Source organism: Ochotona curzoniae, unplaced genomic scaffold (assembly GCF_017591425.1).
Source record: "Ochotona curzoniae isolate NIBS_2020 unplaced genomic scaffold, NIBS_Ocur_1.0 contig_1, whole genome shotgun sequence".
Lineage (NCBI taxonomy): Eukaryota > Metazoa > Chordata > Mammalia > Lagomorpha > Ochotonidae > Ochotona > Ochotona curzoniae.
Window position 1 is genome coordinate 32705703 of NW_024464918.1, and position 288358 is coordinate 32994060.

General features: G+C 42.7%; 1 protein-coding gene and 1 non-coding gene across 2 annotated transcripts; both read left to right on the plus strand.

Annotated features, from left to right (window-relative positions):
- The first annotated feature begins 46683 nt into the window (after positions 1 to 46683).
- Positions 46684 to 215836, plus strand: CCDC192 (coiled-coil domain containing 192). Its single transcript, XM_040974532.1, is given in 7 exon segments — positions 46684 to 46800; positions 50749 to 50800; positions 72359 to 72466; positions 95735 to 95866; positions 96703 to 96759; positions 162038 to 162170; positions 215568 to 215836. Coding segments are annotated over 7 exon segments (813 nt in total). The 5' UTR covers positions 46684 to 46738.
- Positions 185447 to 185553, plus strand: LOC121154492. Its single transcript, XR_005883533.1, has one exon. It is a non-coding gene; the product is annotated as a U6 spliceosomal RNA (small nuclear RNA).
- Positions 215837 to 288358: the final 72522 nt, after the last annotated feature.

Here is a 288358-nt window from a genome sequence, read left to right on the forward strand (position 1 = left end):
GACCCACGAGGAATAAAATGCTGTGAAGAGTGTTATGTGAGCTCCAGCTTCTGCACCCTCCCTCAGGGTGACACTGGTGTCCACTTCTATAACAGGAACAGACACAACCAGCCACCTGCCCTTCTGTGTGCTCCGTAAGCACTAGGATTGCCGGGAAGGGCATGGAACCTCCCCAGGCCCTCTCTGCTTTCTTCCCTCCCTCTGTTTTCCACTCTATTTTTGTTTTTCCTTCTCTTATTACTACTCTTGAGCTGCCTCCCTTCCCTGGGTGTCCCACTGCTGCTTCAGTTAGAGTAAGAGAACCCCAAAGCTCAGGCTCTCCAGAGTAAGTCAATCTCCTATAGGGAAAGTGCAAAGTCCCTGGAATTGCTCTGGGCTCCTTGGAAGAGCAGCAGATTCTCAAAAGGTCACAGAAACACTTGCTTTCTTGACTTTGGCTACAGCAGTGCAGTATTTTCTCCCTCATACACAATATTTATAACAATTGCAGCTGGCCTTTATCGTGTCTTTCTACAACCCAGAGTTAAAAAAAAAAAAATGAGTTTCCCAAGGTCATTCTCAGAAATAGTGACAGAATCTGCTGTTTGATTCAGGAAAAATGTGGCATCCTTGTTCTTAGTCTCACTGCTGGGTCTCAACTCCATGGGTTATCACCCCCAGAGAGCGCAACTTTCAGGTTGACAGCACTCTTTCCTAGGGCCTTCCAAAATATCCTAAACACCCTGTACAGCAAGTTTACCTTTGGATGTGAAGGAGATTAACTCAACTCCTGCTGTTAAATTAATAAACTTTCCAAAAAGGAGAATTCTTTGGCTGCCTTTAAGGGTTAAGGCTGAGGAAGAATAAACAACAATTTTAGAAGGCAGAGTTAGATTGAGCCGATGTTTATGGATTCAGGAAAAACATGTATTCAAGTTTCTTTTTATTGAATTCATTGCACAGTGTTTGAGTTGAACACTTCAGTTTGCATACTGCAAATATATAGAGAAATGAGGTATGCTGAGAAACTTAAGTTGTTCACGAAGCAGTGAAGGAAAATCTTGCTTTTTTTTCTACGTAACTTTTAGATTTGATAGATAAAACAACAAAGCTCCATTATCTTTGATAAATATTCTAACCTCCAAAGTATTAAATAAAAGCTGAGATGTGATTTTTTTTTTCAGATGTGAGTCTCCACTGAACCACTTCCTGATTAGTCACAGGGTACTCAAGTAGAGCCATCGTCTCCAACAACAGGTGCTTAAGTCACAGTACATGCATATGAAGTCTAAGACCAAGCTGGCCCATTTCATAAGAGACCATGTGCTTGTTCTGAGATGGGCAAGAATCTAGGCTCTGTGTATCCCTTTGGGTTCTAACAAGGATATTGTTTCCAGCCTGCAAAGGACAGCCTCCCCATCCTGCAGTTGGCTCTGGTCAGATGGCCTCAGGTCTCACACTTCAAGGTCACGTTGTTTTAAGAATAGAGTTCCCTGGTGCATTCAGTACACAGTGGAATTGAACTGAATTGAATTGTTGCTATAGACTGGTACTCTGATCTGACCTCGCCACCCCACAACCTTCCCCAGTATTCTGATCCACACTGCTTTAAGAAAGATTCCTTGATGGAAATTTATCCTTTCAGTGGATGCTACCCTGTTTCCTTCTAAGCCCCATGACCTACTCTAGAGCACCAGGCTTACAGTAGCTTTGACAAAAGTGGTTTTTCCTGAGTTCCTCGGAGCTTGAAAAGCTGAAAAGAAATATTGCTATCAGGTATTCTGATTGCTCATTTTATACATTAGGATGCAGAAATAGAGCACGTGGCACAGCCCCTACCCTTATTCCCCCAGTGTTTGCACATCCTCTTGGACAGGGCCAACAGAATGACCAGTTAATAAATCCATGTGTGAACACAGCCACCTGCTAGCTGGTACAAGAGTTGAAATAATCTTTCAATTTCTGGCAAACATCTATGAAGAAAGCCCTATGGGTGATATATTTTCAGAATATTCCAAAGCTTAAAGTGTCTCAATAACCCAAAGTATCTGCAGTTGGATCATGAAGGATTTCTTAGCAAAGATGCTGTTTTCTAAGAAAAAGAAAAACAACGAAAAAACAGGGTCATCGATCCAGGATAAAGCTTCAGAATCTCTACTTCCAGGTGGGCTTTTGTGCAAGTTTCTTGACTGACCAGGCATGACAAGGGCGATTACAACATCAAGTTCATAAAAGCTATGGGTCCTTTTTTGCCTATGGATTATCAGACAGCTGTCTGACTCCCCTGGGGACACAGGCAGAGCTTCAGAAGATGTTTGAGTGCAGTATAGAGGGGAATGTCAGGTTTGAAAGTATGCTCTGTCCTTTCCTGTCCTGCTTTTGCTCCTGGCTACTGAACTTCCTTTTCTCCCTCTGTTGTCTGATACGTGGAGTGGTCGGACAAGTTTAATGTGCCATTGAATTTAGTACTTCTCTGATGCAAGAATATTTTTCTCAACATCAGCAACAAAATGACCACATCATTTTTTTTTTTTCTGGCCGTGTCTAACTTCCGGAGGTGTCCATTCCATCTTCAGCTTCATCTGGTGTTTACGAATGTTTCCCTGTGTGCCAGGGGCTTATCTTTTGCGGTTTCCACCCACTGGACTTGGTTCTATCTGCTGCAATGAAAGCCATTTTGGACATTCTTTAACATGGAACCCCTCAACTGCTTCTCTGCTGATTCTGTGTGTGTTTCTGGAAGAGGCCTTTTCCTGGGTTTTATAAGAGATCCCATCTCCCTTTCTCCCTGGAAGGGCAGGTTTGCTAGCCACCCTTAGCAGAGGCAGGGACCTCCTCAGCACAGGTTCTTTGGCTATGAGGCCATCCACCCTGTGTGTAAGCGTCAGGTGGCCCTTTACAAGGTGCCCTCTGGGAACTGGGGCTTCAAGAATTGGCACAGGATAATGCCTATTCCATGAGGTCCCTTGCCTCTGATCCCACTGTCATGTGTCGTGTGTTAGCATCTATGAAATCATGGCAGACTAACTTTGCAGTTTGCAAGTCGAGTGCCTCTCAGATCCTTCTATGATCCCACGATAAACAATGCCATTTGTTTTGCCATCCTGTCCTGTGTTTCGATTCCTCTCATGGTCTTATCTGATTCTGGCTGCTCTTCAGTGTCTTTCCTTGGTACCTAAAAAAGGAAACTAATACTTCCAATGCCGTCTGAGTAAAACAGATAGTACCAGTCGTGAGTGTTGCGGTGCAGTGCATTAAGCTGCCAACTGGACCTTTGCCACTCGCGTGGGCGACCCAGGTGGAATGGCTGGCTCTTTGGCTTCACTCCCACCCAACCTCAGCTGTTGTGTTCTTCAGGGAAGTTACACAGAAGATGAAAGGTCTGTCTGTGTTATTCTGCCTGTTGAATAAAAAAAAAATTCTGTAACAAAAAAGGTAGAATCAAATGACTGCTTTCTGTCTTCTGAAAACCACACGTTACAAGGCTGCCTAAGGTGAAAGGATCTTTTTGAGCAATCATGTTACTCTTCATTCACATCAGTGTTCAGAGAGGGGCATTTTTATCTAAGTCAAAGTAGAATTTACCTATGCAGGGGTCATAACAATATTTCTGTACTATTCTTGCTTGGGTTCTAGGGGGCTGTTTTTGTTATTTTTGAATTTTTTTAACCCAGTCCAGAATTTTGGGATTTCCCTTTCTGGATTTCATTGCATCTGATTTGATTTAACACTCTAAGCTTTTTGGAAATCTGTTCTATTAGCCTACTCCTTGTACTCTGTACAGTCAGCCATCACTCTCTGTGCATTCCGTATTATGAGTTCAAGCAACCACACATCTAATGTATTTGTGGAAAAAACTCTATCTCTACTCATCACCTAGAAATGTTTGTTCTTGTTGTGTTTCCTGACACAATATCACAATTACTTGCAATGCATTTTCCAGTCAGGCACCGTAAGTCAGCTAGAGATGGTGGAAAGCTCATGGCAAGATAGGTAACAGATACTGTAGCATTTTACAGAAGGGCGTTAAGTGGCCATGGCTTTTGGAGTCTGCCGAGGATCCTAGAGTCATCCGTGAGGGATGACCACGTGTGTCTGGTGCAGTGATAGCATGGAGAACTCACATCAGAGCCAGAGCTGGAGCGCTAGGCCTTGCCACAGAGCTCCCACTGCAGCTAAGGAGCCAGCCAGTCTCAACAACAGCGCTTTAGTAACCTTCCTGGAGGAGGGGGTACAGCTTCATGGAGATGCTTCCTATACACACCTGCCAGTAAGGGGAAGGCCTCTGCGGCTTGAGGGCTCTTTGAAGTCAGACAAGGAAGCCACTGGAGTGATGTTAGTGTGTAGAGGCCCTGGGCTCAGCCAGCATGCTACACACTCAGACCAACAGGTGAGGGTCCACACAGGACAACAAGGAACTCTGCCTGTTGCAGCGAGGACTTGAGAAGGGGACAGACTCCAGGCTCCGCTCCAGCCCTGGGCCCGCTATGTGAACAAGAGAAGTTGTGTAGAGCCTGCCTGAAGAGCAGTTTGCCTGATGACAGAGGTGATCAGCCACATGCTAATCAGCTTGGGGATGTCTGGGGTGATGACAGAGACAACGCCCCCTGGGCTTGGGCTGCCTGGGCTCCTTGCTGCTTCTGTCTGGAGCAATGGAGAAGCTTTTCAAAACCTCCTGATTTACAGGGGCTTCGCTTTCCTCCTTGGTAGTTGGAAAATGGGGAGTGATCTCCGAATTCTCTTTTACTCCCACCAATATATCTGTATATCTACATATACATATGTATACATATATACCTATTTACATATATGCATATATGTGTGTATATACATGTGGGAGTGTTAGGTTTAAAATACACTTAAAGTTCTTACACACAGTTAGTTACTGCAAGCTAAAATCTCAAACGCAGCGAGATGCTTAGGAGATGCTTTATTCCAACAGGGTAGGAATGGGAGTTGGGGGTAGATGGGAAGAAAACTAGAAGACATGTCACCTGCCAAGGTGGCAGGATGAGGGGTGGGGATCTGCCAAGGCCAGGGAGAGGGCAGGATGGAGGAGGATGGGGGAGAACCACGAAAGGGGGGGAAGAAGGAGAAGAGAAAGGGAAGAAGGGGGAGCGGGCACACGTGGAGGCTCATTTATACAAACCAGGTGGGTCTGCAAGGTGCGAAGGCGTGGAGGAAGAGCTGTGGGCGGGCCCCAAGGGACTGGTGATTGAGATTATCTGAGCCACAGGTAGGTGGGTGGAGGCTACGGGGAGGGGCTGCAGGAGATTGGGGGGTGGGCTTCTCGGGTAAGAGAAACCAGGAGATTATATTTTATTGGCGGATAACCGGAATGGTGCAAATTTCACAAGCCGTGGGAAAGGAGAAGCAGGTAGTGGTGCCGTGTCCAAGATGGAGTGTTGGAATCACTCCTCACAGAAAGGGCCTGGAAAACGGATAACAAGCACTGTCATACCTGGCCCAGACGAGGCAGAGCAGGAGGCTGAATTTCCTTTGCTGCTGGTATTTCCCTTATGTACAAAATCAAACCAGGAATGGAGCCAACAGAGGCAACTGTACAAATAAGCAAAGTGCTAAAAGTAAGAATTACCTCTATAGCAAGTCTCAACTAAACCATCGTTCTGTTGAAGTCTTTGTGTTGCTGGTCTTAAACTCCTTGGAAAAAGGTTTCATGGGCTTAAATAGTAGCTTATGACAGGGTTAACAAGTTGATCTAACCCGCTCAGTTTTGCTTGAGATAAATTTTTACCCTGCTTGCAGTGAATCTCCGATTCCCATGACTTTGGCAATCCTGGGACAGTCAGTTAACTTCCCCTCGCTGCCTCATTTACGCATCCGTAAGATGGGCACAGTATGAATAGCTCCTTCCCATGCTGTGCATTTTAACAACTGTAAGAGAAGAGGAGAGCAGGGACTAAGAATGCTGGCCCCATAAATATTGAAATGCAGGAGATAGCTTGACAGATTTTTAAAATCCTATCTGCCAAAATGCTGCAATTTAAAGTTATTCTAGAAACACGAAACTACCATCAAAATTGGGCTAATGAGCAGATTTTATAAAACTATGCTTTTAATGGTTATTTCCTTTATTTTTCCAAGTTCAGAATCAAGGCAGGAAAACACCCACTCCCAGCGTGCTTCATTTGCGTGTGCTCCCAGTCAGAGCTCATCCGTTGCAGTTGCGCACACCTCCAGGCACGCAGACAGGATTTCTCGTTCTCATTCCCACACATGCCCTTTCATCACACCTCTTTTTGTCTTGATCTGAGCCAACTTTTAAAATATTCACTCTCAGGTTTCTCATCATTGCTTAGCTGGTGACCTTGGTAAAGTCAATTAAATTCCTTCATGTTCCCCCACCAAATGGAAAGAATAGATGAGACTCTTCAGCTTGTGAATCAAGCATCTCGCGAATGCCTCAAATCCTGCAATATATTAAACACCAAAATATGACTAGCTCAAAATAATGTGTTTCTCTTCATCCTGGTTGGAGAATTAAATCGATCAGAAATGTTATTGATAAAGCAGGACACTCTGCACCTGCCACAGCTCTTACTGGGCAGACCTTAAGCCTTCTGTGCGGAATCCTTGCACAACTCACCATGCCTGTCTCTCAGTAGTAATTGCTGCTGTCCTTGCCAGCCGACCTTCCCCTCTAAGAGAAGCAGAGGCTGCTCTACCTGTTCTTAGTTCAGTCAGTCCTAAATGGGGAGGACGTTGATCTTGTGATGACCCTTCTCATAGGATTCTGAACCTGAGCTGTGTGAGGGTCACACTGTTCCTTGGAGTGATCTGTAGCTAATGAGTCCACAAAGGAAACTATGTGTTTATTTAAACAACTCACCAAGGAGGGCAAAACAAGAGGATGAATAATATGTCCTCTAAGGTTTACGAAGGTGTCTTTGGCAATGAATCCTGCTGGCTCTGTGGAACTGGATACTTCTGCTCAGTACGTTTAGATCCATTTCCATGGGATCATGTGATTGGCCATATTTTGGATTCTCTGAGGTTTCTATGGAGTGAACATCTCTGAGAACATGCCTGGTATTGGCATATCTGACAAGTATCACTCACTGTACGTTGTGGCAAAGAAGTCCCTCTAGTAAGATACTCTCCTTCATCTACCTACTTTTTTTTTTTAAGATTTATTTTTTTTTTATTGGACAGTCAGATTTATGCAGAGGAGAGACAGAAAGAAAGATCTTCCATCCACTGGTTAAGTCCCCAAGTGACCACAATGGCCCGAGCTGAGCTGATCCAAAGTCAGGAGCCAGGAACTTCTGGGTCTCCCATGTGAGTTCAGGGTCCCAAGGCTTTAGGCCATCCTCCACTGCTTTCCTAGACCACAAGCAGGGAGCTGGAAGGGAAGTGGAGCAGCCAAGACACAAACCAGTGCCCATATGGGATCCCAGTGGATGAAAGGCAAGAACTTTAGCAACCATGCCCAGGCCCTCTACCTATTCTTTTTAAAGTGTAACTTTCTCTTTGACACTAGAAAACATCTACCTATCCTCTTGGATTATTTTGTATCACTGAGATATTCTCCACTTTTCCTTACTTTTCTCAGTAACTTAAAGAAAATTTCTATACAAGGCTACCTGTTTTTCATTCCTTAATTCATGTGTTGGTCTGTATACATTACTAAATGCCTAGTGGATATCAGGCACTGTGCTAGGCCCTCCTGGGGTTTACAGGGCTGAAACCTGATGTGTGCTTATGGATGCATATGTTTTAATTGGCAAGCAGAAAAGGTTCAGCTTTTGATTACTGAGTACCCAAGAACTTTTGAAGAAACTGACATTTGATAAGATTTTTCCCAAGATGACCTTGAAGTTTGGTTTCTATTGCAATTTACTTTATAGAAAGAGAGCTGTGCTCAGTTAGTTTTTGTTTGTTTGTTTTTGGGGGGGTGGCAAAGATAATATTAAAGCAGTTAAGAGGAATCAGTAAAATTTTATAATGAAATTATTTAAAACAGGTGAGTATTTTGAATGAAGTCCTTATATCCCACAACTACCCAAGTTTCATTTCTGTAAATGTCTTTAAGATGGATTTAAGGACAATGCTTGAATTTAAGCCAAATGAGCAACACAAGTTCTGAGAGAACAGATCACTAAGTCTGACAATTAAGGAATTCTTGGGGGTAATTCAGGTGCGTTCCTCTGCCCCCAGGAAGTACTGAGGTCTAGAAATAGAGATGGTTTCAATATTTAGTTCCGCTTCTCTATGAATAGCATTTATGCAGTTTGAAGCATCTAGATAATGTGGAAATAGGCATTGTAACCACATATATTCTAGCCAGCACACTGCCTCATCTATACTCGTGATTAAAAATCAGCTGTTGTATAGCACAAAAGTGAATTGAGTTTCTAAATATCTACTTATCCGTGGCCCCTGAGCACTGGCTGTGATAAATATTTGCAATATGCATGAAGGTCAGCAACATGGAAGGTCTGTTACTGCCTTCACCTTTCTGCCTACCTAGCTTTTCTCATTTAAAAATCACCAGCACATTTTCTAGGAGAGAACCTTGGGGTGTGTGTGTGTGTGTGGTTTTCCTCAGGACTAATCTCCAGCTGTTCCAATCTAACCCTCCTTGGAGTCCCATGTAAACCACATATTTAAAAATAGAAATGTATTGATGGCTTTGTTCCTTTTAAGTTAATCCCATATATGAACCATATGAAATTCTTGCTTTTTAAAAAGTCTCTCTCTCCTCCCCCCCAGGCTGAAATGGAATCTAGTTATAATAAACATTTACTTAATAAACATACCAGAACAGGGGAATTGGGGCGATGGATTATTTTACACTTAAACATCCACTGACAAAAGCTAACCAACTATTTTTCAATTTAACTTGACTGGCTGTTTGTAACTGGAAGCCTTACCGGACTCATCTACACTTGCACTCTTTACAGAGTATAGAGAGATACTTGGATTTTCAAGCTTAATCTTTAAGTCCGGGTCTTTAGTTATACAATAAAGAATCGGGTAGGATAATCTCCAGCTTCCCTTCCACTTTGCTGTACTGTGACCATGTGGTGTGCTGTGCAAAGGCAGTGGCCTTAGTGAGCAAAGATGTGGCATTAATTTGAATGGCACAGAATAGCTGTTTGGTGTGTTGAGTTCATGTTGAAAGAAAGCCTAATAGATTCTGGTCTTGGAAAATAAACTAAAGAGATGACAGAATAATATTAGTAGTCATAATAAGATTCAATATTTAGAAAGTATTGGGTTTTGCTTTGAAGGAGTAAAACCTTCCGATTCTGCTCCACCCATTGCAGGACACTGAGAAAATAGTGTTGGGCGACTACAGGCTCGTGTGATGCTTTATTGTCTTTCCCTTGTAGTTTGGATTAGCCCCAATGGATTGCTTTAAAAAGGGTTGGTAAGTTCATGCTCTTCTAAGTCAGGAGCCAGTCCAGTGGGGATAAAATTTAGGATCAGTAAGGCACAGTGTCAATGATATTGACATCTCAAAGCCAAGACCCTTCCAACAGCAGTAGAAACCTCTTCTATAGTACTTGTTATTTAGGTTGCAGAGTTATAAAAGATTTATTTATCTGGAAGGCCAGGTAAGACAGATAGACAGACAGACAGACACACACACACACGTCTTCCATTCAGTGGTTCATTCCCTAAATGGCTCTGCAACAATTTAGATTGAGTCAGGTCAGAGCCAGGACCCTGGAACTCCCTGCAGGTCTCCCACATGGGTTGCAGAGACCCCTGTACTTGTAGAGGGATCTCTGTACTTGAGCCCTTATCTGTTGCCTTCCAGGTTCATGAGCAGGAAGATGGCTGGGAAGCAGAGCAGCTAAAATTCCATTTGGCTGTACCAATTATGAGATGCCAATTCTTTAAGTGGCAACCTGACTTGTGCCATTAGGTTTCCAAATTTTGACAACAGGTTGGTGAAAAGAAAGTGTACTATTTGCACTTACAAAACCTTTGGCACCAGTTTTGTGGAGCAGTGAGTTGAGCTACTCGGTAGCGTCAGCATCCCATATTTAGGAGTCCCCATTGAATTCCTGGATGCTCTACTTCCAATCCATCTTCCACTGGTACACCATCGAAGGCAATGGATGATGGCCCACGTAGTTCAGCCTCTGTCACCAATGTGCGTGACCTGAGTGGAGTTCCTGGCTCCTAATTTTGGCCAGAGGGTGAACAGTGGTTGCAGTTGCAATCTTTCTCTCTCTTTGTGTTTTTCTCTTCATTTCTCTCTCTCTCTCTCTCTCTCTCTCTGACTTTCAGATTAAAAAAAAAAATCTTACAAAAAACTTGTGAAAGATAATTTTGTCTAAGCCAGGTTTGATCAAGTCAAGGTCACTGGGAATGGCCTGTGCCTGCCCTAGCACAAACATATACAGGGGAACTGAGGATCATTCAGCCATGAAATCGTTATCTTGTTCTGTACTGCCTGCTCATCCTAAGTGTCATAGCTGTATGGAGCTGGGCGCTATAACTGTTTGGACGTCATTTGATGGCTAGAGAGAAGAAATTGTTTTGAGAAGCAGGTGATTTGATTCAAAGCTTTCTGTAGTGAGATTGATTTGGACACAGAATGCAGCAAGGATGAGGGAGCATGGGGTAGTGAGAGTGGACAGGTGGAGAAACAAGGACCAAGGTCTTGTAACAAGCTTGACCCAGATGATGACTGCGGGAGTGCAGGGAAGAGATTCAGGAAATACTGAGACCAAAGACAGGAGTGATCCAGAATACTGCTATCCACTACAAAAATAAGATAAACCATATACACAATAAATTTTCTAGTGGCCACATTAAAATAAGATAAAATAAATAGGAGAGATGAATTGTAATAGATTCCACCTAACACAATGTATGAATACGTTGTCATTTCAATAGGTAATCAATGTAAAAAAGATTAGTGAGGCAAGTGACATTCTTGCTTATTCTGAGCATTTGGGATTTGGTGGGCATTTGTCCTTGTGACTTTCAATGCAAACCTGACATATTTCAAGTTCTCAATAGTTACTGCTCCTACACTGCTTAGCATTGCTCTAGAATGATGACAAATATATATGTGTTAGAACCATGAAGCATAGGATTGGGGGTATCTGAGGATTGGAGTCTAAAGGAAGATTGTCTCATTTATTAAAGCTGGTGATACCAGAGATGCAAGTGCCTGAGAGTGGCTATAAAGAATGAGCGAAGAATGATTCCATAATTTTGGCTTGAACATGTCCGGAAAACACCTATTGGGAAGTATGTGGCATGCCATTGTCAAAGCAGGGTTGTTCTGGAAGATAAAACTCAACCTGGAGGGAACTGGTGGAAGGAGGGGCAAACTGACATTGTGGCATTCAGAGGAGAAAGCCTTGAGCAGATCTGCGAGAGGAGGCTTCCAGGGAGGAAGCAGTCCACCCAGTGCGGAGGGGTCACAGTCCCAGGCTGGGAGGACAGCCAGGTCTGGCAGCGCCTGAGCGAGGGGACCGTCAAGCCAGGATCTGCCCAGGTTTCAGAAGGCCCAGAAGGCTAGCAGGAAATGGAGGCATACAATACAACAAGGAAAGAGGGCTTCAAGGTTTGTTCTGCTATTATCTAAAGAACTTTAGAGAAACTGTCCCATGGTTCTGAGTGTTCATGTTTTAACATAGTATCTTATAAATACTACTTACCTTATCTATGCCAGACATGGCACAGGTATTTTACCAACCTTATGCCATTTAGTTTTTAGGAAAACCTCATGACGTGGTTTTAGAAGTCACACTGAGATGGGGCATTGTTCAATGTAGACACAGCCATGGGATCCCTTTGTAAACTGACTTAGACACCCTACCACCCAATGAGGTCCCATAGAGTCAGATCCATAAGGAACAGTAGAAGAGGTATATGTGATGTCTTTTTCAAAAAAAGATTTGGGCCCAGTGCGGTAGCTAACAGCTAAAGTCTTCGCCTTGTACACGCCAGGATCCCATATGGGCACCTGTTCTAATCCCAGCAGCCCTTCTTCCCATCTAGCTCCCTACTTGTGGCCTAAGAAAGCAGTCAAGGATGGCCCAAAGCTTAGGGACCCTGTACCCATGTGGGAGACCCAGAAGAAGCTTCTGGCTCCTGGCTTTGGATTGGCTCAGCTCGGGCCATTGCGGTCACTTGAGGAGTGAATCATTGGATGGAAGATCTTCCTCTCTGTCTCTCCTCTCTGTATATCTGACTTTGCCAAAAACAAAACAAAACAAAACCCTAAATTAGAAAAAAAGATTTATTATTTGTTTAAAAGTCAGAGTTACAAAGATGGAGAGAGGGAGAGTCAGAGAGAGAGAAAGAATCCTCCATCTACTATTTCACTCCCCAGCTGGCTGCAATAACCTGGGTCAGGTGGTAGCCAGGAGCTTCTTCCAGGTTTCTCATATGTGTGAAAGGGTTCCCAGTTGCGCCATCTTTTACTGATTTTCCAAGGCCATTAGCAGGTAGCTGGATTGGAAGTAGAGCAGCTGGGATCCAAGCTGGCACACATAGGAGATGTTGGCATCCCAGGCAGCAGCTTCACCCACTAGACAACAACGATGGCTCTACGTTGTACCCATTAGATCCGCATGCTTTCTGTCCAGACCCAAATTCAGAGCCCTGATAAAAAGACCAGAATGCAACCGAGTCTTTCCATCCCCCCTCCCACCCCTGGGAAGAAGACTGTGATTCAGTTTACCACTCAGTTGTACAGAAGCAATGTACCAGAGACTGATGCACTCATACACACATTTTCCTTGTGTACGGGGACTACCACTGGAGCAAGTGGCCAACAATGACCTCGTCTCTAACCAACAGGATTGGCTGGCAGATGTTAAGAGAAGTGATGGGAAGAACTGAAATGCTATATAACCTCCTCCTTCAGCTCTCAAAAAAGTTCTAGTCTATTTTATTCATAAGCAACTTAAGACCTTGAGAAGTTAAATGGCTGTGCAGAGTGGTAGAATTTGGATTCAAGAGCAAGCCTGCCTGCTTCCTGAGGCTCTTAATGAAGTGAATCCACCACTTAGCACTTGTATTGGAAACCTCTGCAAGTGTTTCCTGAGAAAGCTGAGGCAATTTGATTTCTAAATGCTGTTATTTGTATTACACTCCACTACCTTTCCTGCTTGTTGTTCACTTCCTTTTACAAGGCAAATTCATTTAGTTGTGCTGAATTGACATATGAGAACTCTGAGTGCCAAGAGAAATTGCATTCTAAGTTATACACACTTGTTTGGAACTATCATGGTTACTTCTTGGTCTACATTTGATTTAAATTATATCACTTCCCCGTGTGTGTGTGTGTGTGTGTGTGTATACACACATACATATTTACAGTTCATAAGTTAAAAATGTATTAATGTATTTCATATATGAAATTATATCTACTAGACACATATTTTATACATATGTGCTTCACACACACATGCTCTGCTTGCACTTTCTTAAGTTGTAAGGCATATTAACCACAGAATACAAGGTTACTTGATTGGTTTAAAAATCAAGTCTAGCTTATCTACCTAAATTCTCTTAAATCAAGAATAAAAAATGGCTATAATTGCAGAAAGGCATTCCATTTTAGGCTTTTGACACAAACTAACCTTAATCATTCTTGTGTTGGGTTTAAAATAAACCTACCATTTGCTTTAGACTTAGCTTCCCATATCTTGTCAAATTGGTTGCTCATCTTTTATAAACTGAACATAAACGTGACGGTTTCTTGAATCAGTATCTGCCATCTTTTTCTTTTCTAGATAACGTTTGAGAAACCTAAGCTATGCTTTTCATTCCACTGTAGTTAAAAAAAAAAGTCAACATTTGCAGAATGCCCTCTGTGTGGCAGGTATCGTTTATGCTGTTTGTTAATTAACTCATTTAATTACCAGAGTATTCTGTGAGTTGGACGCTATAATTGCTTCTAACACATCAAGATTCAGACAGTATGGCTGAAACCATGAAGCTATCTTATGCTTCCGACAGATGATGAGAATGTCAAACACATAGAAGCCTAAAAATCCAGTCTTAACTTTTAAGAAGCAGTTGTATGTCTTAGTCAAAAAGGTTAGCTAATGTTACTTAGTTGTGCTGAATTGACGTGTGAGAACTCTGAGTGCCAAGAGAAATTGCATTCTAAGTTATGCACACTTGTTTGGAACTAACATGGTTACAGAACTTTTAATTTTGTTCCTTACATACTTTTGAAGTCTTGTTTACCCATGAACATTTTGAAGATAGATTTACACATAGATTTACCTCCAAATAATGTTCATCTTACACTAGGATTAAGTGTTCTGACACACCTAGAAACATGATGAGCTGCTGGGAGATGACAGTTTATGACTTTAGATCCGAAATGACTAATCCGTGAAACAGAGGTGAGTTATTGGCTACCTTTTAGCTCTGAATAACTAAACTCTCCTCCTAACAGAAATTCTGACCAGGTCAATACTTACAGTAGGATGATATTCTTATTTTTTCTAAAAAAGAGAACTGTATGTATGGAAAAATCGATTGCTTTTTGAGTGACACCATACTTTAACTGGTACACATTTTCAATTTTTCTTTTCTGTGAACACCAGACAGGAAATTGCTCTGTAATATTATCCCTCTGTGTCTGACAATAAAATGCAGAAAAATAAAGTATTCCTTCAGTATAGCAAGTTAGGCATTAGAGATGAAATTTTCCACTTTTATTGGTTGCAAGTGGATTTGTGAAATGGTTTCAAAGACCAACATAAAGGATTTTTATATAAAAGTTACTCTGTTCTATGAAACTGTACCAAAACTCTTTGCTTAAAAAAAACACACATGTTTTGAGACATAGTAAGTTAGGATTGATTTGCCACAGGATTTTTGTAACTGATAATATTATATTTCTTCAATGTAATTCTTAGATAGCTGAGAACAACTGTAATCCACAGGCTGGTACTTAAGAGTTATTATTTATGCCAGTTGAGTGTAACATCCTTGTCCTGTTCTTGCATGTTTAGCAATCTGTGGAGGAACAGACATGCATGTCCAGCAGACACACATACCTAGGTCAGCTACATGCAGGTGACATCCTGTTTTAGTTCACTGATACACGAAGAGCCAGGTAGAAAAACAAAAATACTTCTGTCCAACCCACCATGAACTTACAGATATTTTAATGGTATCCCTCACAGTCCTTTTCCTGACCCAAGCAATAGGAGGTTTGTTTGTAAGTTTTCTGTCTGGTACATAACTAAACATCAGCCTCTTTAGTATAATCACACATATTCTTGATTCCTACAGCCGCTTTTCCTTTAGGATCTAAGCAGATGTGTTTACTGATTTCTGTTTACACATACTGTTGAGAATCTAGCATTTTTACTAACAGCCACATTGATTCCTGTGGGGTTTGGTCAGTGGGGGGCCATGATTTGCATTCTTGCTGATCATTTCTGACTTCTCATTCTTGCTCTGTTGAATTCTCAAGTTCTTCTCAGCCTTTCACATCCTATCTGTCAGGCCATTTTTCTGCACTATTTCATTCTGCTTTACACTGTCCGAGTTCCTTACGACTGCAGCAGGTTTTCCTGAAGGACTTGGATCCCAAAGCAGAGTTATATAAGATATGCGGTGTGTTTGATATAATCTAACCTTCTTGAAAGTCATTCAACTCTTCCCTTTGCATTTACTCGTCACTGGTTACATGCTTGGGTTTGACTTCAGACCGTTGCCATATTGTTGAGTTCTGTCATCCTTTAGCTGTTTCTTTTCCTCTCTTTGGTTCACCGATTCCTGACCCTCAAATTCCTGTTCCTCTGTGGAATAATTTATCTGTATCTTTGAGTGTAAGAATATTGCCAAGAATGGGTACAGTCAGCTTTGTTCTGGAGGTCTTGCCTGTATACCAAAATTCCTCTTGATAGAATTACTATGGTTAGGTCATATCCTAGACATGCTTCTCAAAAAAGTGACACATCCTGAAAATAATTACAGGAAAAAGTGCCATGTGCAAGGCTTGTTTTGAAACAATCGAGATGTTGGGTAATTGGAAGTAGAAATTTAACACTACTGGTCATTTGTGTTTGCCCTGACATTGTTGCATGATGTCAATATTATCCGTGTCTCTTGGAGTTGGATGATGGTTTCATCTGATCTGTTATGTTTTTCACTTTACTTCCTTATATATCTGAAACACTCTGTATTAGTAAGCTGAAAAAATTTTCTCCTTGAGGTATTTAATATATGTAATTAGTTAACATACAACTGTAATGCACAGACAATAGTGTATGTTTATATGTATATATTTTTAAAGATTTTTTTTTTACTGGAAAGGCAGATGCACAGAGAGAAGGGGAGACAGAGAGAAAGACCTTCCATCCACTGATTTATTCCCCAAGAGGCCACAACAGCTGGAGTGGAGCTGATCTAAAGTCAGGAGCCAGGAGCTGCTTCTGGGTCTCCTACACCGGTGCAGGGTCCCAAGGCTTTGGGCCATCCTCAACTGCTTTCCCAGGCCACAAGCAGGGAGCTGGATGGGAAGTGGGGAAGCCAGGATTAGAACTGGTACCTATATGGGATCCTGGTGCGTGCAAGGCGAGGAGTTTAGCCACTAGTTACCACACCAGGCCCCTTGCATTGTTTCTTGTGAGAGAGTTACTACGTTTGATAATGAGTGTTTTTCCGAGCCTCCGACATGTTTGGGATCCAAGCTCCCCTCTTTCAATCCAAGGTGGCAGCATTGCCCCTTATGTCTCTAAAAGCCTTTTGTATGGCTGGAGCATTCTCTGAAGCACCACCTTTGATCTCTCTGAAGTCTGAAGAATCGCTTTTGCCATCACAGCCTGAGTTTCATCTCTTCACCACACTGTCTTGGCATGGTTCCGAGGTTGATTCTTTGTTGGATTCCAAACTCATTTCCTCACATTGTTTGCCATTAGAGGATGCTGAGAATTTTGAAACCCATCACGTCCGAATCTCTCCTGCTTAACAGTCCTTCCCTGAACTGATGTTTCTCCTTTTGCCTTTCACTCTAAGAAGCAGAAGGAAACCTGATGCAGCTTGAACATTTACTTCAACATTGCCCTGGTTGGAACACCCAGCTCATTAAGCACATGTTCTGTTTTGTCAGGCACTTCACGTTTGCTAAGTTTCCTCCACTCAGTAAGTGAGTTCTAACAACACACTCACATTTTTAGGAATTTGTTAAAGTAACATTAACTTTTTAACATGAAAGTTATGAATTGCAGTAGAACATATGCATAAGAGAGAGAGATGAAGGTACTTCAGGTACTTCATAAAGTTTATGAAAATTGAAATGTAAAATTTTTTGATACAAAAATATTCTGAAATCCATCTATATGGAACACCTTTAAAAAGTGTACTATGAAGGTCCCGGTGCGGTGGCGCAAGTGGTTAAAGTCCTCGCCTTGCACGCCTGGGGTCCCATATGGGTGCCGGTTCTAGTCCCGGCAGCCCCGCTTCCCATCCAGCTCCCTGCCTGTGGCCCGGGAAAGCACTTTGGGACCCTGCACCCTCGTGGGAGACCTGGAAGAGGCTCCTGCATCGGCCGTTGTGCTCACTTGGGGAGTGAATCATCAGATGGAAGATCTTCCTCTCTGTCTCTCCTCTCTGTATATCTGCCTTTCCAATAAAAATAAAATCTTTAAAAAAAAAGTGTACTATGAAAAAAGTATAGATTTCAACTTTTTTGCCCCCCCCCAATTAATTTAATTCCATTTTCTATGAACTTTTTGGAGTATCCTTTTGTTTGTGTATTTACCTACATATGATCTGACCTTACACAGTTGTGCAAACTGATTACACAGCCTTTTAATGTTATCACTCTCATGTCTGACACTGGGGTTGCATTTGTGTAAGGTTGGGGGCAGTGCAAGGGATAAAAAGGGAGGGGCTAGAACCCATAGCACAAACTGGAGTAAACTTCTGGTTAGTGCTTGTTTACCTTCTGCCTTGATGATGTGGGTGACACACAGTAGCCAGGACCCTTCACCACAGAGCTAAAAACCCACATGAACGGCAAAGCTAGAGCTGGAACCAGGGAAAGGCAAGCAGGTGCAGATTGGGGTTTGCTTCTCATCTACAAGGTTATTTCATAGCTTAGCCATAAAATGGGCTACAAAATGGCTGCACTTCACTCTCACCTTCCAAGGCACACACAAGAGTCTTTCTTGGGGCCCACTCTCACCAGAAAGCAAACCTTGGGAACTCTAGTTGAGAAAAGTTGATCCTGAGAAATCTAGGGCAATCAAGTAGAAACATTTGTGTCCCCAAGAAAAACAGTATTAAGATGATAAGGTGCTTTGCAGAAGATAACTTCTCTTGGAGTGAAAAGAAAAAAAAAAAAACAGCATCTTGGGAATTAATGGCAAGGTAAGAAGGAATACATAGGGCTATATGTCACATCTGAACCACTGTTCTAACCTCCTTCTAGATGGAGTCAGTGATAGCAATGAGATATCCAAGTAAAGATGTTCATCTGCAGAGGATCAGGCCAAGCCTATCTGGGCCAGAGAGCCTTCTCTTGGTTGGCTTGTTAGAGGCAGAAATAGGCAATTTAACATGTCCGGGATGGAATGATGAAGCAGGAACAAGGCATCTGCATGGTGATTCCCTTGGTTAGTGTTTGTATGCTGAAAGATTGGTTTGAGTGTAATGTTTTAAATAGAACCCACATGCTATTATTTTCAGAATAGTTATAGGAAAAGGAATGTCTATAACATTGCATTTATGACATAAGAAAGGGATATAAGAATTTGTACATGAGTTTAGCTATGTGTACAAAAAGAAACAGGAAAGTCCAGTTGGAGCATAATGAGGTTGATTATCTAATGGTGGGATATGAGGGCTGTGACACTTGTCAACTTATGCTTCTTTTTCTTTAAAAATAATATGTAGTTCTGACTTTCAGAGCCATGGCAAAGCTCCATCTGCCTACAGAAATCAAAGTGAGGAAGTCAAGCTCTAATGCAAATATTAACAAAGGATCTTAAATGGATAAAATAACCACTTTGAATACAGTGGGGAAAAAGATCAAGCTGAATAACTTTAGCTGGAAAATGTAATTTTGGCTGGATGCTGTAAGGATAATATAAGGATAGAACTCTGTAGCAACATTATTATGTAGTTAGCAGATTTGCCTTCCAAAAGAATGTATGCTAGCAATCAGAAACTACTTTCCCTGTACTCTAGAGTTGAGCCATTAGGTAGATATACTTTTACTCAATTTTTTTTTTTTTAATCTGAGAGGCAGAGAGAGAGTTCTCATCCACACGTTCATCGCTAGAATGTCCAAAACAGCAGGGCCTGGGCCAAGACTAAAGCCAGGAGCTGTGAGTTCCATCCAGGTTTCCCAGATGGGTAGTAGGAACCTGATTATCACTGTCTTCAGGATCTGCACCAGCAGGAAATTCAAATTAGGAGCCAGAGCTGGTAAGCAGCGAACTATGGGACACAGGCATCTTCACTGCTGAGCTGAATACCCACCTCGTGAGTATATTGTGAAGACTTTGAGAGAGACATTGCATTGACAGGGAGAGGGAGTATAAATGAAGAAAACAGAAGGAATAGAATGAACACAGAGCACTACAGTATTATTAAATTAGTATCAGAGATATGGTTATGATAAACAAACATGGTACAGGGAGGTTGGCTCTTTTTTTTTTTTACTATTTATGCATTTTTATTAGAAAGGCATATTTACCAAGAGATAAGAAGATACAGGGAGAACAGTTTTCTGTCTAATGCTTCACTCCCCAAGTGGCTGTAACGACCAGAGCTGAAGTGATCCAAATCAAGAAGCCAGGAGCTTCTTCCTGGTCTCCCAAGACTTTGGGCTGTCCTCTACTTCTTTCCCAGGCTGCAAGTAGGGAGCTGGGTGGAAAGTAGAGCAGCCAAGACATGAACCAGTGCCCATATGGGATCGTAGTGCATGCAAGGCAAGTATTTAGCTACTGAGCCATCAGACCTGGTCCATGAGGGGGAGTTTCAAGAAACTCATAGAAAATATATATTATGAAAAAACTGTTCATGGATCTTTTGTAACAAAACAGACTTCATTTTTACTTCCATTTTCTATGGATTTTTTTAAATACTCTTAGTCATGGAGATGTGTTTTTATACTTGTAAGTGCCTATATCTTTTCACTACATTTACTGATTTGGTCCAGAAGCAAAAGCATTCTATGAAATATGATTCACAAGAATTGAGGGTCTTTGAAAAAGTGACAGATGTCTGGGTGTGGAAGAGAAAGAACAAGAGGAGCCTGGAACATCTTATGGAGCCAGAAAAAAGAACAGGAAGTACCTAAAAAATGATGAATACTCATCAAAAGAACACAGAAGCCAGCTTGAAAGCATTTCTAATGCTAAATATGAGATTATTTGAATAGTGAAGTAAAAAAATATGTAGTCGAGATAACAGAGAAATAGCCAGTGGGAAAATACCAACAGGAATTATCAATGGATGTGCGAATCAGTGAAGGAAAGGGTGATGACCAACGTCATGTTTGTAGGTCTCGAAGTGTCTCTCTGCAAGATAGTTACTAATTAAAAAGAGAAAAAAATAGCCCCTCTGGTGGAGAGGATGACGTCCTCACCCTGTGGTCCAGGTTGACATCACAAATAACGGGGCATCTTGACATTGGATATCTGGGTGTCATGCACTGATGAGGGCAACTGTCATGTGTTAGAAATTTTTGCCAAAAGAAAAAAAAAAAGGACACTTGAATCATGTAGAAGCTTAAAAACATTGAGAGGCATTCTGTAAAATGATTTGTCAATGCCCTTCAAAACCGTGTAAGTCATGAGGAACAAAGTGGGAAGAACCACTCCAAATTAAGAGACAGAACAGACATAGCAGCTGAATGCAATGTGGATTATAGACCAAAAGATGCCTATTAATAGAAAAGTGGCAAAATGTAAAATGTACGGATAGATAGACAAATAATAGTAAAGACCCAATCAAGATATACAAAGCATAGTATATTGCAAGGCCTATTTTTATAACTTGTTTGGAGGGATATAAAATAAAATAAGATTATTTTTGTAAGGCTTCAGGAATAATTCATGCAGTAATTATACCAAGAAGATGTGAGTTTTAAGGATGTAGGGCAGAAAATGGGATATAGTGAAACAAGTTAGCAGGTACAGTGTTTCACTTAGCCCTTCCCCATTTAAACTTTTGAGCCTGCAAAATATTACCAGCTGTGGTCATGAAAACTTGACCTGTGTTGAGTATTGAACATTTATGTTGACTTTTCTTATTTTTGTTATTTTTTGTAGATAAAAAAGGACTCAAAGTTAAAAATATCTTCCATATCCTTGTCATTTTAGATACTGATTACATATTTATAGAACTTGAGACAGATTATTCATTTGTAGATCACTTTCCACAGTTATTAAATAACAGACTGATGAATATTTAATATTATATATTCACATAAGCAATGACGTGTAGCAGAGAAAGTCTTGTCTCCATGAATTTAGATATTGGTATTCTGCTATGTCAGGAGTATGTTAACACCAAAGTTTTACAGAAATATGTGGAAATGAGACAAGAATGAACAGATCTGGTACCAAACAGGGTTGCAAATCCAGGCTTAGGCCAGGGGTAGGGAGAGAAGGAGACCCGTGCAAAGTGTGGTGTGGAACAAGGGTAAAATGGGGCCCTTCAAGTCAGATTGTAAAAGGCATTTGTAAACAGGGTAGAGTTTACACATGTGCAGATGTCCAAGAGTTCATTTGTCTTTCCATCCAGTAAGTCTGAAAACCGCGGCATCTTTCAGGCAGTCCTGATTCCAAATTAGAGCCTTACCTTTGGAGTTAGAGCGACCTTGTCCTTCCAGTCCGGTAATGAACTTTAGCCAGTCCTACAGAATAATATTAAGTGGGAAAAGGCAGTAAGGAGTAGTGGAGTGTAGACTAGTCCTTAGAAGAACACTTTTATTATCAAATAAATTCTGGCCTTGCCCCTTACCAACTTGCAGCTTTGGAGTGATGATACGAATTCTGATCTTCAGTTTTAGTGTTTTTGTGGAAAGCACATGAAGAAACATATGTCATATCACAGCACAGACTATCCTTTCAATAACTGCTACAGTCTGTTTACAACACTGTGCAGTGGTGGCAATGCTGGAGCTACATCTAAGCAACCTGATGTTTTGGGGCAGAGTCCCACAGAGACACTGTATAACAAACCGCATGTTTAAAAATGAGGGTTGAATGAAGGGCTAGAGCTGCAGCCTTGGGAGTTTCAGGGTTCCACACAGATACTATAAATCCTTGGCTAAATCCAAAAAGACTCCTTTTGATCCCTCTGTCCACAGATAGTAAGTGAGCTAGAATGCTCATTTTGTAACTCAAGAAATTAAGAGACTTTAGCTATATTAGGGTGTCTCAGTGGCAGCCCGTTGGTGGATGTTTGGGGTCAGACCATTCTGAACAGTGGTCCCCTGAAGGATGCATGAGCAGGAACAAGGAATGACATCACTAGCAATCTAGGATGAATGTCGCAGGCTTGGTTCTCAAGGGCATGGGCTGAGGTTCAAAACTATAACATGATTTTCTATAGTCAAAATGCATAACCTTCAGCCTTCATTTGTCCACATGCACAAATATAATAATCATTTATTGTAGCTGAACTCAGGGAAATATGGTAATTTGTTTATAATCCAGGCACATTCTGGAAAAAAGTTTCTCTCTGGCTTGTCTTTCTTCTCATGTCTCTGGGTTTGAGCCTAATTTGGAAACATGAGATAGACGGATAAAGGAACAGGCTCAAAAAGCCACACAATCTTGTTGGGAAGGAAGCCATTTGCCTTGACTTGATTTGGTCCTATGTTAATGTTCTCTAAGCTTTGGCTAATCTGGTCTGGTTTCCAGGCACATCTTACACTTTACCACCTGCCAGAATGCCCCGTCAGCCTCTACCCAGGGCTCATCTACTGAAAGTTTTGTGATGGTGACACAGCCTCCAGGGGTCAGTTTCTTGGCCCTATTTCCAGGCTTCTTTGGAATTTTCCTTCCAGGTCTAATCCCTTCTCCTTCATCCCATTCAGGATTCTGGGAGCCTCAAGGGCTCATGTCCCCAACACATTCTGTTTGCCATCTGTGCACTCTTCTCATGAAGGTCACTGGCTGTGAGTATTGGGACATTGAGGTGCTCAGCGCTAGTTCCCCACCCCTGGTGGTGCCCAGGACTTCTCCAGGCAACATGTTCTCTTAGTCCCACCTGGAATGCAAGGAATGTGCACCTTCCATTATCAGAAACACAAATAAAAATGCAGATTCTCCCATGTCCTTCCCCCACCTTCAGCTGGGAGTGAACATGGGGAGGGTCAGGACACACAGACTGAAGTCCGCACACCCTGTTTCTCTTCCAAATTCCTCCCAGTTCCTTCACAGCACAGGCTGGTTTTCATGTGTGTGGAGCTGGGATGAAGGATGCATACACTTCACCAGACTTCTCCTTTCAGAGCTGTTTGGTTGTATATCACTTGTGTGTCAATACCGTTTGGAATTTGGAAGCATTCCTCGCCAGTCCCCTTAGAGAGCTGGGCTTAGGTGAATGGCTGTCCCATGTTCCAGGTTGCCATTGAATGGGCACAGGAAGAACAAAGAATGAACTGGTATCCCAACTTATCTTCCTGACAACTGAATGTTGTCTTACATGGCTTCTAAAGAAAATCCTTCCTTCCATTCATGCTTCTAGTAACAGCAGCTTGTAGGAGGTCCTAAGATAGATTTTCTTGTCCCAAACACTCCTGAAGGAAAATAAAACCCTATTGTAAATTACCCTGTTGTAAAAAACCCTGTCATAGGTTGCGGCAGTAACTTAATTTCTTTATTCTGGAGATATAAAGGTTTCTGACTGCCAAAAACAAAAATGCCTGACTTTCTAAATCTTTACCGTTTCATGACTTAGAATGAAACAGTGACCAGGGATAGGACTTGCTTCTCAAAGGCCAAGTCAGCAGTGTGGTTTGCTTCTGTGGATTTTCCACTGCTGTTTCCCAGCATGTCTTGGTGTTTTGGGAGTCAATTTCCCTAGTCACTTGAAGTTCTTTTTCTAAGAGATGGATGTAAAAGTATATTTCAATTTTAATTATTTCCTTGAAAGTCAGGGAGATAGACACAGTGACAGAGAAAAATTGAGAGAGAAAGGGAAGAGATTTTCCATCTAAGGGGTTCACTCTTCAATTGCCTGCAAAAATGGTGCTGGGATAAGCAGAAGACAAAAGCATGAATTCCAGCTGGTTCTCCTGTTTCTATTGCAGAGACCTAAGTTCTTGAGTTATCACTTGTCTTTCTCAGGACTCACATTAGCAGGAAGTCAGAATCCGAGCTGGAACTTTATTTTTTTTTTAAATATATATATATTTTTTATTTTAACAATCGTTACGTGGTTAATTTGGGCAAAGGGTCAAGGGCTACAGGAAAGTGGGTAAGACCATTATTTCCAAATGTTTCCTTCATATATCTGAGGTAGAGGGGGATATTGAGGGAGAAGCCCCACCCGGTTTCCCACCCACCCCAAGTCCCGCATGTGGGGCATACTCCGAGATACTCGTTGAAGTGGTTTCAATAGGTCACCAGTTTTGAAATTGCTGCCAATCTTGCCTCTCCAAACACGATGAGGTTGTTGAAAAATCCATTAATTGACATTGTCCATCATAGTGTCTCTATTTGCCCGGTATTTTGTTGCCAACCTATAGCTGAGATGGTTGAATAACTCCGAGCTGGAACTTTAACTGGGGCACTTAGAAATGGGACATGGGCATCCTAAATGTTAGGCAACTTTTTTACCAAATGCTTGCCCTACAATAGTATTTAAAGAAATGCAAAGGAAGAATAATACAAAAGTACAGAACAAATACACAGATTAGATGAAACGTTTTGTATGTCAGTAAAACCATGTAAAATAGTAATACCCAGAATATCTTACTTATAGACAAAGATAACTCCAATGGATAAATCAAAGTCATGTTCTCCAGTGAAGATTTATGTGATCTTATTACTATTCTTTTAGTCCAGCAGGGCCCCAATGTTTCTATTCATTTTTTCAACATGTTTATGAACCACTTACTCCTTGATAGGTATGGAGACCTATCAGCCTCAAGGAGCTTAACATTTTTAGTTTCTAATTTTATAGGATGATTTCGTTTTCTATATAAGAAAGTATCTTGTTTGAAATCAGAATTTAAAAAAAAATCTTGAAAGCTTCCAAAATCGCTCCACTTTTGTAAACACTTTCAAAGATTGAGCTCTTTATGAACATATCTAAAGCCTAAAATATCCTTGTAAATTTCTTAATAAATGGGGGTTTTTACTTGGATTTTAAATAAATATTTCCACGTCTGGCAGAGTAGGTACAAGGAACTTCAAAAAGTTCATGATTAATAGGATTCAAGTTAAGTTCATTGTAATGCAAAAAAATGTCCAAAATCTATGCATAGACAAGGTCTTCCAAAAGCTTATGAAAATGCTTGTTATGACAAAAGCTTTGTGCGGACTTTAAAACTTTTTTTGCAACAAAATTAATGTGTCTTCTAATTCCGTTTCCCACAATTTTGTGGCAGTATCCTTGCGTTTGTGATTGGTGCTGAAAGTAGCAGCTCAGTAGGAAAGTGCTGTTCGAGAAGCCTCTGCAAGGAAACGAGTGACGTTCAGAAATCCCCTGGCTTGCTGTTGCTTGGAGCAAGAGCTATATTTTAATATTAGCACTTGGAAAAAAAAAAAAAACATGGAGAGAGTTCCCTCTGTGTGTCATATGACTCCAAGCGGGAGGACAGGGGGATCCTCTCAGCTGCTGACAGGCAGAGGGAAATAAATATTTATGCCTGAAACACACACACTCTTAGAGCAATAACATCACCCCCACTCAGCTGTTCCCACAGAGAAATAGATACTTCAGAGTCTTCCCAGAAATATGTCTTTGCAGGCTTTATTACTTTAAATGGCTTTCAGAGGGTGTTGGTGCAGGCCTCCGAATAGACAGAGCTACCAGCATCTGATCATTCTTTGGGTCACTGAACAGAGCCCTACCTAAAATTTTTTGTTTTTCCTGGTTAGAGACTTGTCATTTGAAGAAGTTAAAATGATATCAGCAATTCGGTTCTCATCAGCAGGCCCTGCCTGGCTGAGCTGGAAGGATATTATTCAGTATTAGGGACAGCTTCATAGCCTACATTCAGCTTGACAAATGAAACGCAGCCCTACAGGGACATGCGGGCCTTCTGTGGCTCCCAGTTCCAGGCCATTCTGCAGGGCCCTTTGTATGGAAGGTTGGTTAGCCCTCTCTTCCCTTTGTGACTGGTAAGCACACAAATTACCAGTCTTCCTTCTCAAATTCACAAAGGGATCTATCGATTAAGATATAATTCTGATTATAAAATGAGAGCACCTCACAGCTCAGTAGGGTTTTCTGTTTTGTTTTTTTCTCTTCGAAGCTGAGCAATGTGTTCAAGTAGTCAAGCTCACTTTGACCCTTTGCTTTTGAATCTGCAAATGTTGGGTGGGGCCTGGTCAAGATCTTGGAGTTGACCGTGTGAAACACACCTGTCTTTTTCTCCATAGAAGGATGGCGTTCTGAATAATTAAGTCACAATCACAAATTGCATTCATTTCAGTTCTTTTTTTGAGATGTGCTATGTCGATGAAGGTCCCAGTCAAACAATGACATTAAAAGAATCATAACTAAATGTTGTCCTACATGAAGCAAGCTGAATGAATAAGCAAAATGTGCCATTGGAAGGGGTCTGAAAAGGGAGGGATTTTTTCCCGAATTTATAATGACTCGTTAGGTTATAGGTAGTAAGTATTAAAATTTCAAGCTTACGGGGCTTCAGCACAGCTAAGAAAGATTCTTATGAGCAAAGGAAAGACTTCTCACTCATGTAATGTTCTGGGAGATGTTCAGGTTGGTCTTATCAAAGAGGTGTTTGCTTTTTCCAGAGATCTTAGCATGGAAGAAAACTGCACTGCTAGTCAGGGAAAAGGAGAAATCTTCAAATAATCATTTTCCCATGTGTAAGTTGTTGTGGAATTCTCTGTTTTTATAATAAACAGTACATGGCACACAATGATTCCCCTTTCAGAGACTGCAAATTGAGAAAGGGAATGATCTTAATGTGTCTTTTAAAACTAAATGATTTCTTACCATTTCAGCCCTGCTTTTCCAACTGTGGTCTCCTTCTAGAAACTGGACAGAATTTAATAATCAAGTGATGCCAGAGTTCTGATGTAATGGCTAGGCTTTACTGCTGAAGTGACCGCTGAGGAGGGGGTGGAAGCCAGGGTGGGCCATTGTAAAATGTAGGTCTGCCCCAGAACCAGAGGAAAATCCATAAACGTATCAAGCTACAAAGACAGCCTTCCTGGAGAGACGATGGTAGGAATATTAGACTTCCTCATTGTCTCCGAGTGAGTTTCTGGGTTTCCTCTGTCGTAAATTCCCTTCCTGAGACATTCCCAACAGCCCGTATTCAAGGACAAGGCGCCGTGTTAAAAACAAGATTTAATTAGGGACCCAGGAGGTGGTGAAGATTTAGGGTTATGCAATCCAATTAAATATTCTTCTGCAGCTTTTTGTTTTCTTAACCACTTAGCAAAGTTACTCAGAATATAAATAAATCTAATGGAGAATAAACCCAAGCGATTAAATCAATAGTGGCCAACTCTGTGACCTTTTCAAGGGCAGTTGGTTTTCCATTTATGTCTGAATCCATTTTAAGAAGAGTGAACTTCAAAATAACACGGAAAGTTATTTGATCCTGTGAGCAAAATTCAGATTTTGTCGGAGTCTAACTGTGCCATTATGTTTAAGGGTTTGTGAGTATTATTCTGGTGAGCTCTTTACCTTTGAAAGTCCTGTGTGTTACTGTGGAATAGCTGCAAGGCACTGGGCTCTACTTCTAACTTCACTAATTCACTTATTCACAAATATTGTTAGCAACTGTGAAATGCTAGGCCCTGTGCTGAGCCCTTGTAACACGGTCTTCCTAAAGAAAGAGATTGCCTTTGTCCTTTAAGACTTATTGCCAAGTGGCATATCCAGGTCAGTGATATGCAACAGACCCTCTGTAGATCTGACTGCCAGGTGAGGGCACCTCAGCCAGTGTACACACTCACGGCAGGGAAGGATTCAGGCTAAGACCTGAAGGGTGCATACATTAAATGGAGGTAAGACTATTCCCGGTAGAAGGAACAAAACATCCCAAAGCCTTGGGTCAGGGGCAGGTGTTTGACCTAAGCAATGAAGTTGCCCAGGTCCCAAACTGGAGTGCTCCAGGTTGATATTCTACTCTAGTTCCTGCCTTGAGTTTTCTGCTAATGTATGCCCTGTGAGGCAGCAGGGTGATCCCAGTGGTTGAACTCCTGCCAGCAACATTGAGGGGAGGGGGCCTGGGTTGTGTTGCCAGCTTCTACTTCAGTGCTACACAGTCCAAATTGTTACTACCATTTGGGGACAAAAACAAATGAGTTAGCCTCTCTCTCTCTCTCTCTCTCTCTCTGAAACAAAATAAGGCACGGGACTGTAAAAGTGGAGTGTTCTGGAGGCATTAAAGAGAAAGTAATACACTAGGGAGCTGTAATCCCTGTTAGTGGTAAACCCAGTACCAGTTCTGGGTTTCTGAGAGTTATTTTTTCCCAGGATTCCCTGAAGCAAAGTCCAGCTTGTATCAGGAAGTGTTGAAAGAATAGAGGAACATGAAGCTTCCTAAAACACCCAAACAAATCCAATTTGAATGGGGTTAATTTTAAGCACATTTCTGACATTTTGAGTATCAAAATAAGTAATGAGGGGCTGGCATTGCATAGCAATAAGTTAGTCAGCACTTGTGGCACTACTTTGAAATCCAGTACTGGTTCGAATCCCAGTAGCCTGCTTCTGATCCAGCTGCTTGAAATGTGCCTGGAGGGTTGGTAGATGATGGTCCATGCACTGGGGCCCCTGCCACCTGCATGGGAGAAGCAAATGGAGTTTCTCACTCCTGCCTTTGGCCTGGCCCAATCTGGCTGTTGTGGACATTTATGGGAGTTTATTAGCAGATGAAAAATTCTCTCCCTCTCTTGCTCCTTCTCTCCCTATCTGTTTCTCTTCCTAGCACTGCTACTTTAAAATAAATAAGAATTATGTTAAGAGAATGTCAAAGCAAAGTTTCTCATGGTCTGGAATTACCTTCCTACAACATATTGGTTAATAATAACATGAAAAAGAATGACTCACAATTGTGAATCTTAGGACATCAGCATTCACCTCATTGGTGTTAGTGCAAATTGGAGTTCTGTGCTGTTTCATAGTCATCAGTGAGACAAATACAGCATCGTCCCTCCAGAATTCTCTTCAGAATCTGAACAGACCAACTCGAAGGGTGTTCTCCAGAATTAAACTGCCTCAAACCAGAAGTTGCAAGATCATAAGAGTCAAAAAGTGAAAAGTTGTTGCTGGTTAAAAGAGGCCAAAGAAACAAATTTGATTCAACACAGCTTCAGATGGGATTATTTTGACTGAAAAGGAAATTATTCGGATGCTTTGTGAGAGCTGAATGAATCTCAGAGCAGATGGATGTTAAGTTTCTGGTGTTGATGGTTGCATTGCAAGTCTGTGGGGGAACATTCTGATGAATAAGAAATGCCCTGCCGTATCTAGGGGTAGTGGTGGGTCATGTCAGCAATGTATGTATGCTCTCCCCTTCAGGAAAGTCTGGGGAGTAGACCTCTCTGTTTTTAGAAGCTTGAGAATGCTTGAAATAGAGAACAAGTTAATTGATGAAAGAAGACAACTCAAGTGAAACACTTTATTATCAGAGGAGGAAACCAGGGCATCTGTTCCCTGCACCCTCTCCCCAGGTCTGTTCCTGTGGCCCCAGGACTGGAGGGTACTGAGTCCCCAGAATGCCTCCAGTCCCTTGCTTGATGGCTGCCGCTGTTCCCACTATGACCAGCCTCCCTTGTCTAATACCTCTCACCCTTGGAACTTCTCTGATGTTCTCTTCTCTTGCCTTTGGCAGAAAAATGTCTACTTTGAAAGGACTGGTGTGATTGGGTCACACCATCTAGATAACTTCTTTCTCTTGAAGTCAACTGATTAGCAACTTTACATCTACAGTAAGCATTTTTCCCAAGTCATATAGCACAACTGTGGCAGTGACTTCAGGGACGTAAGTGGGGATATCTTAGACTTCTGCTTACCCCAGGATGGACCAGATAAATGGGGTAGAATCCATTGTCAAATAATGCAGGGGAAGAAAGGAAAAGAAAAATTCTGCCTCTCTGGTTTGTGATGAGGGGTGGAAGGATCCCCACTTTTGAAGTCCAGGACGCAGGGAGGCCCCTGGAGCTGACCCTAGCAAACTGTGAGAGCAGGCACAGTGTGTTTCTGGCGAATGGCCGATGCTCAAAAGAGAGGATATGAAGAATCAACGATGAGTGAATGATTACATCTGACAGCTGCAAGATTTATTTTCTTATTTAAGTAATCAAAATCTTCAGTGCTGGTCCCTCAGTGAGTTATTCTTCCAGAATAGTCAGGTTAAGAGAAACCTGACAGTTAATTTCCAGTTCCCTTTTGATTAATGGTATTTGTGTGTTTATAGAATTCTGGAGGGTGCTTTTTCTTGAAGTAGGTATAATTTACCAAGAAGACTGGGAACATATCATTTATCAATAGAAGCAGCTAATACATTTAGCGTGAAGGATCTTATAATGTTATATTTTTCCCATTAATAGTTATTATGATGTAAGCCTAAACTATTCCTATATTAGAGTACAATAGGGAATTGTCTTAAAGATGATTTTGGAAATAGCTTTATTGGCCTTTAATAATATAAAATGTAAATATACTCGGGGTAAAAAAAAAGTTGGAAGCATTCAGAGGACTATGAGGAAGAAAATAAGGATTATTCTCTGTCCAACAACTCAGAACATGCGGATGGATCTCCTCTCAGTTATTCCTTCCATAGCCCTGGGCAATCACACGCGCACACACAGCACTGCTATGTGGTCAACACTACATAGATGTTCCTGTTTGCCTTTTTCCTTTAAAGATACACCATAGAGAGGGAGGTGCTCAGCCTAGCAGTGAGGACAGCCATGGAGACACCTATGTCCCACACTAGGATACCTGATTTGAGTCCCTCTTCCAGCTCCTCACTAAGGAAGGCCTCACTAAGAGGTCATGGTGTGGCTCAAGGAATTGGTTTTCTGCCTACGCATGTGGGATACCTGGGTTGAATGAGAATCTCCTGGCTTTAGCTGTGGGGTCGGTCTGTTTTTGGTTTTTTGTAGGCATGGAGGAATAAAGCAGGTTCTCTCCCTGTCCCTCTAACCTGACACCTCTCTTACGGTGATGTAACAGAATGACTCATTCTATACTCCATGATATATGCTGTTTCTGAAGTTTGCAGTGCAAAGTTTCTAATATCCAGATGTGTGACTTTAGCATATACCCTATAGTATAGAAATCAAATGCTCACTTTGAAATTTCATATAGTGACTTATCACATTCTGCAGAATAGTTTGGTGATTTTTGTGTAATTGAAAGGAAATTTGGTGTCATGTCTATTTGCTTTTGGCAGAGAAAGGTGATGAAAGTTCTCATAGTTGAAATAAAGAATCTTATACTGACAGATGGCTTTTGGATAAGAAAGAATTATTATATTTACTTAGCATCTTCTATAATAGGATTTTGTTTATCTTATCAATTGTCTGATGTATCAGAATCTTATTTTTGTTAAAGGACTCTTGTGCATCTGGTCAAAATTTTACTCTTAGTAAAATAGTAAAGAAATTCAAAGTAAAAAAAAAGTAAAATAGTAAAGAAATTCTTATGGACTCTCCTCTGTTTATTATTATTATTATTATTAAATATTTATTTTTATTTCAAAGTCAAAGAGTCAAGCCCAGGCACTCCATGTAGGATGTGGTCCTTTCATCCACTGTGCTAAATGCCTGCTTCCCTCTGTACAGATTTCATATAGTAGGCTGGAGTTTTCAGTAACAATTTTGGATCTATTGATCACCTGCTTACCGCATGTCCAGGCACATCTAGATTCCGTTAAGAATGAGAGATAGAGCTTCTTACTTCTGGATCTTGGCATGCATGATTTCTCCAAGAAGTGTTTTCCTGGGGGGCAGGCCTGGACATTGTGTAAGTGATCTTTCTTTACGGAGTCAGCGTGCATCGGTGTTTTCTCCCTTAGAGTCACAGTATTTGTCTCTTCATATTTCTGTGCCAATGTGGGTGAAAATATTGAAAGACTTAAATCATTTTACTAATATTCTGTGAACATCGCACGTGCCCAGCTGCTTCTGAGGCAGGGCTGGAGACCTAGGAACGGCCATTTAAGAAGGAAAGACAAAGCTGCTTGCCTCCCCCATGTATTCATTCTGTCTCCTGTACTCCTTGATCCCTTTCTTTGCCGTGTTAGGTATCACCTTAAGACTCCTTTGGAAAGGTGAGGGTCTGTCACTCTGGGAGTTAGAGATAATGTATAATAACATCTTATTGAAGTTGTGTTCATACATTCCTTTAGTGTAAGGTGCCCTGCTTCCATAGAACAATGTGAATTCAACCATGAACAAAGCATGTCCATGGTTTCATCTAATAAGTATTTCCTTTATATTGAAGGGAGAGTGACAACAGAAGAATTTAAAATGTGAGAGTTAGTAGACTGAATTGGGTATGGAGTAGATGAGTGAGAGCAAATGGTCATGAGTTACTTGATTTGCAGTTGTCTCCTGGTCGAGTCACTTTTGAGTGGCACCTATACCTTCTGCCTGAAATTGAAGAGAGTAGCTGCTTCTCTTCCTGCTGAAACATTCTTCTTCCCGTTATTAACCTTTGCTATCTTAATTTGACTAGTTCTAAAAAGTATAAAAGTCCATGCCGAGGGCCTAGAGAACCCCCTGCCCTAGCAATTCAAGTCTGTGTTGCTGCTCAGGAGTGATGAGTCTACTTGCAGACTAGCCAGGACTTCAGTATGTTTCCATGAATGTAGACATGAAAACTCATCAGCGCAAACTCCCAAGTCTGCATCTCAGTGTGTTGAGGACTGAGGTGCTCAAAACAGTTCCAGTCTTAATTCTCAGAGCGCTCAAACAGCAAGGTGATGCTTTAACACCAGAGAATAGCCTGTAAGGGTTTTCCTTGAGGAATGACTAGTATTTAAGAACGGACTAAGGGTCTTGCTTCTGAAATCCAGTGAGATAAATAATGCGAAATGTGTTGCTCTACACTTTTACACTTACAGTTTTGTTGTTTCAATATGTGCTAGGTTCCAGAACATTCCAAGTGAACTAACATGACTTAGTTGTCCAAACACATGCTGTAACAGAAATGTAACTGTGCCACAGGATTCTAATCTTTATTCTTTTAAGGTGCATCCAAAGATATGCTGTACGTGAGGTTCCCAGAAAGCTTTTTTCAATTGAAATGAAAAGATTTGAAAAAAGACCTTGAAGGTCATTATGTAAATTTTAAAAATCAATAGACTGCAACTAAAACAGATTTTATAAGACTTCATTTTCTTTAGTTCTACAAAAGAAATATGAATCTGGCTAGTTTTGTTACATAATTGATAACTTTATTTAATAACACAAGTTCTAAGAGAAACAAACTCTTAAATGTCATGGTCCAATTAAGTGCCCGTGTCTTTCACATTCATCAGAAAGTGAATGCAAGGATAAATGAAATATGAGATGACACTGTTGCCATTTTTTCTTAATTCTAAGAGTACCGGTTCATTCAGTCTCACAGTAAACATGCTTCTTTCATTTTATAGCATCATTGTATAATTTACAATTTCTGTAACAAAAAGGGTTTGGCTGATGAGCAAAAGCAAAAATATTGAAATAAAAAATATATTTGGTAATAAGAGATGAGTGTTAGGTTAGGTGAATGAATTGTTTTTATAATTTTGAAATGTATTAACATTTAAAGTTTATGCATAACTTAAATTTTTTGAAACATATTTCTTTGAAAATGTATTAAAAGCCTAAGTATTTATTTTCTTCCCCAATATTTACTTATATGAGATATATATACATTATACATGTATACATTACATATATTACACATATATATACACATATGTGTGTAGATATATATATATATATCGCTTGATTTATAATTAAAGGGGCACATGGACTTCCCCCTTAAGATATTAGAAAAGATTTTAAAAATTGGAAAACACTTAATTATCTCAATGAACATTAGTTATTACAAATATCCCAATCCTTAACTTATATTGTTCAGATTCAGTTTTACATTATAGCAACTCTGGCTGAGATACCTTGTGTGGGCTTTGTTGCATGCCATCTAAAAACAGCCTATGCCATTAGGCATATTAATAAAATTACTTTCAATGTAGGCTTATCAACTGCACTAAGCCTAACAGTTTGGATGCAGTGAGTAAGTGGTTACTGGAGTGCCTTTGGCATTTGGTGCCAGGGGCTCATATTGAATTACACAGTCTATTTTTCTTTTGTGTTCTTCCTCTATCAAAGAACCAGAAAGCGTGATAACTTTTTAAAAAACTATCTTTTAATGCCTCATTGAATAAATAGTTCAATAAATAAAAAGTTAAAAATACAGTTCAGTAGCAATATAGGCAAGGGCTCTAAACAATAATCAAATGAAGATAGGCAAATTCATTCATATATAATCAATGAAGTTTAAAATGGTCATAGAGCCTTACAACTGTAGCACCGTTGATGATTTATCACTCCTAATGATTTGTGTGACAGAAATTTAAAACAGAGTTTGAGAAAACATTGTATTTGAGCAAAACTGAAACACACAGGCATTTCTTCTTAACGGGCATCTTTTAGGCATTTTTACAGAACACTTATCTTCCCGGCATGGTAAGATCTTATGGCAGTAGATGGGCATTCAAAATCTGAAAATGGATCCATACGGTAAAAGTGGCCACTAAAATATTGTTTCACTTCTACACTCAATATTGTATTAATGTGATATAGTGCTTTCATATTTAAAAATAACACATGGTGAAGAGAGATCCCTGCCAGAGAAATCTGATATTTCTGCTAAAATAAATCATGACATCTTAGAAACATATACTAAAGGATCAGTTTCAAGAGAAATCATGGGGAAATATGTTCAGCTGCTTAACGACATTTAAGATTAATTTTCAAACCTGTAGATTAGCTACAGATATTACTAACGTCAAGGGACTCCAGTTGTGAGCATTGAGTGCCTTCATTTGGAATCTCCTTCGTGGCTTTCTCTCCTCTTTCCAAAATTGAGCTGATGGAGCCTAATGTTTGGTTCATTTTTCCTAAGAAATAAGACTTTGATTATTGCCATCCATGATACCTCAGTGTGCGATTTATGCTTGTTTGTTTGAATGTCACTGGGTAAAGCAAGGTGCCAGAAGCGCAGTCCCTGGTGGTTCTGTTTGGCTGCTCTTTGGTGCATCTGCCATGTGGACACTGACAGCAGGGTCAGGCAGGAAACTCAGCCTCCCCACCGAGAGGCCAAGCACCCAGCTTATTTTGGGAACTGTTTGGTCATGGGGCTGCATTTGTTCTTGGAACCGCTTCAGGAAGCCTCCCTTTATCAAATTGTCTCCGGATTAAACGGATAACTGATGTGGGCTACAGAGAATGGTTTACCTTTGGACAAAGTCGTGTTATTGTTAATGTTTTTCTTACTGCAAAAAAAAAAAAGATGTTTTATTGTTAAAACTGCCCGTTTCTGGGAACAAAGCTTGAAAGGTGATTTCTGGAAGGCTAGAATCTGTCATCTGGTGAAATACATAGAATTAGGAATTCTGATAATCATGTAAATAGTGCCTTTTGGATGTGAACAACATGCTTTGTTTTTTAAAACTATTTATTTGAAATGCAGAGCTAAAGGGATAGAGGGAAATGCAGAGAGAGAGAGAGAGAGAGAGAGAGAGAATCTTCCATCTACCGTTTCACTCCATAGATGCTAAAACAGTCAGAACTAGGCCAAAGTAAAGCCAGGAGCCTGGAGCTCTACCCCGCTCTCCGCCATTTGTGCCATGGTCAAGTTTTCATTTTCTGCTGCTTTATCCAGGAACATTAACATGGAACTGGATAGGAATTGGGGCACCCAGGACTCCAACCAGCTGCACCAGAGTGACAGTCCTAGGAACAACAGGCTTCTTAAGAAGGAGGCAGCAAATGTATTTAAAAATGTCTGATTTTTAAACAAATTTGGAGTTGGGGTTGTTGTAGTACAGCAAGTAAAGCTGCTGCCTGTCCCAGCTGCTCCATTCCTGATTCTCTTTCCTGCTGATGCACTGGGGAATTGAAGGGAACATGGTCCAAGCTTGGACTTCTGTACCCCAAGACCCAGAAGGAGCTCCTGACTCCTGGCTTTGCTGGTGCACCCTGGTCTTTGGGGCCATCTGGAAAGTGCATGAATGGATAAAAGATTCTCTTTAAACACAGACACCCTTCAGTAACTCAACTAAATAAATATTCATTTTTAGAAGCATTTATCTATTTTTCATTTTTGTTTGACAGAGTTCTCCTATCCACTGGCTCACTCCCCAAGTACATGTAGCAGTGAGAGCCAAAGCTAGGAGTTTAGAACTTAGTGTAGGTCTCCCGCATGTTCAAGCCAGCACCTGCAGCCTCCCAGGGTCTGCTTTATCAGGAAACTGCATCAGGACTCAAATCCAGCATTCCATTATGGGATACAGGTACCTCCAATGAAACCCAATGGCAATGCCACCTGTCCACCCCCTATTTGTCATCTTTTTGTGGTTTTTATTATTACTATTTTCAATGATACTGTTCTGCAGGTGTAGAGATTCCCCCCTCCACCACTCCTTCCTCTCTTCCCCTTCTTTCCACCATTCCCCCATCCCTGTATTATTATAGTAGTATAGTTCTTCAGCAACAGACACAAGTCCACCATTCTGCTATTTAAGTATATCATGGCACTGTAGGTGTTGGTAACAGTGCAAAATCTAGTATCATATCATCCAGGTATATTTCAGTTTCATTGTGGGTTCTCTTTTATTCAGGAGTAGAGATGTATACTGCAATGAATCTTCATTTCCGAGTATGCTAGCCTCCATTATACAGTTAATCTATGAGAATATATGTATATACGTGTTTACCTACATATCTATTTGTTTTTTGCATGATATTGCCTTATGTTAGTGAGAATATATGTTTGTCCTTTTGGGATTGGCTTATTTCACTGAGCATAGTGGTCTCCAGTTGGGACCATTTTGTTGCAAATAGTAGAATTTCATTTGTTTTTAATGTCCGAGTAGTATTCCCTAGAATGGAGGTACCAGTTTCCTCATCCAGTCCTCTTTCAGCAGATATCTGGATTGTTCCCATGTGTTTAGTATTGTGGATTGTGCTGGTGTAAATATAGGGTTGCAGGTTGTTTCCTCATATGCAGGTTTCACTTTTTTTGGATATATTCTCAGATGTGGGAGAACGGGCTGTGAACCAGCCTGGCTCTAGCCATTTTGTGGAAAGAGCTTCTTCTGGGTCTCCTACTTGGGTGCAGAGGTCCAAGCACTTGGACCTTCCTCTGCCACTTTCCCAGGGACATTAGCAGGGACATTAGATTGCAAGTGGAGCAACTGAAACACGAATGGTTGCTTATATAGGATGCTGGCGCTGCAAACAGCAGGTTAGCTAGGTATGCTACAATGCTGTCCACCGGTCTCTTTTATGAAATTCATGATTTTATAAACAAACTGCAGTTTATACAAAATTGAGACAACCATTCATATGTATGCAACAACTGTGACTTATGTTAGAGATTTATTTAATTTAGAATCAAAGGCATAGGCTAGGCAAAGCAGGATCAGTACTTTTGGTTGCTACTACTTTATTTCTGAAGCCTCACATAGTCCCCTGCTACCCCTTTTGTTAGGAGTTTGTTTTTATTTGGAAGACAGAGATACAGAAAGAAGCCAGGATGTCTTGCAACTACCAGTTTACTCCTCAAATGACTGCAGTGGCTGGAACTGAGCTGGTCCGAAGCCAGGAGCCAGAAGCTTCTTCTGAGTTTCCCACAGGGGTACAGGAACCCAAGGATTTGCACCATCCACTGCTTTTGCAGGCCATAGCAGGGAGCTGGATCAGAAGAATAGCAGCTAGGACATGAATTGGTATTCATATTGGATGTTGTCACCACAGACGGAGACATAACCTACTGTGTCATGGTGCCAGTCCCTGCAGAGCACTTATTATATAGAAAATAAAGAATAATAATCACTTAATGAATGTTGCCAATAATTATTTGTTACCTATATAGTCACCATAATTTGTATGTAGAAATTGATTCATCTAGGTGGTATTAATTACCTAACTGGATTAATCCTAAATGTCAGCATTCTGTACTTGACAGTAATATATGATAGCACTCAGTGTATTGAAATCGGCAATCCCGGAAGCTTCTATCAGGGTGCATGAGCAAGAAAGATTGACCTATTACACCAAAAAGTGACTATGGTCAAATTCATTTTAAAAATGTGCCCTTCCTTGATTTGCCTTAGAAGCTTCAATTCTGTGTGTGGTGAATTGAAAAGTCCGTGTAGGAAAATAAAGCACAGTAGCCAACTGAGCATATGTCTTAGGACTGATTGGGAGAGTTAACGCCTTAATTTTCATTTACTTTTAAGCATGACATAGTTTCTTTTGAATAGCTGTGACTTCACATTGAAACAGAATGGCTGAGAGTGGTGAGAAGGGGTGGGAATGGGAGGAGGGAGGATGTGATGGAGAAGAGCATCCTGTTAAGGTTGTGTTCTTTGACTCTGGCAGTTCTGTTGAGGTAGACCAGAGTCACACTAGTCAACAGTGAGATGGACCTTGAGGTTTTAATTCATCAAAGCTGATACAGGCCATGTCAGTTATGTACACCCCTCCAAATCTGTCCTCTTTACTGAAATTTAGATATTAATTAAAGGATGTCTTATGTTTTTAGAAAGTGATAGTATATTAATTATGATTAAAAATTGATGATAATATTTGTTAGGGTATTTTCTCATGAACTTCATCTCTCATTGTTTTAAATTCTCTTTTTTGCCTTTATTTGTAAACTTCCTTTACCTATGCAATCTTCGAATTTGCTGCTCATGCAGTTTCTGTTGCTATTGCAAGTCACGATGACCAAAATAATCCTTTGTGACTGATAAATGACAAGTGTGATATATCGAGAGTAGGTGGATAATGCTATCTTGCCGCTTGCTGGGACTTCACACTAACCGAGTTGCTTTTCGATTCAGCAAGCATCTCCCACGCCCTCTCAGAGAATAATAAAATAATAATCAACATCTTGCAAGGACAAACAATGACTCATTGGTTGAGCTGTGTCAGGTAGCTGGTGAGCATTTTTCCCTATGTGATACAGGCTAGATATTTCTAATTTACAGCAAGAACTCCGACGAAATTCTTTGCCTTTTCACTGGAGCTGTGTATGTGTGTGTGTGTGTATAAAATTTCTTCTTGCTAACATATTACCACTTTCCAAAATCAAATCTCTTCTCTATGGCTCCGACTGCAGCGAGCCATTCATTTCCTCCCTGAATTAAAACTGCAGGCATTGCATTTCTCAATCTTTGTAGTTGTGAACCATTTCCAAATGTTGTGTGTGAGGGAGATCTGTTGGGACTGAAATGGGCAGGTTCCGAGAGGGATGGAGTCTGTTGCCCGAGGTGGTTGCTCATGAAGGGGACTGGTGACAGACTCTGAGGTGTGCCCAGTGTTTGCAGAGCACAGATGGTGTTTGTCTTGCTGTCCCTTGGGTTTTGTTCACATTCCCTTGGAGTCCTGAGCATTGTCATCTCAGTGAAAGATGGTGATGAAGACGTGAGTTCCAGGTTAAAGATGACACTTGTCAGCTGTGGTTAGTCCTGGTGCTCAGAGTCCTCAATTCTCCTGCCGCTTGGTGGCCTGGTATTAGCACTTTTCTAAGGGAATCAAGTGGACCTTTATCTCAACTGTTCTCTCTCATATTACCTGCAACTTTGAGTGACTTTCTATGTTCTGTGTGCCAAACTCTCCCAAGTTCCTTATCATTTTGTGCAAGTACCATTCATATGTGCACACAAACACATGCAAACACATAAGCAACTGTGCACTCAAACACACACACATACATGTGCAAACACACACACCCCTATGGTTTAGCAGAGCGTCTGGCACCAAAAAGGCGTTAATTTGAATGAATGGTTGAAAACTAATAGCTACTTGATGAAACAAACCACACTGCAATAGTAGGGAAGGTTTCACTTAGCTTTGGAGTGGGATTAAGCTGCTTTGTTTTGTTCTGTCAACGTAAAGACGAAGATTCATCACTGCAGGAGCTAGATTAATGCAGATAGCTTTTTCATGTTCATAAACATATCAATAGACATAAAGATTTCAAAGTAATTCCTGTAGAGACTGTAGCTCTGTGTGTATAGTAAGAGCACAAAGCACTATAAATGTAAACAAATTACATTTGTAATTTGTCAACTTTGTAATCTTGGCACTTCTGAGCATGAATACTGATGGACACTCTGCCTTTGCTGCCATAACTAAGCATCCCAGACTGAATCCAATCAACATTTTTCTCTATTTTTGCTATCAATTACTTCATATGGTCCAACTAGGACAAAACATAGGACTTTTGTCCAAAGTTACAGAAGTCAACCCTCTTTTTCCCAGGCCATAAATAAAATCACATATACTGTCAGTTACTGCTGGCAGCTACTACTGCAGTTCTGTGCCCCTGAGAAAAGCCAGGCTTAGAAAGAAACCATGACTCTTTATGGAAGAATGAGAAGGAAAGGTGCTGGCATAAATACTGTCCCTAAGTAACCTGGGAACATCTTTTGTTTTCTGGCCTTCTGATCACAGGAGCCCACAGATTGCCTTATGAGTTAATCACTGTGGGTTGTCTCCTCTGTTACATGCAAATGAAAGTGTCCTTCACAGCACGTAGTCCATCACGGCATCTTCCATTTGGCTCTGAGCTGCAGAAGTTCCAATAGGAAAAATGACTTTTCCAAGAAACAGCTTCTTAGGATCCTCCCTGGTCATCTTACTTCTTTTTACTTATTTAACATGAGCTTCTTAATTGAAAGTATATGATAATTGTTAAAGAAATGAAAATCTAATATTTTGATAGAATACATTTAATTTTACTTTAGGAAATTTTTTTTAACATCGTGATTAAGGACAAAAAGAACATGGATTCTACAGAGCTTAGAGTAGCAAAGCAGTAGAAAAGGTACAAAGAATATTTGCACAAACATTCACAGCAAAAATAATTTGGAGGAGAAATGTCTCAGTAAATGTCTCAATCTAAAAAATATGCTTTGGAATCATGAATGTTTTGAACCATACCTCTGTTCAGTATGCAGTATAATAGGCACATAGATAATAAATTGCCAAATGAATGAATGGATCACTTCAACAAGTGGATTATAATAAAAAATACATCAACTATAGGAAAAAAACATAAATATGTGTTGGCCAACAGCACTGGCATTGTAAGGAAAACAGTGAATACAAGCAGTGGAATGAAGGGAAACTGTACTGGAAACTGAACAATTGTTTTCTGAATTAAAAAAATCAACATTAATATGAAAGATACAAGAGTGTGAATTAGATGTTTGTTGGCTGGAAGCAACTGAGAATCATTCTGGCTGAGAAAGGAAGCAGTAGGCAGCTTGTGGGGGCTCCTGGATACAGCAGAAGGCTGGATGACAGAAACTTAAGACGGTTGTGAAGACACCAAAGTGGGACTTGGAACAGGGAATGGGAAGTGACGTGAATGACTGTGGCTTCTGGGGAGTCCATAGAGAATACCGAGGAGAGGATGGGAGCTATGACACACAGGAAGACACGAGGTCAACAGTGGCTTGCCTTGCAGTGAAGCGTTTCTGTAACAAAACTGAGTCACTGAACGCTGCTCCCCAGAAGTGGCCCTCACATCTCAGCTCTTTGTTAATTCTTGGTCCCCATCCTTCTCTTGTTTTGTCTTTATGGCACGTGTCCTTTCTGAAATTGCCTTCTGTTGTAATGGGGAGCCTTGATGGCTCACACCCACTTGACAGGTTAATTGACAGCGTACAGGGTGCAGAAATGGAGTTTCCAACCCCTGCCTTCCTACCTCCTCTCCCCATTCAAATTAATTGAAGGCGCGAAAAATACACCCTTCCCCTCCTGCCTCAACACTATTCACAACTGACAGCGCAGAAATTACTCCGGAGGTTCTGCGCACCTGGCTCCTCCTGCCTCCTGTGGTGCTGTTAGGTTAGTTAACTATAGGAAAACTTTGGTAACTCCCCGCCTGCCTGAAACTTTATTTGTACCGCATGGCTCTCAGTCTGCCTGGAGGATGAGAGCTTAAAAACCCCTGACTTTGGCAGCTCGGCGCAGTGGCTGCTGGAGTGTGGTGGGAGTTGCTGTCACCAAGCTTGAATAACAGACTCCTCTTAACATCCTGCACTTGGGTCCAGTGTGATGTCTCTCGCACTCCACAACACTGTGTTTGTTGGAATGCCTCTGCTGACTCAAGTATGAACTTTCCAACAGCAGCACCTTCTCCTTGTAACCCTGGCACCCAAAACAGTGCCGCTCACACAGCAGGGCTCACATAGCAGTATTTGGGTGAGCAGCTGACCAGAACTTCAACTGCTGCTTTTCCTCCTATAGTGCCTGCTTGAGTCTCAACATCCTAGGATCCAGTGCCTAGAGACCCAAATTCAAACCTGTGTGTCTAGGTAGCAGCCAACCCCTAAGTTATGGGGATTAGGCCTTGGGATGCAAACATCCCTCCAAAGCCAGATGGGGGGAAGAGAGAAATGTCTCATGGGAAAACTACGCCCAGGAATCCCAGATGACAAATACTTGAGGAAGGGAAGGAGTATCTGTTTGCTGCCACAGACAAGGCACAAATGGGAAGTTTACAACTCTGCTGTCAACTAACAGCTTTCAGTCTCATCCCTGTGTTTCTCGGAGCAAGACTGCTGGAGCCAAGTGTAGGCTGGTCCTCTGCTCTTACAGATCAACAATGCTCTCCATGAAAACAGGCTAGAAGCCTGGAGCTAATTAGACCCGCTGTGTCCAGCAATCAGCAAGACAAGGGAAGCGGTCAAAACACGATGCCAAGCAACCTGCCCAGTTCTCCCAAGGAGCAGAAGAGAAGCCCTTTTAATCAGTTCTGAGAGATGCTCTGATTGTTCGCTCCTTGGGCTGCTGTGCCCAGGCTGTGGCTTCTCTGTCACCCATATGTACCCTTGCTGCTTATCCTGCTCTGGTACAAGCACACTCATCCATACTCTCCGGAAACAGGTGCAGTCAGCTTGTATTGTTCGTAATGAGAATATAGAAGATGTCTCTGGGTGGACTCGACAAAAGTTCATCAATTCTTCCAACCAGAGTATCAGCACAGGAGGAACAATTATTAGTAAAAGTTTCATTATTTGTGTCCAGTGCCATAGCCTAGTGGCTGAAGTCCTTGCCTTGCATGCACTGGGGGGTGGGGGGGTGGGGCCTCTGTGGGCACTGGTTCATATCCCAGCAACCCTGCTTCCCATCCAGCACCCTGCTTGTGGCCTGGGGAAGCAGTCAAGAATGGCCCAAAGCCTTGGGACCCTGCATCCATATGGGAGACCTGAAAGAAGATCTGAGCTCCTGGCTTCGGATTGGCTCAGCTGCAAATGTTGGGGCTGCTTGGGGAGTTATCATCGGACAGAAGATCTTCCTCTCTCTCTGTTTCTCCTCCTCTCTGTATATCTGACTTTGTAATAAAAAGAAATCTTTATAAAAAGTTTCATTATTTACTTGTGTATTTGAAAGGTAGAGCAACAGATAGCAAGAGAGCGAGAGAGAATGGAAGGATCTTCTGTTAGCTGCTCCCCAAATGTCCTCAACAGTGTGGGCTGGGCCAGACCAAAACCAGGGACCAGAAACCTCATCTGAGTCTCCCACATGGGTGGTAAGGACCCAACAGTATTGGAGCCCTCACTGCCTCCCAGGGTGTACATTAGCAGGAAGCTGGATTGGACTTGATTAAAAACATTCCAAGGAAGGATGTTTTAGTTTAGCTACTGGGTTAGTATAACACCCTCTATATATTTTTCAGTGCTTGCAATCACTTTAGGAAGTTCTCAATTTGCTCGTGTGTGTGTGTGTGTCCTCAGTAGGAGTTGATGCTGCTAGGACAATGCAGTGATACCCAGGACAGAATGCTCTCCTGTGAAGACAGGAACAAAACCATTTTTGTTTATGCCTAGTACCATTCCTACCACACACTGGGCTTTCAATAAATGAATGTTGAATAAATGAACAAATGAAAGGAAGAGTGGACAGATGCTGGCCCAGGGGCTATTTTGCAAACAGCTTCCAGAGACCCTAAAGCAGCTTTCTTTTTTCTCTTGTCTCCTCCACAGGTTCTCATTGTGAAGCATTGTTGGTTTTGCCTTGCTGTTTCCTCGTGATTATGTTTTTAATTCAGCTCTCCTCTCTGCTGCTGTAGATAGGTACTCATGAGAGCTTGATAAAGCATTCTAGTCACCATTGGCAGCAGAACGTATACATACACATGCTTCTCCTCGCTGTCCGCACTTCTGTGACTTTTGGTTCTAACCAAAGATGGCTTTAAAAAAAAGATTTATTTATTTATTTATTTATTTATTTATTGGAAAGGCAGGTATACAGAGAGAAGAAGATACAGAGAGAAAGATCTCCCTTCTGCGATTTAACTCCCTGAGTGGCCCACAACAGCTGAAGCTGAGCTGATCTGATCCGATCTGAAGCCAAAAGCCAGGAGCTTCTTCCAGGTCTCCCACGCAGGCGAGGGTTTCAAGGCTTTGGGCCATCTTCCGCTGCTTTCCCAGCCATAAGAAGGGAGATGGAGCAGCCTGAACAAACACCGGCATCCATATGGGATACCAGGCGATGCAAGGCAGGGATTTAGCCACCAGGTTATCCTATTGGGCCTCTCATTTTTTTTGTTGTTTTGTTTGTTTGCTTGTTTGTTTTGACAAGCTACTAGCTAGGCTGTCAAGCTATACATACTACTATGTGAGAGCCACAATGGGCTTGTAATATTTTTCTGGTTTAAAATAATGTCAGTAATGGAGGTTTCTAGAAGTTTTGTTAATAAAAACTTCCTTTCTCCATTAGAAATAGAGGGCAAAGTTGTCATTTTGTTGAAGGTCAATTTAAGTTTTACAACTAAGATCATTTGAATTATTTTCATTTGTGAATGCATTAACCTAATCTTACAAAGGCATATACCACCTGCTCCATTAGCCTGTTCATGGAATTCCATAAACCGATGTTTGCTCAAGAAACCTGCTAATATGTTTACCACCACAAGAAATCCTTCCCATACCTTGCTGCTTAAAGAGGGGTAGGCATGGAAAAGGTGCCAAGGACTTCTTGCGTCTGTTTTGTGCCAGCTCTCTCTCTCAGCCTCTGTTTTGATCAGTGAGATGTGTGATAAGATTAATAACTGCAATAAATAATTACTGCCTACAGTGCTGCTCAGCAGCATTATGGAGATGACCTCCCTTTCATAAAACACTGTCAACTGACTACATGGCGAACATCTGCGCATTCCTCTAGAATGTACTGAAGTTTAATGTACTCTGTGGGTTTTTTAATTGGATGGGCTAAGGAAACAGAACAGAATGTTACAGCTGCAAGAGATGACAGGAGCAGTTCAAGAAGCTCTTTGAGAAATAAGAGAATGAAAGCTCAGAGAAGCAGAATAATTTTCTGATCCTACACAAACTGCCTCTTGGATGTGAGGCCAATAATCCCTCGTCTTTCCACACCTTCCCAGCCAGTATTGACTTTTCCAGCCAATTGTTCAGTAGTTCCTAGTTACACACCTACGATTATTTGCCAGGGAACTTTGGGATTAGGTTATATTGTTGAAGCAAATGCTAATTGCAGTCATTAGTTTGGTCAATTCCACCTATTCATTCCTCCCAATATCACAATTGTTTGCCAATATGCTTCAATCCTGGAAACCAGTTGTACTCTTAGGGAAAAAAACTATTGTCGCAGCACCATGATTTATTTTGAGATGAGCTGTATGATTAGGTTGGATGCATCCAGGACACAAGGTTCAAAACCCAGGAGAGCTTTGAACCCATAGACTGCAGAGCTGATACCTGCACTTCCTCCCAGAACAGGAAGTAGTACTGACAGAGACTCCTCTGGGTTCCTAAATGCTTCCAAAGAGAGACACACATTGGCTTGGGAAAACAGTGGTGACCTCAGAGAAGCAACTGGGAAGGAAGAATGGATCTAGATGGAATCTGACAACAAGCAGGGCATCACCCAATCAGGCACAACAAATCGCTGGGGCAATTCAGTGCTTGACCATGGTCACAGAAGGCCTTCTCCCGGGGTTGGCCTGAGGTTCTCAGGGACAGCAGATGCTCACAATGCTGGAAAAACCGTTGTGTGCTTGTGAGCCAAGCCCTTCCAGGTGTAGGCCCCGGTCCAGCTGTCCAGGGACTGTTGCCCTCACACGGGTTCTGGGTAGTAACACTCTGGCTAGAGCACTAACATCACTGCCACTGCAGGGGGTTTTCAGAACATGTGCTGATGCTTCAGCTGTCCTCAGGCCAAAGTCTGGTTTGCAAGACATCCTGGAAGGGTTTCTGTGGCTTTGTAGCTGGGGCTTCTTTTGTCTTTGGCAAGGCAACTGTCCTTTCCACAGCCATTGTGGTTACCCAGCAACAGGGGACATTTGGGATTCTAAAACGTTCAGGAATGGGGACTCTTGATGTTCATCCCATGTATAAAGGGTCCACATTGAGATGGGAGAATGCTTGAGCAAGAAATCTGTGCTTCCAGTGTCTGTAACCCCAGAGAGTGGGAGGTGAGTTCCCAGCTCCTCATATTGCCAAACTCATGGTAATTTCTGAATCAAGTAGGTTTTACTCAGTACTTGAAAGGGAGAGAGAGAGAGAGAGAGAGACAGACAGACAGAAGAAATCTTTCTTTGAAGTATGGGGAAGATGGGTTTTTCTTTCCCTGTGGAAGAATGATCTTTGTCCTTTCAATGCCACCGTCCACTCTGATTACAGGAGCAAGGCTGGCATACAGTAGGTGTTGAATATTTGTTGAATGACTATGTTTTCCCTTACTTTCTCTTCTCAAAATGACACTCACTCACTCACTCACTGTAACCACGGGACTAGTTGGGTAGGAGTAGGGGACCGGGTCAGTTCTCTTTGGACTTCATAGGTATGAAATGTCCCTTTGGCTACTCTCCTGCCAGGATATATGCTCACGAAAAACCAGCTCGTTCCTCTTCCCAAAATTTCCCAAAGAAAAACCAGAGACAACTCTGGATGCCAACATGGAAGTAGAGTTTGTGTCTATCTTTGAACTACAGTAACAACTGAGAAATTTGCGTGCTGGCATAACACTCATTTCCATCTTTGAGTGTGAAGTCATCTTACATTTAGGATTTCCTTTTATGCTTTGAATGAGTGGAAACTGGGCCCTTCCATGGAGGACGATGTCATGTGTGGACCATTACATGTGACCACACTTCTGCTTGGCCAAGTTCTGTGTCTTTCATGACATTGGTGTGTTTTTCTTCTATGGCTGCATGAGTCTTGGTTTACTTTGCTTTGAACTTCTGGCTAGTGGTCCGTGGGGATTCAGGAATGTCCCAAGATTTTATGGAGAATGTTGTTTTTATGTGCAGAGGAGTCCGTGACCTTTGTGAGGGGAGAGGATTTATTTTTGTCAATGAAGTCCAAAAAAATTTGGCAAACACTCATTTCCTTTTAAGCACCTTAAAGGGTAACGGGTCAATGAGCCGACTGTGGGAGAGGTGGACACAGTACTGCCAAATGGAGGGTAATGCCTACAAGTCAGAGCTGTGAGGGGGACAGGCCAGTGCCCTCCTCTTAGGGAAGCCAGCGGGGACACAAGGTCATTGCCTTTTGGCCTCTGACATCAGGAGTTGAGTGCTCTGGGAAGGAAGCAGCAGGGCTTGCTGCAGGAGGTGAGACTGACCATGCTGTTCTTTTGGATCTCTTGTTGAAACTTATGCATACAGTGGTAAAAATGGATGTAAGATAGACTTTATAATACTGTGAAAAGTCAGGTTCTAGAATGATGCTTACCATCTAAATGCTCAGAAGAATGCTTTTTTGGGAGGATGGATGATATTCAATTATTTTGAACACTCTGATATTTTCCTTGTTGGTGCTATACAGGAATTAGTATTAATAACACATTATGGACATTGAGGAACAGTATATTTGGAATATTGTAGTTTCAGAAACCAGTCTTCTTTTTTTGAGAACTGTTGCATATGGAATGGCCTTTGTTTAAATGAAGTTTAAAAACAAAGCTACATTTCTAAACCACTTTTACTAAGATCAGTTGTTCGTGTGGACTAATAGGTGACAAATGATTATTCCAATTCAATATTCAAAGGCATGGAGTACAAAGCTGAAAAAGCAAACAGAAAGTTCTATCATTTAAAGAAAGGAAGCTACTGGATCTTGTAAAGCTCTGGGAGGTGGGGGAAGGCCACTGTGAGAGCTGCGTGTCAATCATTACTCCCGGCCAGTGGACATTTTTAACAGACATTCCAATTTCTCAATTTTTCTGTGACCCCTTAGGTAAAAAAAAAAAAAAAAAAAAAAAAAAAAACCAGTAATTAAAAAAAAACCTTCATAGATACCTTTGTGAATTCTGATTTGCATTACCTCCAGGTTAACGGGCTCTGCAAAGCTTTCTTTCTCTCTTCAGTGACTGTACAACTCGACTGCCACTGTGTATCCTGGTTACCATGGTTACTCTCGGGCCATGACTCATGACCTTTAACTATTCTTGTCAGACAGCCAGGGCGCCCTCGTTTTTGAATCTGTAGTCTTGTTTCAGCCTTTATTAAAAGAGAGTGGCTTCAAATAGTTCTTTGTGTGGAGGGACTGTGGCCCACCTGAATATGAATATTGTACTCTGGTTTGGTTTGTTTTCATTGGCCTTGTTTGGCGACTAATTATTAATTCCTTGGTCTGTGTGTTTTTGGGTGAATAAAATATAAACAAGGTAGGGTCCTTGTCCTTTCTGAGAGTGTCCCTGAGAAATGCAAAACCCAAGGGGACAAATCAACATATGTGCTGTGAGACCGTGTCAGACTTGAATGTCTGAGAACCACAGGAGTCACAATAAATACTTCTGACTGGTGGCATCCCGGCGGCCTCAGGGAGAGGTGGCACTCGAGTGGTTGGCCTAGGAGATGGTTCAATTCCCTTGGTCATTCGGAATCATGCTTTGGTGACAGTAGCCATTTGAGCCCCACTGGCAGAAGGCACAGCCAGTCAGAAGGCCAGAAGAGCCGGTTTATTAAGATCCTTCAAAGCAGTTTGTAGGTTGCTCCAGCAACTCTGATGGCCAGGAGGTAGTTTTCCATTTCCCGATAGAGCATCTGTCAAGAGAGCAACACCAAAATGCTGAATTTTGCTGATTTGGCTTTGATGTGAGGAGAGCAGTCATGTCTCACATCCCAGTGTCTCCTGCCACTCACTGGAAGTGTAATTTCTTTTAGGAGTCACTGATTACCTTATGAATCTCTTTTAAAGCCACTAAATCTTTTGAATAGAAACTAAAAGTGAGAAGCAGGCACATAAATATGGAAACTAATTTATTTGTTGGGGAGACAGCAAGATACATGATAGTAATTGGATTAATAAGTAAGACTTGTTGAATGGCAACAAGAGAATAAAATCTGTTAGACCCATAAGGTTTGGGAATGATTTAGTTGTTTATTCATTCAACAAATCTTTACTGATAAGACTCTCAGAAAAGACATAGAGTGACCGAAACAGTAACAAGTCCCTGTCTTCAAGGAGTTTATATTTGCAGCTGGAAAGATTCATAATGTAAGATAATAAACAAATTGCATGATATGTTAGAAAAGGGTAAATTCTGCAGAGAAAAGTAGAGTTTAGAGATGAGGTAAGGATTGAAATTTTAGATTCATGTGATATGTCTCACTGAGAAGGTGACCTTCAGTAGAGCAGAAGAAAGTAAAAATAACTGAACAGAGGTGGACCAAGTATTGCTGGAATTTTGGGATGTCCTGTAAAGGTATTTCATATAGGGAGTGATGGCCCCTGCCGCAACCATTCTGTCAGATGAGTGGTGACAGCTAATGGCAAAGTAGAGATTGCTGGTGACCTCACTAAGTGCAGTGAGTGCAGAATGGAACTGGTGAGAATGTGGACTATCAACAACAATAAGAAGAAAGTGATTGGGGGGAGTGAAAATAGAGCATGACAATAACCTTACAGCAAAATGGGTCAGTGTAATAGAGCAGAAGCTAAAGGAGTAAGGGGCTCAGGATGCATTAGGTAACAACAAGCTCACAAGCCAATGGAAATGATCCAGAAGAAGTGGGAAGAGATGGAGGGAGAGGGCCAGGGCTGGAAGCAGGAGAGAACAGAATTCCCCCACCTGCTGTTTCAGAGGAGGATATGCTTCCTCCCTTTTCTTATTTTTGTTCAAGTAAGAGATTTTGCAGGTTTTCAGAACAGATTGTACTGTTCAGACTGCTTATTCTCAAGAGAACATTTAAGGCTATTTTATCTTCTGCAAGTAAAGTTTACATTCCATTATTTTTATTTCCTTTTGAAATGTCCAGAAACTGACATTTGGAGGAAATACTTTTTCAAAATTATCATAAATGTTACAGTATAAAGATCTGGAGTGGTGGTTGGGGGGTGTGTATGCATGTGCATACACATGTTTGTACCCCCATGCCTAAAAAAATAATTGAAACACTAAACTCTTTTGTTTTCAGTATCAAGTCTGAAAGTTCAGAGTCAGACACTCAACTGGACCACGAAGTATTGGTAAGAAATGAAACTTGGAGGAACTTTTTTTTTAAGCTTTATAGTTCATGATTCCTTAACTTCTTTAATTAATTAATACCAAGATTGATTTTCTTGATATCATTCAGTTTGGACTAACAAAAGATTTTCAAAATAAGACATGGGGCATTCTTTTCCAACTAACAGGTTGAGACAAAGTAGGAGGAAGTTTTGATGAAGAGATGCTCTCCGGGAACTAGGGAGGAAGGTGTGATGGGTTGTGGTCTTTCCTGTTTTGATAGGGAATAAAGGTCACTGTGTTCCTTGTGGCCTTACAGTAGTGTAGATATGTTGGCTGTTTAGAAATACTGTCTTGTGTCTGTGTGAATCCTGGAAGTCAGACATGGCATGGCATGACACAGGGCAGCAACTTTACACCCTTAGGTTTAGTTTAGGCTGGGCTTTAAATCCTGGTGCTATGATGTGTATAAAGCCCGAGAATTCCCAAGGCTTCAGGTATTGACAAGTTGACCCCACTTGGAGGCCCTGGGAGGTAAAAACTTCACCCAACCTAAATGTGAAGAGGCAGGGCCCTTTGGAAACATGCTTAGGATGAGAGTGGGTCGTTAGGGTGGAAACCCCTGATTAAACTCTGGTGGCTTTAGTACAGAGTGTAAAGAGATCTCGCCCTCCTCACGCCCCACACGTACACACCTGTCTCTTGTCTGTGATGTGATACCCTGGGCTGCCTTTGAGGTCTGCCGACAAAAGGGAATATAACCAGGTGCAGCTTGCGCCTCCTGAGCTATGAGTCATGACAAACCTCCCCATGAAGTGGCCTCCATCAGGGATTTCATGACAGTGACGGAACACTGGCAACACACAGTCTGTTCCAGACACATCTGCTGTCATACTGTTTGGTCAGCTGACTGCATGCCTCACTCTGATCCTGGCCATCTTAGTGCAAGTTGTTGTCCTGGAGAAAGCTGGGTCTTTTCTACCTGACCTTGCTGGGAGCTTCCCTCTGCCTCATGCGAGGGTTATCGGGAAGGGCTGAAGGAGGATGATGGGCACACAGGGATCTGTTATGCTAGTCTCCACTTTTGCAAGTTAGAGAGTCCTTCTGAAAGAGCAGGCTGTGCCTATCTCCCGCATACTCTCTTGACTCCATTTCAGGACACTTCAACCTCCACCTAGAGCCGTGTCTTTTCAATGCTAAGGTAGAGAAAGCTCACAGGACTGAGACGCTAAAGGCACGGAATCAGGTGCAACTTTACCATCCTGACCTGTGTGATGACAGCACAATCAAACTCAGACTTCCTTGAGTAAATGAAGGTGATGAGGGTTAAAGTCTTCAGTACTATGGACAAAGTTTGCAGAACATGAAAGAGGCTGGCACAATACTCACAAAAATGTATAGGAGAATAGATGTTAGGAACTGGTAATATCTGAATGGGCTTCCCCATGGGCTAGGAAAGTTTGAATTTTGCCCTTAAGTTTCCTTCTGCATCTCTGGCTAAGACAATGTATCCTCTTCCTACCTCCCCCAGGTACATATCAGAATCTCAGTTCTGCATGATTACTATTGTTACATAAATAGTAACGTCTCTTCCCTCTGGGTAGTTCACTTAATCTGGTCCCTGACAACCATGTGATATACAGAAAAAGGATTTGTTGAAGAAATATGAGTCAAAGGAAAAACCAAATTAGAATAGTAGGATATTGTTTTAATTTAAAATTTATTTCCCAACTCCAATGATAATATAAGCCTACATTGCTATTTGGGAGCTAGGGAAAGAAAAACTAAAAAAATAAACCTTTATTTGATTGAATAGAGATGTTTATGATTTTGTTGCCCAAAGAAAGAAGGTTCTGCCCCAGCACCACATGAAGATCATCTTTGGGTGTTTGGTTGGGTTTGGGAAATGGAAGACTTCAGGGAGCCTGTCTGTGTGCCCTACTCTTTCCTCTAAGGATGCGAATCAATCAGCACCCTACAGATAACCCTTTTCTTGGCAGCACCTGAAAGGGACAAGCACCAATTACCTTTAGGATTTCTGCCTGCGGCTCCCAATTAGCTTCCTGCAGTTCAGAATTCATCCCCTTCCAATTAACAGCTGACAGGGTTGGAAGCCCTGGAGCTGAAAGGAATTGGTTGTGTTTTAGGTTTTTCTTTTGCTTTTTTGCTGTTTTAACAGAATTCATTTAGCTGGAGGAAAGTAGAGTTAGAAACCTGGAAGTCACAGGACAGCTACAGCCCCTGCTGCTCCCTTTGACTGTGCCTGCCCGGTTGAGTCCTAGAACTCATAAACACAGAAGTTGGCAGAACAGACTCTGCTGTGTACCTGGAGGAGCCACACTGCAGGTGAATCTTGGTCACCTCGGCTAGATAATTGTTAGTTTCGGCAGCAAAGACTGAGAAGGAAGTTGTTTCCATTCCTCTCCCTTTGTGTCCCCGCTGATCTGCTAACAGTGGTTCTTTATGCACACTGTTCCTTGCACTGTTCTCTAAATATCACTTTAACCTTTGGACTCCCTGGGTAAAGTGCACTTCTAAAGAAAGACAGGCCTTTATTAGGCTCTGTGTCTGGGGGACAAAATTTCACACATCAGAATGCATCTCAGTCAGTACCTGTGAAACAGAACAAATGGACTGAGCTCCAAGCACGGCACAACGACTGAGACACGCCTTCCTCTGAATCCTTCCATCAGCAGGTGGGTGTGGCATTGGGCACTGGCAGATTGACCCTTTTCTTACCATTTTACTGAGTTGGGAAATTTAGGCCCTGATATTCAGGGAGGCTGCAGGAGCTTTTAGACGTTGAGTAGTCAAAAGCTACATTTATACTGCTGTAGCCATTATAGGAACGTTACTGGATGATCCAGCTAGAGAGTTTTATTTAGATCTACTTCTCACATGCCAGGCTGTGCTTGTTTGTCTCAACCTTATTCCTTTGGGTCTGTTGGTGAACTGGAACATTCCTTAAACTGTGTCCTTGCTCTATTTTAACATCTTTGAACAGAGAACGGCTAGTGCCTATGAAACACCTCATGTGGACTTACTTCACAAATAAATGCTCGAATGCAAGGAGGCTTGACCTGAACCAGTCAGGAATGTCCCTCCCAAGCAGATCCTGAGAGCCTAGAGTCAGGCAGATGAGTGGTGTAAAATGCATGATGTCATTGGCTCGATGGAGTGGCATATTCAGGACTGAGAATATGGGTCTAAAGCCCGTAGTGGTAGAATCAGAAGGAAGAATTACAACTTGTCATGTTATAAAGCTTCAAAAGTCATGGAGCTTTTGAGTTGTAATCTAGGGATAACTTCATTAAATAATTCTCATTTTTAAATGCCAAAGATACACAAGCAATCTTTGCTCTTTAACTTTTTTTTTTTTAAAGATTTATTTTTATTATTTTTTCATTGGAAAGGCGGATATACAGAGAGGAGAGACAGAGAGGAAGATCCTCCGTCCGATGATTCACTCCCCAAGTGAGCGCAACGGGCCGATACCATGCCAATCCGAAGCCAGGAGCCTCTTCCGGGTCTCCCACGCGGGTGCAGGTTACCAAAGCTTTTGGGCCGTCCTCGACTGCTTTCCCAGGCCACGGGCAGGGAGCTGGATGGGAAGCGGGGCTGCCGGGATTAGAACCGGCGCCCATATGGGATCCCGGGCGTGCAAGGCGAGGACCTTTAACCACTTGCGCCACCGCGCCGGGCCCTGCTCTTTAACTTTTAAGGTCAACTTTATAGTATATGATATTGGAAGTCAATTTTACAAAATGACCTTAAATGACTAGAAGATTTTTGTATTTTGCAAATAGAGAAGGTAGCAGTGTGAAAAGTTGCATCAAATGGTATAAATTCTGTTTTCTTTCAGTATTTGTTCTGCTAATGCAGGAAATGTATTCACATTCCTAATTTCTCTTGGCTTTAACATTCTAAGATAACTTCTGGAAGATTCTTCACTTGGACAAATTTTCAAATCATTAGTAAATCAAGATTTTTAACTGATCACAGTGCTTTAAATGAACATTGCAATTGATTGAAAACAACTCATAATTTATTCTTAAAGTGAGGACAATATAGAACTGTATTTCCATGCATATTTAAGCAGGATGAATTGTTGATGTTAGAAATATAATTTTGTCTTTTGTATTGTAAGAGATAGGCGAGAGATAAATGTCTTGGAACTTTTGTTTTACCTTCTTTATATCTTCTTTTACTTTTTCTTGCCCCGCTCCTTCTTTACTACAGCAAGCTTAAATTGTGTTAGGTTTTGACCTCTGTATACCTACATGAAGCCATCAGCGTAATCAACCTAAGATGCCTACCCCTTGCCCTCCAGAGTTCCTCTGTTCCTGGAGTAGTGCCTCTCGCCCTACTTGAGCGGCCCATCAGGCATCTCCCTGAGCTCTCCACAGAGTTCTGTGGTGGGTGTCTCACTTCCTGGGCTTTTTCACTCAGCAGCATTGTCTTGAGGTACATATACCGGGTATGCCGATTCACTTACCCCTCTGTTTTCTCCAGCTTGGGGCTCTTCCAAACAAACCTGTTAGGAAAACTCCCGTCCAAGCCTTTGGACATGTGCTTTCTTTTCTCTTGAGTAAATATCCAGGATAGGGATGATTGAATGATGAAGTAAGTGTAACTGTAACTTTTTTAAAAAAACTCCTATTTTCCAAAGTGATTGTATCGTTTTTCATTCTTACCCGCAGAGAATGAAAAATTCCAGCTCTTGTGTGTTTTCCCCAACCCTGGAAAGGTCAGCCTTTTTAATGTTAGTCATTTCATAGCAAGAATTGTATCTAACAAATCTTTAATCTGTATTCCGTTATTAACTAAAGTAACACATATCTTTTGTCCATTTTTAAGTTGCATTGTTTGTTTCTTGTTTGGCACTTTGGATATAAATATCTCTCACATGTTTTTCAAATATTTTTTCCAGTCTGTGGTTAGTCTTTTCATCTTCTTAATAATCTTAATGATAATCTCTGTCTTTAGAAGAACCGAAGCTTTTTATCAAGTTGTACTTTCATGGATCATGTTTCTGGAATCTGATAGAAGAAATCTTTGCCCAAGGTCACACATATTTTCTGCCCACTTCTCGTTGAGAAGTTTGGTAGTTTTTATTTTCTAGGTCTAGAAACCATGTTGAGTTCATTTAGGCTGCTGATGACTAACAGCTGAGAAGTTTCTCCAGGAATTCCCCCCTCAGCTGCAGGTGCTATGTTCTCCCCCAGATTGCCTCCCCTTTCATGGAATCCACCTGTAGTCAATGACCTGAGGTTGCAGTGAGTGGCTCCGCCCCCGCCTCTGAGCAGCCAGGTGACCTCCCAGCACCCGTAGGTGCTGGCCGAAACGTGGCTGTGTTTCTGCAGATGCCATCTCCAGCAGGCCTCTGCAGGCCAGGCTCTTGGGGGACTGCCCTCCTGGCACCCTAGCTGACTGCAGCTGCACCATCAGAGCACAGGATAACCCAAGGAAGGAGGCTTGGTGAAAGGAAATTCATGAAGAACTCAGTAACCATTGTGTTACTACTGAAGGTGAAACAGAAGTATGATGGAAATGGTCCCTGTGACTTGCCTAAGTCTTCGTGATGATAGGTCCCTGCCAACTCCAAGGAGGTAAAATATTTAATAAGTCAGGGTGACATCATGTATTCAAATCTAAATAAGCATTAGTTCTACAGAGCACTACAAATAGCATAAGTTGTATGTGTCTAGGGACCTGTGCTAAAGGAGAGTAATGTTTTCTCCCCAGGTACTTGGGTGAGATATTAGCTCTGGTTTTCCAGCTTTGTTCAACCTCTTGGCCTGCTGCTTTTCTGTTGAAATCTTGCAACAGATGAGGAGCTGATCTGTGATGCCCTCCTACACTCCACCAACCCTGCTTCTCTACAACTGTCTCAAACTTAATGCTCTTCAAATCATGTAGCCTAAGCTTTAAACAAAACAAAACCCTCTTCCATAGAGATTTTGGATAAAAGAGTTCATACAAAGGTAGTAGTGATGACATGAATGATACTGTTGAGTAGTAACAAAAAAGATCACAGCGTCAATTAAGTGATTTCCATTTAATCTGCTTAATGGTTAAATGTGTGCAGTTGTTGGGATTGGCTGATGGCTTAATATTTTACTTCCTCAAATTATTTCTCCATCACAAAGTTCATCCCAAATGTTAGGCGGAGGGGCTCTCAGGAACTCCCTAAATGGATGATTCACCTGGAACATACTGATCCAGGTAGCAAGAGGAAGTGGGGAGACTGACACACAGCTGTACCCAGAAGTTACACATAGCACCTGCTCCCGTGTTGTCGCCCAGAGAGCTCAGATACCTGGAACCAACCACAAGGACTGGGAAAAAGAGATGACGTTATATCCCTGGGTGGACTTGCAGAAATTCGTGGGTAGAAAGAACACTATAAATATAGACTTAAATAACAATAAACCTAAGGAAAAAAATATCACAGACAGATTAAGAAACACAAAAAAGTACCAACTCTAGAAAGCCTCATTTTAATAATAAGTTTATTTAACTTGGGAACAGAGGCCATAAAAATTATCTTAGCTCAAAATGAAGTTGGCCAAAGGAATGGAAAGTAGGTTTTTTTTTTTTTTTAAAAAAAAACGATCCCAGGGCAGCAACTCAGTAAGATGGCCTGCTTAATTTTCTATTTCCATTATGGGGTTCTATGTATAAGAAGCAAAAGTTTCTGTCTGCGGTGAAATATGTTCTTTCATTTCTTCTGAAATGTCAACAGGCAGAGAAACGTAGAAAGCATGTGGCGTTCCAGCACATTGTTTACAGATAGCGTGATTTTTTTAGAATTTCCCCAAGGGTAGCCATCCTGCAGTGGAGCTTCACAAACTACAGCAATAGCGTGTCTGCCAATTTGTTTCATCCGATGCCCATGGCATTTCACCCCTCCCATTTGACTCCTTCAGATGACAAAAAAGTTCCAAACCACCAGCATTATTTGGCAGAAAGCATGCTAGCTCGGGCTGTAAGTGCTGACACATTTGATTTCCTGAGAGGGTGGAAATGTGGAGAAGGTGATGTGTACAGCAGGGAATTGTGAGACATACAAAGGGAACGGGGGCCAACAACATAGCAGAGTAGGCTAAGCCTCCCCCTGTGGCACTGGCATCCCTTGTGGCACCAGTTCAAATCCCAGTTGTTCCACTTCCTATGCAGCTCCCTGCCCATGGCCTGGGAAAGCAGCAGAGGACAGCCCAAACAAGGCTCTGCATCCACATGGGACACAGAAGAAAACTCCTGGCTCTGGCTGTTGTGACTGTTTAAGGAGTAAACCCTTGGGTGGGAGATCTCTATCTGTTCTTTTCTATGTTATTCTTTTAAATCAAAAATGAAATAAATCTTAAAAAGAAAAAAGGGGAATTGATGTTGTCCCCTATTTCTATTTCTCATTTTTGAAATAACCTATTAGATACAGGTCTAGACATGTGCTTCTTAGAGATCAAAGTGGATTCTGCATTGACGTTTCGGATAAAAATCACATTTCCTATGCACTTGGCTCATCCTAGAAGGTTTAGATCTACGATGGGCCAGGTGAAGGTACATGAGCAGCAGGGGCTGTGGACTCCATCTGACCTGGGGAGCACATTTCAGGGGGACTGGGATCTGAAGGAAATGTGAAACTGATTCATGTTTCCTAGACAGCCCATAGCACCCTGCAGGGCGTCTGGTTATCCAGCCTGACCATCCTCAAAGCTGCAGCTGGCTGGCTGCGTGGTCAGTGGGCTTGGTGTGGGCTGATCAGTGCCCGGGATGCTGAGGAGGAAGGGACCTCTGGCTGCCCCCAGCATCCTCAGGCAGATTGGATCTGACCAGGTTCATTTGTTGTGATGCTTTGGTTACACTGGAACCTGCTGGGGAATAATAGCCCCTGGCCTCCTTGCCAATTGCCGAACTGTTTGTGTTGGATCGGGTGTCAGAGTCAGTTGGGTGCTTCAAAATAGGAATCGTAATTTCAGTCAGTGTGAGGCAGTATCTGTACTCGCAGAGGTTTGCAGAAATGGAAGGATTTTGCAAGTTATGGTTAAAATTTGTTTCTTAACAAGTTGCCTTTCTCCTCAAAGTAGTGTTAACACAAGACAGTTTAATTTCTGAAAATTCCATCTTAAGAAAACTTGGACTGGCAAGATGGCACATCAAGCTAATTCTTGGCCTGCAGTGCCAGCATACTATAGGGACACTGGTTAGATTCCTGGCTGAGCCACTTCTCACCCAGCTCCCTGCTTATGGCCTGGGAGATTGGGAAGAAGCTCCTGGCTCCCAGGTTTGGATCAGCTCAGTTCTGGCTGTTGAGCACTGTAGAGTGAACCAGCAGATGGACTCTCTTTCTTTATCTTTCCTCTCTCTAACAGCCTGGACACTTTAAAATCTAACATGTGTCATTTCAGAAGTGGCTAAAGCTGGGGCTGGTTCTATGCTAAAGCTAAGCCTCTACCTGCTGTGGTGGTATCCCATGTGGGCATCGGTTTGAGTCATGGCTTCTCCTCTTTCAGTACATCATCCTGCTGCTGTGCCTGGAAAGCAACAGAGGATGGCTCAAGTGTTTGTACCCCGCACCCATGCGGGAGACTGGAAAGAAACTCCTGACTCTCTCTCTCTCCATATATATATACACACACACACACACCCTGGTATATATACTTATATATATATACTGATATATATATATATACACTGATATATATATTTACACACTGATATATATATATATATATTTACACACTGATTTTAAGAAAAAGAGAGATGGCTAGAACGAAAGACACAGATCGGTACACAGTGTTGTGGTGCAGCGGATTAAGCTACTGCTTGAGTTGGCATCACCCCATATCAGAGAGACAGCTTGATTCCCAGTGTTCTGCTTTGATCCTTCTTTCTGCTAATGCATCTGGGAAGGCAGCAGAAGACAGCCTAAGTCCTTGGGACCCTGCCACCCACCTGGGAAACTAGGATGGAGTTACTAGCTTTTGGCTTTGGCCTGACCCACACCTGTCTGGGCAGTTTGGAGAGTGAACCAGCAAAGAGAAGATCTTTTTGTATTAGCCTGAGTGTTTACCAGGTGCTGGGCTCAGTACTTCACACACGTCACTTCCTTAAAAATAAAAGGTGCTAATCTGCGTGTGTTCTCTCTGTTTGTCCTCTGAGTTACCTCTGCTGCTTTCCTCATCTGTCATCATACTGTGAGCTCCTGAAAGGTGGGGACTTTGACAAGTTCTTCGAATTTTCCAGGGTTTAGCCCTGGATCTCACCTATTAACGATATTCAGTACCCATGAACAGATTTCATGCATTTGATACTGGTCAGCTAGCCACGTTATGTCGTTCAGTTAGAACGTTTATTGATTCATACACTTAATGCAAAGGGAGATTAAATTGCAAGATGTTTTTAAATTAAATGTGGCTTGGAAACATTCTTTGGAAAAGATTAAATCCTATTTGGCTTGCCTCAAATGCCTAAGGAGAATGTAATAAATTCTAGAACAGCCTTCTTTCCCTAGGAGCTATTACCAGTGGAATCTTTCCCAAAATAGAAGTATCTATGGCCACAGTAACTATACTCTAAGTCTTGTTCATCTTTCCCCTTCTGAATGCAGGAATGCTTGGTGTTTTTGCCTTGAAATGTGTTCTCACATTCTTTCCTGATAATCATGTTACTAAAAATCTAGAAAAAAAAATTTTTTTTCCCAGAATGACTGTGACCACTCACCACACTGGGCTGATATCCCAGTGTTTCAAATAGTCAGAACTGGTTTGTACCCGCAAAGTAGCTTTCAAGTAACATGAGCACTTAATTCTTAGGCCAAGTTCAGGATGTACTATTAGGAAAATATCTGAATAATTTGCCACCTGAATCAAATAAAACCTCATTTTTATTTTTAACACCATTCTTCAAATAACTCATTAAAGCATAATAGTAAGAAACAGAGCCCTTACTATAAATTTAGTGAAATTTAAACACAGTAAGTAAAATATTACATCAGATGCAGATATTGGCATGCAAATATCACAAAAGATGAAAGAATTTTGCCACACATCCTTTTATCTAAAAAAGCCCAAACTTCTGTTATAAAATATTAGATGATATAGTCTTTCCTGTATAAGAATTCTCTATTTCCTAAAAAAGGAAAGAAACAATGTTTATTTGAGAGGCAAAAAAACAAAATTACTGTTAGTTCACTTTCCAAATGCCCACAGGGTCTAGGCTAGACTGGGGCTGAAGTGGGAGGCAGGAACTCCATCCAAGTCTCCCACGTGGGTGATAGGGACACAGTTATACGAGGCATCACTCTTGCCTCCCAAGGTCTGTCTTACTAGGAAGCTGTAACCCAGAGCTGGCGCAGGGAACCCAACCCAGCCACTGCAATGTTTGAGTTACACCTTTAGGCCAATCATTCCCACTGCGCTGTGTCCATCCATCACTCCTTTTGATCTTAGAGATTGTTCCTCAGTCATGGATTCCTGAGTTGGAGGACATTCCCTTGTAGGAAATCAAGTTCTGAAATCTCTAGTCCATTTCGTGGACATTAATTCCCCACAAGCTGTCTATGTAATTTTAAATGATACAGTGGTCACCTTAAACATTTTTGCAATAAGCAAATTAATGAGATAACTTATTTAACCCAGTATATCCAAAATCGTTCTCATGAGATGTTCTCAGATGAAGCACATTTTGGTTATTGGAGAGTCATGTACAGGTAGTGGCGTCATGTTGGACAGTGCAGGTCTCGGCTTCTTGGGCCACCCATGTTCCTCTTCTGATCTGTTTAAGGTTCTCAGAGGTTTCCCTCTGTTGATGATCTTCTCCTTGGTCATTATCAGTTAAACATGGCAAATTTATATTCCCAATCATACTCAGTGAAAGCTAAAACTATACTATAAGAATGGTGTCTTGTCTCTTACATCTTCTTGAAAGACAGTACGTTCAGGAAAGTAAAGGATGATTATTAACTTCACTCTTAATTAACTTACTCTTTTAATCTGGAGATTTTTGAGGGTTTTTTTTTTATAAAGATTTATTTTTTATTTTTATTGGAAAGGCAGATATACAGAGAGGAGGAGAGGAAGATCTTCCATCTGATGATTCACTCCCCAGGCGGCCACAACGGCTTGAGCTGAGCCAATCCGAAGCCAGGAGCCTCTTCCGGGTCTCCCACACTAGTGCAGGGTCCCAAAGCTTTGGGCTGTCCTCGACTGCTTTCCCGGGCCACAGGCAGGAAGCTGGATGGGAAGCGGGGCTGCTGGGATTAGAACCGGTGCCCATATGGGATCCTGGGGCGTGCAAGGTGAGGACCTTAACCACTGTGCCATCGTGCCGGGCCCAATTTTTGAGGTTTTTAAAGATGATACTTGGAAATGATTATAACTAAAAATGGAAAATTTTCCTAGAGTGACAAAATGGCAAATCTTCAAATATAGGAAAAAAATCGTAAGATTTCACATATATTAGATTTTAAAACTCTCCAATCCAACCTGTATAACTGCAGGATAGGATGAATTTCATTCTTACTTTCCAAATAATTATTTTTGTTCTTTGACCACAAAGAAAAGATAAAAAATCCTGAGTGTCCATTTTACAAGTAGAAATTCCAAAAAAGTAAACCATAGTAGGGCCCAGTGAACTGTGGTGTTATGCAAGATTAAGTCACATTGACCCAAAAAATGTGGGGAAAATTTCAAAGCAACTTATTTTAAAAATCTTTCTTTTTTTCCCCACAAGCTTCAGTCTTGCGTAACAGCTTTTCCCAAGTTTTCTCTTCAAAAACTCCTTTTAACTGTCTCCTTTACTCTTGGTTCACACTCCTTGCTCCTCTTCAATGTCAAAACCCCCAAGAATGGGTTGACCTAGACGATGCAGACAAGGGAGAAATGAGTAGGTCAGAGAAGTTCCCTTTAGTTGGCAGGGTAGAGTACAGACTGCACCCTCTCCAGCTGCGTTGTTGAATTACCGCTCTTGTATTGTGCGTGATTTACCATTTCCAGCAAGGAGTAGCCAGGCTAGGTGCAGCAACATGTTGCTGAGAACATAGGTTTGTAACAGTCTTTGTGTTCAACTAAGAAACAAAAATCTACAACCTAAAAAGGTAGCTTAGCTTTTTGCTATTTGACTCCCCACTGTGGACCCAGCATTGTGCTAAGCATTTTCCTGAATTACCACATTAAAACATCGGAGCAGTCCTGGAGTTATCATTTCCTCCTCTTTTGTAGATGAGGAAAGGGAGGCTGAGGGTAATTGAATCATTTACATAAAGTCTTGTGAACAGTGAGTGGTCTTTACTACTACCTCTCATTGTTCAGCTTTGTATTTGAATTCAGCAGAGCCTGATCTAGCTGGTACGAAAGTGGAAAAAGAATCCTTAAAGGCTGTTCGCTATTTCAGAGGTTAAGAGGGTCAGCAGAGGCAGGTTGTAAACTGTAGCCAACTCTCCTGCAGACTTTGGTGGTGAGCCTGTTGCCCTGTTAGCTGCCACAGGGCGTAGGCCCCAGCTCATTTGTCATTTCCCTTGCATATGAGGGACTGTTTCCAAAACAGCTGTCACTGCAGGTTCTGACCGCAGAATAACTCTCTCCACTTGCCCTTATTCCATTCTGTTTGACAGCTTTCTCATGTCATGCTTGTCATGTTGGAGTCATGTTGGCTGCTGTGTCCAACTTGGGGAGCCCAAGAAATATGTCCATTCCTTTGCTATTCCGGGTACTGAGAGGGGGTTTCCTGATCTTTGAGGAGCTGCAGAATGTGAAGTTCAAGCAAGGAAGACCCTGGGCTTCAGAACAGCACGGCAGCCAGCCACATGTAACTCATGGTGGACTCGGTATAGTGGTCCCATTTCACAGATGAAGTTCCCTCAATAGCTTATGTTTTGTGTGTTGGGTATTCTTGCCGATATTCTATGCCAGGTTAGGCTTGGAGACCTTAAATGAAATGGAAATTCACAGGAAAAGTGAACCTGCCTCTTGTCCCCGGCTTGCCTTATCATCTTGGAATGTACTCTGGAAATTGTTGCTGAGCTTTTATCTGATACAAAAAGGATTCATAACACATTTGCCTTCAGAACTTGTAAGGAGTAAGGTTGTACAAATGCCAGGCAGGGGGGAAGGAAGAGATTTCTCATGGAACATCAGGTTCAACTAAGGATCTGCTCGCTGAGTTTTGGGAGCGAAACCCTTGGACTCTGCAAGGTCTTATCACTGCAATTAAGTTTCTAGGATTTCCTTGAAGTTTACTTATTTAGAACCTAAAACTCATTGGCAGGGGAAGAAATACTGCCTCTACTCAACACACCAAACAATAAAACAGTTGCTGTTTATAGTAGACCAGTGGTTTATTCACAAAGACCAACCATCCAGTTTAGGGCAATAAAACTAAATAAGATGACTTGAAAATCTTTTGTCCCACTGTCATATGCAATTTCTATTGGAATTCAGTGGAAAGATGAACGCATGGTTAGTCAATATGTCAAAGAACTCAGGATTTGAACTTATGCATGATATGTGAGAAAATAAGTAATTCAGTTTCAAAAGGCTATACAGAGCACTGTGTTGACAAATGCGAAAAATATTTGCAATGTCTTATTCCCCACTTAATGGAAGACTTTAAACACAAAATTTTAAATAAAAAATAAAATCCATTCATTCAGTAAGATTATCTTAAGTTTTTGCCTTTTACAAATTTTAATATTTTCATCTTTTTTAACTTTAATGTCCTAGCAACCCTGTGAAGTAAGTAAGAAGTAGTTGAATTGGGACCAACATTTTGCATAATGGATAAAGGTTCCATATAATAAGCATTAGTTAAAGGAGTGACTGCTCTGCTTCCAGTCCAGCTTCCTACTAATGCATCTGGGAGAGCAGTGAAAGATGGGCCAATGGATTGGGCTCCTGCCACCCAGTGGGTGACTAAGATGGAACTGCTGGCCTCTGGCTCCAGCCTGACCCATCCTTGGCTCCAGCAGTCATCTAAGAAGTAAACTTGCAAATGGAAAATCTCTCTCCCTCCTCTGCATCCCATCTCTCTTCTGTATCTCCCTATCTTGTCGCACTGCCTTCCAAATAAATAGACCTTTAGAAAAAGAAGAATTGAATTGAGTTTTAATAATAGGTTAGTTTTTTTACTTCATTATTTATTTTATACATTTGCATTGTTCTAAGTTGTTTCAAACTGCTAAAACCTCAAATTGTGGTAGAATGGACATTAAAGTTACCACTTCAAACATGTCGAGTATTTTGAAATGTTCATTGGTATGAAGTTTGTTCAGAATGTCACTCAGCTAGTCTCCTGATCTTTATTCATTTTGCAAAGTTGAAGCTCAACAGGGATGAACACATGTCTGTTTCTCCTTTTTTAAGAGTTAACAGTATAGTTTCAATGGCAGTGCTGTTACCGTCCTTTGTCTTTTTATTGTGAGTCAAGTCTGGTTTCATGGCAGGAATATTCACTTTGCAGTCACTAGCTGAGTTGACTCTTACAGCTGTGATGTCTGGGCCTGCTTGGGAAAGACTGCTTGGCGTGCTGTCCAGAAAGAGGAACTCTTGGTTTCCTTTGAAACTGGAGGCTTTCCCCAGAGGAAGAGTCTTCCTTATTCCTCCCTACAGCTTATAAAGAGGCAGCAAGAGTATTCTGATGGGCTCATTCATTAACATTTTGTGTTTGGTTTTGGAAAAAAAAAGTTCCAGCGGTTGAAATAAAATATTCTCTCTATAAATATGCATTTAGTACAAATTCTAAAAAAGAAATTCTTAATTTGGGCTCTAAGGATGGCATGAAGAAGGGTGTTTACCATTCTGAAACAGTATACACAGTTATGCAAAATGCGCTTGTAAGTATACACTCATTTTTTTCCCCCTAAGAATTCAGATGTCATCATTTACTCATAGAATTTGTTCATAAACCAAAGCGTTTATACTAATTGCATATAATGGGAGCTCTAAGCATGAATCTCAGCCTAGTTCTTTTTCCTCACATGTTCAAAGTACCTTCAGGAGGTAAAAATTTCGGTCTCCTCTAAGCCAGAGTCTGTGTGACTACTAATTTAAATACACGCCGTGAGAGATAGCTCTTGCTTCCCAGTTTGTTTCCCTAGTGCTGTTTTCCCTAGGAGACCTTTTCCTCTTCCACTCTGACATCTTCCAGAATCCTAAAGGAAAAGAATGAGACCCTGTAACTGAGAGCAATTTTTTATGAACAAACATAATGGTGTTAAGTTAACCACCAAACTTTTGACATTCCTTTGTCATATTTCTTTTTTTTTTCTTTTCTTTTTTTTTTTTTTACATCAAATTGAATTCTAGGATTTTTGCATTGAGGAAAGACTAAGCTGAGAGTTCTGGTGAGGACATTAATCAGGCCTATTTTGTTACCACTAATTTCCCCACTACTTGCCATGAATACTTGGCAAATAGCCCTCAATAAATATGTTTTGAACTTATATGAATTGAATTTCTTTGAACTGAATTGAAATGAGAGTTGGCAAGTTAAAGATTTGGGGGTAAGCCATTATTTAAAGTTATTATGAAGCTATCAAATGCAACACAGTTGTTTCTCTTCAAGTTACATGCCAACAGTCTTTATAAATGAATATCTGAGTCAACAATTCCTTTCTGATGGCTTTTATTTCTATCTGTTAGGACTATAGAAATGGAAAAGTAGTTAAATCTTTCACAGGGTGGAAGGTTGACGGGATTTTTTCCTAGAAAAATAAGGTCCTGTAAACTTTCTAAGGGAGAAAACTTGATATTCCAGACAAGCCCATCCCAGATCAGAACAGGGGAATTCAGGGGTCAGAAGTTAAAGAGGTCTGTTACATAGGGGTTCTGTGCACTTTCATATTTCGTAAAAATTTTTGTCCTTCAGGTATTTAGGGTGAGTTCTCATAGGACTGCCAACTTTACTTTTTATTTTTTCAAGAAAGGACAACTGGAACACAGGAATTTCCGTAGACCACCACCATCATTTGTTAAAGGTATATCCCCTTGACACAAAAAGAAATGATTCTAATCTCAGAGTAAAGGACAAGCCTCTGAATGGAATACTTTTGGCTCCATGAAAAATCCGGTGTTCTATTTAAAATTTTGCTTTTGTCCTTTAGTTCCTGCCTGATGGAAATGTTATCACAAACCAACACTGACACTGGAGAACCAGTAAGACAGGGAAAGGCTTAGAGTAAAGTTAAATTTTTCCTTCTCCATCTTGACTCTGCACCCTTACCCTCCTCTGTTCTTTGCAGGGGAGCTACTCTTCTTGGACCCCAATGGCTTCTGGTTGAGACCAAGGGAGAAGCAGACAGAGGAACAGGGTGTGAGAGGAGAGAAGGTGAGGCTGTTGATTACACTGGTCTATTGTGCCTCGTTGGCACCAGAACTACTGCCTAGGGAAGTAGAGACAGTGTATGGATTTCCATACTGAATTTCTCCTCCTAGAATTGATTCTAACATACTCTCCTTACTATTTCTCCTCTATTTTCACTTCAGGTGAGGCACAGAGCACCCCCACCTCTAAGGGAATACCTCACCAACCATTGTTGATGCCATTTTACCTGGTGCTACTTAACTTTGCTTAACTGTGTTCTGTCACTCCATTGATGTGGACATATGTGTCTGGCAAGGGCCTAGTCAACACATTCTTCAAGAAAAGATGAAAATGCTGAGGCCACACAGGTGGAATAGGTGGACCAAAGTGACATGATCCCTTAGAATCAGATCTAATACCAAATATAGCTTCCAGGTCACAAAGCAGAGTATCTCTTAATTGATCCCTGGCAACCTCCTAGAACCAGCTCCTGCCCAGTCATGACAATGGGCACTTTCTGACAATTGATGTTGTAGTCTGATGGCATTTGGCCTTAAAGTATCTTACTGAGTGATGACTGAGGCATCCCTGAACACATAGTGGTACTGTTTTCACAGAAAAGGATTGAAGCACAAGAAATAGAGTTTTTGATTTCTTCCGAAATAGCAATAGTCTAAGAAATTGTTGGCAAAAGCTAAGCAAAAGGGACACAAGAGGATGAGGTTTTCCGTGTGGGTGGTGGGTTGTGAGTGATCAGTTGGCAAGACCTAAGTCAGCTTGAAGACCATGAGCAGGTTGTAGAAGCATGAAGAAATGTAGGTCCACGAATGTCCTGCAAGCAGCAGGAAAGATGAAGGCACTAAACAGGAAGCTCCACCATCACAAAATGTGTTGAAAGCATGTTTTACCTTGTGGGAAGTTATTACTCACCAAGCAGGGCCCGTGGCTGCACTTTGGCATGTTGGGGGCTCCGGATTGTTCCAAACACTTCATTCTCTACACCTGGCCCATGTCTTTTTCATAACACACCTTTCTCTTAAAGGGGATAGGGTAATATGATTATGAACATACATGAAGTTCTTCACCTGTTGAAGAATTTACCTTTCTTGTCTCAGCAGTCTGACAATAGCCCCTTCATCACTCAGCCTCCTTGCCCTTGGCTGCTCTGACTGGCCCTGACCTTGACAAGGTGAGCTTCCCTGGAGCTCTGATTACTGCTTGTGTCCCAGGCTGGATGAAAGTAGAAGCAGTTTCCAAAGAAGTCCCTGTTAGGGTACCTGCGCATGAAGCACTGCTCCTGTTGGGGCACTCCGTTCCCTGGACCACTGAGCCCTCAGTCCATCAGCAGTTAGTCATTAAGCGCTGCCCACATGCTCAGCACAGCCTGACTGGCCACTGTTCACAAGGCCTTTCCAGGTACATGAGGTAGGGGTTGGTCAGTGAGACCTTGAGCCCATCTTTAAGGCTGGAGGGAATTCAAATGGCTGAGAAATAAGTGCCAAGGTCATTTGTGAAAGGGAATGAAAGGCTTAAAAGGTTAAAGACATTGAGAATCAGTTTAAAAATTTTTAAATGTTCTTCCAGATTCTCAGATGAGATTCTAAAATCTATAACTGAAAGCAAGTCTACTCTTACAACTTTATATAAGATTTGTCCAATTAGGGGCCCAGCATGCTGGCCCAGCTGCTAAAGTCCTCGCCTTGAAAGTGCTGGGATCCCATATGAATGCTGGTCCTAATCCCGGCAGCTTCACTTCCCATTCGGTTCCCTGCTTGTGGCCTGGGAAAGCAGTTGAGGACGGCCCAAAGCCTTGGGACCTTGCACCCATGTGGGAGACCTGGATGAAGTTCCTGGTTTCCAGCTTCAGATTGGCGCAGCACTGGCACTTGCGCTCACTTGGGGAGTGAATCATCAGACGGAAGATCTTCCTCTCTGTATATCTGACTTTGCAATGAAAATAAATAAATCTTAAAAAAAAAAAAAGATTTGATTTGTCCAATTAGTAAATGATCAACTTCAATACACAAAATAGTCATATGCCTTGAACTACAGTCTTAGAGTTTGCTGGATTTTTCATATTATTCATCTTGGCAGTCTTAACTGTATGTATACTGAGCTTATGGGCCTAATATTGAGGAAGAAAATTATAAGGCAAAAAATGCAAATTAAAAATGACCATTAAACTACTGGTGTTTACCTATTGGAAATTCACACAGGCTTGATCCTTCAAATCTGCTTATTTGTTACATTTTCAACATTTCGATGTCATGCAGCTAGCTGATGGTTATTGTAATTCATCAATTACTTTAACCACTGAGTGTACATTTTTGTCATTAACACAGGTTGCATGTGTGCCTGGAAGTAGAATTAAATGGATGGAATAAGTTCATTCTTTCTGCTGCCTTGTCACGGCATCCTCCAAACTCAGGGTGGTCATCAACTATTCCATTTAAGAGACTTTGGAACCATATACCTCTCTTCAGAACCTCATGTTTTTTTTTAAAGATTTCTTTATTTCTTATTACGAAGTCAGATATACAGAGAGGAGGAGAGAGAGAGAGAGAGGAAGATCTTTTGTCCGATGATTCATTCCCCAAGTGAGCGCAGTGGCCGGTGCTGTCCCCAATCCGGAGCCAGGAGTCAGGAACTTCCTCCAGGTCTCCCACAAGGGTGCAGGGTCCCAAAGCATTGGGCCATCCTCGACTGCCTTTCCAAGCCACAAGCAGGGAACTGGATGAGAAGTGGAGTTGCTGGGATTAGAACCAGCATTCATATGGGATCCTGGCACTTTCAAGGCGAGGACTTTAGCCGCTAGGTCACTGTGCCGGGCCCAGAACATGTTTCTACTGGTTTCCAAAGTTGTTCCTGGCGTTTTTCTCCTTTGTAGTTTGCCAAAGTCCAGCTCCAGCCAAATTTGGAACTCGAGGAAGGTGTGTGGAATAGGTGTAGAAAAAAAAAAGAAATGGACCACTACAATTCCAGGATCATAAAGGACAATGTGAGAAAGCTATCCGCTTTATTTATATAGAAGTAGTCACAAACTCTGGCACAGACTTTTTATGTCATGGTCAAGTGGGTGTTCCCAAGGATAATTCTGCTGTTTGTTTCACCTTAAAACTCTCAATAGAAGTTCTCAGTGGATGGTGCGTATCAATCAGTAACATTCCTACTACAGTCCTCATTCTACAACTTAATCTTGAATTAGTTAAGGGAGAAAATGCATCATAGAAGGAGGGAGCTAAAGATCAGGAATGGTGAGTGGAGACAATAGAGACAGACAGCATGAATTGTAAAAGGCCATTTTGCCAAGATGTTATCAGCAACATCAACTTCCAAGCTCACATTGATAGTGAAGACCACCTCTGCAGTGGCAGACAATGCCTAAATAGATTACAGAAATCTCAGCGGGGTTGTCTGGTGTCCATGCACAGGGAAGTGGAAATGCCTTCAGGTGGGTGCAGAAACATCCGCCTGGCCTTGCCACGCAATGGGAAATTCCTTGTGGCCTTGCCTGCAATGGAACAGTTCTCTTCACACCTTCGTGTCTTCCACACCCACCACACGGACCCCAGCAGTAGTTAACAGGCTTGTCTCCCAGTTTGCCAGGGTGAAGTGGTTCTTTTTCTATTAGCTGTTTCCAGCTGTGGAGTTGGGACGGCAGGTAGGATAGGTTGTAGGGTAGGGACCAGCAGATTATAGTTGGGGTGCAAAAGATATATTTGCATTTCTTCACAAGTTCCTCCAGTTGTATATCTCCTGGATTTATTAGTACTGGATATCCCACATCATTTGGCTTTGCCTTAACAGTGCTTTTGTTTTCCCAGGAATGGTTGTCGTTGGCTGGGGAAGTTTTGAGTGTTTGCAGAAAATGGCCAGGAGAAATGGGTTGACAGGCTTACTCATTCAGATTTTTAAGAATTGCTTTTGAGATCAAACATCAGATGGGAGGACTGTCTCAGGAAAATGGCAATGTAGATCAAGATTCCCCACCTTATTAGAACAGTTTAGACTTTACACTCACCCCTTTGTGCATAAAATATTTTTAAAAATATCCATTTATCTCCAAGTATAATACGATACGACTTTCTCAATTTCTTAAGGCTTGTTTGGGAATCTTTGGACCCACTCTTGAACTTCTGGATTCAGCATGAGATGCTTAGCATCCTTGGTTTACTTCCTTCTTAACACCATCACAGCAGCCTAACTGGTTCATCCCTGACGAAAAACTTTTTAGGGATTGGACAGCCTGATAGGGCAACGCCAGGTTGTGTATGTGTCATACCACCCTTCTTGTATTCTTCATCCGATGCTGTAATATCTGTATTGGAGGCCCGTGGTAGGAGCTATGTTTGTAGCACAGTGATAGAATCAAATGAATGCTCTTTTTAAAAATACCTGGTTCCGGTTACCACCAGATGGCTCTATTGTATCATTGTGTCAAAACAGTGGTCTCAGACACCAAAGGGAAAAACCAAAGCAGCAGATCCTGTAAATAGACAGGAACTAAGTTTATCCTTTGTGGGGTTAATCAGAAGCAGCTGAAGCAGCAGGTGCACTCAGAGAAAAACAGAGCACAACCAGAAAGGCTGAGGGAAGGTCTGGAGCCTTGCATCTGGGCTGTTTTCCTCTTGCCATTTCACACTGCTCTGTGATTATTAATTGTCCCAATAGCCAGAGATTCATTAGGGTGTGCTCCAGACTCAGGAGGGCCATCGCTGATATCCATGCCACATCTGCAGACTCGTCAGCTTCAGTGGAGGAGAAGCAACTTGAAGATCGTCTGGGGAGGCAAAGTCTACACAGCTCCTGATGGGAATACTTAGCCTGACGCTGGGGAAGGAGCTGATTCTGAAGCCTTGGGTCTCTGTCTTGAATTCCTTCTGTGTTAAGAAAGTGATGACCAGAGGAAACAGGCCCTCTCTGAAGTTCAGATGACCCTGTTGCTCATATTTGGTGAAGGTTAAAATGGCAGCCTAGGGTAACAACCTCATTAGGAATGTGACCTTTTGATTTTCCCCACGTGAAGTTGCATATTAATTATATTCCAGAGGGAATAGTTTTCTTATTTCCTGAGGCTGCTTTATCGTCATCTGATTTTTACTCTCTCATTCAGACCCTAAACTATTAAATAAGACTAATCTTTGAGAATGTTTTGTTTTATTATTGTGCTTTGGAAAAGGGATGGACCGTTTATTAAGCCTATCCTAAGCCCATAAAATTGTTTGAGACACATTCAGGAAACTCTCCAGGTCAAAAAGTAATAGTTGATTATTGTTTTAAAGAAAGACTCCCTGGACGTCGGACAGACAGCGTTTGCTTTGGCCCATCTTGAGTCCTTGGAGATTTGCCTAAAGGAAGCAGAAGAAAAGGCTAAAGTTTTATCCAAACAGGTAATACTTGTCATTGGGACTGGAAATATATCTTCCTCAGAGTGCAATGTTGGCAAGTGTGTAAATTCTAAACATGTGTTCTAACCTGTGCCCTTCTCACACATTTACATGCACACACATGCAGCATCTCATTCATTTTAGTTATAGCAGAACTTGCTTTAACATGTGTGGAACTTTTCTAGCTTAAATTTTAGAACTTTTTCTTCCCCCACATTTATATTTGATTTGGTTTTCATTTGACACAAGTCTGGAGTTAGGCAAGGTGTCTTAAAGTGGTTTTCCGGAGTAAGTAAAGTTTGTTTGTGTTAGCAGCAGAGGAGCCCAAAGATAAAATTAAGCCTATTAGAGTCCTACAGGATGGATTGTTTTGATTTATTTGAGAAAAGTTTACGTGGAAGAGGGTTCTTCAAATATTGGCTTCCCTCTTGGGTTTTTGAAACTCCTCGAAACAGAGCATATTGTTGGTCAACCTGGCCTGTACAGAGGTCCCTGCACTTTAGACTTCTATGCATTGCATTCAGCAGGTAGGTCCTTTGAAACCCAAACCAGTGAGACTGCTCTTTGTCAACAATTCACAGTACAGCTATTTGTTATCAGTGTCTTTCCTCTGGGGCCAAGGGTCTGGCTGCAAAATGTCTGGGTTCCCCGTGTGGCATGGGGACATCTGTGCTTATTCTGAGTGACAAGTGGAGAAAAAAATGACAGAAGGGACCCCTAGATGTGTAGAGGATTTGTTCATCTCTCATAAATTGAGAAATTTGGGTGAGAAGATATCGACAACATTTTTGAAACACAATCCGGGATTTAAAAAAGAATACAGGTGGTATCTTTGAACAGTATAATCTGATTGTAACAAACGTATTAGAATTTTTGAAGACATGCAGGGCAAGAGGTACTTGAGTTACTGACAAGGACTCCAGGGGCTGTGGAAAGGAAGATACGTGATGTAACGCTCCAGGAGCCCTGAGAGATCACCTGTTCCAAACGTCTCATACATCTGGCACTTGATTGAGCGTCCTGTAGCTGTGTCTATACCAACAGGCTACATCCATGTCAGTCCCATGATTGGCTTTATTTGCATACATAAAACCGCTCAACACAGACCTTGGTTAGCAACCGCTTCTGGATTCCTTCCCAGTTACCAAGAGATTTCTCTTGGCAAACTTAACTTTGTTTTGTGCATTCTTCCTTTGTCAACATACCTCATTCTTTGCGATCATGAGACAATCCAGTGGTGATAAAAGAGCTGTTCACAAAAATAAGGTGACATAAAAGCTGTGATATTGCAAAACTTCAGTGGAAAGAAACATCTCCAGTGTTTCTTGGGGGCAAGACATAAATCTGATTAGAACTGCAGACATCTGCTATGTTATCAGAGAAGGATATATAAGTAACATGCAATGCACTGACACACCCAGTGACCTCCGTGTATTTTTCAACTTACTGAAAAAGTGCACCTCTTATGTTGGGATGTTCACAGGTGACTGACTAGCCGGGATTAATGCAGGGGGTCACTAAAAGCTCTGAGTCAAAGAAGAAAGTATGTTGTCCTTTGGGAAATACATTCATACCGTAGCCTCTGCTTGTCATTTTTTGTTCTACAGATGAAGGCAAGTCTCACATTGTAGCAGAGTTATGAATAATTGAGATTGTCTTGGTGAATTTGAGATGCCACTCAAAGCCAAAAAGCTTAAGAATTGCAGATCCTCCAAATCAAAGAGAGTTCACCTCTGTTGGTCTTTGGCTGCACTGGGGTCGATGTTTATTTTTTTGTTAAATGAGTTTTAGTGATTTCTCATGTAAATCAGTGAGATTCAGGTCATTCCTGAAAGTACCCATTGCTTCTATTGTTTGTAAAATATTTCTACCCCATATAAATAGTCACTCATTAGTTAATGATCTTAACTGCATGATCTCTTTACATAATACCAAACAATTCCAAAAATGAATTCCAAAAATGAATTTATTTTTTCAGGGTTGAGAAGATTAAATACAGAAAATAGGAACTGGGTTTTGTTCAGCTTCTTTGTGACTGGCCTAAGTGAGACACAGGTTAGATGTTGGGGAAAAAGATTTACAAAGGGCTTTAAAAAGTTGGTGGGGGAAAAAAAATGGAATTGAAAGATAATATGATTTGGCCATGAACTTTTTGAAGCTCCTTAGTGAGAAAGAGGGTTCTGTACTCACACATGACTCAGAAAGCAGAATCATTGAAAAAGTGGTTAGAAAAAAAAATCATGTTCTTTGGCTTCTAGATGAACTAAACTGCATGACAATATTAGGTTTCTGGTCAAAGGGTGTGATTTTGTCCTAAAGTATAGTTCTTGAAGTTCCAAGTTTATGTAACCAGGTGAACTTAGTCGGGTGTTGGTCAGTTTGAGGAGGAGAGGCTGGTGTGTATAGGCACATAGCGGATATTTTCAGATTACTTTTTTTAGTTAAGTTGAGCATTTTGTTAGGTTTGGCTGTGTCTACCGTTACAGCTGAAATAGATCAAATACTGAGACTGTTTTCAAAGGATTTCACCCCAAAGTTTTGAGTTTCTCCAGTGTTTCAGTGTAGTTTTCAAGTATCCTTGAAAAGATAAAACTGTAAGAACAGTTTTCCTGCCTTTGTTACAAAATTTGATTTAGTGTTTTAAGAAATAGGATGAGCGAAGCCTAGGCTAAGGAGAGCAAGTGACCTTTTTTAAGAACGTTCTTGAGAGTATTTCAGCGTGAAACACCTGTCTCCAACAGTCAAACATTTGTCCACTGGGTGCCACTGTCTTCCTTATCTGGTTATGCCACCAAGCAACTGCAAACAGATTGTTTCTATTTGTAGTGTGTGTATGTGTGCTTGGGAGAATATTTTTGCCACTACCCACATTAAGGCTTCTTCAGTGGAATTTATTTATGATTTATCACAAAGATATTGAACACTAGTTGCCTTCATAGTAACTCAAATTGTGTATAAAGGTTCTTCAAATTTTCACGGAAATTAGAACATGTTCATTTTGAAACCCATGCCAAGCTTTTTCAGCATATGCATTTTTCACAAACTTTTAAAAAAATATTCCAAGGCACGAATTTCAAAAGTTGGAATCAAAATTAAAGCCCCTTCCAGTGTGAGCCCAATGGCTGAGTACTGGGCTGGCCCGGTGAGCTAAAATGGGGTGGACAGAAGAATGATGAGAGGAAAACTCCGTGCCAGACGAAGGAGTGTGGACTTATGATCTTGTCAGTTGGTGGGATTTGCCTGTGAGGAAAGGATAAATCTCCCTGCTAGCCAAAGTCTTAGCTCTCAGCTTGGCCTTCTGGGGACGAACACAGAATTAGATCAGGATGGAAAGTCTCAGCGCCAGGAGCCGCTGTCTTCCTCCAGCAGCTGTTGGCTCTGAGCCTCAGTTTATTCACATAGGATATTTTAGTGCCTCCTCCAGCAAAGTCTCCCTGGTGCACTATGAAAATAAAAACAAAAGCAAACCCCCAAAACAGGGAAGAAATCAGGAGCTGCTTATTGTGGTTCCTTCTGCTGGTGAGGTCACAAGCAAACGGAATTCGTTCTTGGGCTCTAGCTGGCAATTATCCTTTGTTTCTCTGTACCGTGTCACTGTTGTCAAAGTAAAAGAAATGCGGGATCAGGATCATGTAAGAATAAGACTTCCAATCTGTGCTGGTCAGAACTGTGAGAAATAACCAGCCAGGCAGCTGGCAAGAGTGGGAAATTGTCATGAAACTCTAATATTTTAACCTGGGTTTTAATGATAACTCAGAACTTTACCCAGTTTCACTTAACAGAATGCTCGATTATGTTTTCCTGTAGGTTTACAATCTGTGGGAAGAAAGCCAAATGTCTGGAAATTGTAGGAAAAGAGAAAGAAGAGGGATTTAAAAAGGGCAGGAACAGGCTAAGGATGAGTAGACGGGTTTCTACAGAACTCACAAAAAGCAATTGTTGTGTGTGAGCTGGCTGCTGTCACCAGTGCATTTCGGGGTACCAGGAGTGCGTTCAGGGGTAACAGGAGTGCATTCAGGGGTAACAGGAATGCGTTCAGGGGTACCAGGAGTGCATTCAGGGGTACCAGGAGCGTGTTCCGGGGTACCTCTGGCAGGCTGCTTTCTGTGACTACAGATGCAAATAGATGTGATAGTTTGTATGCTGTCTTAAGATTCCAAGAAAACCCACAGATTCCCCATAAAGCGTGGATCCTTCAGTCCTGGTGCTGGCATTGGACCCAAGCTGGGTCTGTCCCGCTCATTGGGGGCTGCTAGAACCCAGCTGCAGGCATCCGCCAGGGTGAAGTTAGGCTTTGCTCTTGCCCGGCTAGCTTTGTGATATCAAACAGTTCACTTGTATTATCTTATCCAGGAGGTGGGTACTGTGATAGTTTTGTAGGGTTATTTGAAGATGAAATGAAAGAGGTGATTTTCCTCTTAGCACATGCTGTGGTCTGAATGTCTGTGTCTTCCCTAAGTTGGTCTATTGAAGCCTAACCCCTACGGGGATGAGAATGATACATCCTCAAGAGGTTATTAAATTAAGAGGGTGGAGCTGTCATGTTTGAAATCACAGTCCTTGTAAGTGGAGACTTAAAAAAACTGGTGGAAAATAAAATTAAAAGATGTTTATTGTGGTGTAAGAAAATTCACATCTGTGTGTCTGAGGGATTTTCAAAAGCATTCATGGAAAATATACCCTGAAAACACGACACAGGGATTTCCAACATTCTGTGCATTGAATTGCATTTTCACATGAGCTTTTTGAAGTTGCCTCATGCAAGAGGCCGTATGTGGGTAAAGCTGCCAAGTATGACCCAGGAAGTGGCTCTCGCCAGGCACTAAATGTTGATGCCTCTGTCTTGAATTTCTCACCTGTGGAACTGTAAGAAACATGTTTCTATGTTGTGTAAGCTACCCAATTCCATGGTATCTTGCTGTAACAGCCCAAACAGACTAAAAAAGTCAGTGAATTTCCACTGCTGCTTGTAGAGGTCATTCCTACTGCATGATTCTCTGCATGACTTGAGCCCTATAAGTTAATCACAGCCCCCACCAATAACAGAAGTCTGCCTCTCATATTCACAAAGAAGTTCAAATGCCCATGGAGTATGTGTATTATCTTGAGCTCCATTTTCATGGACTTTTAAATATGGATATAGCATATACCCTTGTACATACCATGGATATTTATGTCTGGATGCCTGTATTTATCGCCCCTACCTCCATGCAAGCACCCTTGTCCTCCCTTGGCTGACTTTTTCATCTCCAAACTTTGTCTGCTACTCCTGCTCAGCTCTTCATTTGGTAGAGGGATTTGAGCTCCTTGACTTTGTATTACTGTTCTACATCCCTTAGGGCTTCTGTCTGTCTGTCTGCTCCATTTTGATTTTGCCTAGGCTAGGAGCTTAGTAGGAAGCCCTGGTATCTGGTCATTGCATCATCAGTGTCTGTGATCTCTATTTGAAGAAAGAATGGAACCAGCATTGTGGCAAAGCTGTTGAGCCACCACTTGATGTCGGCGTCCTACATGAAGGACCAGTTTGGTCCTGGCTGTTCCACTTACCATCCATTTCCCTTCTAATGGGCCTGGGAAAGCAGCACAAGGTGGCCCAGCTTCTTGAATACCTACCATCCAAGTGGAGACCCACATAGAGTTTCAGACTCTTGGCTTAAGCTTGGTCCAACCCTGGCCACTGGGGCCATGAAGGGAGTGAACCAGCATGTAAGAGAAAAACCTGTGTGTGTGTGTGTGTGTGTGTGTGTGTGTGTGTGTGTGTGTGTATCTGTGTCTGTGTACAACTCTTTCAAAAAAGTTGAATTTTAAAGGAAATGTGTATGTTGTCGGAATGAACATCCAAGTTGAAAGGAATCTGAGAAAAAGAGGAAGAAAGGAGTGATCTAGTTCTGGGAGATGGCAATCCCTCTGCTTCCTTCAGATCCACTCAGGAAGAGTTCAAGAACTCAACTCAAGAGTTCCAAGCCAAGTGAAGAGTTTGTTCTGTTTGGGGGCAGCACTCAGTTCTTCATTTAACTGGGTTTTACCAAGATTGTGCTCTGACAGGCACTGCTCTCAGAAGTGGGGATACCGTGCAAAGAAGGTTAACTGAGGTTTTAGTGGGCAGACGTAGACAACAAACAGATAAGCATTGAAAACATGTAGAGCTCCGAATGGAAACCTTATGTGGCATTAAATCCTTGGCTGGGCCATGCTGGAGTGTTGCCAGGACTAGGCTGGGTCTTAAATCCCCTAGGAAAGTTTAGTTCCTGAGGCTTGAATGAAGTGGTAGTTATAGATTCTGTGTGTATGTGTGTGTATGTGTGTGTGTGCGTGTGTGTGTAATCAGTGGTAAACAACAGTTAAGGTTGTTACTGCCATGTTAGCCCAAGGTTCATGGAACTTTGGTTTTCCCTTCAAAAGGAGATTTCCAAAGATGCGAACTTATAGGGCTATTTGGCCATAAGCCCACAGCAGTGGGCCATCAGCCATGAGACAGGGCTGAAAAAGCAGCTGAAGGGGTTGCAGAAAACAGATCAGTCACCAAAAAGGAAGGGTTCTGACAGTTGACTTTCTTTTGAAAGTTTTAGTAATTTAGCTAATATTTTTATTCTCAGTTCACTAGGCACATTTCTGTATAATAAGGTTTGGACAACAAATAGACACAGGCTCAAAGAACTATTATGTGTGAGTGTAATAAACAAGAAATTAGTCATAACTTTACACGTAGGACCATAAAATTAACTCCTAATATTTTCTTCTTTGTACCTCTTCATATTTAGTCTGTATTTTTTTTCAGTTTGGGAATAGAAGGGACACTGACCTCCAACGAGATTTTTGATATTGGAAATATGAACTGAGCACGTGGTTTGATGCATACTGAGATTGCTCAGAAATGTTCTGGTTCTTTTTCATTGTTTAAATGCAACAGTGGGTCCCTTGATGTCAAGTTTATTTGCAATAAGTAATGTGCCCTTGGTAGGAGTATTCATTTCTGCAAATGCTCCAAAATTATGCTTGATATGCCAAATCTGAAATCATGAGATTTTGTGAATGAGTTTTTGTTTTCCAGTCTGTTTTGAAGTTGAATGTCATAAAGTCACAAGCACTCTGTTTGACCTAAAGTGGATTTTCTTATCACCACAAAGCCTGGTAATCAGAAACCTCATTCAACATCTTGGTTAGCCAGGTTTCTGATGGATTTTATAGCAGAAGACTTGCCTCTTTAATATAATATTAAAAGCCCTGACAACCTCTCATCTAAACAGATGTTAGTCTTCACTGCATTGCAGGCTTGTTGGGCATAAATTGGGAGCCTCAGAGAATGTAAGGGGACAACTCCAAGCTGGCGAAGGGATGTGTTGTTTTGAATAGGATCAAGCACAAGGACAAATCGGCTTCTGTTGTTATAGTTGCAGGCGGGATGTGAGGACTGCGGGCCTGTTACACAACTGAAGACTTCCTTTTGCTTGTAAATGTCAAGATCAAACAGAGGTCAGTTTTAAATAGCTGACTGCATGCTAATAATTGTAATCCTCAAGAAAACACAAAAGGCCTCGTCCCTTCACAGTCATAGTTCTGTTGATAACGCACAGGTGCATTTGGGTGGGTTTATCCTGAGTTTTGTTCCCAAGATTTTCTCTGAGGTGGCAAACTAAATTTCAGTGTTTTGCCCCTATCAGTAGAATAGTAAGCCAGTTGTCCTGTCTTTGTGTTCTTACAATGGGCTGTTTCGTATGGAATGTTCTATTTAACTCACAGCTCTGCAGATTCAAGTTCATGTTGCCAGGACCTATGTGGCTTTGGTGAAGGCTCATGACAGGTGACAGCACAATGACAAGAGTGTGTGTGGGAGAAGCAAGAGGTGTTGTCTAAGGGAAATTCAGAGGAGCTACTAGGTAGAATTACTGCAACCCATGGTCAGGGGAATCATCTACTCTTACAAGACCTGACCCCCTCCCTCAAAGCCACACCAGTCCATTCATGATCTGGAGCCCTCATGATCTTAATGGTTCTGCAACCTCTGTACCACTGCACTGAGGACCAAACTTCCAATTCCTGAGCCTTTGGAGTGCAAATCATAGGGAAGCCCCAGCAATTAGTTAGGTAAATGCTTCCATTCAGTTCTTCACATGTTCATTCAGCAGACATTTGCTGAGCTCCTAGTGTAAGTCAGACAGCTCACCAAATACACTCATGTTTAACTTGAGTGGTTCCTTGGACATAGAGTGTCCCATCTTACAGATGTGAATGGATTTTTATGTATACTTTCCCTGGGTGACTGGCTTTAGGGCATGCACCTGCTGATTTCTGGCCTTTTGACCCCATCTGGCTACCTAGTAATCAGCTCTGTTTACTTTTTCTGAATTACCTCATGCTCTATTGCCAAGAAAGCCAACCTGTCACCCTCCTATCCCAGACATGATTCTTCTTCCACACTTACTAAGTCAGTGCCCCCAGAGTAAGTAGAAAATTTCATAGCTCATGTCAGACATCTGTGGCTAATCCATTGCTCTGGTTCCTGAATGATGTACCCACAACTAACTCCTGAATCCATCTTTTATTTTTCTTTATTTGCCATCATTTCTTCCAGGCCACCATCTGTGCCAGCCTCCCCTGAATTTATCTTTTTTTTTTAAAGATTTATTTTTATTATTTTTTTAATTGGAAAGGCAGATATACAGAGAGGAGAGACAGAGAGGAAGATCCTCCGTCCGATGATTCACTCCCCAAGTGAGCGCAACGGCCGATGCTATGCCAATCCGAAGCCAGGAGCCTCTTCTGGGTCTCCCACGTGGGTGCAGGGTCCCAAGGCTTTGGGCCGTCCTCGACTGCTTTCCCGGGCCACAGGCAGGGAGCTGGAAGGGAAGCGGGGCCGCTGGGATTAGAACCGGCGCCCATATGGGATCCCGGGCGTGCAAGGTGAGGACCTTAACCACTTGCGCCACCGCGCCGGGCACCCTGAATTTGTCTTAACATGCTCCTTATTAAATGACTCCACATCACTACATTTTACAACAGTGAGCTCAACTAAAAAATCCTAGGCTAGCCCCATTCATTGTCAAGGTCAAATCTTTATTCCTTATGAGAGATTTTACAGTGCCCTTTAGGCTCTCACCACTTACTTCCTCAGCTGTGCCTTCTGCCATCCTGTATGGACCACTATTCTGTCACTTACACTTCCTTGAATATACCGTATGCTTTCTCTCATCCAAAAACAAAAGCTTTCTTCCTCCTAGTCAGTTTGATTTAATGCCCACTTTGCTTTTTCTGCCTGGAATTTCTCTGCTTCCTTATTGTCTCTCCTTTCTCACTATCCCCAAATACTCAAAAGACATTTCTTTACAACTCTTCATTTATAGTTAAGTTCCTCTGAAAAGCTTTTTTATTTTCTTCTCCAAGTTTAGGTGTTCTCATAATTTCTCATCCATCTGCTGTCATATCCTATGGTGTTTCTATAGTAACATTTGAGTTGATCTCTAGGGAATGGGGAGCCATTGAAAGCACTAAACGAGATATATTCCATTTTGCATTCAAGAGAGAAAAGTCTGAGCGAAAATTATCAGAAGGGCAGGTTGGAGAGACTGGAGTCAGGCATATCATTATGGGGACTGCTGTAAAATTCTGACTTAACGAGTGATGGAAGACAGAGTTTTGGCTTAGAAATGACAATGTTTAATGAGTGATGGAAGACGGAGGCAAGAAGCGTTCGTGAATTGGATTTGGGGATTAAGTGTAAGGACTAAGAAACAAAGCAGGATGAACTCAGGATTGATCCCACATTCTAGATGATTGTACGATCTATGGTCAGCTCAACTACCTTACGCTTGACTGCTTTGATGCTAGTGTGAATTCATTATCTACAGGAAGCTGCATGAAGGCTCAGGGTTTTCTGTCACTTGGATGTTGCTTTCAAATGAGTTGTATGTGTGTCATTAATATTTATTGATTTTCAGCTGTAAGTAGGCCAAGCCAGAGTCAGGAGCCCAGTATTCCTTCTGGATGTCCCACATGAGTGGCAGCACCCAGGCGTTGGAGTCGTTACCCACGGTCTCCCACGAAGCAGTAGGAACACACTGATTGGTCCTCTGATGTGGAATGCAGGCATCACAAGTGGAGGCTTAACCTGCTCCACCACAATGTTGTCCCAAGCATATATTTTATGTGTGACAATTTGACTCATTAGCCCCAGGAATATTGACATTTGAAATTGTGTGATCTTTAGAGCTTACTTAGTGGGTCTGTCGAGTGACAGCAGTCTAGCAGAGGCTTTCAAAATAGGGGGCAAGGGTACAGGTGTTGTGCAGCTTATGGCTCATATCACAGTGCCACTCTGTCTTTCAAATATATATATAAACTATACATATAAAAATATATATTTCATAGAAAATTTAAAGAAAAAATTTTTAGATTTATTTTTATTTGAAAGGTAGATTTACAGAGAGAAAAAGAAACGCACAGAGAGATCTTCCATGTACTGGGCTTACTCCCCAAATGGCCACAATGGCCAGTGCTAGGTTATCTGAAACCAGGAGCCAGGAGCCTCCTCTAGGTCTCCCACATGGGTGAAGGGTCTAAGTACCTAAGCCGACCTTCACTATCTTCCCAGGTACATGAGCAGAGAGCAGGGCCAGAATTGAAGTAGGCAGGATTCAAACCAGTACCCTTATGGGATGTAGACACCACAGGCAGAGACTTACTCTACTCTGCCATGCCTCTGGCCTTGCAAAAGTTTATTTTTTAAAATGTATGCTTCAGGAGGTTAACATTGTGGTGCCACAGGTAATGTGGCTTACTGCAGTGCCAACATATGGGGGCCAATTTGAATCCTGGCTGTTCTACTTCCAATCCAACTCCCAGCTAATGGCCTAGAAAAGCAGCAGAAGATGGCCCAAGTGCTTGAGCCTCTGCGTCGATGGGGGCGACCTGGGTGAAGTCCCTGCTCCTGTTTTCAGCCTGGCTAAACCCTGGCTGGCTGTGGTGGCCATTTCAGGAATGAACCAGCAAATGTTCTCTTTCTCTCTCACTCAGTTCACATTCCTAGTACCTTTAACAGTTGACACTGAACCAGGCCAAAACCAGGAGCCTGAAGCCTAATCCAGGCTTCTGTGCATGGCAGGGAATCACCTGCTTGGGTCATCGCCCATTGCCTCACAGGATACACTTCGCAGGGAGCTGAAATCAGAAGCAGAGCTGGAAGCCAAACCCAGGCACTTCCATATGGGATGCTGGGCATCCAAAATTATATCGTTAAAAAAAATTTATTGGAAAGTTAGATAGCACATCAATTCATAGGCCTTTCTCATCAAGGCATGTTGGGAGAAGGTGCAGGCTGCTCGCTGGTATTGACTGAACCAAGTGCAGACCTGTGTGCCGTAGCTGGGGGACCGCCAGACAGGCATCTGCTGAGAATGACGGCTCACACACGGTGTGGTGTGCGGGTGCTTACAGAAAAACGTCTAGAAAGAATATACTGTGGTTTAGGGGATCAGTGCCTAATTCTCCCTCTCTAGGGAGTTGGTAAGACTCAAGAAATTAATACCTGAAACAGCAAAGCAGCCATTGTGCTCCGTCTTGATGTTTATTTCAGGTACCAAGACTTGGCATGAATTCCACACCTGTCCATGTCGCACCCCATCTACTTCTTGCTTCAAGGTCTCATCCTTGCATCTGTGCTTAATGGCCCCAGTCAAGCAAACAAACAGAAAAGTACAGGCCCTGGCATTCACTGTCCTGGTCGCCTTCCAATATGTACCCTTAAAAGATTTTGTTATAACACATCCCCAAAACTGGTTGAAAAGGTTGCTAGAGAGCCCCCCAAAACTGAATCCACTCACTCGAGAAGCCAGTTGCTCACATCAGGGCAGTAACAAAAGGCAGGTATTGTTGTTTGTTTTAATGCAGAGCACAAACCAAGAAGTCAAGCAGCTAATGCTTGATTCCAAGACTCTTGGAGAGAGTAAGGCAGTGGATCTTAAAGTTCAGTGTCAGGGAATGAGCAGTGTTGTGGGGTCTGATCAGCTCATGTAGGGTTCCCAGGTTGGTCCGTAGCATGTATAGCCTTCCTTTGTGGTAGGGGGAAAAGAATTTCCTTTGGGATGGCAAAGGTGGACTCTGGTCAGCCTGCGTCTAGAGGTAGAATGGATTTGTTCCATCAGGGCCTTTAAGTTTCTAAAGAATGTCTCAACTCAGCTGAAGTCTGAGCTCAAGGTGTCAGCTGTAGGTGTGATAAACAGATCTCAAGGCCTGCAACACACAGTTCTACCAAGAAGTTCTTGCCAAAGCTCTTAGAGGGAAGCCAGCACTGAGAGCTTCACTGTGTTAGCAGTGGTGGAGTGGTGTGACTCCTTTAGCCTCCTACACAGAGGAACTGCAGGTCAAGGAGGAGATCCTGGGACCTGAGAAAACCTACGGGAAAAGGTCCTTGCTAAGTCTTGGTTCCGTATTCCCATGGTAACACTCAGAGCTAGGTCATTAGAGCATGTGTGTGTTCGTGTGTGTGTGTGTGTGTGTGTGTGTGTGTGTGTGTGTGTGTGTGTGAATGTGTGTTCTACCTCTCAACCCATTCCCCGTCAGTCAGAGATTTGATTTGTAGTCAGTCAGAGATTCTGATCTGGTGAAACAATTACTTCCTGCTTTAAAATTCATCTGGGAACAGTGGCCTCAGACAGTAGGGGACTCGTCTCTCTTAGCCTCGGGAGATTTGGCCGACAGTTGCCAGATTGTTTGCTTCCCCAAATTTGAACCTTTGAAAGAGACTAACAGGGAGTGTGGGTAGGAGACAAATCCCAAGGCAGTGGAACTGGGTTTTCTTCTAGCTGGAGAGTGGCGAGACCACCGTGCGTGTCTTCCCAGCAGAGGGAGCCTGTGAGCTGTATGACGCAGAGCTCTGAAAGACTCAGAGGGCCGAGAAATCAGAATGTGTATTTCTTATCTTCTTGAGTTTGTGAATTGAGAGCTGTCTCTATGACAGCTGGCAATAGCAATAGCTGTGTTGTTATTTAATTGCTTTCAGTTCAATATCATGTTGGTTTTAACTTCTCAGAATATGTTCCTGTTGCTTTTTCACTATTATATCCAAGCATTGTCCAATTTTAATGAGTTGTTGCCTCACTTTCTGCCATGTTTGATTTCTGTATTGACTCGTTGAGTGCATGATTCATGGGTTGATTGATTTGAGAGGCAGAAATAGAGACAGCCAGAGTGCCCATCTGCTTGTTCACTTACCAAATACCCATAACAGCCAGGTTTGGGCCAGACCTAAGCTGGGACCTGGAAACTCAATCCAGTTTCCCATGTGGGCATTAGAAACCCAGTTTCTAGACCATCAGGGCTGCCAGGTAAGGCCTGAGTTAGAAGGAAGCTGGAGTCAGGAGCCAGAGCTGAAAACTGAATACAGTCACTCTAATACAGAGTGCAGTTATGCTAATTAGGCTCTCAACCACTAAACCCAATGTCCAGGACTCCCCCTGCTAGTCTTACCTATTTGCAAGGCCTAGGGAACTTTTTTTGGAGGTTTAGAGAATTTTAAAAATTCAAGTATCTAGACTTTTAGCTTTATATTTCTATTACTGATTGACCTATTTTTGATAGATATTTCTACTTTTTACTTAGAGCTTGCAAATAGCTTTGTTATTCAGGGTTTTGCCTCCAAATCATTTGGCGGTGTTATAGTTTGAAGTGTGTGTCCTTCCCTCCCACCCCCATGCATGTGTTGAGATGCTGACTCCCGGTATCTCGGGACCTGACTTGATTTGGATAAGAGGTCTTATCAGATGTGCACAAATGAATCATACAGCGATAGAGAAGGCTCTAAATACAGTCTGGCTCTGGACTCTGAATCCAGGGATTAGAGTTCCTGTCTTCATGGGCCATTCTGTTGAGCTTAGCAGAGTTAGGAATCTGGTCACAGGTGCTCTCCAAATTAATATGAGGCAGAGACCGTGGGGTGCTTCCACAAATGAAGCAACACCCAGGAAAAGAACCAGCATCATGAGCTAAGGGAGAGACAAATAGACCCCTCCTTCCAGCCTCAGAAGGAATCATGCCTGCCCCAAAATCTAGATCACTGCCTTGTAACCCCAGGACTGCTGCTCACAGTACCTGCTCACAGTGTGGTACCACCTGGCAGACCCGGCAGATTAACAAAGGGCTAACTGTGCGACTAAATTAGGGCCTCTTGAAGGTCTATTTTAAGATGTACATGAACCTAGAAATAGCCGGATGTAGCCTGTCTAAGGCAGAAGTGTTACTAAATGTACACGTCTGTTTTGTATGGGATGGGGGAAAGATGTGGAATTGATTGTTGGCTTTAGTTGTAACACTGGAATGAAACCGAACCAATTCTATAACTTAAAGACACATCAGGTATTAGGGTTTCTGCCCATTCCATAGGTAGGAGAAGTATTTTTAAAAATGTTTGCCCCTGTTATTTGTTGCTGGGATTTTCAGGATTTGCAATGCTAACACAAGGCAGCTTAGACAGCCTTTTACAAGGGGTGCCTTTGTTTTTAAATTAAGTGTAAGGTTTGGCAAGATTTGTAATTGATTAACACTGGAAACTTTGGCTGCCCTCTTCCTTGGTATTGTATGTGTATAGGTTGTGGTGAACAGAAAGTGAAAGGCAATAGCTCAGTGAAAAAAACTTCATATTACTTAAGGTGATTTTGGGTTGATGGTGAGGGAAATAGAAGCTTTGAAAATTGTTGTGGGTCCTGTAGCTATAGCTTAGTGGCTAAATCCTTGCCTTGCATGAGCAAGGATCCTGTATGGGCACTGGTTCATGTCCTGGCTGTTCTGCTTCCCATCCAGCTCCCCACTTGTGGCCTGGGAAAGCATTTGAAGTTGACCCAAAGTCTTGGGACCCTGCACCCATGTGGGAGACCTGGAAGAAGTTCCTGGCTTCATATTGGCTCAGCTCCGGCCATTGTAGCCAGTTGGAGAGTGAACCAGCAGAGTTTGGAAAAAGTGAAGACGTGGGAAGGTGTTTGGTGTGGATTACTGTGAATTGATTGTGTACTAAGTAAAATCAGACACAGCTGTTGATTGGGTGGTAGAGTGCAGAAGTGATGGCAGGCAGGGCTATGGGGCAGGTAAGGGTGACAGCACTGAAAGCCGAGAGGTACCTTCTCCATTTGTTCAGTAGGGATTGTCTTATAAGTCATGGAAACCCAACTCTCAGGAACACCATGTCCAAAGCAGGGCAGCTCCAGAGCTGACTGACTCAGAGGCTCAAAATGGTCCCCAAGGTAACAAGTGCTAACCATCCTTGGCTCTACCATACTTATTCATGGGTCGTGTGTTTCTTTAGATTCTGCTGGACACCTGCAGAAATTGCAAGCATTATATGCAGTCAAATCTACATTCTGATGAAAAGAGACAGGCTTCTCTCTGTATAGTAAAGATTAATTTTATTGGAAAGGCAGATTTACAGAGAGGAGAGACAGATCTTCTATCCACTGATTCAGTCTCCAAATGGCCACAACATCCAGAGATGAGCTGATTTCAAGCCAGGATCCGGGAGCTTCTTCTAGGTCTCCCACGTGGGTATAGGGTCCCAAGTCTTTGGGCCGTCCAGGACTGCTTTCCCAGGCCACAAGCAGGGAGTTGGATGGGAAGTGGAGCAGCCAGGACATGAACCAACACCCACGTAATATGCCAGTGCTTGGAGGTAGATGATTATCCAGTTGTGCCATTGCACCAGCACCCTTCTGGGTGTCTTTTTTAAAACTTCTGTGAAGTTCTGGTCTTCAAGCTCTAGGAATCTCCACCATGGCATATGCCCATGCCTAAGATAATGTCTGTAGCTGAGAATGGCACCCATTGTGCCAACTCTAACAAGGCCACGCTCCTTTAGACATGTCACTGCTCTATAATCTATGCCGCGTTGCAGTTAACAAGGGATAAAAGGAGAAATACCTGTCAGGAAATAAATTAGTGGTGTCGATGGCAACAGAGGTTATATACTGGCTGCCATATGGCGGCTTCTATTTTTTTCAGTAAATTATTAATGAGATAGTTCTGTGTGGCAAGGAATGGGTAGAAGGGAGAAGCTTGAAGAGACTTAGTCCAGGGAGATTGTATTTGAGGACAGAGTCGAGGGAAACAGCTATCCCAGAGAGGTGAAACACGTAACAGTGTTGTTATTTCAGGGCAGTGTTGAGGAGCCTTGTGAGATGTGCGTTCATTAATGTAAAGTGAGACCAGTCAGTCTTTAAATTGAACCCAGTCAATCCAACTTCGGGATTGCATCCCAGCCCCCACCCCTGTAACATCCAAAGAGCAGTTGTAATGCTAACAGCTTTCTGTACCCGAGAGCTATCTTTAAGGTTATTTTACAGATTTTTATTTTTAGTGGAGGTAAAGTTCATTGAATATATTACATTTTAATAGCAAATGCTATATTATTAGAATTGTAGATATAGCAACAAATAATAAACATAGAGAAATGTTTTAAGTACAGGGCCTTAAAAACTTTTTTTCTCAATTTAAAAAGTTTAAGCATAGTAATGGAGGTGGTAGAAACACTACAACCAATGCAGTAGTAAGACTATTAGCTTCAATCTGTGTTGATCATGGATAACTTTATGACTCATAGTAGATTCTTATAGCTCATCTGTGATAATAATTTTAATTACCCAAAGAATCAGGGGTAACAGCATAATTTTATAGTAGTCTTAAATATGAATATGCTTGTATGTAAATGCTTCTAAAATTTTGACTAATACCTAAATTATTAAAATCTATCACAATCTGTTATTAACCAAAGAAAAACTTTTACTAAATGAGACAGAATAAATATCTTTTTTTTTTTAACTTGGGTAAATCAGCATCAACAAACAAAATCCTAACTAGCCTTTCTTCTTACCTTTGCTTTTTAGTATGTCGGCTGTCAGAAGTTAATGCCCAAATACTGAAGTGGATTCTGGCAGGCAGAGCTGGGCCTCGTGTAGAAATACTTGATGATATATTTTTATCTAGGACTTTTCTCAGCTAAACTGGGAACTCCTCAAGAGTCCTTAACTTGTTTCCCTTCCTTCATGGAACTTTCTTAAGAGTCCCAGTTCTCAGCAATTTTTCTCTTGCTGTCCATAAAATATGCTTGCCACCTACTTAACATTGCTCTGCCCCCATATAGCTCATTCCATTTCAAGTGGTCTCCTCCCTGTTGGAACTAAAAAACCATGTAAAAAATAAAAGCCATGCATTTTCTTTCATTGCCAAAGTGTCTGATTGAAGCTGAGGTCCCATCAGCATTTGTTCAATAATTGCAGAGAGAATCCAGACCAAGATCGGGAGCTTGCCTGCCCGGGGGAAACTCCCCTTTGCCTTTCTGTCAGGGTGATATAGGCCTGCACTTGGCCAGTCTATTTGGAGAATTGAAATGTTTTTCTTGAAGCCAGGGAATTAACCATAGTTCAGTTACAGTCAATGCTTTAAAACCAATCTCAGTAGTACGTGAATGAGCTGGTCGCCACCTCCCTAGTGTCTGTGGTATTCCCTAGCCCCCGTTTATCCTTCTCCTGGGACTGCTCCATGAAACACACACCAAATTGGCCTACCTTCTCAAACACAACAAAAACTTGAAAACAAAAAACAAGTGTGTTATGTAAAAGCTGTGGTCAGTATTCAGTGTCTTTCAAAATAAAAGCAACCTGCCAGGCCCTGTCATTTTAACTAACGCAGAAGCAGGTCTCAGATCACGTTCGTTGGGTCCCTGCATTGCCTGTTACCCACTAAGTGCACCAGAAAGACTAGAAACGAGGCGTCCATGCTGCCATAGAGGCCCCGGCTGTGGCCAGGGAGAGCTTTCTTGCTGCACTGGCTTACCACCAGCACCATCATCCAAGTCTCAATTGCTGTAGGAGAATGCTCAGGTTTGTCTGTACATCCGAGAGCTCTGAGCAGATTGACTTGACCAGACCTGGATTATGGTCATTTATTTACGTCAGTATCTCCACTACTAAGAGAGGAAGAAAGATTGTCCGGCCATTTTTAATTCTTTGTTTCAGCTCTTATTTTTTCATAGTCACGAGGAGCCTCACCTTTTGCAGCTCACTCCCGTGCTTCTTGCTACTCGTACTCCATAAATATGTTAAGGCAGTCCCTTAGGGCAAAAGTCTAGAAGCCACAGAGTGACCTCCTCACCTTTTTACTTTGTAGGGCATGATGCTATCATCTGTATATACACTGTGTTGATTCTTTACAAAGACCTATACTCACATTCTGGAAGAAAATAAACGTGTGCTTTTCATTCTTGGTCTGATGTGGGCAAATGGTTAGCACTCAAGGCCACATGAAGTTCCCAGGAAAGATGGTTCGAGAGAGATCGCTTCTTCTCATCTCTACTCTGCCCACAAAGAAACAAGTGTTTCCCCGCACCACCCCCCCGCCACACCCCTGCCCCCGCCTGAAGACAATGGAGACTGGGACTGTTACTTCTGATGGTTGGGAAATGCAGAGTCAGCAGTGTTAGAGAGTTTGAACTGAGGCATAAAACTTGAATTTCAATTTAGGCAGAATTCCTCAGGGCTTCCAGAACCGATAATGAGACTTCAGAAGTTTCTCAGCATCCTCCCTCACGACACTGGAGTGAATTTAGGGCCGCAGCTGACATAACTTAGCAGCCCAGCAAAATCTCAATGCAGTGCTTCAGATGAACGTTCCCCGAGACACTCAGTTCTCCTTTTAGTTTTATTTCTGTATCTTCTTTGCATCTGACTGCTGGGCATGTTTGGAGGGCTCGTTTTAAGAAGCTGGGGGATTCCATCATCCTTTGAGATAAACAGTCCCAGTTTTGTGCAATGCATATGCAACTGTCAGATCAGTGCTTTGCTGCCACATGTCTGCGGGACGAACAGTCAAGTCCCTTTATCCTGCTTTTGTGTGGTGATGACATATAAGAGAATTAAGACTCACAGTGCAAAAAGTTAACAGATGGGGAAAAAAAGACTCTTGCCAATTTGTTTGTGTCTTGTAAATTTTGACAGAATTCTGTCCCTGCTCCTGGGGACTTTATGATCAAACTTGAGTATTGCAAGGTAGCATAGTAAAAGGCCACTGTGGGCAATGTAGCTATAGTTAGCACATTCGGGGGTGAAGACTACAATCCAAGGCCCCGCACAATGTCTCAATTGGCTAATCCTCCCCCTCCAAATGCCAGGATCCCATCTGGGCACCGGCTTAGGTCGATCCAGGAACTTCTTCCAGGTCTCTCACACAGGCTGTCCTCTACTGCTTTCCCAGGGCACAAGCAGGGAGCTGGATGAGAAGCGGGGCTGCCAGGATTAGAACCGGCACCCATATGGGATCCCAGCACTTTCAAGGTGAGGAGTTTAGCCACAAGGTCACTGCACTGGGGCCCTAGTCAAAAATTCTTAGAAGATAGGAGGAAAGGAGTTTCATGTCTCGGTAATAGTGAAGCAAAATTGGTAGGCAGAGAAAGCTCCCGGGTTTTAGAAGAGAATAAGTTCCTTCAGACAGATAAGCCAGTACGTGGAGAAAGACTACTGAGCTCCCACAGAAAAGGAACCATGTCCCAAGCTGTCATTTTACAGGCAGCTTCCGAGCTAGGAACCCACGATTGGAAGCAGACCAACCTATACCCAAGTCTACCCACTTCTTTTGGCTGTGGGCACTTACGGAAGTTAGTTTGCCACCAGCAGAGCAGCATCTAGTTCCTGAATATTTGGATAACAAAAAATATCAACAGAATTACCCCAGGGCTTTTGAGCAAGAGAATAGTGGTGATTTTTTTTTAGAGATTCATTATTCATTGAAAGGTAGAGTGACTAAAAGGTACAGAGGGGGCTAAGGGGTCGTCAATCTTCCACCCACTCGCTCAGTCCTCTCCCAATAGAGCAGGCTGAAGTCAGGACCCAGGAACTCATCTTGATCTCCCAGATGGGTGGCAGTGGCCCAAATGTTTGGGCTTTCCCTTGCTGCCTTCCCAAGTGTGGTAACAGGGATGCAAATTGAAATACTGCAGTATGGACTCAGTCCATTGCACCAGTGTGGAATGCAGGCCTTGTGAACACCAGCTTAACATTCTGTGCGGCAATATCCACCACAGTAATGTTTGAAGCAGTGGCCGAAGGGGGCATTTAAAGGTAGCCTCCTACGTGATATTTGGTATGGTGTCATTACTAACCAAATGTTAACTACTGCCTTTTCCATAGACTTTTCTCACTGGTAATCCGGACTGTAGAATAGAAGAATCATGTGTTGTGTCATTGTAATACACTCAGCAGCAATACTGGAATTTCCTTAACAGTAAGGAAACCGAACAGCTCAAAAAGTGTAAGTCATAGAGTGGGGTATGCTTTGAGAGGGTTGAGAAAATACCTTGGAGATAGCAGGAGACAGATCAAGTGCTTGAGATCCTGCCACGCAGGTAGAGAGCCGTTTGGAGCTCCAGGCTCCTAGCTTTGCCATGTGGGCATTTGGAGGTGATTCCGTGGACAGAGAATGCCAACTTTATTGTCACTCTATCTTCCAAAAAAAAAAAAAAAGCCTGAAGTTCTCTGATTTCATTAAAAGGCCAAGTTTGGGGACCAGTGTTATGGTATAACACGTTAAGCCACTGCCTGCATTCCATATGGATAGCAGTTGAGATCCCAGCTGTTCCACTTTTGATGCAACTCCAAGCTAATGTGCTTAAGAAAGCAGCAGAGGATGGCCAAGTCCTTGAGCCCCTGCACCCACGTCAAAGATCCAGAATAACTCCTAGCTTCCGGCTTTGGCCTGGCTCAGCTTCTCTCCCTCTCTCTTTTAGATAAATAAATCCTCAAAAACACTTTCTTAAAAACCCAGTCTTCCCACTTGTTGACTGTTTCTTTACGCACAGGGAGTCTCCCTTCTTACCCCCATATGCCTCCTGTTGCCGGTGCCTGTTGGATGGCTACAGTAGCACTCACATCTGTGAGGTAAATGTGAGTCCTTCCCTAACTCATGAACATCCCTCCCATACAGCATGGCTGACCCAGGCTAGGTGACCCCTGCTTACACAGCACCTGTTGCTGGAGGAATGCCAGCCTCTGATTCACTTAGGCCGTGGTTCCAGAACCGGTCAGCAGCCAAGAAGTTGGGATTTTCATGATTATCGGGGCCCGCTCCTGGGCCTGAGCTCAGCTTTGGCTGTAAAGGGGCAAAGCCAGTCTCCACTACGGGAAAGTGAACTCCACCTCCTGCTTCCTCATGTCCTTGAGCAAGTTCTACCTCCCGGTTGAAGCTCCATCTTATTACCTGCCAAACTGGGGACACAATTGAATAAATTCTTCACAACATTGGGGAGATGAATTGAAATACTGCTGAAATGAATTTTAAAGGAAAATCTTTGCAGAGTGGTGTGCAGTAAGCATCTAGAGCTGGTAATTATTATGCAAAGGATTTGTTTCGTATTATAATTTTTAACATACTTGCCTTTGTGAATAAAGTCTACATTTTTTTAAAGGTTAAGAACAACATTGTTTTCTCTTTTTTTAATCTTTGACTCTTGCATATAATCACTACCCATCTTACTTCTTTAACACATGAGGAAGCAGATGAAGTCTGGTGAGTGATTGAAGAAAGGGCAAAAAGTAGGAGGTAGATTTAAAGGAAAGATAATCTGATTGGCGTCTGGGGAGATGATAGGTCAGACAGGGTATGTGGAAAAACTGGGACTGTTGGGATTGGGTAGGCGTGAGGGAAATAATCTGTGGAGAGGGCCTTCACAGGAGGCTGAACAGCTGCGGGAATGATCAGACCAAATGCCATTTGAGTGCAGGGTCCTTAGCGTACAGAGCCATGACGTCTTTGGATTATTTGGTTTACAGCTTGAGAAATAATTCGTATTTGATAAAACTTGGTTAAGGCTTATGAGAGCTATAGGAGATAGGATAATTATAATAATAAGAGCTACTAAATGTGTGATTTATGACCCAGGCATTGTTGAAGGTGTTTCTGTCATATCAACTCATATGACCCTCAGAAGCAACCTATAATACTACCCCTTTCATCCACACCACCATTTGTGGACAAGACAAGCCTGGAGAGACTGAGCAACCAGCTCAAACCACATACAAAGTCAACAGGAATGTGTGTACTCCTTGAGAGACAACTAGTGATGGCACAGGGTCCCTGCTACCCACATGGGAGACCCAGATTGATTTCCAAGTTCATGTCTTTGTGCTAGTCCAATCCTGGCTGTCACAGGCACTTCAGAAAAGCAGCGGATGAGTCTCAACCTTTCTCTGTCTCACTCACAGAGATGAAAAGACATGGCCTGAAGCTCACGACATGTGTGTTCCTCCAGCCTTTGCTTTTGTAATTCCCTCCATTGTATAATGACTGTGGGGAGTGCCAACTACACAAACATTTGCAGAGTGAATCGTTGTGTGGATGGGTTGATGGACAGGCAGATGCCAGTATTTGTACGGTACTCATATGATGGCCGTGGCAAACCCACCTCTTCATCCCTCCCCAATTGGAAGATCATCTTAAAAGCTTGCCATGCTTCAAGATGAGACAGCCTGCTTTCCAGTATTATTTGGAGTAGTGTGAAAGGACCACTTAAAGTCCTTGTGTTTCTGAGTATACCCTGAAGGCTGCAGTAGGTACAAAATTGTGTGTTCCTGTCTGGACATTCAGAATTCTTGGTGAATTGTGGAGAAAACGCAAAATGAGTTGTCTGAATTAAGGGGAAAGTTAGTCTGGGGTTCTTCAAGGAAATTAGGAGAACATGAGATGAGGGGCTATTAAGCTACCACTTTCCTCCAGAGGAATTATGCAAATAGAACAACAAAGACATAACTACCACTAGGAATTACTTGATTGTGTTGTAACCTGGAGCTGCCTTTGATCAGCCTTGCACTTGAACTTGCTGCATTTCCCATATAGCCTGCTGCTTCTGCAATGAACATGCAAGGAAGGGCCTTGAAGACTCCCCTTTGTTCAACAAGAACTGTAGCCCCTATCCCACAATGAGGTTTCAAGAAGCCAGATATATCACAATACAAGGTTTCTAGATCCACCTGTATAAATTCCAATCTTGAAACACACTGAAAGTGAGTGGTCAGATTTATACTGGAAATTTCTCTGCCCATTATAACTTTGTGGCCTCATTTTTGCCCAGAAAACTCTCTTAATAATTAAAAATAAGCAAAATCACTATTATTTGCTTCTTTCTTTATATATGTCATCCAAGAGAAATATTTGGGAAATTACTTTCACATTTAAAAGTGGAAGGCAAGTCTTTTCTAAGTTGATCTATTTAAGGGATCTGTATTTACTCTTACCTGAAAATATCTTTAGCTTGCAGTTTCGGAAGGAACAAAATTGAAACTCCTTGAACGAATTTCCTGGCTAGAGGAAAAAATAAAGACTCTGGACCAAAGGGAAACCAGTGGCAAATCATATGAAAAAACAATTCAGTTGAAAGACCAGGTATGTTGGAGAAGAGCAATCATCTTTATTCTATATGATACTTCAATCTTATGTGAACTCACAATTCTCCAAACCCATTTTTGGCTGGGATGAAAGTTCACACTGGTAAATTAGACTTAGCTTTTCTGAAAGTAGCAATTTGTGTATGAGTATTGGCATACATTAAAAATTTAATTATTTTTTAACAGTTCTAAAGTTTGATATGTGTCCTTTTGAGTATTTATTTATTTTGTAGATGGCATCGATTGCAAAGGTTTCTTAGCTGTGAAGGTTCAGTCACAGCAAGGAATAATTTTCTTTGTAGTAAACCACATAGATCATAAGATTTGGTATGTTTTTCATTGGTTGCTTTATAAGAGAAATCATCTGTGAATCTGTGAACATGTGTATGTGAATCATTATATAAGGGAAGTTCATTGGTATTAAAATTAAAGGATATGTTTATTTGGCTTTGCCTTGTATAGATTTATCTCTTGTTTCGACTAAATGAATGGTAATTGCTTCTGAAAAAAACTACTTCTCAGCCTTTTGGCTAAGATCAAGTGTGAGGCATACTGGTGAACATACATAGTTTTAGGCCCTGCTAGCATTAGCATAGTCCATCGAGCTAGTGTATTTTTGTCCCCTTGTCCTGAACACATTTATGTGATTCTTTCTTGGGCTAACCCATGCCAGGGAAGAACTGGATTGGGAGGCATGGTGTCTCAGAGGCTGAATCGCAGACCATCAGTTGGGATGAGGCTGCCATTCACACAGGTGAAGAGCTGGGCCACCTTTGTATCAGGGGTGTTTTGAAGTTGTCAAAAGGCTGTACACTAAGCTTTGTTCCTTTACAGTGCATCGAAAAACTGCAAGCTGAGGTCAGAGCTTCCCAGGAGCTTCTTTCAGCCCATGTGAGTGCTGATCTGCTTTTCTAGCCCTCAATTTATAGCATTGTTATAATGAAATTGTGCCGTAAATTGTCTGTATGGCTTGATGGCTATAAATCAAATCCCGCAGCTGCAAATCAGTGATTTGACTGCCTCTGCACAGTCACTTTCTATAAGTTCAATTCTGGTTTTTGGTAATGATTTTTAAAAATGACAAAAGGAGTTCCTATATATTATCACATGATCAAATGTGGTCTTGTAAGAACAGAACTGATAGCTACAGGTAGAAGGCAGGAGAGGTCGGGCTGCTTTAGTAGATGGAGGTGGAGAGTTGGGACGGTGGATAAGACATAGAATACAGATCAGGAGTGGTACATCCTAAACTTTGGTGCATATAAGAAAAGCTTCCCAAAGCAAAGTGCCAGGGATTCCTGTCTGTCTAGGGTGGGGCCTGAGACTTGGTCTATCCAGGTGATTCCAGATTGAGACGATGCCCTTGTTGGAATGTTTAGGAACTGACTATATAAGCCAGAACACGGCTTACTACTTCATCCTGCAAGTATTCTCCATGGATTCCCAGGGCAAATAACATTAATCCTCAAGCCTGTGTTGGCTCAGGAAGTAACCAATGTGGTACATCTCCTGCCACATTAGCCTGTGTATTCACACTTCTGCACCTGCCTCCCTCCACCTCCAGAGAATCAGAACAGCCCCAATGTTGCAGAGTACTTCCCCCACACCTCTGCTGTGCTCTGATAGTCACCTCCTCCATCCTGTCTGCTGCGGGATGGCTTGACCAAGGAAACTGGTCAGGCCTATCTGAACAAATCAGGGGTCTGGGGAGCTGCCGTCCAGTGGACCTGCAAAAGAAGACCAAGAGTTAATAGATCGTTCTGGGGTTTCAAGTGAACTCCTCTAGGGGAAATCTTGGTCACTATCCCATTGTTTGATGCTGTAGGGAAAGAAAATCGGATGTGCCATGGCAGTTAGCTCAGAGTATTTAAGTAAAAATTCAGAAGCTGCTTTGGCTTCACATGGCCTGTGACCAAAACTGAACATGACCAAGGCCCAGATTTGTGGCCCTGTGACACATCTAGGCAGAAATGAGCCTCACGGGTCCAGGAATCTGATGCTGATGCCTCCCCACCAACCTTGATCTATTAACCTTGATTGACCCGGAGGTTGCCAGGCACGTGACTGTTGTCAGGCAATGTTCCCTCCTGACAGATTGGCACCTGTAGACACAGGCAGGGAGGGGGTTCCTGGCCTGGGAATATTTAAGGAGAGCAGTTGTGGTCTCTCAAATTCTGATATTAACTTCCAGCATTACATCATGAAAATAAAAGTCATTGCTAGCATTGTGAGGAGATTCCTTTGGGTCCCACTTCTATTGCCTTATTTCATTGGGATCCCATCACATGTGGTTTCTTTCCTCTGTTTGTGTAAACTGTAATTTCTCCCTCCTATTAAAGTTGGAGTGAGATCCCTTGCAGGTTGTTGTTTACATTTCAATGTAGCAATGTGTTCATCAAGGTTGTGCTTTAACTCATCAGAAAAACTCTAAATGAAAAACAATTTTCTTAGCACTATTTATTGAGAGAGGATTGTATGCCTTTTATATGAAAATTGCTTCATATATTATCTATGTAAAAGCCCAATCCAAGCCAATTATGTGGGCATTATTTTTCAGATAAGGAAACTGCATCTTAACAAAGGTTAGATCACTCATCACGCTCTGAAACCCACGCTTTTGCTATCACAACTTTTTGCCTCTCCAAATTATATCCTCCACCTGCCATTGAAGTGTCAAATGGTGTTTGTACAGGCTCTGTCTCCAGCCAGCCTCCTTCTTCTCTCTTTTTATTCACACCCAGTGATTCATCAGTTCCTAAGGCTTCAGCTTTCACTTCCATGCAAATAAACAACAGATTCCACCCCCACTGGGTTCCTTGTATCTTAATCATCCTCTGATTATAGCTCTGCAGTGTTTTCATGAGCATCTCTTAAAACATTGTTCTTGGAAAAAGCATTCCATAGGATGCTAAAAGGTATTTGGGGAGGGGGGAGGAAAAGAGAGATCAGAAGCAAAATGGAGTTAAACATCTTCTGTCCCCATCTTCTAAATCCCTTTGTATTTCCCAATGTTTGTATTCCCATGTTTTATTCTAAATTCAGACTACAAAGCAGTGTAAAAATCTTAACTCTCTGCCTTTGTCCTGCTTTTAGTTAGTTGTCAGGTCCTCAGTATGTTGCAACAAATCACCCACCTTTGTGTTTTGCTCCCTGCCATATTGCCATTTCCCTAGATCTTTTTAATCATTTGATTTTACTGGTTGTGGCTGGAACCACAGTGTTAGGACATGTGAAGTCAGAGCCTCCCCTTGGCTACACTCCCCGTTGGGGGTTAACCTAGATGACCTCATCAAATCCCATGGGCAGAGAAGGGACAAAATCCACATGTAGAGGCAGGATGTAGGTCCAGGAACTCAGACACAGTGGAAGGATGTCACCCCTGGGGAGAAGGTGACCCTCTGCAGTAGCTGAGAAGAGAAAAGCACTAGGATCCGAGGGGAGTGAGGGCAATGGAGCGTTAGAGATGGAGTGCAAGTTGTTTGGGAATGAGGGATTGAAGGGTTTCCAAGAGGCCTGTGGATGTTGGCAGTCAGGAGGTATCAAAGCATGTTAACTGAGTTCCTGGCAGCATGTAAGGTTCTTGATCCCCCTTGGCGATGCAGAGTCAGGTATAAAGTTCAGACGCCCAGTTAGGTCTGTGCCTCCTTTCATCTAACTCCTATAGGAGCTGACCAGCAGTCACCTCCTGGTTTCTTTAACTCTGTCCCATATGAATCTTTTCCCATCACACTATTTTCTCACCCCATCTCACCACTAGCCTCACTCTGAGCCCATGGATGAAGTGGAGCCCTCCTCATGCTTGACATCTCCAGTGTCCCTTGATGCTCTGTGACCTTGTTCACTGTGCTCTCTGGGTCTGGAACACCTTTCCTTCTCCCAGGCACCAACACTCTGCTGGCAGACTTCGACTCAGTCCTCACATTACTTTCCCTGGATTCCCACAGCCTCCTGTACAGACATCAATTTGAGCTGTTAAAGGAAACGCTTTCAACAAACTAAATTTAACAGAGTTTATTTGAACAAAGAACAATCCGTGAATCAGACAGCACTCAGAACAAGAAGTTCAGAGAGCTCTGCCCGGCATCGTGAACTGTGAGCTTTATAAAACCAAACACGGAAGCGAAGTTGAGAGATCACCTGATTGGCTACAGCTTAGCATTTGCCTTTTTTGTGTGTTGGAGGAATGAGACATTCACCTTATTTCAGCATGGTCTGATCAGTTGGCTGCCAGTGATTGGCTGCAACCCAACTGTATGTTGCAAAAAAATGGACTCCTAAGAGGGTCTTGGTTGTTTACATGCTAAGTTAGGTTGCAGTTTGATGCTTAGGAACTCAAAGGATATGGAGAGCCTCAGGCCATTAGCCTGTTGCATGTTTAGCATAGAACAAGTCAATATACTACACTGCATTGACATTACTTGTTTATCTGTCTGTGTCCCACTAGATGCTAACATCTCTGAGCACAGGGCCAAGCTGGTGTCTTTGCTTTTGTGACACTAGTGACAGGCCTGTACATACAGTGGCTGCTATGACACTCATACACTTGTCTGTTCAGTCAAGTCCATTGAATCCTGCTATGTCAAGAATTACTTGTGCAGGAGGACAACTTCCAGGTGTAGGGGGGTGCTCTGAGACCCATGGCATCTCTGCTGCGGGGGGAGGGGCCCCTTCTACTTGGGTAGGCAACAGAGCCCCATTACCTCCAGGAGACTAGCACCAGCCACTCCAAGAGGAGCTCAGAGGGGAGGCCCATCCTGCAATGGAATGGAGCCTGAATTTGCAGGACCACTCAGTGAATTTAGTTCTTCCACTGAGCATCATCTTGGGGTCAACTGGAAGTGCAGGGTACGGCAGGGTGTCCGAAGATGATGCTCTGACCAATGTGTAGCTTCTAAAGGTTGTGAGTGAGAGCATCACCAACTGAATCTGTTATCCATGGAACTGGCTCTGGGGGAGCTGCTTGGGATCATTTGTGTACTCAGTCTGGTCCTCTCTCCCACCTTATCTGTACTGGAGACATCTGGAACCCCCAGGTGCACCATGCATCTGTGCCCCAGAGGCTTTTCATGGTTCATGGAGTTTGCTACATTTTTCTCATTATGCACCAAACTGCTTTCTTCCATGGGAGGGCATCTGGCAGTTAAATTGGCTGTTAGGACCATGGAGTGATACCCTCCTCTGCCTCTGGATTCCAGCTTCCTGCCCTTGCAGGTCCTGGGAAGCACCAGGGATGGCTCTAGTTGTTGTACTTCTGGCACTCACGTAGGATACCTGGACTGAGTTCCCCTCCTTTGCTCTTGGCCTTGGCCTGGCCAGTCCTTCTTGTTGTAACAATTTGAAGAATGAGCCAGTGGATGAGAGCCCTCTTACTTAACTGTAACATATCCCTGTACCTCACAAAGAAATAAAACACATTTTAGTTGCTGCTTCTAGAAAGTTCTGCCTGTCCATCCAGTCCTGAGTAGTTTTCCCATCCTTGATGTTCTCATAGTTCCTCTCCTGAGCTCATGTCAATCACCTTTTACACTGTGCCCCACAAAATGATGGGGTGTGACTTTTTCTGAGGCTGAGATCTTGCAGAATGCCTTTTAATAAGTCTTCCAGTGCCTGGATCAATGTCTTACACAATTTTCTTTTAAATGAGTTGTTATGATGACCACGTTAAGGGTCAGTGCATTGACTAAGCTGACTAATCTTCCACCTACAAGTGCTGGCATCCTATTTGGGTGCCAGTTCATGTCCCAGCTGCTCCACTTCCCATTCAGCTCCCTGCTTGTGACCTGGAAAAGAAATGGAGGGTGGCTGAAAGCCTTGGGAGTTTGGAAGAAGCTCCTGGCTGCCAGCTTTATATTGGCTCAGCTCCAGCTGCTGGGGCCATTTGGATAGTGAACCAGCAGAGGGATGATCTCTCTTTCTCTTTCCTTCTCTCTGTAAATTTTTCTTTCCAATAAAAATAAATCTTTTTTTTTAAGTGGCCAAGTTAAAAATTAAGGGACTTGGGCCCGGCGCGGTGGCGCAAGTGGTTAAAGGTCCTCGCCTTGCACGCCCGGGATCCCATATGGGCGCCGGTTCTAATCCCGGCAGCCCCGCTTCCCTTCCAGCTCCCTGCCTGTGGCCTGGGAAAGCAGTTGAGGACAGCCCAAAGCTTTGGGACCCTGCACCTGCGTGGGAGACCTAGAAGAGGCTCCTGGCTTCGGATCGGCATAGTATCGGCCCGTTGCGCTCACTTGGGGAGTGAATCATCGGACGGAAGATCTTCCTCTCTGTCTCTTCTCTCTGTATATCCGCCTTTCCAATGAAAAAATAATAAAAATAAATCTTTAAAAAAAAAAATTAAGGGACTTTAAAATTTTTAGGGGAATACTCTTTGTCTCTAAGCAAATCACTTTATGAAAAGGATTGTGTTCTGTGAAGGTGCCAGTTACATAATGTATTACTTTAATCTGAGGATGAAACAGTCAAGCTGTAGCATTCAGGAACAAAAGATAATGATCTTTTAGGGTAAAAGAGCAGGGGGAAAAACCAGCAAAGTAAGGAAGCACACACTTTTGGGAAAACCTTCTTTTAGTTAAAGTCTCTAATGGAACCCATGGTCTAAACATGAAGATTAGCAAGCTGGTGTCTTGACTTGCTTTTATTCAGAGTTCACTTATCCAGAACACAATAGTTGAATCATATGATTGTATAATTAAATTGATAGCTATAAAATGGAGAAAAGATACAAGCCTTGACATTTCAGAGTTAACCATTTGCTAATATTTTGGAGATTAAAATCTCATGCCATTAGAGTGACTATGTGTAGCTCCAGCTTACTGTCTTAGAAAATGCAAAGCATTGCTCCTTCCAAGGTACAATGGGTAGCTCTGTACCTTGGCCACAAAGACTTCAGATGACTCCAGCTACCCACTGAGCTAAGCTGCCCCCAGGGGTTCTTATCAAAACCTTCCAACCTTTCCAACAAGATTGCTAATCCACTTAGAGGCCTGCCTGGAATAAAACAAACCTCCAAAAATGGTGTTTATAATTACTTAAAAGACAGTTGTTGCTTTTTAGAGTGATTTGAATTAGGATTAAGTATCTTATAGAACAGCTCCTTTTGAAATTATGTCTTCCAAATGCCTTAACCCATTTCTTGCTTGTATTAATATTTGTTGTATAAATGCTCAGCCTGCATACCCACTCTTTCCTTGCTAATTGGATTCTCATCAATAGTCCAAAGATCTTCCGTTTGTATTCCAATGGCAACCCTCGTTCTTGCTGTCTGATGACCCATGGGACGTGGCCAAGGTCAAGACTACAGCAATATTCAGTGGGATTATTGTTTTGTTGTTGTTGTTGTTGTTTTGTTTTTGAAAACATAAATCTCATTCATTTATTTAATTTTATTCCTAATAGTATTTACAAAGTTGAAAGGCATGAACACCCACTTGTCTCTGATTAGGTTAAGGAGGGTCAAGAAATGGAGGAAGGTGAGTGGGACAAATGTTTCAGGTTTTATTTATTTATTTTTTTTTCTCTTTTGTCTGTGGTAGGGGAGGGCAGGGAGCCATTGCTTGTCTGGTCAAGCTACATCAGCCCCTGGGGTTGGGGACAATCATTTGATGATGCCTGAGGGACCTCACTATGGGGAAGATTGTTGCAAGGGTGTTGCTTTGAGTGTTGTTGATATTTCTGAGACATCACTGGCTTCATTGCATCAGGGTTAAGAAAATATTTCCAAGGTCTGTTTGCTGACCAAGTCTACCTTAGTGCATCCACAGATCCAGAAACATGTTGCAAAGCTTTGCCAGGAGAGTGGTCTACCCTGTTTGGATTTCTGTCCTTTGACAAGGCACTCTACGTCCTTTGCTGACCTAGATGAAGTGGATGTCATGTTCCTGTGTGTGTCGAGCATGCTGTCCACTGTCATATACATCATATACCACATATATTTTGATTTTCCCTGTTTCTTGTGTATTGGAAATATTTCACAAGAAACTGAAATTTAAAATATCCAGGTGAAGGAATGAGTTCAGTACATTGTAAAGAAGGCATCCTTCTGTGTTCCACACGAGGGTGTCTCTGAAATCAGAAGTTCTAGCACCCATTCCCAATTATGTGTAGAATAGGAAACTCAGCATGAGGAACACAGGACTGGGGAGGGACCCCAGTGGACTCCTGTCAGAGTTTTCCCAAAAGCCTATATCTTGCTTGCCTTGCGTAAGGAAGCCATCAATTGTCATATTACTTTTTAAATTTAGAATTGTTCAAGAGCCCTGATGTAGATCAAAAGTAACTCCTTCCCATGAGGAATTCCAGGTCCTTTTCTCTTTGTCCTCTTCACTGTTTTGCGGGGAGTGGCTAGGTTTGGTTTGCCTCACATCCGTGGACACACCTTTGGCAGGTACACCCAGATACCCATTTCTATTCTGTCTGTCCCATTGTGTGAATCTTGGAGGGCCTATAATTGAAGTCCCCTATCAGCTACCAGCTAGAGGGTGGACATAGGCCCTAAGTCATCTGGACTTTTTATGGCCTGTGTTTATTAATTTAAGTAAAGCAAGTGAGGGGTAAAGCTAGAGCTGAGGCATTTTGCCATGATGCCCAGGTGTCATGCTGAAGGGATTTATGGAGCCTGGACTATCACTATTCTGGTTGATGGTGGTGGCTACTCAGTCACCCTCCAGAAAAGTCCCTTTATCTTGAAGCTTAACAGAATCAGATTCTATTAATTATAACTTGGAAGCTATAAATTCTTATATTATCCCAGAGGATTTCAAAGTGTCGCCTCTGGCTGTTTTCCCAGGCACATTAGCAAAGAGCTGGATCAGAGATGAAACAGACAAGACACCATCTGGTGACCATATGGGATGCTGGGGGCCACAGGATAGAGGGTTTGCCTGTTGAACCATGGCACCAGCCCCTGACCACTGTGCTTTCTTGCCTGATGTTGCTTCTCTTTCCTTTCATTCCCTTTGCCAACATCTTTCAAGTATTTGTTTAGTGTCTTCTCACTTAATGTAATCACCTTTAAAAATAAGATTTATTTTGAAGGTGGAGTTAGGGGGAGAGAGAGAGAGGGAAAGGGAGACTCAGAGAGAGTGAACCAGTATATGGTTCACACCTCTTTTGGCCACAGCAACTGAAGCTGGGCCAGTGCAAAGCTGGAGCCAGGAGCTTCTGATGGATCTCCCATATGGATACAGGGGCCCAAGAACCTGAGCCTTGTTCTGCTGTCTTTGCAGGCATATTAACTGGGAACTGGATCACCAGGAAATGGGAACTGGTGCCCACATGGGATACTGGTGCCAAAGATGGTAGCTTTATTCACTGTGCCACAGCACCAGCCCCTGTAGTTACCTTTTCAAAATCTGCCAAATCCTTTCTGAAATGTATAGTGCTGAACTAAGTCAATGAATTGTGATGGAAGTAATCATACTGAGTCCATGAATGGTGTCATGTGGTTCCAGATGACAGATTCAACTAACAAGCAGAAGCCCAGCCTGGACTAAAGCATCCTGATAAAGAATGAGAAAAACGCAGCCACTCCATGGCAGGGACAGGTGTTCCAGATTGAAAGGAACCACAAGCAAAGCCCCTAGGGCACAGATGCCTGGCACATTTGGGGGTTTCAGACCTCTGCAATGCAGTCTAGATGAGAAAAGGGACCAGACTGAGCTCACAAATGGCCCCAGACAGTTTCCCCAGGGCAAGTTCATGATCAACAGATTCAGATGAATAATGCTCTCACAACCCTTGGAGATTGAACATTGATCATCTCCTGTCACCCTGGTCCACCCTGTGCTGCCTGTTGACACCCACAACAGCTACAACAACACTTAGTGAAAGAGATGAAATTCACTGATTGGTCCTCCAAATTCAGGTTCCATGCCATTGCAGGATGGGCCTGGACCAGGATGGGCCTGGACCAGGATGCACCTGCTCATTGTTCCCCTTTGAGCAGCTGGTGCCAGTCTCCTGAGGCTGACAAGCTTCTCCTGGAGCCTCTGCCTGGCAGGAGATCTGGGAGTTGGCTCTCTTCACACACAGTAGGTATGTCACTGAATAAATGCAGAGTATATGAGTGAATGCTTCAATGCCATAGCTGCTGTTCACTCTTAATTCTCAAAGTCAAGCAAAACAAAAACAAGCATTTAGACAAATCTCTCTGCTTTATACAAAATTATCCATAAAAATAATGAATTGTTTGTAACTTCTGTTTTTAAAACAGAAGGGAAAAAAAAAGAAATAAAAATCGGTATCTTTTAGCCAGCATTGCGATACAGCAGGTTAAGCAGCTACTTGCAATGCTGGCATCCCATGTGGGCACCAGTTCAAGTCCTGGCAACTCTACTTCTGATCCGGCTCCCTGAGAGTACTCCTGGAGAAGCAGCTAAAAATGGCCTGAGTGCTTGGGCCTTCCGTCCATGAGGTGGACCACGATGAACTTCCAGACTCCACTGAGGTCTGACCCAGCTCTGGAGTCACGGCTGCTTGGATAATAAACCAGTGGATGGAAGATCTCTCTTTCCCCCTCTTTCTATAACTCTCTTTCAAATAAGTAAAATAAATCTTGGAAAACAAAGGAAAGGAAAAAATTTGTGTCTTAATTGTTTATATTCATATCCTTCATGAATATTAAACTGCATTCTTGATATACTTTTATGTTGTTATTAAATATTAACTACAATATTTAATTTAACCATATTTACATATTTATATCCTGATGCCATAAATGATTTGAAATAGTTTATGAGAAACACATGTATAAAAGAGTTGAAATTTTAAAAAGGGAATAAATAACCATTACTAAGAACATTTATATGGAAATAAAATAGAAATATCATAAAAATGTAAAATTCATGTATAAATTATAACTTCTCACACATAGTTGAATCAGAAATATAGCTTTGTTCTGTCAGTTGAAGACAAAACAGGGAAAATTATTAGAAAAAATGTATTACATAGGAAAGAAGGGATGGTGCCATTTATATTCTAAAATGAGACTTTATGTTGAATAACTTAATATTGTGTACTGAAGTACACAATGTTTTAGGTATGGAAAGTGCCCCCAGCAGACTGGCCAGTTATAGCAATTAATTTGTACAATGATTTCTAAAAAGCCAAGCACATAGCATGTAACTAGTTAATCTTCTCTCACTGTAATTATAGTCTAGCTAGTATTGCATATTTTTTTAATCCCCACTACTTATCCTAATCCAGTTAACAAATTCAGCTGCATTCAAAGGCCAAGTAAGTAATGTGCAAGAGGGATAGTGGCCAGAACCAGTCACGTGAGTCAGGAGGATGCTTGTCTTACATAAGAGCAGGAGAAAGCCTAGGGTTGCCAGGTCATCCGAAATTGTAGAGAGTGTGTGTGTGTGTGTGTGTGTGTGTGTGTGTGTGTGAGTGAGTGTGAGCCCTACAGTTTTGAATGTTAGCACCTAAAGAGATAAAATAGAATGCTTTGTGTGGCAGACAAACCTTACTTATAAGTAGCCTCTCTCTGAGTTCAGAATCAGGCTACTTTCACTGTCTTTTCCTTTTTCTTTTGTCTTTCTTTTTCTTTTTTTTTTTTTCAGGCTTTATTTATTTATTTCAAAGTCAAAGAGTTAACGAGAGATCTTCCGTCTGTTGATTCTCTCCCCAAATGGCCACATGGTCACGAGTGGTCCAAAAACTAAGAGCCAAGGACACCATCAGGGTCTCCACCATCAGGGTCTCCCACGTGGGTGACAGAGACTCAAGTCCATTGGCCACCCTCCACTGCTTTTCCCAGGCCAGCCAACAGGGAGCTGGATTGGAAGTGGAGCAGCCAGGATTGGCAGGGCACCCACATAGGATATGGGTGCTATAGGTAGTGGCTTCATCTGTTAGCTGCAATGTTGGATCATGACTGCTCTGTAATTGGAAAGGCCATCTTTTCAAAGGATGGAAACAGATGGTGGTCCACCAAGAGGATGCATTTGTTTTGGTGGTGTTTCAGCCACTTCACTTGGTCCCTTAGGGTGCTGGTGGCTGTTGTAACAAACAGAGCTCAGAATTTCAGCAGCTTCATGCAAGAGAAATTTATTTCTTGCTCATTCAGGTAATAGTCTGAGGGTGTTCCTGTTGGTAGACAGAGTGTGTTCATCCACTGCCATTCACTGTTAGGCTCTGATCAAGGCTGCTAGTACCTCTGTCATCCTTGACAGTAGGGGTCCCAGGCCTGTAGCGATCATGTCAATTCCACTTAGCTTGCAAGGAAGAGATCACTGAGGTGTGTTCTTTGGCAGGTTCTAATGGACCATGCCTGCCAGTGGTGCGCCTCAGGTCAGCTCATTTTCCATTGGCTAGAACTGAGTCAGGAAGCTGTGTTAATTGCAAAGAAAACTGGGAAGAGTAGATAAACTGTACCCAAGAAGAGGAGGAGAATATTAATTTTGATGAGAAACTACAAGATTCTGCCACAACTTTGTAAAAGACTTACCTTATAGATTTTTTGCATTATTAACTCTAGGATAAAGGATAAATCAAGTGAATCTGGAGATTAAAATATGTACAATCAATGCCAGATAATTAAAAACTGCAAGTGAGAGATAATATTTCTTCATGTCTTACTTTGTGATATTTGAGAGACAGAATTGTCATATTTTTCTTTTTTCTTTAAGGAAATCAAATCTGACTGAACACTCATTTGTCATTGTTGGCAGAAACTGAGCCTCAGTGGTTTGACAGGAAGGGTCATCCTCTCAGCTCCTTGGAGTTTGTATTGGTAATTCAAAGGTACCATGTAAAAGTTGGGAGCCACTAGCTTCTAGACATTTGAGATGCCACTGCCTCTTGCCCTTGCTCATGGTCCATTCAAAGACTTGTGAATCTTTCTGTTCAGTGCTCAGCTTCATCAGAGAATTGATGAGAGTTCCTGGTCTGTTTATTGCATGGCACTCAGTATCCAGCATCCCTGGACACACCCACCTATTAGAGATCTTCTCACTCAAGGACTTGGGTACAGTGGTGTGTGGTCTTCTCTGGTTTAACAACCCTCATGCTTTATCCTCTCTGTTTTAGATGCCATCAACTTTTTCATCAAAGATTTGTCTACTTGCTTTTCCTTTTCAGTTTCACTGTCTTCTTGGGACATTCTCGGGTTCTTCCATTAATGAGCTCAGGATCCACCCCCCCAACCCAAAGGTTTCCAGTTAAATGTTACCAATACATAAAAGGTTACCAATAATTGTTCATTTCCTGCACTTGTAAGCAATGTGGGAGTTGGGAGTAGTGCTCATGTTGGGTATGGGGCCAATTTAGGTTCTCAAAAAATTGGTATTTTCAGTTTGGAATTATTTAAAATTTTCAAAAACTTTCCAAAAGATTATTTGTATTTAAAAGGCAGAGTTACAGAAAGAAGTGAGACAGAAAAAGAGCTCTTCCATCTGATGTTTTACTCCCCAGATGACCACAATGGCCAGAGCTGATTGATCTGAAGCCAGGAACTAGGAGCTTCTTTTGGGTCTCCCATGTGGGTACAGAAGCCCAGGGACTTTGGCTATCCTCCACTGCTTTCCCAGATCATTACCACGGAGCTGAATCATGCATGGAGCAGCCATGATTCAAACTGACGTCAGTAAAGGATGTCAGTGCTATAGGTGGAGGATTAGCCTGGTACATCATGGTATCTTCTACAAACTTTTAAAGATTTTTAAAAAAGATTTGTTTTTATTGGAAAGACAGATTCACTGAGAGAAAGAGAGACAGAGGACGATCTTTCATCCTCTAGTTCACTCCCCAAATGGACGCAACAACCAGAGCTGAGTTGATGTGAAGCCAGGAGCTGGGAGCTTCTTTTGATCTCCCACATGGGTGAAGGGTACCAAGGATGTGAATCATCCTCCACTGCTTTTCTCGGCCACAGACAGGGAGCTGGATGGGAAGTGGAACATCCAGGAAATGAAGCAGCACTCATATGAGATACTCTGCTTGGAGGTGAAGGCTTAACCAGTTGAGCCATTGTGCCAGCCCCTAAGAATTTTTAAAAATTTTATACATAGTAATAATGAAATGGAAAGGCTTAGACAGAAATACTTAGATAGAAATATGTTTGCTAGTTGAGTAGAACTATATTTTGCTGCTACATGTGATGAAATGCTAAAATTACTAAATAATATCTAAGCTTTTAACATTGGCTATTAGTGCTGGAACTGCTTTTGACAATTTATTTGCATGTTAGATGCTTTCTAAGTCTCAGTAATCAATTTGTTATCAAGTCAAGGTACACTAGGTAGTAAACTCTAAAGGGAAATGCAGTCATTTACAGCAGTAATGCAGAAGTGTAATAGAATCATTGGGAAGGTCTTAATAGAAAGAAAGAGCGACATTACACTGCTGTCCCTCTTCTTCCTCTTTGTTCTTCTGATTCTTATAAATTAGGCAAACAGGCACCTGTGGTGGCTCTGTGGGTTAAGATGCTGCCTGTGATCCCTGCATCCAACTTGGAGGAGACCTAGCTACTCTGACTCTGATCTAGTTCTCTGCTAATGATTTGACAAAGTGGTAAAACATGGGCCTTGTGCTGGGCTATTGCCTCCATGTGGGAGACCCAGAAAAAGCTCTCGACTTCTACCTGGTCCATCCCTGGCCATCATAGCCATTTGGAAAATAAACCAGTTAATAGAAGATCTCTGTGTAGCTACAGATCCCTCCCCGTTTGTCTGTAACTCTGCCTTTCAAATAAAGAAATAAATTATATAAAACAACATTTTTACATTTAAATTTTAAAGGGCTTAGTGTATGTAAATGTAAATTGTGGAAAGGTAGGCATAGGAAGCCCTTTCTCGTCACTGGTTCTTTATCCATGGACAGAGCCAATTGAGAAACAACAATATTTAGACAACATTGTCTCTGCACTGAATGTGAACACACATTTTTACTGTCCTCGTTCCCTACACAGTACAGTGTAAGGACTACTTACATAGCACCTGCTGGGTTAAGTGCCATCAGTAATCTAGTGATGTGTGAAGGTGTACAAGAGGAGGGGCCTAGGTTGTAAGCAGATACTGGACCATTTTGCATAAGGGACTTGAGCAGGCATAGAGTCCAGTGCCAGGGAGGAAGGTTCTGGACACAGTCCTCCCATACATACTGAGACAATTGAGTCGAGTTTTCAGTACTGCATTCCATTTGATGGAGTTGAACTCTTCATTATTTTACTGACTTCAATATAACTGTGTGCTTCCTTGAGCTCCAGGAATCATGCCTGTTTTCTGCTCATGATGGGACCTTGCTGTGTGTGCTAGAGGAAGTTTAGAGGAATTAGCATGGGCGTTCCGCTCACCTTCCCTGGAGTAAGAATACAGCAATTGTGTGAGGCAGCTGTCAGCGCCACAGGGAATGGAAAACTACTGCGAAGGCGTTTTTTTTGCAAGTGGGAACAATCATCTCAGATGCTTAGAGGCAATTCTTAGCCCACTCCTGGCCTTGCAGCCTTGCCTCACTAACCTTCACTTTCTCAGCCCCTGGAAAATGTCATTCTACCTGTTTCCAGTTCTTACTCGACCCCATAAACACATGTCCCTTGTGGGAGTTTTATGACGCATGTTCTCTGCACTTGGCACTAAATGATTGCAGCTGACTTTACTGAAGTTTCTCTGCCACACATTGTCGGATATGCATTTCAGGGGACCCATGGGTCCTGGGGGAGTAGGGAGCTGGTGCAGAGCAAAGGAGAACCTGATGGGACCCAATGTCCCTGAAGCCTTTCTGATTTCATTGCCATGGAAGAGCCACTTAAATTGTCCCTGTTTTATTCTTCTGGCTCTCTTCTCTTCAGGCCTTACAAGTCCTCTGTCAGGAGTTCCTTGAGAATAAGAATGAGAAAACTCAGAATTGTCCAGAATATTCTTTTCACCAGCAAATGTTCATATGGTTTCCTAGAAGTCATTGAGGATATCCATTCCTCTTTTGCCAAATTAGAAAAAAATGGGGGGAAGTTGTTTCTAATATTAGATGCTATTTTAAGTCACTGCCTCTGTGCAGATGTTTATCGTTTGTAGTATTTCAAATCTAGTAATTCTATCTTTTTGCCCAATCTCTTCTCTTTCAGTGTCATTTACTGAGGGCTGACATAAACCTCACTGGGAGGCTGATAGGAGGGAGCAAGGGTCGGGAACAGTTCCCTTGAGGACTCATACATGAAAAAAAGACTGGCTTAGCCTCAGAATCTATAACAATAATCGAAGACCCTATAAATAAATCATTTAGACAAACTTGTTTAAACAGGTGTGATCTCTCAAAAGATAACCAGGTCAGAGAGCTGACAAATGATTTAGATCTGCCTCGTTTCTAAAATTGTGAAAAGCTAAAAATAAGAAACTCCCCACCTTTTAAACGTTTGTATTAACAATGTGTGGCAGTATTGGACAGTAGGAACGGAGAAGGACTTGACCTTCTCATGGAAGGAAACACAAGCCAAAAAATCCCGAGAAGAGCCAAAGGAATAGTTATTAATTTTCCACACTCCGACTGTTGCTGCTGATCCCAACAGGGCAGTCTCTCACTCCTTACTGGGTGCAGGGAGCTTTAGCTGCACATTGTTGTCTGTTTGGAAGAAATGGTTAAGAGGAAGGATGGCAGGAGGAGCAGGAGGAGGCCTGGTGGATCAGGGCACACCAGGGTGGAAGTAGGAGCGGGGACAATGTGAACAGTCAGATGGGAAGTTCAATGGACGGAATAGGCGGAAATGAGAATGGGAGACATTATTCTGCTTTGTGGAATTGCTAATGAGTCTCCAGCTAGCTGTTTACATTCAGTGGCAAAAACAAGTTGTGTCCAGTTGGGCCCTTGGGAATGTCCTCCTCCCCCATGCCACTCTTCCAAGTGAGGAACACACCCCCTCCCCAGAGATGGGGCTCAGGAGGTAACTGAAGTAATTAAAGAGCTGTGCTGCAGTAACCATTACCAGGCTTCAGGGTGCAAAGCCAATGCAGTGGAGGAGAGTCACCTCCTGGAGGGCTGGCATGTGACTTTCAATCCAGCCAACCAGCAGGCTCAGTGGTCACAAATGTGTGATTTTTAGATTGAAATAGCTCAACATTTGGTTTGGGGAAAGACCCTACTCACTTTGGAGGGCATCTCCACAACAGGGTTGCTTGGAGAATTTAACTTTCCTTGCAGACCAAGATCTGAGTTGGGACTTGAGAGTGACTTCCATATGGATAGATTTCAGTCTGACACCTAGAGGAATTTGTGCCAATGATACCCAGAAGTCACGAGCCCCCACTGCTCTTCCTGTGGTGGTGGGTTCACCATTGTTGTAGAGGACAAATCCTTTTTTTTTTAAGTCTTCCTTAAGTATTACGAATTTGTTTCCTTATGACATTTTAATTCTGATTAGTTTCCATGGATAGTTTTTTGCTTGTTTTATTTTTATTTTTCTGACCATATGTTCTGGGGAAGTTTCTAGCCACAAACTGTAATTCTCTGTTTCTCTCACAAGTAAATATTATGACAGCAATGTCTGTCTTTCAGCAGTGACCACGCATAGCCTCAGAAATGCTCAGTAGAGGGATTCCAGAATGGTGATTGTTTCTCAGTGTGAAACTGTAGGCCCTTTGATGAATTCTCAGATCTATATGATGTATGTATAGACTGTGTGCATTTGGAGTTATTATAGACTTAGCTTTAATATTTTAGAAAGTGCCGATTGATGTTTTTGCCATTCCTTGTGGGTTCTTACATATCAGAGCAAACTAAGGCAGAGGTATATAAAGGTGAAATGTCTGCATTTAATGAGTTTTAGTATTACCTGCAAAAGATTCCTTAAAATTCAGAAGAGTTGTGGCAGGACCCAGTGAATATACTTCCAAAGCACTGAAACATGTCCTCAGAAAAAACTTGTACAAAATGTCTATCTCAGTGTTATTTACAGCAGCCAACTAGTAACAATGCAAAAGTGCAACGGCTGATACATGGCTACACCAATGTAGAGTACCCAAGCAATGGAATACTGTGCAGCACTGGTCCATGGGTGGGATGGATGTTGAAACTACTATGTTAAGTAGAAAAAAAAATGAAGTTGTTCGATTTGAATGATATAACATATGCAGAATAGGTAAATGTGTAGGCATACAAAATAGATCTCTGGCTGGCACCTCCGTGGCATGAGATGAGTAGGGGTAATGACCAGAGGGTATGGATTTCCTTTTGTGTTGATAAAAATGTTTCAGAATTAAATATCAGTGTATATTTTATAAGCGTGAATAAGATCTCAATTTTAAAAAGAAGAGTAAAATGCAAATTGGTCCCTGAATTTCCCTGCTTGAAGAATCCATACACAAATGTGGAATAGGACTGGATGCATGTTGGAATGTGCACCTTGTTTGTGAACCATACCTTGAGGAATTTGCAACTCATGCTTACATGTATAAGGCTCCTCATGTTTTATGTTTGTAGCATTCGTGTAAATCCACATCAGTCTTCAAAATTTATATCTTGCTTCAGAAAACATCCCTAAACCAATGCAAAATATTATAAGAATACTCTTCAGAATATGATATATGAAAAAAATCATAATGGCATTCTCTTAAATCATTGCTCTAAAATCAATTATTTTAACTTTTAAATCAATATGGTTTTTATATTTTCATTCTTAACCTGATTTTGATTTGAAATAAACTGCTACCTGTAAATGTCACTTGACAAGGGTCCAAAATGATCTCAATTATATTCATTCATTTAGCAAAAATTTGCTCCCAGATTGCTTTGTGCATTGGATTGATACACTAAAGACCAAGCCACAACCCTCTAGGGCTTTGCCAAGTGGAACAATGGATACAACAGGGAACATTCACAAAGAATCATGGGTTCTACCCATAGAGGTTTTGATTTTATTGATTCAGAATACACAACAGACATCAGCGTTCAAAAATAACCTCCAATGGTTCCTGATGATCAGCAAAGTTAGAGCCACTACTGCAAGGAAGAAGTCAGCCCACACACATAAATCAGTTAGTATATTAAACCAAGGGTTAGGATGGTGGCAGCCAAAGCTACTAGGGGAGCTTAGAGGAACCACATTTAACCCAGGGCTGGAGGCAGAAAATGCACAGGGAAGCCTATAAGAACAGAGTGATGTCTGAACTGATATTAACCAGTGAGGTGCGATTGTCGAAATGTAGATAGGATGAGGATGGGAGTGATCTGAGTGACAAGGAGCAAAGGTGGCATCCTGTAAAAAGGCAAGGATGGCTGAGAAATCCCAGCTGCAGCTAGAGGGAAGGTTGCTGTAGAAAAGCACAACAGATGTGATGTATTGCGTTCCCAGCTACAGCCAACAGAAGAAACCAGTCTGAGCTATCAGCACTAGGACTTTCAGATCAAGGCATCTTGTTGCTTTTGGTCATTTGAGGAAACGCAGACATACCTTGCATTATGGATGGATAGGCAAAGGAAAACCAGCAGTGCTGGATTTTTCCAATGAGGTTATCAGTTGTTGAAATAGATCCCAGATTGTTTTATTAAGTGTTCCAAATGTGTCTGTCCCTGTCAATCTCAGAGTCACTCTTCTGGAAGTGTCTGAGCCATTTTCCAGATCAACATCCTCTATTGTCCTTAAATGAAGAACCCATTAATAGCAGAAAGGGCATCCTGCAGGAAGCCAGCTAATGACTCTAAAATGCCTGTTTTTTTCTTATCCCTGAACTCTGGAGGTTTGACAGTCACCACCTAACTGTGTCAACACTTGCTGCTTTAGGCTCCTGGCCTGTACTCTTACTATCTTTAAGTCAGTTTGCTACACAAATACAGATGGCTCTCAGTTGGCTTAAGCAACCCCATGGGAATATGTGAGGTTGGTGGACTGAGTGTTTAATACTTTTTTATTAAGGGCGGTCACTTTTGTCACCTTAAACGAAGGAATCTTACACCTTGGCAAACATTGAAAACCACAGTAAAAATTCACGTTGGAGCCAGGCCTTCTGGTAGCTGTTTCTTTAGATATCTTTATGACTAAAATGTACACAGTAGTCCCCCAGTATCCTGTTTGACCTTCCCATGGTTTCAATTACACGTGATCAACCATGGTCCAAAAATATAAAATGGAAACATTTTAGAAACTATTTGTAAGTTTTAAACTTCAAGCTGTTCTGAATATTGTATGCATCATTCCATCCATTCCAGGATGTGAATCATCCATTTTTCCGATGTATTTGGGTTGGATACTCAACCCATTTGTTAGTCATTTAGGAGCCATCTCGGTTATCAGATTGGCTTACCTAGTATAGTAGTACTTGTGTTCAGATCACTGTTACTTGGTAGCTTAGTGCTGTAACTGAATGCCTCTGTCCGTCACCTCACTTCATCCCTTCATGGAGGTATTGTATCATCTCACATCAGCATACGGATAGTTAGAGTAAAATAAGTTATTTTAATAAAGAGAGAGAAGAGAGGGAGAGCAGATTCACAAGATTTTTCATGCAGTACATTAAATTGTTGTATTTTTTATTAGTTTTTAATAATCTCTTATTATACATCAGGCGTTTCTTTCACAGACATTTACTCTTTTTGCTACACCACTGCAGCCCCCTAAAACAATTTAGAGAGAGACTCAGCCACTGTTGTGAGCTTAGAGAGTCACTCGGGTCATCTTGGAACAGGCAGAGGATGATTAGTCCCCTGCTGCTCAACACAAATGGATAGCCCACTGTCTGTAAGGAGCTTGCATTTGACCTTGTCTGGTCAGCCTTACTCTTAAGTTCTCAGGACTAATTTTACCCTTCCATGTTTTTATTAAGAATGCTGTATTTTAAAGAATGTAAATACCTTGCAAACATTGTCTATTCAACCTTACCATTTTGCTTTCATATTCTCAAGAGTTTCTTTAATTTAAAAGTATTTCTATTTTGAGCAGACAGTGCTGTGAATTTTTTGTGCAGGACTGAATGAATATAATTTCTCCCTGGACTTGTCATGTGTATCTGCAGTATTCCATTTGTATGGCATTTTTAAATAAGTTGCCCTTTTAAACCAGTTTGCTCAGCTTTTGATCTGCAATCCCAAAAGGTATCCAACGGATATTTGGTGAAAAGGTCAGCAATATTAAGCTATCTGAATTTGAAAAATTCCTCCTCTTCTTTCCCCTTTTCTTGGCCTTTATGTCAACAACAGGCACTTTCTGTAATCTGTAACATTACAAAAAAAGACCACATATATAAGGAATCTTCAAATTCATGGAAAACCCATACTATGAAATAGCTATGAATGGAAATGTTTTACAACAAAATTAGCTACTCTTAATTTTGGCGCAAACTTTTTAAAGTCTCATATGCACATAGTTATTTTAGGCTGGGATTTTTGTTTGTTTTTAGAAAACTATTTTGTATGACAATATCTGCATCGCCTGTTTCTCCTCTTAGTAGTTGTAAATATACTTATAACTTTGTGTTTTAAATGAAACACTCTTAAACTAGTGAGATTTATGCCAAAGATGTTTTTAATCTGAATATATTTTTAATATAAAAATGTCTCAACCTTGAGACCTCTGGTTGTCGCTTGGCTAACCCTTTTTCAGACATCCATTTCCCAGAGTATATACACAGGACCTGCGCCCATCCACACACGCATGCACTGGGGCTCAGGCAGGGCTCAGGCAGGCCACAAGCATTCATTGAGGCTGAACGATGGCTAAGGACCCGTGGTGGGCTGGCCAAGGTTTTACAACAGGCTGTCTTATTGGGGCTGGGGAAGCCTTTATTTCCAGTGTTTGCCTGTGTCTGTGATTTGAATACTTCCTCCCTCCATGGCCCTCTTAAAGCTACCAATGTTAGATCAGCCAGCTCCCAACTTCCCTGGGACTTGGACACCTGCTGGCTCCCAGTGGCTGCTGGCTGATCTCAACAGCAGGAGAAGGGGTGGACTTGCATGTGGCATTCTGGGGTGGTGGGGAAAGCCCTTCATCAGGAGTTTCAGAAACCCACCTCAGTCCCTTGCTTGAACGAAAGTTGCCTAGGGCTTATGGAAGTGGTCTCTGGTGATCCCAGAGTCCTTTCAGAACAGACTCAGAGAGTTAAAACTGGATTCCAGTTTCACAGATTGTCTGGGCATATCTCATTTGTTAGAATTGAGAGCTTGTTCAAACACCCTGGAGGAGGTCTTTTTCCCTTTTGCTTAAAATTTTTTTCCTCCTGCATATTGTTTATTGATCTCAGATCACTGGGAGGCTGTCTTCCCTGTTTTGTATGCTTCACCAGAGAAAACCAGTTTCTGTCCATTTACAGCTTAATGGTCACAATCAGGAAACGATACTCTGGCGGTGAATAAATAAATACATGTCTGTCATGAAGAAGCAGCTTAGAACTCTCCTTTTACAGCCTCTACAGAGAACAAGTCTTGCCAGTCTTTTGTGCCTGGAGAATTGGATTTAACCCAAGTCTTCTGGAGGATCCTATGTGACAGGTGCAGTCTCTGCAACCTCACCCTAAACTTGGGCTTGTTCTTCAGTTGAGAACAGTGACTACTGGTATTCACAGACACAATGATTTATTTTGTTGATCAATGCAGAATAAAATGCACCTTGTACTTTTCCAAATACCTTCAGCTGTCTGTGACGGCCGCTTCCTTTTATTTGGCTCTGTCTTAGGTTGAATATGCAATTCACAGATTTATGGACTCTTCCAATGATAGTAGCTTCAATTCCATCAGCAAACATTTGGGATGATTTTAGTATTTGAAAGGATGTTAAATTTTATTTATGTATTTACTTTCATTTTATTTGAAAGACACAGAGGCAGACAGGGAGAGATCTTCCAGATACTAGTTCACTCTCCAAATACCTGAACAGTCAGGGCTGGGTGAGGTCAATGCCAAGGGCCTGAACTCTATCCGATCTGGGTAATCTGTGTAGGAGACAGGGACTGGAGCTAACATCCTCAGCCTTCCACAGTACACACTGTCAGGAAACTGGATTGGAGATTAAAAAACCAGGACTCAAACCAGGTGCTGAAATACGGCGTGCAGGCATCTGAAGTGGTCACTTAATCCCTATGCCCCATGCAGAACCCCAGATCTACTGTCCCTGACACACAGAATTCAGATTTGCAGAGGAAAGCAGAACTTGGGAAGTGGAGTACCTTCTCGGGTAGTTCTTGGCCCCTTGCTCTTCGAAGAGCCCCTTCCTGCTCAGTGACTGATTTCTCCATCACAGAGTTACTCTAGTTGCCATAGAATCTCTGGGACCCGAAGTGTTATCTAGGAACTGTGGAACTGAAGAGCTAATGTAACATCCAGTCGGTTATTAATCCTTTCACAAGCACTGTTAGCTACCATGGTTTAAGAAGAGATAAAGTGAAAGTGAGTAAGCATTTGGAAAAGGGGTTAAGACTCTCCTTGGAATATCCAAAAGCCATTTCTAAGTGCCTAGGATTCGGTCCCAACTCCAGTTCCTGATTTCAACTTCCTGCTAAAACACACCCTGGGAAGCAGAAAGTGGTTGTTCAAGCCCTGACACGCACGATGGGAGACCCTGATTAAGTTTTGGACTCTCATCTTGACTCTGGCTCAGCCTCAGCTTTCATGGTCACTTGAGGAATGAGCCAGCAAATAGGAAATCAGGCCATTTCTTTCAAATAAGTGAGCAAATATTAAAAAGACGTAAAAGGAGACTTAGAGTCAAGAGGGAAGTCAATAATTTGAAACTCCAGCATTTTCCTGGGCCACTTCCTTTGTTCTGATTTTTCATCCCCAAGAACTGGGGCTTTCCACTGCAACTCTAGGGACAACATTTTGGGCTTAGAAGGATCCTGTCTTAGAGGTGTAACTAGAAAACACCAAGAACTACTTGCCATTTTGTGAATGAAAAGGCTTTTATACCTTGCAAATACTGTTCAGCCTTGGTCCCTGGCCCCTTTCCCATCTGACATTCCTCTGGGAGCTCCAGGTGCCCATGACACTCAGGAAGCTGAGGGAAATGAGAGTTAGAAGCTTTGTTGAAGACCTCATCCATTCATTTCTCAAACACTTGCAGGATGATATTGATGAGCTATAACAATGAACAAAATCCCTGTGCTTGTGGTATGCACTTTCTACTAGAGAGAAAAAAAAAATTATCTAGTAAATAGGTCAGATGGTGACAAAGGCTAAAAAGAAAAAAGTATATATGAAAAGGGGCTGGGATCTTGGAAGAGAGCTGTGGGCTGTTTCCTGCAGTGTGATCTGAAAGGCCTCCCTGGTAAACTGCTGCCCACACAGAGATGTGCAGGGAGCTCTGGATGCGAGCAGACAGATGATGTTTCAGGGTGCAGTCCTGCACTGATAACAGGAGAGCATGAAGTGCTGTGGCTGCCCACTCCATCGTGTGCCCGAACTGCCCCCGAGCTGCCCCAGGCCTCTGAGGCACAATGACGGACTCCTTGCTTCAGGGTTAGACTCTGTGTGGTTGTCTGCATGTCTTCCCATGGTGTCTGGCCTTAAAGCAAGATTTCCAGAGACAGAAGGAATCAGTGCCCCTTAGCACTCAGACCCAGCACAAGGCCAGCTTGCCCTCCCAGCCAGTTAATCCTCCAGGGCAATCCAGGCAAACCTGGCTGTCCCCTGCAGGTGTGTCACATGGTGTTGGTTGGCTTGTGTGTCCTCCCTGTGCTTACTGGAATCATTGGTAATCTCCTTGGGCAGGTGTTTCTCTCATACTTTGTATGGGGAAAGTCTGGCTTTTCAAGCCCTTGGCTACACCTGATGTTGACAGAGCCTGGGGCTGTTTGCGGTGTGTTTCTCCTCTGCCATCTGCTGAGAGTCCCTCTGCTTTCAATTGCTGAGAGCCAGGTGGAAGATTTGACTTTGGGGCACTCCAGAAGTCTATATTATGCTACATCCCACTTTAGTAAGTCCTCTTAACAGATTCTTCTCTGTCTTACAGTTTCTCTCTCTCTCTAAGACTTACTGATTTATTTCAAAGTTGGAGTTACAAAGAGAGATCTTCCATCTGCTGGTTCACTCCTCAGATGACTACAATAGCCAGGGTTGAGCCAGGAACCAGAAGCTTTTATCCAGATTTCCTTGGATGCAGGAGCCCAGGCACTTGGACATCCTCCATTGCTTTTCTCAGGCTACCAGCTAGGAGCATAACTAGAAGTGAGGCAGCCAGGACACAACACTCTCCTGGATGTCAGTGTGGCAGGTGGCAGCTTCATGTGCTGTGTCACAATGCTGGTTCCAGCTTCTCTTTTGATTTTTATCCATTGAATTTCTCACACTAATGATGATTTTTTTTTTATTAGTGAACTAGCTGCCTTTTTACCACCATGAAAGCTAAGGCCTGCTGCACTTTACTTGGCTGGCTTTCCCCTGTGCTAGTCAATACATTTTTTAATTCTTAAGTTCTGTTGGGGTCTGTATGTTCATTCTGGATGTTGTGGGGCTGCTCTCATGAGCAGGCATGGTTTCTAAAGCTCCATCCCTCTGTGACCTCTATGATCACCCTGGAAGTAAGTCATTCTTCTCAATTCCAAACAGGTCATAGGATCTCCCCCAGGTCCTCTCTGCATTCATGTATCAGAGGTTTCATTAAAATTGGTGAAAGGCTTTCATTTCCAACTATGCCCACACAAAGGAATCATTATTGATTTGATCTTTAGCTCCCAGTTGATCAATTTTCTGTGTGCTGATGGAAATCATGGACATATCCAGAATGCCCCGTGCTTATGGCTACCCAGCACAAGAGGCCAACCAGCTTGCCCTTCCCATGTGCTTGCCCCTCTACCTGACAGCAAAGGCCTGCTGTACTCATTGCAGCATGCTCAGGAAAGAAATGAGAAGAAACCAGTGGGAGACCAAGGACGCCCACTGCCACCCTTCACTCTTTACATTATAAAAGTAATAGCTAAGAGTCTGTCTGCAAGGATGGGGCCAAAGTCGAGAGATGTTTCATCTGAGAAAAAGAAAACTAGCAGTTGTAATTTCTCTTGAATCATTAACAATCATATCAACAACTTCTTTCCTAGTCATGAGAGAGAGGGTGAGAGAGAGAGAGAGATAAGAAAGCCTAAGGAGAATAATAAGACCTTTAGCTGTGCTTGAAGAAGGTGCCGGAATTGCTCAATGTCCCATGAGATCCTTGGGACTGGAGCGTGTCTGGGTATGCCAGCTGGAAGACATGGTATTTGTAAAAGCAACAAGCAACATTTGTTACAGAAGCAGGGCCTGTGAAGTCATATGGAAAAATTTTATTTCAAAACTCTCATTTTTTAATGGTTTTGTTTTGAGTGTTTCCAAAGCTCTCCGAATCACTTTCATGGAACTCTTCCTCAGCACTTTTCACCTAGAATTCCACAAGCCCAAGGACAAAGATACAGCTGTGCAGGCTTTGCGTGTTGTCTAGTTGAAACATTGCCTTATAGCTGGGGATCAAACCGGAGTCTCTGCTTCAGAACTCATGTGGTTCATGGAGCTGTGTTCTTGGGAGCATGGGACCACCACCTCACTCCCCCACCTCTCCTCCTGCTGCCTGACAAGGAGGTGTTGCTCCCCAGGCAGGGTCACTCTGTCTTGGGAGAAGGGAACGCCCAGGCCGTCACAGAGCTGCTGAGGAAGTAGCCGATTTTCCCCCACCTGTGTTAACATCAGTGAGACAGCTGCTGCCAGATCTTTGAACCCAACAGAGGAACAAAGGAAGTTTTCATTCAAAGGTTTTGATATGAGAGAGGACAAGTTTGGTAATTGTTCAGGCACCTGAACTGATCTTGGAGATAAGCTGGAGCCCTTGACAAGAACACCATAATGGAACTGCCAAGTTCCTTGCCTGGGTATTGATATGCTTGGGGAACTAGAAATTAAGGTGTCTTCATTAAGATGCCTTATTTATTTGCCTTGGGCATGGCTGACTACAAATGGATAGCTACCCCAAAATGGAATTAGTGACAACATTCATTTATATTTCTGATGAAAGTCTGTTCTCAGTTTGCAATAAATATAAAAATGTCACCCACAGTGACATTGGAGTGAGAGTTCAGGTTCATAATCCTAAAGTTTGTAGGTCCTTCTAGCAGTATCTTTCTCAGATTGTAGAACATTTGTAGTGTGGTTGTGGCAGCACAGCATGTTAAGCTGCTGACTGGAATGTTCATATATCATGTCACACAAAGTCTGAGTTTCAGTGTCACTTTGACTTCTGATCCAGGCTTCCTGCTAATGTGCACTGTTGGAGGCAGCAGACAACTGCTCAAGTGTTTGGGCCATGGCCACCCACGTGGCAGGGCTGTCTCCGAGTGCTAGTGCCTCGTGGCCCTTTGCACACAGCACCAACAGGCTTTTTCTGCCCTCTGGGTATGGTGCTGTATGCTGGGACTTCCCACGAAATCTTTCGCACCTACAGGTGCTGTGGGATAGACCTCCTTTGGAGCCCCAGCACATCCACCTCTATGATGGCCCACAGAACATTCATGAAACAGAATGTGAATTGTTATGGGTTACCCATATTTGAGACTCATAAAACTAAAGTTAGCCCATTAAGTGAGGTAGCATGGGAGATGTATTGTAAGTAGTTTAGTGCCACTGCTGCTGTTCTGGAGATGTGTAGCCACTCCAATGCTTTGTTATCAGGAGTTCTCCAGTTTTTTCAGCTAGTTTTTTTCTGTTTTATTTTCAAATTATACCTTTTTTGTTGCTTTGTGATTAGAAATAGATATTAGTTTAGCTTTATCATTTTCACCTTACTAGGGATGATCTAGCTCTGTGTTGAAAGTTGTTAGTCTAAAGGATATTTGTATACCTGGCTAAGTAATATTTGTATCAAAAAAAAAACCACTTTTTTGACCCTTAGCTTTCAAGTAAGTAGTGATTAAGATGTGTTCATTTTAAAGTTGAACTAGGAATTACCTGCATGTTGCATCACTGGTACATAAGAAAAGTGCAAGCTCACACCATCATCACATCAGCTAACGAATGTGTGAATAACAGGGACCCCTCATAGGTGAGGTGTACTAATGGGATTGGAGTAGATTAAGTCAGTGGTACTATGACTAACCATTTAAACATGATGACATTAATATATTCATGTTTGGTTTTAGGACAGTGCTTCATAGCACTGAATGGATATGAGCTCCAACAACATATGGTTTATTTTTTCCTTCCTGATTGCCACTGGGTTCTCTTCCAGTTGAAGAGGAGAAATAAATCATGTACACAGATTGCAACCTTTGGCTTCTCTCTGTCCTGCTTCACTAAGTGGGCTGCCATTTAAAACAATGATAACAGAAGAACCAGAGCTGTGAAGCACAACATAGGCTGCCATGTGTTGAGGTCAGGGAGCCATATACACGAGCCTTTTTCTAGGAGATTCGGTTGTCAACGAAACCATGTTGTTCCCACCAAGGGAAACTGGGTGAGTCAAGGACTTAATCTCTGCTCTGAACTGTTCTATGTGCAGCTTATGTATTTTCTGACCACAAATAAAACAGGTTGGCCATTGTGTTAACAAGATTATTGCAGGACTTTAGTAAGGATGTGATGTTAAGTAAATCTGAATTTTGTGTTTTCTAGAAACACCTGATTCTAGTTCTCCTGAGGTTTCAACTCAGTCATTCTGCTCCATGATGTGGCCAGGGTTTCTTGAACTGTCTGTTGGGACAACTGTGGAAGCCTGTCTATTTTATCACAGACAAAGACGATGGCAGTGTCTCCAGTTTGCCCCCAGTGTCTCAACAACACTTTAGTAATAACTCTAATAATTTTCTTTAAAAAAAATCTGTTTTCATTGATGTTCATTCTTACAAATAATTATAAATCAGGTACCAAAGCACTTATGTTCATATTGAAAGTCAGGCAAATTAAGTTAACATGAACATGCCAAATAGACAATGGTGAAAAGGGTGGAAAGAGTCATATGTCCACAGCTAGGACTGCTCGAGGCCTGCATTACAGAATGTGGGCCAGTGTTTGGGCGTGAGATGCAGCAGGCTTCTAGGAGCGTGTGAAGCCCTGGGCATTAAAAGATGAGTCTGTTTTGGAATAAAACAATTTTGAAATCCATGCATAGCTTTTGCATAAGACATATTTTCCAAATAGCATGAAATAAAATTTTTTCCAACCAGTTGTTGTTTGATTGCTCCAAAATAAACTCATCCTTTAAACTCCATTGTCTGTAAATTTTTGGTAGCACCCTTGTGTGTCCAGACCCAAGCAGACTTCAAAATGTAATGACAATTGCCAGGGAGCAGAACTTTCCAAAAAAGGCTGTCTGTCCTGTGGTTCTCTGAGGAGCAGAGAAGGGAGTACAGATTTCTCTGCAGGCACCCAACATCTGTTTGTTCTGCCAGACATTGGATCCTGGTAGCAAACTTCAAAGGGCAGAATCTAGCACTTTCTTCTGTGCACCTGCTTTTCTTGGGCCTCCACAGACAGTCCATTGTGTCCTCTGGGAGTAAAGTCTGAATGGAAAAGAACTGAACTGCGTTTAGCAAAGTTGCTTATTTTTTAGTCATCCTGATGGTGAATGATTACCTTAAAGGCTTGGAGATGTCTGATATTTGAAAGACCTTTTGATTTAGATTGGCATGAGGGTTAGTGTTTCAGAGAGGAAACTTTCTGTTCTTAAATATTTAATCAGTGTAAAAAAAAAAAATAGGCGTGGCCCACAGAAGAACTGCTGTGTGCCCTTGTCGCTGCAGCCATGTCTCCCTACCCGGACACAGCTGTGCATGGGCTGTCCTGAACCACTGAACCAACACATAAATATCAAAACAATAAAGGAACTCGTGCCTCCAACAGGAACTTGCTGTCCAAGAGTGACTTTCTACTCCTTTGGTGCAGCCTAAGTCGTGAGGGGTGCCACGTGAAAGCTTTGAAGAGGGCTGGCAATTTCTCACCTACTTACTCGCTTAGAATTTGCAGGTCCATCTTACCCATCTTGCAGCCTCCACCCGGCTGTTTTAAGACCTGCCAAGCATCCTTTGCTTTCTAAAGCTGTAACCAGGCAGAAAGGTCAGACAGCTCTTGGAAGTCACTGGAAAGAATACATCGTACTGGAGCAGATAGGCGAGTCGTGACACTTGCCAGAATGGCCCAAGGAATCATCCTGTGGGTCCATTTGGAAATCGGTTCCCTGTCACCACCCTAGCCTTGAGAATTGTATGAGGAATAAACTGAAGGTTCACAAAGGAGCAAGATGGGAGCAGACTAACATTGGTTTTGGACTCAGTGCCTTTGGTTTGCTTGAGGAGCATTTCATATGCCCATGGTCAGAAGTAAATTAAAAATGTAGATCTGGTGTGGGTGTTCTGGGGCAGTGGGTTAAGCTGCTGCTAGGGGCATGTCAGAGTCCCAGCCAGCTCTCACTTTGAATCCAGCTTCCTGCTGATGCACTTGGTGGACAGCAGACGATGCCCAGGGTCCTTGGGTCCTGCCATCCATGTGGGAGACCCGGATGCAGGTCCTGGCGCCCGGCTTTGGCCCGCCCCAGCCCTCGCTGTTGCAGGCATTTGAGAAATGAACCAACAAATGAGAGTGCTTGTTCATTCTCTCTCCCCTGCCTTCCCCCACCCATTCTGCCTTTCAGAAAAAAAGTTTAAAAACCTGCAAAACTGAAGCTGAAAATGAGAATAGTGTGTGAAAGTTAAATGTTGATTTTAAATACTGGACTTTTAAATTATGTAAACAAGCAGAACATTTAGGTCCTTTCTACATTTCTTTCTGAAACTGTTTTGTGGTGTTAACTGCACAAACATGTGTTGGAATCTGTAGAGGAGAAAACAGATAATCTCCCACCATTGTCTTTAAATCTCTGTGACAGCACTATAATTTATTTGCTTATTTTACCCTAATTGCTAGAAACCAATGAGAAATAAAAGAGATTGCTACAGAGTGAGCTAAGCAAAGAATACCAACAACACGAAATACATGTTTAAAATGCAAAAAGTCAACTAGTTCCATTTTGATATAATGCTTGCAATAAAAATTAGCATGACAAGTACAATGTTTTACTGGGCTTTTATATTTCTAAGTTTTGTCCATTTTAAAAAATTATTTTTCTGAAAAGTAGACACAGACACACACTAAAATATTTTAGCTCTTGGTTCACCTTCCCAAATGCCTTGTAACATCTGGGCCTGGGGCAGGCTGAAGCTAGAAGCCAGTAAGTCCATCCAGGTCTCCCCTGTAGGTGGCAGAGACCCAAGGACTAGAGCTGTCACCTGCTGGGAGCCAGGATGCACAGTAGCAGGAAGCAGGGATAGGAGCAGACCAGGACTGCCACATGGGATAAGGATGTGCCAGGATACAATTACAGTGCTGATCACACACGCCTTGTTTTTCAGTGTCTCCTGGGTTACTTCTTGGCTTTCTTCATTTCCAGAACCAGTGCTTTCAGGAGTTAAACATAGCTCAGGGATCATGGCAGGATCCTTTCCCAACCAGAGCTCCAGGCTGTTCACTGAGCACAACACAGATAGAGTGATCTGTGACAGGTGACAGAAGCACACCATTAGTTTGGCCAGAGTTGAAAAGAAAAAAAACATACACGCTTTTTTTCCCAGCTAAATTAGCCATTTTTTTCCCCAAAACTTTACATTGTGAAATGTCATAAAATGCAAACTCTTACTTCATACCTATCCTTTATTCATTCCAGACTCAAGTCTAACTCTCAGAACTGATTTTTTTTTAAACAGTTTACATTATTGGGTCATAGTATATCCTGTAAATCAAAGGAAGAAAAGCAAATGATACTGAAATGCCTTTTATATTCTCTAGAAAATCAAGGTTTCCTCTGGTATGCCCAAGTGGCCATAATGGCCGGAGCTAAGCCAATCTGAAGCCAGGAGCCAGGAACTTCCTCCAGGTTTCTCACGTGGGTGCAGGGTTCCAAGGCTCTAGGATGTCCTCCACTGCTTTCCCAGGCCACAAGATGAATGGGAAGTGAAGCAGCCAGGACACTAACCAGTGCCCATATGGGATCCCAGTGAATGCAAGGCAATGACTTTAGCCACTAGGCTACTGTGCTAGGCCTGAGCTGATTATAATTTAAAAAGTTAAATTTGAACTCAAATTTGTATTTATCAAAAGATGAAAATGCTCTTTATAATCTCTAAATTAATGTACATGTGTATTTATGTATCTGTAGTTAATAGATTAGCAAGCCATGTTGCATGTTGGGCATTTTGTTATGTGAATTTTTTCACATCCCTTTTATTCCACTAAATGAAACACCTACATTATGTTTTTTCCTAAATAATTGTCATTAGAAAGCAATCAGATAATACCAATAATGAATTGATTTATTGAGATATTAATCACTGATTATGACATACTTATCTTTAAAATTCTTGGTTGTGAGAAAAAAATATAAAAAAGTAATTCACAATGGTAGAATTTGAACTATGACAGCCCAGTGATGGCAGCTACATCTTTGGCATTCTTTGTCTACAGGTGACACTGGTCAAATTTCATGTTTCTATCTTTCTGGAAATTTTATTTCACTACAGAGGCATAGGCAAAGTGTACATTGTCAAATGAGTAGAAACTGATTACATGCACGTTGGGAGTGAGTCTTAGCAGACATCAAGGCGAAGAAGCCGTGTGTCAACAGCAGTGCTGGAGCTCACTGCGCTTGCAGAAGGCATTTCACGCAGGAAGTCCCCCACACTCATGTAGACGTTGAAATGTTGGGTGATATAGACCACCCTCTTAATTCACCCTCTTAGTCCAGACTAAAGCCAAGACATTTGGAAATTTTCAAATTCCAAACATGAAAAGTAGCTCAAAGCAGAAAGCTGAGTTGAGGAGAGTATGTGAGAGGCTCGCAGGAAATTAGGAAGGAGTTATTGACTAATGCACTGGTAGCTTTCCTGGGCAAGGAAACTAGACATGAGATCTGGGAGCTAGCAGCTGGAACTGAGATGCCCATGGAAAGCCAGGGACTGGGAAGACTTCTCACAAAAGAAATGAAAGCAAGAAATACCTGGCCATTTTTACCTACCCAGGACTTGCTTTTGAGATCCAGTTGATCAAAATAAGGTGAACATCTAAGTTTGTTTCAGGTTACGTGATCTAAGATCTGGTGATACCCCAGAGATAGTATTCCCAGGCTAAGAAGCTAACAGGAAACTTCACCAAAGACCAATGCAAGTGGGAGGAAACTCATAAAAGGGTTTTCACAGTTCTTACAAGACAGCTGTTTTGAACTCTTGCACAGTGTCAAGGTTACGAAAGAAAATGAAATGTTTAATCTTATCTAGATAAAAGGAAACTGCAGCTGTGACAAGGAAATAGTGTACCAACCTTGAAACGATGTTGGATTAAAAACATCAAAGGGCTGTTTTCATGAAGGAATCAGAAAACAGACTGGCCACTGGGCAATATTCTTGTGTGAGTTTGTGGATGTTGATGGTATTGTGACTTTGTGGAGGTTGTTCTTTGTTGGAGATGTTTACTGAAGTTTTCAGAGTTCGTGGTTGTCCTATCTGCAGCATCACGGAGAGAGGGATAGCTGAAGTGTAAACATCAGGTCTTAGTGAGGGATGCCATTTTGTTTAATCCACTTTTCCTTCAACCTTTCTGAAAGTTTGAAATTTACCAAGATAATAAATTGTTTGTAGATTGAAATAAGAGGGCATTAGCATTGTAAATAATATGAATATGAAATGCTGTGGACATTGAAGATAGATTCGTGTTAAAGAATTCCAAAGTCCTTGTGGTGCTTGAAATAGGATAGAAAGATGTTGCTCAATCTATTTTTAGGATTTATTTATTTTTATTTGAAAGAATCACTGAAAGTCACAGAGGGATATGATCAACTATTATATATATATATATATATATTTGAAAGGCAGCATAACAGAGAGAGAGGGAGAAACAGAGAAATCTTCTATCCACTGGTTCACACCCTAAGTAACTGCAATAGTAAAGACTGGGCCAGACCAAAATCATGACCTGGCACTCCATGTGGATCTCTGATGTGGGAACAGGGAACCCACACACTTGGGGCCATCCTCTGCTGCTTGTCCAGGCGCATTGGCAGGGAGCCACATTGAAAGCAGGGCAGCAGGACTAATACTATTGCCCTAATGGAGTTCCAGTATTGCAGGTAGCAGCTTAAGCTACTGCCTGGACAGTGCCAGCCCCAACATGCTAATAAATTTATACCTTATTCAGATAAATACATTAAAAGTTGAAAAGCGGCCATAAAAATATAGGAACTTTAATATGTTACTTACTAAGTAATAAAGAAAGGAAAAAAAATTCTGAGCGGAAAAGCAAAATCAATCTAGCAGAAGAACCAAAACACACACACACACACACACACACACACACACGTGAGGCTTGAGTTTTGGATAGAAGAGCTAACCTTTTAAACAATGACACTGAGCTAATCCAAAGAAAAGGTTTTTGGAGGGAAATATTATAACTGTGGCCATGCTGAGAGGCTTGGCTTTCTTCCTAACAGGCGGTTCTGATTTTTAGTTACACCCAGTGGAACTCATTTAGGAAACAGCATTGGGAAACTCAAGGGTTAAATCCTCATGGCCGTTCTTGTTTTCCTCAGTTTGGTCTTGCCTGTTCTCCGTTAAGCAATGAACTGATAATAGATAATTAGCTAATTAATTGTGCATGACATAAAATTCATCCCTGTACTCTAGCACTTGAATTATTTTATCAACATTTCTTTTCATCTGAATTGTGTGTTTGTCACCAGGATGCTAATACGAAATTATGTAGTTTGAAAATGACCTAAGTACCTCTTCCTGATACTTTAAATTATTTCTAGAGTAATAATAATGCTCAGTGCATCGTGAATGCTATGTAAATAGCATTTAGGGAATAGTGACAAGAAGAAGGTATTGGTTGAATCTAGATGTAGTATCCACCAATACAGAGTCCTGCTTGTGCTTATGCTTCCTCAGTTTGCCACCTAGAAACTCTTGTCACTGTTCTAGAACGTGCTTTGTTCTTTAGTTAGGAAACCATATAAACTCAAGTCTTTGTCCATTTGAGGCACTCAACACTGAGGACTCTGTTTTTCTTTTGTCATTCTGTCTTTTGTCAGTCTAACTGCAGTAACCTGGCCAATGAACCTGAGAGAGAGAGAGAGATTCTGCCCCCGCCCCCATAGTAACAAGAAGCAAGACTCTAAGATCAATTGTTCCTGTACTTACACTAACTTTACAAGACGTGTAAATGTATTTTATACTAGAGTGTATCGTATTCGTAGTATCTTTGCCTGCATTCAAAAACAACCCCGATCATCGCCAGGAGAATATTTTTTAAGGGAACAGCTATGAGATGCAAACAAGTAGTCTCTTGGGTGGAGTCCAGCCGCACCCTCCCTGGGGGTCAGCTGCTAACTGCTTAACTCTCCTCTGAAGAGTGAAGCAGCTACTAATGACTCAGGCCGGTGAGAACATTGTCATCTAATGAGTAAAGGACAAGGCACTGTGCAGTTAGCAAAAGGATGGGGGGGAGAGCATTCGGTGCATTATTTATATACCAGTATCATAAAGAGGCTTATTTTCCTTCCACAAAACAGAGAAACGCAGGCTTTAAGTTATTGGTAAATTTGATCTGAAGAAGTTAATACAACGTACCTCCAAAACAAACAAACAAAAAAAAGCTTTCTTTTGAGCTAAAATCTACCAAGTCTTTCAGAAAGCCTTTATAGTTTGAAGGAAATCAAAATAATGCTCATGCTTTTAAAACCTCTTTCAGCCAAAAAGCATGATAAAAGAATAATTGAGGCTTAGTTCTGTCTGTGTGGTCCTGTGGTATGGATTACGTCTGCATGAACTCCTAGGGATCCTCAACATAGATGGTGTATTTATTGAAACTGAAATATTAGGGGGAAAATGGGTCTTGCTTACACTTAGGAAGTACTCCATGTGGCTTAACTGTCAGCCCTGATTCTGCTGTGTTTCCCCAAATCATTCTGATATTTCCTTCTTTGGAGTATTCTCTGAGCATGTTTCTTTTTGCCTACATTTTTCGGGGTAAATTCTTCCTTAACTTTTAGCCAAGTCTCCTCTGAGACTAAACACAATTTTCTCTTCCTTTGCGTATTGGATTTCTCATGATTCTCCTCAAGTGATGTCTTAGATTATGGCAATTCCAGAGAAGTCTTTTCTGTCTCACTATAATGTAAGTGCTTTGTATACAGAGGTTATACTTTGGCTATGCACAAAATCTGCCCTAGAAAATGATGCTCATTAAGTCTTGTAGGGGAGGAACACTTAACTTGTGACCTAGGAGGATCTGGTCACTGAGTCTGTGAAATAAACTGAAGGAAGGCAGATGAGCAGGAAGAAAGGTGTGGGCATGTGTCACACACACAAGGGTATCACATGAAAAAAAATGGGCTGCAAAATCCAGTGAGATCTGGAAGCTTCCTCATGGTAGGGGAGAGAAGAACAAGAGCAGTTTGATGAAGAACAAATGATTGCGGGGAAAATGAATGGGGCCTCCAAAGAAGAGGCGGGCAGACTGTCATGAAGCCTGGCTGGGTAGGGTCTCAACCCCCCAGGCTCCTATTGCGTGACCCGAGCTGACCAGAGGGAAGGGTTTCAAAACTCTACTCCTTTTGCAGGATCAGACTTACGGAAGCCTCAGCCTTCACTCGTCTGGGTCCTCGTGTGCCCAGTGTTCAAAGTAGTCAGCACACACTCGTGTCACAGCACACAAACATCTTTGAGTGCTGGCAGGGGGGCTGTCAGAAGTGCACAGTCTTCCTGTACTTTGTCTTTTACAGTCCGACGTGATCTTTTGCACTTGTGAGGTACAGTCAGCGCTCTTATCAACTGAGTTACTCCCCAGATGCTCTCAATAGCCAGAGTTGGCTGGGTCAAAGCCAGGAGAAAAAACACTGATGCGGGGTAGGTGTGGAGAGGTGTCTCCCACATAGGAGGCACAGACCAATCTTTTTAGTCATTGCTGCTACCTCCCTGGATTTGAACTAGCAGGAGGCTGGAATCAGGAAGCAGAGTCAGGAATTAAACCGAGGCACCCTGATATGGAACACAAATAACTGCTAGACTGCATTCCCTGTTTGAAGTCTGAGCTCTGTTAAGATGGTTCCTTGTTGATTTCTCTCCAAGAGTGAGATCAAGAGCCATAGTGAGGTTTACTTTGGGTTTCCTAGTGTCTGATTCATAACCCACCCACCCACCTATCCCTCTGTATCTCAGGCTGTTTGTAACCCAGAGCTGTGGAATCAGCAGCATCCAGCTGGTGGCCTCTCCATGGAACAGTATGTCTAAGGTGACCCAAACTTAAACACACTGGTAACCTGGGCCATTTGTAGCAAGGGGACACTACCAAGAAGCACTGCCACAGAAGCTGTTGCTTTCTTTGGGTACCTGTTTTCTGCCTGAACTCTTGATGTCCCAGAAGCTTCAGGCTTGTAGCTCTTCTTCCTGGGGGAGGCACATATTCTGACGATGCTCCTCAAAAGCTGAGGAGGCCTGGTGACCTAACAAGAAGTGGCAGCAGCTCCTGGAATCCCAGGGCTGCCCCTCACATGCAATGACAGACTGCGTAAATGCTACATCATAGTGTAGTTCCAAATGGGGAAGTTTGAATGTTCTGTGAAAACATGCCATAACCTAGAGAATGCTTTCTCAGAATGTGTGAGAATATGTGGGAAATGCTAAGTGAAAAGATGAGAATGCAAAACCACATTGCTGGGATACTTCCTGGTCACACACGGGGCTTGTTACAGCCACTGCTTGTAACACATGTGTCATCCATGCTCTCGTTTGGCTCCTTGCATTCTGCTTAGAATCCAGCTTCCTGCTAATGTGCTTGGGGAGACCACAGATGATGGCCCAAGTGCATGAGCCCCTGATATCCATGTAGGACACCAAGATAGAATTCTGGTTCTTGCCTTCCACCTGGTCCAGTCCCAACTGTTGCACCATTTGGGGAGTGAACCACCAGATGGACGATTCTCTCTGTCTCTCTGCCACTCTATCTTTCAAATAAAACATGTTTTTAAAAAGCTATAAATATATTTGTGCATAGAAAAAATGAATACCAGGAAGAAAACACTCCACAGTGTGGGTTATTACTAATATCTAAACAGGCGTCAACATGATTGGTATTTCTTCCTTAAATTTTATTTTTAAAATTTTCACTATAAATATATTTAAATTTTTACACAAAGAAGTTAAGCATCAGGTGTGTGGCAATACTTCCAAATATGACCATGAACTAGAAATTCTGAAGAGAAGATACATGGCAAGGATTGTCACACCATGTGTCAGAGTGTGGCCAAGAGCTCAGACTCTGGAGTGACACTGGGTAGCTTACTGACCTAACTTAACTCCCGCGAGTTCTTGTTTCCTTGTCTTTTGAATAGGGATACTGTATTTCATACAGTTAAAATTCTAAGGATTGTAAGATTCATACACATCATGTCGTGTAAGATTTTTACAATAATGTCAATCCTCCCTTTTAAGGCACATTTGTATGTTAGAGATGTAAAAATCAGTTACTAAATTAATGAAATACTGCAGTCATTGTAACTGCTTCATAAAGTTTTGTGAGGATTAAATAAAAATCATCTATGTTCAGTTATTAGAAGACTATGAGGAAGTCTTTCAAAAGTGCATGGAAAATGTCTTATGAAAAAACGAGGCATAGCTGTCAAAAGCTTTTTGTGCCAATAAAAACTTACCTTTTAATCCCATTTTCCATAAACTTTTTGAGGTACCCTCATATGACACTTAATAAATGCTTTTAAAACATGAGCCATTATTACAGACTCACTCCAGCTGCCTAAGAAAAACCCCCGAGGGTGAAGGCAGGAGTTTCAATGGGAGAAGTCTTTCATGGCATATAAGGTGATAAAGGACAAAGGGCGAACATGTGCCTGAGGAAGACTGGCTTCCACTGTGAAGACCCACAGCCAGGCCCCTCCTTGTGCTGGCCAGGATCTGAAGATCTCAAGTAGAAAACAAAGGCATCATTTTAGGAAGCACCATCACATCAAGTCCTTGTGCTTGAAATTCTCATGTAACTGGAAAGAAGTTCAATAAATTGGGTTGAGGCAGGAAAAGAGGGAGAGGAAAGAAGTTTGAGGTTGAGTGGCCTAAGTATTGCACTCATCATCTCACTTGGAGCAGGCACAGTGGTGTAGCTGGCTGGTGTGCCACCTGCAGCACTGGCATCCATATGGGTGCTGGTTCTAATCCTGGCTGCTGCACTTCTGATCCAACGCCTTACTTAAGGCTGGAACAGCAGCAGAGAATGGTGCAAGTGCTCAGGACCTTACACCCGTATGAGAGACCTGGAAGGAGTTCTGGGCTCCTTGCTTCGGACCAGCCCAGCTTTGGCCATTGCAGTCATTTGGGGAGTGAACCAGATCTGTTTCTCCTCTACTCTCTCTCTTTCAGGTAAAATAAATAGATCCTTTTAAAAAATCATCTCATTTGCCCTTAATATCTGTTGAGCTGCCATAGGACACAGAATTCTTCAGTTGCATGGGTGGAGCGGAAATTCAGCTGCAAAGAACGCACAGCCATAGGCTCTTATACACATTCCGAACAAGTGAATGAATAAAGTCAAATACATAAGAATATGGGCAATCTACATGCCTATTATGATCTGCAGAAATATCAGCAGAACAGAATAAATACAAATACAGAGGCATGCTTAAAAATGTTTATCAAAATTAAACACATTTCCTGAGCTACAAGATTCTAGGAAATTAATGTTTTTCTTCTAGCACATTTTTCAAAAGACCTATGACAATGAAATATATTTACAATTACCATCCCTCAACAGCAAGAAAAATAAAAGGTGACAGAAACTGAATCATTAAAAGCATTGAAAAGTAAAGTGTTTCATCATATTGGTTGCATAATGGGTGAATTTATTGTGTTTTTATTTGCTCAGGTATTAAGTACCTCCTAAATATTTGCCATGTGCATTCTTAAATTAGAAGAATGTAAGAGCCCTGGCGAGGCTAGAGCTAGGAAATGAGGTGAAGAATGTTGACCAAGTGGGAGAAATCTGGCAGAAATAAATCAACCAGAACCCTGACCACTGAACCTTTGCAAAATTGAGTAGAACAAATTTTGTGGGGAAATAAGATCTGACCTGGAAACAACCCAAAAAAGTGAAATAGTTCATGATGCCAGGAGTCACGGCAGATCAAAAAAGGGGCAGCAGAAACAGCTTGCTAGGGTGCAGTCCTTTAGTTGCTTTGTGCTCCAAGCAGACAGGTTGGTTTAAAAGTGTAGAGCACTACCCGCCATGAGGTGAATGCTGTGTTTCAGAACAACACCCTTCCTTTTGGAGTCTGTTACGTTTAGGAAGAGCAGGGCCTTTAGGGTTTCTCCTCCAAGTTCCGGAAGAGGACAGTTCTTACCCTGCAACCAAAGACTGATCAAAGGGCATCAGATGGGGTCAAGAGATATGAGTGATGTTCACCACTTTGGGTGTTACTTTGCAAAGGAAGAGGGTTTTTTTTTTAATTAACATTTATGCTTGTCAGCTTTGTGGTTGTTGTGGTTTTTAAAACTGTGGTAAATTTTCAAGTGGTAGGATGCTGTTCCTTGTCATCCCCCTGGAGGAGAAGAGCCGGGTTGTGATGTTGGAGCAGGGCCGGAGACACTGTGGGTCATGCTTATTCCTTCTTAACATCAAATCACCCTTGAGTGCATGTACCATCTTAAATTCAAGCCTCATGATGGGTGACTGTCCATGGTTTGTGATCAGAAAACCTGCCTTGGTGTGTGCAGTTTGAATCGTTAGACCAGAGGACATGACTCTTGTTTCTACAGGAGCTATGTGAGGTGCCCAGCCAAGGACAATGATTCCAGAGTGTACATGCAACTGAGCAGGTGCAATGATGAGTGTTGACTGACACTTGGCGTCATTGAAAGAAAAGGGAGGAAAGGAGGTCAGGGCGACCTGGAGAAGAAAGACACTGCTTTAAAAGGGCAAGGTCACCACCCTGCACCTGTTCGCTTTTGAAGAACGTAAATTTGGTGACCCGGTGTGGCAGTCTTATAGGCGTGCGACTTGGAAGTGGTATAGGGCCTACACTTAGGAGTAGAAAAGCCCACACTCGATGCATGCTGTATGGTCACTGTCTTAACGTTTCAGTAATTTTTGAGTGAGAAGTATCTGGTCTATCCATTTTACTCTGGATGGATTCCAAAGTGAAATACTCCTATTTTTAAGAACAGCTGTACATTCACCAAGTTCTGTAAAACACTAATTTTTATACCTTGGCAATGAATTTAAATTTTTAAACATCGTCAGTGCTGCATGTCTGATCCTATCCAAAGACAGCAGGCTTTTTCTTCCCCACTTTCTCCATGTCACCAACATGTGTGATTTAAGAAGAAAAAGTAATGCAAACATGAAGCATAATTATGCTGTAACATGACTTATTACCAGTTCATTAGAAGTTGTGTGATCCTGGATTACCAGACAAGGTTTGGGTCAGCTATCTTGGTAGACTGTCATTTTGTATTGGACCCTTTGTTATTAAAAATGTGAAGTAAAAAACATACTCTCAAACAGTTCAGCAGGATGTGTTGCTTTGCTTATATAACCTTATTTTTCTTTTCCTTTGCTCTGTTCCATGGGCCAAGGGGATATTGATTAGGCGTTGGTAGCTCAATGTATCTCTTTTAGGTTTTGGAGCAGATGTATTTTAAACAGTGAAAGGCAATGCCTGAGCCACCAGTGTAATCCTCTCAACCCTCTGTGCCTCAAAGTTTCATTTTCCACACAGATCAAATTCTTAATGGGACAGTAAGATACAGAGACAGTTGAGCTGAAAGACACTTTGATTGGGAAAGCCAGCCGGTGTTTTAAGGAATCAGAGTGACGGAAGTTGAAAAGTCAAACGTTGCAAACCCATGACTTGTGATTTGGATCGAATACATCCCCAACTGCCAGCCGGATGAAGGGTTTGGTTTGGCTGAAGCCGTTTTCCTTTGCAGTGTTCCCTCCTGCCTTCTGCCAGTGTCTGCTCCTGTCCGGGCCACTCTGAGTGAGCCAGTGGATCTTGCACACGCAGTGCCAGGCCGGCTCTCCCCCAAGTAGAGACAAAGGTCAAGGAGGAAGGGCTGCAGGGTGGATGAGTGAGATGTTTTGGGGACGCGGCAGGATGTGGATGGTTTGCTGTCCTTTGTGCATTCATGGTGGCAGCCTGCCGGGCTGCCCAGCCAACACTGCCCTGTGTTTGGTCCTTTGTTGTTTTGTGCTATGCGGTGCCAGCGATATCTTGGCAGCTGATCCTATCAGCAGGTGCCCCTAAAATACCAAACAGGCCTGGAAATACAGGAGGAGGAAATAATATTTTTGGCCACCTACAGCTCTGTGCCACCATTTCACAGGACATCGACTTCTGTTATTTGTTTGTTATTTTTTTAAACCAAAGGGTGCCACCCTTTTCTCTCTGGTTCTTTGGAGACAGCAAGGTGCCAGGGCTCTTCTCTGTTCTTAAGAACAGTTGAATATGGAAGACTAAATAACCCTGAGATAATCAGAGGGTGCTGGACTGACTTGAAAAGGCTACATTTGGAATAAAATTAGTGGATACCATCCAAGCAAAGCAAGAGAGATGGAATTTTTCACTATGGGAAATGGCCCCTGCCACCCAAAGAAATGGAAATGTGTGGGGCTCTGTGTGTATCCAGGTTGAGGGGAGCTATTCCTCAAGGATTACTGGTGTGCACACACAGACCAGAGGGAAGATGGCCCTGGGCCCAGCCACAAGAAGCACACCCCCGGCATGGTTCACGTGGCCCACAAACCCTTGCTGTAGCACCTGTGTTTCGCCAGGTGGTACAATATTTGCTGCAATCATGAAAGATACTGTCATCCGGGATAAAGAGACTGTGAGGATCAAAAGTTTCTGGGAGAGACCAGCATTGTCGCATATTGGTAAAGTTGCAACCTGTGACACTAGCATCCTGTTTGGGCACCAAGGCAAGCTGGTCTACTTCCATTCCACCTCAGCGCTAAGTTGCCTGGGAAAGCAGGAGAAGGTGACCTGAGTCCCTGGGTCCCTGGGTCCCTGTGCCCATGTGGGAGACCCAGAAGACATTGACTTCGGCCTGGCCTACCCACAGCCACTTATAACCATTTGGGAAGTAAAATAGTGGATGGACTCTCTTTCTCTCCCTGTAACGCTGCCTTTCAAAAAAATAAATAAATCCTAAAAGAATTTATAGGATTTCTGTAACAGGCATCTGACCTAGTGGTTAAGATATTCATTCAGACGTGTATGGATTTAGTTCCTGGCTTCAGCTCCTGTTTGCAGTTTCCTGCTAATGCAGATCCTACATGTTAGCAGGGATGGCTAAAGTAATTGGGTTCCTGCCACCCATGTGGGAGGCCTGGATAGTTCCAGCTCCCAGCTCTGGCCCCAGTCTGCCCTCAGCCACTGTAAGCATTTAAGGAATAAATCAATGGACTAGAGCTAGAGCACTTATTCCCTCCTTTCCTCGCTTCCTCCCTCCCCCCTTTCTTTGTATTAGTTCTCTTTTCACACAAATGCATATGTAATTCTAATCTTAAAAAGAGAGAGAGTGGGCAGCTTGGAGCACAGCCAGTAACTCTGCTTTGAGGGAGCTCATGAGGAGTTGACCTGAGCAAGTTGGATTTCTCACAAACGGGTAGCAAGGTGGAGACAGTAAAGGGCAAAGAACTACTTCAGCAATGTAAAAAGTAATAAGGGCATGGTTTGGCCATCATCATGAAAGAGAGTCAGCTTTAGGAAAGGCTCACAAGGATTGCTCACCACCAGAGGACTCCCCTGCGACCAAAACCACCTAGTGTCATTTAGAGCCAGGGCTGTGAGGCAAGCATTATGGTTCACTGGATTAAGCTGCCATCTGGGACACCTGCACCCCATATAGATATGTCTGCTTTGAGTTCTGGCTATTCTGTGCTTCTGGCCCAGCTTGTTGCTAATATGCCTGGGAAACAACAGATGGAGGCCCAGGTGCTTGGGTTCCTACCACCCACATGGGGAACCTGGGTGGAGTTCCTGGTGGCTAGCTTCAGCCTGCTCAAGTATTGGCTGTTGCAGGTCTTTGAGACTGAACCCGTGTATGGACTGAACCCCTGCTATATATAAGAGAGAGAGAGATAAAATTGTGGATTTGTTCTAGAGAACTCAGCAGCAGTGTCTCCCAGAGGGACAAGGATTGAGAGAGGTGGGTTGAGGCAGTGGAAGGATAAGTGTGGGAAATGGTGGTTGGTGCTGAGAAGGGATTGAAGTGCCAGGATAAGGAAACCTGTCTGGGTACACTTGATTGAGCTTGGAGAGGTGGCATTTGAGACCATATGTGTAATCCTTCAGTTAACAAATAAGGAAGCTAAGATTCATGCAGTTAGAATCAACCATTTGTTTTTCTAAGTCTGTCATTGTTTTTCCTAGTTTTCCATGTGAACTTCGTAGTAAGTGAGGATTGTAGTGATGATCCAAACATCAGCTTCCAGTGATTCATAGAAGAAATAGTCTTCAAAAACCAAAAACAAAAAACAAGTGAAGCTATACATTTAACACAAAAAAATTACGCTGAGTCCAAACATATACATTCTATGTATGTTAGCATTTTAAAAGGTTTCCATGTACTTCAAAAGAAAATGTCATTCCTGTGCATCATGCATTTGAAATGACTATTCTAGCTACGTTTGGTAGAGTGTGATCTTTTCATTTCCTGTGACAATATCTGAAGAACCTAGAGCAAGACCTACATAAGTAGATGTTCAATGATATAATATTTGTTGGGGAAACTAATACATGAAACAAGGCTGAATCTTTCCCCTGCCTTGATCTCTTTGAGCACCTTACAGTTAACATTGGGTTGATTTTTGCACCATCTTTATGCTGAACACCCCCAAATCCATGAGAGAACTTAATCTTTCTTTGCATCACCTACTTCAGTTAAAGGTGCTCCCATCCACCTAGTTGAGTAAGGGAAACTTCAGCAATTCCTCCCGATGTGAGAACTGGCTGGGTCTTACTTGCTGTCCTTCTGTCTTTGCTGTCCTTCTGTCTTTGCTGTCCTTCTGTCTTGGAAGACAGATCTACAGTTTCCTACTCCAATTGCCCTGCCCTGTGCTCAGCTGGATTATCGCACTTGGTTCCTCACCCAGGGTCCACCTACTCAAACATGGGTAACTACCAATGTCCAGCCACTGGCTAAAAATATGACCTTTTGTGTTCTGCCAGATAATTCCCTTAATGCAGCCTTGAGAAGTTTGTGGTCTGATCCCTTGCTCTGCTTGGAGTTTCCTTACTCTGTCCCCCTTCAGGGCTGATCCCACACTTTCATAGTCTCACACCTTTTCTCAGGCTGCCTTACCTGGATAGAATATGTCCCATCCCATGCAACCTGGCAACATTGGAACCGTCCTCCCCCTTCCCTCCATCCTGAACTCTTCCAATGAGATTTGAACAATAGAAGATACATTTTTGTTGCTCAAAATATTTCTCAACAAAAAAGAAAGAAAAAGAAGAAAAGCCCTACTTTAAAAAGATGTGGAATGAGTGATACTTGTATAAGGTTACTAGAAACAGGCAAATTGATATTTATACCCAGTGCAATAACATAAAATGTAAGCAGATAAGATGTTTAAGTTCATTCATAATGAAAGTCAAAGTAGCTTTATAATACCATTTTTGCCATTCTGATTGGCCAAATATAACAGGTTTATTTTTAAAACAGGTAGGCCAGAGTATACAAAGGCACTGTAAAGTACCTGGTCCATCGAAGGGAACATGTTGTACCATTTGACAGAAGTCTGGTTAGCACCCATAGAATGTCAAGATGCAGTACCCAGTCGTGGTCATAAAGTTTTTTCTTTAGTGGGCCTGGTTGTTTCTTACTCCTTAGCTGCTCTGCTCCACCCCCTTTACTCATCAGAAATTGAAACTCAGAAAGAAGTAGGACTCTATTGCGAATCGATAAATTCTTCAGCAGCTACATCCTTGTGTGTTTTGGTTGTGTGTGATTTATATTCTTGAAAGACAAAGCCACTTGGGCACTGAAGTGGACAATTTTTCCACAATCAAGTAATTTGGAGCCACTGGTTGGTGGCCAGGTGCACAGGTACACCCGGCCTGGCATCTTGGCGAAAACACAGAGGTGCTGGGGAAACCGAAAAGTTTCCTCCACAGGGTACTTACCGGTGGCAGCCCCAGAGAAAGGCAGTTTGAGGAGTTGAATTCCCCCAAACCACTCGGTATGGAACTGAGAGAGACCTCCATCAGAGGGACGAGCTTCCTGTGCACACAGCCCTGGACCCGCTGCTGCTGCCTCCCACTGGCCTCATCTGGGCTGGCAATGTTGTTCCAGACTCTGGAGCCACCCCTGCTGTTTGTGAAGACCTCAAGTCGCATCTCTCATGTCATCACCAACATCAAATCACAGCAGTAACAGGCGGGGACTGGGGGAGGTCTGCCCTTTTGCATTGTCTCTCTCTCTCTTTTTTTAAACTTTCAATTTTTTCTAGGAAAGGACCTTACTTCTATTGTAATTTTTTTTTATCTTTACTATAAAAGAACACATTTCTTTCCTTTTCCATTTTGAGCTGATTTTCTATGTTTGATGGGTTAAACTGTTGAGTGGCTGCTGTTTTCTTATTGTTGCTACTCCCAAGCACGGACCTGGTGCTCTCTTCTGGTTGTCATGAATGAAGCATTTCCATGTCCTCCTTTAACAGATCCTGTAATGAACACTTCACATGGTGACATTGTCACATTCTGAGGGTCATAGCAGAAGCTCCTACCAGACGGAATACACTGAAGTTTTACTGTTCCCCAACTTCAGGGTGAACTCAGAGCTCCCTCCCTCCCTGGGTCTGATTCTTTTCTGTATTTTCCTTGTCTTGGTTTTCCATTCACCTCACATCCTTTGGCTGTCCAGTTCCTGACCTTACTTCCTCCTATCAACATTTCTTCCTATCAACACTTCCTCATATCAACTCAGGAGCCTGAGTTACTTTCCTTCTGGAAGCCAGGAAGCAATTAAAAGCTCAGGCTTGGCTGTGGCTGGGATCAAAACCCAGAACTCTTGCCTAAGTTTTACAAATCCTTTGGCCAATTCTTCTGTGCCTTAGTTTCCTCAACTGAGAAAAGAGGTCTGAGAAGAGTGTCACATAGAATTGATGAGTTAATAAGATACACATGAAGTGCTTCCGGCAGGATTTCATGTGGAGAATAGAACAGATAACAACAGCAAGACTGTACCGACTCTGAGATAAAGATGATTCTGTTTTAAACTTGAATATAGTTTAAATTAGTTATGCATTTGTTGCCTTACTCTATCCAGTTACTCAGTCAGGTGTCCCATCTCCAATTTCACCTCCATGGCGTGCCCAACTACAACTCACAACACAAAGGGGCTGGAAGCAGGTGGCATTTGGGCAGTCTCTGGAATTCTAGTGAGTTTCTAGAATGTAGCCTCAGGAATCCCAGAATTGAGAAAGGGTTGGCTGTCTTGTAAATGGAGGAGTGCTTCTGTTGGGCCTGAGAGAATCTTTTTGCTTCTGCCTACAAGTACCTTAATAACCATCATTTGAAACATATCCTCTTGGCCTCAGGTTGTTTGCAAATGTGTGATTTAGCTATGGCTTAGATTAGAGACTCCCTGTGATGCACAAAGTGGGGCAAAAGCCAAGGTCAGAGGCACACATACATTATTCTCTAAGGCCATCCTGTTTGCTAGATTTAATCAAGATTTGTGACTTGTAATTTTCTAACCTAAGAAAAATTCTTTGTGAAGGAGCCTCTGAACTCCGAGAACCCAAACAAGAGCTTTTCAGTCTAGGGTGAAGATAGGATCTGCTGCCTTTATCAAAGTTGCACAACTTCTGTACTTTCTCTGAACCTGAAAAATAACAAAAGGGAAAGAGAGGAGTCATCCATCTTTTTGGAGAACATTTAGCAATTGACTGTAAAGCCATGGCTGATGGCAGTTCTGAGATAAGCCTTGGTGGATTAGAGCATTTGGAATCAGTGGCTGCTGCCTCAATTTACCATCAGGAACATAACAAGAAGCCAGATGAGGGGTGACTGAGGACCCAAATCCAGCTACATCTGCTGAGCATCTGACTTAGGAGAAGATATCTATATATCTATATATCTATTATATATATATACATTATATATATTATATATATATTATATATATATAATGCTTTAAAAACCCATCATAGGGACCAATGGGATACATTTGCTTCAAAGACACATCTCTCACTGATGTCCACACAGGTATTCTAAAGGATGGAGCAGCAACCCTGAGAGACATTTTCAGCTTCTCAGAAATCCAAAGCCCTTACTACCACAACAACATTGGCCGACATGCAGGTGTTAAAGGAAAGCCGAGTCCATCTTGTATTCCAAGTATGCCAGAGAGCTTCACAGCCTTCTTGCAACCAGGACGAGGGGAGGTGACCAGTCACATGTGCATGGGTGGGGTTATGGCTCCGGAGTCTGGGGCACATCAGGGAATTCCAGTTTCTAAAGCAGCAAAGCTACAGCAGGAACTGTAGAATCAGTTATGCCAACACTGCAGGTCAGTGACGCCTTTGCAAGCTGAGCTATCAGGGGTTGTATTGATTGCCCTGGCTGTGCAGGCCTGGGTTTTCAATGTCCTCCTTCAAGTTTCTGAGCAGTGAATTCCTTTTGTTAGTACCCTGAGCCGAAATGAGGCAATTACTGATAGCATCAGACAACTTTCTACAGGAGTACCAACATCTTCTTGACCCACATTCACTTAACTTCAGATCCAGTCTTCACCCTTGAGAATCTTCCAATATTAACTCTTCATTTCTTTCTTATATATTTAAACTCTCCCTTTCACCAAATTCCTTCCTGTTGAACTTGACTATCTTCAACTTAAGTAAAATGATTTACCTTGAGCCCACCTCATATGTCAGTGTAGTTATCGCTGTGTGTCAGTATTTGCCAACTGGTGCTCCAAAGTACTGTGTGTTCCAACAGTGAGTTTTAGGTGTGTTGTGATACAATGAACCTTGTAAATATTTATAGTAATAAAAAAATTAAACTGGTTTTACAACTGTTCAAAACGTTAACAGTTGAAATTACATTTGAGCACTAGTTTTATGACTCCCTGTCTAAATTCTGAAGTCAGTAAACATTATTTTATGTTCACACATGCCCAACCCCAGAGTGTAAACACCACTGCCTGCCTATGCTGTGTGCCTCCCGCTCTTGGCTTTCTCCCTTCAATTATTCCAGCCAATCTGAATTAGTCATAGGTAAATTAGCATTGTTTTCCAGATGTCTGTAAAATGCTATGTGCTTTTACATTGAGTTACTCATGTTCTCACAAATTTTATTTAAATATAGAAAACAGGTTCCTTGTTCCTTTATTTTTATCATGTCAGACAGAAGGGAAAACAGGCACAGCTTTTGTCAAGACTCTTGTCCAGCCTTGTGGAGATGAGACCTCCTGGGATGGTGGTGAAGGCCTGGTCATGTCTACAGGGGTCACAGTAGTCCTGAGAGCCGCAAACCCCTTGGCCTTCATTCCAGGATACCACATTATCCCAGCCAGAGTCCTGACCTGCCTCAGTCGGACTCTGCACCGTCTTTGAAGCTCAGAAGCTCTCACTACAAAGCTAGTCTGTTCCTCACTGTGGCTGTCCACTGCTCCAGGGGAAAATGACCCTTTGAAGGTGCTCAGTTGCCTTCTGGCTCTCACCCTGAGATTCTGACTGTTTATTAACCTCTCGTTGAGCTTAATCACAGCAGGCCAATTGCAGTGTTTTTGTAGGCACTCTTATCTCCATACCCTCCAAATATCTGAATCTTTGTGCCAAGTTGAGTGCTTCTCCCTATTAGAATATTCTCTGTGTTCCTATTAGTGGCAGTTTGATCAACTGGATGACTACCTAATCTACATATTCTCTGTGATCAAGATAGGGGTCCTTATTGTCAGTTCAAATGATGTTTCTGCAGGTCAGCATTATGGTGCAGAAAGTTAATCTGTCATCTGTGATGTCACCATCCAATATGGGTGCCAGTTCAAGTCCTAGCTGCCCACTTCTAATCCAGCTTCCTATTGATGGTCTGCAAAAGCAACGGAAGATGATTTGAATCACTGTAATCAATGTGGGAGACCTGGATCAAGCTTCTAGCTTCTGCCTGGTACAGTCCCAATCATTGCAGCCATTTGGATAGAATTAATTAATCCTCTCTATCTCTCTACCTCTCTCCCTGTCTCTTTCCCTCCCTCCCTCCATGCCTCCCTGCCTCTCTCCTCTGCCCCCTCCCCACACATCCCAAATATGCCTTCAAATAAATAAATAAATATTTTCTAAAAAATATTTTCCACATAAAAATGATATTTTAAAATGTTAAAAAACACTTCAATTTCTCAAATTCATACTCTCTTCTTGACCTATTATTGTTCTTATAGAACTGTCTTCATTGGCAAACTCTCATCCACTTTTGCTTAAATTTTGTAATTGTAATAGGAAATGAATTTCCAGTGTTAATAAAGCATCTGAGGTGAGAATTCTCTCTCCAACACTCAGCCTCACCCTGCCAGTCCTTCCCAGAGATAACCTTCCCCCACCATATGTGCCTCCAAAGATGTGTCACTTATGCATATGCCCTACTCTTTCTTTTTCGTAATTTTAACAAAGTTTTTTTTTTTTTTTGGATAAGCAGTGGGGAAGGGAGGAGAGAGCATGACAACACTTCTATCCAGTGGTTCACTCCCCAAATACCCACAACTGCCAACTGTAAGTCTGGGTCAAGTTGAGTCAGAAACTTTCAGGTCTCTTCCATGAGAGTAGCAGAGACTCACTACTTTCTCCTAAAATCCTCTTTGTATGATTCCATTCCCCACTCCCTGAAAGGCACCATGGCTTCCTTGTTATGAAATGCTGGAAATGTCTTAGATTTTGTGACTTTTGACCACTCAGTAGCATCCAATGCTATAGATCAGAACCTTCTAGAAACATGTGTTGTTAACACTCTCCTGACTCCCTGCTCCCCTACCATCCACTTCTTCGTTGTCCCCTTCAGCAGAGTCATCCTTCTTGAGCACACTGTTAAATGCCTGAGTGCCTTGAAGCTCACTACAAGGTCCTTTTCTTTTTCACTCTGTGACATCTGAACTGGTAGTATTCAATAAATGCCTTCATTTATCACTCTTTAAATTGCTTCCAAATTTTTAAATGTTTATTAATGTTATCTACTTGAAAGGCAGACAAAGAATTAGAGATCTTCCATATGGTGGCTCATTTTCATTCCCAAATGCCTGCAACAGTTGGGTCAGGTTGAACTGAGTAACCAGGTCCCTGTCCAGCTCTCGCATGCGGATGGTAGGAACCTAAGGACTTGGGCCATCATTCACTGCATCCCCAGATATGTTAGCAGAAACCTGGGTCATAAATAGTGTGGCCACTCATGGAATTCACAATGTGTTGTGGGATGTGGGCATCCTTAAGGCAGCTTAATTCTCTATGCTGCAATGCATACCTGATTATCTAATTCATGTACCTACCATAGACTTTCTTTACTGAGCACCTCAACAATGTAACCAGATTGCTATATAAATATTCTTGTGGAAATCTCAAGATCATTTCATGCAGATTCAACATTCTTCAAATTAGAGTTGCATCTCTGTTGCACTGCCACCTACAATACCTCATCATAGTATGACTTTCACCTGCTCTGTATCATTGATTTTGCACTGGTACTCAGAGCACCAAATACTGTTTCAGCTCCCCCACTCATACATGCTAGACATTAGAACTTATCCCTGGTACTGACTTTATCCTTATCATCATTATCCAAAATGTCGCTGAATTCTGGTAGTGTTAACTCTTGGATGTCTGAGAATCCATCCTCTCATTCTGGCACCCACCTTCATTAACCTGGACCCAGCATAACGTACCTCACTTATTGAATTCTTTTCCTACCTGGTACTCTGGCCTACCTGAACCCAACTGCCTGCTAGAATCTATTTTCTGCCCTGAAGCTTATGGTTTTAGGGTTTTCCAACGACACAGAGCCAGTGTGATGTATGGATCCATATATGGAGAGAGATTTATGTGATGGGCTCATGCGAATGTGTAGGCTGGCTAGCTTCAAATCTGATCTCTACACTTGGCTGACAAACTGGAATTTCAGGTAAGAGCTGAGCTGCGGTTTTGAGTTGTGAGTCTGCAGGATGAACCAGCACAGGCTGTGAATGCAGACAGGGCCTCTTTACAGCAGTCTGAAGGCAGAATTGCTGCTTTTTGTGGGGAACTTAACTTTTGGCTCCTAAGGTCTTTGAAAGCCTGAGGCTTGGGCCCGGCGGCGTGGCCTAGCAGCTAAAGTTCTCACCTTGAATGCCCCGGGATCCCATATGGGCGCCAATTCTAATCCCGGCAGCTCTACTTCCCATCCAGCTCCCTGCTTGTGGCCTGGGAAAGCAGTCGAGGATGGCCCAAAGCTTTGGGACCCTGCACCCATGTGGGAGACCTGGAAGAAGTTCCTGGATCCTGGCTTTGGATTCGGCATAGTACCGGCCATTGCATTCACTTGGGGAATGAATCATCGGATGGAAGATCTTCCTCTCTGTCTCTACTCCTCTCTGTATATCTGACTTTGTAATGAAAATAAATGAATCTTTAAAAAAAAAAAGAAAGAAAGAAATCCTGAGGCCTATCTGCTTTATGGAAAGCAATGCATTTGACTTCAAGTCAGCCAACTGAATGCTAATCTTGTGAACAAACACCTTCACATCCACATCTCGACTAGCATTTGATCAGATGACTGTGCCCCAAAGCCTCTCCAGGCTGTCACACAAAATTATCCATCATGCAGAGTGATGACTCTGAGTCTCTGTTTCCCTATCTCTATGATACTAATAGTTTCTATTTCATGAGGCTATTGTGTCTATACATGAATTAATATGTATAAGACACCCAGGGCAATGCTTAGCAGATAGCATGCACTGAATATAGATTAACTACTGTAATTGTTACTAATGAATTCTAAATCTGATCCTATCAGCCACCTACAAAAGCCATCTCAAGCTCCTCTCCTTCTTGTAATGTCACCTGCCAGGATCCAGTCTGTCTCCATGCCTCTTGTTCTTTCTGCTGGTGGCCACTGGATTTCCTCCAGACCCATGTGCTCAATACAAGGCCTTTAAACATGCACTTTCCCATGCCTGGGTGTTCTGCTTTCTCCAGTTAAATCTTTTCATCCTCAAGTTTCCTTCAAATGTGAGAATCTTTTCTCACGTCCTTAATGGAGTCACTTTGCTTATCATAGGCTCTCAGAATACTATGAGTGGCACCTTCGTAATAGTTGTCACAGTTGGCAAAAGACTGTGGGTGTGTGTAATGGTATTATATCTGTTTCCATTAGAAGACTTTAAAGCTAATGAAGGAGGGAACTGGGATTGTCTTGCTTACTGCAATATTTCTTGGACTGCTGAGTATATTTGTGATAAGCAAATGCTTCAGGGGCTGGCATTGTGGTACAGCATGTTGATTTTAATTCTGAAAACTTATTGGACCAGCTTTTTGCTAATGTGCCTAAGAAGTAGCAGATAATCACTAAAGTGTATGGGCCCCTGCCGTCTGCATGGTAGACCAGAATGGAGTTGCTGGCTCCAGGCTTCAAGCTGGCCCAGATCTCTCTCTCTCTCTCTCTCCCCCTCCGTCCTAACTTCCCTTCCTCCCTCCCTCTCCCATTCTTTCCTTCTTTTCCTTCCTCTTAAACGAATGGATGAATAAATAAATAAGGCTTTTTAAAAATACACAAATGTTTCACATCTCTGTACATGATGCATTTTACCCACTCATGTAACAGCTTGCACAGTACTCAAGGTGCCAGATGGGCTCACACAGCGTGTGAACTCATAGCCATAGCTCTTCAGCCAGAAAAGTGAGAAAACAGCATCCATTCACTGTTTGTGACTGTTCTCAGGTGCCCTTCCTGCGCTACGCAAATGCTCTCCCCTTTTGTGAACCCCTTCATTTCTGTGACTTCTTATGTACACACACACACACACACACACACACACACACACACACACACACACACACACACTCTCTCTCACACACACACACACTCACACACATTTCTGTTATTCATGGTTCCCAGGTATTATTTTTCTATTTGTTGTATGGACTGATTTTCTGTCTCTCATGGCATTGGGATAACGCTTGTTCTTTGGGATTTCAGTTTGTGATCTCATTGTCCACAGAAATGATTCTCCTTAAGAACTCTAAGCGTTTAGTTCTAAGTTTGTTTCTCCCAGAGCCCCTTGTCTTTCAGTGTCTCCACATCAGTTTTTATGTGTTTTGTACCATAAGATATGTAAAGATCAGAAAGAGACACCAATTACATGGCATTGACTTGGGGGTTTACATTTCTCTGGGATGTCACCTTTGTCACCAAGTTGCTGAGCAGTTTTCTTTAGTTGGGGCAATGGTGGTTTTGTCCCCAGCTAAATCAAATGCTTCTTGCCATCTGAAGGTTACATGCAGAATGCGCACAGCCCTGTGCATTCTGTGCAGCCACTCTTTACCATGTACAAGACCTGCAAGGTTTGACTCCATCCTGACAGATTGTCACAGCTTACCCCTGAGTCCCAGGTCTGCGGCATTGCCAATCCTGTGCAAAGCTACTTCCTCTAAATTCCCTTTCCATTTGTATTACCATTTCCACCAGTCAATCCCATCTGTCAGCTTGACAGATGGGACATGTTAAACAAATGCATGAATTCTTACATACATAAAAGCTTGTAAGTTAAATGTGAAAGTTTAAGATCACTGCATTGTAGAGTCCAATACTTTCCTCTTTATGTTCTCTCTACTCACCTACCACCTCACACACTCAGCTCACCCTCAGTTACACCAATTTTCCTTCCTAAACATTCTAGTCTTTCCACATTCCAATTTGCTTGGGACACTGAAATCCTTTTAAGGGCAAAATCTCTACATTTAGGTCTTCTCCCCTGAGTTCTACTCCCTTCACAACACCGTGGTGGTTAGTCTACAGCTTGTGTCTGTGGAAATCTCAAATTTGTCCATTCTCCACCAGACAAAGCCCAGACTTCTCAGAGCTGAGCAGTCATCCGTAGACCAGCCTTTATTCCTCTTACTTTTTATTTCAAAAGGTTTATTCATCTATTTTAAGGGAAGATTTATAGAGAAAAAAAGAGGAAGATGAATAAATGGACAGACACGGATCTGTTATATCTGCCGACTCAGTCCCTGGATGGCTGCAATGGCCAGGCCTGGGCCAGGCTGAAGCCAGGATCCCACATGGGTGACATGGATCCCAGTGCTTAGGCCATCTTGTACTACTTTCACAAGCATATTAGCAGAGAGTTGAAAGGGAAGCAAAGCTTTGGGGACTCGAACTGGTATTCATATAGGACAGTTTAACCCACTGTGACACAGTGTAGGCCCCTCTACTGGTCTTTATCTGTCTTCCTTGAATCTCATGTAATGCCTTACATCAACCCCATCTTTTGCATACTGACTTCTTCCTTGTACTCCTAACTGTCCATTTGAGTCACATTTCAGCTCAGGCAGTGGGTCTTTCTAGAAAACCCAAGCTGAACCCAAGAAAATCCTGCTGAACCCAAGCAGGACTAAGGTCTCAGATCTCAGCTCCTAGCAAATCCTGCCCATGTCCTGTCTTATACCATTATACTGGAAATGTATCATATTCCCACCTTCTCATATTATACAAAGCCCCCACCGGAAAGGGGTTCAGCTATACCCCACGTTTATTTACTCACCATCTGGCTTAGCACTTGGCATATATTATATCTCTGATAAGCATTTGTTGAGCTAAACTAAATTCCTGAGAATCTCAGAACAACCACTCTTTCTCATGAACTCTAGTCTCTCTAAATTCTTTGGAAAGTTTAACCAGATAAAGAAAAACTTCTAGACAAGCTTTTCTGTAAATGATATGCTTGGAAATGGACTCAATAAAAAAAAATTCCGTTTTTTTTTCAATATCTACATGGTTTTCTTGGGTTAAACACTGTTTCTGGTAGAGTTTTTCTCCACTTGAGTCTGAACCATTGCACCACAACACTTACCCTTGTATTCATATTTTTTTTTTTCACAGAAAGAAAATGTTTTCTAACTGAAAAGTTCAGTGCATTTTTGACAATTTGGCATTGACAGTTTAGGCAAGCCCCTACAGGATTTTAATTCAAGTAAGTAGATGTCACTTTTTACTTTGACGTGTGCTATCTGAGCAAAATCAGGCAGCTCATTATTCATCTATTTATCCTCTTACACAAAAGTCATTATCTGTTGAACATCCCCTGAGCTTTAGAAGCTTGGGTAAGTGCTGGGTCAGCCTCACTCTTACCTAGACTGGGTCAAATTCAGTCCAGAATCTCCACAAAGGACATTTTCCTGGGCATCTGACATGCACATAGCAGAATAGTCTCCTGTCACTGCAGTATTGCTCCCACCATTACAAAGATCTGGGTGTGTGAGCCCAAACAAGAGCTGATCAAAGACAGCTCCTGTAAGTTGCAGTGTCAGGACCAAAAGAGCAACTAGCCACTTGTCTAAATTGGGGCATCTCTGATCTTTCCTTGATGATCAGCTCGGATGATTATCCCTAGATCTTAACGATCTCAGACTTTGAGAAGTTGTAACAACACGAGTTATTGGTGAGAGAAGAGGCAAGTGGTTTTCAGCCAGGTCCCCCCTACCTTTTATCCTTGCCTAACTTGGGAATGAGGGTGTGTTGTTGGGAACAGGCTGAGAGCTCTGCTAGATGAAAATCTTAAAGAGCTTCCACTTGGGACATCACATCCTTATGGTGTCTTTCTACTGCAAGAGTCACAGCAGAATAAAGGGAATACCCTGCTAGGCAACAAATGAAGGAGACTGAGAGACCTGGGACTCCAACAAAGTGGACGATAATCTGTATTTGATGACTTGTTTTGTAGCTAGGGCATTTGTTGCAGCTTGCTGAAATATGCAATCTGAAACTTGCTAATGTCTCCATAGCAGAAGTTCGCATCACCACCACGCCTTTCCCGCCCTCTGTGATTCCTCACCTGCTATTCACACTTCTAGTACTGTCTTATTGGGCACTGTCTTTTACAACCCCATCTGGCATGCGTGCCTGTCTGTAACCCAATTCACATAAAATATTCTGAAATTAAAGTCACATCCTGAGGATTATTAAAAATAGCTGTATAAATTCCCAAACTCTGGTCTCTCAGCCTATGAAATGTGGCTTCATGACATACACAAGAGAACTTATGTAAATAATGGGCAGGGATGAGACTTACAAAGAAAAACCCAAATCACAGCTGAATACTGAGTTTGAGGAATGAGACTGGATTTAGGTGGTTTTGTGTTCAGATCTTTTCCCCAGGGCTGAACGGCTTCCATGAGGGAGTACCTACCCCTCTAGATAAGTTTTCAGTGTGAAAAAATACTGATGTTTCTTACCTTACCTTCGAAGGTTTAGGGGTGTAAGTGTCTCCAGTGGTGAGGAGCAGGAGCTGCAGGAAAGCTAAGAGAAAACAAGGGATACTTCTGTTTCAGAGCTGGAAAAGTGGTTGTCTTGTCATCAGATAGTCACAGGCCAGAAAAAAATGCCCAAAACACCAGGGCTAGGACAGAATGAAGCCAAGAGCGTAAAATTCTACCCAGATCTCCCAGGTGGATGATAGGGACCACACCTGCTCCCCAAGGTGCACAGCAGCATAAAGCTGGATAAGAAGGGGAACCTGGGGACTGGAACCAGGCACACCAATGCAGGATGCAGTGTCTCTAATTGTGTCTTATCTGCTAAGTTAAACGCCCACTGTAAGCCTAGACATCACGGCTGCAAAATTGTTTCAACTCTATAGTAAGCAAGTAGCGATTTTTGAACACTGGGATTCATGGAAAAATAATATATAACACAAAAGACTTCCATTTTACTTTCTCTGATTTGCTGGTGCAATGCAAAGAGCTACTTCATGCTGTGTGAGCACAGTGTTTCCTGACAATTTTCTTCCTCTCTGCTGGACTTTATCACTTGTGAAGTCATCTTAAGGTCACCTCTTCTGCTCTTCAGGTGTTGTATCATGGCTTCTGGGTCAGAGTGGGGTTTGTGAACAGTAAGAATGCTTAATGGAAGTCTTATTACAACAACAACAACTAATAATAATAATAATAATAATAATTACCCTAAGGTGATTTATGTACCTTTGTGTGTTAGGATATCAATTTTTTTCTAGTCCTTGAACACAGGTCTTTGCTTTGTAATTTAAGGTAAGTCACAAGTGGCCAATAGCTACTGATTTTACCCCAGAGGCAGCTTCAGTCAAGTTCAGAGGGAGTACTAGGCACAGAGGAAAAAAAATAATAATAGCCCAAGGAGCATCCTAACTATAAACTCATTGCTAAGGAAAGCTCTTCATCCATCGAGTAATGATGTTGGGGGGCTGAGCAGTGCTTCTCCCAGCATCCAGAAACGGGAATCTTTTCTCATCCTTTCAGCTCTGGCTTCTGTTCCCTTCCACCCACGTCACTTCTTATAGCTCTTTGCCAATGATGCCAACACCTTCAGAGCTGTGGCTGAGAAACTGAAATTGCTTCATGCACAGCTTGGGCCCTCTGACTCTCTGTCCCCAGGGAGAACTGGCTTGGAAAGGAGCTTCCTGTCGGGCCCTGTTAGGTGTGACCAGGCCCTTCTCACTGTGTTCTCAGGGTGTGATTGGAGACCATCCGGCCAAGAAGTCACTGTGGTGTCTGCAGGCAGGTACTGGCTGACCACCTTTGCCTTTGCACATCACCTCCCTGAGTCCTCTGTTTTGTTCTTTGCTGTGGGCACTTTATTTATTGCAGTTGTAGTTTCTTTCTCATACAGGTTGCTTGTCTGTTTGAGATTAATGTCTACTTCCTAAGAAAGAGGAGGCAATGTTACGCAAAGGAAAGCACGCACTAATAGAATCCCCTTATTTCAGAAGCTATTGTTTCAAACATTAGAATATAATGGATAGCGTAATAGTGAGGACAGCTGGCCTCCGGGTACATGTTGCCCAAGTCATTTCTTCCAGGTTGGCAAGACCTCAGTTGTGCAGACTCTTTCTGTCAAATGGCCTGCATTTCACATACAGGAAGATATCCCATTTTTGGACAAGTCTATTGTTAGAAAGCTCTGCTATATCATTGGAATCCATTCCAAATGTGGAGTTATCGCTTTATCTCGTATTAATTTGTAATTTCTCTTAAACAAACACTTCACACGGACATTCTGGGAATCAGGAGAGCTCCAGGCGGACTCCAGTCTGATTGTACTAATTATTTATCCCACAGAGGGAAAGAGCTGGGACTTGGCTCCAGCTATAGACAAATTTTTCCCCAGCAGTGAGTTAGATTGTTTGTTTAATGACCAAGGTTTTGTTTTCATTTCATTAGAAATCTCAAATTTGAGGGGTTTGGGAGCAATTAAAATGCATTTTTTAGTGTTTTGTAACACGAAGCAGTGTGGGTTGGTGCTCAGATGGGAGAGCTCCTGCGAACAGCTGACTGATGAGGGCCAGTGCAGCTCTCTGAAGCCTGACCCCCTGGATCTAGAAGGTTCTATCAGAGATAGTGTAGACGAGACCCTCGGTAAAGGTTACTGTGTGTCCTGTTTCCCCATGGTCTTCTCACAAGAAGCAAGAGCAAGTCATGTTTTACATTTGTGATTATTTCCCATTCAAAGCTTTTTGTAAAAAAAGCTTCAGAAGACTGTGCAGAATGGATACCTAGTCCCAGGGTCCATCCAGGAGCTTCTCACTGGAGAAGCTAGGGAGGGAACAGTCCATGTTGTGGCTGTCCTTCGGCTCGGTTTGTCCAGTCCTCTTCCTTTCATTTCCTAGGTTCTCTTAGGTGTTCTGTGGCAATCCCAGCTTTAAATGCTTCACCGTTACACCTCCAAGTCACCCTTTCATCACTGAGCCGATGGTTTTGCCTTTCTTGCTTAGCTTTAACTGACCTTCAAAGTCAATGAAATTATTGATTAGTGAAGCCCCTCATTGCCATTAAAAAGAAGAGTAGGGGTAGGCATGATAATTCAACTGGCTAGTCCTTTGCCTTGCTGCATCAGCATCCCATGTGGACATCTGTCTGTGTCCCGGCTGCTCCACTTCCCATCCAACTCCCTGATTCTGGCATGGCAGCATTGGATGGCCCAAAGCCTTGGGATCCTGCACACACATGGGGGACCCAGAAGAGGCTCCTGGTTCTTGGCTTCAGATTGTCTCACCTCCAGCCATTGCAGCATTTAAAGGGTGAACCAGCAGATGGAAGAACGCTCTTCCTCTCCTCTAAGTACATCTGTGTTTCAACTAACTAAGTAAATAAATAAATAAATAAATAAAGGTTCTACTCCCAGTAAATATCAAGTTTACAGTCCAATCGCTAACTACAACCCCATTCTGTATGTATTTTAAAAAGGGGGTGTGGGGGAGAAAAAGAAGAATGAAATCTGGAGTCATGGGCTGCATATGCAGCATGTGGCCAGCATCAGGGGTGGCAGCTCATCTTTGTCAGCTCTGCAGACAGTGGTGTGAATGACAGCGATGTCTGCTTGATGAGCAGTGGCTGCCGGGCGTGCAGGTGAAGATTGTGAAGTCAGCCAGGCAGCACAGAATGAAGCAATCCCCCAACTCAAAGGCCTGCCGAGGACTGGGAAGAAATGAGCAAGTGCTGTGTGTAGCCTTGAGCTCTGCGAGAGTACTTAGAGATATAAAACAAGAGGAATTTATTTTTAAGGAAAGTTCTATCCAAATGTTACTGTCATGTTTTTATTTATTTTTGAAGATTTATTGACTTTTATTTGAAAGGTGGTATAATAGGGGCAGGATGACAAAGTCAAGTTCAAGGTTTCCCATCCACTGGCTTACTCCTTAAATGGCTGCTACTGCTCAAGCTGGGCCAGGCTGAAGTCAGGAGCCAGAAATTGCATCTGCATCTCACAAATGAGTGATAGGAACTCAAGCATTCTGATCATGAACTGCTTTCCTAGGCATTAGCAGGAAGCTGGATAAGAAGCAGAACAGCTGGGACTTGAACCAGTGCTTTGAAATGGGATGCCAGTGTTTAAGAAACAGCTTATAGCATTGCACCTCAGTGCAGGTCCCTATTAATGCTTGTATTAGTTTCATCATTATTAACACTCTGCTATTGGAAGAGAACTGGGAACCTCCATATGCCCTCTGTATTCCAACCACATTCATTTGTCTTTGGGTAACACGTTTGATCAGTGGCTCCCTGAGACTAAACCACTGTCTTTGTCATATGTGTTCCCTGAGTGCTGAGGGTGGGGCGATCTGACCCAAGGCAGAAGAACCGCCATGGGAAGGATGCAGTGAGGTCGGAGTGCCTCTCACGTCATTCTGTGTGGGAGCCACCCACCGTCCCTGGGCCCAGAGCCAGCTCCGGCGGAAGATTGGATCAAGGCAATTTGCATGTCTGTTTTCAGGACATGAAGTTTTGTCTGCCCATACAAAGTGAGGGGCCGATCGATGCAATCATGCAGAAAACTTAATTTAAAAAAAAAGAAAAGGGATATGACCATCTTGCGTTCTATTAAGAACCACTTGCATTTTCTGTAGAATGTGACAAAGTCATCTTTAATAAAGAACCGTTCCTGTTTTAGTGAGAGACTAGAGCTTTCCCTCGTGGGTTCTAACAAACAGTGGTGAGAACAGAAAGATCCAGCTTGTCTGCTGCAGACCCAGGGCTGGGTACTGTCCTTTGTCGGTGACGTCACTTGAGCCCACAGTTGTTGTAAGAAATGGGATCTCCGGCTCAAAGAGACCATGTGCTGGCCCAGTTTTCTCATGGCCCGCCAGTGGCAAAGCCCAGCCTCAATTCAAAGTGTGTGGAAATACCCAGAAATTTTACACAGTCCTAGCAACTCTGTGTTGAAATTCTTCTATAAATAGTTCCCTGGTTCTTTCCAATTTTCATTGACTTGGTATAATGCAAGCCATTCAGCAATATGATACTGAGAGATATTTCCTTTTCAAAACATTGCACAGATTCATGATTTCCTCTCACTTTTTACCCTGTCAGAGAAATAGGAAACAAGCAAAGTAATAGGAATTTACCTCCAAGCTAGAAAGCCTTGCAAGTGATCACCAAGGAGGGTTCCTAGTTACCAAGGAGACCATAATAGACTCGATGATATTCAAGTACAACACTTGGGTTGCCTGGTGAGTGAATGCCAAAAAAGCGTAGGAAAATATTATCATTGCTGAAACCATTTGATGTCAATGACTAATGAAAAAACATGTTGGCAAATTGAATTTTTCAAAATGCCCAAAGGGTTTGATTCAAGCAATGAATTAATAGCATACAGAAGTTCTGTCTGGAGAAATAGAAAAAAAAAAAAAGACAAAGATACTACACTATTATAAATCTGTCTGGGTAACCAAGTTTCTAACAGAAACCTTAGGGAACTAATCTATTCCCTTTACTCAGCTCTTCACTAAGACTGAATTTTCCCCTCTGCTTTCCTTTGTGACTAAAGAATGATTTGTATATTTTGCATCACATTACCCATGAATATCTAAGGCCCCACAGCTGTTGGCTGACTTCTCACCAAAACTGGGATTTTCTCTCAAGTGACCTGGCTATTTCCAGAGGCCTGGAGGGGTTAGGTGCCTGTTCAGACATGTGCTGTGCTGCAGTGGGGGCTGCAGGAAGCCAATGGTGGGACGAGCCTGGCTTGGGCCGGCCTGCCAGCCACCACCTGAGCCAGATCCCAGAGGTGAATATGGGCCAGCCTGAGAGGCTCACCCCATCTTGGCTGGGTGGCGCCCACAGTTGGAGCGCCCTGCCAGGACGCATCTTGTCTTGTTACAGACAGAGCTCATATTGTTGGAGGTATTTTATCAGATTTTGTGCCAAAATCTGCATCCAGGTGTTTTCTAGTCATTGTTCTTTGTGGTATTTTTGGGAACGACACCGTTTGTCTCAATTTCCTTCCCTATTGAATAGCCCAAAGATAACCAAAGTCAACTGTCCTGACTGCCCTGGACACTGTCTTCTCCAAAACCAATGTCCTCCATTTCCCTCCCTCTCTCAGACCGTAGGGCAAATGTAAAAATATACTGGAACACGAAGAGGCAGGGCATATCATCACCATGAGAAAGGAAAAAAGGTTTTATGGAAATTAGAATTTGTTTCTTAGAGTTAAATCTGTTTAACTGGAAAGCTTAGGTTTCTAGTGGACACTGAGTTTATTCAGAGTCCCTACATTTTAGCCATCAAATCATTCCATCAAGATGGAAATACAACTGAATAAGTGTTTTTCTTAGTGACAGGGACCAGGTCAGCATTTTATGACTTCCCATCAATTTTTACCAAACTGTGTGTGTGTGTGTGTGTGTGTGTGTGTGTGTGTGTGTGTGTGTGTTTTCATTTATTTACTGTTCATACTTACTTTGAGAAAATTTTTCCAGAAAGATGCTTATCTGTCTATGAATAGTTGTCATATTACTTAAGAATTTTAAATATGATCCATTACAAATTATATGGTAGTGGTTGGCACTGGTTCGAGATCTGGCTGTTTCACTTTCAGTCCAGCTCTTTCCTAATGTTCCTGAGAAAGATGCAGAGGACCCAAGCACCTGGGCCCCTGCACCCACATGGGAGACCTGGAGGAAGCTTCAGAATCCTGACTTCAGCCTGGCCAAGGCCTGGCTGTTGTAGCTTTTTGGAGAGAGAGTCAGTGAATGGAAGAGCTGTGTCTCTCTCTCTCTCACTTACTCTGATGTTTGAATAAAGAAATAAATCATTAAAAAAATAAAAGTTATAGGATAGAACCAGTGTTGAGATAGATGGGGGTTAAGCCTGCATTCTGTAACACATTGCTCATTTGAGTCCTAGCTAGTCTGCTTCCTGTCCAGTTTCCTGTTAATACATCTTAGGAGATAGGGGATGGTGGTCTGGCTGCTTGGTCCCCTGCCACCAAGGAGAACTGATGGATTGAATTCCAGTCTCCTTGCTTCAGCCTACCTTAGCCCTATCTGTTGCAGACATTTGGGAGTAAATGGGCAGATAAAAAATAGCTCTCTCTCTCATTCTCCCCTCTTTCCCTCTCTTTCAAGTAGATAAAAATAAATCAATTAAACTTTTTAAAAAAACATATTACAGGATGATCAGCATAAGCAAATCAAATCTTCAGTTCTTTCTGTCTCTCAATATGATATAATTAAAAATTCCACATATACAGAAAAGTTGAAATAATTTTATAGCAACCACCCATACACTGAACAATGAGAAGCTCCAGTTAACATTTCTGCCACTTGCATTTTGTCATATAATTCTTCATGCCTCCATCTATCTGTGCATCATTTACTTCTGTATGTCTATGTTACCTGCTCTCACAAGGAAGCCTAATCCTGAACATCCCGCCATGTACATCATTCTAAGTTCTTTGATCCTTTTCATTTATACTCTGTTCGGAACCCTTCTTGCCATGGTTTTCATTCTTCTCTGTTTCCTATGTTTTCATTTCTGTGTCGTTTCTTCACCTTTCTGTCTCTAAAGTTCTAGAGGGGGAAAAGAACATACAAGAAATTGAAGCATTGAATGGTCTCGAAGTAGCAGCAGGAGAGGTCACTGCTGACCACCCTGTGCTTTGCCTGTGGATCTGAAACAAATGAGATGCTTATGATTTGGTTCATTCCAGTTCTCAAGGGAGGGAGGTATAGCTTCGCACACCAATATAATGGCAATAAACACAGCTCTCAAGTAGATGTATTTCCTGAATAGTCCAGGTCCTGTCTGAGCTGATTTTCATGGGAGCCTGAGTGTGGAAGGGTTTTGGTGGATGGAGACTCAGAGGTAATTAGCTCGAATACCTAATCAGCTTGGATGTTTAATGCCTCAGGCCTAGGGGGTCTTCGTGGATCCCAGAGCAGTGATGACATGACCTCAGGAATACTACCTTCCACTAGAATGAGCTGCCACAGAAACCCAGCACCTGTGATATAGCTCAGGATGCTCAGGATGCACCCTGACAAGTTCTACTCCTCCAGCTTCCTTTAAAGAAGTCCCACAACTACTGTTTTGCTTTGAAAAACACATCTCTTCCAGCAAGCGCATGTCACCTTTAGTGAAATCTCGGTCTTCATGCTTTGGATGTGGAGGATAGCCTGTCTGTAAAAATGGGAGGTCTGAGCTACCTAATCCCATCGTTGATCAACCGACCTACTGGCCTGATTCTGAAAGCAGAGGAGCCTTTCAGACACCCAGGGAGAATAGCTCTCCCTGGGAAGCAAAAGCCATACCTTGGGGCTGGCTCATGGTTCAACAGGATAATCCTTTACCTTGAAGTGCCAGCATCCTGTATGCATACTGGTTTGTGTCCTGGCTGCTCCATTTCTGATCCAGCTCTCTGCTTTTAGCCTGGGAACTCAGTGGAGGGTGGTGCAGGTCCTTGGGACTCTGCACACTCATGCAGGAGACCCAGAAGTTTCTGGTTCCTGGCTTCAGTTGTATGCTTGATAAGCATTGTTAATCAATTATTTCCTGTGCTTCCTAATGATCATCCTTCCTTGTGAGCAAAGCCTGGGCCAGGTGGGGTCTTCAGAGCAACATGAAGCTGATAGTGTGGTCTTCTCCCTAGAGGCAATTCCACCCACAGTGCAGATGGTGCCTGTTCTCACCCAATCAAGTCCACTTTAAAATCCATAAAAAGAGCTATGTAGACATCTGATGAAAAATCCCTTGCTCATGTAGTGATTTCCTAAGGTAGTTCCTGGCACTCCCATATTCCACTGCTCGGAAAATATACTGATGTTTAACCATGTCCCAAAGTCAGAAGTCTCGGAGTCAGTAGCTGTCACATGCACATTTCTGGGTACCAGCATCCACTACAGAGTTCACTGGAGTGGAGCAACCTGCCAAGGTTGGCAGGAGAATAACTCAGAATCCAGGCTCTGCCTGTTTCACAAGTCTACCCACACAACCTGGGAAAAGTGCTGCTGCTTTTAGACACTAACCCCTCAAGCAACCAGAGTTTTTCACCAATAGTTTCTGTTCCAGGCAGAAAACGTTCAGGGTTGAGATCCAGATAAAAGGATTTAAGTACTCTCGCAGGAGCCCCAGACCTCAGACAGCAACCAGCAATGTGGGTAGACAAAGCAGGGAATTTCATGTCAGCAGGCTTCAATTGCACTGTCTTTCCAAGTTATTCATTCCTTGTACTTCACTATGTCCAGTAACAAGGTTTTTTTGGTTTCTTTCTTTTTTTAAGAAACTGAAGCACAAAAAGAAAATGGAAAAGCTGCGAACTGATTTGGCAACAGCCAAACAAGAGGCTGCCATCATGGCGCTGGAGTTCTCAGAGAAGATGAAGAGGCTGCACGAAGAAAGGCCCTCTCCCAGAGGTCAGTGTCAGCACGCGGCGCTTGCACAGAGCTCAGGTCCAGACTCAGGGTTGTCCTTTGATCAAGGCCACACCAGAAGCCTCAGGTGCTTGCGGGCCCAGCTTGGCCACCATGCTAGTGGACAGAGAAAGTGTGTGGTCAGTTCAATCCCTGCGAGATTGGCTGTCCCTGTGTGAGAAAGGAGGAGGAGCAGGTGGTTAGCTCAGGGGAAGTTCCTGACGCTGGAGCACAGCATATTGAAATAGCTCTCAGAAGTGTCGGACAAGCCATTGGCAGTGAATGCCGGACAGAGCCTGAGAAAAAGATGGTGGCTTTCAGGCCCAGGGCTGTGGGGTTGTGGGGGGAGCTGATCTGAAAGTGCAGGCTGGCTGCCAAAGACAGGCATAAGCAAAGGCAGAGCTTGTTGTTTTGCTGATGGACTAATGAATGCCAGATTCAGGGGAGGCTGGTGGTCGATGGAATCTGCGTAGCTCAGGAAAATGGTAAGAGCACGTCGGCTGTGGTTGGCAGCGGGCATTTTGCTAAGCATTGTCTGTATGCAAGAATTTAACAGATTTCCACAGAAATAAACAGAAACTCACAGGTGCTGGCTGCCTTTTCCCGGGTCAGACGCACAAGTCCCACCTGCACAGTGAGCCTCAGAGTAGTAAGTTGGTCCTTCCCAGGGAATCTTCCTGGCATTGGTGGAGTGAGGGGCTGGCCTTCCTCTCTGTGTCACAAAAGCATCATTTCTGCCCGGTGGGGCTCTTGCAAAGCTAGCGGTTCCCAGAAAGCAGTGTCTCCCTTTGATGTATATGCGTGTCTTTCCACAAGGCAGGAACATGCCATTGTTCTTACTCTAGCTTCCTTTATTACTCACAAGAAATTCTGGAAAAAGAGGTGCAACATGGAAACCAGTGGAGGAGAAGGAGGTGGGTGATGCTGTGGCTGCACAAGGGAGACACACCCAGCATCCTGACTGCGTGGTGACACTTTTAATAGGAATTTGGTTTGCATTTGCCATCTGGGATAGTGTTCTCATGGGATTCCAGTGGAGGGTGACAGTCTCCCGGGAACACATGTGGAAGGCCAACTTTTTGCACTTTGAGGGAAATAGCATAAAGATGGTTGATAAATCTCCCCTCACCGCCTTGCAACCTGGAGGGTAAAATCCATGAGACAGTGGTATCCGTTTGGTCTTTATTCGAAGGCCAGGTTTGCAGTGACTGGCTAACAAGGAACTGACGGTGACGACAGAATCCTTTGAGAAAAGTCTTCAGCTCACTTGAGAGTTTTTGACTTTTCAACTGTGTCACGAACCGAAGGTACAAAATGTTATGGCAACACAGCTAGTTCTGGTTGCTTTTCTTTTAAATAAAAATGCTCTCATTTGATGTCTAATAACACTCGTCTCTTGAGTATCTGGTCAAAATGTAAGTAACCCTGGGGTAACAAGGTTGCTGGTTCAGGGAAGGAAAGACACTTCAAGTCCTGCCTTTCCCTCTCAGCCCAATTTTTCTGCTCTGTTTGTGCGATAAGCAAACAAAACAAGACCAATGTAGGAAAAAAAAAACCTGATGTTTTTATGATAAATATTTAAATTTTTTGGAGAAGCATTGATTCTGAAGTCCACTATTTTTTTCTTTTTTTTTAATTGTTTCCGACAATATAGCTGTGTAGGTATAGGGGTTCATCCCTTAACATCTTCCCCCAACTCTCATCTTCCATTCTATCACAGATAGTGTAGGCCCTTAGTACAAGTTACAGATTTAACTCTCTGATATTTTAATGTATTATGACATTGTAAATATAGAGAAAGGTAAAAAACCTAGTATCATAATGTAGAAGTGTATTTATAAGTTTCATTGGGAGTTCTACTTTTATTCAGAAGGAGAGTTGCATATTGCATAGTGTATCTTTATTTCCCAGTCTGCTAGTCTTCCTTGTACAGTTAATTTATGTGAATATGCACCCATATACTTGGTTACATATGTACCTACATTATAAATACGTATAGTAATTTACATATTGACTGTCCCTTTTGAGACTGGCATATTTCACTAAGCATATTTTCCAGCCGAAGCATTTTTGTTGCAAATGGCAAGATTTCATTCTTTTTTAAAATGGCGAAGTAGTAGTCCACTGAGTAGATGTACCAGTTTTTTTATCCGTTCCCCTGCTGATGGGTGTTTGGGTTGATCCTATGTCTTCGCTATTGTGAATTGCATTGCTATAAATACAAGTTTGCAGATAACTCTCTCATGCAGAGTTCTCATCCTTTGGGTATATTCCCAGGAATGGGTTGGCTTGGTCATATGGTAGACCACTTCTTAGTTGTGTGAGCACTCTCCACTGACTTTCCATGGTGGTGGTTCTAATTTACATCCCCACCAAAAGTGGATTAGGGTACATTTTCCCCCACATTCTCAACACCAGTTGATGTTGATTTCCGCATGTAAGCCGTTCTCACTGGAGTTAGGTGGAACCTCATTATGGGTTTTATTTGCATTTTTGTAAGAGCTAGGGAACTCGAACCTTTTTTGTATGGTTATTAACATTTTGAATTTTATCTTTGGAAAAATATCCATTCATGCCCTTTGCCTGTTCCGTGTTTTGCTGCTGTTGAGTTTCAGGAGCTCTTTGTAGATCTTGCATGTTTGTCCCCTATCTGTGGAATAGTATGTGAAGATTTTCTCCCATTCTGTTGGTTACCTCCTCACTTACCATTTTCCTTGCTGTACGGAAGTTTCTTAATTTGATATAATTCCATTTGTTTATTTTGGCTTTAACTGCCTGTGCTTTGGGTGACTTTTCTAAGAAGTCTTTGCCTACGCCCATTCCTTGTAGCATGTTTCCTGTGTTTTCCTGCGGTCCATTATGAATCAAAGCAATGAATCTCTGAGGCAAATGTTGTGGCAAGCAGGTTAAACTACTGCTTTGGACACTCTTATGTCCCATGTGGGAGTTTATGTCTCACCTCCGCTTCTGAGCCAAGCACCCCTTGGGACACAGGGGAAGACTGCTCAAGTGCTTGCATTTCTGCCACCCGTGTGGAAAACCAGGATAGAGTTCCTGACTGCTAGATTTGGTCTGGCCTAGCCCCAGTCATCTCAGATATTTGGGAAATGAGTTTACAAAAGGAACAAGATTTCTCTCTGTCTCCATTTCAAATTTAAATAAGTAAATAAATAATCTCATTAAGAAACCAGTGAGCCCCTTTTAGACTTGCATGTTGCTTCTCTTAGGTGATGGAGAAAATGAGTCAGCAGATTGACTTGGGACACTAAGATCTTATTGCAAACATCAGCACATCATCCCACTGGCTTCACATACTCTTTCCCTGAATTCCCATAATCCCGGACACCGTCAAGGGCATTATGGCCCCAAAATCATATAAGCTGACATTCTCAGTGGCTACAACTCTGGATTCATTTCAGAATAATATCTGAAAAAAAAATTCAATAACCATAACATCTATGATCCCTATTTAACCACAGAACAAGCAGGGGCTGACCCACCCCCCACGCATATTTCTGACTTAAATACCACCTAGTTATCCTCAGTCCTTATTTGCAAAAGCCAGACGCCTGAGCCATCAGAGCTTGAAGAGAAATGATGATTTATTAGCGTTTGTCAACAAACCAAAGAAAAGCAGGCATGCTGTTAGCCTGGCAGTCTACTGGATTCAGGCCTAGATAGCATCAGGATACTCTGTGTTGTGTATCTGTTTCTTTCTCTATTGGAACTCCATTCTCTAAGGTTGGATGTCAGAAGAGATTGGGAACAGGATCCTGAACAGCTAGGGGCTGCTCTCCTTATCATCCGTGCTCCAGAGAAGCAAGCAGCTTCTTTTTTTTTTTTTACCAGCTGTGGTCAAAAGAAATGTAAGGAAGAACTCTGTCCTGGCTTGGATTGATTATTCATCCCTGTGGTCAGGGTCAAACTGACAGAACAAGGTTTGATCATACACCTGCCACTGGATGGCATGGTGGGGGGAAATGGATTGGCCAAAAATCATTTTCTAAATGAAGGGATAGCCTGTTACTGGAAAGAAGGAGTGGTGGACAAGAACCAACATCTCGAATATACTCCCAGCAACTGGTCAAATTCAATTATAATGTAATGGGTAATGAGTCATCCCTCCCAGGTGCAGATGCATGAAAAATAATTCTTCTCCATGAACATATTCTAAGAAATAAATTCCCAGTGGTATCATTTCTGAGTCCAGAATTGATAGGACATGTGCCATTCAAGAATTTGCTTCCAGGCTCTACCCAGTCATCTGTCTGCCTCTCTGAAAGCCTGCTTCAGGACAGTTCTCATGGCAAGAAGGGGGAAGCATTGATCCGCAGAGACATGCAGAGTTAAGTGGAATCATATGAAGCTCCTTCATTTCCAGTCTGTACGTTGCTGTACAGGTTTTCTGATCAGTGAAATGTTCCAGAATATTTTTAAGCATGTTCATATTTAAATTGCTGTGAGAGGGAACTACCAAACTTTTCCTCTACCTTCTTTTCTTTCTTTCTTTTTTCTTTTTCGTTTCTCTCTCGCGCGCTCTCTCTCTCTCTCTCAATATAAACTCTGGAAGCTATCCATTGGCTATGCATTTACATTTATTTCTTCAAGGAAATAAATGATTGGAGGCAGTGAAAGGTTCAGTTAAAAAGAAAAACAGCTTCATTTATAAAACTGGCATAGCAGGAAACTTACTTAAAACCTCAATGTAGTTTGTTGATTTTTCTTTGTGCAAATACTCAAAGCCTGGGACTGGTCCCTTCTGGTAGCCTGTACCTCAGGTGCTTGCATCATTATTAACCATGCCTGTTTGGACTCCTGCAAATTTAGAATTCACCTTTTCAACAGATCTCTGTATGTAGCAACCTCGGGTTAAATCTCGAAGCTGCCTTTGTTTTAGGAAGCCAAACTTTGCAAAAGAGTTTACAGACTGAATCCTGCTGGTGGAGGATAGTAGTCACTTGATACTTTGAAAGATCCTGTCTTTAAACAGAATACAGATTGCAAGTTGGCAAACTTAAGGGAATGTCCTCTTCTGGATTTTTTTTCTTTGATTTTCTAGCCATGCTTTCCTTTTAATACATGCACCTGCCAATAAAAGTGTGCAGCCCCTCCATGCATGTTCCACGGACACAAGGGAAGTCATTTAGTTTGTGAATTGTCTCCTTACGTTGCTTTGCTTAGGGCACAGTGCATCCCAGGGCAGCTGTGTCCAGAATCCCATCTAAGAATACAGCCATCCACTTCACAGAAGTTTGTCATGGAATTGACATTGCAGTGCTTTTCCATGACACAGGGCTGTGTCCAAGCACTGGATAGCTCATCTCATTAATGTTCAGTGTTGAGCTGAGCTATTGTGTAATTTTGCGACATCCCTTTTTTGACATCTTCAAGGTGATTCTGAGTGATATTTTTAGGTGTTATTTGAACAGGATGTCCACCTTCAGTGCTTAACTCACATCTTCTCCTCCACGCATTAGTGTTTTTCCCTCTTGCCCTGTATGGTCAAAGCTCTGACTGCAACTGGGTATTGAGGAAACAGGAGTTTGGGGACAAGAAAAATGTCCCGGAATTTAGATATGGATCTTGCTGTACAGCATGGTCAAGTGAAACCCCTTGAATATAAATCACAGGATAAATTTAGTTATATGACTTTTACTTCAGGAATACTTATTAAAACATCCTCATAGATATAATGAATACACAATCAAGAAATGTGTGACTACATTCAGCACCAAAAATTGGACTAAAGGAAGAAAAGGAGAGATGGAAGACAGGAAGAACCGTGAGCCTAGATAAAATCTTGACTTGGTGGAATTCCAAGCCTTTAAAAAGAGGCTGTTTGGGTATTCACTGAATTAAGGGCAGTCTTGAATAATTGTCGTTTTCTGTTTGTTTCAACCAATGACATCCTCTCCTCTCAGAAACTGTACCTGCCACCTGTTCCCTGCAACATATATTTATCTACCACTTTACCTGGAGTTTTCTAAGGAAGTAGCAAGGCCAGCCCTGGAATCTTAGTGTTTCAACTGCTGGGAGGCTTCCAAAAAATTGGTAGGAAGAGCAAATGTTTTATGTAAAAATGCATGTTAGGAAAAAAAAAATCCTATGCCTGGATTTTAAGTTTTGGGGCCACATTAAATGTATTTTTGTTCCATTTTCATGGACTTTTTGAATTTCCCGTGAATGTATCTTTTTAGCCACTAGAGCTCACTGCTGCCTTCCTCTCCTGTAATAGAAGCATGATTTTTTCCTTAAGTGAAGACCCTTCTCTCATTCCCTTGGGTCCTATAGAACCATCCATCAAGACCTCTCTTTCTCCCTGGCCCAGGGGAAGGCTAGCATAAACAGAGCCAGTAACATTTGCTGTTTTCCAAATATTTGAACCTTGAGCTGAATTGAGTCAGTAAAGCAGAGAAAGGTTCTGGCAAATTCATCCTAGGAGTTGATGCATGGCCTCTGAGGAATAGGTCTGTTAGCTTTGCACACCTGCCCTTGAGACTGCCTCCAGGAGGTATAGTTGTGAAGATGTTCCTGCAATACTGAAAAACAGAAACTCCCTGTAAGTTCCTTTTGTTTGTTTATTTGTTTGTTTTCTTAAGGTAGTCCATGTTGGCTGGTAGCACTTGCAACACAAGAGCCATTAGTCAAACCCAGCTCTTTGAACAAAGCTTCTTTGTCACCTTCTAATCAGGAATCCTAGAGAATGTATTTGGTCAGCTCTATGTGTATCACATTCTTATCATTTGGACCAATTGCAGTGGCCAACACAGTGAGGTATTACCAGGACCACATCTGAGTCATGTGCCGTAGGTCACGGGCCAGGGAAAGTTATCAGATACAAGAAGATGCGAAAGTTTTCTAGATGGAGATAAAATATACCATCATTGTCCCCCAAATCTAATTTTGTTAAACAAGGAGAAAAGAGCCCTCTACTGTTTGTCTGCTCAGGAAAACACACGATTTCTTTCTTTCTTTCTTTCTTTTTTGTTTCTCTCTCCTTATCTTTTCAGACTACCTGTTTAGGCGCTTCCTTGATGAAAGATCTGGAAATGTCTTTATTTTGTAATTAGCAAAGCGTAAGAAGATCCATTCTGAAACTTTGGTTGGGGTCCAGCAGCTTTTAGCTGCACCAGCTGTGGGAATTTAATAATGTCAAGGTCCCCTCCCTCCTTTGTTTATAAGACTAATTTTGGAATTATTTCATTATCAGGAAATGGTGTTCTCTTCCTTCTGTCCATCCCTTAGGAATGTTGGGGTTTTTTTAAAGTCTTCTGGCTTCTGAATCCAGAGGGGTTAGAAAAGGACAAGCATCAGCTAAATGTCAGACAAGGCACATGGGAATCGGTGCTTGATCCATTTCAAAGGTCTTTCACTTAGCGGTGGAGACTGCTACGGCCACCAGAAGAGTATGTGCTGTACGGTGCACGGTTGAACAGTCCAGGCCGGAGTCAAGGACAAAGATGCTTCCTCTCAGGAAATTTGCAGAGCAGTCTTGGGCACTCCTTTGTCAAACATCAACAGGTGGACACTTACTTGTCAACATGAGCTGAGTTGCAGACCCTAGGAGTACAAGCTGGTGACAGCCAGCTGTCAGTCCCTTTGCGGCAGCCGATCCTGGTATAAACCTCTTGTTGACAAAGTAGGAAAAGTGAGCAGTGTGCTTTTCTTACAAGGTTCTCTCCTGCAGCTCCCGAAACACCTCTGTCGTCTTAGTGACTCATTGTGTCCTGATACAAAGTTGAGGTTAGACACTTTGTACACATAATTTTGCAGAAAAGCGAGACTATTTCAGGGAGGCCGGAGCTCATCAAACAAAATATAAAGAAGATCTGCAGAATTAAATTCTGAGGAATAAGTGGGGGATCTTGTGCTGCAAGGCACCAGATTTGTTTCTAGTTAGTGAGGTAGTGCTGGTTGCATAGTTCTACTGCATACATATGCGCCCCGTGGGCATTGTAGTAGTCTGAAGGAGTGTAAAGATACACTGGTTTAGACTGAACTAGTCTGTGCTTATTAGTTCCTTAATTGAATATAACCAGTATTTGATGAACAATGAAGCAGACATCAAAAGGCAATGTAAGAAGAGCCACAAGGCTCCTTCATTTGTAGCTCAGCCCCCCAGAAGCATGTTAATTCATCCTGAGTTATGAAGCAAGGCCTGCAACACTGAAAATGTCACCCACTCGCCGCAGGGACTTTCCTCAGCCCAAAAGTGGTGGCCCAGAATATTTTCCCTATTTTCAACAAGACCTAGAACTCCTGCCATGCCAACCTCTCCTCTCCATCTGGAGTCTCTGCAACACCAAGATGGTCTGGATGTGTTCCAGGTGCCACTCTCTTCCCTGGCAATTCCTAGCACATGAAGAGGGAGCCCTGTTCCTATTCTGGAGGGTTCCAAATGGCAAATAAAAAAGGAGGTGCCTTCAGCCACAAGCAATATGTTCATTTCTGTAAGGTGATCACAGAGGTGACTGTCTGAGGCCACCGGCATGAAACAACATGGGAGAAAACAGAAGGATACACGGACGCATCGCAAGTGGGAAAAATGCAGGACAAGAGCCCTGAGTTCTCCAGGGGAGAGCAATTACAACGGGTCAGTGGGCTGAAACTTCCTGTAGGATGCCTGTATCACCCTAACTCTTTCAGAGTTCCTAGGTTAGTAAGAAATAGGATAAATGTCTACAATAGGGTTTTCGTCCTCTTTGATAACCCACTATACATCAACCTGTTCTACAGTGTCTTCAGTCCCTCCATCCCAGCTCACCAGAGAAGCAATTCCGATGGATCATTAGAGTAAATGGATAAGGTCTGAATGTATGACAAAAATCCTGGCCTTACTCAAGGCTGTTAAATATATTTCTGACAATAGGTTGTTGTTATTTTCAGAATGCTTTTATTTTATTTTTGTGAAGTATTTCACAATCTGAAACACTCATTTTCACTTTAAATATCATATGATGTTAATTAATTCATATTATTTTTACTTAATGTTTTAACAGGTTAACTGGAAGTTTAAAATGAGAACTTTTCAAGTGCAGTTTCCAAACCACATCATAATATGTCTTTTGTGGTTATTGTATCATTAGAACAAACATTAGGGTATCAACTGATAGACATTTTGACATCTAAATTTGCTTTAGCAAAGAAGCATTTTAAATCAGCACCATGCTCCAGAATTGTAAATATTTTATAGCTATACTTATGCTTAAAATTGAATTGCATGAAAAAAAGTGCTCAATTTATGCGTTAGATCTCTTTTATTAGCATTAAAATACTACTTTCTTTGGGTCATAGAAGCAAAGGTTAGTAATTAAATCTATAAATCCAAGAGAATGTTAAGATATTGAGGAAAATACAACTGACTCTGCTGAAAGTAAGTGCTAATGCTTATTTATCGTTGTGTCAAGAAAAAGAAAAAAAAAAACATTAGCACCAGAATTTGCCAAATAAACTTATCTTGATAATCTATACAACATTTTTCAAATGAGAGTAGCTGATCCTTTCCTATCTCGTCCCTGTAACTGTTCACTGGAAGTCCCAGGAGTTGATAATTGAGAAATAATGACCTTCTTTTGAGGTTGCTCTTGATCTGAAGCCAAGGGAGGTAATTTATTTAGCAGAAGCTGTGGGTTCTAAACAAAAATAGCTATGTGGAAATATTGACAAGCAAAATTAAGTACCTCAGATTTTTATCAGTAAAGCAATATAAGATGCTAAATATTCACTTCAGGATAAATTCCTAAAGACCTGGAAACTGGGGGGGGGGGATTTTTTTCCCTTCCCCCCGTGAACATACTCATGAACACTCTTATTTATATTATATTGTAAAACTTTGATCCTCTGAAAACCTTGCTGAGGAAAACTGATTAGCTCGCCAGTCTTTTATTGCAAATACATCACCTGTCCCTTTGGTTACTTTAGTCTGAGGTGATAAATATTCTTAACCGGCATTTTAAAAAATTTATTTATCTGTTTGTTTGAAAGGCAAATGACACACACACAGAGAAGGAGAGACACGGGCAGAGCTGTGTCCGTCTCCAAATGGCTGCACAGCCCAGGCTGGGCAATACCAAGCCAGGAGCTGTCATAGCCTGCCGCGTGACAGAAGCCCAAGTTCTTAGGACATCCCCTGCTGCCTTCCCAGGTGCATTACCAGGAACTGGGATCTGAGGCAGAGAAGTCAAGTCTCAAACCCACACTACGGTACAGGACACTGGCCTCACACTCTGCAGCTTAACTCGCTGCGCCACAACACTGACCTCTATTCTAAACCATGTAACTGATGCGTTTTGCATGTATGTTTCTGGTGGGTTTTTTTTGCATAATTTCTGGATTTATTGCATGTATCTATTGTAGTGAACATTATATGGTAACTACAAAAGTTAAGAATGAAGAAGCACATCTCAATAAACCTCAAATCAAGGGTGGAGGAAGATTAAATTAATACCAGAGAAATGAAACTCACCATATGATGAGTGGAGTCTAAACCTTGTTGGAATGTGTTAGTGATTGCTCAGCCATATACACGCCCTGGCATTTCCCCTGAGGCATCCCTCTGCCCAGCTCCTGCAGGCTTTGTCCGGATATCTCGTCTCTAGGGTGGTCAAGCCCTTTACACCTTATCCTCCAGCCCCTCTGCCTTCAGATAGTCCTTAGGGCAGCCTTTTGTGACTATCCCCTTCACCAGCTCCACTTTCCCATCAATAGGCTGACTTTCGCAGGAGTGACACTCACAAGGCAGTCACAGCTTCTGTTAAAAATAAAGCTTTCTGGGCCTGGTGTGGTGGCCTAACAGCTAAAGTCCTCGCCTTGACCATGCCTGGATCCCAAATGGGCACCGGCTCTAATCCTGGCGGCCCAGCTTCCCATCCAGCTCCCTGTCTGTGGCCTGGGAAGGCAGTCGAGGATGGCCCAAGGCCTTGGGACCCTGCACCCATGTGGGAGACCTGGAGGAAGTTCCTGGCTCCTAGCTTCGGATTGGTGCAGCAACAACTGTTGCGGTCACTTGGGGAGTGAATCATCGGATGGAAGACCTTCCTCTCCTTCTCTCTGTATATCTCTGACTTTGCAATAAATTTAAATCTTTAAAATAAATAAATAAACAAATAAATACAAAAAAATATTTGTGGGCCCAGTACAGTAGCCTAGTGGCTAAATCCTTGCCTTGTATCCACTGGGATTTCAGCTGCTCCACTTCCCATATAGATCCCTCTTTATGGCCTAGAAAAGCAGTAGAGGATGGCCGAAGTCTTTGGGAACCTGCACCTGTAAGGGAGACCGGGAAGAAACTCCTGGCTCCTAGCTTCAGATCAGCTCAGCTCTGACTGTTGTAGCCACTGGGGGAGTATACCAGCAGATAGAAGATATTTCTCTCTGTCCGTCTATCTGTATATCTGCCTTTCCAATAAATAACAAATCTTTTAAAAAATTTCAATATATAAATCTTGGTTAATCATCCTTTGCACGTCAGCTGTAAGTTCCTTGGAGAGAATAAGAGATGATGCATTGATTTGCTCTGTGTCCACAGCAAGGCACAGTAGCTGCTGCAAGTTGGTCTGCAATTGTTGAGTAGATGGATAGTGAATAAAACTTAAAAGGAGTTCTGTCTTGGTTATACCAGTGCCCTTATATGTTAAGTGAGAAACCACTTACTTTGCAGATTTACCAGGAAACCTTCAGATTTCCAGTGATATTCCAGGTAGTTCTGGCATAGCCATGGTTCCCAGGTTAAAAGAGATCATCAAATCCCAGGGTTACTTTGCAATACTACTGATTCTTTTGAAATATGTGATGGTGTTCTGATCTTTTTTTACCTGTCTCCAACTATGGTGTTCAATGGCTTTTCACCTTACTACTTAAACTCCCATAGATGCCACACACTGGGGCTTACACTATCAAGCTCCATGTTGAAATAAGAGCTTTTTCCCTAAATTGGTCAGTCCAGTGCTAGTGAACTAAATATTGGTTACAGAGGCCTTCCTGTTCTGTTATCAAACAGGCTGGCCCCTCACTCTTGTTCTATTCATCAGGCACTCTGGGCCAGCCTTTGATCTTTGTGCTGCCCATGACTATGCCTTGAGCCACTTTGACCTTGTCCATCATACATACCACTGCTCAGACAGCTCTTCCTGACCTCTGGCCCCGTCTATGGCCAACATTTTATGAATTTTTTAAAGATGTATGTATTTTTCTTCGAGAGGCAGATCAGGTTTATGAGAGAAGGAGAGACAAAGATCTTCCATCTGCTGGTTCACTCCTAGGTGGCTATAACAAGCAAAGCTGAGCCAATCCAAAGCTGGGACAAAGAACTTCCTCCAAGCCTCCCATGTGGATGCAGAAGCCCAAGGACTTGAGCCATCCTCTGCTGCTTTCCCAGGCTGTAAGTAAGGAACTTATGGAAAGTAGAGCCTCAGGGAACATGAACTGGGTATGGGTTCCTGGTGCTTGCACGGGGAGGATTAGCCAGTTGGTCCATTGTGCTGGGCCCCATGAATGTTTTTAACATCTAATATTCAAGGAGACTTTCTGATTCTTACTGAATTCCTTGATTAATCTGTATGTCTCTGCTTCAATAGATGTTTGCATCAGGCTGTTTTAGGTAAAATCCTGCCCAACTCTAGTCATTATTGTTATCTATCACTTGTGTAGCCTCATGTTCCCACCAAGTTAGTCTGGTTCCCACTGATACCAAGATTTCTTAAGAATTTGACCTTCAGTGGTCTGCGGTCCTTGTCATTTGCTTTCATCAGGGGTGGACCTTTGATCTGGCCCTGCCAAGGCAACTACACATAGGACTCATAATTCAATAAAGCTATAGTGGGCTAATTTTCAAGTTAACAATTTTGTACAGCCCATAACTTATAAATATCTGATGTGCTCCTTACCAACCCTCACTATGTAGTAACTGACTCTTGATAACTGATCTTGCAGTTGCTTTTGGTGGGGCTATCACGATGGGTCAATCTTCCATCTACAAACATCGGTATTCCACATGGGCACTGATTTGTTTTTAGCGATCCACTTCCCTTCCAGCTCCTTGTTTGTGGCCTGGGAAAGCAGTGGAGGATTACTAAAACCCTTGGGACCCTGTGTCTTCCTGGGACACCTTGAAGAAGCTCCTGGCTCCCGGTTTCGGACTGGTTCAGCTCCAGACGTTGTGGCCATTTGGGGAATTAACCAGTGGATGGAAGATCTTTCTGTCTCTCCTTCTCTCTGTAAATCTGCCTTTGCAATAAAAAGATTTATCTACTCTTTTAAAAGATAGAGTTATAGAGAGATTGAGAGGCAGAGGAAGAGAGAGAGAAAAAGAGCTTTCACCCGCTGGTTCATTTACTCTCCAAACGACTGCGATTCACCAAGGTTGTGCCAGTCCAAATCCAGGAGCCAGAAGCTTTTTCCAGGTCTCCCACATGGATGCAGGGGCCAAGGACTGGCTCATCCTCCCCTCCCAGGTACATTAGCAGGGAACTGGATGTGAAGTTGAGCAGCTGGGTCTTGAAGTTGCAATCTTACGGGATGCCAGTGCTGTAGAAGGCAGCTTTACCTAATACACCGTAGTGCTGGCCCTTGTGGTGTCTTTTAAGCTCTCAATGTTTTACATTAAAGTCAGGCTAATGACACTGGAAGAAGGTTTTAATAATGTCACTTTCATAGTCAGAAATCCTTCAACAGTTTCCCATTGCCTGTGAAATAGCATTTATGCGTAATAGCCTAACATTCAAGACTCTCCGTGAACTTGCCTCAACATCTTTCTATTTGTTAAAATTTCCTTTCACATGTCCTCTTCCCTCTTCCCAGCACTCACTCTAGAAGCATTTAACTGGTAAGAGCCCTATGGGTATATTCTCCTCCCCGAGTGGCTTGGCTTCATGGACATGATTATAAAACTTGCAGTAACATTCACCTTTTCCCTGGCAAAGTAGTCTTGCCTTTCCTCTTTAGGTTGCTCCCTCACTGTCCTGGACAACTAGAAGTGCTGTTACATGCCTCCTCAAACATCCCCCCATCACCCCACATGCACCAGGGGAGTGTCCTCACCTATGATTCGCTGTGGGGGGCGGCGGCCCACTCACCTTCCCACCTCTGAAGTTGAACTCGTGTGTCATAGCTTCATGTGTGTACTCCTGATGGGTCTCATTGCCATGCAGCAGGGGCCCCTCCTCCCAGTCCGTCTCTCCCACTACCTGTTGCTGCTTATGTATCCTATATTACATTTGCACACACACACTGGTCTTGCGGTCGGTTCCCCGTATGCATAGCAATACATTGGTATGTCAGACTTCTGCAATACCTTCCTCTTTATGCCTTTTGTCTCCCTCTTGCCTTGGAATGCAGTAAGTTTTTGGAAACACACTCTTTTCCCTCTACCTCACTTTTTGTTTGCTGTTCAATTCACCTCTCTCTGCTTCTTTCCATCCTGTTGAGATGATGCTACTCAGTTGAAATGGCCTGACTGAAGGTCCCCGGTAGTCTTTCTGGTGTCAGGTCCAGCGTAAATTGTTCAGTGTTATACTAGCACCAGTTTTATAGAGTGCAGGTAACCACCTCACTCTGCTTGAATATTTTTTGCTGATGGCTTATATCAAACACCACGGTTTTGGGTTTTCTTCTTCCACCTTAGTTATCCCTTCTTTGTCTGACTTGGAGAATTTCACTCTGCAGAATCTAAAAATAGCTTTAACGCAAAGTTTTCTATTACCTTCAGTTTTTTGCTGCATTTTCTGGTTCAATTTCATGGCTTTAGATATCACTCATATTCTAAGAATTTCTAAGTTTTTATCTCTAATCCATTTTCTCCTTCTTCTTGAACACTAGATTTTTATATGTGTAAATGAGCCTTTTTGTTTGTTTATCTTATCCTTCATCCCACCTGTTGGGTCCCCACCACAGGAAATAGCATTTTGAAATATTCAGGGGAACAGCATTGTGTATGTCAGTATTAGTCATGTATCAAATAGTCCTGGAGCAAACTAAATAGGAAAGCAGTAATGTAAGAGAGTGCAAAGATAAGGAGAGACTAGATGAAATGTGAATATTTCAGTAATCCAAGTAAGGGGTGGTGGAACTCAGAGTGGACAGAATCAGGAAGAATCTCATGGTTCATTTTTAATTTTACAAGTCTTTGTTATGCTAAAATATATGTTGTTTTAACCATTTGTAGCGTTCACAGTGTTATATATCACTCAGAGTCTAAAGGTTTTCACTATGTCTAAAAAAATGCCACCCATTAAATAGCAGCTCCTTCCAGTCTTTGTTGACCTCAATTCTACGTTCCATCTCTGTGAATCTAGTTAGTACAAGAATTTTGCTTAAGTACAATCACGTGATCTTATCCTCTGCGTGGTTCATTTCACCACTGCGCAATGCTTTACCACTCATGCTATGTACACTAAAATGTAATTTTTTTATGACTAAAACCATTCCATCCCCACATTACTTGTTGCTCAGGCAAAATCAGTTCAATTTTTATTTTGGAAATAGAACTTGTAAGACTTGGTGAAGGGTTAGATGTAAAAGTGAAAGATACAGAGATAATTAGAATGAGTCTTAGGTTTCTGCCTTGTGGCAGTAAGTGGCAGGAGATAGATTGAATGAAAAGGAGAAGACTAGATGTCACTTAATCCCCATCAAAACTAGATTATGAGATGGAGGAGGTTTACTGAATGACGTGGCCATGAATGGCTCTCCAGAAAAGTTTGTGGAAACTAAAATAAAAGATAATTCTCTTGATCCCAAGATGTCATTAAATACATGCATGGCTTTTTCTTTTTCATTACAGACATTTTTCATGAACTTTTTGAATGATGTCTCTTATGCATGGGTTTCAAAATAATTTGTACCAAAATAATTCCATCTTTTAGATCTACTTTTCATTAGTTTTTGAAAGGACTCTCATGAGAGTGGGAAGTCAGTTGGTCAGAAGAAAATTTAAAAACGAGTGGACCAGATGGTAAGTCTTGGAGAGGAATGATTTATGCCTTTTTTCTGAATGTCCTCTCCTAATTTGCTATAGCCTTGTCTAAAATTTACCTGCTGTTTGTGTACCAGGTGAAATGACAGATTTTTACAGACCTTCTCTGTACCTGTAGATGCTCTCTTAATGGCATTTAGCAGCTTTTATCTTATCTTGCAATTTTTATCCATTTCTGCTATGTTGGACTCTCAGCTCTTAGAGGGTGCAGATTCCATTCTTAGTATATTTGTATCTTCCCACAATATACTGTTTTTCTTGCATAGAGAAAGACTATTTCCAGCGTGGGGATTTCCTTTATTCCTAAAGACTTATTTTATTTTTATTGGAAATTCAGATTTATAAAGAGAAGGAGAAACAAAGGAAAAGATCTTCCATCTGCTGGTTCACTCCCCAAATGGCCACAACAGTGCTGAGCTGTCTGAAGCCAGGAGCTAGGAGTTTCTTCCAGGTCTGCCATGTGGTTGCAGGGTTCCAAGGCTTTGGACCATCTCCTGCTTTCCCAGGCCAGAAGCAGGGAGCTGGAAGGGAAGTAGAGCAGCTGGGATATGAACCAGTGTCCATGTGGGACCCTGGTGCATGCAAGGTGAGGATTTAGGTACAAGGCTATTGTGTTGGGCCCTAGTGTGTCGCTTTCAGCAGAATTCTGTTACCAGGATTGAGAAGGAAAAAATAATGTGCAGATTACTAAGCCTAAAACAAGTCAACAGGCTCTGATGAATGTGAATACCAGTAATTATTGAATTACTCTGATGAATTATGAATTAGGGAGGCAGAAGGAGAGGCACAGAGAGATCGTCCATCAGCTGGTCCCTTGAATGGCTGCAATGGCCAGGGCTAGGCCAAACCAAAACCAGAATTCAGGAGTCAGGTGCCTCATCTAGGTCTCCTGCATGGATGATGGGCTTAAGCACTTGGAAGATCTTTTGCCACCATCTCAGGCATGTTAGCAAGGAGCTGGATAGGAAGGGGAGCTGCTAGGATTCAAACTGGCATCTGTATTGGATGCCAACATTGCATCCACCACACTGTGTCACAGCACAAGTCCCTTAAAATAATGTTCTCGGGAGAACTTAGACAACTGGAAATGTAAATAACTGCTGAGAAATCTGTATTACAGTTGATCAACTGTGCAGATAATGATCTTCATTTTTTTAACTAAGTTTTGTTAATACAAACACATGGCTCAGAATTAGAGAAATAGATATAGAATTGGTTTATGTGAAAATAAAGAGCAGGGAAAATAATGTGACCTATTGTTTTGAGTGACAAAGAATTGGCAGGCATTCAAATACTGCAAGAGACAAGATTAATATTAAGTGAATCTGTCAACATCCTGTTTGAAAATCTCAGCCAGGAGCAGAAGTTTCTGAAAACATCCAAAGGGGGTTTCGCCTAATAATGAGTCATATTTTCTGTCCCAGAAAACCCCAAAATGTCAATATAGGATCTTAGAAAGATTCAGACAGTCCTCAAGGATTGGTTTGTCCAACTTTGATCTTCTGCAGATGAGAAAACTAGGGCCTGGGAAACCATCTCTACTCCACTGCACTACAGGAAGGGACCAGGAGTGGCAATAAATAATGTGGACTTGGGAACTGTAGAGAATCCGATTCAGATGGAGCATCAGTCACCCAGGCCAGCCCGTACCATCCCTCAGTTTTAGTTTCTTCATTTGTAACAGGGAGAGCAAAATAGCAGCTTTGTAGGGTAGCTGTGAGATTAGGAGCTGTGTACCCAAAACACTACACAGATAGAAAAGAAATAAGAGCCAGGTCTCATCACCCTGTGTCACAGCACTAATGGCCGAATGAGGAGACCCACTTTGGTCCAGGTGTGTCCTCTCCACCCTCAGGTTCTCCTGGCTGTAATCCCTTCAAAAGTGGGGTAAGCGGAAGGATTGTTGCATCCTTCTCCTAGTACTTTGACTTTTAATAATCTGTAAATATCAAATGAGTCAGTATTGTATAAAATGCCAAATGGAACCAACTAATCTTTCCAAAGCATCAACATAGCAAAGGATAGTTCAGTGCTAGGGGCATAAATCTTAATAAATTAAGGCAAACATTTAAAATCACAGCTGAAAGAATGTTTCTAAACTGAATTTTGAATGTTGAGTGTTGAAGATGTGTAAGAATAGGGCATCTGTATTGCCCATGGCGTGAATGCCAAACTAGAAATTGTTGAATGCCCTGTTTAAAAAACAATCAGCAAAATAACGTTAGATTTATCTAATATTTAAAGTGCAAAGAAAGCCTTCAGACTTGGAAAGATTGAATGCATTATAGCAGAAAGGTAAAGATAGCTGGAGCCTTAATGGTTTGTGAAAGAATGAATAAGGCTGAAGTGTTTATTTGTCCTAAATAATCATCCCCATTGTATGTGTACCTGACTTGGAAATACTGGCCCTGCCACTTGCAGCATCCACTTAATGAGTCATACATAATCAGGCTGCTCCGATCTTTCAGTTTTGTCTAATCTCATTCACTTGTATAGACACAGTCATTAGCTGTGACATGTTAAATGAGGATGCACTGCTCAAGTTTCTACAACCAGGTATCTAAATCCCTTTTCAGGATGGTCTCTTTGAAAATGAATACAAAGTTTAATCTGTAAAAGAATGCCCATCACTAACTAGCTTCTCCTGGACATGACTTGGATCATTTCCAAGGGCCTGGAGCCATCACTTGGCATCAGATCTGTAGAGCTGAGAAAAAGATATGTACCAGTGTAGAACTAGGAAGGATCTTAACAAAACTGCAGATTAATCTACCAATCAAATCCAGCCAACTATAAGTATTTGTTATAGTGTTGGCCTTTGCTGTATGTTAGATATTTTGCAATAGTTTCAACCACCTATCAGTGAATAGATTTCCCATTTCAAACAGGATTTAAAACTTTCCTTAAAAACTTGGGCAATAGGACAATCTTGAGCTTGAACTCTTATCTAGCAGCCTGGCTAAAAATGAGTTCTTGGCATAGTGCATTCTTTCTCGTCAACCCAGCCCTCCTTGCTCCCAGTGGGGTTAGCTAGGCCAGTTCTGTACAGTTTTGGCTTCACAACTCCTGAAGTGGTCAAGGTAAGATCCACATTTTATAGAAGGGAAATACCAAAGCTAAGACTCAAAGATACTAGAACCCATGTCTCTCAGTCAGCTGGACCTTTTCCATTTTGAGAGAGTCTCCCTGAGTATTCATTTGCTTGTTTATTGCTTAGTTACTTCCTAAGACATGAATAAGCACAGAACTACGATTTTATGCAACATTTGTAGAAAGTGTAATACTTACATGGAAAGAAAAAAAGATTTAGTACCACCTCGGTCAAAATATTCCTGATCGTCATTTGCCTCTTAGCTTGCTGTTATATTGAAAACATATCCTTGTATTAATTTTTGTCAGCTAACTGATTGGTCTTCTATGATTTTTAAGAGCTTTCTTTCCTGTGTTGTTCCTTGGGCGTTGAGTGTTAACACATCCAGGAGTCACCGGGATTAGTGAAATATGAGTCCCTGGGTGCTTTTGAAAGAGATGTTGATGAGTGTGTCTGTGTTGAGCTGCGGGGATTTGCATTTTTAATGAGCATCATGGGTGATTCACTTGGTTGCTCATTAGAGTAAAAAGCCCATTGGACTTTTCAGATCTTGGGTTTCTGACCTTAATCTTGATCCCATTTTCCTTTATTTTTAAAATGGGGTTTTTCTGCTTGTGTTATGTTACTTGTTTTTCTGTGCACCCTACTTCGTGGTTGATTAAGGTAAAACCAGGAGGAGATGAAATGCTTGGTGTTGTACAAAGGTTCAATTCCCTACAAGGAATTACTCAGCCTGAACGTTCTCCATAGTGACGGGTTGCTCACATGTAGCATTCCTACTGAGTCCACTAACTTGGCCATTCTTTCAAAACAATACTTTGTTTGAATGGAAAATTATGTCCTTCAGGAAGTGTATTGATCAAAATTTTTTATCACTTGAGTTTGAAACTTTTCCTCCTCTAAAATGTATGTTCTTAATGAGTTTTGATCATTCATCTTCCGTACATTTTACTGTAACCAAAGGAGAAAACTCAGTGTGGTCACACAGTGCTTGCTGGCATCTCACCATTATCTAGCTTCATCTGATTCAGTTAGATATCTCCTATCATGCCAGAATCCATTTGAAAGCAAACGTAAAGAGAACAAATCTATATGCAGCTCAGAAGTAAAACTGCAAACATGCAAATGAATGAAACTTAAGTTTAAGAAATTGCCAAAATGGGACATGTTGTCTGTCTCCCCAGTTAACCCAAATTGAAATTCTATAAAAGTCTCACAGTAAAGAGGAAAAGAAAAATTTGATCCAAGCACTGAGTTGGCTTCCCAATGGACAGAACTGTGATGTGAAAACTACTGCTTTCGGGTTATCTGTAAGTGCTCACAATGGAGCAGCCCTCGATAACACAGCCACAAAGGTAATTAGGCCACTTGCTAAGCAGGGTAAGGCCTTGGAGAATTTTCAAGCTTATTCAATGGAGAAGAAACTTACATATACACATGGCATAACACAGTTCTCCAACAAAGGGCATGAGTAGGGTTTTCTTTATTCAGTTTTCTTTTCAGGAATTAGCCTTTACAAAGTTTTATCAATTTTTTCCTTCAAAATTTTGCATTAGAATGAATGCCTTACTGTTGAATGAGAAGGTGACACCAGTTAGAACTTTTCAACTCCTAACATATTTTACTCTGAAATCAACTTTTATAATCCTAGAGCATAGGTTAACATGATGCAGAAATACCTAAATGAACATGATTCTACCCATTAATTAAGACTCTCCCTGGTATCAGATAAGAAGCTTAAAGAACTGGATATTACATAGGACAGGAATGGCTTGAAAGAGTTCATTTCAGATTTATAAGCTTTATAATTATAATATGAATTTTGGAACTGGGGAGCCTAATAATTTGCTAAGGTCTGTATTAACAGCCTGAAAGAAATCCTAATATGGTCTGAGGATTAGTTAAAGGACAAGGATTATTTTCAGTAGTTGATACAGAGTGCCCTGTGTGATAGAAGGTATGCTTGTAAGTTCAGTCATTGAACAAAAAGGGGGAAAAACTGCAGTTATACCCTGCTTTGAACAGAGTCAGTGGCTCTGTTGGGCAGGTGAGGAGAGGAGGCAAGACTGAAAAGGAGAGGCCGGGTGTGAGTGCAGCACTGCAGATCCGAAATGGTTTGATTCCATGAAGTGCTGTGATCTGAAAACACAGCCCTTGGGCGGCCTCCTCCCAGCTCTGCACAATGCACTCCATTATCAGCTTTGTCCCGAGTGATGGGACGGAACCAGGGAGGGAAACACTGAGACCAAAATGACTGACTTGGTGCTTCTGCTGGGATGAGAGAAGCGATCCCTGCACACCTGTAGCTCTGAGGCACTGGGAGCACATTTACTGCCCATTCTGCATTCAGAGGCACTGGGAACAGTTACAGGGCTGTGTGGCTCGAGCTGGGCTTCTGCAGCCCAGAATGACAGAGCTGGGTTTCTAATTGTTTAGGCAGAAAACAAAAATTGTATGAATGAGGAATGAGTCATAAACACGTGTTGAAATTTAGTTCCAGGAAGCTCCTAATTTTAAACTCCAAAGTAAAAGTTTAGGAATTATGTCTTTCTTCAGCCGCTTTGCATTTTTTCCAAAGGGGTAGAATGAGGAGACTTCTTTCTAATAAAACACAAGAAATGCTTCAAACAGAAGTGAAAAGAGGACATAAAAGCCACCCTTCTAGGCAGGCAGGTGCCTGAGAGGCAGATGTTCTAGAAAAGCAGCTGAAAGAATTAGGCTGAAATGGGAAGAAAAGGTTCCAAAGAGAAGGGCTGTTGACCATGTTCCTGCCCATCAGCACAGACAGTATACCCACTGTCTGCTGGAGAGGAAGTGTATAAAGAGACAACTTCTGGGACAACAGGGGGCTGGCTGAGTCACCCGGGGCACTGTCAACAATGTCGAGGGCCTTCTCCTGGATTTAAAGAACAGAGAGCAAAGCCATTGCCAGCTGTCAATGTAAAAGGCTGTGATATGCACAAAGAAAAGAGAGAAGAATCAATGAGAACAGCTCGCCGCTGAAAACCCACCACCCAACACAGAATGCGCTCATTCAAAGCTCTTTCCTCCCATCACGTTCAGGCCTGATCCTAATCTCACAGGACTGAGTTCCCAAATGTGCATCCTATACCTTTGTCTTCAGGTACTTACCCAGATGCCCTGATCGTGTAGATGCCCCATAGAAATGAAAAGGACAGAACAAGCGAACACAGGCTCTGAGGTCCGAGTAAGACCACAGGTGTTCTCCATGGCTGCTCTGAAGTTCATCTTTTCAGTAGCACCAGAGAAAATGGCCCAGCCACTTCCAAAGCACATATGTCTGTAGGTGCTTAGCATCCCATGCGGATTTAGCAGTCCATTGTCAGGGACACTTTAACATTTACCTTGACATGTTAGGAGTGGAAAGAGTCAGAAAAACCAGGATTCAAATCCCAGGGATGCTAGTTCCAACATTTGCACTTCTTTGGCTATGTCTATGTTTCTTCTTACTCTAAAACAAAAATAGCATTGTAAGAGTTTGTTGAACAGAATATCCAAAAGCTTATGGTACCATGAGTTTCCCCTTTCTTCTGGCTTGGCAGTGTCTGTGCCTCTCAGAAACGGTGTACCTGTAAGGCAGGCCTACACATCACAGCCCATCCTGAGGTCAGATGTGCATGCCAAATAAACCTGTATTTATTCTGTTGGGTACAAGAGGCACTAAGACCAGTGCAGACTGGAGGGAGATTAGGTTCCATCTCTAGGTAGGGTATGGCAAGTTCACATTTCAGAAGAACACACGGAGTGGGATACATTGCTGTGACCAACTTTGGAAAATCAGATTTGCCGCAGACGGCTTGCTGCATCTCACAATTCTGAACGTCAAAAGATGAAGAGCTTGTTCTTATTTTCTTTGTAATGTGCTTAGTACAGAGAATTTTATAATCCAAAAACGTTAACTATCAAACAGTATCTTACACACATTATTATTAAGAAAAATGGCCAACATACCTGAAACATGATCTCTTGGCTAGAATTGCCAGGCTTCTTAGCACATTCTTTGGGTCAGTTGGGTTTTCCTAAAGATGGTCTTCTTGTTAAAGCAAAGCCTTATCAAAGCTGGCATTGCTGTTTGTTTCAGGTCTTACAAAATACTTCTGGAAAAAGGTTGATTTGAGAAAAATATAGAACTTCTGGGTTCAGAATGAAACATTTTCTTCCTGGAAGTCACATATTTTGCTTGTAAAAACTTGAAAGGCGCTCACTTCGGCAGCACATATACTAAAATTAGAATGGTACAGAGAAGATTAGCATGACCCCTGCACAAGGATGACACACAGACTTGTGAAGCATTCCATATTTTTTTCAATGACTCATAGATCATACAGTACCATCATTTTCTTCTACAAAGTTCTTGATTTTCCATTTCATTTCTTCAGCAACACATTAGTTATTCAGTAGCATATTATTTAACTTTATGGCTTTGTAAATTTCCATTTTTCTTCCTGTCGTTGATTGTGGCTTTTCATGTAAGGGGATTTATAAGTAATTGTGTGATGGAGACTATCATATCCAGATGTGTGGATACAATGCAGTATGCATCTTTACTTCCAGACAAAGATGGACTCCCAATGAAACTGTTAACTATGTATTGACACTAGGATGCTGGACTCTCTGTCATTGTCCACGCCCACAATGATTGACATATTACTGTTATGAAAAACTATACTATAATAATAATACAGAGGAACTCGGTGAGAGGGGAGGGGTTTGGAGAGGAGGTAAGGGAAATCCCAGGCCTATGGAACTGTGTCATAAAATACTAATAATAAGAAGAAGTAAAATTTAAAAATAAATAAATTAAATAAGTAAATAAATAATTCAAAGGTGCCCATATTGTTTTGTAAACAGAAATACAGGTTAGTTCACATAGTGGAATCTGCCTGAAATTGTAATCAGTTTGATTCCATGTATTAAAGCTGATCATCTAATGAGAACAAAAATTTCTAAAAGACAAATTGCTTGTGTCTGTGGAGCTTGGTTAATGAGGCTCATTCCATACAGTTTACTGAGGTTTTCCTCAAGAAGTTTAACTGTTTTGTTAGAAATTCCTAAAGAATGATCTTTAATGACATACATTTAGTTGGAATAGTTCTAGGCCAAGGTGCAAATGCTTAAGTAATTATTGCCGATTTTTTTTTATTATTATTGCAAAGTCAGATATACAGAGAGGAGGAGAGGCAGAAAGAAAGATCTTCCACCTGTTGATTCACTCCCCAAGCAGCTGCAATGGCCAGAGCTGCGCTGATCTGAAACAAGGAGCCCGGATCCTCTTCCAGATCTCCTACATGGGTGCAGGGTCCCAAGGCTTTGGGCCGTCCTCAACTGCTTTCCCAGGCCACAGCAGGAAGCTGGATGGGAAGTGGGGCTACCAGGATTAGAACTGGCATCCCTTGAGATCCCGGTGCTTGTAACGTGAGGACTTTAGCCACTTGGCTACTGTACTGGGCCCTGCTATTGCCAAACTTAACTCTTGTTTGTGTTTTTACTGATGATTACAAAGATCTATGTGTGCGTCTATGTCATGGTAAAACTATATGCATGTTCCTGCTGAATTTGACTAATTGAGAAAATGAAGTAAATACCAGTAGTCTGGAAAGATGTAGAGAAAAAGAGTTAGTACTTTTGTTATAAAAAGCAGGTATATATCAAAATAATAAAAGGAAAAACATTTAGGGGATTCCTGAAGGATTGTGCCAATATCAGAGAAGAATGCCTGGGGTGAGCCTGTGGTATCTGGAAATCTTGCTTTGTGCTCCCAACCCGTCAGAACTTCACCAATTACCTGCTCCCAATCCAGGTTCGTCTCAAACCTCAGCATCCTGAAGCTATTGCAACCTCTGTAAACCTGTGTGACCAGGTCTCTTACTGACCAACTGTAGTCCAGACCATCTGGGCTTCCAACTTTGGCTGTAAGTTATTTTGTATCTTTGGTGGATTTCCTTCTTTGTGTCAGCAAACCAACTTCCTGGTACTGGAAGTAACTGGTCTACCTTCAGTTCTGGTATGATAAGACAGGAGAAATCATTTGTTTTCTTATCATGCAAGCATGTCAAGTGCAGTAACTCACAAACAGCAATCTCGGGATGGTCCAGATTAAATCAGTCAAGTTTGTAGGTGTTGTGTTTTTTTTAATATATAAATTTTATTTTTTAATTTTATTTTTAATTTTATTTTTTAATTTATTTTTTAATTTATTTTATTACATGGTTGATCAGGGTGAGAAGATTGAGGTTTAGGGAAATTTGGGGGAACTCATTGCTTCCAAATTTGCCACTTATTCTTGTTCCTGGGGGGAAGGGGAGAGACAAAGGGGAAACCACTAAGAACTTTCCACACATCCCAGTACTCAGGGATGAGGAACTGCCACCTCATATCAACCCAGAGTCTCAATGTGTACATATTCCGAGGGTTCTGTCCAAGTGATTTGGATAGTTCTGAAAGGCTGCCAATTTCACTGATCCAAGGATGATGTCACCCTCCCAATGTCCATTGGCTCCATTCACCGAGATTTTTTGCTGTCATCATTTGTTTTGGGTAATTGTCCGGTTTGTTCTGTTCTCCTTCTTCTGCTACAACACCCAATGTGCTGCCATATTCTCCTTTTATAACACGACCTGTGTCCACTGCTCCACCTTTTTCATTAAGGACATGTTCATACAGGTGATTCCAAGTACCCAGGCCAGGCATCCCAAGCATTGCTGGATTCCCCGTCCCTGGAGCTCTCAAACCCAGCACCCACATAGCAGGTGGGTCGCAAGAACTGGGCCAGGCAACCCAAGCCCCACTGGATCCCCCAGCCCTGAGGCTGATAAACTCAGATCCCACGTTGCAGGTAGGCCCCAGAACCCAGGCCACTTTGCCCAAATCCTGGGGCCCGTCTTCTATGTGGGTGTTAGTTTCAGGTCTGTGTTTTATAAAGGTCCTTAGAGCATGTTCTTGCACCTAGTTCAGTGTGTCTAATGGGCACTACTAGCCAAATGCCATCCACAGCCTTCATCAGACCAAAAATAAACAAAATCATTTTTGCATACTGCTTGCCCAGGGCCCTAGAGGACAGGGACTATGCCATAAACTGATAATAGGTATCGTTTATGCAAGGTAATCCTAGGGCTGACAACTGACTGCCACAGGAGTTTTAGACTAGCCACCAGTGACAGCCTGAAATTGTTCATTCTTGGTCACTGTTTCTCTTCCTGTGAATCTGAGATGTTCAGTAGCAGCATTACTTTGGTGAGATACACCAGGTTAGAATCCTGGACTTGCCCTGGAACAGCAGAGTTTGATGTCTGAGGTCAATGAGTCTCTGTGGTTCACTTGTTTAAGAAATTTTTTTGCTGACTCCTGTGTACTACTGAAGTCTAAAATCCAGTGATTCAAATTCCCCAGAGCAATTGATTTTAGATTCCATCTGGTTAAGGCTTTTGGAGGAGTTGTATACTTTACGCCAGATGAAGAAGTTTACATGGAGTTTGTTCATCAAAGTTCACACACAGTTTCACCTAAGCAATTCAGATTTTTTATTTCTTTAAAAATCAGAAATTCTGGCTACCCAGGCCTACTTTCCTGTGTAATGAGAGGTGGCCACATTTGCATGGCCACGTCCTTTAGATGAGGCCTGGGCAGGGCAGCTGTGTGTAACTCTAAGCCCCTTCACTTGGTCACGTTGATTGGTCACTGCAGACATTTGTGTCTTCAAGCCTACTTGAGAGCTTTCTGGACTCTGGTGAGTTCAGCCACCTGTGAAGACTCAGACTTATTACTGAGTTTCTGGAGAGCTCTTCTACAAGAGCAGCTCAGTGCAGAGCACAGTTCAAGCAGGAAAAGAGGCTTAATATGGTGGACACCGGCTGTTAACCTGTGGACATTTCCAGCCCTTCCAAGGACCCAAGGGGCTCTCAACAGCTGTCCCAGAAGTGACTCTCAGAACCTGATCTGTTCACGGGTGGAACTAGGGGATCAATAGAGAATGTCTCTGTCACTTCATCTACAACCATGAGAGACTCTAAGGGGACAATCGGGAGGACAACAACTTCTCAGGACCTTCTTGACCCTTGCAAAAGGACATGGGGAAAAAAATAATTTGTTTAATCAGAGCATATTTTGACAAGAGTCCTTACAAACAATGTATTCTATGGAAAATGCAGTGTTTAATAAGCATTTCATTAATGTTAAAATCAGCTAGTTGTTTAAAACAACAAGAAAAAAAATTGTCATAACCCTACCATCCCAACAAGACTTTGGCTTTTATGCATTAGTGTTCTTTTCCTCTTAAATATGTTTACGTGCTTGTGTTGTTACAATCACAAAATACCACATTTTGTGTTCTGCAATTTTAATAGGATCATTTAAATTTAAGTTGTGTATACGAGAACAATTGTAGAGGAATGCAAATCATTCTCTTAGTAATAATAACCAGATCATCTACATGGCAACAGGAAGCTACATAACAGTTTGTTTCATGCTCGGATCCAGGTCCTGGCATTCAACAACATGCAGGTTAAAAACACTGCCCCAGCTTCCTGCTGTCGTTCAGACAGCTCAGTAAGTGCTCTCCAGTTTGTTTCACTAACGTTCCCTTCTTGGTCATCACCCCAGTTTTCACACAACTCCTCTCTGTGGGCATTCGTGGAACATGTATCATAGTTGGCATTGGGAAGTGATGGAGCCGATGGAAGACCAGTTCTCAGTGGAGCAGTCAGCACCTCACATCACTAAGAGTGAAGTAATTGCTCACAAGGACTGCTGCCTGCCATCACTGTAGAGACCTTCCTCATTTTATGTGGGACTCCAGAGGGAAAAACCTACTGAACAGCTGGATATTGTAAATGGTGTCACCCATTATTCTCAGCAGTCTGTAAATGCTCCAGCCATACCTTTTCACCCACAGGATGGAGGAGAAGTCTTAACCTTGCACCTGTGCCTGTTCTGTCTTGCATAGCAAAGGGAATCTCCTAGATAGGGCCAATGTTCTGCACCTTGAGATGGAATGATCACACTGGATTATCCAGGTGAGCTCATTGTCATCCCAGGAGTCGTTGGATGACAGAAACTTCACCTGGCTGTGATTAGAGGGAGATGTGATTATGAAAAGGATCAGTGCCATTGGTTTGAGGGCAGACAGCGAGCCACAAGCCAACAAATGTGAATGGCCCGAGTGGAAGGGGAAAGGCAAGAGAAGAATTCTAAAGCTTGCAGAAGGGACACAGCCCTGCCATTAGCTTGATGTTAATCTCATGAGGCCTGTGTTTGGAACCACAGGATAATGTGCCTGTGTTGTCTAGGCGGCTGTTGGAGTGGCAATAGAAAAGGAATGTGGCAGCTGCCCAGCCACTTTAAATATGCTGTGGCCTACATTCTCAGAATGTTCAGTTGACACCACCTGGAACTGCTCATCGTAGCAAACAAATTCAGTGCTCCCTGAAGACACACTTGCTACCCACCCTTCCCTGGGTAGAAAAATGCAGTTAGATTGGGGCCGCGTGGCTTGTTCGGGCCAATGGATTGTGAGCATAAGGAGTGTCTATCATGCTCAGGCTGAGATAAGGAGAAGCCTCCACGAAACCTTCTTGCTCTTTGCGTTGCTGCTGCACAAATGAGAAAGCATGTTGGAGTGACTGATGTCACAGGATGCATCATCCTGACTCTGAAAAGGAGCTGCTTGGTGAACTGCCAAATGTGCTGCAGGTTTTTTTTTTATTGTGAAAAAATAATAGTTTTTTGGTTGCAAGACATTTAAGTTTCAGGTGTACTTGCTTCTATAGTCTCTCCTGGCTAGTCCTCTTATGTAAAATAAAATGATTTCAGGAGAAAATACAACCTATTAAGTAAAGTAGAGCAACTGTCTTACTTTTCTGTTAAGATTATTTCTTTCGAAAGAGCTGTAGAGAGGGAGACATTAAAAGTCTCTCCTCAGATGACTGCAGTGGCCAGGGCTGAGCCAAGCAGAAGCCAGGAGCTTCATCTGGGTCTCCTGCTTGAGTGCACACGTCCAGACATCTGAGCCATCCTTCATTGCTTTCCTAGGCCATACGTGAGTGGAGAGATGGGTCAGAAGTAGAGCAATCACGACATGAACTGGTGCCTGCACATGATAGGGGCATCACAGCTGGCAGCTTTATCTACAATGCCACAGTGCTGGCCCATCTGTCTGTCCCTCTTATTAACCCACAAAAAGTTACACAAAATGGTAAGACTTTGATTTTATACAGCAGAAAAAATATTTTATATGGCACTGGAAAAGTCTCAACTACTATATGTGACCATTCTTTTTATTTGTGGGTATGTCACATAATGAATTTTCATTTAGAAAATGAAAGGGAGATTTGCATTCTATTAGATAAGTACTGCTTTTGTTTCCCTGGCATTGACTGGAAATGCTAGTGCATATCCTGTGCTTTCATGCTAAGTGCACAGTTTATGCGATAAAAATTGCTTTTTTGGTTGAAGTATTTTACGTTTAAGACATCTGCCAAAATATTAATGAAGTTCAGCAAAATAGCTTTCAGGCTCTGAGACAGCTGATCTTGTAGTTCTTGCTCTTAACTCATAAGAGAAGCCAAGGCAAAATTGTGCACATCAGGAGTTTATTTCGGCCAAAGACAAGAGCTGCAGCTTGGAACACAGTTTCCAGGGGCTCCGGAACCCCTCTGCCAAGCAAGGGGGTTAAGAAGTTGCTATAGGAGGCCCAGTGTGAATGGCTCAGTGGCTGGATCCTCTCTCTGCACATGCCGAGATCCCATATGGGCTCCAGTTCATGTCCTGACTGGCCCACTTCCTATCCAATTCCCTACATTACACATTGTTTCCTTTAAATTAAAAAAATCTCAGAAATATTATGTTCATTAGAGGCTGGTGACAAGAGTTTAGATATTTTCTAAGCATTCCTTGCAACACTTGGCCTGGAATAGTAGAAGCTACAGAAACAGGAGCTAACAGAATGAGCTCATCTCCAAATAACCTCATCTTTGGTGCCTATGGTATCAGTGTGGCTTGGGAAGGAACATTGCACCAGCATCCCATAAGGTCCTGGTTACCTAGAAGCCTTTATTTTGTCATGCTGTTAGGGCATGATTAAGGTTGTACACTCTTTGCTTCTCCATGCTGTTCCTTCTTGATTTTAAAGTAGAGGAGGAAAGGTTGTCCTTTTCTTTCCATGTTTCCCCCTTTTGGTTATAGTGGTTTTTCTTGGAAAGCATTGAGAACCACTTAAAGAATCGTTGCCCCATTGGTGCTGGGAAGTCTCATTCTCAGCACACCTGTTTCTAGGTGATGTTGCCCTGATGCCAGATTATTGGGAAGGCTCATTTCTGATCATTCTGCCTTGTGGAGTCAGGGAATAACAACTAGCCTTTGATGGTCTTTGACAGGCAAATGGATCACATCAAGACAACATGGCTCTTCAGTGTGGTGGTGCCTATAGCTAGCCAAGTCACCCACTGTGACAATTTGGACTGGTATTAAGCCATGAGCTGTCATGATTCTACTTTTAAGAGTGATCACATGTGTGTTCTTTTATAATTCCTGTAAATCATATAAATACAACGTCATAAAAACATTACTGTGATTATACATATTGTCTGAAGTAACCAATGTAGGGTGTGGGGACATCTGAGATGGCAACTTGTTATCATGGGAGCCCATTAGAGTCACTTTCATGTACTTTCACTAATTTTGTCATCCTTTTTTCCTTCTTTGTGTATGATTGCTTCTGCTTTGTGATATGTCCAAGTGGATGTGTTTAGCTCAAAGATCAATTGATGCTCAGAAATGCCTTTAGACCAATTGGTCGTCATAGGTATTACATTGTGAAGAGGGTTTCATTCAGTTTTCCAGTATGTCTTATCAGTATCATTATTGCCATAAAACTTGTTTAAAGGGAATGTTCTGTTCTAACAGTAACACCCCAGAGAAGTGGGGGAGGTAGGATCTAGCTATTTTTTAATCCCAGGTCCTTGACTTTTACGCAGAGAAGCATGATAAGTACTGGCACATGTAAGGTACACAAAATGATAAGTTTACTTAAAAGGCGAGGTAGCAAACACACACATGCCTGGGAAGAGGTGAGGAGTGGGGTGGGTCACAGGGAGAGAAGGAATGGGGAGAAGGAACTCGGTCTCCTGATACAAGAGGGGAACCACCTGCTTCTGTGAGGTATTATAGTCACCTGGGGGTTTACAACATCTCCATAAAATTTCACTGGAGCTTAACATACGTGTTTACATGGCAGGTTTTCCTCCGGCCTCAGGTGAAAAAAAAAAGTGATTAGGGCAGGGAGAGTATGCTGGATAACAAGTTGGAATTATGTGGGGCAGAGGCTCTATCCAGCTACCTTATCCTGCATTGGGGCTGCAGTATGGTTACACTGAATTCAGTTTGGCTGCATAGTGACAGCTATGTAAATTGGCTTTTTCTTTCCAACAGAACCTGTTTTTCTGCATATAGCAGCCGTTTATATATAAAGGATGGCAAAGCCTCTGCAGGCCCTGTCTCCATTATCTCTGGGTTCCTGGGATGTTGGGGATGAAGTCAGTTACCTTGTCTCATCTCACACTCCCGTGCAGAGATTGGCTTCCATTGAATGTTACCATCTAGTAGGGTCTATCTGTCATCTGTTGAGACAGTGAAAGATGTGTTTAGTGCGATCCGTATCCTGATATTGTATCTTGTTTTGTTTTAGGAACAAGGCTGGTTCACCAGCCCAGGGAGAAGTTTGGGTCATTTAGACTTTCTCTCCTCTTGCCACCTCCCTTTTATGCTGCCCTCCCCTCCATCCACAGGCTTCCAAACTTACAACAGTTTACATTTGCTCAGCCATTGGGCAGACAAGCTAGAAGTAATTTTTTAACTTTAGCTTACCGGTTTGTCTGGTTTGGCTAATCTACTGAGAGCCGTAGCTGGCACCCATGTTCCATTTTGCCTGTAAAGGCAGTGTTGCGGGCAAGGCGTACCACCCTCTGAAGGTCGGTGGAGTTTGGATTAGCTGGAGTTTAGAGACAGAGAGGGAGTAACTACCATTTGTGGAGGTGGGGGTAGGACTGTGGTCATTTTCCCATTACTTTTAAAAAATAATGGAGCAAAAGTAAATAATTCAAGACCTGCCTTCAAAATGAAAAAAAAAATAGTATTGTTTAATAAAACCAAGTAATACCCAATTTTTTCTTTACCATGAGGAGTAGGGGGAAAAGCAAGATTGCTCTTAGAGCAGTAATGTAGGTTTCAAGTGCCTCTGGAGAACTTTGACATGTTTAATTTTCCTGTAATACGCTTCTCACTTTTCTGCTGTCAGGCTTGAGGGCTCTCACTTCACAGCCACCTTGACTGCCATCTGTTAGTGTGACTGGTAGTCCTTGTTGGGTTGGGGATAAGCCTTTTCCCAAAGTTGGGTTGTGGTATTGCTTAACATCGTTAATTGCAGTTGGCTGGTCCATGTTATTGGGGCTCCATTATTTTGCCAAGCAACTTCCCAACCTTTTCCTCCTTCCTGAAAGAAAATAACTTCCAACCAGCTAATCTTGGATATTAAAGCTCTTTCTTCAGAATGACTTTCCACTTTGTAAGCAAACTTGTTTTGTCCTTAAATACTTAAATCGGAGCCTATTTCCTGTAGTTCTCTGCTTTGCATAGGGGGCCTGAGTTGTTGGATCTGCTATGCACATTGTCATCAAGTCCTGATGACATGGTACATATTTTGTTTACACACTATTAAGTGCTTCATGCAAAAATCAATCCCCAGTGTAATTCAACTGACTATATAATACAACTTTCTACATCTATCTTCCTTTTAGATTAAAGATTGTCTTCTATAGAGACTCTTATCTATTCCCATTGTCTTATTATTATCAGAGATCCAGTACTGATCTTACTTAATGGCTTTCCTTCAACAAAAACATATTTGATAGGTATGTAAGCAGAGCCTGCTGTAACAGCTATTATGCTGTTGCTGTGTTATTTTTGCCAATTATAATTATAATGCCAGGGATCCCCATAACTGATATCCTTTGTATTAGAGATATTCTGGAAAATAAAAGTCAACAAATACTGGTGTATTTCTGTTGTACTGCTTAGTAGTAACCTGTTGATCTGATTCACTGAGGTCTCACATGAGCAGAGTATCTCCTCCAGAGATATCATTTGAATTAATAAGTTACCACTTAGCCTTGTCTGGTCCTAAAATCAAGGATGGTCTTAGTAAACCAATTGTTGGCCCTTGTAAGGTATATATCTCAATTGTATCTAATGGTATCAATGAACACAGATGGGTTTTCATAATGATGAACTAAACAGCTAAGTTGATTATGGCAGGCAATCCAAAATGCAAGGAGACTTACTGTAATATGATCAGTACCATTAATGTCATTTATAACAATATAACTAGTAGGATCTAATAATGAAGTCGCCGGGCAGACACTTAGAAGGGAAGTAGTCTACACGGATTTAACTTACCTCATGTCCTTTCTGTAAGGAAGTAGAACTAATTTATAAATCAGTTTTCATTTTCACTACACACAAGGTGCATTTTCATTTCTGGTTTATTTAGTTGATATGCCCTGCAGATATACCCACCACATCCCCCAAATGGGCCCAAAGCCGGGAGCTTTCCGGGAACTCCCACAACCCAGGGCTCCCATGCTGGTAGCAGGAGCCCAGTTACTGATGCTGTCACTTCTGCCTCCTGCACTCTGCATTGGAAGGAAGCTGGTGTCAGGAGCAGAGCTGGACATCAGTCCCAGGCTCTCTAATATTGAATGTGGGTGTCTTTTTTAAAGAAAAACATTTTATTTATTTGAAGGGCAAAGTATTGGAAGAAGAAAGACAGAGATTTTCCATCAGCGGCTTCACTCCCAGAATGGTTGTGATGGTTGGGGCTCCGGGTCTCCTCCTGGCTGATGCTGATCCAAGTACTTGGGTCAACTTACACTGATTTGCCAGGCACAATAGTAAGGAGCTGGATCAGAAACAGAGCAGCCGAGGCCTGCAAACCAATGGGGCAATATGTAATGTTGGTGTCACAGGCACAGCTTAACTCACTGTGCCACAATACAAACATCAGAATATGATTGTATTTTTTTCTTAAGATTTATTTCTTTTTACTGGAAATGCAGATTTATAGAGAGAAGGAGAAACAGATAGAAAGATTTTTCAGCCATTTGTGTACTCCCCAAGTGGCTGCCGTGCCCAGAGCTGAGCCAATCTGAAGCAAGGGACCAGGAGCTTCTTCTGGGTCTCCCATGTGGGTGCAGGGTCCCAAGGTTTTGGACCATCCTCTACTGCTTTCCCAGGCCACAAACAGGGAGCTGGATGGAAAATGGAACAGATGGGACATGAACCAGTGCCTGTACGGGATCCTAGTGCAAGGTGAAGACATAGCCACTGAGCCATCGTGCTGGGCCCTAGAGTACAATCATCTTAACCACCAGAACAGACATCCACCTTACCATGATACATTCCTTAGTGAGGAATATAAATCTATGAGTTGGTGCCCTTGAGCCTCAATGCACAGCAATGGGTTAGCAATGACTGACAAGGACTCTTTCAATAAGGTTGAAGGGAATTTTTTATTTGCTCGCATTTTCAATAAACAAAATCCCCAGGTTGGAGGCCGTGGTCATTAGTGTGTTTGTCTCCTGGGAGCTCCCTATGAAAATAATCCTTGATTAATTCAGAGCTTTTAGCAAGAGTTTAATAACACCTCCGCAGCCACAGAGATCTGACTTGTAACTTCCTGCTTTCAGTTGCATACGCCTCCCTATTAAGACTTGAAAAGGCAAAAGCTGATGCTTTCCATGTGGGGTTTGATGCCGATGGAGCCACACTCATGGGAGCCTGGGGCCATAAGAGATGAAAAATTCTGTGAGTTCTGCTAACTGAGCCTTTATTTTGTTTGTGCATTCCACTAGTCCAGAGGATTAAGCCCGATTAGCTCAGTGGTGATGTTGAGAAAATAACCATAGGTGACAAAGAGATTGAATTATTTGACCAGTGCAAGTGTTCCCTTTTCACTAGGAAGGCCACAAGGGATAATCTGTTCCAATAAGATTTTTCCACCCACTCAGGCCTTGCAAATGTTCCAAGCCAAAAAGAAGACAGGAATTGAGCATGGCAGCATCTTGTGTCCTTGAGACGGAGGCAGTTGGACAACATTTAATTGTCGTATTTCAGAAGACCCTAAGGAAGCTTAGCAGTTGTTGGTCACAAATGAGAACAGTCCATGAAGAAAGAAAGCAAAGGCAGCACCAGATTGTGAACTTAAAGTGTGCTACTGAGCATCTAAGAAAATGACCTTGGCTGCTGGTGTGTACTTTGCTTACACACTGTGACCCAAACTTAGGCCAGGAGGCAGAGGTGATAAAGGCAGAAATCTTTAGCCTGATCCTCCTGTCTTCAGGGGGGTTTGAAAAAGAGTAGAGAAAGACCAAATAAAATCTCCACCAAAGGAGATGGGAAGTCTCCACTTGGGGGAGACTCCAGAGTTGATGGAATACAGTGGGCTCTCAGCTGGTACACAGCCCTGAAGCCAGCAGCTCTTTGGGTCACCTTGAGCCCAGTCCTCATCTTCAGCAGTGTCAACCTACATGGACAGTTTAGTTAGGCCAAAATATCAAAGAGGCTTCAAATATTCATAGAAAATACCTGGTGTGAAAAACTACCTGGGCTTCCAAACGTTTACACCAAAATAAGCTTTTCTTTTAATGCCTTTTTCCCCACATGTTTTTTTAAATTAAATTTAAATTTTTATTCTATTTGGGAGAGAGAGAGTAAGAGATCTTCCACTTACTGGTTCACACCCCAAATGCCTGCAGTAGCTGGTGCTGACCAAGGGCAAAGCCAGAAGTTGTGGATCAGAGCATCAGAGCAGAACAGACTTTTTTTAAGTAACCTCATCTGAGGCTTGCAACCTGGGCATACAGACTCAGAGCATCTTGAAGATGTGTCTCTCTGACCCAGGATACAAAGGAGAGCTTTATGGGGAAAAAAGAAAAAGTTGAGATGACAGGAAGTGCAAACCGACTCACCAGCAATTTTCACTGGCTAACTAGAATAGCTTGCCCCAGGAGGAGGGTCACGTAATGGGAGTTGGATATTGCATACCTGCTCCTAGCTCCAGTTGCGGGGGAATAAGCAGGAGTTCTAGGACAGGGTGTTGCAGGCCAAGATCTTTAGTCTTGTTCCAGGGCATCCTGTGTTTTGGGAAAGAACATAAAAGTTGCATGCTTGTGTTACCATTGATGTTTTCTGATGAATGCTGTTACGGCAGCCGGCCCTGGCTGAGGTCCCATAGCAGGTGTTCCCTGGGCTCTGCTCATTTGGAGATACCTCTCATTGCTGCCATTAGAGTAGAAAGCAAGTTCCTTTTCCCTTTTCGCATTTCCAGGGTGAATGCTTATTTGGAGGAGAGAGAGATTTACAACACACTCAGAGTCCTCTCCCTTGTTATATAATTGTACAGCTCTTTTACTTGCTGTGCGTAAGTCCTTCCCTTAACAGATCTAGAGGGTTGTGGAATCTTTTTTTTTTCTTTTGGTAAGAGAAAAATGAAATAACATAAGAGTATATTGTTTAAGTCTTAATTTTTGTGGAAGTATGAAGGGGAGATAAAAGCAGCATTCCTCTAGTCTTCCAGTTGTGGGCTGAATTACAGATTAAATTGAGAGTAACAAAAGAAGGCCTGGTGTAGTAGCCTAGTGGCTACATCCTTGGTTTGCATGTGCCGGGATTCCCTATGGATGCAGGTTTGTATCATAGCTGCTCCATTTCCCACCTTGCTCCTTGCTCCTTGCTCGAGGTCTGGGAAAGCAAAGGACAACCCAAAGCCTTGGGACCCTACACCTGCTTGGGAGACCCAAAAGAATCTTCTGGCTCCAGGCTTTGGATCAGCTCAGTTCTGGCCGTTGCAGCCCCTTGGGGAGTGAACCAGCGGATAGAAGACCTTTGTTTCTGTATCTCCTTCTCTCTGTAGATCTGGCTTTCCAATTAATTGATCTTAAAAAAAAAAGAGTAACAAAAGAAAACTTGTGTCCAAGATGTATGTGCTCCCAAGAGTTCCATAAAAATGGACTCCAGGAAGGGCCAGCCGATTGAGGTTCACAAACAGCATGAACCACTGAGAGGAGGCAAGGCTTCTGGCTTTGGGGGTGTGACACAAGTGAAAAAGTGCAGTGGGAAAGATATAAGAATGAAGATTGTCTTCTTACACAGCAAGTCTTCTAGGAAACAAATATTGTCTTGGAGCCACCAGCTTCCTGATAAAATCTCACTAACGTCATTTTCCTTTAGAGATAAAAATTTCTTTTACCAAAGTACACATTTTCAGGACTACTTCTATATTCGCAGTGTCCCAGAATAACCAGCTTAAAATACAAGTGCCAAAGAAGACTATAACCCACTGCGGTGGAGCTGGCATGGTGGGGTATCAGACTAAGCTTCCACCTGCAGTACTGGTATCCTATATGGATGCCAGTTTAAGTCCTGACTGATCCACTTCTGATCCAGCTCCCTTTGTTGGCCTGGGAAAGCAGTAGGGGATGGCCCAAAGCCTTGGACACTACACCCATGTGGGAGACCTGGAAGAGGCTCCTGGCTCCTGACTTCGGATTGGTTCAGCTCTGGCCATTGCAGCCATTTGGGGAGCGAGACAGTGGTTGGAAGATCCTTTTCTCTTTAACCTTCCTTCTCTCTGTAAATCTGCCTTTACAATAATATATATATATATTGTATATATTTTTTTCAAAAATAGAAAATTGTTACTATTCAACCTAGAATGTGGAACCCAGGTTTAGACTACATAGCACAGAGAATGAAGTCATGTGATATGGGTAAAGACCAAGCTTGCAGTTCTGACGCTAGGACAGGGAGTTCAAAGGAGGTGAGAGAGGACAGACATAGTCACTGCCTTCTCACACCGAGTGACAAGTCTGCAAGGGCCTTTAGACGTCTACAAGTTGCTGTGTGGGCCACAAGTTGGAGCATTTCTGATTCTCCCTGTCTCACATGTGCAATCAGCAAACACAGAAGTTGCTGGGGCCCAACAGGGTGTGGTGTGAGAAGCAAGACACACCATGAGACAGCATGAGACTGAGTGAGACAGGCCACAGCAGCAGGAATGGAGGCCTTTAGTGTGTTTGACTTAGCAGTCAGGGCCGCAGCTCGCAGTGGCCCGGATGGATTCTGTCTGTGCCAGCTTCCTGCCAGTACAGACCCTGGGAGACACAGATGGCTTAAACACTTGGAGCCCTGCCCTCAGTGTGGGAAACCTGGATTGAATTCCCAGCTCATGGCCTTGACCTGACCCAGTCTCAGTTGTTAAAGATACTGGGGGAGTGAATCAGGGGTAGCAAGGCTCACGCACTCCCCTCCATCGCTCTCAATAAATAATAAAAAAAAAAAAAAGAGGGAAGGCAGGGAGGGGTTGGGAGGGGAGAGGGGGAATTCCCTGCTCAGGATTGAGTAGATACCAGGAGTTAAATGGCTCTTGGGCAATTCCCCCGACAGTCCCAGGACTGACCTCGCTGCAGTGAGCATGGAGACGCTTTCCCATGTGGGACTGTCAGAAGGATGGGTGGTAACAGGAGTAAGTAGCAGCCAGCTGATGGTCCAGATCACAGCGTTTCACATGACCCCATACCGGCTAACAGCAGTATTCTGCCAAACTGTGATCCATGGGGAATAGGCCTTAGAGGTTGTTTGCAAGGGGCAGGCTGTGAGAGAGCAGCACGTTTCCTTTCTTGGAGCCTAATTTAGCTGGAAAATGAAGATAGGCAGAATGTGAGCTTCCTGTAGCTTCGTGCATCATGTACTTTTATTAGACATAAACAAACGTACACTGTTTTGTTTCTCTTAGTCAAAGGGGGTACTTACTTGAATGTAAGATGTGTCTTCCAGGGCTGGCATTGTGGCATAGTTGATAAAGTGGCTGCCTATGACAACAAAATCCTTTATATGTAGTGATTTATATTCTGGCTGCTCCATTTCCAATCCTTCTCTCTGGGAAAGCAGTGGAAGCTGACCCAAATACCTGGGAGGCCCAGGTGAAGCTCCTGGCTCCTGGAGCTGGCCTAGTGCAACGCTGGCCATCATGGCCATCATGGGAGTGAACCAGTGGATGGATGATCTCAATCTTCCTCTCTTTCTCTCCCCTCTCCTTTGTTGTAACTCTTTCAAAATATTTACATATTTTTAAGACACTGTCTCTCTCCTTCAAAAAAAAAGTGTCTTTCATCTCATACGGGTTGCAGAATTCAATAAGAAATAGCTCCCCAAAGGCACCTTGGGAATCTGTAGCAATTGCTCCTCCAGTGGCAATTGCTTTCTCTAAATCTGGAAAGTATGCACTGAGTCCCACGATGCCTGAGTGCACAAATCAACAAACAATGGTGGAACCCCCATCGTGAGTCCTGGGGCCGTGTAAGTCTGCAGATGTGGACCTGGGTCACAAGCTGGGTCCCCAGGTCTTTCCCAGCAAGTGGAAGGCACTGTTGCATCCAAACACTCCCAACAGTCCAGGGATATGCTGAAGGCTGGAGAGCAATCACTTGTGCACCTGCTGCCATGGCTGTTGAACCAAAGCTGATGTCCTGACGCTGTACGCCTTGCCACTGACCTGTGTTAGAGTCTAGAGCCAGTCCTCTAACTTGACCATCAGAAACTAACAGCACATACCGTGTCCCTCTGAGCACCACAAGCTGGAGCCCTTTGTAATTTGAGATGTTGGTTGACATATGTAGATGTGAATGGGTGTGAATGCTTTCTTTTGGGTCCAGAGGAGGCAGGGCGACATACAGTAAAAGTGAGAGTCAGTGCAATGATTTCCTACTTTCTGCCTCTTTTAAACCTTATACCCATTTTTAAAAGCCCTTCACCATCTTAACTTTAATCACATGACCTCTTATGCCTCTAACCCCTCATGAAAAAACGTTTGTCTTCAGTAAACAGCATGAAGTACAGAGACACAACTAACCCGACCTCGTGCGTTCACACTCTTCTCCCAAGTCACTTCCCTTCAAAGCACTACACTGTGTGTGACTGGGCGCGGCTCACAGTGTGGCCCTTTGCATCTTATCTCCACCGAGGATAGGTTCTTGGGAAAAGAAACTGACAGAGGGAAAAGAAACTGCACACTGCACTTAGTTTTGTTTTGTTTTGTGGTGTTCCCAGGCTTTGTCAGGGAGGAGCTTAACGCTGTCTAGGAAGCCAGGGGCTTCTGTCTTTGCAGTAATATATGAGAACACAGGCAGGGCTGCTTCCCCGATGGGAAGCTTTTCCCCAGGGGTCTTGTCTTGAGTGGTTTCCTCTGGATGAGGCAAGGGCATTGGTTGGAGCACTGGTGTCTAAGATACCAGGATTGCTGTGGGAGGAGGAGGGATCTTGACTCTGTTTAAAGTTTGTAACCAACTGTTACAACTTTCTTCCTCCTCCATGATGCCCACAGTGCTTCTCAAGGTTTACCGTGTGGGCCACCATGTCACAAGCATGGCGGTCTCTTAAACTGAATGCTATGGCTGCATGCTACTCGGAGCCCCAGTCTGCATCTGGAGCCATCATCAAGAGTGGAGCTGTCCAAAGCTCTTTCACAGCTCATTAACAGTTGGCAGGGGCTGTTTAACCATAGCTGGGCTGTTCTGAATATGAACTTTCTCGAACCAACAGCACGATGCAAGGATAAGAACAGAGTTTGGAGGTCAAACAGATATGAATTTGAAACCCACTCAGCTTAGTCATTTTCTGGCTGTGACCCACAGCAATTCTACAACAGCCAGAGATGATGTCTATTGTACAAACCCAAACCCGGAAGCCCAGAGCAAGTGTGGGAAACACAAAGGAATAAACGGCCTAGGGAGAATCCCAGTGCAGAAGCCATTTCTCAGCAGTCGGGTCTTCTCTTCCGGGGGATTTTACTATCACTCTTGATCAGACTAACATCTGTTACAAACCTCCTTGTATCATTTTACCACTGGAGAGCCCAAGAACTGAATAATTCTATACCTCAAGGCCTCAGTAGAGGAAGAGAATGTCCGGAGAGCTCTAAAAATGAGATTTTCAGGTTCATTTCTACTGAGATCGCTGCTTTCTGTTACAAACAAAAGGGACCAGAGATTCTGAAATCCAGCTGCTGTTACTGCCGTAACATTTCACATGGAGGTGGTGTGTGGAGAACTTCTGAAACACATGAAAAGACTTTAGATTCCCAGGAGATACAGAGGAGGGAGCCTGAGAGGAATTTTTCTCCAAGACATCTGTGCGGGTCGTAGAAGTCGCCCACAAGACTGGACCTTCAGATTGGGATCTGCTGCTGCGACTTCCTAAGATCAAAGCGGACGAGTTGCCTGGAGATGGGGAAGTTCTTCCAGTCAGTTCACACAGAACAGGATGTGTTGCTGCAGGGCAGACTGGAGTTCATACACTTGAAATTTCTAATCTTCTGCATTCCTGGACTTTTTCCTGGTGGGTATAGATGGAAAAAGTCATCAAGATCCTAGCTGAGATGACGCATACCTACATCCAACCATAGGCATTTGCTTGGTGTGTCCTACACCACATTTGTAGGCTTGTGGCGAGAGATGCGCGTGGGAGGAGGAGCAAAGATAAACAGACCGATGACAGTTTCACAGAGTGTCCCAAACTAAAATGAAATGATAGCAGAGAGATCAAGTAGGAAGAAAGATTGATGGAGTGATAGTGAATGTTATAGAGGAGAACAGTTCACTTTTTTTTTTAATTGAAGTCTGGTGAGCTGATTGATTCGGGATATTTCTCATTGGAGAAACACACATCTTTGCGTAGTAAGCCTCCCCTCGCAGAGCCACAGATGGGAAGTTCTCTGCTGTCATCCCTGACTGGGAGGGGTCTGCAGTGTCTTAACTGAAACTTGGGAACCAAATATTTCAGAATGTGTAATGCTTCAAGTCTGAAAGGTAAGCCAGGTAAATTCTGGGAGAATCCACCATCATCAACTACATCGATATTCACACTCTGCAGGCTTTGTAAACACCATAAACAGCCCAGACAGCTCAAGGCAGGTTTTGCTGCCAAATAAATTCAGATCCGGTCAGGTCAGATTTTGCCACCAGATGAGCTATGAAAAGCTTCAATTTTCCAGAGCTTTTAGGATTTTGTAAATAGAACTATGAAGTGGTAAATCTGTACTAATGGAAACTTGTACTTGACCATGCTGCTAAACAGAAACATTAGTTGATTTGTAGAAAGACGGAAACTTTGATTTGGTGAATGTACTTGGAAACTTAGATATGTATAACAGCAGTTAACATTTCTTGAGTAATTGTTATGGAGTGGTATTCTACTATAAATTAAGCCACACAAGCCTTACCCAGAATTATAAGACACTGTACTAATGTGACAGTGAGATCGTTGGCGAATAGATTAACTAGGGCACAAAAAGTTAAAGGAATTCTACCAGGTTCACATAACAAGCAACTGAAAGGGGTCAAGCCTGAACATTAATCAATGTCTTTCCTGGGTATTTATATTATTGGAGCTAGCATAGTGGCATAGTGTGTAGAGCTACTGCTTGCAACACCAGCACTCAAGTGGGTGTGGGTTTGTGTCCTGGATACTCTATTTCTGATCCAACTCCTTGATAACAACCTTGGAAGAGCATCAAAAATGACCCAACAAGTATTTGAACTTATGCCACCACATGGGAGATCCCGGTGAGCTCCTGGCTGCTGGCTTTGGACTGGTCTAGCCCTGGCTGTTGTGGCAATCTGTTGAGTGAACCAGCATAGAGAAGATGTCATGTTCTCTTTGTCTTCCTCCCTCTAACCCCCTTCCTCTTTCAAAATAAACAAATACATATTTAAATGTATATTAATTTTGCATCTTACACAAGGAAAACAATACTTATATATTATTCTAATCACATCCCCTTCTAGAGGATGGGGGCTGGGTTTCATTCATTGTTTTACTCTCAAAGCCCAATGTATGTATAATATGCACTCTCTGAAATGGACAAATGCATTCAAATCTTATTCAGAGCACCTGAGTCCCACCTGGAAATGATGGTTCACATAATGTCAGTTATCTTAGCCTCTTTCTCTTTGTGCATTAGAATTTGCATTAGAAATTTTTATGAAATGGGATCTCCATGTTGGTTTGTTTTCATGGACAATGAGGACAGGAAGGATTACAGTGTTGTACTAGGTCAGATGTTTTCTTTGCAGATCTCTCCCAAGTCCTGGTCACACTTGAGTGTGTGTGTGTGTGTGTGTGTATGTAATGTGTGACACACACAGCTAGGCTCCAGGTTGGGCTCCCCTGCACTTGGGAAATGATGTTGTTTGTCCAGTTTTACCACTCCAGATGCTTGGGTGCCAGAGGCAGAGTCGGCTCCTTCCGCCTGGCCCCCAGGCTTATCTCAGCCATCTCTGAAAAGTGTGATGACTCAACTTCATGGCAGTGAAGGATGGGAAGTGCCTGCAAGCCATTCACAGCTTCCTGAGGCTACCCTAAGCATGATACACAATTCTAGAATGCGTTCCCAGTGTTTGTTCACTAAGGGATTTGCAAGTGAGGAAGTGGCCTTCTCCCTGGCGTGGCCATCACTGGCTTCACTGTGATGGTCCTGCAAGGTTCAGTGTTGTGTCTTATACCTTGCACTGGCCACTTCCTGATGATGCTGGTAGCAGTCATGCTGCATCAGGGCTCCTGTGCTCAGGGCAGATTTTCCATCTTTCTGTCTATAGTAGCCTTGTTGGATATCTCTCCTCCTCCTGTCTGTCTTCTCCCTGTCGTTCTGTGCCTCTCTGTTCTGTGTTACAGTGCTAACGTGGCTGTTTTAGCAGAGTGTGCCTTTCAGACAGGATAAGATAAAATAAAGGATTCCCCCACTGGCTAGCAGCCCCCCACCTAACATTGCTTGCTATCATACCATCACTCTTCCTCTCTGGATGTTAGTGGACCACATAGTCATGTGTTTATGCATGAAAAGACACACACACCTGCACACTTATAGCATCCTGGCATGCAAGAGAGGGTTATTTGAGGTTTTCAGATGTCCTGCTTAGAGTCGGTCATTTGACCTGATGGTAAAGATGCATGGCTGGGGCCTGGCATGATAGTGTAGTGGTTAAAGTCCTCGCCTTGCACGTGCCAGGATCCCATATGGGCACCAGTTCTAATCCCGGCAGCCCTGCTTCCCATCCAGCTCCCTGCTTGTGGCCTGGAAAAGCAGTGGAGGACAGCCCAAAGCCTTGGGACCCTGCACCTGCGTGGGAGACCTGAAAGAGCTCCTGGGTCCTGGCTTCAGATTGGTGCAGTACTGGCCATTGTCGTCACTTGGGGAGTGAACCATCGGATGGAAGATCTTCCTCTCTGTTTGTCCTCTTCTCTGTCTTTCCAATAAAAATAAATAAATCTCAAAAAAAAAAAAAAAAGAGCATGACTGAAGCATGGACAACCACATCAAAATGTGATGGCATGGGCCCGGCGCGGTGGCGCAGTGGTTAAGGTCCTTGCCTTGCATGCCCGGGATCCCATATGGGTGCCGGTTCTATCCCGGCAGCCCCGCTTCCCTTCCAGCTCCCTGCCTGTGGCCCGGGAAAGCAGTCGAGGACAGCCCAAAGCTTTGGGACCCTGCATCCGCGTGGGAGACCCGGAGGAGGCTCCTGGCTTCGGATCGGCATAGTATCAGCCATTGCGCTCACTTGGGGAGTGAATCATCGGACGGAAGATCTTCCTCTCTGTCTCTCCTCTCTGTATATCCGCCTTTCCAATAAAAAACTAATAAAAATAAATCTTTAAAAAAATGTGTTGGCAGAAGGGTATGATCTGATGCTGATAGACTAGGGAACCCCCACAGCATGTATCTCCCCAATTCCTTGTCATTTTTCCCTTAAGAGCACAGGGCAGTTTCTCATCTAGAGTCAGAGAAGGTAGCCGGTTGCTCCAAGGTAGAAGAATTTCTGTGGCCTGCAGGGGAGAGAAATGCATTTCATACTGAAGTCAGTTAGTTTCAACAAAAAAAGTACTGGGTGATACACGATTACTGCACTATTACCTACACAAAAGACTTCCTTCAGTATTAACAGAACCCCAACTTTATCCAAAATTTAGGTATATATTTTAGGGCCTTCCCCTACAGTCACAATGTGTTTACATTTGTTAGTACTTTTTAAAAAGATTTATTCTGTTTTTATTTGAAACAGAGTTACACAGAGAGACAGAGACAGAAAAATTTTCCATCTGCTTGTTAACTACCCAAATAGCTGCCTCCAGAGCTGAGCCAGTCTGAAGCCAGGAACCAGAGGCTTCCTCTAGGAGTCCCACATGGGTGCAAGGACTTGAGTTGTTCCCTGCTGCTATCCCAGGCTATGAGCAGGGAGCTGAATGGGAAGTGGAGCAGCTGGGACTAACCACAATGCATATGGGATACCAGCACTGTAGACAAAGGATTAACTCAATACCTGCACATGGGTCCCAACACACACATACAGACACACAGAATATATAATACATATATATGTTAAGAGAAAGTTCAAGTGTCTGTTACGTATCTTGCAAGCATCATGTAAGGTTCTTTCATTCTTTTTAAAGGATTTATTATAGTTTTTGTAAAGTTGAGTTACAGATCAAGAGAGAATGAAAGAGACTGAGAAAAAGAGAAACAAAGAAAGAGGGGGAGAGAGAGATCTTTCATCCACTAGTTCATTCCCCAAATGGTTGAAATAGCCAGGGCCCGGTCAGTCTGAAGCCAAGAATCAGGAGCTTCTAGGTCTCCAACATGGATGCCGGATCCCAAGCACTTGGACCATCCTCCATTGCTTTCCCAGATACATAAGCAGGGAGTTGGATCAGAATTGAAGCAGCCAGGGTTTAGGAACTAGCATTGCAGTTCACAGCCTACCTAACTACACCACAGCACCAGCTGTACTTTCCTAACTCTTACAAATGGGAGAAAAGACTGGGCTGTCCCTTCTTTCCCATCTTAGAGACACTGCTCTGGGAAGAACACAGTCACCTTGCAAATAGAAACAAAAGAAAGGCAAGAGCAGCTAGCTCAGCTGCCTTGCACCACAGAATAAGTTAATCCTGGAATTCCCCAGCCTTTACCTTCTGTGCAATAATCAACTACCCATTGTGTGAGTTGCTGATGATTGCTTGTCTATTGTGTAGAACTGCATCACACAGATTTATATATTCTCAAGCAACGTTGATTCTTTAAGGATAATCCCAAGGAAAACATCACCCTCCTTGAATGAATAAGGCCACAATGAGTTCTGAAAAAGAAACAGATCCTGGTACAATTTTAGGCACTCTGCCATTTCAAGGATTAAGTTGGTTTGAAGAGTGGAGGTGACTGACTAATACATGATGTGCATTAAATAGCTTCTGTATCCTAAAGCAGTGTCAAAATGAGAAGTTGGCTGAAAATGACCAAGTGCCCTAAAGCCTTTGTTTACCCAGGTGGCCAGGACCAGGAGATGCTGGGAGGGTCCCCTTGGAATGCAGCCAGAACAAATGCCTACAATTCTTCCTGGTAACCCGCTGCCGATTCTGAAGATTCTTAGCATTTGTTAGATCAAACTTTAATAGTAGACAGAGGCAAAAGAGAGAAGAGGGAGGGAAGGAAGAAGGAAGAGAGAGAGAGAGAGAGAGATGCTGAGACACCCAGCCTGTTTTTTTTTTCTTTTAAAGCTGTAAATATTCCATAAACACCTGAGAAGTGTGAGGCATGGGATGCCTACAGGGATGCCACGCCCCGATCAGCAGGGGCTGGTGATGGGAACAAGGCTTACCCAGAATCTGAGAGCAGACGTGGCAGGGACGTGGGAAGGGATGAATTGACCAGTTGTCTGCATGTTTCAGACTCACTGCCAAACACATCCTAGTGGTGTCTGTTACAATAAAAAATCAAGATGCAAATATTTACTTTGAGAAGCCAGCATCATGGCCCAGTAGACTAAGCTGTTACCTCCTATGGATGATGGCATCACTTATGAGCACTGGTCCCATCCAGCTCCCTGTAATGCACCTAGAAAAGCTGGGGAAGCACACCCAGCAGGGAGATGCAGGTGGCGGTCCGGGCTCCTGGCACGGTCCTGGCACAACCCCACTGTTGTGGACCTTCAGGGAATGAATCAGCAGATGGAAGATTTCTCTCTTTCTCTGTTAACTCTACTACTTGAAAAAATAAGATATTTTTAAAGAAAGGAATGTAAATAGTCTGCTTTGACAAATTAGTAAGTTCTTAGTAAAATAGTGTAGAGATTGTACCTTATAGATGTTTATTTTACCCTACTCTCCAACTGTGTTCAAAATCTTCTTGTCTCTTACCAGTATAGAGAAGACTATAGAAAAAGAAACATTTCATTCTACTACAGAAAAATAAAAGGATCATAGTTATATAAATTCTTTGATATCTCTAAAATTTGTATTCATTTTTCTAATTCATCCCAAATATATGCAATAAAACTTCCTAGGATCAGTACGCAAGCATTTTGCTGAGTATTTTATCAATCTTCTAGACCATGTTCTATATTTCTTCTTTCAATTTAAGCCCAATCTGAAAATAATTTGTTTACCAGTAGCTTTGGTAATATTCTCAATGAGTGTAATTCACCTGATAAAGTAGTTAACTAGTGGGAAAAAATTTCTATTAAAATTACCATTTGTACTAAGTATCAAATGGCTTCCTTAAGAAAGAAAGTCTTATTTACATTCACCCCTTGGTTTTGAACTGTACATCTTGAAATTATGACAAAACCAAGCCAGGCTGGCCAGCATCGGGGTGGCCTTCCACGGGGAGAAAGAAGTGAGAGATCTGTGTTCTTGGGGCTGCTCACAAGAGTAGCCAGTGTTTGTGCTGCCGATTTCTTACCAGGAAGAATTTCATTCCCTTTACTCTCATCACTGTGGAATTTGTACTAAGAGCAAGCTGCACAAAACCAAAGTGCAAGTGAGAGCTGATGGAAGTAGGATCAGGCAGGATTGTATGTGGTCGGCAAGACGGGCATCTGCAATGCCTGCTTCTACAAGCTGCTGCTCTCCTCCCACTATGGCGTTATTTGTACACTTCAGATCTGTTGTTGCTGCCATGCATACGAACCACTTGGCTCCTTCCCTAAAAACCAACCATTCTCCATCTTCCAAAGTGAGCTCTCACTTCCAACAGTGAATGCCCTTGTGCCTAGCTGTGGCCCCTGCATATCCCTCCAGGCATCTGATAAGTGATTCCCACCTGCTTCTTCCTAAATCTGACTGTGATTTAGGAAGACAATAGCTGAGAGGGAGTGTGGGTTTAACAAAGCTCTTGATCAAATAGCCTCCAAACAGATTGAGACCATGATTTTTGAATGCCAGTTGTAAGGACATGCAGGTAAAGGGAGCTGCAGGAACACATTGTCACTGGAGAATGGTGATGACTAAAGAGGGACACTGCTGTTCTTGTCTCGCGTAGAAGAATTTCCATGCGGACAGAACAGTAGATAAGCAACATTTATTTAAGTCCCAAACCTCCTGCCACAGCGCCAGGAGAGGGGCTGTGAGAGAGGAAGACCCAAGAAATTTATTGAAAAAATGTCTTTTCAGCACAGTTTGGGAGAACAGAATGACAGCTAACAATCTTTTAGAGATTCGGGACAAAACCCATCAGAGAACCAGAATTGTAATCCCCACCTACTCATGATGAAAGGAACAAAAGCCGTTGAAAAGATGGGATAGGCAACTTTCTCTTTCTATTTTCATGATAAAACTGATAACTCAGAGGGTGGATTGGTGTTTTTTCTTTGCTAAAGGCTACTTCTGGGAAGAAGCAAATGGCTTGTTCACTCTTCAGGGGACTTCCCTGTTTCTCATTCCAACAAGGTACTGACCTGCCTATTAGCCCATCTAACTCATCACAGTATGGTAGGACCTATTAGAAATAGAAACAGTTTGGGTCCGGCACCATGGTCTAGCAACTAAAGTCCTCACCTTCCACATGCCAGGATCCCATATGGGCACCAGTTCTAATCCCGGCAGCTCCATTTCCCACCCAGCTCCCTGCTTGTGGCCTGGGAAGGCAGTGGAGGACAGCCCAGAGACCTGGGATCCTGCACCTGTGTGGGAAACCTGGAGGAAGTTCCAGGCTCCTGGCTTCGGATTGGCGCAGCTCCAGCTGTTGTGGTCACTTGGGGAGTGAACCATCAGACAGAAGATCTTCCTCTCTGTCTCTCATTCTCTCTGTATATCCGCCTTTCCAATAAAAATAAAGAAATCTTAAAAAAAAAAAAAAAAAGGAAGTAGAAGCAGCAGACATTTGAACCACACAGAGCCATGTGAAAAATTGACTTAAGAGCTGAAGAGGAGAGGATGTGGAGAAATCTGAACTCCAAGAATTGTGATTGTAGGGCCCGGCATGGTAGCCTAATGGCTAAAGACCTTGCCTTGCATGTGCTGGGATGCCATATGGATGCCGGTTTGTGTCCCAGCAGCCCTGCTTACCATCCAGACTCCTGCTTGTGGCCTGGAAAAGCAGTGGAGGACAGCCCAAGGCTTTGGGAACCTGCACCCATGTGGGAGACCTGGAAGAGGCTCCTGGCTCCTGGCTTTAGATCAGCTCAGCACTGGTCTTTGTGGCCCTTTGGGAAATGAATCAGCAGATAGAAGATGTTCCTCTCTGTTTCTCTTCCTCTCCATATATCTAACTTTCCAATAGAAAAATAAATAAAATCTTAAAAAAAAAAATGAAAGAATTGTGACTATAGCAAACAGATGTGTATTAAGGCCACCGTACTCCACTAGGGAGGTTAGATAAAGTGTGTGTGTGTGTGTGTGTGTGTGTGTGTGTGTGTGTGTTTGCATGTGAGGTGTCTCAAAGTATGTGTCCAGGCTCTAGAGTCTGATCTACTATTGCAAATTTTCATATGTCGTTCACACCAGTCAGCTATAACCAAGGCTACAGAAGTGAATGGAATTGTATGTAGAGAGAAAGAAGAGAGTTCAAGACCAGGAATATAAGGATCCCATGCAGTAATCGCTGTCCGGAGCATCCTGCATAATGAGAACGTAGGAATGGTGGGGGGTGTGGGAAAAAACAATGTCATGTTATGGAAGTAGACAGAAGGCGTTCCAACGGGGATGGTCGCTGGCGGCGAAGGGGCCAGTGTTGTTATTGGACAAATATTCAGGCCCGCGCTGCTCACCACACGGAGACCCAGATCACCAGAGACAAATGTGTGCAAGAGGGAAGGAGTTTATTTCAAGAAGCCATCATCTGGGAAAAGAGAGATCCTTGGTCCAAAAATGTGCTCTTTCCACCTAACCACTCAGCAAGCAGGACTTTTAAAGGGACAGTGGTAGTTGAAGGGTGGGGTTAAAAATGGATGCATGAGTCTGTTCAACGGACAGCTATACAGATGTTCAAGCTTTGTTCTGATGAGGCCCAGCTCGTGAGGGAGATGCTGGCCAAGTCCAGGTGGGGTCACCAGGTGGAGACTTGGACAATGGGGCCACCTCAGCCGGGGAAGAGGCTCCTTCCTTAGCTGAGTCAAAGTCTGCCATTCTAAAGAGTCTCCCTTCTGGAGGTTCCTGAAATGCTTTTTTTTTTTTTTTTTAAGATTTATTTATTTATTGGAAAGTCAGAGGAGAGGAGAAACAGAGAAAGATCTTCCATCCAATGATTCACTCCCCAAGTGAACACAACGGCTGGTGCTGTGCCAATCCGAAGCCAGGATCCAGGAATTTCTTCTGGGTATCCCTACGGGTGCAGGGTCCCAAGGCTTTGGGCCGTCCTCGACTGCTTTCCCAGGCCACAAGCAGGGAGCTGGATGGGAAGAGGAGCTGCCGGGATTAGAACTGGCGCCCATATGGGATCCTGGCGAATTCAAGGCAGGTGAGGACTTTAGCTGCTAGGCCATGGTGCCGGGCTGGCTCCTGAAATTCTTAACGCAAATATTCCTATACACCAGACTAGGCTCAAGTAATTTACAATATCAGCATCCAGGTTTATATATAGGAAAAGAAGGGAAAGGAAAGGAAGCTGCCTTTATTGCAGTTACAGGGCCAGCTATAATGAACTCACTTGAAGCAAGAGCATTGGATTTAATGATATTGATGATTCCAAAAGGCCACGTTTCATGAGGTGCTTAAAAGCAAAAGCCACATTATAGTCTGTTAGCACAAGAGAAGTATAAGAAAAAGGAGTCATATAATATACAAGACAACTCCCCCAAGAGATTTATTTGCCCATGAGGCAGAGAAGTGATGGAACAGCAGCTGAAGGGGCAGGAAGTTGTAAAGGGGTTTTAATGATGATATCACTTGAGTACGCCTAAATGCTGATTGCTGGAAGCTAGTAGGAATGTTGGTGTGTTCAAGGAAGAAGGAGTAAGAACAAGTTAGGATTCCAGAGGAAGCAAGGGTATCTGGAATCCGGGTGTTTGGGAACTTGTGTTACTTGTCCCTGAAATCCGAGAGCCTTGATGAGGCTGTATCTAAGGAGCTGGGTCTCCTCCAGTGGGCACATTTTCCTCATTGCTCACATGTTCGTTTCCCTTTCTCTGTTCATTTCCTGTGGCTGCTGTGATGCGTTTGACCGCATACTTGAAACCAGACCTACAGTTCTGAAGATCAGAAGTTCAAAAGAGATGTTATATGGCGCTGTTTCTTGGAGGACATTATCCTGGATGTCTTTGGAAGGGATGTCTTATTTGGCTAGCCACATCTTTTTTTTTTTTCTTTAAAGATTTATTTATTTTTATTGGAAAGGTGGATATACAGAGAGGAGGAGAGTCAGAGAGGAGGAAGATTTTCTGTCCGATGGTTCACTCCCCAAGTGATTGCAACAGCTGGAGCTGAGCCAATCCGCAGCCAGGATCCAGTCCTTTTTGCCTGTGAGGACACAGCTGCAAGATGAGTAAGGGCCTCTGCTCAGGCGCTGAACCTGTCGGCCCCTTGATCAGAGATGTCTCAGCTCCCAGAACTGAGAGAAGGACGTTTCTGTGACCAGAGATGTCTCAGCTTCCAGAACTGTGAGAAGGGTGTTTCTGTGATCAGAGATGTCTCAGCTTCCAGAACTGTGAGAAGGGCGTTTCTGTTGCTTAGAGAGAAGTCTATCATATTTTTTGTTGTTGCAGCCAAAGCAAGTTAAGATACTCAGGTATCTTCTTAGGTGCCCAGATGAACCTAAGACAACAGTTGCTTGCTATGGAGCCTGCTACCTCTGGGTGTTTTAATGCCTTCTTTTAATGGAATATTTTCTGAGCTCGCTGATCTGCTACTATTGGTTGCACTTTCCCCCACCAGCCCTTGTCACTGTTCCCTTGCACTACAGACAGATCTGGTCTGGCATGATAGCCTAGTGGCTACATCCTCACCTTGCATCCACCAGGATCCCTGTGAGTGCTGGTTTGTATCCCAGCTGCTCCACTTCCCACTCAGCTCCCTGCTTATGGCTTGGGAAAGCATTAGAGGATGGCCCAAAGCTTTGGGACCCTGCACCCAGGTGGGAGACTGGGGATAAACTATTTGGGGCATGAACCAGCAGACGAAAGATCTTTCTCACTGAGGCCCAGCAGCAATCCTGGGTGGCTCTGGTACTACAAGGTGCTGAATCACCCACCAGCAAGAGTCTTTCGGGTTGAGAAAATATCTGGGAGCTTGGATCATTGGTTTGAAAAGTGAAAAGTAAATTTGCATGAGTGTGTACCCAGTAAAGGTGTGTGTAGCTGTTCCTGACTGTTGTTAGGTCCCAATTCAGACAGGGCCACCTGTCTCCTCCCGACAGCAGAACTGTAACTGCTGCCACCAGTGGCATGTCTCATTCACTCTGTGTGCAAGATCCCTGTCAGTCATCAACTACTAGGCAAATGAATGAACAAACAAGACGGCAACTGTGGGGTGTACTTAGGATCACGCAGAGAATCAATGTTTGAGAATTTGAATCAGAAACTAGATCAGTATTTCTCTGTCCAACACACATTTTTGGATGTTGGCACCAGTAACGAGATCTAAAGGGGAATGCCCCTTTTTAGAAAGAAGTATCTAGAAAATCTCAAAGAACCTGTGATGCTGTGTGCTGGGTTAACATTCAGCACTGTGTCACTGTTTAGAGAAAACCTGTAGCTTCCAGGACTCATGAAACAGGATTTTCACGCTTTCTAGGTCTTTTGACCTAAAATGACAGCACATCTTTTTCTTTGATTAACAAGTTGTCCCCCATTCTCTCCCCAGCTGCCAGGTGTGTCCATAACAGCACATGGCCACCATGATGGGGAAAAAAAAATAGATCTCTCATTGGCCATCAATCTAAAAAACATGAGACACAAAGTTTTTTCAGCGCTCCCATGCAAAGCTGCTCAGACTTTGCTTTTCTTGTTTGCTCTAGAAGACGACTCTCTGGAAAAGCACTGTGGGAACCTCCCGCCTGTGGAAGAAGGAGACAGAAAAGTCAGCCTCATTATGGAGTTGTCCGGCCTGGTCTCCCTTCATGCGGACAGGATCAGCCATCTCGAGGATATCTTGGAGGAAAAAGACAGGAAGATTCAGCAGCTGGAAGCAGGGCAGGCTGCATCCCCTCCCTCCTGAGAGCTGCAGGAGCCTCCAGAGTGGTACAAGAAGCCCTGGTGTTTTCTCAAGATGGCACCACTGTTGTGATCTCTAATGAGGATTACCAGTAAGAAAACAATAAAGGAAATTGTTAATGATCCTGGAGTTTCCTCATTTGCAAGCTCACCTTTGTAGGTTTGAACACATCTCTTAAAGTTTGCATTGGAAGCAAACAAGACAAAGAGGAGCTTGCAGAAGCACTAAACATTGCTTATTTAGACAGCAGTAGACACACACCTCACATAGCTATAATGTGCTAAGTTTTTAGACATTCCTGGTAGCCTAGGGAAAGGAGGAACTCAAAACTGGATAGATGGTGAAAGAACTTAGCATCAGCTTTCTCCCAGGTGTTTGTCACACTACACAGAACAAGTACCTGTTCTGTCTCTGTGTGCCACTCTGCCATGAACAGCAGGCTATCCTGGAGGGGCAGCATCAGGCATGGAAAGAGGATACCAAGAACAAGCCTCCACCAGCCAAGTAAATAGCCATGCAGTGCGTGCTTTCATGTCCTCCTGAGTTTATTTCTTTTTGGTGTGCATTTCATCAAAATGTTAACAAGGGTGGAAATGAAATAAAACTAAAGCAGCAAAAGAAAAAAACAGAATAGATGAATCAGAGCTTAAGTCCTTTGGGAAAAGTGTCCTAGAACAGCATTCTCCCTGGGAAAAGACACAACACTGCTGGGTTTTCCCTCAGGAGACTAAGACCAAAACAACATATGCTCTTGTGTTATGACTGTACCAAAGGGCTGTAAACAGCACAAAATAATGGGCAGGAAGAGAGGAACGCAGGCAGAGCAAAGCCACCCTGTAATGAATGAAATAGCCAGAATCACTTATTCCTCTCCCACCCATCCCCCTCCAGTCAATTCTTTCCCACCAAATTGGAGTCGCTGGACACTCAGTGTGACGAGGACTTTGGTTCTTCATTCCTCCATCCCTGTTCTCCATCGGCACATTGACCGAGCACCTCAGCTTGATTCAGGCAGTTCCACAGCTGCCCACCAGGCATGATAATCAATGTTAGATCACAAGGTTGGCTCTCCAGGGATTCACACACCCCTCTAAGTCTTCTAAAATGTAGGGCTGACTCTACTGAGAGTTGGTATGGGAAGAGACAAGGCAAATGAGCCAGACAAATCCAAATTTACCTGGATTTGTATAAATACTAACAGTGACAGACAGGGGAGAACCCCACCCACTAACCAGGGATGATCATCAAGCACACTGCATATTCCCAGCCTGTGATTCAAGACCCAAGAATATGCATTTTAATAAATATATGTGGCATCCCTGATGAATGGATTCCAGGAATTACAAGTTAACACTGGTGAGCTTTGGGTTTCAAGTAGACTTGTCACACTTTTGCTCTCAGATTTGTGGGTTGTTCCCCAGAAAAACAGCTGCTCATGGCAAAATGGTGTGTGTCTTCTGCACAGTTTAAGTGTGACCTGATTAAGGCACTTGATAAAGCTTCCAAATCTGGATTTTTTAGTATGTGTATATATAAAAAAAGAAGTAATTGAGTTTGGAATAAAATGTGATGGACCCTTGGGGGGCAAAAAAAAAAAGGAGAAAGGATCCTACCAGCAGGTTCTGTTTTTGTTCAGGGCTAGAATCTTCCAGTATTTTATATTTAATCTCAGTGATGCTGAAATGGTTGCAACTAGGTACAGGTGGAGCTCAAAATCAGAAAGGACACCAACTAAGAATCTGATCATGGATGTGCACCTGCCCCAGGAGCTCAGAGTACCTTTTTGGGGGAAGGAGGAGGTTTTTTCATTTGAAAAAGACATTTACTTTCCATCTTCAGTATCCAGTTACATTATTGGTTTCTCTTTCTCCCAACAGCCCCAAAGAGATGGCACCGGAGAAGAGTACATTTTAACCAATGAACTGGAAAAGGTATGCCTTAAAAACCTCACAGAGATTTAACCAAAGTGGGGTGTGGGTAAAGAAGGAAACTCAGAAAGGCTAGCACACCACCATCTCACATCTTTGAGAACTCTCCCGGCCAGGTGGGCTGGCCAGGGTCCCCAAACAGAGAGGCAAAGTTTCAAAATAACTGGAAATGTCTAAAGCCTTGGACATAAGACACTAAGCATAACGAGTGGGCCCTTGGAGAGACAGTAGCTTCAGCAAAGAGTGGCAAGATGAGTTTTCACTGGTTTAATCAGTGACAAAGCCCTGTCTTTCTTTCAGACTGGCAGGAATGCAATGAAGTGGCCACCCCAATCAATGAGCACATGATTCATTCTGCAAGCTGTTGGGAAGGGGGCATAGGTAGCACAAAAAGTTAGTCTCAGGGGTCTTACCCTCTTAACTTGGTCACTTCTGATGAAAAATATAATAATCATAAACCAGGTGTCCATAGAAGCCTTAAAAGACATCAGAGTGAACAACCTGGGGTTTTGGTTTTGGGCCACCTTCTCCTAGAATCTCCTTTCTGGTCTGGCTAATGCTCTGTACAGAGTGAAGAGGTCCCTAGAGTGGAATCTGTCCCTGGGCTGTGTTTGACTCCTTCCACTAAGGCAGGCCCATCTGCCTCTCCCTCCACTATGGAAAGCACACTCCACCGTAAGCTGAAAGGTGACATGTGAAAAGCAAGAAAGGAATTAGAGTGTTGCTTTGGAGTGTGGAATTACTTGGAATCTTTTACAAAATGGATGCTCCATTGACTCCAAGGTAATTATAGAATGTGTACATCCTAACTTAGTGTTAAACACACTGCCTTGTGTTCACATCCCCTTAAATGTTGTTCCCCGAAGTGCTCAGCCTCCAGTCCTGCTGGAATGTCTGGGAAAGGCATTTTGGGAAGGGACTGAAAGATAGTTAAGGGGTGTAAGGTCAAGCATGGGGAGGTGGTGGCAAAAGAAGCAGCCTTCCAGATAACGATCCTCCTCCTTTAGTTCTGAGGTCCACCTTGGGCAGGTTGACCCTAGGTGGAGCAGGCATGAGAGAGAGGTACAGCAGGCAGGGTGGGCCTGGGGGGGTTTTAAGTCCATCCAAGAAAAGCAAAGTCTTTGGTGTAGCAAAGTGCACCTTTCCAATGCATTTCAGTTTATTATCCAAACCTTTGCTCATGTTTTCAGCCTAAGTGCTGGTATCAGCAAGTACAGCACAGACTTGGCCTCCCGATCAATATGGAGCCGGATCTCTTGCTCACCTTTGCATCTTTCTGAGAGTGTTGGTCTTCAGCAGCTCTCAGACACTTCTGGCCCATCAGCCTGAACTGCTGGGCCATCATGTGGCGAAGGGGCTCTGCCGTTTCTCCTCCTCCTGAGCGCCTTCCAAGTTTCCCTCAGACATCACCGGTGTGCCCTCTTCCTCCTTCCTGTATGCCTCTTCTGCAATATAGACTCTTCCCCGTCATCCAGTCTGCTTGATGCCTGTGGCATCTGCTCTGAGAGCCCCTTCTTTCCACTCTGTTATTCTTAGCGCCTCAATCATCTCCTTGGTCTTTTCTGTTTCCCTGACCCCAGCAAGGTGTCTTAGTTGCAGCCTTGGAGATCTGCCCATTACTCCTGATAGTAGTGTGAGCAGAGGGTTGCCATGTCCTTACTGTGTATTTCTGGATGAAAATTTTTAAATCCTTTAATTTGTTTGTGTGTGTGTGTGTGTGTGTGTGTGTGTGTGTGTGTGTGTGTGTGTGTAGAGTAAGGGTAGGTGGGAATACAGAAATTTCTCATTCATTGATTCATTCTCAGATGTCCTCACAAGCAAAGTCTGGGTTATAACCAAAGCCAAAGGGTCAGAAACTCATTCCAAGTCGCTCATGTGGGTGGGAAAAACCCAACCACTTGAGCGGTCACCTGCTGCCTCCCGGGATGCACATTAGCAGAAAGCTGAAATTGGCAGCAGAGCTGGGCTCTCTGATATGGAATGCACATCCAAGTGGTATGTTAGCCACTACACCAAATGTCTGCTCCCTAAATATTTTTCTTTTGTTAAAACTGAACTTTCTTGGGCCCAGCACCATAGCTCAGTGGCTAAGTCTTCACCTTGAAAGCATTGGGATCCCAGTTTGTGTCCTGGCTGCACCACTTTCCATCCAGCTCTCTGGTTGTGGCCTGGAAAAGCAGTAAAGGATGCCCCAAATCCTTGGGACCCTGAATCCATGTGTGAGACAGAAGAAACTCTTGGCATCTGACTTCAGATTAGCTCAGCTCTGGCCATTGCAGGTACTTAGGGGAGTAAATCAGAGGGTGAAAGATCTTTCTGTCTTTGCTTCTCTCAGTAAATCTACCTTTCGAATAAAAAAAATCTTTAAACAAGACTGAACGTCTTTTAGACTGTCATCTCCACAATTTTGATCCATTCTCATCTCTTTGCCAAAGAGTGCCTTAGTCCTTTGGGATATTCAGGATGAGAGAGCCAGAAGAGGATGAGAGAGAAAGAAAATTCTACCACATTCTAGATAGCAACATCATTTTCCTGGCTAGTACCTGGGCCAGCCATGGGATGGAATCCACCTTACGGTGGAGATAAAGGAACAGGAAGCGCAGGAGCTGCTATTAATCATTAATTGTTCCCTTCACCTTGCCGTCTCCACAGACCAGCCAGCATAAAAGCAAGCATCAAGGGTCACATTGCCTGCCAGGCCATCTTTCCAGGCAGCTGATCTTGACTCAGGTCTAGGTTACCTCCCAATCAGAACAAGCGACGTTGGGCCCACAGGTCAGTCACCTTGGGTGGAGACACGTACAGGTGCATGGTGGTGCGGGCCGGGAGCAGGTGTTGGCCTCTGGGGAACTTCTGGGTGGATTACATTCTCAGCAGAAGCTTTTTGCTACTTTCATGCCCTCAAAGTTTACTTCCATTTTCTCCATTCCTCCAATCATAAGCTTCAAACATTTGGTTCTAACAAACAAAAAATCAGTTTATGGCCCCCCAATCCAAGCTGGAAGCTCATTTTCTTAGGAGAAGTTGGGTTGCTGAAACAGTCTGTCAGTGTTTAAAATTCCTGGTGGAACTATCAGAAGGCATTTGAAATGCTCATGATCCTTTTCCTTAAAAAAAAAAAAGTAGCACATCATTGGGTGATAATTCTGATTCAAAAGTAGAAGGAAATCCGGGGAATAAACATTTATCAAATGATTAACGTCATTCTCTAGCATTCCAAAATATGTACAAAAATACACACATAGCTTAACCCTCCTTTTCATTAACTATTAATGTTTCTCAGAAAATGTAGTTTGTGATATGTCTAACTAATGTAAGTAAATGTTGGTCTCAAAAATTTAGTTTTCTTTATTTTATTAGTACATTCCGAAGTACTTTTAGAGTGGCGGACTTGAACAATTAACAGAAAAGCAAGTCATCGGAGTGGCCCAATAAAGAGAAATGTTCTAGAATTCAGTTCAGTGAAAGCAAAGAAACAATAATCTTTTGCGACTAGATATGTTTGTTGGAAAAGAAAGGATCCAACCAAATTTTCATAACCTACACTGCTCTCTGCTTCTCTGTATTATGATAAAGTAAGGAATGTTTGCCTTAATGCAAATGGAGGAATTTTGACAATTTTTTTCAGACTTGAGTCAAAATACTATTTATCTGGCAGTTGTCAAGCATAGGAACTGCAGAGGCAAAACTGTTCCAGATGGTGTAAGAAAATATTTTTAAAAGAATAACTTGGAAAATGAAATACTTGCGATTCTAAGGTCTGATTCTCAAAACTGTAAGAGCTTAAACTAAAAAAAAAAAAAATGTAAATGATATTTTAAAAGTATCATAGTCTCTCCATGATCTCATTACAGAATGTCTTGTTAAGATTTCCCAGACATACGAGAGGTTTTCTGCTAATGGACAGGAAATAATCTTTTTAAAATAAAAGTACAAGGACACTGGGACAAAGTTCGCAGTAAAAGACAGGACCAAGCACTAAGTTTCCCACACCTAATGAAATTAAGATCTTATGGTAAAACAAAACAAAAACAACAACCAGTTCTTATTCCCAGCTCCCCAGAGAAATTGTTCCCAAAGCCAGACATTTAGACACACTCAACAGCATGAACCCATAACATAAGGCCATTTAATTGCCTGACTATTTACATTTACACTTGTTTATTATTTATTTAGTGAAGAATGACCCTTAAGGCTCAATCAAAATAATACCTAATATTTCCAAGTGTCAGATGGAAAAATCATAGGCAATGTCATTTAATAAACCTTGACTCCATTTTCCTAAATGTCATAAATACAAGTGTCCTTCCGAAAGTTAATGGGAAAATGTAACTAAAAAATAAGCTTATTTTGGTGCATAAAAGTTTGCACTGCACACAAGAGGTCTTCCCGTAGTTTGTAGGCAATGTGTATTATGAAACAGCTGCATGTGGATTTCAAAATCTTTCAAACCTAGTTTAATTTTATTTTCCCATGAGCTTGGTGCAGTCCTCTGATAAGCTTATCAACAGTTCATGAGTATTACCTGGTGATGCTTGCTTCATTATCAGAATCATGATCTCCTCAGCAATAGATGACAGCAGAATGGGAAAGAACAAGCCAAGGACCAACTCCTGGTCGTAGATCCACACAAGGATAACAGTGAGTTACAGTTCCAAGGAAAAGGCGGGTGGTACAGTCGTTGGCTTGTGATAAACAGGTGTGTTTTACTGCGTATCTCCTGTTGAAGTGACCTTGGTGCTGTCCTGATGGAAGAAGGCACAGCCAGCTCTAGTGGATGCCCACCGAGTTGTTAGGGACTCGGTAAGTGTCAGCTGTGTATAAAACAGTGCAACTCAAAATTTCATAGCTACTTGCAGATCATAACCAATGAGTCCTTAAGAGGAGGATTTTGACTAAATAGTTAATCCCAAACTTACAGTCAGGAAGTACCGTGAGGAGGCCAGGATGCAGTGCCTTGCTCACCACCCATGAGCTGTTAAAACTATGCAGACATTGGTTGTCTGGCTTCCTTTCTCCGCTCAGGGTCCATCCACTTAGAGGAGACAGTTCTTTGTAACTCCATTCTTTCACAACCTTGTTCTACAGTTAGAGTGAAAAAAATTACTCAGCTGGTTAACTGACTTAGCTAGAATAGTGTTCTGGATTTTGCTTGCTTGTTGTCTTATATGGTTTTGCCGTGAAGAAAGAATATGAGTTCCATCTTATAGTTTGTGTTGTACCCACTGTTTGCTATTGTCTTAGGCCTGGCTGCTTACGCTATTTGTCTTTTTAAAAATTATTTATTTATGAAAATTGTAAAGTTACAGAAAAAGAAAGAGAGGAATAGAGAGAGTGGGAGGGACAGAGGAAGTAAGACAGAGAAAAAGAGAAATCTTCTATCAGCTGGCTGACTCCCTGAATGGTTGCACTGATTGTGGCTGGGCCAAGCCAGGAGTCAGGAGCTTCTTCTGGGTCTGCAGGGGCCCAGAATTTGGGCTATCCTCTGCCACCTTCCCAGGTGCACTAGAGGGAGCTGGATGGGAAGTAGAACAGCCAGTTCTCACACCGGTGCCCATATGGGGTGCTGGTACTTCTGTGGCAGCAGTCTGATGTGCTACAACAGTCCCAGCCCATGATATTTGTTATCTGCTTAGCTGGTTACATAAACCGTTCTGTAACCTGTGCCTGACATACTCATGCTTGTGGTTACATCATAAAATATGATGCTATAACTTGACTTAATGTTGATTGTCCCCATGAAGTTCAGTGCCTAGAGCTTTTGATTTGCAGTCTGAAATACTCCTCAACATTCAGCACGATTCCTGGCATCTCAATGCTAATACCTGTTCCTGCATGTGTGGCAGGGAAAGAACACACAGCCCGAGGATGTCGCCAACCAGGGGTGCTCTGTATCTTCCCCGTTACTTCAAGACGGCGTCAAAAGCTTTCTCTTTCAATGTGTGTGGGCTGCACAGAAGGGAATTTAATTGTTCAATATTATCTTGTCCATAGCAGAATCGCAGGAAGGAGGTAGGTGCCCACCATTAGGACTGGCATTTTCTAAAGGCAGGATCCCATACACAGACATGGAAATCACTGGACCCCAGTTCTTCCTTAAAGATCAAGGCCATCAGTTTGGTGACCTCTGCAAAGATCATGGATTCTAGTTCTAGCTGTTCCATCCTGTCTTTAGATGAAAATGTGAATGATTATCAGATCTCTTTGAATCGACATGTTTAGCAACTGTCCTTGAAATTTAGAAAGCGAAGTAAAAACAGATGCCTCTTTTTTTAAAAAAAAGATTTATTTATTTTTGTTGGAAAGGTAGATATACAGTGAGGAGGAGAGACAAAGATCTTCCATCTGCTGATTCACTCCCAAAGTGTCTGCAATGGCCAGAGCTGAGCCGATCTGAAGCCAGAAGCCAGGAGCTTCTTCCAGGTCTCCCACATGGGTGCAGGGTCCCAAGGCCTTGGGCTGTCATCGACTGCTTTCCCAGACCACAAGCAGGGAGCTGGATGGGAAGCAGGGCCACCAGGACACAGGCAGGGACTTTTAACTGCTAGGCTTCTGCTCTGGGCCCTGGATGCCTCATTTCATGTGACAACCTGTGAGCTGTGAGTTTCCCACAGACTTCTTAGAGCTAGATTCTCAGAACCTAGACCAGCAGCCAGCAAACTCCAGTCCTGGTTGACTGCAGCTGCCTGGCTTTGCGTGGTCTTACATTTTTATGTGGTCAAACGAAAACAGTGTCCAAAACAAAATAATAATCAAAGAATAATATTTGTGGCATGAAGACTGTGAAATTCACTGTCTGCATGTTGGAACGCAGCCACACTCAGTCATGAAGTATCAGCTCCCGCCTGTTTCCTTCCACAGTGGTGGACATGAGCAGTTGGGACAGGAATGGATGGCCAGCAAATCTAAATGAAGCATTTGTTATCTGGCCCTTTACAAAAACGTTTTATAACCTCCTGTCCAGAGCAGAAAAAAAGTGAAATGCTGAGGTCACACAGCTGGAGCATTTCACAAGGAGGCCAGAAACTCATGTTCTTCTTCCGATTTGAGCATTCCTTGTGATGTGAATATAAACTGTTACACAGATTAACTTTCTACTTGGCATTGTCAGAAAAAAAATACATTACCCAGGTGTCCCCAAGTTTTACTAAGGAAAATTTGGGTGTCCCCAAATTTCCAGCTAAGGAAAGTAATCTCAGATATCATTTTGTTATTTTGTAAGAGAGCACTTTTTTGATTATATTTTCCCTCATGTCTCCCATTTAGGCTCACATTTTGCAAAGGGATTGTTCAGGAATTGGCCAGGCTAAACTGCTTCTCCAGTATTTTGCTTCTAAACCCTCAGCCCCATGTGAAACAAAGGACTGAGAATGTGCCTCGGAGAGGAATGTGGGGAGACAGGGAGAAATGGTCTCCATCCCTGGCTGGATAAGGAGGGAGGGAGGGTGCAGGGGGCAGAGGGGGAGGGGAGAGAGAGAGAGAGAGAGAGAGAGAGAGAGAGAGAGACTGACTGTGTGTGTGTGTGTGTTCAGCAACAGGAGCATCCCTGATCTCTGACTTGGCTTTAGGGACATACTTGATCGTAGAGGGACACCAGGCTTCAGGCCCTTCCAACAGTCCCATATGTAGGAATGTGACCAAGTAGCAGCCGTAAAGAACCGCAGTGACAGGAAGAACAAGGGACTCCACCTCATCCAGGGACAGAGAAAATTCTTAGAACCAAGAATGCTGAGGGCAGAAGAGCAGCAGTGTCCAGGAGGTGGACACCATAGCCTGAGAGCAGGTGACAGGCTTCTCTGGGGAGAACAAGACAATGGAGACCAGAAGTATGGAGGACTCCGAACGACAGAGGTTGTAATTCCTGCCTCCCTGTGGAATGGGAGTCAATATTCAGAGTCATTTATAGAAAAGACACAACAGGAATAGATACAGACATGGTTTACACACTGAGCCAGGCTGTTGGAATTCTCCTTTGAAATGCAAATCCCAGAGACACACCTTTTTCCAGAAGTTCCCACTGGATCCTCTAAGTTCTGTAAGATAGTTTTCTGTTTCACAAATGTACCGAGTTAGTGAGTTCACAACTTAGCCCACCATTCTCACTGTCAGAGGATGGAGGTTACCTCGTACATTCCTCTGCCCTCCTACTCTGATGAACATGGGGCATAGGATCTCCCTTAACTCATTTAAGCAAAATCCAAGAAGGTTACGGTGTCAACAAGGCTTTATTAAATGCTTAGGGAAAACAGATCAGTGTGAAAAACTCACACACTTTCAGTTGAAGCTATTCACAGGCCTATACACGAGATCCCAAGTTCACACTTGTAAGATTTACAGAGAGGAGAGACAGCAAGAAAGATCCGACATCTTCTGGTTCACTCCCCAAGGGTCTGCAACAGCTAGAGCTGAGTTGAGCCAAAGCCAGGAGCCCAGAGCCTCTTCTGGGTCTCCCTAGCAGGTGCAGGGTCCCAAGGCTGTAGGCCCTCCTCTACTGCACTCCCATCCACAAGCAGGGAGCTGGATGGGAAGTGGAACAGCCAGGACACTAACCAGCTCTCATATGGAATCCTGGCACTTGCAAGGCGAGGATTTAGCCAATTAAGCCATCATATTGGTCCCTCCGATTAATTTCAATTTCACGTTCAAGAGGTAATTACACAGCCATCACCAATGCCCATTTCTTGCTGTTTTCTAATGTTAAATAAGGCTTCTCCAAAGAGGAGTTTCATATCACAACTCTAACAATCCAGTGGCTGATAACTCATATAGAAGATTCTGTGCTAAGACAGTTTCTTTCTCTGCCATCCCTCCCTCTTCCATCCCAAGGCTCTTCAAGACAGCAGCCCTGTAAACTGGAGGAGTAATCTCACCACACTGTCATTGTGAATAGTATTTCTCATGAACTTTTGAAGACTCCCTCGTATGCTCTTGCATTCACTCAGCAGACACCTGCTGAGCCCTAAGGATGACCTTGAACATATTAAATTCTCTTCAGCCATGTCAGATGCCTGAATTTCATCCAGATTCTTGGGTGGAGCCACAGAGTTCTCTATGATTGCTGCAGAGATGCCAATGTGTCTTTTAGTGTATAAATGAGCAGGTTCAAGAAATAATGATAATAAAAAAATCAAGAGAGAGAGAGAGAGGTTGTCTACCCCACAGTTCCTTTCATAAATGCATTTGAAATGAGAAGATTGTTTGAAAGCTCATGTGTGGTGTGGTTGAGTGCTGCTTTGTATGGAAGGCAACCTTGGGAAAACTCAGCCATGTGCCACCTGTAGTTGAACATAGATCCATGCAGCCAGAATGAGGTCCGGGGAAGCAGAAGCACTCCGGCTCACTCTCTTCTCCTCCTGTTCCTCAGACTAGGAAAGTAGCCAAGACTGTCAGTCAGCTCATCCTCTGGCAAGTCCACAGTCCTACTATTTTGCCATGAAAACTTCAACCCGTTCTAATGTTGTTTAAAAATCGAAAACATTCCTATTATCATTCTGTTACTAATTTCTGGTATAGTTTTACAGTGGACTCTGTCCTCAAATAGTTTAAATCTGTTGATATTCATTTAATCCCCTATGGGGATTGAAGAAGTTATGTTATTTTCTTGATATGTGTTGATTAAGGCCTTTTAATTGATGATGTTTCTGAGTTCTTCTATATCCTTGCTGATTTTCTCTTTGTTCTATCAGTTATTGAGAGAGAAAAGGTATTGACTGTGACACCTCTCAGTGTGTCTGCCTTCCCACTGAGGATTGGACGTAAGACTCAAGACTCTACTATCTGTGTCGCTGAGATTTCACAGCTTCTTCCTTTCCCCTGGGACAGTATACAGCTTCTAGCTAGCTAATCTGGAGTGAAGGGCCATATTTTCAGATGAAGAAGTGAATATAAACAATTTTTTGAATATTTATTTTATTTTCATTGGGAAGTCAGATATACACAGAGGAGGAGAGACAAAGATCTTCTGTCCGCTGATTCACTCCCCAAGTGACCGCAATAGCCGGTGCTGTGCCAATCCGAAGCCAGGACCCAGGAACCTCTTCCAGGTCTCCCACACAGATGCAGAGTCCCAAGGCTGTCCTCGACTGCTTTCCTAGGCCACAAGCAGGGAACTGGATGGGAAGTGGAGCTGCCAGGATTAGAACCGGCGCCCATATGGGATCCCAGTGCGTTCAAGGCGAGGACTTTAACCACTAGACCACACTTCTGGGCCTGAAAATATACAATTTAAGGGACCTGTCAAGAAGGACATAGGCTAGCATATGGTTGGAGGGGGTGGAGTGGTTACTTACTTTCATAAATATCTCTGTGTTCCTAAGATGACCCTTCCTCTGGAGCATGCAGGCATCTGACTGCTAGGCACCAGCTGCTGATGGTGCTTGCACCTTAACTTTCAGTGGTAATACTATCAAAAATTTCAAGTCTCAAGAGTCCCTTTGGAAATATTTCTTTAAAAGGATGGGGGTGGCTATTGTAGTATAACAAGCTAAGCCTATGCTTGCAGCACCAGCATCACAAAGTGGATGCATGTTTGGGTTCCAGATGCTCTACTTCTGACCCAGCTCACTGCCACCACATCTGAGAAAGGATCAGAAGATAACCCAAGTCCTTGGGCCCTGCCTTCCCTGTGGGAAATCCAGATCGAGTTTCAGGCTCGGAGCTTCAGCCTGGCCCAAGCCACCAGCTGCAGCCACATGGGGAGTGAACCAACAGGTGCAACGTTTCTGTCCCTCTGACTTTTAAATAAACAGATCTTAAAAAAGAAGCCAGAGAGGAAAGCCTTGGACAGAGATCCTGGGGGAAATGGAATACCTATAACTCCACGTGGTGGCTTTCTCTGTAACAATAAGGCTTCCCTTCGCCCTTCCCCTGAGCAGTCCTTCGCCTTTTTGACTTCTTCCACTGGACTCAGGAACCTGAGTTTGCAAAACGAGGACTCTTTGTGATGCTCTCCCACTGTGCCACGAGGGTCCTTTTTCAGAAACTGGGCAATATGTTTGTTTTTGTCCTAACTCACTGCTGACTAAGTCACCTTACATCCTGGTGCATAGAGTGCTATAGATAATTAACATGAATTCCCTGTAAAAATCCAAGCCAATGTGCCCTTGGTCGGAGATTTCAAACACAAGAAAATCCTTTGTGCGAACAGGAAACTGATTTGCGTACTTACTGTTAACTAGACAAACAACTTGTAAGTGAATTGCATTTGTTCTCTTGGCAGCTTGGCTTGTATAAAGAGGCTTAACTGGAAGATTAAAAAAATTTTTCTATCTAAAAATACTGGGCTGTAAACCTGAACACCTGCCTGGAGTTCAAAGGACTGTGATCTTATTACAGGTTGTATAAGCATCCAGAAAGTTTTCCATGGAAAAATGGCTCGTAGTGACAAATCTGGACATTTTAGGCAAATCCTCCCAAGTTCAAGGTTTCTTCGGTTCTCACTTAGAGAAAGTGAGACTTAATTGCTTGCTGAAGGAAAGGCCAGTTCACCTGATTGTATGGAGTGAACTGGAAACTTGCGAAGTCTTGTGGCTAAGGGGAATTGATAACCTCTACAAGGTCTGGAAACTATGAAGCCACTTTGGGACTGAAGACAGAAACTGATCTAAGATTTTGCTCACAGCAGCCTTGAGGGTTAGGAAAAACAAGGCTTCCCTGGGCTATTCAGTGAGTAGCCTTCCTTTTCTGCAAAGAGCGTAGGCTTGGAGCACTAGAAGGTGATAGGAAGCATGGCAGAAGTTTCAGAGAAGCAGCAGGTTGTGCAAGCTTCTGCCCAGGCTGAACCATTATGAGAAACTACCCACACAAGTGAGCCTGTGAATTCAGCCAGGTGTGCAGTGGGTGCAGCAGGAGGAGGCACATTCACTCAGGCATTAAGAAGATGACTGCTGTTTTTATTATGACCTGCAACTCTCAAATTCATGACCTAATGCTGCGCACAATGAATACACCACCTCTTAAAGGAGAGCTGGACTTATTATTTAAAAAAAAATACTCAAAACAGGAAACTTTCTTACAGCTCTGTCCCTCTTCCCAAAGCCACTTCTGGGCACCAGGCCAAGCATTGCTCACCAGGCTCCTGTTCTTTTTTGATCTCATCCAACGCTTTTGCTTATGCTCTCACTGCTTTCCTCACTGCCCTTTCTCTTTTCTGCACCACCTGCCTGTTAGGTCATCGAGGCAGCCGCCTTCCCCAGCTGCCTGCTTACAGGAGCTAAAGATCTGTGTGGGCAGATGGAATTCAGTGGTGAGACCCAGGGACCCCTAAAGTCCCACAGGAAGTGAGACAGGACTACTCATTCCTGGGGCTTGAGTTGACTGCTTTCATGGCTCAAAGAGATGGGATTTGAGAACTCCAGCTGTCTTGCATCTTCGCTACATGGGGAGCAAACAGGTGGATCACTGTGGGCTCCAGACCAGGGAGCCTGGCTGCCCACAATGGGAAATCACAGATAACCTTCAAACTCTCATGCTGGCTGGAAAAGGTGCCCACTCTCATGGAAAGCCTTATGTCTTCATAACTCACTTCCCAGAGAAGCATTCTTTATGTAAGCTCCAGTTTCTATGCCTCTTGGGAGCTTCTCCTGCCTTTTGGCAGAAGTTTCAAACCAGCTAAACTCAGAAACACACTCATTCCCCATTCTGTCTCTCAAGTTTCTCTTCTTGAGAGAAAGAGTATTTGGAATACTCTTTCCACTTCCTGGTTAACTCACACATTTATAATTTTTCTAATTCCTGCTAAAATCCCCTTAAAATAGACTTGCTGAGGATTAGCCCAGGCAGGTAGAAGCTTGAAGGCTGCTAGGCGTGCCACCTGTTGGAGGTGGCCTGGCATTTATTGGGGAAGAAGTTGCCGCCTGTGAGCGAGCAGCTTTCCAGGCAGCACCCTTGGTTCGCCATCCCCCACCCCCTTCCCCACTCTCCTTTCTTGCTATTTCAGCCAGCAACCAAGCACTCAAGTTCAAATCACGGTTGTTCCCCTCCTCGCTGTGACTTCCAGGGCGGGAGAGGGTTGGCAGGGAAGGAGGGGAGGGGCTGAGCTTTCTCTGGTGACTGAGCAGCACGCAGAGCGCCAGCATCTTTTGCTGTCTTCCTTTCTGGATTTTCCCTGGGAGTCAGAGGCCATTTCCACCTAGACTGAACAAGACAAAGCTTTGCCACGTAACTCATAAAGAATGGAGGGCTGTTCCTTTGCCCTCCCTTTATAAGATTTCCTTTTCCTGCTGTAGCTGCTGGAATTAGGGTTTCACTGACTCCAGCAGTTGTTCCTGATTCATTTCTCATCTTCCTGTGACGCCCATAGTACTTGTTAAAGAGAAAGAGAGAAGGACTTTCAAGTGAAGGAGAGACCGAATGAGTGTTTGCTGTATTAGTGAATGACCTCTACACAATAGGAACTTGAGACTATAGATGCTGAGATGGGCAGCGCTGGAACCATAGATGTAACCTCTAACAAAGTACGTGACTGTATGAACTCAGAAGCCACATTGGGCAACAGATGATGTTGTTGCAAATGTTTTGTGTGCTGACCAGGAATACCCCTCAGCAATTAGGTTTCCCTACAATGCTCGCCAGTGAGGTACCAGAGAAGTCCCATTGTCCAAGTGGCAGGAAAGCCAAATTGTCTTGTCTGTGACGTTGATCAGGTGTTTCCTGAATGCCATGTGTCCAAAGCTATTTTTACACAGGCCCAGAAATCCTTTGTTGCTAGAGCAAAGAGTATAGATCAAAATCCCAGATACAAAATGATTTGGAAAACATTCCAAGTCGAGCACTGACAATAACAGTAGCTCTCTCCTGTGGTCCTGGAGAAAGCTACTCTAAGTGGGATCCTATGTGTTGTGCACTCAGCACATAGCCTAATTAGCAATCAGCAAATGGTAATCATTGTTATTTTTAGCAACATGGTAAAATTGAGTTTTGAAATCTCTCAGAGAATGCAAATAAGATAACCACACATAGCTATGTTTACAAATATGTGTCAGTGACAAGCATATTCTAATGTCCCATCTATCTTGGTAGAAATCCCTAGCAGTAGGGCCTGATCTAGGGAGGTGGGCACCTTTGATTATGAGGAAGTGCGTAGCAGAACAGGCTCGTAAAGGGGATAAAGGCAGGAGGGAAAGCCCAGCAAGCCTGGTGGTCTCATCTCCCTCCGCAACTTAAGTCATCCTGCAGAGTTGTTGCCCCTTGAATAATGAGGGCTGGCACCTGGTTCGCCTTTATCCACCAGTCTTTTGCTGAGGGTACATTCTCTTCCCCTCACATCAGCTATAGATCAAAATGGTTTCCTTCGATTGGGAACCATTCTTCAGAAAAGGGAAAATGTATTAACCAGCTCAGACTGCCACAACAAAATGCCATGGGCAGGGCAGCTAAGACAACAGAAAGCTGTTGGCTCCTCATCCCCAGGTCAAGGTTCAGCACAGTAGGTTGCTGGTGAGGACCCACTTCCCGGCTTATGGATGGCTACCTGCCTACTGTCCTCACATGGCAGAGAAATAAAAAGATTGTACTCTCTCCTGCTCACTAGCTTGCTCTCTTATTGTAGAATAATAGTTCTATTAGATTAGTGCCCCATCCGTGCGACCTTCTAAAAATTCTATACTATAGTCACATGGAGCGGTTAGCCCTACAACATATGAATTTGGGGCCAACAATCTGGAATCCACAACTCGAGCTATCTGGGACCCTTTGGCAGCAAGTGCTCACAGCAGCTGAGGCATGAGTACAAAGGCCAAGTGTGGCAGATTGTTTGCAAAAATGACATCAATTATTCCATTCTTTGTATATGTTGGCCTTTCCATGTGATTTTTATCATTCCTGGATTTGTGCATTATGTTGAGCAACCAGATGCACCAAAGGAGACCTTGTGCCACTTCCCAAGAGGTCCACTGATCTTCTACTGGCTCTTTTCGAACTTTGATGCCACCACATAAGCCTGATTGGCCTTTTGCATAATGATAGACATCGCTCCAGCCACGAGCCAGCCAGCCCGTAATCAGACACGTGTCTAGAGCAGCCAGCTCCCAGCCAGTCCGCAAGCTGACCATGGCCTGTGAGTGATCTTAGCTAAGACATACGACCCTGGTGATCAGCAGGATATTCTAGCTGGCTGATAGACGTGGCAGCAGTAATCCAAGTGTCTGTGTGAAGCCACAAATCTTGGAGCAGGGAGTAACCTGTTAAACAGAATAGGTAACTGGTATACCCACGAGGGACCCTGGACCAAAATAGAGTTAAAGCCAATCCTTGTCAGATATGTGAAAGTATTAATACCCTGCAATGATCCCTGGAACTGTTCTTCCTGGAGGATTTTATTTAAGGAGTAAATGGTTTTATAACTTGTTAAGATCATATAAAAACCCGATTTGTCATTCCTGGATATTCTTCTAAGCCAGTTTGGGGTCTGATATATGCAGTCTCCTACGTACAAATATAGATTCAAAATCAACTTTAAGGACATTAGTCTTATCTCTGTTGTTGATGAAATCTACATAAGGTATATAAGTATCTCTTTATTTCTCACTAGTATGATGTGGCCAATAACCCGGTTGAATCAATTTCCTTGTGTGTAAGATGAAGGTACTAGTCTGGAGTAACAAGAAATGGGCCAGATAGTTCAAATGCTGTATCAATGTGAAAGTGTAAGGAAAGCAAAAAAAATGTGATACCAACCCCAGGTGGCTTTGAGGAGGTCTGAACTTTATAATCTCCTTGAAAACATGTGGATCAAAAATAATCAGGAGCCCTTATAGTCTCAAAGTCCTAAGACTTCCGGAGATAAGTGAATTTCGGAGAAACGCTTTCCAAGATGGAGCCTTTGTGACTAGAGTCATAAAAAGTGAGAGAGAAAGTGGGAACCCCAGGTCCTCACCCAAAAGAGAAGATGGGCAGTGCTTGCTGCAGCAACAGACTTGTTGGCGAAGAAGCATAGAGCACCCTAGGGCAGAGGTCAGGTTCCTTGTGCCCTGGCTGAAGGTATCTGTTCTCTGTTCTTCCACAGAGGCACCAATAAAAAACCAGAAGTCCTGGCTACATACTACAGTTCTAAATGGAAGTTAACTTTCCAGTTCACACTGGCTGGCCGTATCCAAAGGTGGGAGAAGGAAAGGCCTATGAAAAGGACAGAAAACCGCATCTAATAGAAAAAAAAAAAAGTAATAATCCTTGGCAGGGTAGTAAATTTGCTAGTGATGTCCTCCCAGTTGAATTTCTAAAGAGGACATAATAATTTGGACCACTCTAAAGTGAAATTGTTGCTTCCAGAAGGAGTATTTCAGAACATGCATGCCCAACTGTGCCAGGAAAGAAGCAGTAGGAATTAGAGGAAAGAGGAAGGTGGAGGCACTTGGTGACACGATTAACCACAGGACATAAGAATATTAACCTCAGTGTGCTCCCCCCCCCCCCAGAGCTCCCTCGTCTAGGAGAGAGTGGGTGCTCCTTGGAGCTGAAGACTCTATGTTGGATTCCAGATGCCAACTCTCCAAAGTAGTAGCTGGGGCAGAGGGCATTCCTGAGCAGCTGAGGCTGGAGAAGCAGAGCAGTGCCAGAGACGTCCTGTGCCAACCATGCAGCTTGGGGTACTGCTGGCACTTGACATGACTCTTGCATTTCTTCATCCAAAACTGGCCAGTCCAGAACTCCTGTCCTCACAACTTGGAACTGTGTTTCCTTGAGCAGCAGCTTTCATTTGGGCAAGGACTCAGAGTTACAGTGAAGCTTAGACAACCAGAATGTTGAAATACTAAGGCAAACCAGCCACTAAACTATCAAATACCAGCCATCATGACAAAGTCATGAAGCAACAGGAAGAGTTAACCCCTGGGCAAATGATGGAAACACAGCAAAAGAGGGGAAAGTACCCAAGAATATTGACCCAGGAAATGAAATCAACGTGCAAAAAAGCATACTTTCCAACAAGTGAGGAGAAGGGATATGTATGTAAATTGCAGTGTGAAAGGACCGAGGAACAATCCAAAGCAAAACTCTGAGCATCGGCTACTCATAACATTCCCCTCTGGCAAAATCTGTATTGCAGAAGAGCCAGAAAGCTGAAAGACAGCACCCAGGAAGACAGGCTGGGAAATGGAGGGGGAACGTAAGGAACACAAGGAAGAGAAGCAGAAGAATCGCTGATCTAGTAGGAGTTCTAAAAAACAGAAGAGAAGGCAAGGTGGGGAAATGATCCACATGGCCACAGTCAGATCTGCAGGTCCCCAAAGGAAGTCACATACGAAGGCCACGAGGGCTTGTATTGGGTGAGATTTTAGAACCCAACCAGAAAGAGAGTGTCCTAAAATACCTCACAGAGACAAAGGGTATACACAGAGGAAACAGAACTTCTTATCTGCAAATTCAGTTGCTAGGAAACAAAGGAACAATATTGTCACCAATCTGAGGAAAGCTATTCTGAGTGTAGACTTCTGTAATGTACCTTGCCAAAGTCTCCCCAGAAGACTCAAGCATTGCCTGTCTTTGGGAGAGTGTGTGCTCTCATCCTCACTCAGAAGAGAGGCTATTACAAAAAAATTCTTTCTGAAAGAATAGATAGCTGTAACAACAAATACTCACAGATGTCACATGCCGAGAGCGAATACTACACTTAAGAGAACATACTTTCCCTGAAGCACCGCAGAATATTGACAAAATTCAGTGATGAGGTGAGCATAAGTTATGGCAATGGAGATGACACAGGAGCTGGCAGAGACCCAGACAGGCAGTTTGGAGGAGATCTGGGTTAGATATATAATAAGTCGGGCTTCATCTGCTGCCAAGATTATTTGTCGGGGATCCGACAAATAGATGTCCTCTTTCGTGCCAGTTCAGACCAGTTTGTTGTGTCAGATTGAAAACACCTATGCAGAAGGGACATGAGGCCAGGTAGAGTCCATCATAATGGCTACCACAGGTTCAGACAAAAGACACGGCAGCAGCACAGTAGCTAGACTGATCCCGTTGCAAAAAGGGTTAAAGTTATGCTTGATGAATAGCCCCTAGACAGCTAAGACCAAGAGGACGCAAGGAATCAGTATTTAAGAATGTAGGTCTTAGCATAAGCTCAGCAAGTTTTATCATAAGAAGTCACCAAGAGTGATGCCTGTAAAGTAGTGAAGTAATTTGAAAGTTGCACACAAATTACCTGGGTTCATTGCTTCATAGCTACACACACAAGTATTTGAACTGTAGGAATTGTTAGTAATAAGTACTCGAGTTTATCATACTAGTTTTATTAGGGCAAAACTCATGTTCATTGCTCTCTGCCTTAAATCCAAGCCTGGTATGTTCCAGATCCAAAACCCATGACCCTAAACTAATTTAGAAAACAAATGTTTTCTTTGGCGAGGTTGGTATACTTCATTGATTTTCTTCCTCATCCAATAAAGACAGAAGTAGGTCTTCTATCCTTATTAAATTTAAATTAGGTTAAAAATGTATGTACTGGTGCTGACTTCTTAAGAGATAAGGTAGCATAAATCAGAGATGCAAGAAGACTTTCTTGAACCTCTAATATAGAAAATTAAACAGACTATTACTGTGAATCTTTACATTTGCCTCATGAATTCGAGGAAATGTTTTGATTGCAATATACTGCTAAAGAAAAGGCCTTAGACTGGAAGTCACCCTAGGTTGTAGTCTGCAATAACTACTATGAGACAGTAAGTTGTTTCATTAATTATTGGATGATAAACTTAACTATTTGCCTGGAACTTTCTTAGGGTTACCACTGAGGATGTTGCATTCCAGGAGAATGCTCAGCCCAGCCAGGGGAGCTTGTTGAACACCATATCAATTGCTGTATCAGAATCTAAGCTCCCCATTTGTCTAATGATATGACTGAATTCAATGACCTGAAAATCTCAGGCAACTCCAAAATTCTAGAAGTAGAAAAAGTGTACATACACAAAGGTAGCTTATTATATATTGCAATTTTTCTTGCAGTGAAAGACCAGCTGTTGAAATACACTGCCTCTGGTACATAACATATTTCAAAGCCCCAGGATTCAACATCATAAGGTTACACAAAAGAATTCTGCCAAAGCTAGGAAAAAGTGGGAGATGCAGAGACAGGGACTCTTTTCAGCCTAAAAGGGCGCCCCCTGTTGATACTTGGTCGCTTTCAGTTTGTGGTTGTGTCTGTTCTGGCCTGGTCCACATCAGATCCCCTTGCTTTCATTCAGTGGCCGTCAACAACAAAGGTCGTGAATAGAGATCAACCTCTACCGAAAATGAAAGCAGGGCTTTGTGACATGGTGAATACAACACACAGTGACCTGATTTATACAGGGCTGGGTCAAATTCAAAGGGATGCTTTCTCTAGCCGAGACCAAGAGATAGCTTATCTCTGTAACTACCAATACTGAGTCCCTGGGAAAATCTGCAGGTCCAAATGAGGGAGAGGTGTTCCTGCTGGAGGGCTCAGCCATGAACACCCACCTTCCCACAGCCGCATTCTGATGGATGGTTCTAAGCAGAACTGTTGGAGGTTTCACAGCCTCAGAGGAAACTTGACCTTCCTCCTGCCCCGATAGTTTGTTAAATCTGAAAGTGTTTTCTAGAGTGAGGGGTTTAGCCCAATAGTTAAATTGCCACTTAAAGGCATGTGCAGTCCAAATCAGAGTGAGTAAGTTTTGATACTTGGCTCAGCTCCTGATCCAACTTCCTGCAAGTGCAAACTGTGGGAGACAGCAGATTATGGCTCACGTAGCTGGGTTCCTGGATTGAGTTCCCAGCTACTGGCTGCAGCCCAGCCCAGCCCCAGTCATTATGGGAATCTGGGGTGTGTACCAGCATGTGGGAGTGCCCTCTTTCTTTCTCTTCCTCGATGTGTATCTCACTTTTTACCATCCCAATAAATAAATGATTAGAGATATCAATGAACAAATTTTTGTCTATAGGAAAAATAATAAAGGAAAAACTAAATATGGGCATGAGGAAACTGGTTCATATCTCACAGTCACTGACTCATTAAGCTAGCTAAATACCTGACAATTGAGTCACATGTTCTAACCCAAACATCTCCAACAACAAAACAAAGACTGCAGTGTCTTCTCTGGGCACTGACTTGTGGTGGAAATACAGCAAGCAGTGTAAATGAGTGCACCCAACAAAGAATGAAAGATGGACTCACAGATGCCCCTCTTTCCAGGAAGAGAAGGACATCATTTAATAATTAACATTAGTAAATTAATATTTTACTGCCTGGAAGACAGAAGCTAATAACAACCATCTACCTACAGAGAACCAAATAGAGTATGAGTTTAAATTTAACACATCCCTCTCCTGTTTAAGCATAGCTTCTTCTGACATGGAAAATTCCATAGACCAGTGATGTTCACAACCCCCCACTCGGTGCTCCATCTTGGATTTCCAAGCTCATCTCCTGTCTCTGAGTTTACACCTGACTCTGATTACTGTCACCTGCACACTGATGGCCAAGCGTGCGCGAGCCTTTCCACCTCACACTAGATTCCACCTACAACACCTTCCCCACTCTGTCTCCGTCTTGGAATTCTCTGTTTTCTTCCCATGACCATCCCTTCACAACATCTTTCCTGAGTTCTCTAGCCTCAGCATTTCTCCTACTTCTCAACTCACAGAGCTTATGTTGTCAAGAGCCTCCATTAGGCACTTAGTAAAGTCTGCCATGCACCTGTTTTATCCTGCCCACATGACTTCCCTTCGCATTCAGGTCTTTATGGCCTTGAGAGCAGGGACTTACACCTTGCCTTTCTTTCCCAATTAGGAGAGTGAATATTACACTTTACTGAGTCCTGGATTCTGTCACTGGAGTATACTCTTTCTTGGAGATTAGAGAACTTTCCCATTGGTTTGAATGATTGAAAAAAAAAAAGAAATCTGGAGGGATAATAACACACTCCAGAGGATAATAATAGATGATAGATAACAATAGATAATAATAGAAACCAGAAGAAATCTGAAGTTCTAAAATTAGATGTACTTTGCTAGTCATCTGTCCTAGGTCAAGCAGAAATTAAGATGGAACATGTGGTAATAACCTTGAACTAGGGAGTGGAAAGATTTATTCAAGCAATCACTAGGATTGTATCTATTATTCAAATTCTGATTCAGAGATGTTGTTAATATTTTGTAATAAATTGGTATAGTCAATTAAGATCAAAAGATAATTGGATTAAGGGGGTCTACTGAAAATAAGATAAAGCTAGAGTAAGTTCAATTTCCTCCTTCTGCTTTTACTCTCATTAAATTTATCCTCACAAGAGATTTTTGTTTTGGCAGAATAATTGAATGTGTTTTATGCAAAATTGAGAGAAAATTAAAATCTGCAAGCTGGTGATGAGATTTGTTCAATGACTGCTGGTCCATTTTAATTTAGATGCATAGACATGGGAAACATCAGGGAGACTGGAGTTTAAAAATAAGCTTTTCCGTCTCTCTTGCAATAGCTCTTTTTGAGGCATGATGTCCACCCACCTCCCTATCGGAAGCCCAGATGTCTCGTTTGTTTGCTTTCTCTTTCTCCCTCGATTTTTAGTAACTCATTTTCTACAAGATAAAATGTGTTTCTGTGCCATGAGGTGAAAGTGTTTTTACGAAATGTAAAACAGACTGCTCATGAAAAGGTGTTTTCCAGAACCACAGGAACTAAATGACCAGAAGAAAAGACTCATCATCAAGCAGGGAAACTTGATAGGGTTTTTATACAATTCCTAGAGCGGTATATGAGTATGCAGTTTGTGATCCGTGAAACTGTATGGTTTCGCTGGTGGTATCATTTCAAAATGGATTTTTGATCCTTCCCACAAAAAGTAGAATGTCCAAAACCTTGGAACAAAGACTAAGTCAACCATATACCCCTCCACACACACACACACACAAATTCTATAGAAAAATAAACTAGAGTCTCATGGCTGCTGATAATCAGATAATTTTAACATCATTTAACCCATTTGTTCTCCAGAACTTTGTATGATCCGTTCTTTGGTCTTGAACTCCTTCCTCCTTTGTATAGACTTGTCTATTATATCAGTGGTTATTTTTTCAACAACTGAGATTGCTCATCTGATCCATTACTTTGTCTGCATTCTCAAGGCCCGTTTCTACACAGCTCCCTCTTCTCTCCTTCTGATAGTAAGCTATGGCAGATGGTCTGGCCAGCGAGCCAGTGGCCATCTTACAAATACTCACTCTTAATTTCTTTTGAAAAAAATATTTTGCTTCTACTTAAATGACAGCGCGACAAAGAAAGAGAGAACTCACAGCCACTAGTTCGCTCCCTAGTTCGTGGCCATGACCAAGGTAAAGCCAAGAGACCTGAAACCCCATCTCAGTCTCTTCCTGCAAGTAACAGTGACCCATGCACTTAAAGCATCATGCATTGCTTCCAAATCTCATGAACAGGAAACTGCTTTAAAAGCAGAGTAACCAGGATTCAAACTGGCACCTTGATATATGATTTGGACATGCCAGGCAGCAGCTAACTGCACTACACCACAAAGCCCACCCCCATTGCTTCTCATTTCTGACCTGCAGTTCTTTCCAGATTCTTCTGAAGACTGCCTAGCACAGCCCATGATTCTCAGCTCCCAGTCCTGGTCTCCACATGAACATCTCCTGTACTTTTCTCAGATCAAAGCCAGTTGAGAAGATGTTCTACTTTTTTTTTCAAGATATATTTATTTATTTGAAAAGCAGAGTTACACAGAGAGGGAGAGAGAGAGAGATTGAGAGAGTTCTTCCATCTGCTAGTTTATTACCCAGATGGCTTGGCTGCAATGGCAAGGGCTGGGCAAGGCCAAAGCCAGGAGCTTCCTCCAGGTCTCCCTGTGGTTGACAGCGGCCCAAGAACTTGGGCCATCTTCTGCTTTTTCCAGGTCATAAGCATGTAGTTGCATCAGAAGTGGAGTGGCTGGGATATCACTGTTACAGAGGCCTTACCCAATATGCTATAGCATGAGCCCCAAGTTTAATTTTTTCTTTAAACATACCTCTGTATTTCCATCTCTCTTTCCTCCTCTCTTAGGTCAAGTGCAGACATCTCCTGAGTGAATGCTTCTCTCTGTCCACCCAGTTTTTGTCCTTTTCATCAGCATCACTCCCTCTTCTTGTTGACCTTTACCACGGCTGTGTGTATGTCTTTCCATTCTCATTCTGAGAACTATTTTTCAACTCTGGCAGGAAAACATCTTTAATTTTATCCACTGATTTCCTTATACCCCCTGGCCTTTATTCCATTTAATGAACAAAGGAATTCCATACTTATTTCCTCGGGGAAGAGATGTTACAACAATTTAAAAAAAAAATCTTGTTTTGTATTTCAAAAGTTTAAACTAATTATGGATGAATCATGAAAGTAAATAGGATATGGCAAGATTGAGTAGAACACATCAGAAAAAGGCACAACTTGTGAGAAAATTTTAGCACGAATATTTCTCACATAGCACTTACATCCTTCATATATAAAGTATTCACAAAATCAATGATAACAGATTAGATAAAAGATAAGCTGGATGAGTATAAATAGCCAACAAAAACGTGAAAGGGCATTAAAGCCATCAGCTATCAAGGAAATGTGAATTAAAATCAGGACATCATGTTTGAATACTTAATGTTAGACTTATAATTGTATTTTACAGGCTGTGCTCTGTCTTCTCCATCACAGTCACTACCCAAAGATATTGTGGAAGGAACAAGGCGCTCAACAATGGGAGGGTGCCAAGTGCTTTGCTTGAACTGTGCTTGAATAATTTCATTAATTTTGGGCTTTTAGGGCTGAGCTAGGAGCAGCTTTCGAATTTTTCCTGTGCTTGATAATCATATTATGAAAAGCACAATTCTGACATTTAGTCAGCAGTCACCCTCACAGAAAATGTGTTGGATCACCTCTAGATTAGACTTCGGTCTGGGGCCACAGCATTAGCATTTCATCACTGCACTGGAAGAGCAGACACAGGCTGCTGATGAAGAAAAACAGGTTAATTAGCTCACAAGGAGGCTTGCAAGTCTCGGTGGCATAGCCCAGGCACCACGGAAGGCCCTTAGGCAGAGAGCAGGAGCATGTGTGGGATGGATTCCATCATGATTCAGGAACTTTAGAGAGACGGGCTCAAGCCAGCCTCAAGCTTTGCAATAACTCACAAGAACTACCGAAGGGACTACCCCAGAAATACCTTGAACCCTTCCGAAGCCGGAAGCCCAGCAACACCTGAACTCCTGCAGATCCCACTTCTTAAAGGTTCCAGCACCTCTCTATCCATCAGCCTTGGGTACCAAGCTTCCGACTCATGGCCCCTTGCAGAACACCCAAGTCATATCTTAACTATAGCAGTTACTATTCTACCGACTCAAAGGCAGATTTACTTGGTTTTGCGTAGGATCTGCCTGTATCTCCAGACTTAGAAGTCACATCTTCATCTTGCTCTCTCAGTCTGTCTTAAATTTTCAAGAAACATTGTTTCAAACTAATTCTAAAAATTAAAATATTTTACATTTAAAACTTGAATTCATACAGAGGTTTTCACTAAAACTAATCCATTTCAGACATCATCATCATAATCTTGCGAGATTGTGGTAGAAACAAACCGAAAAAACGAGAGCAGACTTGAACAGAATGGAAGTGGGAGTAGCAGGAATTGAGGGAAGGAAGTAAATAAAGACAAGAATGAAAGAAGACAGGCAAAAGGAAGACATGTGATGTAGCCATGGGAATGAGACAAACATAGCCGACCTCCCTCCTTGCTTGGCTACATCCTGGGGCCTGTGGGAGGCAGGAGAGAAGACACATGGACACATGGGACTTCAACTTTAAACTCTCACTGCTGAATCTAGCCTTACTATGCCCTTGTGTAAGGGGGGAAATGAAAGGCCATCTTGGAGCTGTTCACATCTCCAAGACATTGTACAGAAACACAGTCCTGGAGCCAAGCCTTTGAGTGATTGGGAGTCAAGATGAATGGAGGCTGTTTCCATTCTAGGGGACCTGGCTTTCATTCTGCCTGGGGTTCCTGCTTGAGGTGTGACAGTCTCTCCCAAACCTGAACTTGACCACACATGAGAGCTCGTAGCCACACATGAAACAAGAGAGGCATCTCCTGAGCTCTGGACACTCTGCGCTGCTGTCTGCCTTTTCTGTCTTGCTGTTAAAATCAAACAGTTCCTGTGGCAGGGCCCTGCAGCTATGAGCATCAGACCCAGGACCAGACAGCACATGTGAGCCCAGTGAGAGGCTGCCACCTGCTCTGATCTTAGCTTCTTTTCCCTCAAAGCTTTCTCGTCCTCTCAATGCCATGTAGTATTTAAGGCAAAAGTTCAAAGGTACTTCTATTGCATTAGAAAATCCACTCCTTTCTTTTTTAGGAGGATTGTTCCAGATAAGTGTATTTAGGTCCCTTAAAACTAAAAATAGAGGTCCACCTAATGTTAGAATTCTTTGTAACATTTAATACTCATTCTCCCTTTTTTAATATAAATTCTGAAAAGGATTCCTTCCTTAACCTCAAAATGGTTACATACTACATACAGTATTTCCTAACCTATTTAATTAGGCTCTGTTCCAGCATCCACAATCCCTCACGTTGGCGTTTTTTCCACATCCACCAAAGCCAGAATTATCTCATACTATTTAACACGCGTGCTGAAATGCCTGCAAAAGAACTTTCTACCTGCAGGGCAACAGACAGAACAAACTAAGCACATTTTCATCGCCTGTGCCCCAGGGTCAGTGTCCCTTCTACACTGTACTGAAACGGAATGTGGCAGAGAAGTCTGTGTCTGATCCAAAAATGGGTGGTGGGGCTTCAGATTCAATGTGGTAGTCAGTGCAGGGAGTCGGAGACTAGGGGGTAGAGAATGGTTAAAATATGTCTGAATCCCTACTATATGCAGGTTGCCCGTGTCAGATGTTTTCTCTGTATTTTTCCATTTAACCTTCCCAGTGACCATGCAAGGTGCATATAGTTGTATCCGTGATGTATTGGTGATGGAACTAGAGCATGGAAAATTTTAGTGTTGAGCAATTGAGAGTTCTACCAGAAACCAATCCACTAGGCAGTTTCTCCTGTCGATCACATTGTCCATGTTAAATCTGCTTGTGGTCAGAGCAACTCTTGCAGAATGGAACTGTGATCCTGCTTTGGTCCTGCTGGGTATGTTATCCTGGGCCAACAATTTTTGCTTTTAGAATCTGGAATATGTCGCTTCATTCTCTTCTATCCTGTAGAGTTTCTGTGAGGGGCTTCCATTATATGTCAATTGATTTTTTTTTTCACGTGCACGGTTAAGGATCTTTTACTTATGTTCGATTGAAGACCGCTTGATTATCGTGTGTCTTGGTGAAGATCTCTTTTGGTCAAGCCTGGTGGGAGTTCTGTGCCCCTCCTGGATGTTGTTTCCCAATCTTTCTCTAGATTAGGGAAATTTTTCCTTATTATTTCATTGTATATAACTTTAATTCCAGTTTCTCTTTCTACACCTTCTGGGACTCCATAATTCATATATTTGGCCTTTTAGTAGTGTCTTTCAATTCTTGAATACTTTTTTTAGATTCACCCACCTCTGCTTCCAGCTTTTTATTTGTTTCCCCCTGGTGACAGGAAATATCTTCTAATTTTGAGATTCTTTCTTCTGCCTCCTTCATTCTGTTTTGGAGACTCTCCACTGTACTTTTAATTTGCTTCACTGTGTTCTTAATTTCTAATATATCAGCTTTCATTTAATTCATTTCCTGCATGACATATTCCTTAAATTCCTTGACCACCTGCTTTACGTGCTTGTTGTTGTTGATAAGAAGCTTTATAACAAGTATTTTGAATTCTGTATCCCCCATGTTCTCAATGTATTCCTCAGTTAACTCTGAAGTGGGCGAAAGGTTTTGTTCCTTTGAAGGGGAATCATGGAAAGTAGGGTTAAAAACTCATATTCAGGGCCTGGCTGCGTGGCCTAGTGGCTAAAAGTCCTCGCCTTGAATGCACTAGGATCCCATATGGGCGCCGGTTCTCATCCTGGCAGCCCCAATTCCCATCCAGCTCCCTGCTTGTGGCCTGGGAAAACAGTTGAGGATGGCCCAAAGCCTTAGGACCCTGTACCTGTGTGGGATACCTGGTAGAAGATCTGGACTCCTGGCTTTGGATTGGCGCATGCGCACAGCCACACAGACACACACACACAAACATATATTTGACTTTGCAATAAAAATAAATTAATTAATTAAAAAAAAAACCCTTATATTTGGGGCCAGCATGGTGACTCAACAGGCTGATCCTCTGTCTGCAAGAGCCAGTATCCCATAGAGGCATTTGTTTATGTCCCAGCTGCTCCACGTTGATCTAGCTCTCTGCTTATGTCCTGGGAAAGCACTAGAGGATGACCCAAGTCCCTAGGCCCCTGCACTCCCCCAAAAGAAGCTCCTGGCGCCTGAGTTTGGATCAGCTCAGCTCCGATCATTGCAGCCATTTGGGGAATAAAACCAACAGATGGAAGATTATTTTCTTTGTCTCTTCTTCTAAGTCTGACTTTCCAATAAAAATAAGTAGATCTTTTTTAAAAAAAAAAAAAAACTTATTTTCATGCAAAAATGTTAAAATCCACGCGTTCGGGAGATATTTATAAAGCTCACGGAACTGCGTAGTACAAAGAAACTACATGGATTTAAAGTTTTTTGCACCCAAATTAAAGCTTATATTTTAATTCCATTTTCCTACCTCTCCTGGAAGTGTCCTTGACTATTTATCTCTACGCCCTTCCCAAATCTTATTTAAGTGTCAATGAATGGAAGAATGCATGGTGATAGAACAGATCATCACAGGAAAAGAATTTCTGATGAAAATAACACATGCAAAGACATTCAGTTTTACCAATAAACAAGGAATAATAAAATAAATTTAGTCTTTTTTGGAGCAGCTTTTAAAAACAAAAATGCAGATGTAGTGAAAGAGAAGTGCGTATTTACTGTAATCGTTAGGTTACTTTGGGAGATCTCAACATCATCCCATATTGGAGTGTCTAGTTCAAGTCCAACCTCTCTTGCTTCTGATTGAGCTTCTTGCTAATCTGCACTCTGGGATGCAGTAGGTCTAGCTCAGTAACTTGGATTCCTGCCACCTGTATGAAGGACTCAGGCTAAGTTTGGGTTCCTGGGTTTAGCCTGGACCATTCCCACTATTGTGGGAACTGTGGAGAATGAACCAGCAACTAGATACTTACTCTCTATCTCTCTCTCTATTGCTGTCTTTCAAATAAAATGATAATAAATAAATATAACGAAGTAAAAAAATATGAGCTTATTCTGTGTTGGTACAGGGAACTAGTATGAATCAAATGACTAGAAATTAGAGGGGAAATTGGTATGCATTTATCAAATTTTGTGATTGTGGAAATTTTCAGTTCTGCTAAAGGTAGATTTTCAAAGATATACACATAATGTTGGTTGCAAATTTATTTGTAAAGGCAAAAAAAAAAGGGGGGGGTAAGTGAGTGACAGAAAGAGAAAGCACCATCTCTTTGCCCATTTTTAGTGACATTCATACAATGACATAATGTGGGGTTTTTTTTAGAGTGATATCAATATGCGTGAGCTTATTTAGAATCATCTCTGTGTGGAAGGAAAAATATTTAATCACGAAACAGCATGAGGAGTCTTGGGTTGATTTCTGAGACGAATTAAAACTATTTCTAAATGTGTAGAATAACTTCTAGAAAAAATATGATAAAACTCGAACAGCACCCATTATCTACAGTACCCACAGTAGGTGGGGCTAGGCTGGGGCAGAAGCCAGGAGTTAAGACCACGTGGTGGTGAAACATGACCACCTGACCCATCAAATGCTGCTTCCCTGTGTACAAAGTGGGATGCTAAGGTCAGGAGTCAGAGCCAGGACTCAGGCCTAAGCTCCCATGCTGGGATCTGGGTGTCTAGACTACTAGCCAAAAGGCTCCTCCTGTATGTTAAAGTTCTGTGGCTTTTTTTTTTTTTAGTGTTTTTTTTTTTAAGATTTATTTTATTGGGAAGGCGGATCAGATTTATGGAGAGAGGAGAGACAGAAAGATCTTCTATCCAGTGGTTCACTCCCCAAATGACCACAATGGCTGAAGCTGAGCCAATCCAAAGCCAGAAGCTTCTTCCCACACAAGTGCAGGTCCCAAGGCTTTGGGCCCTCCTCTACTGCTTTCCCAGGCCACAAGCGCGGAGCTGGATGGGAAATGGAGCTGCTGGGATTAGAACCGACGCCCATATGGAATCCTGGCTCATGCAAGGCTTAGCATGAGGGCTTAGCCATTGACCCATTTTGCTGGCCCAAAGTTATTTTTTCTCCTTCATACTATATTTTATTTAGATGCAACATATTTATTTAGATGTCTAACAAAGAGAAATTGATAGTACCAAAATAAGCCAGATGAACATTTGCTGAGGCTTGAGAAAACAAAGGGGGATTCACTAACAACAAGCATGGAGGACTCTTTCAGAGTAAAGGAACTGATCTTAATCTGGCTGATGGTAACAGTTATACTAGATAAATTCACTAAAGAACAAACAATAAAAGTCCACCACTGGTCCCAGCTTGATAGCTCAATTGGCTAATCCTCCCTCTTTGAGCGCCAGGATAACATCCATATGGGCACTGGTTTGTGTTCCTGGTGCTTCACCTTCCATCTAGCTCCCTGCTTGTGTTCTCAGAAAGCAGTAAAGGAAAGCCCAAAGTCCTGGGACCCTGCACACATGTGAGAGACCCAAGGGAGGCAACCCAGCCTCTGCCATTGCAGCCACCTGGAGAATGAGCCAACTTTCTCTCCATCTCTTCCTCTCTCTGCAAATCTGCTCCTCCAATAAAAATAAATAAGTGTTATGTTAAGGTTTTAACATTGGTTCTCAGTGAGGAAAGCAAGCAGTTGGCCTTGCTGCAAGGAAGAATGAGGGATGAAGAGCTTTTGGTCTTTACATTATACCCAGCCACATTGCTTAATATTTTGTAGCATGAATTTATATGTAATTCTGTTAAATATTTTAAAACCTATGTTCACTTTTTTAGTCCTGGCCATTGTCAATATCCAGAAAATACCACATCAATACTCAGAAACTATTTTTATGCTAAACAGTTGGGAAACTTGCAGAGGAATTTAAATTTAGCCTTTACTCACAAAGGCTCATAAGAGTGTGGTGCAGTATGCAGTCAGGGAAAATTGTATTGGAATATTTATTTTCCTTCTTTGAAAGGCAGAGTTTCAATAGACAGAGGGAGAGACAGAGAGAGAGCAAGATTCTCCATCCACTGACTGACTGCCCAAGTGGTCACAACAGCCAAAGCTGAGCCAGGGTAAAGCTAGGAGTCAGGAGCCCCATCTAGGTTTTACATGTGGGTTGCAGGAGTCCAAAGGCTTGGGGGCCATCTTCTGCTGCTTTCCCAGGTGCACTAGCAGAAAGCAGGACTAGAAGGGGAGCACCCAGGACTAGAATTGGCACCATATGGTATGCCCACATCACAGATGGCGGCTTAGTCAACTGTTCTACAGAAATGCTGGCCCCTGGACACAAAGGACATGCCCCATGAAGGGAAGCTGGTGCATGGCAATGGCTCACATGTCCCAGTGCTCTAGATCTCCTTTTCTCATCTACAATATGCAGTCTTAGCCAAGCAGCCTTTCTAGCTATTTGGGTTTTTTGTGTGTTTATTTTTTATTTTGTTTTTGTTTTTGTTTTGGCAGGAAGGGAAGGTTGGGAGTGGAGGGAGAACAAAAAAATCTTTGTATTCCCCAAGTGAAATCTTACAAAAGCCTTACTATCCAAACCTGGTAAGAGAACATTTCTTAAGGCTGAGGCACTCAAGGACCAGGGTCTTACCTGACCTCTCCTTGAGCAACTGTAGTCCAGCTTAGGGTACCCCAGAGAACCCTGAGGCCATGTGGAACTCTCCTTAAACATTTGTAGGATACTACCTGCCTAAAGCCTTTTCTCCTTTAACAGTATCAAATTCACATTTATACTTGTGACTTGCAACAATCAGACAAATCAGAGGCCTAGTGAGTGTGCTGGGAGAAAGCAAAGTTAGAACTGGGGTAAGAAATACTGGCAAGGAGAAGTAAAAAGAGAGCATGTGTTATACTGTGAATGTGTTAGGCACAGTGGAAGCCACCCTGCTATACTCTAATCTCTTGTTTAATCCTTACAGCTTTCCTGTGCAGTCCTCCCCAGATGAGGAAACCAGGACATATTTAGAGCTTGTCCCAGGCCACATGCTGAACTTGTGCTGAGCTGGAACGCCATCCCTTGCCTAACTGTAAAAACAGCACTGAGTAAGTAGGCCTGAAGAGAGGTTGCCAATTAAGGTCCAGCAATAGAACTGCCAGGGGCCACAAGGGGCACTAAAGGACACTGGAAAGCTGGGATGGGGGCGGTGGACATCCAACAGCAGCTCCTCATTTGTGAATGCTTTGCTTTCCAACAGTCTATTTGGGGAACTGAGTGTATGAAAAACAAATTAAGGGAAACATAAGGTAACATTTAATTAGCTGTTCAACCACATGGTCTATTCCAGAACTGGGGGAGTTTTGAGGTTGTTTTAAGGAGTCATGATAAATTCGTATCACTGATGTTGTAGCCTCTGCAGGTATCTGGCACAGCCACGGTTATGGCCCATGGTGTGTGTTTAGCACCCTTAGCTGGGATGTACCCATAGAGACACTCACCAGGATGTGCACACACAAGCTGCCTTTTGCATCACCAGTTGACTTAATTGCCTGTCTTAAAACACTGGGGCTTTCTGCATGCTGCACATCCTTGCACTGGAGTTGTCCCTACTTGTACCTTGCCATTTGCAATTGTTATTTATGTGATTTTCTAAGTAACCAATTCATAGAACAGCCAGACAAGAGCTGAATCATCTTGGAAGCGAGCCCAAAAATCTGCCCTGCACAGCCAGCGTTACACAAAGATCACCCTTTGTGGAATGCAAATGGAATGACCTCCACCACTATTAGTGTTCCCAAGAGTTATTATTATGAACCCAAATATTTTAATACTCTATTGAATCTAATTGTGCCAGGTAAACTACGCGTCTGTTTGCAAATTATTTTGAACCAGCCTGAGGCACAGCATAAGCTTCCAAGTGCTGTCAGATATAACTGAGAGTGTGTTGTCTCCTAAGCTGGACTCACATCGCATGTAGCCACAATCAGACCGACGTTAAGCCAGAATACTCATTTTTTCTGAGTCATTACCTTTTCCAGTTTTTATGAGAGTAAAATATTGGCATGTCCCCAATCCAGACCATCTAGCTGCTGCTTAATTTTAAATAACAACAAAGAAGTTCACTAGTGCTAATTCTATGACCTTGAACATCATTTTAGTTTTCAGAGCATACAATTTAAGGAACACCAGGGGTGTTACAGGGAAAAACAGAAGGTACAGATGCTGAAATGATTTTCTACTAAAGACAGATAGCATAAACGGACTCTGCTGGTTCATAGGTGCATGCTCCACCCACAGCTCGCGTCCCCTTGCCCTTAGCTGGTTAATAGGTATGGATTATGGAAGATTTAGTCATGGATCTTTGTGTAGATAACATAATATGTAATATATTACATCTGTCTTTGAAAGTAAGTTGCGATTTTTCTTTTGAAGTTGTGTTAGCTAGTAGATTCTCATATGTTGTAGAAGGCTCAACATAAATTGAATCTGTTTCTGCTATCTAATGAAAGATATTCAGAATGACCAGTCATCACTTGCCTTGGATATGACTAGAGTCCTGGTACAATGATTAATAGTGGCCTTTCAAAAGTGTCTACTTTGGAAACAAATGAAGCAGTGACTTCATCATTGTTGAGAAAAGTATCAAGAAAATCTCCTTCCTGTCCCTGAGGAAAAGGCTCCACTCTGAAACAAACAAACAAACAAACAAACAAACAAAAAAGAGTAGCCATGGACACCTTGGAGTCACTCTGGATCCTTTCTAGGATATGCAAGCCTTAGAGTGACTGGAAGCATCCCCCCTAAGAAGAGAGGGTGAGCCATTTTTCTCAGTAGGAGGGAAATCCAAGTGAGCAGAAGCCGAGGGACATCAAGGAGACGTGATTCTGGGTGCGTGAGAGGGCAGATACCAGATCAACATAACCCAGCAAACCTGGGGCTTGCTCATGATCTGAGAAGAGACAAGGTAAGAAAGAACCCAGCAAGTTCAGCATCAAGTCTGTGCTGTCGGGCTCCCTCTAAGGACCTGTTTGACCTAGACAGAGTCCTCGCAGGCTCTAGATAGACCTAGAGTCACAGGGCCATCACAGCTGTGACAAACACCAGCTATCTTGAGAGCCGCCTAAAGGGAGCTGAGCAGACGTAGTTTGTGTCCCTTGGTGGGTATGAAAGCCAGGCTCCTGACTCTCCCCATCACTCCTGTCTTCAAACTGTACAAACTCCCTGTGTCCCCAGAAGCCTGAAAGAAGCAAAGAGACAAGTGGAGCCCAAAGGGCTCTTGGAAAATGAGGGAAGAATCATGGATTTAATCGAATACCAAGGATGTGGAGGAGTTCATCCAAGAAAGGCAGACACTAGAAAATGAGACATTTTAGATGAGATTTGATAAAGAGGCTGCAACACAGAATACCCATACCGAGAGTTTTGGGTGATATTTTTTCTCTTCCTATGAACGGCCCTTATTGGTTACAACATGAAATGGAAAAGATTTCCTGGGGTGACGTCCACAGACTCTTGGTGGTCCCCTTAAGGCACACCTGGAGGTATTTAGGGTCCAGAGGGACTTGTAGCCAATTAGGCATGTGACCTACTGGTCTTCAATGATACAAGAGTTAAGAGCTTCTGCTTTTAAGCAACTTGCTTGGCAGTCATCTGTGGGGCCTGATAAAGACCAGAGAGCAACCTCTTCCTGGTCAACAGAGAAGTCCAGGTTCATGGAAAATGTCAGAAGTTTCAGGATAATGGTGTGGGTTATGGAACTCAGAGTTGTTTTGAAAAACATCTGAAAGTGAGTTTCTTCTACATCTAGTTATGATCAAGATGGCTGCCTAAAAACCTAAGACTCTGAATGTGGGAAGTCAACCAGACAGTGCTGATGGGAATAAGCGCCTTCCACTTCCACCACTTGTCATGCAAAGGGAGCTATTCAGACGCCTTATGAGACTCAAGAAAGAGTATAAAGAGTGGGGTTAGGGCCCAGTGTGGTTGCCTAGAGGTTAAAGTCCTCACATTGCAAGCGCCAGGATCTCATACAGTTCTAATCCTGGCAGTCCTACTTCCCATCCAGCTCCCTGCTTGTGGCCTGGGAAAGCAGTCAAGGATGGCCCAAAGCTTTAGGACCCTGCACTTAAGTGGCAGACCCAGAAGAGGTTCTGGGCTCCTGGCTTTGGATCAGCTCAGCTCTGGCTGTTGCGACCACTTGGGGAATAAATCAGCAAACAGAATCTCTTCCTCTCTGTGTCTCCTGCTCTTTGTATATCTGACTTTCCAATAAAAATAATAAATAAATCTTTTTTAAAAAAAGAAACAGTTTGGGTCCAGCAGTGTGGCCTAGTGGCTTAAGTCGTCGCCTTGAACGCATCAGGATCCCATATGGGCACCGGTTCTAATCCCGGCAGCTCCACTTCCCATCCAGTTCCCTGCTTGTGGCCTGGGAAAGCAATCAAGGACGGCCCAAAGCCTTGGGACCCTGCAGCCAAGTGGGAGACCTGGAAAAGGTTCCTGGTTCCCCGCTTCAGATTGGCACAGCACCAGCCATTGTGCTAACTTGGGGAGTGAATCATCGGATGGAAGATCTTCCTCTCTGTCTCTCCTCCTCTCTGTATATCTGACTTTGTAATAAAAATAAATAAATCTAAAAAAAAAAAAAGAGTGGGATTAAACTAAGAGCACCAGAGAATTTATAGAAATTTTAAGAAAAAAATATATGTAAAGGAGATGAGAAGCAACAAAGGAAGAAATGCAAACTAAAATTGGAATACAAGGAAGATGAAAAGAGCCTACACCATCCCCGATATGGCACGTGCTTTGAAATTACTAATATGGCACTATGAATCTTCGGATAAGGCTGCAAGACAAAAGGATGGCCAACAGATGTGAATGTGTTGACATTGGCATGAAACTGAGAATCTAAGAATAAGTTTCCAGCTATAGAGCTAACTTTCCTTTTGGGTACAAGGCCAGTATTTAAATGGCTTAGTGTTTATGTGTGTGGTTATGTAATGTGTGAGGAGGAGGAGGCACTTCGAGTCACCCGTACAAGTTATCATGATAACTCAACAACTCTGCAGGATGACATGTGGGAATTTTTCATTGCATACAGACTGAGCCAACCCCTCACATCCATGAAAATTAAATTCTCTTTGTAGGGAGTTCGAGCCTTCAAAGGGAAAGCCACTTACTGAATTGTGTGTCTCCTCCAGTTGAGAAGTTGCAATGATGAAATCTCTCTCCTGCTGCCTCTTGAGTGGCGGGGTGCTGTTTTTAGGTCCTGGTTTCACTGAAGACCATGGTGCATAAGATTTCTGTTCTAACTTTCCTGGCATTCGGTCAGTGGTTTCCCAATGTTGAAGCAAAAGTAGCACTTTGCCAAAGAGTGTTCTCAAGTCCTATTCTGTCCTCCAAGTGCTGATTTTGGAAATCTAAAACTTTGAGTGAGAACGTAATGAGTAACCTAATCAGTGGATTAGACCCCCTTTAAGGATTGTCTCGAGTACTGCTTAAGACAGAATGAATCATTTCATTAATAGACAAGCAAAACAACTTGTAGAATTTCACTGCACTCACCACTTTCTACCCACAATCCTATGAATCGGTAAGGTGGTTAAATACAGTTGCGAAACTTACTTACTAGTACTAAGCAAACTCAAACACATAAAGGATGTGTTTAGCATCCGGTCAGGTATGAAATAGTAACCCTCGTGTTATAGAACAGAAGACAAAAAGAGTAACTGTGGTCTAATCCGAGCAAACAGGACGTGCTGTCATATCAATTTAAAATCAAACACAAGGACCTGGCAGTCTGAATGAGGAAAGAAAACAAGGAAGAGCTTCCCTCAGCCAGTACCCAGTTGAGTGCCAGCTCCAGGGGTTGTGTGTCTCAGGAACTTAGCAGGACCTTGATGCTGCCCAGATTTCCGTTTCTATTCCCCACTTCGCTAAGACTTCACTCTTTGGGGTGAGCAGCGACACATTCCTTCAACAGACACGAAGTAAAGCACACACCAAATCAGGTTTCTCATACATGATATTCAAGAGCTGTGTTCCTGTAAAGTTAAATGCATGGGTCCGATGTGGTAGCCTGGAGGCTAAAGTCCTCACCTTACATGTACCAGGATCCCATATGGGCACTGGTTTGCATCCCAGCTACTCCGCCTGCTTTCTAGCTCCCTGCTCTTGTGTTGGGAAAGCAGTAGAGGAAGTCCCAAAGCCTTGGAACCCTGCACCTGTATGGGAGACCCTGAAAAGTCTCCTGGCTCCTGGCTTCAGATGGCTCAGCTCTGGCGATTGCAGCCACTTACGGAGTGAACCAGGAGACGGAAGATCTTCCTCTCTGTCTCTCCTTCTCTCTGACTTTCCAATAAAAATAAACTAAATCATCAAAATAAAATTTTTTAATGGCATGTTAACATCTGGTCCATGTATGGTCACAAATAAGAACTTAGAAAACTAGAAATGATGATATATACTGGGCTAGTTTCTGTGTGTCATATTGGGCTTCTAAATCGCAACATGACAGATGGCTGTGCAAATTTTGTCATAGATAGGGAGAGTTGGTAACGCCCACCCCCAGCCCTTGGCTTGGCTGCCCACAGAGATTCAATGAATGCTCAAATAGGAAAGAAATCTCAGAACCTGGATGTGAGCCATACTTACAGAAGCATATGCTCAACTCTCCTCCTTTGCAAGCCAATGAGTTTGAAGGCCAGCCTCTATATCCATGTGCATCACATGAGCCTCTCAAGGACCATGAATTGAAACCAGCTCAGAAGGAGCTGATGTTTTTAATCTTCCTTGCGTCACTTTGTTTTTCTGCTCAATACAGACGTCCTTCCCAGCAGGAGCCCCAGGGTTTTGCCCTTGAGCCTACCTGGGGTCTATCTCAGGTCCCTACTCCTCTCCTTGACAGGGGTAGGTGCAAAGAGTTCCCAATGCCAAGCCATACTGATCTTGAAGCCAATTAAGGAATGAGGGATATAAACAGAATATTAGTCCTGGCACTGCAACCAACTAAGTTTTGTGCTTTGAATCACACATATATCCATGTCAAGGCTGGTTTCCTTTTATAAATAGGAATCCATAAGTTAAGAAATGCGAAGTGCTCTAGATTTTGGATCTAACGTGAAAGTTTACATAAAACTTAACAGAAAGTGTGAGAAAGGCTGTGCAAAGAGCAGGTAGAGAGAGATACAGATAAAAATAGTTTGTTGAGATTAAGTTTAATAGTGGCATCAGTTATGACTTTAACTTTTAACATTACTACATTCAGACACTATTCTGACTGTGTTAGGGTGTTCACTCATTCACCATCTCTTCCATCCTGTGAAATGAAGTGCACAGAGAAGTCTGCTAACATTCCTAGTGCCCCACAATTGGCCTGTTGGAAACGGGACCAGTAAACTTCTGAGATCCATATCCTCAATTCCTGCTTTTAGTAGTTATACTGCACATGTACTAGCAAGTGTACCTGTCTGTTGGCCTGGCACTCCAGCAGAAGTTCAAGTGCTTATTAAATGTTGGCCAGTTAACACAAAGCAGGCTTTGTGGCAGTGTTGATAACAAGCAAGGAAGAGTTTTGTCAGAGTCTTGGTGGCAGTTGTAGAGATGTGCCCGTGGAACAAGAGGTCCTCTATTGGGATATCCTGCAGCCTCGTTTCTATACTCACATCTCCACGCCCCTTTGGAACCCACTCGGGCCGGAGGTCTAAGAGCATTACATTGAAGGGTTAAGTAGATTTTGTTAAAGGTATGACATTCTTTGTATAACTTCCTTGGAAACTGGATTATGCCAAGTGGACTGGCTTTTGACAGGCAGGCTTACTTCTTGACAATGAACAAAATCATAGGAAATAAACAGTTTGAAACAAAGACTAGCAGAAAGATAGAACAGTCACCAGACAGCCTGATGCGTTTTCTTTACTGTTTCTTCAGTGAGGGTTCTATCCCTGCTGTCTCATGGACATGGACTCTTTATAAAAGAGTCCATTAAACATAACCTTCTTGGCACACAGGAAGTTGGCAGAAATGGCTTCTGTAACTGGAATCTGTCATGTGAACAATGTCCTTATGATCAGATTCACTGACAAGTATGTGTATTCCGTAAAATGGAATTTAGGCCAGAATAAAAATTTTTAAAGTAGTCTTGCTGTCCCTTTAAGTAAGGATCAGAAGTGCCTACATGAACTTGTTGAAAAGAAGTGTGTGGCTGGAGTCAAACTTAATGGCTTAATAAAACCACTCTGTCATTGGAATGCTGAGATCAAGTTTATTAATCCATACCAACACAGCTTATCTAAGCAATGGAAAAGACCATTGTAATTATTATCTACCATGTGCTTTGACAAAAACAGCTGCCCTCTAGCAACTTGTGCTTTTATTGTCCAGTGACTTCAAGAATCTAAGAGACAAAACAGCTTAAAGATTTAATTCAGTCCCAATCATGACAACTGCTGGGGTTTGGAAAATTTGCATTATAAGGACTATCAATAGCTCTCATGTGATCAGAACAATAGCTATGGAAAAACACTGTTAGATCATTGCATCTACCTATGCCCCTGCTGGTTCTAGACAAGCAATTAAGCTCCACTCACTACAGTGTTGCTTCTCTGTGCTTGCCCAGAGAAGGTTTTCATACTTTAACTGCTTGTGATGGGGAGTGGAGACAAAACGGGCATGAAGCATCCTGCCTGCCTCCATCAGCCAGCCTGAGACGCCCCTGAATCTACAGACACACTGAGCCCTTCCTTCCGTGTGCTCAGCCGTGGCTCTTCAACACAGCGTTCAGGAGGGCTGACTGAGTGGCTGAGACCCCAAGGAGGCCAGAAGGCTCCACTCGGGAAACAGTTGGCTGCATCCAGCCTTGCTGATTGAGCTGCACAGGACACAGGTGCATGTCCCCTCTTGTCAGATGTCTTTTGAATGATGTAAGCCGAAAGACTGCCCTAGCAATGGCTGTAATGTTCTCTGTGGAAATATAGTACTTTCTCTACCCTGGCTATAGGAAGTTTTAAGAGAGCCTCAACAGTGAAAATAATCACATTATCAGAGATGGCTTGCACACCCAGAAAGTGAGGATTTGGAGTGACTAAAAGGATTTACTCTCATTCCGATCTAGACAATTAATAAATGAAAGCTGGCTTGGAAAGATGAATCCTTCCGCTCCTTCTTACAGCGTGGGGCTAAAAGACTGATCCAGAGACAAGACCTAGCATCAGTGTCGGACCTTGGGCCCACATGAGCTGTGCCTCCAAGCAGCCTGTCGTCCATTCCAAAGACTGTAGCAGAAGCCTACAGGAGAAACCTTTGTGTTTTTTGCTGGACTTGTAGACAGCCTACTTTAAAAAAAAAAAAAAAAAAATATATATATATATATATGTCATTATTCAATTATTTCCATATCCCAACATAACCTATACACTCCTTGAGGGTTAGAGCAATGTCACTGCCTTTGTGGTCAACATCAAGGAAGTCCCCTCCTGCTATTCATCGCTTATTTGATTAGTCCCCTCCCATCATTGTCCCCAGGTTGACTTCTGTGAGCCATAGAACAGTCATGATGGGGCGGTGCTCCTGGGTTAGATTTTGAAAGGTTATGCCTTTCATCTGGGTCTCTTCTCTTCTCTATTTCTCTCTCTCTCTCTTTCTCTCTCTCTTTCTCTCTCTCTCTCTCTCTCTCTCTCTCTCTCTCTTCATCATTAGTCATGGGAGGACAGCGTGCCATGTTTGAGCAACCAAGAGCCAGTGAGGAGCTGAGGCCCAGCAACGACCACACGAGGAGCTGAAAACAAACTCTCCAACCCCAGTCAAGCCTTGACAAGCCTCCAGCCCCAGCCAGCAGCCTCCCAGTGCCCTCATGAGAAACCCGGGCTGGGACCACCCAATTAAACCGACCCCACAATGCAAATTAAATGGCTGTGTTTGAGGATAACTATGAGCAAATAAACATAGTTAATGCAGAGTCCAATTCTGTTACTAATTTTCTGTGTGGCTTTTGATCTGAATGTTTCTAGTACAAATTCTAAGTTGGAAGCTCTCTATTTCCCAAGCTATTGCAGACAGAAAATAAAGTTTAAAAACAATCGTCACGAGACAGCATTTCCTGGAGTGGCTGTTTTGCCTGGTGGATAAGATGCCACGTGGGGCCTTTGTCCTATATGCTCATGTTTGGGTTTGAGTCCCAGTTCCAGTTCCACCTGGCTGCTAGTGCACTCTGGGAGGCCGCAGGTAATGGATTCAGTTTGGCCCAACCCCAGCTGTTGTGGGATTTTAGAGATTGAGTCAAAACAAGTGATTCTCTCTCTCTCTCTCTCTCTCTCTCTCTCTCTATCCCACTCTCCCTTTCTTACTCTGCTTCTAAGATAAACATAGCATTTCTTGTATTTCTTTTTAAAGCATCACTTCCTGTTCTGTCCAGTCAGCCTCAGTTTCTCCCAGGAAGAACTGCTTCCCAGCCTGTCCTGGCATTTCCCCCTGCTGTGAGCACCAAGGCAAGCAGCCCCCATGAGCACCCCTGAAGGCGCGGTGTCCTGGCGGTGAGTGTTGCGCAGTGAGCCAAGGCCACAAGGGGTCAACCTGCTAGTCTCCCATCTGGCAAAGCTACTGGCTTAGTCTGAAGATCGGGGATTTATCAGAGGTGGCAGCCACAATACCACAATTTCGCTCTGACATGGTGCAGCTCTGTCTTTCCAGGAATAGATTTAGCTTAGGAGACCCATGAACACAACAGGTTCCTCAAGTCCTCTGCTCATCTTTCAGACTGAGTTTCACCTGACTTTGGCACAGGAACATGAGTATTAGCTGAACTTGGTTTGGGCTTCAACTAAGACCCTTGGTTTAAAAATAATCTAGGGAAACTAATTTGGGGGGGGGGGTACAAGTTAACCCATTTACTATTGATTCTTTTAAAAAGTAGTCTTAAAGACCCAGAAAGCTTTCTCATTAATGGACATAGCATTTATTTTATTTTTCAAAAGATGTTAGTTTTTTATATTTTGATAAACTTACCTTTTAAAAAATCCTTTATTTTTATCTTAAAGGCATAGTTACAGAGAGAAGCAGAGAGACACAAAGAGAAAGAGACTTTCCATCTGCTGCTTCACTCCCCAAATGGCTGCAGTGACCAGAACTGAGCCAATCTAAAGCCAGGAGCCAAGAGCTTCTTCTGGGTCTCCTGAATGAGTGCAGGGGCATAAGGACTTGGGCCACCATCCGTTGATTTCCCAGGCCATAGAGAGCTGGGTCAGAAGTAGAGCAGCCAGGACACGAACCAATGCCCATTCAGGGCACCAGCACCATAGATGGAAGTTTAGCCTACAAGGCCATGTACCAGCCCTGAAAATTTATTTATTTTTCAAAGGCAAAGCAAAAGATAGAGGAAGGGGGAAGAGAGAGGGAGATTTTCCATCTGCTGGTTCACTACAACAGCCTGGACTAGGCCAACTCAAAGTCAGGAGACTGAAGCTCCGTTTGGGACTCCAGCATGGATGCAGAGGTCACGTGCTGTTGGGCTGTCTGAATAGAGTACAGAACAGAGCAGCCAGGCCTCCAGGATGGCTTGCTGGCTTAGCAGGTAGCAGCTTAACCCACTGCACCACAGTGCCAGCCCCAACACTTCCATTAGGTGATGCAATACTAAATATATCCAGAATAGAAAAATCAAAACAATATAGTCTATTTCACAGTGTGGGGAGTATAATTTTTACGTTGTTATATCTTCTGTCACTTACAAGGTGTTCTAGAAAGAGCATATTTTGCATCTGGGGCACGTTTAAGAAGGAGAAGGCAGTGACCACCCATCTATGTGTCTGTCTTGTATTACTTAAGGAAACTTTGGGCTTACCAGCTTCCCCCCGTTCTCTATGAGCCCTGATATTCGGATGATGAACTTCTAGGTCCTTCCCAAGGGTCTCCACTGACAAGTGCCACACACATGGGTGGCTGTCCTTCTGTTTCAGGGGAAGGTGACAGTCACCTTGAGGATGCAGTGACCAGGTGTGGCTCTTAGCCTGACTCTCTGAGCAGAAGGCACCATAGTAATAAAAAAGGCAACACCTGTTCGTCCTAGAATGTGGAGTCTGGGGTTGGTTTTCAGAGCATTTCTGTTCTTTATCTAATATCCCATCTGTGATCTCAGGGTTCAGAACATGGCTCTATGGTCCATTGCTTTTATTTCTCTAAATGGGAAAAGGTTTGAAAATGAGAGCTTTGGATGCATGTAGAAACGGGGGAGAAAGTCTATACCTGCAGGCATGTTCTGTGTAAGTGTAAATAATTGGATAAAAGAACAGAGAAGGCAGAGGATTATTTCGGCAATAATCAGACATGAAGGAAGGCCAATTTGCAATTAGGTGAATAATACAAGAGCCAGTGGTAACAAGGCTTGTGCTTTCCAAACACCTTTGCTACAAATTGCTGTTCAAAGCTTCTCCCTGCATTTTCCCTTTGTCTTTTGATTGCATGGTGATGATGCAAATTGCCCCATTACTGCAGAATTCAGCATGTTGTTTCATGCAAGCCTGTTGGTAACAATGTCAGGTAACCACACAGGAAACGCTTTTAATTACAAGATGGGAGAGCTTGTAATACCCCAGCTGCTGTCTGGTCAAAAAGCTCCCATTTGCCCCAGCTGCATGCAGCCAGCTGCCAGACACTGCAGCGCCTCTTGCCAGGGCTCCTGCAGCTTGAGGCACCTGCACAGTGCTGCCTTCCGCAGCCTCCAAAGGTAAGATGGATCTGACTGGGGTCCACCCAGCTTGGAGTAGCAACACTCTCGTGTTCTGCCCTTCCGTATCCTACAAATAAAGCTAAACATGTAATTGTTGGTACCTCAGTCATCCCAAGGAATGAATTTCTGAAGAGCAAATGAGCAAATCCATGGGTGTAGACATACATAGGGGCATATTCACTGTAGCATGTTGTAGGTGTTCCCTTCCGGTGTTCTTTCTCATGTCTCTCACCAGAGAATGGCTATGCATTTAGTGATATGTAGTTAGAAATAATACAAGGGTACTTCAAAAACATTTTGGAAAATGTCATTAAATGATTACATTTATTTTGGTGGAAAAAAATCTTGAAATTACTGTAGGTTTTTTTCATAATGTGCTATGTCCATGAGCTTTCAGAAGAGCCTTCCTATACCTGCTGTGGTCTTACCTGCGTCTCTTCTCAGCGTTCTGGTTTGTGAGTCCGCTGCTACTCCTCTTCTGTCTTTGTGTATTTTCACATCGTACCTCAATGTGTGTCACAGCTGTGCTTTGGCATGCTAAATTACAGTGCGTATTCAGTATCATTGTCAGTAATTGCTCAGAATTCAATTTGCAAATATGCATAATGAACAGTATTTATAGCAATGGTGGTTGTTGGTCTAAATTTGGTATGCAGTAGATACGGAAACATAGAAAGAGACTTGTTTCCCAGTCCTCTGTGAACTACCTCCTTCTGTGTTGACGCCTGCATCTGGTACCCTGGCCTTTGATCGTGTGAGAATGACTGCCTTCCGGGCTCACTGCTCCTGTGCAGGTGGAATCGGATCCTGTGGTGCAGGAATTGGATCCCCTTGTTCAGTGTTTTCTCCAGCCACTGGAGGCCTGCTGCTTAACTATTTCGTGAGCACACAGTCACAGCGTTCTGGGAATTTTTAGATCCCTATTAGAAAAATTCTGTTGTATTTGAATATTACCTTCTAATAGTTTCTGATGATGTAAGACATTGCACAGTGGAGAGAAATGTTCATGTGATTTTTCTGGATTCCAGAAGGATCTATGCTTCATGTTTTTTAAGAGCTGATTCGAAGTGGACATTTGGTATACCAGTTAGGGTATTTCTTGGAATGCCCAAATCCCATATCTAAATGCCTGGGTTTAAGTGCTGATTCTGTTTCTGGTTCCACTTTTGATCCCAGATTCCTACTAATGCATACCTTGTGGGGTGGGCAGCAGGTGAATACTCCAGGTACTTGGGTCTCTGCCAGTCATCTGAAAGTCCTGGCCTGGATTCTGGACTTCAGGCTCCAGCCAGACCTGGCTCTTGCTGTTGTAGGCATTTGGAGAGTGAGTCAGTACATGGAAGATCTCTCTCTCTCTCTCCTTCTCAAATAAAATAAAGCTAGAGAAAAGAGAGCTGATTGGGAGCCACTTCCTGCCTTGGGGTTCTGTGCTGGAGGCACAATCCAACCCACTGTCTTCCTTCACCTGACCTTCAGCCCCAGCTCTTCCTGTGGGATCCTTCCCAACTTCCTGTCACAGTTCAATACTCTTGGCTTCATCAAAACACCCGGACGTGAATCTAAACAGTCTCCTTTGATTTCCAGTCACTGGTCTCACACATTATCAGGTAGAAAAATCTTGTGCTTTTTGAACTGTAACATGGGATACAATTTTTTTAATTCCCTGAAATTATGTATTGTTACTGTTACCATCTGAGAGGTAAAGGGAGAGACAGAAAAAGAGAGAAAGAGAAAGCTCCTGTTCACTGACTAATTCCCTGAGTACTCCCAACATATGAGGCTTTGCCAGCTGAAGTGCAGTCCAGATCTCCCACTTGAATGGCAGGAACCCAAGGACATGAGTCGTCACCACCGCCTCCCAGGGTGCACCTAGGAAGAAGCCACTCCAACATGTGTGGGCTCCCTTCTGATGTTTCTATTCTGCTCCATTGATCTTTCTTTCTGTTTCTGTGCCAGTACCAGGATGTTTTGATTACTACTACCATATAATAAGGGCAGAGCATACGTAAGCAAGAGCCATTCTGTAGCCAGGCTGTGTTTTGTACTCCTACCATCAGCAATGAAATGATTAAATATATTAGGTTTATGAAGCAAACTAGATCTGAGATACACAAGTACCATCAGAGATGATTATTTTTCCATTATGACATGAATCCAGAATATAACTGACACTTTACAATCATGGAGAGTTCAAAATTCACAGTACTGTTTTGGTTGTGGTAGAGATAAGTTTAAAAATCAAGCAAGGGAGAAGATATTGAAAAATATTTTACTGCCTTCAGTATCAGATCCCAATCACTATACCCAAATCTCAGCCCTGTCACATGACTAGCAAGTTAATGTGCGTCTGATCTGTTTTCATGTTTTGGGAACTCTTCAGATGCAATCAAAACATCCTGAGACAATAGCGTCATGACATTGACTTCAAACAAAACACAGAAGCATGTGTTGTTTTGGGGTTTTATGGGGCAGTGTGTCAATGGTGAGGTATTTGTTAGACCAGAAAATAGAAAATAACCCAGGGAAGAAAGAAGTTGTTTTTGACAAATGCTGTTGGGACAACTGGATAGCAGTCTGCAGAAGTAAGAAACAAGACCCTCACCTTTCACCATGCACAAAGATCAAATCCATATGGATAAAGGATCTAAACCTACACCCAGAAACCATCAAAATACTAGAAGAAATTATAGGAAATACTCTACAAGATATACGCATGGGCAAAGACTTTCTAGAAAAATCACCAAATGCACAGGCAGTCAAGACGAAAATGACCACCAAACTAAGAAGCTTCTGCACAGCAAAGGAAACAACAAAGTAAAAAGCAACCAACAGAGTGGGAGAAAATCCTTGCACAATACACAACAGACAGGGGCCTGATATCCAGAATATACAAAACTCCAAAAAAACCATAACAACAAAACAAACAAACCAGTAAAGAAATGGGCAAAAGAAATGAGCACTTTCTCAAAAGAACAAAAACAAATGGCTAACAGACAGATGAAAAAATGTTCAAGCTCCCAAGCAATAAGGGAAATTCAAATAAAAGCAATACTGAGGATCCACTTAACTCCAGTGATAATGGCCCACATACAGAAAACTACCAAAACCTGCTGGCAAGTATAAGGGGGAAAAGGAACCTTATTCCACTGCTGGTGGGATTGCAGGCTGGTGCAATGGAAGTTGGTATGAAGAATACTTGGGGGCCCAGCGCAGTGGCGCAAGTGGTTAAGGTCCTCGCCTTGCACGCCCCAGGATCCCATATGGGCGCCAGTTCTAATCCCGGCAGCCCCGCTTCCCATCCAGCTCCCTGCCTGTGGCCCGGGAAAGCAGTTGAGGACGGCCCAAAGCTTTGGGACCCTGCACCTGCATGGGAGACCCAGAGGAGGCTCCTGGCTTCGGATTGGCATAGCATCGGCCATTGCACTCACTTGGGGAGTGAATCATCAGACGGAAGATCTTCCTCTCTGTCTCTCCTCTCTGTATATCCGCCTTTCCAATTAAAAAAAAAAAAAAAAGAATACTTGGGTAACTGAAAATTTACCCACCATATGACCCAGCAGTTGTATTCCTGGGAATATATCCAAAGGACCTGATGCATGAGAAAGCAATTTGCACCTCTATATTCATTGCAGCACAATTAACAATTGCAAAAACTTGGAAACAACCTAGATGCCCATTGATAGAGGACTGGATAGAGAAACTGTGGTACATCTACTGTATGGAATACTACTACTCAGCTATTAAAAAGAATGAAATTCTGTTATTTGCATCCAAATGGGCCCAACTGGAAACCATGTTAAGTGAAATGAGCCACTCCCAAAAGGACAGATATCATACGTTTGCTCTAATATAAGACAATTTCCATCCAAAATACAAAACAACAAAAGAAGGAATAAACACACATGTGTAGCCCACAAATGAAGGATGTAATGGAGACCAAAGTATCAGAAATCAAGGAAAATCAACAAAATACATCTCTACTAAGGAATGGAGGTAGACTCCCAATGAAACGTAAATATAACTAGACAACAAAACTTATAATCCCGACGATTGCCTGTGCCGACAGTGTCATGACCCATGTAAAGAGCAGAAAGTTGGAACCGTTTCTCTTTCACCTCTAATTGTAAGTGGTTATCTTCTTGCAATGCTCATTTACTATCACTAATAGTGGCTGAGGGGTTGCTTTGCTCATCTTAGGGAATGGCTCTTTCTTGTTTCAATTTGCAGGGGTTTTTTTTTTTGTTTCAAATCCAGTTATTTTTGCTGTGAATGTTACTTTTTGCACTTCCTATTCATTTGTGTCTTTTTCAGTAAGTCTTTGTGATTCATTAATAGATCATCCATCAGAGACGTTTTGATTGTAAGCACCTGATGCTGTAAATGTCCCTTTCAACACTCTTTCGGCCACATCTCATGGGCATTGATGTTCTGGTTTTTGTTGTCATTTCTTCAGTACTACATAGGTCATGCAGTAGCATCACTTTCTACAAGAAGGCTTTTGATTTTCTTTTTCATCGCTTTAGAGATGCACTGGTCATTCTGTAGCATGTTGCTTACCTTCATGTTGGTATAAATGTTCTGGTTTTTGACCTGTTGTGGACTGTTTTCTGGCTCTGTATTTAAGGGGATATATAATAGAAGTGAAGTGGAGACTGACAGGTCCAGATGTAGAGACGTGGTGCAGCATGGCCTCTCTGCATCCAGACCAAAGATGGACTCCCAATGAATCTGTTGAATATATCCTGACAGTAGGAAGCTCAACTCTGACATTGTCCAAATTTACAGTATTGGGAAACACTTCAATAGTGAAATGACAGACTAATGGCTGTTCATGAAGGACTGCCCATTGTAATACTAGAGGGGAAATCTTCTACTCGTAGAAGGGGACTTGGGGAAGAGGATGGGAAATCCCAGAGCTTATGGGCTGTCTCATAAAATAAAAATAATAGTTGTTTTAAAAATCCTGACTGTCCCATCACGTGACTTGAACAAATCTTAGCCCCCTCTGACATGTAACGTCCTCATTGGAGAGCTTGAGATAGATCACAAAATTCAGTTGTTATGGTCCCGGTGCGGTGGCGCAGTGGTTAAGGTCCTCACCTTGCACGCCCGGGATCCCATATGGGCGCCGGTTCTATCCCAGCGGCCCCGCTTCCCATCCTGCTCCCTGCCTGTGGCCCAGGAAGGCAGTCGAGGACAGCCCAAGTCTTTGGGACCCTGCACCTGCATGGGAGACCCAGAAGAGGCTCCTGGCTTCAGATCGGCATAGTATCGGCCGTTGTGCTCACTTGGGGAGTGAATCATCGGATGGAAGATCTTCCTCTCTGTCTCTCCTCTCTGTATATTCACCTTTCCAATAAAAAAAAAATAATTAAAAATAAATCTTTTTTAAAAAAATTCAGTCGTTACTATTTTAAAGTTTCCTTCCACTGCTTGCTTCTGTGATGTTCCCATTTGGAGAACCTATCTAGAATACTAATTCTCAAAAGGAGATCTTTGAAAAAGCACTGTCAGAATTACCTAGGAACTGGTTAAACATGTGAATCTGGGGCAACAATCCGATGAAGCCCAAGCATTGAGTGTGAAGACTAGCTGTCTGTGGTTTAACGTGTCCTCGAGGTAATCCCAACACACACTGCGCTTGGAGACTCCATATCCATTTCAGTGCTCTGACATAGAATTATTCCTTTTCCTCCTACAGTACCTGCTATTTCCTGCCACTACAACTTCCAGAACACTTTGGAGGATCCCTAGACATCTTGTCTGCTTTGCCTGAACTAACAGGTATGTGCTCTGCACCCTTATTGTGGCCTAATTGTTACACTTTACAGGTAGGGATTATGCTTTGCTGATGATCTTCAAATGGGAAGCAGGGCTTGACAAAGTTTGTTTCAAGTATGTTTTTGACTACATTTGAATCTGCAGTACTCAAGGTATTAGACAGTAAAGAGCTAGAAATAGAAGAGTTTCTTTGTAATAGTGACTAAATGCTTCCATTCTGGAAAATACAGCAGCAGCATAGATTGAGTGCTTCAAGGTCTTAATTGGAAGCAGAGTTTGGGGCTTACATTCCATGCCTTATGAGCACCTCCTCCATCTTTGATTCTGCCGCATGAGCCTTTTGTTTAAACCCTTCTGAAGGCGCAGTGAGGGATGGGGAATGGAATACCAAAATGAGAGTGCTAGGCTGAAGGTTTTGTGAAGGCACTTTCTACCTTATCTGCCTACAAAAGGAATATACATTGTTATTTATGTTGCCCATTTTGCTTAAGTAACTTTGAACTTGGAAAGGAAGCCAAGCTTGGCCCATTAAACACAAATTCAGCAGGAACACCACAAAGCCTGTTTCTTCCAAGTGTGTGAAGGAAGAAAAAGAGGATGTTGTTTTTACAAACATCATTCCCCAGTTGCTTACTAGTGCTAAGTAATTTTTTAAAAGAAGAATGAAGGACTTTGTCAGTACCTAAACTTTTTTCAAATCACGTCCACACAGAGTTATCCACTATCATATACTTTAATGAGGGTTGATTGAATGCATGGAATCATCAACTGACAGTTGGGCTGTGGTGGGAAAAGAACCCGTCATCATTGGATCTCTTTTGATCTAGTCATTTGGCAGTTCTTTCTTTGGTAGCAACCTTAACTTCTCCACGAGCTGAATAGGCTGATAGGTAAAGTGAACTCTCAGATAATCAAAGGCCATTCTATCAGCCTGTTCTAACCTTGTCTATCAGAAGAGCATTGACTTTTTCTTTCCTTTGGCAAGGATTCAGGTACCTGCCCTAACAGATGTAAGCCACCGGCTTATGAAAGGAAATATAGTTAGAGGTGATTAAAGACTCCCCTGTCTTTTCATCTTTTCACCGTTTTTCATAACCCTACCATTCATTTATTTTCTCCACTGATTATGTCAAAGGCCTGTGTTAATATCACAAAGCTGAAGACAGATTAAGCAGATCAGGTCCCCAAAAATATACCTTCTGCAACATGCTTTTTTAAAATGTCATACTGCACAGGCCCTCGGCTTAAAAAAAAAACACTTCTAGAAGAACCTAAAAAGAGAACTCTTGGAGAAAATCTAAGAGACACCTAAAATGTTTCAGAAACACTCCTCTTATTGTGGCTAGGCAGAACTCGGATGACTAAGTTCTGGAACTTTATAATATACATGTGTACTCCCATCTCTTCCCTTTGCCAGGAAGGAGACCATCACCAGATGCAGACCTTCAACCTTGGACCCGCAGAACTGTGAGCCAAAACAAGTTCTTTGTTCTTTTTGGGGTGACCCAGGCTCGGGCCTTCTGTCACAGTAATGTAAAACAGCCTATGACCCCTACCAACTGCAGAGCCAATAATCACTGATTTTTGAACTCATTTCTATTGAGGAAGACAGTACGCAAAGCTCAGAGCATTTTTAAGGCTTCCAGGGAGGACTACTAAGCAAGTGAAATCTTAAATACAAGAAAACATAATTTCTGAAACTTTAATAGAAAGGAATATAACTTTTTCATAACTCAGGAAAATATGCATGACTCTTGAAGATAGGAAATAAGGTAACTGGATAAAGATGATTGGTTGAGAAGCCAAATGGAAATTTTAATACACTTTTTTTTTTCTGTTTGATTTTTGTTTGACCTTTTAAAAAAAAATCTATGTGCGTGTGAGAATTAGAAGTTTGATTTGCAACAGGAATATTATCCTCTCCCCATTACTGAAGGCGTCAACCAGCACTACCTCACTGAAGTTCAGAGTTTATGTGAAGCACACAGGGATAATGGCAAAACTAACAACAACAATGATGAGGTAATGTAAGCCTAAGTGCCTAAACTAAAAACCACACAATACACTGTGGTGTTGCACAGTTAGACTTTGTGTTAACACAGTTCCTCTTCTGAGGAAGTCTCCTTTGATAGAGAATGAGGGATTCAAACTCGGTGCATGCTGTCAGCTACGTCATTAGCAAGACTGAGGCTGAAGGGTTAGATGAAGAGGCAGGAAAAGACTTGACTTTTCACTGTTGTGGCCTAGAAATGCCTTTTCCCCTTCTGGTCCCATGACTTTAGCCTTACCACAAGGTAGCCTGGGAAGTGCGAAGAGCCCGGAATAACCCGGTGCTCTGCAATGCTGTCTCGATTATCAGTGCTGTGCTAAGTAATTTATATGCCTTATCTCTAGCTTTCAAAACAGCCTTTTGAGATAAGTGTTAATAATTTCACTTTTATAACCAGGGTTATAAAAATCAGTGAATCTATATGCATTATTTCTGAATTCTCACCAAAACCTGTTAAAAGCTACAAATTATTTGCTGCAATTTACATAACCAGATTAATTGGCCACAAGTCAGATGGTAAAAGTGGGGGATTAGGCCTGCAAAGAAGCCATCTTCTCTGTCCCCCAACATGCTGTGTACCGAATGCATCACTGGTTCTAGGGATACCACAGACCCAAGGAAGCCTGGCTGAGGGGAAAGACAGTCCTGTTAACACTGAACCAGATAGTACTATCTGTGCTGTGCTGTCTCCTGGGGTTCCACTCCTGAGCCACTCACAGGCCGAATTGTATTCCCAGAGACAGAAGGACCAGGCCCTGGGTCAGGCTTCCCATAAAGCTAAAAGCTGAAAGAATTGGAGTGTTGAATCCACAGACATCTCCCTAGGCCCTGGGAGCTCATTGTATTTCCGCAACATATGCAGAAAATGAGATCTTTTGAGCATTAGTTCCTTAGGACCACTGTCTCTCTTTTCTCCTGTGTGCTGGCTCCTAACGTCCCACGTCACAGGGGTGACCTACCTAAAGGCAAGTTTAAGATTCAGCCAAGCGGAAATGGAACAGAGTGCGTGTTTAGTTTGGCTTTGATGAGATATGTTCCTGTGGTTCCCGATCATTTTCCTGTATAAAAAAGTTACTGCTGGGGGTAGGCGTTTGGCACAGGGGTGTACACGTTGCTTGCAGTGCCCACATCCCAAAGCACAGTGCCTAGGTTCTTGAGTCCTGGCTGCACTCCCAATTCCAGCTTCCTGCTAACATTATGGCTTGGGTACTTGTGTCTTTGCCACCCACATGGAAGATCTGGCTGGAGTTCCTGGCTCCCAACTCCAGCCTAGCCCAGCCCTGGCTGTTGTGGGCATTTGGGGGAGTGAGCAAGTGGGTGGGAGATCGCTCTGTGTGTGTGTCATTTCAAACACATAAAATGCATTCAGAAAGCATTAAAAAGTCGTGTTATTACTAGCTTCTCGAGGGGGTACAGAATAGCTCTCAGGGGTGGCCACGATGCCTACTGTGCTGACTCAGCTGCCATGTCAGCACACATGTGCGGAGTTAGAGGGTGTAGTGTGACATGAGCCCGTCCCACAGCACCCAGCAACAGATGTGCGTGGGTGACAGTGACAGCAGAGTCAGAAGCTGGTCTGTGGGAAGGTCTCCCCGTCATCAGGCAAGAGCAACCGGGAGTGGAAAATGCAGCCTCTCTCAATGTGCAGGGTGGAAATTCTCTGCCATAGTGCATCAGTAGTGCAGTGTGTGCAGTGAGAAGCCGTCATGATTTTTTTTTTTCCTTTTGACAGTACGTGCTTGAAAGAGCATCTGTTGCAACTCCCGTGTTTGCAGGAGTTCTGCACCTTCAAGCTCATGGGTGAAGAAAACTTTGAGACTTCCAAAATTTGACAAAAATCTGTCATTTTAAATAAACAAGAATAGGTTGAGGAAACAAATGCTTAGAAACTTTTTGAAGATTATTTATTTTTATTGCAAAGTCAGATATACAGAGAGAAGAGGAGAGATGGAGAGAAAAAGATCTTCCATCCAGTGATTCACTCCCTAAGTGACCGCAATGGCCAGTGCTGTGCCAGTCCAAAGCCAGGAGCCTGGAGCTTCCTCCAGGTCTCCCACATGGGTGCAGAGTCCTAAGGCTTTGGGCTGTCCTCCACTGCTTTCCCAGGCCACAAGCAGGGAGCTGAATGGGAAGTAGAGCTGCCAGGATTAGGACCGGTGCCCATATGGGATCCCAGGCATGTTTAAGGCGAGAACTTTAGCTGCTAGGCCACAGTGCTGAGCCCAAATGCCTATAAACTTTTAACATAAAAAATCCATATCGAACAACAATGCTAATGAAAAGATTTATATCCTCTATTTGTCCTGCAGCTTATACATTGTTGATACATAAAGAGGTAATTGAAGAATACAATCCAAAAATACTGGGGAAAGGACAGTTTAAAGCCTCAGAAATTTAATTTGTGGTGTTTGCAACCCTCTTACATGTATGTGTGTGATTTCCTTCTTCAGATATGAGAAGCCTTCAAAAGTTCATGGAAATTGTATATTATGGGGGAGGGAAGGAAATGCATGTGCTTTAAAAATTCTTTTGTTCCCAAATAATCATATCTTAGAGTGCCGTTTTCCCAGAAACACTTTGCTATGCCCTTCTGTGTAGCCTTATCATACCTACCTTGTGTTCTTTGCCTGAAGGGGCCTTTCCTCCTGATATGAAAGCTCAGACCACCGCCCCCCAAATCCAGGATCTGTCCTTGCCCTGGGTGTGCACTGGCAGGTACATTGCCCACCTTCCTGTCCCAGCAGAACGTCAATTATGTAGCACTGAACACCAGAAAGAAAGAAGCAGGGCAACATCTAGATGCCCATAATGGGACTGGTTCACATGCCAGCCATTTCAAAGTTGAAGGAGTTTTTGATATTTTAAATTATGCACCACACAAGATAAGTATTTAATCTGCGAAACTGTGGATTTGAAATCCCCTTGCCAAAGTTAGGGAACAGAGACTCCCAACGGGTGCTAGTTCTATCTGTGAGCAGATTGTATTTATCAATCGTGGCTATAATTCAAGTTTAAAGGACACCCTGGGTTCAGTTCAGCCATGGACTAGAGGCCCTCGGGTCAAAGTGGCCTTTATGAAACTGAGCACAGCGTCCTTCTGGCCCACTCCATGTGAAATGAAGCCGTCTGGGCTCTCTCGGGAGAAGTAGGGTTTCTGCCTTGCACGAAGTGAAGTCGCCCTCTTGTTGGTGCAGAGCAGATCCCCTTCATGGCCAACACACAGAGAGAGACAGGAGCGGCCTAGGGGGGAAACGCACAATGCTAATGATTTGCAGTTTGCTAGGTCATGTGAATGCGCACGTTCCAAAAACTGTTGCTGTCGCAGGGAACTTGTCCAGAAGCTCTGCTTGGGAGAGGGCAGTAGTGTTTCTCATTTTGAATGCTGTTAATATGAGGAGTAAAAGGAGACCAAAAGGAGAGGTTGTTCTTATCACATCTTATTAGGCTATCTTGACACATGTCAAGGGTTTAACTCAGTAAGTCTTAGATTCTAGACAATTCTGAAATAGTAGCACAGCCCCATACTTGGACACCTTTTGGCCCAGAAATATGAATAAATTTGTTGAAGCTAAGTAGTAAATTGAGTACAGAATGAAAGCAGGGGGAGTTAGAATCATGAGAACAAATCATGAAACTAATCCATTTCTGAAGGTTTCTTGCTAAAATGCATTGTTCTGTTTCTTCTTAAGAATGCAGTGGTGGGAGGAAGGAAAATGGGTAGGTTATAAAGGGAAATCCCTGAGCTTATAGAACTATATCATAAAAAATAAAAGTTAAAGAAAAAAAAAAGAATGCAACAAAGGCCTTAATGATAATACAAGTTGTACGTCATTCAAAAAACTGAGGCATACACACACACAAAAAGCAGAGGCAGTCCCATGGGCCCAGCATGGTAGCGTAGTGGCTAAATCCTTGCCTTGTGTGCTGGGGTCTCATATGGATTCCATATAGGTGCCAGTTTGTATCTCAGCTGTCCCACTGCCCATCCAGCTCCCTGCTTGTTGCCTGAGAAATCAGTCTAGGACGATCCAAAGCCTTGGGACCCTGCACCTGATGGAAGACCTAGAAGAAGCTCCAGGCTCGTGAGCTTTAAGTCAGCTCTGGCCATTGCAGCCACTTGAGAAGTGAACCAGCAGACAAGTCTCTCTCTCTCTCTCTCTCTTTCTCTGTATCTCCTTCTCTCTATAGATCTGCCTTTCCATAAAAATAGATAAATCTTCAAAAAAATAAAATAAAAAACTAAGGTAGCCCCCAATCTAAAACTAGATAGAGAAAATCCCAGAATATAGTTTTAGAGATCATGTAGCTTAACTTCCTCATCCTGCAGAGCCTTGGGGTCCACAAGACTCCTCTGACATGATCTTATAGAAAACCAATCTTTCCATTCCTACCACCATGGCCAGTACAGATCACACTGTCTCTTCCCAAACCTCTCGCCACTGCCACAAAAGAAAGAGAAAAAACACGAAAACCTTGGAATGGGTGAACATACTCACATGTAGTCTAAAGTTGTATGGGTAGAATTCTTAAGGGCTTGGATTTAAAAGGGAAAAAAATGATCAAGCAAAAGACGTAATTGGGACTGCTATTTACCTCTTGAGGTTAGTCGTGTGTATAGCAAAGGGATAAAAAAAAAAGATGAATCAGTTACGCACAGGCCAGCTGCAGGGCTGTGCATGGACTTGGTACCCAGTCAGACATAAGTGAGCTGGATGTAGAGAAAAGGAAATGCGCTGTCCCACCCCGTGATATTTCCACCCAAACCTAACTGTTTTTCCACCAGCAACAAACACGCGTTTGGTGGCCCATGGAAACAGGGTGAGCTCATGGACCCGTGGGAATTCAGTGCAGCGTTCCCAGCACAGCAGCACAGCACCCTGAGAGCGCTTGGCCCCGCCCAGCCGCTACCCCGGGGATGGCAAATGTGAAAGAGGACCTAACGGTGGAAAAACCCACTGCAAAGCAGAGAAGAAAGGCTAAAAACAAACTCAGACACCTGGCCACCCTGCATTTCAAGTCATTAGCTCCCAAACCAGTCCAGTTGGCAGATGTCCTTATTCACTGAGCTCCTAGCAAGAAATCCCTTTGGGAACATGGAAGATAGTGTTTCCTAAAGCTGGTTGGCGATCGATAGAGACTGCAGGAGCAAGGCAGCAGGCTGCTCTGTGTTAACATTTTAGCAAAAGCAAACCTGTCTGATGAGAAGGCATGACAGAGTCACTGTGCACTGGAAGGAAGCCATCTTTGTTTATTCCATGTTTGTATGTTTCTGACACTGCAGGATGAGTAACATTCCAAATTGAACCCCTAAGTGGTCCTTCCTGTGTGAGCCACATTATGGCGAAGGCCAGACTCAGCAGATGACCCTAGCGAGGTGACCGCTGCATTCCTCCCAGGGTCTGGGTTCTGTAAGCCTCCTCCTCCCAGGAGGAGGGTCTGGTTTGGATAAAAGTCCAAGGCGTGCTCAGAGCCATGAGAGAAGCTGAAAGGACTTGTTCTCTGCCCATGGCCAGAAGGCTTTTTCTGCAGTTTGTAACATACTCTTTATTCACCTAATTACTTACGCATTTGATAACATTTATTGAGGCCACACACACACACAGACACACCTGGTGCCAAGCGCAGTGTTACGTGTGAAAATAAAATATGACCTAGTTTCAAGGCCTGTTTCTGTCAATACGGTGGGGCATGATGCTTCTGAACCTGCTTCCTCTTTGTTTTACTACAAGAACTGAATGAGATCATACATGGAAAATAATAATAATGACTTTGAAATAACAGTCTCTGACTTTGAATAACTCAGTGTGAAACCGCAAGGATGTGCAGCCCTTTGGAAATGATGGTGTGAAATCGACAGTTATGTCATGGAGAAAGCAGGGGGAGAACTATTGGACAAACTTAGTTGAGAAAAAAAAGAAAGTTACCATACACCACTCTGGGTACAGTAAGGGACGGCCCAAAGCCTTGGACACTACACCATGTGGGAGAGCTGGAAGAAGCTCCTGGCTCCTGGGTTTGCCTCAGCTCAGTTCTGGCCATTGTGGCGATGTGGGGAGTGAACCAGTGGATGGAAGATCCTCTCTGTCTTTCTCTGTGCAGGTCTGCCTTTCAAAAAATCATAATAATTTAAAAATATATATATTTCACTTGTTTGTGCTGAATAGAGTTTCCAATTAGAGCCACACAAGAGTTGGAAGGGAAGCGGAGCAGCCAGGGTAGAAACTGGCACCCATATAGGATCCTGACACATGCAAGGCAAGAAACTTTAGCCTCTATCACACTGAGATTAACAGGGGCAGACAGACCTGCCATGCACTGGACAAATCCCAAAATGGCTACAACAACAGCTGGAGTTGACCAGGCTGAAGCCAGGAACCTGGAACTCCATGTGCGTCTCCCATGTGGGTGACAGGGCCCCAAGTACTTGGGCCTTCTGGGCACTTTAGCAGGAAGCTGGATCAGAAGAGGAACAGACAGGAACTATCTAGTATGTATGTATGTGTGTATGTGTTTGTTTGCTTGTTTATTTATTTATTTATTTATAGAGGAAAAAAATAGGTGCTTCCATCTGCTGGTTGTCTCTCCAAATGTCTATACACCATGAGGACTGGCATTGAGCCAAAGCCAGGGGACAGGAATAGAGCTCAGCCTCCTGTGTGGGTGGCAGGAGCTCAGTTACTTGTGTCATCACCACTGTCTCCCAGAGTGCATTGGCAGGAAGCTGGGATCTGAAGAGGAGGCCAGCAGCCAGAGCTGGGAAGGAGACCCAGGTATCCCAGGGTGGGATGTAAGCATCTCAACCGCTAAGCCATCCCTTCCTCTCCCCAGTCCGTAAGGCTCTCTGTGAGGAGCCACAGCTTTTCCCTAGTCAGCATTCTGTTCTCACTTGCCCACACCACACTCCTGTCCTCTTCGTAGGAGCCAGACATCAATTCCCCTTGAAGGATTCATTGGGATTCTCAGCATTGTGTGGACGGCACCTGCTGCTCAGCATGAGGAATATCTTTCACTGAGTCTACCTCTTTTTCAGAATGCATTCCCCTCTCCTCTTCCAGGGGTCCCATCCTTCTACTTTTCATTCTCCTGAAATGACATTCAGTTCCCCTTTGCTTTGTTGGACTCCTCAATGCCCTGCTTTCCTCATTGGCTCAGCATCCGACTTCAACTCCCTTCTTAGTCTGCTCAAACTCAGTGACATTTAGTTCCCACGTGACTGGCTGTTCCTTCTGCCATGAAGATAAACAGAGCATTCTCTGTCTTAGGAATGGAATCTGCCGCGGAGTCAGCCTCCTAGCCTGTCCTCTCTGCAGCCGGTCTGGTTGACAGTCAGGCTTTCTCACGGCTGCTCCCGAAGTTTCCCATCATATATCATCCACCTGCTACTACCAAAGTGCACAGGCACATTTGCAGCTCAGGAGCAGATGTGTTGAGATCGTTTATCAACGGGAAACACGCCCATCTTCCCTCTTGTAAACTTTAGTGATAAAGGCTGGGATTTCATCACTCATTAGTTCTGGCAGGGCACCCCTTGACGTTCCCTCATAGCCTCCTTCAAAATTGGTCTTGATTGCTTGCACAACTTTCTGCTTCACATCTCAATTTTTTTTTAAGATTTATTTTTATTGGAAAGGCAGATATACAGAGAGGAGGAGAGACAGAGAGGAAAGCTCTTCCGTCCATTAATTCACTCATCAAGTGGCTGCAATGGCTGGAGATGCACCAATCTGAAGCCAGGAGCCCGGAGCTTCTTCCGGGTCTCCCACGTGGGTGCAGGGTCCTAAGGCTTTGGGCCATCCTCAGCTGCATTCCAAGGCTACAAGTAGGGAGCTGGATGGGAAGTAGGGCTGCTGGGATTAGAACCAGCGCCCATATGGGATCCCGGGTGTGTAGAAGGCGAGGACTTTAGCTGCTAGGCTACCACACCAGGCCCATCACATCCCAATGTTTTTTAACATTAGTTCCAGCCAACAGGGAATGTACTTGCACACCTGTGCTCAGCATACAAATGAGGGGGGAGGCAGACTATGGGGGCTCATGGACTGACTGCAGAGAACCATGAACATCCTTACTGATGCCAGCCAGAATCTCCTGGGCAATGGGGGCCACCGGAGACATCTCAGTGGAGAAGGCAGCCTGGCTTCTCCCACAGCCTGCGTGGGATGGCAGGGTCATCGTAGCACTCCTCTCCGCTTTCCCTGCTTCTCTCTGACTCCAGTCTCTTCTCCTTCCCCTGGTTGTAGCACGTTTAAATGAACCATTGTTCCATGATGCTTCGTGAGTTCACAGAAACCTCTTTGGAATCAGAAGCAGAACAGTAAGAGATGTATCTAGAACTTTGGGGAACTGAATTCTGATGACACAGCCTCTGTCTTGGGCTCATCACCGTTCTAGGCCTGTTACTTCAGCTATTAAATCAGGCAGCAATCTGGCACGATTTGGTTTGCTTTGGGTTGAATTTCACCTAGGTGGATCCTATTGAAGGGAGTTTTCCAAACTCGGGTTTTTTCATCCTTTAGTTGATCAACAAATGAATTTTTGTCATGGAATAAAGTATGTAAAACTGTTGTTGCATGCACTGGTATAATTACGCTTATGTGTGGTTAGAATGGTTGTAGCACTCCGACTTAGTAATGTCTGCACAGCATGTGGTACTTTAAGAGATGCATGGAAAATGTCATCACTCATTTAAAACAGGTAAACTTTAAGATACATAAATACAACTCAGTGAAACTGTTTACAAGTAAAACAAAAGGCTACTGTAGAGGTATGTTCCAAGTTAGATTTTTTTTTCCTGGGAATATTAAAAGTGGTTTTTGTCAGATTTTCAGTGGGATCTGAGATTCAAAAATTCTGAGAACTCCTGAATCAAATATTCAGTTTGACTTTAGCACTATAATTCTATGATTCTACATCCTTAGTTTGTCTTTATGGCCTGAGAATTACTGTAATAAAGTTTCTGCTTCCACAGCTTTGCAAGAATCTAGGTAACCAATAATCTAGTGGATTAGATCTAAAAAGTAAGTCAGCATGAAAACCCGAAGTACTGATGGTGCTGACAGTATTTGATTGGCTGTGATAATTGTTGTTACATTTATCAGCGTTTGGACTATTTCCATGGGCACATCTGCAATTTATCTGTCAGTTGCAAGCTGAAATGACATGTATGCCTCCTGCAAGTTTATCATCTTGATGATCTCTGCAGAGCTGGGGCTCACGGAGCCTCCCCATTCCTCTAACTGGTATGCAGGCCTTCGGTGCCAAAGACAAAGGAGAGGCAAGAGCTCTACAGGAGACTGCCAGCAGGGACTCTCTATAGCTCATGTAAACAGGAAGACTGGGAATCTTTAAACACACTACAATATGCAGACAGAAAAAGACATTTCTGGGTAAGTGGGATGTTAATGCAGGAAGTTGTGTTGACTCCTAGTGTGTAAGCAATGTGCTATCTGCCAACTGCACTTAAAGTTCTGTGTTCCTTGGTGCCAAGAAACATCTAACTGATTTTACAATGCTAAACAGAAGGCTGTTTATACCCCACAAGTCTTTAATATGTGTGATGGTGCAGGGGGATTTCACTGCACAAGAAACGACTGGATATAAGTGTCCTTCGAGGTGGCACTGGTTAAACAAATGAACACTTTAAAACTGTTGTGATGGTGAGGCGTGTTTACATATGCTAGCATAAGGAATCCTCCACAACATGCTAGTCAGTGGAAAGGCAGGGTGCAGAGCACCTCCTGGTTAAGAAGAATGAATGTGGTGATGTTATTTATACCACAGGGACTATAACCTTCCCTTCTAGAAAGATGCAGATCTGTTTATGATGGATGTCTTTGAGAGAAGGAGTGAGTATTAGAGGTAAATAAGGGTGATTTCTCCTTCAGTTTCCTCCATCCCCAGATATTATATTATTTCCTTCTTATTTATACAATTTTCCATTTTTTCCACTTGCCCCAAATTTATAAAATACTCTCTCTCCATGAGTTCCTTGCCCTTCATGAGCTTGTCTGTTTTAATATCTTGACTGCAGGCACAAGTACTTATAGCTATTTTTATATCCTTATTTTTATCCAGTGTTATTTTGTCATACCGTATTGTTAAAGATTTATTTTTTGAAAAGCAAAGCTGCAGAGAGAAAGGGAGAGATGGAGAGAATGAGAGAGAGAGAAAGAGAAAGATAGATAGAGAGAGAGAGAGAGAGACAGAGAGAGAGAGAGCTCCTCCATCCGTTGGTCCACACCCTAGTTGGTTTCAGTGGCATTGCCTGGGCTGGACTGCAGCAAGGAGCCAGGAGCCAGGAGCTTCATCTGGGTCTCCCATGTGAGTGCAGGACCTCAAGCATTTGAGCTGTCAACAGCTACCTTCAAAGGCACATGAGCAGGCAGCACGCTGCCACAGCATGTACCCCGTCAGACCTTTTAGTACCAAGTGAACTGCACTTTTCTGGCATCAGAGTGATAGATAATATACAACAACATTTTTAAAAAACAAAAACCCAACAGCTCCATGGTTGGCAGCATCTCACAGCAGTTAAAAGCCTGTCTCTGAAATTAGTTAAATTAGTTAAAACTGGGCTCGAGTCCTAATTCCATAAAGTAATAACTGTATCAGCTTGGGAAGTGCTCTTCATCCATATTTCTCTATTTGCATAATGAAGGGCCTAGGACTTACGTTGTTGGTTTCCTGTGTTGATAATATAAGATGATGCAATCAGGTACTCCACAAACATGCCAAATTCATGCCCTCCTGTTTGGCCTCAGCTCTCCATAAGCCTTACAAAACACACTCTATTCTTTGCCAAGCTGCATCCCACTTAGCAGTCAGCCTCAACACCCATCATTTGCATGAATTAACTTCATTGTTCCACTTACATGAAGGAGTTCACAGGAAAAATACTAAATATATGTCCTTGGTTTACAGCATCTTGTGCCTTTCTGTTTTTGTAACAACCTTAAATATTTCTCCAAAGTTTATAGGACTCTAGTTTCCAGTGTGAAAGGTTTAATCCAGTTTTTGTGAAACGAGGAACATCTCCTTTTGTGCGACGCTAAAATTCACAACAAAAGCTATCCAGTGCTCACATACATTAATTATAGTGGTGATTTCTGATGGCTATGCCAGAAACGTCTTCCAGGCTCAAGTGCTATTTTTAAGTGATGGTTCTGAGCATCTTCAGACACCTGTCCTATTTAGCAGCTGAAAAACTTAAGCATCAGAATGTTTTTAAAATAGCAAAGAGGCAACCACAAAGACATATTTTAAAGCAATAGATTTTAGAATCAAAGATCATGATACTTTCAGTGTGGCCTTAATGGAAATATATTAAGATCTAAGCTAATACAGTCCCCCAAAAAAGTCAAATGGAAAAAGAAAAAAAGTGAATTATGGCTGGAGATATTTTTAAAAGAGAGAACTGTCTTACCCACTTCTCTGCTCAGCACCTTTAAAATTTTCTTCCATATCTCTTACTCCTGGAATCAAATAAGAATGAACTTAGGCACCCTAACAATGCCCCTGGAATGGAGGTGTGTCTTTGAAGCTGGGAGAACAGAGAAGTGAGGCTCGGAAAATGAACGTGGCATTCCCACACAGCCTGGAGTGAAGACTAACCACAAAACAAAACTTGGCTAAGCAAGCTCAGCAACCCATCCTCACTTGGTGGATGTCAGGTTAGGACTGGGCATGAGACCTAGCATCCATCAGATGGACAGAAAAGGTGTTAATCCGTAACAGGGAGAGCCAGTGAGGAGGACTGAGTCTTCTGGGAATGCAGTAGCCTGAGAAGGCAATTCCTAGGGCTGCAGCAGCTGTACCACAGTACTATGACATTCCTTAGAAGGAAAAAGTCATCCATGGAAATACACATTCATAACAATTTTCTCCCAATCTGTAGGTTGTCTTTTCATTTGTTGTTTCCTTTGCTCTGCAGAAATTTGTTAGTTTGGTGTAGTTTCACTTTGTTGTTGCTGTGGATGCCTGTGCTTTGAGTAATTTAACAAAAAATCATTACCATGGCCACTATCAGGGAGTTGTCCTCCACTTTTTCTTTGAGGAGTTTGATGGTTTTGGATCTTCGACTGAGGGCATGTTTAGTTGATTTGGATGTATAATGGAGGGTAAGGTCCTCAAGAGAAACCCTCTCACAGTGCTATAGAGAGTCCTCCCCAGAGCCACTCCCTAGGAATTTGCCTACAAAACTGTTGGATTCTGATTACAGTGTGAGCCTTTTGCATCATTTTTCTGTCACTGTCTTAACAGTTATCACAGACTTTAGTGACAAGAGGTGGTACAAATATATTATCTTACAGTTCTGCATCTTCCAAGTTGGATATGGGCCCCAGTGAGCTAAAAATCAGTGCCGAGCACCCTATTGGAGGTGCCAGGGAAGAGCCCATTTCCCTGTTTCTCTCGACTTCTAGAGAGCTGCACTCCTTGGCTCATGGCCTCTTTTGTCATCTTCAAAGTCAGCACTGGTAAGGACAGGAATTATAGCACAGTAGATTAAGCTGCTGCCCAAAACTCTAGAAACCTGTATGAGTGCTGGTAGGAGTCCCATTGGTATCGCTTTCCAGCTGGCTTCTCGCTAAAGTGCCTGAGAAAGCAGTAGAAGATGACACACAACTTGGGTCCTACCACTTGTGTGGGAGATTGGAAATGGAGTTCCTGGCTCTTGGCTTTGGCACCATGGCCATTTGGGGAGTGAACAAGTGAAAGGAAGATCTTGGTTTCTTTTGCTATTTGCAACTCTGCCTTTCAAAATAAAAATAAATAAATAAACAAACAAATAAGTAAACCTTCTTTTTTTAAAAAAAAGAAAAGTCCCTATTGGTAGATCTAGTCTTACTTTATGATTTATTTTTGTTAATTTGAAAGGTAAAGTTACAGAGAAGGAATCTGAGAGACAGACATATCCCTTCTGTCCACTGGCCAGGAGATTTCTGTTGCTAATCCCGGCAGCCCCGCTTCCCATCCAGCTCCCTGCCTGTGGCCCGAGAAGGCAGTCAAGAACGACCCAAAGCTTTGGGACCCTGCACCCATGTGGGAGACCCGGAAGAGGCTCCTGGCTTCAGATCGGCATAGCATCGACCATTGCGCTCACTTGGGGCGTGAGTCATCATCGGACAGAAGATCTTCCTCTCTGTCTCTCCTCTCTGTATATCCGCCTTTCCAATTAAAAAAAAAAAAAAAATTTTTAAAAAAAGAAATCTTTAAAAAAAAAAAAAAAGATGACCCAAGTGCTTGAGCTCCTGTACCCACATAGGAGACCTGAGAAAGGCTCCTGGCTTCTGGCTTTGGTCTGGTCAAGTCATGGCTATATTTAGCACTTGGGAATAGAACCAGAGGATGGAACATTTGCTCTGTGTATCTATTCTCCCCTCTCTCTCCAACTCTGCTTTTCAAATAAATAGAAAACTTTTTAAAAAGAAATCTTTATACTCCCATGTTCATGGCAGCATTGTTCATACTAGCCAAATGTGGCAACATTAGTATCCATGGCCTAATGAATGAATAAAGAAATGGTGATCCTTGTACACAATAGGATGTTGTTCAGCTTTGCCCAAAGGGGGTTCTGGACAACTGTGACACCATGGATGAGCACAAAAGTTGCTTCACTATGGGTGTGTTTACCAAGATAAGTACATTAAAGAGTCAAGTCACACACTTTTAACAGTATGCCATAAAAAAGGAAAAGTTGTGGCAATCCTTCCTTTTTACGTTAGACTTTCCTGTATACTGTGATGACAGGAATACTCTTTTTGAGTAATAAGATCAGATGGAAAGGTAGAGGTGTGGCTCTAACAATCCTTAAAGTTTATTTATTTTTTTTAAAGATTTATTTTTATTATTTTTTAATTGGAAAGGCGGATATACAGAGAGGAGAGACAGAGAGGAAGATCTTCCGTCCGATGATTCACTCCCCAAGTGAGTGCAACGGCCGATGCTATGCCGATCTGAAGCCAAGAGCCTCTTCTGGGTCTCCCACGCAGGTGCAGGGTCCCAAAGCTTTGGGCCGTCCTCAACTGCTTTCCCGGGCCACAAGCAGGGAGCTGGAAGGGAAGCGGGGCTGCTGGGATAGAACCGGCGCCCATATGGGATCCCGGGCGTGCAAGGCGAGGACCTTAACCACTTGCGCCGGGCCCCTTAAAGTTTATTTAAAATAGAGTTCAAATTGTTGTTACTTCAAGGGAAAGACTTGCACTTAGGTAAATGTGTATCAGAAATTCAGCAGCTTTCGAGAATGTGAAGCAAATAGCGTATGTGGGCAGTTGAGAAAAAGTTTTGATTTCTTACATTTTAGGAAGTATTAATGTTTAATGTTGTATGGTAGAGCTTAACATATTACAAAAGATCTTACACATAATCTATGACAAAGTTACTTATTTATTACATAATGCCTTTTTACAAATTCTTCATGTGGCATAAAAGAGAACTGATCTAAGAAGATGAAGGCATAATTGTTCATTGTATGACAGCAGTATGAATAATTCAGCAGAAACCAAGAATTTTAGTACCAACCCACTGACTTCTCTGTTGTCTGTAAAATTCCTCAGGTTCAGTTGGAGAAGATATCCATCCTGCAATAGAGGGAGCAAGTCGTACTGCAAACTTAGATCATGAAATCATTACAGAGCTTGCTGACAAGCTATTAAATACCTCACATGCACCTGCAGAATACAGCAGTGCTTTGGCAATAGTCTATCAGACTTAAATGCAATGCGTTGTGAACAATGACCATGTCATCTAAAAACAAGTCTAGAAATGGGCTGCTTTATACTACAACTTGTTTGTACATCTTAAATGCTCCTTTTTAGGGCTAGATTCTGCATCATTTTAAGAAAAGTCCTAAAATTTCAGTTTTCTTCAGCTTCCAGAAAACCAGTGAATAAATCAAGACAGTATCTCTAATTATGAAAGCCACACACAAAATATGCTTATAAACTGGAACTATATGTTTTGTAAATACACCTGGGAATTATAGAAACAAATCAACTAATCATTGACAATTGCAGCATATCTTTGAACAGTGTTCTGTCTGTGGATTTGAATTTTAGTGTTCTGACTTTCCTTTGTTGGCTGTATTTCTCAACATCACCAAGGTTTCCAATCTTGATTTCCAATCAAGATTTGTAGAGTATTCCTCATTGCTCAGCTTTCACTTCAAGCTAAGCATACATCAGCAAGCCCTTGATCTTGAGATTCCATGGCCTTCGGTTACCTAAAGGCTGCCAGCCTGTTCCTTCTATCCCTACCAGCCAAAGGGCAGCTCTATGATCCCATATTCCAATGAACCAAACACAGATATGGTGTAGTCAAGCTGAAGTGCTTGCCTTGGCATGCAAATCAGATGACCTGCCAATCTCAGTTCTTTTCTCTGAATTCATTCAGCAACTGATGAAACTACAGTGTATCTTCCAAGTCATTTGGCAGTTTCTCTGCAAAATCACAAAATCTGTATAAATCAGCTTGACAATTAAGGAAAGTGGCAGTAAAAATCCAGAGGCAAACTTGATGAGTGATAAGATACCTGAGGCATGATTCTCAAAGAAGTCACCCACCTTGCTGACTTTCATCTAATAGCAGAGAGCTAAAAGCTGACCTAAATCAGAATCATGCCTCAGTTTAGCTCTCTGCTATTAGATGAAAGTCAGCAAGGTGGGTGACTTCTTTGAGAACTTGATTACACAACAAAAACACCAGCACCTACCAAGGAAAAGTATTTGTAGCTAAGATCTTTGAAGCAGGAAGTCTAGTAGAGATGTAACGGCAAGCCTTGATCCCAAGGCTTTCCCAGGATCACTTATCTCCTCTAGATGTGCCCAGCTCTGCTCAGCAACTGATGGGGAATGGTCAAGCATCACTCTACAAAGCAGGAGTGCAGAGGCAGCCTAGGAGAGGGGAGCTGGGTGTTGGGAACAGGACCAGTGAGTGGAAAAGATAAATGAAGCACTTCAAAAGAAGAAAACTACTACAGGAAACAGAGATGACCAACTTTCAAACTACATGCTGTCTTCAGACCCAGATCATTCATGGAATGTTTTTTAATTCTAAAGGTGCTACAATCTGACTAAAGAAAGGCCTCATATTGTTGCAGAGTGAGAGCAAGATGATGCAAGATAAGTCTAGGGTTTATTAAGGAGTCTTTATTAAACAAGCTGGGTGATAACAGGGCACGCTAGAAATAGCAAACCACAAGTCCATATAGCAATCCAGTCAGTCATAACCCCAGGTGGAACAAATGGTCCATCCATTAAGCTGAAGACCTATGTCCCAGCTTAACCACCAATATAAGTTATCCTAAGAGACATACAGCAAATAACCTGGGCACACTTACAAAGCTGCAGACATTTACCTTTCCCTGCCTTCTCTGCCCATGTTACATTTCTGTTACACCTCACCTCTCCTGCAATGCTTGAAAGTACACACAGTAGAAACACAAAGCATCTCTTAGCATTAGCCTCTTCACTGTCCCACCCAAGCAGTGAAACAGAGGGTGAGGACTACAGACATACAGGGGCCATGCTCAGGGGCTACGTGCCCTTAGAGCCTGTCTGCAGGACGCCAGAGAGCAGGCAGTTACTGGGAAGGCTAAGAGTGCCAGAGTGACAGAAGTGCACAACCAAGAGAGCAAGCCCCTCCTTATCATGGGCTTTTGTAGGGGCTCTTGAGGGGAATGGTTACACAACAGTGCAATACCGCCCCCTCCCAGGTTCCAGGTGTTGATAGGTGGGCAGGAGGGAACACCTAACTGGTGGTGGAGGAGTGCTCCCAAGCTAATGACCCTGAACCAGCTGCCTACCCCACAACAATACAGTGACACATGTTGTCTCCAAAAGTTCAGGCATGAGTAAGTTCAGATCCAGTAGAATTGTACCTGATACTCTAAAAAAAAAAAAAAAAAAGTTTTCAGTCTACAGTGAAGAATTTTTGTCCTACCTGTTACCAGTAGTATGCTTTATAAATGATAATCAACCAATATTTGAATATGACAAAATATCAACTACCTCTAGCTTATATAACAGAAATGAAAATGCATGCCAATAATTGTTGAGCTTCCCTAAGGGCTACTTATACATAAGTAAAAGTGTAATTTTGTTTTTGTTAATGTTCATTAGAGAAACATAAAGAGAAAATACTGTATCAGGAAAAATAATTCTAAAAGTCTGCACAAATATAGCACAAATTAAGACCTTATTTTTTAAGCTTTTTTTTTTTTTACCTTCTGTAGTATCTTTAAATTTGTATTTAAATTTGTATTTTAGGTTTTTCCTTGTAGTACCACTGTCTCCTCCATTATTTGGGTGTAATTCTCATTTTTCACCTGCTGCAAAATCATAACCATGCGGTGATATCCATAACTTCCAACAGAAAAACAACCATAAGTTTAACACAAGTAAAAGTTTTATATTTTAGAGGATGAGTTTGTTTCCACGGACACAGAGTAGAATGAAGAAGGCCAGGACTGAATTCACTCTGATTATAGACCCAAATATAACCTCTTCCCCATCATGACCCGTTGTTTTCATTGTACTTACTGACGTGGCATTCATGTATTATCTGCTCCTCCTCCTTCCTTACCACATGCAATGCAGGTGGATAGTTGGATAAAGGAGAAACCGTGGCGTGGCTAGCTGTCTATGGAAGTCCATAGGTGGTTATCCAGAACATTGCATTGTCCAGAATTAAACTATTGGGCCTTTCCCAACCACAAGGGAATCTAAGAAACTGAGGCTTAAAGATTAGGACAAGCCATGGGGGCCAGGTGAATACCAGAAACGTTTTTCATAGAAACTAAGCAGAAAAATGGATTTGAACAAGTAGTTAGCTGTTTCAGTCACATGCCACTTGAAGCATATTAGCATACAGTCAAAATGCAATCAGACATCCCTGGGTGACTTAGAGATGCAACATCACATGTACTAACACGATGAATAATTTTCAAACCACTCAAATTGTCAACATTTTCAAACACAGCAGCAATCTTGTTTCTTGTCTCACGGGAAAGCAGGATTCATTTATGAAAGAGAGAAAGAGGGCTCCTGGTCACAGTGGCAGGAGGTGGCTCCAAGAGAGGAAAGACCAGAGGAGATGGTGTCAGGGGAGTCACTCAAAGGCCAAAAAAAAAGAGAGAAAAAATACCCATTCACAGCGGGTAGCAATGGAACACCTTGTCCAGAACCAGACATCTGAAAGGTGGGACTAGTGGCTTCCTCCTCCCATTCTGATTATGCTAAGAGAGGGGAATGATATGTTGATTCTGTCCTTTGGTTCTGCTTGAAGGGGAGAATTTGGAAGGATAAGAAATGGGGAGAAACATGATTTTGTGTTTTAAAAGGTAGCTTCACCAGGGACCAGAAACGCTAACTGCCTACTATCCCATATGACTCCTCACAAAATCATGCACAGAAAGAACATTAGTTAGAGCCCAGGATAGTATAGAAGAAAAAAAATCTCTAAACAGTAGGTTGTCTAGAGTGTCATGCCATAGTATAATATTTTGTGCTTTTCTCCCAACAAAAGGGTAATGTGCTAACATTGAGGTAAGGTTTGGGGAAGGTACAGCTTGAAAATCCAGTCATCACCTGCATGAACCGTGAAAGGACCTCAGTATGTTTTAGAAGTAAAGAAAATGTGACATAAACAGATTTCACAATAGGAAAATGTCTTGTTTTTATTATTTATTAAATGCTTAGCAATGACCTTTTCTGAAGCGACTCACTGTAGTTTCTCAAAATACTAGTGTGACAGATGGGGTAACACATACTAGGGTCTCATCCCTGTGGAATGAGGAAAGGAAGAATCTTTAAAACAGTGCAAGATACCTGCTCCCGCCCAGAAGGTGCTTTTAGTAAGACAAATGTACCAACCCAGCCTCCCGAATTTCTAGTTTTATCATGAGAATTGAAAATTACCAGTCACACGCTTCTAATGACTCTAGCGTTCTGATGGGCTTTATCCCTGCCCTCTTGTTGATTATTAGCTGGGTTCTGTTTCCCTGAATTATGCTTAAAGGGTACCACTTTCCACCATGTTCTAGGGTTTTCCTCTCATGGAGCCCCTCTCTGATGCTACCACAGGAGGTTTCTCTCTTTCATAAATCTTGTTTTGCTCACTGAAGTTGTCCACATGAAGATTCTTCTTTCATGGAAGGCAACCTTGGGTTACCTCCGTCCTTTGCTTTGAATGCCCCATATCACTGTGAAACATCATGTTTAAGAGACAAGGTTCAGTCACCATCTAAGTCTTATTCAGGAATTCTAAACTTGGCAAGTTCATTATCACGCTAGAACATTTCAAGGTGCTTCACAAAAGATGCACAATTATGTATCAACTGTAATGCAATCTGTGGCCCTAAGATAAGGATTGAAAACAGAAGGAAATAAGTGAGTCATTACAACTATAGGCTTCTATTTTTGTTAAGATTATAAAGGAATCGCCTGCCTGCAGTTCTGGCTGCTTCCTATGTGACCAGGCACAAAAAATGTAGGTGTGGTAAAATAAAACACAACAAGTTATTGTAATACATTTTCATAATATCTCTCATGTACTTTCAAACCAAGTCCATCCCATACCGCTGGATTTTCAGAAGATTTCTTCTTTTCTAAAATTAGTTCCTGATGTGGTATTGTACTATGTACCGTTGTAGGTGTTATGAGGAGTAAGATGAGCTAATAGGTAGTTATGGCCTCTGGTCCCTGGTGAAGTTACTTTTTGAAAATATAAAATCTTGATTCTTCCCCATTTTTCACCCTTCCAAGGGTACTTTCTAAGTCAGTCCCCTTGAGGAAAAGCAAAGAGACAAAATCAGAATATCAATTGCAATCTCTGCGTTATTGTCATAACAAAAGACAATAGACTACAAGAGAGGGCCAGTCACACCCTTCTGACAAGGAATTAGTGTTGGGGGTGAAGCGAGACCATGCAAGATAAGTCTAGGGTTTATTAAGGAGTCTTT